This window comes from Bufo bufo, chromosome 7, assembly GCF_905171765.1.
Source record: "Bufo bufo chromosome 7, aBufBuf1.1, whole genome shotgun sequence".
Classification (NCBI taxonomy): domain Eukaryota; kingdom Metazoa; phylum Chordata; class Amphibia; order Anura; family Bufonidae; genus Bufo; species Bufo bufo.
The window spans coordinates 20,912,575-21,200,932 of record NC_053395.1 but is presented as its reverse complement, the minus strand read 5'-3'; the positions used below and the strand labels follow the sequence as shown (position 1 = coordinate 21,200,932).

The 288,358-nt window shown below is 45.3% G+C and overlaps 3 protein-coding genes and 1 long non-coding RNA gene across 11 annotated transcripts in view; 3 read left to right on the top strand and 1 right to left on the bottom strand.

Moving 5' to 3' along the window:
* TOM1L2 (target of myb1 like 2 membrane trafficking protein) overlaps positions 1-39,710 on the top strand; it is a 44,310-nt gene extending 4,600 nt beyond the window's left edge. The window contains exons 2-16 of one of the 3 annotated variants that reach the window (XM_040439234.1): positions 10,180-10,264; positions 11,098-11,176; positions 12,068-12,217; positions 14,010-14,144; positions 17,140-17,295; positions 17,385-17,501; positions 17,575-17,708; positions 17,783-17,828; positions 17,906-18,026; positions 19,717-19,834; positions 21,073-21,148; positions 23,229-23,294; positions 35,756-35,815; positions 36,554-36,590; positions 38,631-39,710. In XM_040439234.1, coding sequence (XP_040295168.1) covers positions 10,180-10,264; positions 11,098-11,176; positions 12,068-12,217; positions 14,010-14,144; positions 17,140-17,295; positions 17,385-17,501; positions 17,575-17,708; positions 17,783-17,828; positions 17,906-18,026; positions 19,717-19,834; positions 21,073-21,148; positions 23,229-23,294; positions 35,756-35,815; positions 36,554-36,590; positions 38,631-38,779 — 1,529 coding nt within the window. In that variant the 3' untranslated portion in view covers positions 38,780-39,710. The remainder of the gene's footprint in view (positions 1-10,179; positions 10,265-11,097; positions 11,177-12,067; positions 12,218-14,009; positions 14,145-17,139; positions 17,296-17,384; positions 17,502-17,574; positions 17,709-17,782; positions 17,829-17,905; positions 18,027-19,716; positions 19,835-21,072; positions 21,149-23,228; positions 23,295-35,755; positions 35,816-36,553; positions 36,591-38,630) is intronic. The other 2 variants (XM_040439235.1, XM_040439236.1) reach the window with 2 other exon arrangements.
* Positions 39,711-39,757: 47 nt separating this feature from the next.
* On the top strand, positions 39,758-41,794 carry LOC121007360. Its single transcript, XR_005780401.1, has 2 exons — positions 39,758-40,659; positions 40,990-41,794. It is a non-coding gene; the product is annotated as an uncharacterized LOC121007360 (long non-coding RNA).
* A 19,365-nt stretch (positions 41,795-61,159) lies between these two features.
* Positions 61,160-88,612, top strand: SREBF1 (sterol regulatory element binding transcription factor 1). 3 transcript variants are annotated; one of them, XM_040441002.1, is made up of 19 exons: positions 61,160-61,476; positions 68,581-69,027; positions 69,131-69,450; positions 69,528-69,656; positions 70,434-70,646; positions 70,844-70,958; positions 71,640-71,818; positions 71,978-72,176; positions 72,260-72,441; positions 75,238-75,499; positions 75,581-75,747; positions 75,850-76,018; positions 76,756-76,864; positions 77,996-78,105; positions 78,353-78,485; positions 79,276-79,438; positions 79,767-79,958; positions 81,802-81,913; positions 87,449-88,612. In XM_040441002.1, exons 1-19 carry the CDS (start codon positions 61,371-61,373, stop codon positions 87,667-87,669), a joined length of 3,528 nt encoding a protein of 1,175 aa, XP_040296936.1. In that variant the 5' UTR covers positions 61,160-61,370; the 3' UTR covers positions 87,670-88,612. The 3 variants fall into 3 exon arrangements, with proteins under 3 accessions (XP_040296936.1, XP_040296938.1, XP_040296937.1); XM_040441004.1 differs by lacking the exon at positions 87,449-88,612 and adding an exon at positions 84,948-85,544; XM_040441003.1 differs by lacking the exon at positions 61,160-61,476 and adding an exon at positions 64,475-64,578.
* A 2,013-nt stretch (positions 88,613-90,625) lies between these two features.
* On the bottom strand, positions 90,626-208,670 carry RAI1 (retinoic acid induced 1). 4 transcript variants are annotated; one of them, XM_040440998.1, is made up of 6 exons: positions 208,505-208,670; positions 159,403-159,586; positions 102,697-107,950; positions 97,834-97,927; positions 95,715-95,764; positions 90,626-91,854 (listed from the first exon to the last, which is right to left on the bottom strand). In XM_040440998.1, exons 3-6 carry the CDS (start codon positions 107,932-107,934, stop codon positions 91,840-91,842), a joined length of 5,397 nt encoding a protein of 1,798 aa, XP_040296932.1. In that variant the 5' UTR covers positions 107,935-107,950; positions 159,403-159,586; positions 208,505-208,670; the 3' UTR covers positions 90,626-91,839. The 4 variants fall into 4 exon arrangements, with proteins under 4 accessions (XP_040296932.1, XP_040296933.1, XP_040296935.1 ...); XM_040440999.1 differs by lacking the exon at positions 159,403-159,586; XM_040441001.1 differs by lacking the exons at positions 159,403-159,586; positions 208,505-208,670 and adding an exon at positions 168,202-168,247.
* Positions 208,671-288,358: the final 79,688 nt, after the last annotated feature.

The window sequence follows — 288,358 nt, the reverse complement described above, 5'->3', positions numbered from 1 at the left end:
ACCTCCCCAATATATTCCCTATATGTACCTCCCCTATATACTGTTGTATACATCCCATATATTCCCTATATGTACCTCCCCTGTATACTGCTGTATACACCCTGATATATTCCCTGTTTGTACCTCCCCTATATACTGCTGTATACACCCTATATATTCCCTATATATACCTCCCCTGTATACTGCTGTATACACCCCGATATATTCCCTATATGTACCTCCCCCATATACTGCTGTATACAACCCGATATATTCCCTATATATACCTCCCCTGTATACTGCTGTATACACCCTGATATATTCCCTATATGTACCTCCCTTATATACTGCTGTATACACTCCGATATATTCCCTATATGTACCTCCCCTGTATACACCCCGATATATTCCCTATATGTACCTCCTTTATCTACTGCTGTATACACCCTGATATATTCCCTATATATACCTCCCCTATATGCTGCTGTATACACCCTGATATATTCCCTATATATACCTCCCCTATATACTGCTGTATACACCCTGATATATTCCCTATATACTGCTGTATATAGCCTGATATATTCCCTATATGTACCTCCCCTATATACTGCTGTATACACCCCAATATATTCCCTATTTACTGCTGTATACACCCTGATATATTCCCTATATATACCTCCCCTATATGCTGCTGTATACACCCCAATATATTCCCTATATGTACCTCCCCTATATACTGCTGTATACACCCCAATATATTCCCTATTTACTGCTGTATACACCCTGATATATTCCCTATATATACCTCCTCTATATACTGCTGTATACACACCAATATATTCCCTATATACTGCTGTATACACCCTAATATATTCCCTATATGTACCTCCCCTATATACTGCTGTATACACCCCGATATATTCCCTATGTACTGCTGTATACACCCCATATATTCCCTATATATACCTCCCCTGTATACAGCCGTATAGACCCCGATATATTCCCTATATGTACCTCCCCTATATACTGCTTTATACACCCCATATATTCCCTATATATACCTCCCCTGTATACTGCTGTATACACCCCGATATATTCCCTATATGTACCTCCCCCCGTATACTGCTGTATACACCCCATATATTCCCTATATGTACCTCCCCTGTATACTGCTGTATACACCCCATATATTCCCTATATGTGCTTCCCCTGTATGCTGCTGTATACACCCTGATATATTCCCTGTATGTACCTCCCCTATATACTGCTGTATACACCCGATATATTCCCTATATGTACCTCCCCTGTATACCGCTGTATACACCCCATATATTTCCTATATGTACCTCCCCTGTATACTGCTGTATACACCCCATATATTCCCTATATGTACCTCCCCTGTATACTGCTGTATACACCCCATATATTCCCTATATGTACCTCCCCCTGTATACTGCTGTATACACCCTGATATATTCCCTGTATGTACCTCCCCTATATACTGCTGTATACACCCCATATATTCCCTATATATACCTCCCCTGTATACTGCTGTATACACCCCGATATATTCCCTATATGTACCTCTCCCATATACTGCTGTATACAACCCGATATATTCCCTATATATACCTCCCCTGTATACTGCTGTATACACCCCGATATATTCCCTATATGTACCTCCCTTATATACTGCTGTATACACTCCGATATATTCCCTATATGTACCTCCCCTGTATACACCCCGATATATTCCCTATATGTACCTCCTTTATATACTGCTGTATACACCCTGATATATTCCCTATATATACCTCCCCTATATGCTGCTGTATACACCCTGATATATTCCCTATATATACCTCCCCTATATGCTGCTGTATACACCCTGATATATTCCCTATATACTGCTGTATATAGCCTGATATATTCCCTATATGTACCTCCCCTATATACTGCTGTATACACCCCAATATATTCACTATATACTGCTGTATACACCCTGATATATTCCCTATATGTACCTCCCCTATATACTGCTGTATGCACCCCATATATTCCCTATATGTACCTCCCCTGTATACTGCTGTATACACCCTGATATATTCCCTGTATGTACCTCCCCTATATACTGCTGTATACACTCCGATATATTCCCTGTATGTACCTCCCCTATATACTGCTGTATACACCCGATATATTCCCTATATGTGCTTCCCCTGTATGCTGCTGTATACACCCTGATATATTCCCTGTATGTACCTCCCCTATATACTGCTGTATACACCCGATATATTCCCTATATGTACCTCCCCTGTATACCGCTGTATACACCCCATATATTCCCTATATGTACCTCCCCTGTATACTGCTGTATACACCCTGATATATTCCCTGTATGTACCTCCCCTATATACTGCTGTATACACCCCATATATTCCCTATATGTACCTCCCCTATATACTGCTGAATACACCCCATATATTCCCTATATGTACATCCCCCTGTATACTGCTGTATACACCCCGTATATTCCCTATATGTACCTCCCCCTGTATACTGCTGTATACACCCTGATATATTCCCTGTATGTACCTCCCCTATATACTGCTGTATACACCCCATATATTCCCTATATATACCTCCCCTGTATACTGCTGTATACACCCCGATATATTCCCTATATGTACCTCCCTTATATACTGCTGTATGCACTCCGATATATTCCCTATATGTACCTCCCCTGTATACACCCCGATATATTCCCTATATGTACCTCCTTTATATACTGCTGTATACACCCTGATATATTCCCTATATATACCTCCCCTATATGCTGCTGTATACACCCTGATATATTCCCTATATATACCTCCCCTATATACTGCTGTATACACCCTGATATATTCCCTATATACTGCTGTATATAGCCTGATATATTCCCTATATGTACCTCCCCTATATACTGCTGTATACACCCTGATATATTACCTATATGTACCTCCCCTATATACTGCTGCATATACACCCAAATGTATTCCCTATATACTGCTGTATATAGCCTGATATATTCCCTATATACTGCTGTATACACCCTGATATATTCCCTATATGTACCTCCCCTATATACTGCAGCATACAGTCCAATATATTCCATATATATACCTCCCCTATATACTGCTGTATACACCCCAATATATTCCCTATTTACTGCTGTATACACCCTGATATATTCCCTATATATACCTCCCCTATATGCTGCTGTATACACCCCAATATATTCCCTATATGTACCTCCCCTGTATACTGCTGTATACACCCTGATAAATTCCCTATATATATACCTCCTCTATATACTGCTGTATACACACCAATATATTCCCTATATACTGCTGTATACACCCTAATATATTCCCTATATGTACCTTTCCTATATACTGCTATATACATTCCGATATATTCCCTATATGTACCTCCCCTATATACTGCTGTATACACCCCGATATATTCCCTATGTACTGCTGTATACACCCCATATATTCCCTATATATACCTCCCCCTGTATACAGCCGTATAGACCCCGATATATTCCCTATATGTACCTCCCCTATATACTGCTTTATACACCCCATATATTCCCTATATGTACCTCCCCCGTATACTGCTGTATACACCCCAATATATTCCCTATATGTACCTCCCCTGTATACTGCTGTATACACTCCCGATATATTCCCTATATGTACTTCCCCTATATACTGGTGTATACACTCCGATATATTCCCTATATGTACCTCCCCTATATACTGCTGTATACACCCTGATATATTCCCTATATGTACCTCCCCTATATACTGATGTATACACCCTGATATATTTCCTATATGTACCTCCCTTATATACTGCTGTATACACCCCAATATATTCCCTATATACTGCTGTATACACCCTGATATATTCCCTATATGTACCTCCCCTATATACTGCTGTATACACCCCAATATATTCCCTATATTCCGCTGTATACACCCCAATATATTCCCTATATGTACCTCCCCTATATACTGCTGTATACACCTCAATATATTCCCTATATGTACTTCCCTTATATACTGCTGTATACACCCTGATATATTCCCTATATGTACCTCCCCTATATACTGCTGTATACACCCTGATATATTTCCTATATGTACCTCCCTTATATACTGCTGTATACACCCCAATATATTCCCTATATACTGCTGTATACACCCTGATATATTCCCTATATGTATCTCCCCTATATACTGCTGTATACACCCCAATATATTCCCTATATACCGCTGTATACACCCCAATATATTCCCTATATGTACCTCCCCTATATACTGCTGTATACACCTCAATATATTCCCTATATGTACTTCCCTTATATACTGCTGTATACACCCTGATATATTCCCTATATGTACCTCCCCTATATACTGCTGTATACACCTCAATATATTCCCTATATGTACTTCCCTTATATACTGCTTTATACACCCCGATATATTCCCTATATGTACCCCCCTATATACTGCTGTATACACCCCGATATATTCCCTATATGTACCTCCCCTATATACTGCTGTATACACCCCAATATATTCCCTATATACTGCTGTATACACCCTGATATATTCCCTATATGTACCTCCCATATATATACTGCTGTATACACTGTTATATTCCCTATATATACCTCCCCTATATACTGCTTTATACACCCCAATATATTCCCTATATACTGCTGTATACACCCTGATATATTCCCTATTTGTACCACCCTATATACTGCTGTATACACCCTGATATATTCCCTATATGTACCTCCCATATATATACTGCTGTATACACTTTTATATTCCCTATATATACCTCCCCTATATACTGCTTTATACACCCCAATATATTCCCTATATACCGCTGTATACACCCCAATATATTCCCTATATGTACCTCCCCTATATACTGCTGTATACACCTCAATATATTCCCTATATGTACCTCCCCTATATACTGCTGTATACACCTCAATATATTCCCTATATGTACTTCCCTTATATACTGCTGTATACACCCTGATATATTACCTATATGTACCTCCCCTATATACTGATGTATACCCCCCGATATATTCCCTATATGTACCTCCCCTATATACTGCTGTATACACCTCAATATATTCCCTATATGTACTTCCCTTATATACTGCTGTATACACCCCGATATATTCCCTATATGTACCTCCCCTATATACTGCTGTATACACCCCGATATATTCCCTATATGTACCTCCCCTATACTGCTGTATACACCCCATATATTCCCTATATGTACCTCCCCTATACTGCTGTACACCTGCTATATATATTTTATGAATAGATAGGTGGTGTATATACATAGAACTTGATATACCGTGTATGCACCAAGTACATTCTTTATTGGTTGCATAAAGCTTAATATACACCTAAAATATTGATAACACCCCTCCTATATACTGTGCTGCTGTATATACTTGCTAATATAATGAATGTACTTCACTACAGATATGTGTTCACTGCATCCTTGCACATCTCCTGTATCCATACAGCATATCCTCTGTATACTGCTCCCTCTGTATTTAGAGGAAATGTACCTATAGCATATATATATACAGTACAGACCAAAAGTTTGGACACACCTTCTCATTCAAAGAGTTTTCTTTATTTTCATGACTATGAAGGCATCAAAACTATGAATTAACACATGTGGAATTATATACATAACAAACAAGTGTGAAACAACTGAAAATATGTCATATTCTAGGTTCTTCAAAGTAGCCGCCTTTTGCTTTGATTACTGCTTTGCACACTCTTGGCATTCTCTTGATGAGCTTCAAGAGGTAGTCCCCTGAAATGGTCTTCCAACAGTCTTGAAGGAGTTCCCAGAGATGCTTAGCACTTGTTGGCCCTTTTGCCTTCACTCTGTGGTCCAGCTCACCCCAAACCATCTCGATTGGGTTCAGGTCCGGTGACTGTGGAGGCCAGGTCATCTGGCGCAGCACCCCATCACTCTCCTTCATGGTCAAATAGCCCAAGTTTTCCCAATTTTCCGGCTGACTTACTGACCTTCATTTCTTAAAGTAATGATGGCCACTCGTTTTTCTTTACTTAGCTGCTTTTTTCTTGCCATAATACAAATTCTAACAGTCTATTCAGTAGGACTATCAGCTGTGTATCCACCTGACTTCTCCTCAACGCCACTGATGGTCCCAACCCCATTTATAAGGCAAGAAATCCCACCTATTAAACCTGACAGGGCACACCTGTGAAGTGAAAACCATTTCAGGGGACTACCTCTTGAAGCTCATCAAGAGAATGCCAAGAGTGTGCAAAGCAGTAATCAAAGCAAAAGGTGGCTACTTTGAAGAACCTAGAATATGACATATTTTCAGTTGTTTCACACTTGTTTGTTATGTATAGAATTCCACATGTGTTAATTCATAGTTTTGATGCCTTCAGTGTGAATCTACAATCTTCATAGTCATGAAAATAAAGAAAACTCTTTGAATGAGAAGGTGTGTCCAAACTTTTGGTCTGTACTGTATGTAGTGCACCCCATGCTATATACATGTCCTGTAGACTGTGTGTAGATGCACCTGTGCACACCCTCTGGTGTCTGTATACTGTGCGCATCGCTCGCCCTGTTATATGTTGTAATCACAAGTGCCACCCTTATCGTCCTGCTGGGAGGAGGTTTGACCTATATGTATTCTGTAAGTTCTCTATGATTACTATGGTTGGTTTTATGTTGGCGCTGTATGGCTTCTCTGGTGTTATGTTAGTGCTTCATGAGTACTGTGTTGGTTTTATGTAGGCGCCGCATGATGAGTTTTATGTTGGCACTGTATGGGTACTGTGTTGGTTTTATGTTGGCGCTGTATGGCTTCTCTGGTTTTATGTCGGCGTTGTATGCGTTCTGTGTTTGTTCTATGTTGGCTCAGTGTGAGTACTGTGTTGGTGTAATGTTGGCGCTGTATGGGGTCTGTATTGGTATTATGTTGGCGCTGTATGATTACTATGGTTGGTTTTATGTTGGCTTTGTATTGGTACTGTGTTGGTTTTTTGTTGGCGCTGTATGGCTTCTGTGTTGGGTTTTATGTTGGCGTCGTATGGGTTCTGTGTTGGTTTTATGTTGGCACTGTATGGGTACTGTTTTATGTTGGCACTATATAGGTTCTGTGTTTGTTTTATGTTAACACTGTATGGGTACTGTTTGTTTAATGTTGGCGCTGTATGGCTTCTGTGTTGGTTTTATGTTGGCACTATATAGGTTCTGTGTTGGTTTTATGTTGGCACTGTATGGGTTCTGTGTTTGTTTTATGTTGGCACTGTATGGGTTCTGTGTTTGTTTTATGTTGGCGCTGTATGGCATCTCTGGTTTTATGTTGGCGCTGTATGGCATCTCTGGTTTTATGTTGGCGCTGTATGGCATCTCTGGTTTTATGTTGGCGCTGTATGGCTTCTGTGTTGGGTTTATGTTGGCACTGTATGGGTTCTGTGTTGGTTTTATGTTGGCGCTGTATGGCTTCTGTGTTTGTTTTATGTTGGCACTATATAGGTTCTGTGTTTGTTTTATGTTGGCACTGTATGGGTTCTGTGTTGGTTTTATGTTGGCGCTGTATGGGTACTGTGTTGGTTTTGTGTCTGTGGTATGCGGGTACTGCGTTGGCGCTGTGTTGGTACTGTGGACATCGTACCTCTTTTCTCCTCCCAGCACTACATGCATTCTACCTCCAGGGGTCTGCCCCTTTGTGGTCATGCACCTTTTGTGAACTACAACTCCCAGCATGTTTTGCCAACTGCCACTAGAACCCTTGAGGTTAAATGTGGTATTAGATAATGAGGTCAGTAGTTGACGGTGTGGAGACCCCCCTCTGGACAGTAGGACCCCAGTGTCTTCCATACAGTACCACAGTGCAGTTTTTAGTGTCGGGGCTCCTGTTGTGGGTTTAGTCGGAGTTACTTTGTAGGCAGTGATAATAATAATAATTACCAGGGCGTAATGTCAGGCAGGCGACGTATGCCAGTGCCACGTGCAGGTTTACAGGTGCGGCCTTACACCATAGCAGACTACTCCACCCAGCAGACACAACCGGACATTTTTCTCCATTAGTTCTTGCTTTGCCTGTGGCTGACAAATCATTATACTCCGAGGTGAGGGTGGAATTCCCCTTTAAATAGTCCACAGGCAGGTCACATGACCTGTCTGTGTCCCTGAACTCCAGTATTTACTTATTTAAAGGGGCCGTAACACATCACCCGACTTTCTAAGACTCCTGAAAGACAAATTTACCTAAGTACGTACCAATAAACCTTCAGGTTGCCATTCAGGAGCCTGGGAAAGCTGTACTGGTGCTGTATTATAAAAGTATGTGAACCCTGAGTGGTTACAGGAGAGGAGCCGTGCTCTGATGTGCAGGATGACGCTTCCGCACTGCATCGCTCTGCACCTCCACGTCCTCCAGCTCTGCAGTGTTCTGCTGGTGACCGATTCATGTGCTGCAATCACCTTAGCTCCACTGCCCTGACTATTTAAAGGGACAGTAACCTTAATAGTGCAGTAGTGTTACAAGAGCGTTCACTGTAAAAGAAATGGCTCTCAGCTTTCTTATGGTCCTGAACGACACGTATATGCTTGGCAGTAAAGCAGAACATCCAGCGCTTCCATACCGGGCGGATTTGTCATTGACAAATTGACCCTGACTATATTTAAAGAGGCAGTAACCCTAATTGGCTTATAGTAGTACAGCGGTGCACATGCCACCCATAGGACCTCGCTGTCACCCAGCTTTCTTATGGTCCTGAACGACGCGCCTGCCTGGCTGCAATGCAGGGGAATTAGATGGGTGACAATCTCAGTAGGAGCTGATCACCCAGCTTTCCCAGAAACAGATAACAATTTGTTATAGTTGCTCCTTGGAAAGCTGGGTGACCGTCCGTGCGGCTGCTTACATTACAGCTCTGACCTGCCCAAAACAACTGTGCACCCCCCCCCCCCCCTCCTCCATGTGACGAAGAGATGTCACCAATCTTTTCTAGAGTCCTGAGAGGCCAATCTGGTTAATGGTGTGTGAGCAGGGGATGACAACCCTTGACGGCGTCCGCCTTGGTTGTCACCTAACTTTCCCAGGAACGGGAGAGAACACCCTTGCAGGTGGTCACAGCTCCGCCCCCTGTGTGTATGTGGCGCTCAGGGTGGCTGTTATAGGGGTGCAGGGCAGGGACCCCCGTGATGCAGAAGCTCCTGCTGCTGCATCTGGGTGGAGCTGAGCTCTGCAGTCCCCCGTATCCTCCGGAGCTGCCCGTCTGTAGACGTGTGCTGCAGTGACAGGCTCGTCTCCTGCCTGTGCCAGCCTACAGCTCCTCTCGCCCCAGCACCGTCCAGGGGTGCCCGACAACCAGCGCATCGCTGACCGTATTATGCAAGTGACGTCCTGCGGGGGATGAAGAGCGGCGCGCCTCGGCCGCCCCGGGGCAGAGATGATCACTCTGTACTGGGTGCTCTCTACTCTACGTCTCGCCTGGAGATATATCATCACTGCGGAGCTGAGGGCGACGGAGTGGGGGCCGGAGTGGCAGCCACCGGCGCTGATGGGTGCGTTACGGGGGGGGGTCCAACAACAGATGGTAGTTTAGCGAGTTGCAATACATGCCATTCCCTAATGCACGTGTGTGTGTGACTTCATACTTGAAAGAGGTGCTGCAGCAGCTGGGATCTGATCATCTACTCATGTCTGGTAATGATTATCTTGTCACTCGGCTTTCCCAGAGTCCTGAACGGCCAATCCATCTACATATGCATCAGTATGTGAGTGTGGGACGCGTCCGTATACAGCAGCACATATGATGGTCAGGACTATAGGTGTGTTAGGTGACAGGAGCCATCACCCAGCTTTCCCAGAGTCCTGAGCGGCAAATCGTCAGCAATGTGATGGTCTGGAGTATATCAGCGTACAGCAAGGCAGATGCCATTCAGGACTATAGGTATCGAGGTGGTGGGGCTGTCACCCAGCTAATGACCACCATGTTGATGGTCACCACCCAGCTTTTCCAGAGAAGAAAAACCTGATAAAATTGAAAAAAATGCAAACCATTAACCCTTTTTTTTTTTTTTTCTGTTTCTTGACAGAAAAAGCTACAGATGGCTCCCTGCAGAGCGAGGACTGGACGCTGAACATGGAGATCTGTGACATCATCAACGAGACGGAAGAAGGGTGAGTGTACAGCAGAACGGGGGGCCGGGAAAAGCAGTTAGGGGATGCGGCAACACGCTGGCGGTGCGGCCCCTTCATTCTCAGGATCGGTGAAGTAATAGCATATCCTGGCAAATACCATCACTCTATAAGATGGGAGTACCTCTTTAATGACAAACTCAGCTCTGTTACACCAAAATTTCCATTAGTGGGAATCGGGCGTTTCAGGACACACTGAACAGTCACTGTCATTTTGTTAAAGGGGCTCGTATAACTGTCTGGTAGTTGGGGGTCCAACCACTGGGGTCCCTGCCAATCACCATAATGGAGGTCCCATGTTGTCCCGTTTGAATAGAGCGGTGGTCGCCCATGTGTGCAGCGCTCACCTCTATCGGTGACCATTACCCCATTCAAATAGGGGAACATAGGAACCTCATTTTTGTGGTCGGTGGGGGCCCTAGTGGTCAGACTCCCACCGATCAGACATTTATTGCCCTGATTTGGGTGGGGGGGTTGACCATGGAAAATTTGTTAGGAAAGCAAGAATTTAAAGGGGTTTTCCACAATTGATGCTTTTTTTTTTTTTAACACCCCCCACACACACAGTGGGACTTACATGCTCCGTGCCATTCTGTTCAGCTCTGTGGTTGGGTCACGTGCTGCTTGGGCACACGTCAGTGCTGAGGCCAGGGATTGGCTGCAGCGGCATACGTGACCCCGTTCATGCAGGGGCTGGCATGGAGCAGGTATTTATAGTTGAGGGTAGAATAAAAAAAATTAAGTAAATCATGGACAACCCCTTTAACTTGAACCCCATTTTTTTATATATTTTTTTTACATGTTTTCCCCTCTAGGCCAAAAGATGCGATCCGTGCCTTGAAGAAGAGGCTGAACGGTAACAAGAATTACCGGGAGGTGATGCTGGCGTTGACGGTACGGATTGTGGTCACCTGATCATTTTTTAATTAAAGGTTCCGCTACTTTCCGATAGACTTTGTGTTTCAGTTCTTCACCGTTTTCAAGAATTCTGCTTGCTGTCAGTGTATAGGAACATTCCTGTTTACATCCACAGGCTCAAAACCTGTCCGTACCTAATATTTCTCGCCACTGAGGGTTTGCAACAATTATACTCAGTCTACACAATTCTGGACCCCAGGCTGATACATTTCACCTGCACTGATAACATAGTAACATAGTACATAAGGCCGAAAAAAGCCCTCCGTCCATCCAGTTCGGCCTGTCATCCTGCAAGTTGATCCAGAGGAAGGCAAAAAAAAAACTGTGAGGTAGAAGCCAATTTTCCCCACTTTAGGGGAATAAAAAATTCCTTCCCGACTCCAATCAGGCATCAGAATAACTCCCTGGACCAACGACCCCTCTCTAGCAGCTATAGCCTGTAATATTATTACACTCCAGAAATACATCCAGGCCCCTCCTGAATTCCTTTATTGTACTCACCATCACCACCTCCTCAGGCAGAGAGCTCCATAGTCTCACTGCTCTTACCGTAAAGAATCCTCCTCTATGTTTGTGTACAAACCTTCTCTCCTCCAGACGCAGAGGATGTCCCCTCGTCACAGTCCTGGGGGGATAAATAGATGATGATACATTGTCACGACCTCCTGCCAGGACAGGAGGAGATTGGTGCTAGACAGGGTAGACATTGGAAAGCGCAATTGTGTCAGACACTCAGCTGTGAGAAGTATTTAAAGCTGTTGGATCAAAATGAGAATGATCCCATTCACTGACAGCAAGCAGAGATCTTAAAAATGGTCACAGGCAAGTAAAGATCTCTTCTCTTTAATGTTTTTGTGTTTTTGTCAGGTTTTAGAGACGTGCGTGAAGAATTGCGGCCACCGCTTCCATGTGCTTGTGACGCACCGCGACTTTATAGATGGGGTCCTGGTGAAAATCATCTCTCCTAAGAACAACCCCCCGACCATCGTGCAGGATAAAGTGCTGGCCCTGATACAGGTGAGCAGCGCGGCTCCTGCGTACCGCGGTGATCTCACTGTGCGGTCTGCCGCTCACTCCTCAGTCTCTGCACATGGGATGTTTGGCAGCTCTGTCCTCAACCTGTCTGGGCAAGAAAAACATGGGGCGACTCAATGTAGTGGGAACAGGAGACGCTTGTGATCAGTGTGAGAATGCAACTATAGAACATACAGAGCGCTACGCTGCGGGGGCCGGGATGCCCCCTTTCTCCCTGGTGCTCCTGAGCCCACTTTCTTCCTTGCGCCCTCCTTCTTCCTTGCCCTGTTGCACCCCCTTTCTTCCTCGCGCCCTTGCACCCCCTTTCTTCCTCGCGCCCTTGCACCCCCTTTCTTCCTCGCGCCCTTACACCCCCTTTCTTCCTCGCGCCCTTACACCCCCTTTCTTCTTTGCACTCTTGCACACCCTTTCTTCCTCGCGCCATTGCGCCCCCTTTCTTCCTTGTGCTCTTTTTCTCCCTCATTCTTGTTCTCTTCCCCAGTGCTCTCTATATCTCACCCCGTCTCTCTTGTGCTCGCTCTCTTCCCCGGTGCTCTCTATATCTCACCCCGTCACTCTTGTGCTCGCTCTCTTCCCCGGTGCACTCTATTTCTCACCCCGTCTGAATCCTGTTAACCAGAACTAGTTAGTTGGTGGCACTGGTGAGGGGCACTGGTGTGGTAGATATATTTACTGGCTTACACATTGTCCTTATGGGTTGGACAGTTGTTGGTACTTGGTCCTACCTCTGTGGTAGTAGGCAGATCCTATAAGTCTAGTTTGTGTAGGCCCTTTTCTTAGGCTACATGCACACGACCGTATGTGTTTTGCGGTCCACAGATTGCGGATCCGCAAAAAAAAGGATGCCGTCCATTGTAACAATGCTGAAAACGGACAAGAATAGGACATGTTTTACTTTTTTGCAGGGCTACGGAACGGACATAAGGATGCAGATAGCACACGGTGTGCTGTCTGCATTTTTTGCGGACTCATTGAAATGAATGGGTCTGCATCCTATCCGTAAAAAAAACGGAATGGACACGGAAACAAACAACGTTCATGTGCATGTAGCCTTATGTGGATATACCTGTTGCTAGCCTTCTTCCAGTGGCCCATAACTTTGTTTTACCAACGTTGTGTGGACTCTTTTTCCTGGTTTTAATATGATGATTAAATAAAGAACATATTGTTTTTGGATTATGAATGATTTTTGGGTATACACACTTTTGTTGTAGGCGATGTAGTTAGTTAATTAGCTGATAAATAAAACATGTTAGTGACCACTCCCTCCCCCGCTGTCCCGGCATTGTATAAGGTTTTATATCGTCCATGGGCAGATCACGGGTTACCGTGTCAGACCTCGCTGTGCCACGTTCCTAGCCAGCTCCTGTGCCCAGCAGGCTCCCCCCTACCCTCACATACATCTTGGTATCAAAGGCTTCACTGAGACAGTAAGGTGCATTGCCCCTTTAGGTACTTGCAGACCTTAAGATGATCCCACCCAGAAATGCACCTTCACCATTGACCGGACTCCCTCAAGTACTGGGCCTGGGGGCAACCAGTGCTAACCCCTGTGGTTAGAGCTCGGAGCCGGTCATCACATGACAGATTTAATCCATCCATGTTGCTGGTTAGACGGCAGAATCCCCAATGTTTTTGGATCACCCACTCTTAGGAGCCACGTTGCTCCTGGTGCATTAGGTGCTCTAATCACTCACCTGCCATTTGTATTTGTGGATGATGCTGCAGCTCCGCGATCCCTTGCATCTCATGACTCCTCGCTCTTGTCTTCCAGGCTTGGGCAGACGCGTTTCGGAGCAGCCCTGACCTCACCGGAGTTGTGCATATTTATGAAGAACTGAAGAGAAAAGGGATTGAGTTTCCTATGGCAGATCTGGATGCTCTGTCGCCAATACACACACCACAGAGGGTAAGATTGTGCTGGTGTCCGGTTTCTAGAAATCGTCACATAAACCACCTGCCCTATGATATCACCGTAGGACAGGTCTTAAAGGGGTGATCCAGGGTTATAAAAAACATGTCTACTTTCTTCCAAAAGCAGCACCAACCCCGTCTATGGCTTGTGTGTGGTATCAATAGGACAGAGCTGCACAGGGGTGGTGCTGTTTTTTGGAAGAAAGCAGCCATGTTTTTATAACCTCGGACAACCCCTTTTTAAAGGGACCAGGACAAATCCGTCTAAAAGGGAAATCGTACAGAGGGCTTAAAGTGTAACTAAACTTTTGATGTGTCAGAAGTTTTGATCAGTAGGGACCAGGTACTGAGACCCCTTTCCCCCCAGTCATTCAAACGAAGGGGCAGAAGCTGAGTGCGGTGCCCTTTTTCCTGTGATCGCCTCTCCTCGGATCAAACAGTCTATGACGCTTTAGGGAGAGCTGAAGGGGCCACTTCACTCAGCTTCTGCCCCTTCATTTAAATGATCAGTGGGGGGTCTCAGCACCATAACCCCACTGAACAAAACTTCTGACATATCACCATTTCTAAAAGTTTTCTGAAATAATCTACCACTATCCTTGATTGGCAGGGGAAATTTACTTAAAATAATTTGGATGCCTCATTGTAATGGGCTCCGCCACTCTCATCTTTTGTATTTGCTCCAAAACTCTCCTGTATGGATCCCTATGCAATTTTTCTATAAAATACAAAGTATGTTCCGCTCCTTTCTGTGGGAAAAATAAGAGCAGTCGTATTCGATATGAAACACTACAAAGGGCTAAGGATGCGGGGGGCCTGGCTCTACCTAATCCCTTTATGTATTTCCTCTCGGCGCAGTTGCAGCACTTCAAAGGATGGAGTAGGGGGCGGCGGAGGAGCAGCAGGGAGATTACTCACCTGGGTAGCAAACGGGTGGTGTCCTATGGAAGCTTTGGAGGGGGAGGTTCGTCCTGGGTTTAGAGGAGCCCCCATCATGGGTCTTATGAGAAAAGTGTGGTCTAAAGTCCAAGACATTCTGGGTGTCTCGGGGCTATTGGATATCTCTCTCGTCTGGAACAACCCTCAGCTGGGTGAATTATCTCGCCTGAGGGGCTTTGCCCAGTGGAGACGATGTGGGATTTGGAAAATTGGCCAACTATTAGATGGAGGGGTTCTGAAACAATTCCAGCAGTTGAGTGCTGAGTTTCGCCTGCCCTCAACGCATTTTTACAAATACTTACAACTGAGACATGCCATGGAGGCACAATCCAGGCTCTCCCCCATAAAGTCTGTGTCCAATCATATGTTAAATGATGTAGTAGCTTTTGGATCTGTCAGGGGAGCTATTTCTAGGTACTATAGTGTGCTGCATGGGGAATTCTTAAAAAAATATCCGTTGCAGGTTAAAACTAAATGGGAACGGGATGTGGGAGAGATCTCTGATGACCAGTTGCCCTTACACCAGTAATTGTCGCAGCTTTATATGCTGCACAGAGTCTATAAGACCCCGGTATGGGATATAGAGCTGACTCCTGTTGTCCGAAGTGTAGAGAGTCTGACGCAAACTTGTTTCATGTGCTATGGCAATGCTCCAGTGTGAAAACGTATTGGTGTAATATTATGCAACTGATTAACAAGGTATATAGCGCGTCTTTTTCCACAAGTCCTAGAATGTGTCTGCTGGGTGTGTTTGATGCAGATGGCTTGCAGCAGCCGATTGCCACTGGCATCCAAGTCCGTAAAACCCTAGCGGCAAAATGGATTCAACCAGTGCCTCCTGTACTCACAGAGTTTATAAATAGAATGAATGTCATGATTCGGCTGGAGAGGGGCATCTCTAAATTTGAAAGTATATGGGGCCTTTGGATTGACAGGTCTGGAGTATGTGGCCCTCCAGAGAAGTGGTCTGGTCACTGCGGGTTAGATGTGACATAACTGGATCTACATACGAATAAAGGAAGGAAAGAAAAAGAGGGTGCCCTATGGCCGGTGTGATTAGAACTTACTCTTACCTGACAATACTGGGTGTATGAGTGTTTTGGGTGTTTGTTGGGTGCCTGTAGCCGTACGCTTGTCTGTCCGTCTGTTTATTCGTATATCTGGATTTAGTTCTCCAGGCTATGTGGTGTTCGTTGCCGTCTATATCTAGCTATGGATACAGTTTCTTGGTTCTACATGTGGAATATGTCTCGGTTGGCTGTCCCGGGTGGGGGGGGGGGGAATTGGGTTGTAGAGTTGCTATTGAATTCATATTTCATTACATGTTCTGTAATGTATGTATCCCTCTCTGTTTATTGCGGTGGGGATTGCTTGATAAATCCACTACCTGTACTTAATGTCTTTAAAAGAAAATGTTTATTATTATTATTGTTTTTCAATAAATAAATAAAACATCTGACAAAAAAAAAAAAAGTTTTCTGAAAGTTTAGTTAGGCTTTCATTTTGCCCTCTGGTCTTCCTTCCCAAGTGCTGCTCCCCCTGGAAAAACGTTGTATTCCACAGGCCCTATGTGAAACGGGACCTGTCTTGCTTTGCTCCTATGGCACTTTAAAGGAACAGATCCTGTCATCTAGGAGTCTGTCCTGCTCACAGCGTCCCTTTAAGAGGGTGCCTGCGAGCCTGCAGCGTCCTGGTGGCTGCCTTGTCACGGGCTGATTTTCCTTGCAGGATGAATAATTCATAGCTGCAGTGTATCGGAGACAAGAACTCCTGCTCGTTCTCCGTCTTATTCTACATGATTAAGGGCAGCGAGCAGCTGGGACACAAGACTCAGGGGTTTCTAGATCACTAGCACAAGGAAAACGAAATATTTAGGACATTGTAAAATTCCGGTTGATCATCCAGAACCATTTGACTGGCAGGATTGGATCCTGGGGAGCACAGCCCTGGATTTTTAGTGCAGAATCCCTTTAGTCCAGGGTCCCTCTACTCACATGTCGGATTCTTGGAATGTATCCTCCAATATTTTCCATGTTATTAATATAATCCAGAGTGTCCCGGAGGTGGATCCTGCTATGACCATGAACACTCCCCAGTCCCACCAGCGGCCTAGCTCCGGCTCTTTCTCGTCTCCCCAGACACCGTACAACGCCCCAGCAGTACCTCCGCCAAGCGTGGGTGGTCCGATCACCGCCAACTCAGAACAGGTAAGCAGCAAGTGTTCATGGGTAATGGTGATTTTTGGGTGGGCTGCACCTGGGCGGTAGTCTGGTAATGTTTGACCCTTACTCTCCAGATTGGCCGCTTGAGGAGCGAGCTTGATATAGTCCGTGGCAACACTAAGGTCATGTCTGAGATGTTGACTGAGATGACTCCCGGACAGGAAGATGCTTCAGACCTTGAGCTACTGCAGGTAGGGGGCGCTCTGTAGCTGCAAAAAACACGACGGCCGCTCTAGTCTGACTGCTTTCGGTCTGTTTCTATAGGATCTGAATCGAACCTGCCGAGCGATGCAGCAAAGGATTGTGGAGCTCATCTCTCGCGTGTCCAATGAGGAGGTGACCGAGGAGCTGCTGCATGTCAATGACGACCTGAATAATGTCTTCCTCCGATATGAAAGGTGAGCGAGAAAAGATTGTATAGTCCGGGTACTGGTCTGACATGTTCTCCTGACTAATGGCTGATCTTCTTCAGGTTCGAGCGCTACAGGTCAGGCCGCACCGCACAGAACACCAATGGGGTAAGACTGCGCCGCGTTCACCAAGTAGCTCCCCCTAGTGAATAGCGACTGAGGGCATATTGTCTGTCATGCTGCAGGTGCTGAGTGAGGTCACGGAGGATAATCTAATAGATCTAGGACCCGGATCCCCTGCAGTCGTGAGTCCGATGGTTGGGAACACCGCCCCGGCGTCCCTTACAACCCAACTGGGTGGACTTGGTAATTAACGCTCTGTCTCCTTGAAAGTGAATACATTTACAATGAATGAATTTGCAAATTAAATTTAGTTAACCCCATAATGACCACTGATACACCTTTTTTTTATGGCAGTCATTAATTAAAGAGGTATTCCCATCTTGGACTTTGCATGCCCCAAATGTCCGATAGGTGCAGGTTGCGGACGCCCTCCATTCATTCCTATGGAATCGTTAAAAATAGCCAAGCTGGCTTGGCTACTTCCGTCAGCCCCACAGAAGTGAATGGAGCGGGGGCCGCACTTCTCATTCATTTTAAATGGGGCTTCTGAAAATAGGCAAGCGCTCCCGTAGAAATGAATGGAGGGCGGCCGCGCATGCGTGGTGCACCCTCCAGCACTTTGCAGGCTCTGTTCTAAGTATAGATGCGGGTCCCAAAGGTGGGACCCGCACCTATCAGACATTGAGGGCATATCCTAATGGTATGCTCCCCAATGTCCAAGATGGCTATAACCCTTTAACCCCCTCCCTAGCATCCGCCATACATGCACGGCAGAAGTCGGAATAAAATGTATGGGGTGGACTCAGCTCCTGAGGTGAGCCTGCGCCAGACACATCAGGTGCAAGCTGTGTTATGTGGCTGACAACCTCCTACACCAGGCATCCTCGAACTGCGGCCCTCCAGCTGTTGCAAAACTACAACTCCCAGCATTCCCGAACAGCCTACAGGTATCAGCCTACAGCAGGGCATTGTGGGAGTTGTAGTTTTACAACAGCTGGAGGGCCGCAGTTTGAGGATGCCTGGTCTACACTGACATGCTGTGGTCAATAGCAACATCTGAGCGATTGGAGGGGCCTCCCTTCATGTCCCTCGATCACCCTCCTCCTCCCGAATTCTGGTAAGCTGGAGTACAGCAGTGTATTATACAGTACAAGAGATCCAGTCCTGGTGACGCATTTGGATACTGGGGAGTAAGCCCTGGGGACTTGTAAAGGACCTGTCTGGAGAGCAGACCGCTTCTCTTTAAGGCCCAAACAAGCTTGTTTTTAAAAGCTTAGATTCTCTAGGGCTGAATGACAACCAATATGGCGGCAACAGCAGCGACTCCACCGCCCCAGGATGTCAAATCTGCCAGTTTGTGCTGTAGTACAGGAATTGAGCATATGTCAGTACATAATTAGGCAGATTTCCCCCTGAAGGATCTGTCACAGCACATGACAAACCCTGTAGGAGCTGTAATGGCGGAAAATCTAGTTAAAAAAAAAATTCATTTTAATGACAACTAACTTGGCCTCTGTTCCAGCGCCCGCAGTGTCAGCCACCCAACTTCCCTCCTGAACTCCAAATTGCTAGTTATATAGGGATGTGTTATACATTACGAAACAGGGGAGCTAACTAGGGAGATGGGGTGACGGCGGCCATATTGGTTGTCACGTATCTCTCTCAGAATACACTGATACGACATCTTGGCTTCTAATCGTCTTGTAGCTCCGACTGACCAGGAAAGTCGTTGGTTGTACAGTCGCAGCCAACCTGGTGACCTGACATCCATCTACACCAGAGATGCCCAACCTGCGGCCCTCCAGCTGTTGCAAAACTGCAACTCCCAGCATGCCTGGAGAATCTACAGCTATTAGGGCATGCTGGGAGTTGTAGTTTTGCAACAGCTGGAGGGCCTCCCTGATATACACTGATCCTATGCACTCTTTTTCAGATGTCGGTACAACTAGTGTGAGCGCCACGCTCAGTGCCCTCCCCGCCACCAACCCACGGGATGACTTTGATATGTTTGCACAGACGAGGGGCAGCTCCCTGGCTGAGCAGAGAAAGGAGTGAGTATGAGATCTGTCCGTTGTGATTTACTATCGACTACGCTGTTGTCAAAGGGAGTCCTAATAACCCAATATAGTGTGAAGCCTGCTGCATAGTGTTGAAATGCCTCTGTCAGCATGATCAACCCTATTAAACCAGGCATGCTGCCTGTTAGGGTTGACCATGCTGATTAAAATGATAAGGCTATAGAAGTCTCCACTGGTATTTGGACTTGGGACATTTACATGCAAGGCTGACCACTTACCTCCAGGCTATAGCCTTATCATATTAAGAAGAGTGGGTTTTTTACACTTAGAAAGCTAATACACATTACTGGTGCCTTTATAATCCTATATTGTGTCTGTGAATGAAGCAGTAATGTGTATATTAGCTTTCTAAATAAAGAAAACCTTTATTCTCAAGATGGTAAGGCTATATTAAGTAGTGTATAGGATATGTACATGCTGATGTCTACCGCTGTCCATCAAGGGGAGGGGGGAGTGTGCAGGGGGTATTACAAAAGCATATGAATAAAAACTATTATATCTCTGCAGCTGTTAAACATACAGAAAAAATTTAGCATTTATTTTAATCAGTATGATCACCCCCTACCAGGCAGTGTGCTTGGTTTAATAGGGTTGATCATGCTGCCAGAGAGTCTTTCATGTTCATCCCAAGTTCTGTGCTGATTCATTTAATTCTATATGTTGAGAGCAGTCATGGCTCCATTTTTATCCTAAAGATCTCCTGTATAGACAAAGCACTGAATGATAAAATCCTGGCTACCTACAGCCACCACTAGAGGGAGCTCACTGCAAACTGAATATACATTGAGCTCAATAATAAACCATAGCGTCTAAATCCCGTGCACCTTAATGTCACCTGACAACTAACCCTAATTGTGGTGTTTACGGTGAGTCACATGGTGAGTTTGGGATCAAGGCTTCCAATGTCATGTGACCCTCTGGTGTCACAAGGTCCTTTAGACGCTACCAATAAGAAACCCTAGACAGTAAGCTCCTGAGCTCCCCCTAGTGGTGGCTGCAGGTAACTAGACTTTTACTAACGATATGTAGACTATATTAGGAATCTCACTGAGACGGCTTATCTCTAGGGATGCTCTTGATCGATGGTCAGTGGGAAGTGTGTAGAGTTTCTCTGTGATCAGATCTTGAAGGCTATGAAACAAACAAAAGATAATAATTTGCATGGTTTGCTTGTGACTTCTACATGTGACTGACACGTCTCTGTCTGGCAGTGTGACTTACGAGGATCCCCAGGCTCTCGGCGGGCTGGCAACTGCTTTAGATGTCCGGCAGCAGAACACAGGAGGGGTACGTAGCTCCTTGCTAGATCCTTGATTATTCTATTGTTTAAAAGGTTTGTGCCAAGTTTTAGCAGGGTCTGATCAGTGGTGGTCTGACTGCTGGGACCCCCACCGATCTCAAGAGTGGGGTCTGTTGTCTCCCCATACGAATGGAGCAGCAGCCGAGCATGCGCACTTCCACACCATTAATTTCAACAGGACTGCTGGAGATAACCAAGTACAGTGCTCAGTAATCTCCCGCAGTCCTATAGAGATGAATGGAACAGCACCTGCATGCTCGACCACCACTCCAGCCGAGCTGTCGGACCCCCACTAGTCATACTTTTAGACAGGGAATATGTTTATACCTTGGCACTAACCTTCTAACGATAGCCAGTGTTCATGACATGACTTCTGCCACAATTGCAGATGGCTTGCAGTTCCACCTAGGAGCACTAGGGGGTGTGACCGCATTGATGTAATAGGATGTTTCATGTCATAGACTGTTCCTTACAGCGCTGATCCATCAGGCCAGACGGTGCAGTATTGATTAGTCCCTATAAGCTGCTGGTTGTGCTGACCTCAGCTATAGAGCAGCGCTCTCTAATAATCTCAAGGAATGATGGATCACGTGCACGGACTGCAGACGCTATATACTGGGGAATATAGGGGACTGGCTCTGTCTAAGGTATGATTCGAGGTGCTCCCGGCTGGGGGGCCAGTGAGACAGGTGCTGCTTGCAGAAGTCCTTTCCACACATTTTGCACCAAGCCTAAAGCCTCATTCACACGTCAGTGTTTGGTCAGTGATTGTAAGCCAAACCCAGGATTGGAGCCTTCACAGATGTAAGGTATAAGGGCTCATGCACACAACTGTCTGTATTTTGCTGTCTGCAAAAAATACGGAGGACGTCCGTGTGCATTCTGTATTTTGCGGAATGGAACAGCTGGCCCATAATAGAACAGTCCTATCCTTGTACGTAATGCAGACACTAATAGGACATGTTTTAATCCTTTGTGGAACGGACATACGGAAACTGAATGCACACGGAGTAACTTCCGTTTTGTTTTTTTCCGGACCCATTGAAATGAATGGTTCCGCAAACGGAACGGACACGGAAAGAAAATACATTCGTGTGCATGAGCCCTAAGGGAAAGATCTGCACCTGTTCTGTGTCTAGAGCCGCACCTGGTTTAGGCTCACAATCACTGATGGAAATCACTGACGTGTGAATGAGGCTTTAGAGCAGGCATGCTCAACCTGCGGCCCTCCAGCTGTTGCAAAACTACAACTCCCAGCATGCCCGAACAGCCTACAGCTATCAGCCTACAGCAGGGCATTGTGGGAGTTGTAGTTTTACAACAGCTGGAGGGCCACAGGTTGAGCATGCCTGCATTAGAGAGATACTTCCCCAGTACAAGACTGGATGGAGGACTGACCCAGGCCATGTCTAGACTGAGTACAGAATGGACCACAAAAGGGATATATTAGATCAGATAGATAGATATGAGATAGATAGATAGATAGATAGATAGATGATAGATAGATACATAATAGATGGATGGATGGATAGATATGAGATGGATGGATAGATAGATAGATAGATAGATAGATATGAGATAGATATGAGATAGATATGAGATAGATAGATAGATAGATAGATAGATAGATATGAGATAGATATGAGATAGATATGAGATAGATAGATAGATAGATAGATAGATATGAGATAGATATGAGAGAGATATGAGATAGATAGATATGTGATAGATAGATAGATAGATAGATAGATAGATGGATATGAGAGAGAGATATGAGATGGATAGATAGATAGATATGAGAGAGAGATATGAGATGGATAGATATGTGATAGATAGATAGATAGATAGATAGATATGAGATAGATAAATAGATAGATATGGATATGGGGATGGGGTATAGAGTAACAGAAATTGAGGTATTCCACCACCTCCCCGGCTGAGGCTTCTGTCCCCGTCATGGACTTTTCTTCAGGCCTCGTCACGCTGTTTCATGGTGTATAATCTCTTTCTGTTTTTCTGCCGCCATTTTCCTTCTCTGTGCTGTGAAATGTGTGGGTTTTGATCCAGAGGAGAGGTAGAGCCGGCGGCTCAGCCATGGAGCCCATAGACAAGTGGCTCATTACTCAAGGAATGGTGAGCAGTGCGCCAGCAGTTAGCCCCCCATCCCCCCCCATAACCACCTGACCCTCCACATTACCTCCAAGATCTTACCCACCTAACCGAGCAGAGACGTGAGCAGCCGAATATCTGCGGGCACCGCACGGACCAGCCCTATGTGTAGCTGTACGCCACTGGGCCCCTATAGGGTCACATTAAGGGATTTGGAAATTATATTAAAAGGGAATCTCCATAAAAAAAATATAATTTCCCAGGCAAGTGCTTCTGACCCATTAGCTCGGGCTGCAGGGGATGCAGGGAGACCCCCAGCCTCTGATGGCGGTCTACGTGTGACGGCTATATTGACGGTAAGTGCGGTCCATTACTCAGTGCATATGACAGCAGATATCCGGCTGTAACCCCATCCCTCTGCTGTGCTGATCCTCAACATGTCTATCTAAACTCCTGGAATAAACACAAGTTTTAATTAAAATTATATATATTTTATGATTAGGATTTTATGTTTTCGAATGCATGGAAAATGCAATTGTGTCTCCATGGTAACAGACTACAAGCAAACCCAGTGTAATCTGATCCTATGGTGCTGGGTACCATTTAGATTAGGGAATCTGAAGCTGAACTGGTGGACACAACTGCACCCACTAAATGCTTCCCCAAAATACCAGTGGCCTGAAATAGTCGGCCATGCCCTTGTGTCTTAAGGGGGTCATTAGATGAATGACGGTCAGACGATTTTGGTGGGACTGACCGACCATCCTGGGTCTGTGGGGGTTTTCTGGCTATCCTCAATGGGGGATGTCAGGGGAAAGAAGGGAATGGGCATGTTGGATTTCAGTATGCCCTGTCCTTTTGTTATCGGGGGAAATAAGCTGATGCCAGAGGTATGTGGCTTACTGCCCACTGAGGGCACATTTATGGCCAAGCATGTACGTGGGGGGGTCAATACCTGACGGACATGGAATGATACCAGCATTGTCCACCTTTAGGAATAAGTCCGCAAACGAGTGTGTCATATGTGTTCCTAGTGGGGAGGCAACTATGGGGAACTCAGAGGAAGGTCCATACGAGAGGATTCTAGAGGGAGGAGCCTGTTATAGGACCTCCCAGAAGGGAGGAGCCTAGAAGAACATGTGAGGGAGCATAACATAAGTGCACCCTGTAAAATAATGGGGGGTGACTGCGGTGCTCACCCCTCTCACCTGTACAGGATCTAACATAGAGGCGAGGGGTTAGGTTATTTACGCTCATCTTCTGGTGGCGCTGCTTATCACAGGACACAATGCCCAGCTGATTACAGCCAGGATGACAAGTCCAAATTCCCTTGTGACAGCACCTGTGTGTACACGGCTGATTCCAGTCTAAAGTCCCAGACATGTGTGAAGTCCTGGTTCTCATGCCACCCCCGCACACGCCACTGCTATGTAAACTGTGCTTTTCCCTTCCCCAGGACAGCACCATAGAGAGATGGATCCGCCTCCAAAAACTGGACAGGAAGCCCCAGATCAATCAAAAAGGGAACACCCAAGGGAGCATGCATTTGTGTTGTGTGGTTGGTATGAATCTGTTTGGTGCCTTTAGCATGATTGATAGGTTTGAATATTTGTCGGTCTTCAGAGCCTGGTTGTCCGCCTCTTGGCTTCAGGGCCTGGTTGACCGCCTCTTGGCTTCAGGGCCTGGTTGACCGCCTCTTGGCTTCAGGGCCTGGTTGACCGCCTCTTGGCTTCAGGGCCTGGTTGACCGCCTCTTGGTTGACCGCCTCTTGGCTTTTGGGGGAGGCCTGATAGCTTTGGGGCCTGGTTGGTTGCCTATTGGCTTCAGGCTGAATGCCTTTTGATCTTATGTTGGTTTCATTGAATTCCGATGCCCTGTGCATGCTTGGCTGTATCCCTGTATGGTGAACATTTTTGCATCTATGCCGGCTTTGTTGAACGCCTGGTTGGCGGTCCACCTGTGCATCTATGCTTGCTTAGCTGAATGTCTTGCATATATACCTGCTTCGTAGAAAGCCTGGTATGCTGAGCGCCTGTGCATCTATGCCTGGTTGGTTGAACACTTGTGTGTCCATGCCTTTGGGTCTATGCCCGTCTGGCTGGCTGCCTTTGAGTCTGCGCCTGGTCGGCTGCCTGCCTTTGAGTCTCTGCCTGCCTGGCTGGCCGGCTGCCTTTTGAGTCTCTGCCTGCCTGGCTGGCCGGCTGCCTTTTTTTTTTTGAATCAAATCGTTTTTATTAAACAATAAATACATATTATAACATAATACAATATGTTGACTTTTTCTTCTTTAAATTATCCACGATGCAGATTCAGTGAACAACAATACTCATAAGTATATCACCACTCAGTATTAACATGAATCCATACACTACATATACCTTTGCTAAAACATATTATGGGCAAAAAAAAAAAAAATTACCAGAAACTTGACCTTTCCAAACTCCCTCCCCCCCTTACCCTACCCTACCCCCCCAACCCTAACATTGGTCTTGACCATCACATGACTATATAACCACGTGGGTATGAGATAACCATTCAGTCCACATTTTTTCAAACTTCTGAGGGCACCCTCTCTTCACAAACACCCCTTTTTCGAGTACCAGCATGTCATGCACCTTCCGTTCAAACTCACTCAGTGTGGGCGGACTCCCCTGGATCCACCTCATAGCGATCAGTTTCCTGGCCACATATAGCAATCTCCCCGCAGCTACCCTAACCGGTTCGTTTCCTCCAATTTCAGACACATACCCCAGAATACACACCTTAGGATCTTTTTGAATTCTTAATGTCAATTTACTATTAATCATCTCTACAACTTCCTCCCAATAATTAGCAACTACTGGACAAGACCACAACATATGTAACAAGTCTGCACCATCTTCCATACACTTTGGGCACTTGTCATCACCTCTTACTCCTATCTTTTTCAGGAACACCGGTGTTTTGTACACTCTGTGTATAATAAATAGTTGGGACAGTTTGCCCTGTTCACTTAGAGACACCTTGGGGACTGCTTCTAAAATATCTTCCCACATATCCTTAGACATATCCCCCACGTCAGCCTCCCACTTTTTCATTCTTGAAAGCGGATATCCCTCTAAGAATTTTTCCATTAGAAGAGCGTACACCTGTGATATTAACCCTCTTTTTCCCCCTCCCGACGGAAGAACAAGCTTATGGACCACCTCCATTTGAGCTATCACACATCCCTTCCGCATCGTGACCCCAAGGGCATGTCTTATTTGAAGATATTTATAAAACCACTCCTTGGGGATATTAAATTCCTGCTGCAGGCTTTGAAATGACTTACATGTCTTGTCCTTAATTAATTGTCCAATTCTCGTCACTCCATAAGTTTCCCAGTTCCTAAGTCCTGGTATGGCCAATAGTTCTGGCAACAAGTGGTTCTTTCCAATAGGTGAAAGTTCACTAATACCTCCCACTCCTCTTAGCAGCTTCACTTTTGCCCAAACTTTTTTCATGAGTTCAATCAGAGGAAGTTTTTCCCTCCCTGCATGCATTCCTAAACCTTCCAGAATGCCCATGAGGTCACGACTGCCCAGCCAATGCTGCAATATCTGCCCAGTCATATCTGGTGCTTGTAGATCAATCCATCCCTTAAAATGCTGACATTGGGAAGCCAAAAAATAAATCCATGCGTTAGGGACAGCTAGGCCCCCTTCCGACTTAGAATACTGCAATGTCTCCAGTTTGATCCTAGCCTGTCCATACTTCCAAGTAAGATCTCTAAATATAGAGTGAATTTTCTTAAATCTATCCAGAGGGATCCAAACTGGAGCATTATTCAGTATATATATCAGTTGGGGCATCATAACCATTTTTAAAAGGTTAACTCTACCTACCACCGAAAGAAAGAGCCTACACCATGACCTCACTTTAAGCCTAAAAGTAGCTAGCAAAGGGGATAGATTTAGTTCTTCAAAATCCGCTAGTCTCGGTGTTATATGTAATCCCAGATATTTAAATTTATCCACCCAGGGCACCAAACTATCTACTTGTCTGCCTACCAGGGCCTGCCCGTCAATTGGCATCAAAGAGGATTTCTGCCAGTTTATCCGTAGTCCGGAAAAGCTACCAAATCTGTCAATCAATGCCATGGCCGCATCCAGGGACGCACCAGTATCGCCCAAGAAAAGTAGGGTATCATCAGCGTACATAGCCACTTTATTATGCAGTTCACCATATCTAAACCCCTCTATACTTGTAGATAAGCGAATATGCGCCGCCAACGGCTCTATTGCAAGAGCAAACAATAAGGGCGACAGTGGGCATCCCTGTCTGGAACCCCTGGCGAGGGGAAAACAGTCTGATAATCCTCCATTAGCTCTAATTCTCGCCTTAGGGCTAGAATACAGAACCTGTACCCACTGAATGAACCGTTCACCAAAGCCCATAATTCTCAGGACCCCCCACAAATACCTCCATTCCACACTATCAAACGCCTTAGCGGCGTCAAGCGCAAGCAAGGCCCTGTCACCACCATTATCCGCCGGAATATTTAAGCTAGTGTACAGCCTACGAAGGTTAATAGCCGTTGATTTTCCTGGCATAAATCCCGTCTGATCCGGATGTACTATGGTCAGAATTACCTTGGACAGCCTGTTCGCCAACACCTTCGCCAGTAGCTTAACATCAGCCGTGAGAAGTGAAATTGGCCTGTAGGAATCCGGTATTTTAGGATCCTTCCCAGGCTTAGGCAAAACCACAATTATAGCTTCCTGCATCGAATGTGGTAACGAACCTGCCTCCAATGAGTGCTCAAACACCTTAAGTAATTCAGGGAGTAATATCCCCTGTAGTTTTTTGTATATCTCTACTGGGAGACCATCAGCTCCAGGGGCCTTACCACTTGCCATGTCCCCAAGTGCAGCTTCCAGTTCCTCTAGTGTAATCGGCTCCTCTAGCCTCTCTCTATCTTCTTCTGACAGCACCGATAACTGCGCCTCCTCTAGGAAATCCTTCAGGGCCTCATCAGAACTAGATCCAGTGGAAGTATATAGAGATACATAGAAGCTTTTTAAAATTCCTAATATTCCTTTTGTGTCCTGACAACTGTTCCCCCTGTCATCTCTCAACTCCTGAATACAAGAGGAGCCTCTCTGAGCCTGCGAGACCACTGACAACAAATGACCCACCTTCTCTCCTTCCTCAAAAGATCTCTGACGGTAAAAGCTTCTCTTTCTATCTGCGGCCTGTACCAGATGACATCTCAGCTGCTCCTGAGCAACCTCCAGCGCCTCACTACTAACCATGGTGGGGGATCTACTAAACTCTCTCTCAGCCTCGGACACTAGTACATGCGCCTTGACATCCGCCTCTCTGGTCCTGGATTTATGTTTGTTGATTTCTTTCATCAGAACTCCCCTCAGAAATGCTTTCATGGCGTCCCATACACCTGGTATCGAAGCCGACCCTGTATTGATATCAAAAAATTCCTTAATTTCCATAGAAATCCCAGATAGGTCACCCAACACATTCAACCAATGAGGATTACACTTCCACAGCCTCGGTCCCTGTCTGAGCACCCCCAGGCACAAGTCAATCTGCACCAGAGAATGGTCAGACAACGACCGAGGATGATAAACAACATCCCTAACTAGTGGTAGCATTATGTCGTTAACAAGGGCCAGATCTATACGCGATAGTGAATGGTGCGTGGCGGATCTACATGAATATTCACGCTTATCCGGGTTACGCCGTCTCCATACATCTTGCACTCCTACCTCACCCAAAATATTCCTGAGAGCCGCACTCCCCGGTGAACCACCTGCTCCCTCCACCCGGCATCTATCTAGGGAGTCATTCATCGTGCAATTAAAGTCCCCAACCAACAGCCACGGCAGCCCAGGGAAGTCCGCCACAAAGCCCATGATCTCTCTTATTAATGGGGAAGCAAACGGTGGAGGCACATACACAGACACCAGCACCAGCTGTATTCCATCCACCTTACACACCACACACACATACCTGCCCTCAGCGTCCACACACTCCTGCATATGTTCATACCTGATACTCCTATGCACAATCATACTTACACCTCTAGAATGAGAGGAATGAGTTGAATGTGACGCATGGATCACCCAATTTTTATTCATCCAGTGTAAATTTTCTCCTGTCAAATGCGTTTCCTGAAGACAACATATAGCCGGCTGAAACCGCCCCAGATACTGAAAAATACACTGTCTTTTCCGTGCTTCAGCCATCCCTCTCACATTCCAGCTTAAGACTCTAATCGCCTGTGACATGGTAAAATTTTTGACCATATTTGAATCTCACACCCCATTCAGATAACACTCGCTCATAGTTCAAGACCCTAACCTTCCCCCCCAACCTTTTCCCTACCCCCCCACCCCCCTCCCTCCCTCTCATACTCAGGTTACTGTAGCTGGGGAAACCTTTCCCTTCCTTATCCACTTCCCACATTAAAACAAGGCAATCCGAGAGCAACATGCCCTTCAACCTACAATAAGCATAACAATTTATAACACTTTTCCTCAGGTAGAGAATCCTCCCCACACCTGAGAAATACATTTTACTATCATTACCGCCTGCTCCCTCCTCAGGAACTACCATTTGGTAGCATTACATAATACACTCCCTAACTGGTGCAACATTTAAAGCAATCCTAGAGTGTAAATGCATATATAACTTGAACATAAGAAACGTATATCTGCCTCCTTCAAGTGTCCAGGGCCCCACTTCTCAATTGTCGCTCGTGGACGTCCAGCCACTGCGTCGCCTCCTCCGGATCTTCAAAAAATCTGGTGGATCCCAATGCCACCACACGCAGTTTAGCAGGAAACAGCATAGCGTACTGGACTTGTAGAGCTCTCAGCCTTTTCTTTATATCCATAAATCTGCTTCTCCTCCGCTGCACTTCGTTGGAATAATCCGGAAATATGGATACTTTCACCCCATTCAGGACCATCTCCTCATTGTCCCTAGATTGTCGCAGGATAGTGTCCCGGTCTTTAAAATGGAGTATCTTCGCCAGTATGGGACGGGGAGGTCTGCCAGGCGGAAGCGGCCGCATGGGGACTCTGTGCGCCCGCTCCACCGCATATAATGAGGATAGACCTTTTTCATGAAATAATTGGTGCAGCCATTTTTCCACAAATTCTGTGGCATTATCCCCCTCCGTCTTCTCTGGCACACCCACAATCCGCAGGTTATTCCTTCTGGACCTGTTCTCCAGGTCATCTGTTTTGGCGTATAACGCCGCTATATCTTTAGCAGATGATTTTGCCGCCATTTGCATAGGCTGGATAACGTCCTCAATAGTGGACACCCTCTTCTCCAATTCAGAGGTGCGTTCTGTGATTTTATGTAAGTCATGCCTAATTAAAGACACGTCTGACCTCAGACTGCCAACCTGTACTGTAAGCACCTTCAGTGTGCTGTTACAACTGGCCACAGCGGCCATAATATCTTTTAGAGTAGGCTCTGCTCCATCCACAACTTTAGGGCCTACCGCGTCTTTTGCCGGCCGTGCAGGGGTTAATGGCGGCCAATTTACCGCGTCCAGGGTCTCCCCGTCGGTGGATTCATCCTCTTGTCCAGAGGAAACCTGAGCGTCCATCTCCTTCTCCTCAGCCCAGTCTCCCCCAGCACTCTCCGTGCGAGCAAACCTGCTCAGCTTTGCGGCAGCCGTCTGTCTCGTCTTGGGCTGTAAGGCCGGCCCCTCTTCTTCCTCGGCGCCATGCCGACTCTCCTCTGGCCTGTCACAGCGCGGCCCTTTACCGGACTTTCTAGGCATGTCGGGACTCAAAAGATCAGCACCACACTCTCCTGACTCCTCTCAACCACCAGGTAGGCAAGGATCTGCGAAATAGGGGGTTGCTACCACTCTAAAATCAGGATGTCTGCAGGAGCTCAGTGCGGTGCGACCTACTCCATGCGCTCTCAGGCCACGCCCCGGCCGGCTGCCTTTTGAGTCTCTGCCTGCCTGGCTGGCCGGATGCCTTTTGAGTCTCTGCCTGGCTGGCTGGTTACCCCTTTGGGTCCATGCCTAAAAAATGATGGCTGCCTGGTAGCCTGGACCTTTCTGGTTTACTGCCTTGAGCCTGTGGTAATATAAAAAATATAAAAAAAAGTCAGTCTTTGTGGGGTGACTATTTTCATTGCCTCATGTTCCTATGAAGCTGATTGCTTCTATGTTATGCTTGCCTGAGATGACTGCTCCTCCAGCTTTGCATTGTAGCTGGCTGCTTCTGCTGCTGGGCTTATCTGGTGCAGCTGTGTTTGTTCAGCTGCTTACTTGCATGGGCCATGTCTGCATGGTTGGCGGCTTTGGTCGCCATGTCTGTGTGGCTGGTGGCTTTGGCCACCGTGTCTTGATAACTGACGGTTCTTGCAACAGTATCTGGACCTGAGCTCTGAGCGGGTGTCTGTGACCAGCTGTGCCTGAGATGCAACCATGTCTTGGTGGCGGTCTACCTTGATGGCTATACCTTCATGGTGAACTGGTTCTGTGGCTATGCCTGATTGACAGTTTGTAGTTTAATGATCTACAATAAGCATAGGACACCAACGAAGCCCTATAATGTTCCTAGTTGAGAATGAGAAGATGGTCTGGATCAGTTGGTTTAGAGCCCTATAAGTCTCCTAGTTGGGAGTGAAGATATGGGCTGGACCTTGTTGTTTGGACTGCCTACAGGAAATATGGCGTACCAACAAAGCCCTATATGGGTCCAGGTCTTGAGTAAGAAGATAGGCTGGTCCATTTAGTCTGGATACCTAACAGGAGGTATGGCTCACCAGCAAAACCCTATAAATACTTGCCGCCAATCTAGAACTTCCCAGGGAGTCCCTGGAGGGTTGGCGGTTGTCTGCTGGGGTCCTTCGTGCGGTAGTTTCCGGCGGTGGGGACCCTAGGAGGTCTGAAGGGTCCGGGGGCTCTTTGGACCACTTGCAGCAGATCCGTGAGCTCCTCCAGATAAGGGATAGATGCCAGGGTAGGGTTCCATCATGGATGCCAGATTGCGAGAAAAGTTGGAGATTTTGGCATCTGAAATTCTTCTGGTCCTCCAGTGGATCTTGGATCACTGGGTGGGGAGCGTGCAGGGTGAGTTCCCCGCTACGCGCTCCCTGAAGATTCAACAGTGCAGGTGGCGTGCCTTGAATCGGTGTTCAGCAATCATCAGTTTGATCATTCTGCGTCAAGATAAGTACTTCTCGAAGATGTTCTGTTAAATCTGTTATGATTTATGTTAACACTTGATGAGAAACCCATAAGATTTATTTTATAAACTTATCCTGGGTTTAAGGTATAATGTTGAAATTCCAAGGTTAGGATGTTTATTGTTCCCACTTTTTTTAGTTTGGACCTCTCGTTAGCCTTTGGGGTCTTCATAGCTTAAGATTACCTTTCAAGCACATCCCTCCCGAGGGGTGTTTTTTATCTCTGGTATTCAATCTTTCTATGGTGCTGTCATGGGTGAAGGGAAAAATGATAATGACACTTACCGGTAATTGCATTTTCCAGAACCCATGACTGCACCCCTCTAATTCGCTCCCTGGTGCTTATGGTTGATGAAAATTGTTTCTGTCTTTCAAGTAAAATGAAAAAGGAAGAATGAGGTTATAGGAATTCTATTTTTTACGGCTCCTACTGATCTACCGTATTTTTCGCCCTATAAGACGCACCGGCCCATAAGACGGTTTTAGAGGAGGATAATAATAAAAAAAAAATTTCCATTACACCTCAGGTCAGACCAGCAATGTTAATCAGACCTCAGCTCACCGCTCCAATGCCTCAGATCAGCCCCCCACGTCAGCCATCATGCCCCCCCACGTCAGCCATCATGCCCCCCCACGTCAGCCATCATGCCCCCCCACGTCAGCCATCATGCCCCCCCCACGTCAGCCATCATGCCCCCCCCCCCCCCACGTCAGCCATCAACGCAAATAAAAAAAATAAAAATAACTTACCTCTCCTGGACGCCGCCTCTCCTCAGCACCACCGCTCTCTCTTTTCTTCCTGGTTCTCGGCTGTTAGCTGTGACGGCTGCGCACAGTGAGGTCACATGGTGCGCAGCCTTGCACAGCAGACAGCTGAGCGGAGGACCAGGAAGCGGTGATTACAGATTCTTCACCGCTTCCCGGTACTAGGCTCTATTCACACGTCCGCAATTTCGTTCCGCATTTTGCGGAACGAAATTGCGGACCCATTCATTTCTATGGGGGCAGCATTATCGTGCTGCCCGGACACGGAATTGCGAAACCCGCACTTCCAGGTCCGCACTTCTGTTCCGCCAAAAAATAGAACATGTCCTATTCTTGTCCGCAATTGCGGACAAGAACAGGCATATTCTATTAGTGCCGGCAATGTGCGGTCCGCAAAGTGCAGAACGCACATATCCGCTTTCCGTGTGTACGGACGTGTGAATGAAGCCTAATGAAGCGCTTCCAAAATGGAAGCGCTTCATTAGTATTCGCCCCATAAGACGCAGGGGCATTCTTCCCCCAATTTTGGGGGGGGGGGGGGGGGTACTGCGTCTTATGGGGCGAAAAATACGGTACTTTGAAAGCAACACTGAGGGAGGAAGTGGGTGTTCCCTTTTTGATTGCTCTGGGGCTTCCTGTCCAGTTGTGGGGGTGAATCCATCTCTCATGGGTTCTGGAAAATCCAGTTACCGGTAAGTGTAATTATCATTTTTCCAACCATAAAGAGATGCTGGGATTTATAGTTCTACACAGGAGATTGCCTAGATATCTTGCTTTCTGCTGCAGTAGCCTATGTGATATGGATCAGGACTTAAAGGGATTTTCGGTACTTAGATAGAGGCCATCAATATCAGATCTTTGGGGGTCCGATACCCTGCAGCTCCAGCTTTTTCTGGGTCGGCGCTAAAAGGCTCCAATTATTGTGTAGAGATTCCGGTGCTGGCGTACTGCAGCTCCGCTCCCGGTGGATGGACCCTGTGTCTAATGTATAAACGGCCGGGTGTCAGACTCCCACCGATCTGATCGCAAGGATACGCCATCAATATCCAGGAAACCCCCTTTAATAAATATGTTCAGCCTGTCACCTAGCAACCAATACTGCAGAAAGCAGGTGACAACTCTAGTGCTCTCTATTCCTGTCTGACCAGAGTTGTCAGTTGTTTGCAGAAACGTGAGTGTTGGGCTTTTTGCAGGCAAGATGGCCGCCAGTGCCCTATACTGTGAATGCAAAGCGAAGGTTTTCATTTGGTGAAGGGGTTAAATAATTGTCGTCATCCCGCCATCACACCGTAGCCACAAGAAAGCAAACTTGTGCTTATACGAGGAGAGGAGACGCTGCCCGCTAATCTCCGCTGACGCCTCTGCCGTTACAGTGTTTAACCCTTCGTTTGTCATGTCTGTGTTTTATCTAATGAACACACACATAAAGCTTTTAACTCCTGCATAAATAATAGCGTAAATAATGTTTCAGGGTCTTACTATTTTCACCGTCTCTGTTTGCTGTCGGTGAATAGAAACACTCTTCTAGATCCAGAGAAAACAATCATTTCCAAGAGAAGCGACTTAGTGAGTCGCACTAGGTTAGGACAGCTTGCCAGCCTTTGGATATGTCTGAGTGTTTAGGTTCACTGACAGCAAGTAGAGATCTTGAATATGGCGAGAAGATGAAACGCAAAGCATATTAAATAAAATAAAAAAGTTGGAGAGTTTTTCATGATAGCGATGGAACGGTTTGTCCCAAGATTAACTTATCACCTATCCACAGGACAGGCTGGGGGTCTCACCGTTCATGAGAATGGGGGCCCCGCAGGTGACTGCAGCGGTGGTCGAGCATGCACGCTGTGGGCCTGATGAAGGTAGGCGAGTGCTGTACTCTGCTACCTTCATCCGTCCCATAGACTTTAGGTAGAGGGCAGCCATTGCTCCATTCACATGGGGGGGAGGGGGGGACACGGGACCCCCTGCTCATTTTTGAAATCATGGGGGTCCCAGCAGAGGGACCACCTTCGATTAGGCTCTTGTCACCTGTCCTATATGGTGATAAACATACCTCTATGGACAAGCCCTTTTAATTATGATCTGGTATTGCAGCTCAGCCCCATTTCAGTGAATGAGCCCTTTAATATTTGGTTTACTGGGCTCCCGACAGCAGAAGCTTCTGGTCCATTCTGGACAGGTCCTGGTCAGAAGAACTTCTGCCGCTTGGTCAAAGGTGTCCATAAAGGTCCTTGTGATGGACAACTAAAGTGAGATCTGACCGGTCATCTATAACCATAGGTTCCTAACATGTCCATTATAACCTGGTCACGCGCTATGCCACCGCCCGGCTATGACGTTAACTCCATCCTCCATGTTATTTTCCCATCTACGGCACATTTTATGTTGTCACGTTTTTGCTTTTGTGTTTTTTTCTGCTTCTTTTATCCATTTTATTTATGTTACTTCATTTCCCCCCCGTTTTGCCATTCCACCTCGCCTCATGCTTCTGGATGTATTTTGGCTGCTCGTGCTTGCTGTAGATTCCCGTGCCGCCGGCCTCAGACATGGATGACCTCGAGGAGTGGCTCGAGACAGATGTGGTGAGATCCTCTTCTACTCTTCACTCAGTCAGAAGTTAGTATGGCCTCTGTTACAGGACCCAGAGAGGATCACGCCCAGAGAGGGCGACAACCCCTTTGTGAGCTGTAATGGGGGCATTACTGTTGTCACCCTGCTTTCCCAGAACAGGATGTAACTTATGTCAGAAGTATAAAATTGGACATTTTTTTTATGAGTCCGAAGGCTTGATATGATGTCACTGGTGGGAGGGGTTATCAGCTGTATGTATGATATGATGTCACTGGTGGGAGGGGTTATCGTATGTATAATGTGGTGTCACTGGCGTGAGGGATTATCAACTGTATGATATGATGTCATTGGTGGGAGGGATTATCAGCTGTATGATATGATTGGTGGGAGGGATTATAAAATGTTTGATATGATGTCACTGGTGGGAGGCATTATCAGATGTATGGATGTTGGTGGGAGAGATTATCAGAGCTGTATATATGATGTCATTGGTGGGAGGGGTTATCAGATGTATGTATGATATGATGTCATTGGTGGGAGGGATTATAAGATGTATGATATGATGTCATTGGTGGGAGGGGTTTTAAGATGAATGTATGATGTGATGTCATTGGTGGGAGGGGTTATCAGAGCTGTATTGGTCTGCCGGTCCAGACATATAGTGGTCACTCTGGCCCTCTCTGTACATCTGGGCCCATTCTTACAGTGGTCATCTTAATTATAGAATAATGTCCTCTTTCTTTTTACAGAAGGGGGATGAACTGGAGGAAGGAGTGACCAGTGAAGGTAAGTGTTCAGTGTGTCCTTTATGTGCATGATAGATATACTACATAGACATAATAGAATAAGGTAATATCTGTTTTGTTCCACACCTTGTGATTGGAAGACTAGGGAGGATGGTGCAGTGCAATGGGAGGCCAGGGGAGGACAGTGCACTGTAATGTAAGGACAGGGGAGTCTGGTACAGTGTAATGGTAGGACAGGGGAGGCCGTTGCAGTGTAATGGTAGGACGGGGGAGGCCGTTGCAGTGTAATGGTAGGACGGGGGAGGCCGGTGCAGTGTAATGGGAGGACTGGGGAGGATGGTGCAGTGTGTAATGGGAGGACAGTGCAGTGTAATGGGAGGACTGGGGATGCTGATGCAGTGTAATGGGAGGACGGGGGAGGCTGGTGCAGTGTAAAGGGAGGACAGGGAGACTGGTGCAGTGTAATAGGAGGGCAGGGGAGGCTGGTGCAGTGTAATGGGAGGACAGGGGAGGCTGGTGCAGTGTAATGGTAGGACAAGTGAGGCCGGTGCAGTGTGATGTAAGGACAGGTGAGGCCGGTGCAGTGTAATGGTAGGACAGGGGAGGTCGGTGCAGTGTAATGGTAGCACAGGGGAGGCCAGTGCAGTGTAATGGTAGGACAGGGGAGGCCAGTGCAGTGTGATGTAAGGACAGGGGAGGCCGGTGCAGTGTGATGTAAGGACAGGTGAGGCCGGTGCAGTGTAATGGTAGGACAGGTGAGGCCGGTGCAGTGTAATGGTAGGACAGGGGAGGCCGGTTCAGTGTAATGGTAGGACAGGGGAGGCCGGTGCAGTGTGATGTAAGGACAGATGAGGCTGGTGCAGTGTAATGGTAGGACAGGGGAGGCCGGTGCAGTGTGATGTAAGGACAGGGGAGGCCGGTGCAGTGTGATGTAAGGACAGGGGAGGCCGGTGCAGTGTAATGGTAGGACAGGTGAGGCCGGTGCAGTGTAATGGGAGGACAAGGGAGGCCGGTGTAGTGTAATGGTAGGGCAGGGGAGGCCGGTGCAGTGTAATGGTAGGACAGGTGAGGCCGGTGCAGTGTGATGTAAGGACAGGTGAGGCCGGTGCAGTGTAATGGTAGGACAGGTGAGGCCGGTGCAGTGTAATGGTAGGACAGGGGAGGCCGGTGCAGTGTAATGGTAGGACAGGGGAGGCTGGTGCAGTGTAATGGGAGGGCAGGGGAGGCTGGTGCAGTGTAATGGGAGGAGAGGGGAGGCTGGTGCAGTGTAATGGTAGGACAAGTGAGGCCGGTGCAGTGTGATGTAAGGACAGGGGAGGTCGGTGCAGTGTAATGGTAGGACAGGGGAGGCCGGTGCAGTGTAATGGTAGGACAGGGGAGGCCGGTGCAGTGTAATGTAAGGACAGGGGAGGCCGATGCAGTGTGATGTAAGGACAGGTGAGGCCGGTGCAGTGTAATGGTAGGACAGGGGAGGCCGGTTCAGTGTAATGGTAGGATAGGGGAGGCCGGTTCAGTGTAATGGTAGGACAGGGGAGGCCGGTGCAGTGTAATGGGAGGACAGGGGAGGCCGGTGCAGTGTAATGGTAGGACAGGGGAGGCCGGTGCAGTGTAATGGTAGGACAGGTGAGGCCGGTGCAGTGTGATGTAAGGACAGGTGAGGCCGGTGCAGTGTGATGTAAGGACAGGTGAGGCCGGTGCAGTGTGATGTAAGGACAGGTGAGGCCGGTGCAGTGTAATGGTAGGGCAGGGGAGGCCGGTGCAGTGTAATGGTAGGACAGGTGAGGCCGGTGCAGTGTGATGTAAGGACAGGTGAGGCCGGTGCAGTGTAATGGTAGGACAGGTGAGGCCGGTGCAGTGTAATGGTAGGACAGGTGAGGCCGGTGCAGTGTAATGGTAGGACAGGGGAGGCCGGTGCAGTGTAATGGTAGGATAGGGGAGGCCGGTGCAGTGTAATGGTAGGACAGGTGAGGCCGGTGCAGTGTGATGTAAGGACAGATGAGGCCGGTGCAGTGTAATGGAAGGACAGATGAGGCCGGTGCAGTGCAATAGGCTTTCATTGTTCCATCTTTCTATTTTGCAGAATTTGACAAGTTTCTTGAAGAACGAGCCAAAGCAGTAGAAAGGCTCCCGGACCTCCCTTCTCCCCCCTCCACAGAGCCCTCCCTGACAGTGAACCCTGCAAACCGGAAGAAGCAGGAGCGAGCGGACGACACCCTGTTTGCGTTGTAAATAATGGCCGCCTCGCTCCCGCCGCACTCCTGCTGCATAAAGCCCCTCATACCCCAACACTACATCTGTCGTTCATAGAAAGCAGATGAGGGCGGACATTTTGTGGACTGCAGCTATAAACCCGCAGATCAATTGAACGCGTTCATGCAGCTGGGACTAATGACATCACTGAGTGCACGCGGTTTACAAAATGGCTGCCTCACTGTGGTGAAGCTCACATAATTAACGATGAATTAATAACGTCCAGGACGTCCCATCTCACCTGTGGTCACAGATGTCCTCCCCCATTGACCTAGTGTCAGTAGCTAGAACCCAGGAGGGCATTCAGGCGCCTGCCCTGCCGCATAGTATTCCACGGTATTGTTACCCTAGGTGGCGCCATACGCATTCCTTCACTTCCTTGTATATGGTCCTTTCCCCGCTTCCCCTGGTAAAAGCACTGCATGTCTCATCTCTCGGGAAAACTCTTGTTTTCTTTTCTCATATATATATATATATAAAATTATATATAGCCGTGTATATAGAGAGAGGGGGCGAGAGTGAGAATATACTGTATACCTGAACTGCAATGTTTGCACAGCTTTCTTACCTCTTAGGCGAGCATCCGCCATTCCACAGCATTTAATTTCTGCATATTATTATCCGTCATGGCGGACGTCAGTACAGCATGCACATGCAAGCCTCGGCTCACCCGTCCGCTTAACCCCTTGTATGCCACGCAGCTTTATTTCTACCGGTTTAACACACGCAGGGGATGCTGTGCCTGTTCATGACTGCTGCCGATGGATCGCAGTCGCCGCCTGATCGTTTTCACTACACTGAATGTCAGCAGCCTGGTTTCCCCGCGTCCCATTGCCATAGGTGTCACTCTTGACGTCTGGGATGATGCTTAAAAAATAGAAATGGCCGCAACGTTAAGCTGAGCACAGGATGCACAGCATAGCGATTATTATTATTATTATTATTATTATTATTTTTTTTTATTTTTTTTTATATTTAAAGGGACGTTTCTGCTAGGGATTTATAAAGGGTAGCTCCAGTCTAATGGAGCAAGAAAAATTGCCTGTTACATAGTATTTGTATGTAGGCGCTTTTGCTATTTGGTTTCTACATTGTAGCAGTTTGCGGCCCCTGATTTTTGGCTCTTACCATATAATCTACCTATATGTTAGCCGCCCTGGCAAGAGTGAGCTCTACTATGACCACTGATTGCCCCCGCCACAATGAAACAGGTCTTCGCTGAGGCTAAAGGCAGTTCCCGTCAGGGGTCCCCCCCCCCCCAGCAATTTCGCACAGACTCCTCTGGTTTGTGATGGAGGGCGCTTTACTTTACGGCATCTTGATCACTACTACAAGAAAGGGGATGCAACCAGTTCTTGCAAAATCCCAACATTTTGGTGGCAGATCGCAACGTACAAGCAATTTTACCAGCATGTCGGCGATCCTAAATTGCACAGAACTTGCCCCCTGAGATGGTCGTGTAACCAGGGCAAAGGCAAGTCGCAGACCAATCACAGACTTGATCTTGCGTGTAAGTCCTACCCTCCCTTACGTGTATGGCTTTCAGAATATCTTTGGATAAAGGGATCCTGTCATGGAATAGAAGCTGACCTGACAACCAGTTGATCGCCATGAATCCCGCTTTGTTGAAGTCAGCTGTTGTCAGCAGAGAAATGGCGCCCGGTCATACATTTGGTATGTTTGTACACATACATTTGGCCAATCATGTCATTATATGGACCTGCCGTGTCCAGCAGGGTGGCAGCCCCCCATATCTGGAGGACCTGCCGTGTCCACCAGGGTGGCAGCCCCCCATATCTGGAGGACCTGCCGTGTCCACCAGGGTGGCAGCCCCCCATATCTGGAGGACCTGCTCTCTGGTTTATAGAGTCCTGATCGGGGGCACCCACTTTTTTTTACATGGAAAGAGGTTAGTAAAATTCCTTTAATCTGGCATTTTCTAGACCTAATCCGTGCCGGATTATCAAACCAGTCATAGACAAATCAGTTTCCATTTGCCACAGAGTTCTGTGCTGGACTAATGGATTTTCTGGATGATCAGATTAAGGCTACCATCACACGACCGTATGTATTTTGCAGTCCACAAAAAATACGGGTGACCTCCGTGTTGCATCCGTTTTTTTGGGCGGATCCATTGTAACAATGCCTCTCCAAGAATAGGACATTCTCTATATTATGGATGTGGACAGCACACGGTGTGCTGTCCGCATGAATGGGTCCTCATCCAATCCGCAAAACATAAAAACGGAACGGACGCAGAAACAAAATACGTTTGTGTGAATGTAGCCTGAAGGAATTAGCATTTTTAGCCTTTCCATGGTATAGGCCTCATACCCACGATCGTATTTTGCATCCATTTATTATTTTTTTGGACAGATTGCACATGGACCCATTCATTTCTATGGGGGAATAAAAAGTATGGCACACAAATGTGACCCATGTGGTGGCCGCATCCGTCTGTCTGCTCCACAAATCATGTCCATACTGTGGACAGGAATAGTCTTTTTTTTTTTTTGTGATGTGGGCGGAAAAATTGCGTTTTGCAGACGGAGGGTGTCTGTATTTTGTGGATCCGTGGTTTGCGGTCGTGTGCAGGAGGCTTATATTCAGACAGATCATAAGGAATCCTCCAGGATTAGAAGGAAAGGATGTTTGTAAATAACGGAATATTCTTCGAAAACCTCGCATCTCCCCCCCCCCCCCATCCATAGTGCCAGGCTGCTGTCCCCGTAACCTGTATATGAAATATCTTAAATTATTTTATATTTTATACATGCGAACACTAATTGTAGATTCTTAATGTTAAAGAGGTTATTTATTTGTCGCGTTCTCCCCGTGTCTGTGATTTTTAAGCTGTGGAAAATAATAAATATTTTACAGTCGATGACGTCGTGAAGTTATTAACCCCGTCCGCTAGTATAATGTCTGTCTGCCGGAAATGTCCTGCTGTAGAGATAATAAGTAAGACTATGTCTAATAAAACCGTAACAAGCAGCCGCTATCTCGTGTGATTCTTGGAACTGGTAATCAGAGGTGGAACTTGAAGCTCCAGGGCCCTAATGCACCAGGGACCCCATCTACCGTGTATCATTTATAATACTGGGGTCTTTCTGAGTGGCCCCCCTCAGAGCCCAAGTTTGCTGGCATGGCAAGTGGTTCCTTCCAACCTCCCGAAAAGTAAGAAGCAGAATTATAGCAGCCACCTAAGGAGCGATCGTTTAGTCACTGGGTCACTCCGACTCCTCATAGATGCATTGCCCCTGCTCTCTGTTTTATCAAGCTCCTCCTTTTAAAGGGCACTTGATCCTTTTAAAAGAGCTGCTCACTGGTTTATACTGCACCACGTGACTCCACAGAACCAGGAACCAGCAATTTTGGGGGCTCTTATGTGGTGTAATTGTACGCCTCATCAGTAAGATGGTTGTAAGCACTCATCACACTCCCAGTGTCAGAAGACAATCAGAAATACCACGAACTGGACTTCACATCAGATTATCTCAAGACTGTAACATGTAGATTCTTAGGCACCGGATAACACAAAGTCACTTCATGTTATTAGGAGCAGATCAGCATAACCCCTCGTGACTGGGACCAGATTATAAACGGCTCAGCCATTGGGTAGAGGTCGTCATACCAGTGTGCGTTATCCATATATTATTATTTGCATAATCTTAAAATTCCTTTGTGACAATGACACAAACATGTACAAGACTTTACCATATCCAGGCGTCAATCTCTGAGCCAATGTACTGAATCACTTCATGCGCAGGACGGAGGGACAGGCAAGTGAATGAGGAGCTCTACAACTATGTAATACAGAGAGGCTATCCGAGGAAATCCAACCATTAGTAATAATAGCATTGCAGGACTATAAAAAATAGTCATTACATGGTAAAGACATTCTATCATAGAGAATTGGTTAAATACTGCCCCCTATGTACAAGAATATAACTACTATAATACTGCCCCCTATGTACAAGAATATAACTACTATAATACTGCTACTATGTACAAGAATATAACTACTATAATACTGCTCCTATGTACAAGAATATAACTACTATAATACTGCTCCTATGTACAAGAATATAACTACTATAATACTGCTCCTATGTACAAGAATATAACTACTATAATACTGCTCCTATGTACAAGAATATAACTACTATAATACTGCCTTCTATGTACAGGAATATAACTACTATAATACTGCCTCCTATGTACAAGAATATAACTACTATAATACTGCCTCCTATGTACAAGAATATAACTACTATAATACTGCCTCCTATGTACAGGAATATAACTACTATAATACTGCTCCTATGTACAAGAATATAACTACTATAATACTACCTCCTATGTATAAGAATATAACTACTATAATACTACCTCCTATGTACAAGAATATAACTACTATAATACTGCCCCCTATGTACAAGAATATAACTACTATAACACTGCTCCTATGTACAAGAATATAACTACTATAATACTGCCCCCTATGTACAAGAATATAACTACTATAATACTGCTCCTATGTACAAGAATATAACTACTATAATACTGCTCCTATGTACAAGAATATAACTACTATAATACTGCTCCTATGTACAAGAATATAACTACTATAATACTGCTCCTATGTACAAGAATATAACTACTGGGGGCGGAGTCTGACTGCTGACCTGAGCAGACGCATGTAGGAGAAGCTCCTCTGCATGCATTCCAGCATCCTGGTTTATATTGCACCATAACTCATCAAAGTATGGGGAAAGTTGGCAGATACCTCCCTAAAGATAAGACCGACTCTCCGAAGCCGGACAGAGGTTCATCAGATATGGAGAAATACCTGCAAAAGAAGACCTCCGGTGCTGTGTGGGAGGCAGCTAAGATGGCGCCGCATGAACCAGACGACTGGTCACAAGAAGCTGAAAGTGCCACCAGAGATCTAGAGGAAGGGCTGCAACCGGCAGGCATAGCCCCTATATCACAGAAATTTCTCCAGCAGGCTCTCTCAGCAGCTATTGCCCCAGTACTAAATGAGCTCCAGGAGATAAAAGTAGATATTAAGCAAATAGGGCACCGAGTGGAGACGCTGGAGGGGAATCAAGCAGCCATAATTTCCTTTGCACGCACGCTAGGAGATAATACAGCAGCTTGCATGGATTCCCTGGATAATGCCTTCTCACTCATCGAGGACCAGGAGAACCGCAGCAGGCGGAAAAATATTCGGCTGCGCGGTCTCCCAGAGCAGTTCCAGCACGAGGATTTACCTGAAGCAGCGGCGGCCATCTTTGCCAGTCTCCTGGGAGCAGAGAGCACGGAAGGAATTGAAATAGAGCGCATCCATCGGTCACTCAGACCAAAGCCAAAAGAGGGTGAAAACCCTAGGGATGTCATCTGTGGCCTGCTGAAATACACAGATACAGCAGCCATACTGAGAGCGGCCAGAGAAAAGAAAAACCTCACTCATGAGGGCGCTACGATCCTGCTGTTTCAGGACTTGGCGCCAACGACGCTAAACAAAAGGAGAGCCCTCCGACCCCTGACGGACCATCTGAGGCACATCAAGATCCCATATAAATGGTTATTTCCTTTTGGTCTTACGTTTGCGGTCGGGGGCAGAAGATGCACCATCCGGGTTCCAGGAGACCTAGCAGCAGCTTGGGAGCTACTCCAGACCGATCCGTTAGACATTCCGTCCTGGCTGCCATCGTCTGAGGTCGGAGTCCCATTGCCGGACCTGCCAGGAGTACAGAGATGGTCCAAAGCAATGCCAAGAAGGAAGATTGGCCCTAGATCCAGGGACACATGAATATTGTGACTTAAGTGCTTGCCTTAAATTCACACTTGTTTATGCCGTGAGTAATATATTGAGCTGAGGCGAATATATATATCTGTTTTATCAGTCCTGCAAGTATTACTATGTTCTGTATATTTGCTGACAGGATGAGGTTGTGTGTGTTAACCTGATATATATGCTCCGGTCACGCTCCTGTCTCGCTCTGGTTATACATGTCCCCATATATGTGGTCAAAATGTATACAAGCTCGTATGATGAGTTATGTCATCCAGATTCTTAATTGTACTGCACCAGGTTAGCTGGATCTGCTGGTTACCTATGTTCTGTACAAGATCTGTAGGTCCCCCCCATATATCTTACATCAGGGGTAAACTAGCGCAGTCCTGGTGTCAGCGCATTAGCTGGGTGGACGGCATACTGACTGTATGCTCCTTGTTAGGAGTTGTCAGATGTACCCACTCCAAGTTCTGTTATGTGGCCATGTTCCTAAGTTCTGTAAGGAATAATGGCCGGGTTCAGTTATACTCAGTTATGTACAGTTTTCAATCTCTTGTGCACAATATATTGGGCTGCTGTAGGAGGGTTATGCACACATAAAAGATGTCGCTGATTAAATGTACATCCTTTAACGTAAGGGGGTTCAATACTCCGCAAAAAAGATCACAAGTCATTCGTTTGCTACGGAAGTACCGCACAGACATATGCTTTTTTCAAGAGCTGCACTTCAGAACCACGAATGTCCCCACGCTGCAGAAGGGATACTTTAATAATTGGTTCCTGAGCACTTTTGACAAAGCCAAAAGAGGGGTTGGTATTGCCATAGCAAAACGTATACCTTTTAAGATGACAGCCACCCAGACAGATGCTGAAGGTAGATTCATCTTGGTGAAAGGGCTAATAGGCACCCAACCTGTAACCTTAGCGAGTTTATATAGTCCCAACAGAGGTCAGAAAGAATGGATCTCTAAGACAATGCAGGTACTTAAGGCTTTTGCTGAGGGGATCTGTATTGTAGGCGGAGACCTTAATGTGGCTCTGAACCCCAGTATTGATACCTCGGACGGATCCACTCAGCAAACACAGAGGACCTTGGGCTGCATTAATGCTCACATTGCTGATGCTAACTTAACTGATGCCTGGCGTCTGACGCATCCCACAGACAGGGATTACACCTTTTACTCTGCTGCACATAATGTCTACAAAAGACTAGATTATCTTCTGATATCAAATTCCTGCATAGACATGGTGGAACAGACGGTGATCGACCCTATCACTATTTCTGATCATGCCCCTGTATCGATGGTTATACATATTGCCAGTCTACCCTCCCAGTGCAGGCAGTGGAGACTGAATGAAACCTTACTAGATAGAAGGGAGGCAGTAGAGGCCTTATCAAAGAAGCTGTCATGGTATTTTGCAGAAAACCTAACTCCAGAGGTTTCCCAGACTATAGTGTGGGAGGCGCATAAATCTGTCATGAGAGGAGAATTTATAGCCCTGGGGTGTAAAATTAAAAGGGAGAGACAGCAAACACTCCATTCCTTACTCAAGCAGATTTCAGATCTTGAAGCCACTCATAAGAGGTCTAAAGCTCTGAAAATACAGCAAGAACTCCTCCTCCTGAGAACGAAACTGAAGGACCATCTAAACATTTGCCACGCCAAAGCGTATCAATATGCGCAGTTTCGGTTTTTTTCTCATGGGGACAGAGGTTCGAAGCTGATGTCTTCGCTTATAAAACAACGGAAAGATTCTATGTTTATCCCCAGCATAAAAGCTTCGGATGGCAAATTACTACATAGAACTGTAGACATAGCAAAGGAATTTAAAAATTTCTATCAGGAGCTCTATGGGTTAGATAAAAGCTCTATTAGCCCAGACCCAATAGCAAATTCTATGATGGAGGATTTTCTGTCTAACTTAAATTTGCCTCAACTTAGTAGAGAAGAGGGGTCCTCACTGATTGCTCCGGTAACAGAGGAAGAGGTAGGGAAAGTGCTGAGGTCAATGCCCTTGGGAAAATGCCCAGGACCGGACGGAATTCCGGTAGGATATTACAAGAAATTTGCGGATATTTTATGTCCTCATCTCACGAATTGGTGCAACTCTCTCCTTACAGGTGGGCATCTTCCTGCTCAATCTTTAGAAGCTAATGTGACCATACTGCCTAAACCTGGGAAAGACCACACGCTCTGCGGGAGTTACAGGCCCATATCTCTTCTGAACGTCGACGTAAAGGTTTGGGCCAAAATCTTGGCTACCAGGCTTAGTTCCTTCCTTCCCAAACTGATCCACCCTGACCAAGCTGGTTTTGTACCAGGAAGGGAGGGGAACCATAACTCCTGCAGAGTCGTCACGGCAATCCAGTGGGCTAAGAAGCATAGTACTCCACTAATCCTTTTAAGTGTAGATGCGGAGAAGGCCTTCGACCGGGTTAAATGGAGCTTCATGGAGAGAACATTGCAGAGGTTTGGTATCCCTGATCAATTTCAGAAAGCCATTATGACTCTCTACACCAATCCGAGTGCTAAAATTAGAGTAAACGGCACCCTTTCACCTTCCTTTCCCATCTATAATGGCACCCGGCAAGGTTGTCCATTATCTCCTGCGCTATATATTTTAGTGATGGAGACCCTTCTCCAAGCCATTAGAGACCACCCTGGTATAAGAGGGGTTAGGGCCAAGAAAGACACAATTGAATATATTAACGTCGCCTATGCAGACGACCTCTTGGTGATGGTGTCCAACCCGGTCGAGGCCTTCCCGCATCTCCTCTCCTTATTTGAACTGTTCGGTGCGGTCTCTAATTACAAGGTAAATTACACTAAGTCGGAGGTTATGAATATTACAGCCCCATCAAAAAGTGTATCTTCCCTCAAAGCTACAACACCCTTTATTTGGCAGACTTCTCACATCACTTACCTGGGAATTAATATCCCGTCTAAACTGGAGAACATTTTCCAGCTGAATTATACCCCCCTTTTGTCCGATATACAAAGATTATTAGGATCTCTCCGCATCCCCTACACCTCCTGGATGGGGAGAAAGAATCTGCTGAAGGCCTTTGTGTTACCTAAGATATTATATGTCATGCAGATGCTGCCTGTCTTCCTTCCCTCCTCCTTTTTCACGCAGATCCGGAGATTATTTTCTACATATCTGTGGGGGGGGAGGGGAGCTAGGATAGCTTATAGTAGACTGATTCTGAGGAAGACTCAGGGTGGGTTTGCACTGCCGGATGTTCAGTTATACTATAGGGCAATCCACCTTAGACGCTGGATGCAATTACATGCTTCTAACTGCTCAACGTTGGGTGGTGCCTTGGAGTTACTCCAACTCTCTCAACCACAAAGAGCAGCATTGTGGGGTCTGACTACCACATCTCTGCATAACCATACACTACTTAAAGGCACAAGTATGGTGATTAAGCAACTTAACAAAGATCGCGGCTTGTTAGGCGCCCCCTCACTAGTTATGCCAGCAGACTTAGCCCCCTTTGCAGCAAGACCTACATTAGCAAGCACTTCCCCAGCGTGGAGTTCCCTGAGGGAGTTCACTATCAAAGAGTTTTTGGATGCTGCTCTAGGCAGTCTACCAGCTGACCATCCCTTTCACCTAGCCATGCAGTCCTCTAACTTTCTGAGCTTGGCTGACTTTAAGGCAGTTAGTAAGACTCTAATAGATAAACAGATCCATAAACAGGATCAAACATGGTTCGAGAAAATCCTGTCCTCCAGCTCGCCACACAGTAGATTGATCTCCCTATTCTATTTAGGCCTAAACGTACCCAGAGCTAATGACACTCCTCTGTTTCTGAAAACCTGGGAGTCAGAATTAAATAGGTCCTTCACTGAGACGGAGGTTCTTAGATTATATGCACACTCACACGGCTTCTCCAGGTGCGTCAAGGTACAAGAGCACTCTTTTAAAGTACTCACCCAATGGTATATGACACCGAAACAGTTGTTCCTCAGGGGTTTGAGCCCCAGTGATCAATGCTGGAGATGTAAAGATGGTGTGGGTACACTTTCACATATCTTTTGGTCCTGTCCGCTGATACAGCCGTTTTGGGCGACGGTATCTAAGGCCATTAACTCTATTACACACAAGAGGATAACTTTGTCTCCTGAGTTGGTCCTTCTATGGTTACCCACAGAAGATCTTTCCCCTTCTAAGAATAGCTTAGCCACTCAACTGATTCAAGCGGCAAGGTTGATCATTCCACAAAGGTGGCTGAGCGCAGACCCCCCCACTTTAACCCATTGGATGAATAAGGTAGATCATATACAGCGCCTGGAGGAACTAGCCAGCTGGGAGAATAGATCTCATGAGAAGCATGCTAAAATGTGGAACCCTTGGTTACGTTATCGCTTGTCACAAACATCAGTTACTCAATAAAGGTCATCTGACCCTTACGATCTGAACTACTTCACTTTACCTCCAACACCAGATTGCCTTATACTTCTACAAGATGTGCTTAGAGATTTACGTTACGGTTATGAATGTTTTTTGTGAGGCCGTTGCCTTGCTGTTCACCAATTAGATAAATCGTCCCTGTAAACCATGTGACCGACACAAGTACACACTAATGTATGTCCAAGGCGTGCCCCCACAAGGATCAACTAGGGCCTATCATATGGATGTTATGCTGTATTATCTTTGCCTCATGCTATATCTCTGGTCTGTTTAATTGCATTATTAATACTGCTTAAACCTGTTTGGGGGATGTGCCTATCCACCCTGGTTTAGCAAAGGTACATTCTTTTTGCCTTATTACTATGATGCAAGGTCACTGATGTAACAACTTTTTGCTACTTTTCAATAAAAAGAAAATTGTCAAGAATATAACTACTATAATACTGCTCCTATGTACAAGAATATAACTACTATGGGGGGCGGAGCCTGGCTGTGTAGCTTGATGGCTGCAGATTGCTGAGCTCCTCATCCATACCGGCGAATTAACCCCTATATTAAGCTAACAGCACAGCTCTGATGGGCAAAACGGGTAGGGATCGACCCAAGGATCAGGCTGATCCAGTCCATGTTAGATCCAGACAGCCTGACATGGATCAATTTGTTAATAAACAACCGAAGCTTCGGTCGGCTCAGACCCCCAAGATGGCGCCCGCTCCTGCCCAGGCATCCGACATGGAGGAAGACACAGATGGCGGGAGTGTCTCGGATGCCTCCACCTGCAAATCGAGGAGGCAGAGGGGCTCATTCACTAAAGCGGCACTCCTGGAGGTGCTAAATTCAGCGTTAGCACCGATTAAAAGAGACCTCTCGGAAATCAAAGAGGACCTCCGGAACATGGGTCACCGGGTGTCAGACCTGGAAGGCGCGCAAGAGGCGGCAATCCGGAGGGAAGAGAAGACGTACAAAGCGATCAGCTCCCACACTGACCTGCTTAATGAAGCGCTCCTGAGGGTCGAGGACCAGGAGAATCGGAGCCGCAGGAGGAATCTGAGGATCCGCGGGCTCCCTGAATCGTTCGCCAGTGAAGCGCTGGAAAAAGTGGCGCACGAGATATTCACTGACCTGCTGGGGCCTGAGAGAGCAGAGCGTATCGTGATTGAAAGAATTCACAGGGCGCTTAGGCCTAAGCCTAAGAATACCGATCCCCCACGCGATGTCATCTGCGGCCTCCTAAGTTTTGTGGATACAGCAGCAATCATGAGAGCCGGCAGAGAGAAGGAGCAGCTGCAGTATGGAGGTACGTCGCTCATGCTTTTCCAGGACCTGGCCCCGTCCACTTTAGCTAAAAGGCGCATCCTCAAGCCGCTCTTGGATGCCCTTAGAGCTGCAGCTACCCCGTTCCGGTGGCTTTACCCGTTCGGAATCGCAGTCCTCAAAAACGGACGCCAGATCACCATCCGCTCGCCGAGGGATCTGCATGCCAGCTGGGCCCAGTTGGGGTTACCCCCGATCGATATTCCCTCATGGATGCCGGCCGACATGGGGGATCCTCCCCTCCCGCCACCCCAAGCAGCTGAATGGCGCCCTGTTTACAACAAAAAGTCGCCCAAAGCTAGGGCTGAGAAGCCTGATTACCCTCCTACCTGAATATAAGAAGTTCTACAGAAGATTTCTGCATTGTTTCCAGCTCTGACCGAAATGACCGGGACTGAGCGCCTCCTGGAGAAGTTACCTGGTGCCTCACCGTTTTCTGAGGGCACAGGGCCCTATTCCAGGCCTGTCCTGTCCGCCTGTTGTGGATGAAGGCTGTTCCAGGGTTCTAATGAGGCTGATCCGTTTCCAGATGGTTTACTGGTTTGTTTAAAGTTCTGGACCTTGCCTGCTACTTGCTCATTTGATAATTGCAGGGGTTAACCCGGTTTCACCTTTGGGTCACCCCTTTTTCCTTGTGAGATGGCCAGTATTTGGCCCTCTATAGCTCTGCGGGACCCCCCACCTGACAGACCCCGGCTGGTTGCCGTGATGAGAAAGGGTCGTACTGTCAGGTGCTCAGTAGAGCTCCCTGCGCAAAATGTATTTGCACCATTGTTATGTGGCTTATTTGTTTGTCTCCCCTCCTTTCCTCGTGTGTTTCCCCCCCCCCTCCCCCTCCATCAGATGTCATATACTGCATTTTCAAATGCTGATTGTCTATTTTTTATTTCAGAATGTCGTCTATTGTGATTTCTTCATTTAACGCCCGGGGAATGAACGAGCCTTGCAAGCGGTCCCAAATCCTGGCCCTTTTACAGAGGGATAAAGTGTCTATAGCATTCTTCCAGGAAACCCACTTCCGAGAGGGTAAGATCCCCAAACTGCCCCCCAAAAGATTTTCCCAGTGGTTCCACAGCACGTATAGTTCGGCTAGCAGGGGTGTCAGCATAGCGATCCACAAGCAGCTCCCCTTTAAGCATTCTGCCGTATCTGCAGACCCTGAGGGTCGTTACCTGTTTGTTAAGGGCACTATCGCTGACACTCCTGTTACCCTGGCAACTGTATATGCTCCCAACAGAGGGCAGGTTGCTTGGCTCGTTCAGACCCTAGGCCTACTATCCTCCTTTAAGGAGGGAATGGTTATTCTAGGAGGTGATTTTAATGCTACCCTTGATCCTACATTAGATTCCTCAAATGGGAAGTCTGCCATTACACATGCCCGGTTGCGGCGCCTTAAATTGGCCCTACAGAGGTTAGGGGTTCTAGATATCTGGCGCACCACAAACCCTACTGGTAGGGATTTTTCCTTTTATTCAGCTGCTAAACTATCTTACCATAGATTAGATTATCTATTTTTATCCAAATCCTGTGCTAACAGAGTTATAAATTCTCACATAGGGAACATCACCCTGTCTGACCACGCTCCGGTATTTTTGAGTGTGTCCCTGCTGGACCTCCCAAAGAGGGAATGGAATTGGCGCATTAACGAGACCATTATCTCAGACCCCTCCCATGCTGCTAAATTATCTTCTATCATAACTGATTTCTTCACAACTAATACTTCAGGCCCTGACGCTCCCTCCCCTTCCATTATTTGGGAAACCCACAAAGCTGTCCTGAGGGGAGAACTAATAGCCTTGGGTGCACATATTAAAAAACAGCGGAATCAGGCTGTGGCGACACTTCTCTCCCAGATTCAGACTCTAGAGCTAACGCACAAAGCCTCCCAGGCCCTTAGCTGTGCCTTGGAGCTCTCAGAAGCCCGTACTAAGCTCAAGAACCTGTTAAATGTCACGTCAGCTAAGCTGTTACTTAGAGCCAAATTCCGCTCATATGCACACGGGGACAAAGGGAATAGGCTAATGTCCGCTTTAGTGAAGAAACAAAAAACTGACTCCTTTATTGCTGCAGTTAAAGATGACAGAGGAGTCCTTCATAAAGGTACCCCAGATATAGCAAAGACCTTTTGTGCCTTCTATAGGGACCTATACAACCTTAAAACACCAGATAATATGTCACCAGCTCAATTAGGTGAGGCAACTGAGAAGTTTCTCTCCTCCCTCCAGTTACCTAATATTACCCCCGCTCAGTCAGCTCAGCTCTTATCTCCTGTCACAGACGATGAAATTGGTAAGGTTCTCTCCTCCATACCTTCGGGCAAAAGTCCAGGCCCCGATGGTTTTACCATCTCTTACTACAAATCCTTTAAGCAGACCCTAATTCCCCATTTTAATACCTTATGTAACCACTTACTCCAAGGAGGTTCCCTTCCTCCCCAATCGCTTTCAGCCCATATCACGGTAATCCACAAGGAAAATAAGGACCCCCTAAAATGCGGGAGTTACCGTCCTATCTCGCTTCTAAATACTGATGTGAAGTGGTGGGCCAAAATTTTGGCTCAACGGATTCAGTCGGTTCTCCCTGGCATTATCAACGAGGAGCAGGTGGGGTTCGTCTCTGGCAGGCAGGGGAGTGAAAATACGGTCCGTGTCATACAATTGATCACGCATGCTCGTCAGCACTCAATACCTTTAGCTCTTCTCAGTACAGACGCAGAAAAGGCCTTTGACAGGATCAGCTGGCAATTCATGTCTCGGGCACTGTCGAAGTTTGGCCTTCCGGACCAGTTTATCCAATCCATTTTCTCACTTTATTCGCTCCCCTCTGCCAGAATACGGATTAATGGAACACTCTCTCCAGCTTTTCCCATTACTAATGGGACTAGGCAGGGGTGCCCACTCTCGCCTGCCCTCTTTGTTGTTGTCATGGAGACCCTGCTGGCCAGGATCAGGCAAGACCCAGATATTAAGGGGATCACCGTGGGGTCGCATACCCATCTAACGGCCGCTTTTGCAGACGACCTTTTGGTCATAACGTCCAACCCTCTAACCTCTTTCCCCAGACTTCAAGCCCTTTTTGAAGAATATGGAGCGGTCTCAAATTTTAAGATCAACTATACTAAGTCACAGGCCCTGAATATTTCTTGCCCACCTGCTACTGTAGACACGCTTAAAGGTTCCGCTGCTTTTTCGTGGGCCACTAAGTCAATCCCTTTTCTAGGTACCCATATCTCAGCAAAACCAGAAGATCTTTTCGAGTTAAATTATGTCCCTTTACTGAAATCTATTAGAACACACTTACACTCTCTAAAACTCCCGTTTATCTCTTGGATTGGGCGGAAAAACTTCATTAAAGCTTTTATTGTCCCCAGACTGCTCTATCTCATCCAAACACTTCCTATCTGGCTACCCCATTCCTTCTTTGTGGAGGTCCGCAGGGTCATCTCAACCTTTGTTTGGTCTGGCAAGTCCCCTAGGTTGGCTTATGCCACTCTCACTCGGGAGAGGAGGTTGGGAGGCTTCGGCCTACCCGACATATACCTTTATTACAAAGCATCAATGCTGAACAGAGCTCTGAGCCTCATCTCTTGGCGCCCTCTCGGCCTTGTCTCCCGACTGGAGTGTAATTTGCTTTCATATAGGGACAAGTTAGTTCTATGGGGCGTGCGCAAATGTACTGCTAATAATAAATTTACCTCGCCCTTATGGAAGGGTCTGTTACTGGAATGGACCAAATTATATGGGTCCTCGACCCTTGGGTTCCCAAGCTTGAGTCTCCCCTTAGAGCTGCTGCAGGCACATGTTCACCCTACCACCTCTGATGCAACAGGAATTTGGGCTTTACTATCTAACTTTAAACTGAAAGACATCATAACTGTATCAGGTGCCTTAAATTGGAGTAAAATATATGAAATCCCTAGGGTTCAGGAAGCCTCTTTCCTAGCGCTTATGGCTTTTAAGAAAGATCTGGCGCTTCTGAAATCTTTTCCCAGGCCTACGGGAGATCCCTCTTGGTTGGAGGGGAAAATCTCTAACGCCCTTCGCCCCAAGAAACCTCTCTCCACATTCTACAGGGAGCTACTCTCCTCCGCACCTCCAGATCTGTGGTTCCTTGCAGCCTGGGAGAAGGAGCTGTCCCTGTCCCTGTCAGAACCTGAAAAAGCGTTCATCCTCACACACTCACATGGTTTCAACCGTTGTATTAGAATACAGGCAAACTCTTATAAATTACTTACAAGATGGTATAAGACACCGGAGTTCCTTCACAAGCTCAATCCCGCTATCCCAAACGGTTGCTGGAGGTGTGGAGGAGATATCGGTTCTTTATCTCATATTTGGTGGAGCTGCGAGAAAATAAAACCGTTTTGGGTGGAAGTACAAACAACTATCAACAAGATATGTAATAGCCAGATTACCTTAGACGCAAAACTCCTGCTGCTCTGGTGTCCAAATGGCACGCTAACCCCCTCAAAGTACAATCTACAAACCATGCTTATTACAGCAGCTCGATTGCTGGTCCCTCTATTGTGGAAAAATGAATCAGCTCCCTCGTTCTTGATGTGGACCGAAAAAATTGACCAACTATATCGGTTTGAAGAATTAGCCCACTGGGAAAGTCACTCTAGAGCAGTTTTTGTAAAACTATGGTCTCCTTGGAAGCTATATCGCAAATTCTAGGCTTAGATATGTCTTGATTTAAGATTGTGATTGACATCCAACTCTCCCCCTCCCCTATCCCACCTTCCTTTGTCTTGTCATAGCCCCCCCCTCGTTAGATATTTGTTTACATTTGTCACTTTATTATTTGAAGTCGTGTATGCAACTATCTTGAATATATTGTGTTGGCTATCTATGCACTTGTCCAGCTGCGTCTGGACACATAATGTATGACTCTCTACATGACTGTATATTTTTCTCAAATAAAAAGAAATTTGATAAAGAATATAACTACTATAATACTGCCTTCTATGTACAGGAATATAACTACTATAATACTGCCTCCTATGTACAAGAATATAACTACTATAATACTGCCTCCTATGTACAAGAATATAACTACTATAATACTGCCTCCTATGTACAGGAATATAACTACTATAATACTGCTCCTATGTACAAGAATATAACTACTATAATACTACCTCCTATGTATAAGAATATAACTACTATAATACTGCCTCCTATTGTACAAGAATATAACTACTATAATACTGCCTCCTATGTACAAGAATATAACTACTATAATACTGCTCCTATGTACAAGAATATAACTACTATAATACTGCCTCCTATGTACAAGAATATAACTACTATAATACTGCTCCTATGTACAAGAATATAACTACTATAATACTGCCTCCTATGTACAAGAATATAACTACTATAATACTGCTCCTATGTACAAGAATATAACTACTATAATACTGCCCCTGTGTACAAGAATATAACTACTATCATACTGCCTCCTATGTACAAGAATATAACTACTATAATACTGCCTCCTATGTACAAGAATATAACTACTATAATACTGCCTCCTACGTACAAGAATATAACTACTATAATACTGCTCCTATGTACAAGAATATAACTACTATAATACTGCTCCTATGTACAAGGATATAACTACTATAATACTGCCTCCTATGTACAAGAATATAACTACTATAATACTGCCTCCTACGTACAAGAATATAACTACTATAATACTGCTCCTATGTACAAGAATATAACTACTATAATACTGCTCCTATGTACAAGGATATAACTACTATAATACTGCCTCCTATGTACAAGAATATAACTACTATAATACTGCTCCTATGTACAAGGATGTGACTTCAAATAAACTTTACTCTATGGATCTTTTCCATTAACATGTGACGTTCTGGTTATTACCGCGCTCAGGTGCACCCATATACTTCTATCTATACTCGCAGTTATACTATTACTTGAATGACTGAATAGATAGAGCTATTGTTAAAGGGGCAGTAACCCTAAAGCCCAGACCTTATTACAGTCCAGTGACGTCGGTCACACAGGTTCTCGGCACTGGAGATACGTGACTTCTGTCATTCTGTTAAGCATAGATCTGATGTGGCTCCATAGAAAATTGGGAGAGATTTATCAAAATTGGTGCAAAGGGAAACTGGCTTAGTTTAGTTCCCATAGCAACCACCCAGATTCCACCTTTCATTTTTCACAGAGCTGATTGGTTGCTGTGGGCAACTAAACTAAGCCATTTGTACCACATTTGATAAATCTCCCTCAGTTTGTTTACATAAAGGGTTAATTAAACCTCAGTAGAGAGTTCTGCACACTATTTGCTATTTGGGGCCCCCATCAATGTGCGGCTCTTCTCAAACTGGAGACTAGAAGTGGCTCCCCCAAAGCCTGGGCACCACCATGGGCGTCTTAAAGGTGACTTTACGCAAATTTTCTTAAAATTCATCCTTGAGGCCGTATATATAATAGTACCGTCTTTATGGCATTTTTTCCGTATACGTCTGGGACAGGGATCGACAACCTCCGGCACTCCAGCTGTTTTTGAAACTACAACTCCCGTAATCCTCTTGTATGGGATTTACAAGAACAAACGAGCGAGTGTGCATGCTGGGTATTGTAGTGTCACAGCAGCTGGCGCGCCAAAGGTTGCCGATCCCTGTACCAGACGTATACGGGAAAAAATGCCGTAATGACGGTACTTTTATATACAGGCTCAAGGCTGAATTTTAGGAAATTTGCATAAAGGTTGCCGATCCCTGGTCTGGGAGAAACCTGTGCTCATCATCTTACGGTATACATAGACTTCTATGGGCCAGCGAGAGGGCAGATAAAAGATAATGTGAATTTTGCCCTACACTAATATTTCTTAGGCTTTGTCAGACAGCGGCAAAGCATATCCAAGAATGACCCCCCCCCCGCATTCCAAATGGACTAATCTGGGATCACCATAGAATCCTAAGGCGATCTGGTACAGTTCACTAACTGAAGGGGGGGGGGGCTGGAAGCTGTTTAGAGGCGTATTCACATGTGCTGTGTTTGTGACGCAGTTTTCACCTCCATAGCTGAGATCCATGTAATAAAGGACACGCATAATTTTATTTTTCATCGTTAGCTGTAAAACGTTATAATTATAGCATTTGAGGTAAAAAATGCAATATTTCTCAACACACGGTATTATGGCAGCATACGATTATCGTAGATTCAACTTTTTCCACCAAAAAATTAGTAGCGCTTGTCAGGGAATATTTACGTCTATGGGTTATGGCAGAAAATAAGCGTCACGTGCGCTTTTTCTGACTGGAAGAATGTCTCAAAATATGTATTTCAATGGTTTCGCGACCATTTTGGGTCACCTCAATAATGTTTATAATTCTGGTTTATTACGATAATTTCATGTCCCACAATCCTGTGAGAATAATACTCCTCCATTATACAGGACGCTTGTGTAGGCTACGGTACACACAAAAAAAAATAAAAAATCGCCCTCCCGCGCGTCGGCGGTGGAATGCGAAGCAGGAGAACCATGTGACCAATCATTAACTCCTTGGAGGACCACATGATGTAATCAGAGCTCGGCGGATGACGCGGAGTCACCCCACTCGCCTCTCGCGCTCTGATTGGACGAATCGACTCGTTCTACAGGCAGGGGTTTTCCCTTTGCTGGCTCAACCAAGCCTGGAAAAGAAACCCCGCCCTGTGCTGTCGATTGGTGAAACATGTAAAATAGGACCTGATGAATATTCAGGAGGGAGTTTCATTTCCGTAGCGGCTGTGTGTGTGTACGTCGCGCGCCCGTGCTGCATGCAGTTCCTTATAAGGCGAAGAGGCGGGGCTAAGTAAAAAGCGTGTTGTGCATAAAAGTTAACCCATACGTTGCTGAGATGTCGTGTGATGCACACTGGTGACATCGAACAAGGTGTTTTTGTGGAAATTATTATTTTTTTCACATCTTTTGTTTTGTTTTGTTTTCATAATTGGAACAGCAGATTGCAAAGAATTTGGTCGCCATGAGCAGATTTGTGATGTCTGCCATGTCAGGTTTTCGCAGGTCTTAGGTCGGGGTGGCGACAAGTGGTCATGTGCGAAATGTGGACAAGCGTCCGATAAATGTTATCCTTTGTGGGACGAAAAGTCGCACCATTTTCCTGTAGAATTTCTGTATCAATTTTCAAGATCTCTGCTTGCTGTCGTTCATGAGGAACCTTTTGCTAGAGGACAGATCTCTGATGCCCAAGGTGAAAGGAGCCAAGGACCCCTGTGCCCGTCATATGACCAGGGCAGATCCGTATACCATGGGAGTCAATAGTGAATGACAGCAAGCAGAGATTTTGAAAATCATTGGGAATTGATACAGAAAGTGTATTGGGAAATTACGTAACTTCATTATACCTATAGTTGCATACATTTCTGAAAGTGGTATACCCCTTTAAATGTTACAGGAGATTTATTGTGTACCTTGAGTTCGCTGCAGAGGGTATGGCATGGAAACGTGGAGGCGACCGTAGTCCGGCCATTTTACAGTGACCTATATGAGAAATACGGATCAGGCAGTTAGATTTTAGCATGCCCAAACCAATTGTACTTGCAGGGGGTGTGACCGTGACCAGGTCGGGGGAATGGGGGCCTGCCTGAGTCCTCACAGCTGGGAGTATAGAAGCCTGCCTGAGTGATCACACCTGAGGGTATGGGGGCCTGCCTGAGTCCCCAGCACTGAGGATATGGGGGCCTGCCTGAGTCCTCACAGCTGAGGGTATAGGGGCCTGCCTGAGTCCCCACAGCTGAGGGTATACAGGCCTGCCTGAGTCCCCAGCACTGAGGATATGGGGGCCTGCCTGAGACCTCACAGGGAGTATAGAAGCCTGCCTGAGTGATCACACCTGAGGGTATACAGGCCTGCCTGAGTGATCACACCTGAGGGTATACAGGCCTGCCTGAGTCTCCAGCACTGAGGATATGGGGGCCTGCCTGAGTCCTCACAGCTGAGGGTATACAGGCCTGCCTGAGTCTCCAGCACTGAGGATATGGGGGCCTGCCTGAGTCCTCACAGCTGAGGGTATAGGGGCCTGCCCGAGTCCCCATTGCTGAATGTACGGAGGCCTGCCTGAGCCCTCACAGCTGAGGGTATGGGGGCCTGCCTGAGCCCTATTATTTACAGGTTTATTATCATATATATATATATATGTGTGTGTGTGTTTTTGTTTTTTTTTTGTTGTTTTTTTTGGGGGGGGTGCATATTTGGGTTGCTCGTACGACTGGTGTGAAGTAGACTTTATAACTGGCATTTTGATGGGCATTTTGATGGCGATGATGGTGCCAGATAGTGGAGCAAGTGGAAACCAAGCCTAGCAGGAGGTTCCCTTTGAAGGGACATAGTTTGCGGCAGATGTGAGTGTGTTGGATTCCTGGCATTCCTCAGAGAGTTGACCAGATGTCCGCTGATAACAGGAGATATACATGGAAGCATTACTCCTGTTTTGCTTCCAGATCGCTGTCTGGTTTTGGGGTTATGTAAAGAATCGTTAACCATTAACAGGAGGCGCTATATACCGGATGCACGGGTTCGTGCTCTAGTGGTGGATGCAGCGAGGCAGTAGTACCCCATGGGGGTCCCCTTACTTCTCCTTTAGATTTCATTTAGCATTTTTGGGGAAAACCTCCTGGACCCCCCTTTCAAAACACTCATTAAAAACGAATGGGCAGCTCCAGGTCTCCCACGGCAAGGGCCACCGCAGCACCACGGGCCTTTATTGATCAGCTGCTTCTCAGGGGCCCTCATAATTTTGTTTTTATAAATATTGTAGACTTTAATTGGTCGCAGGTGATCATGTACTACTTTTCCATCATGTGCAAGGAATGTCCATAAGGGCAGCAGGTGCTTTTTTTTTATTTATCGCGTCCTCCATTGTTTTCACGGTTTTGTAGTATTTGTGCTAAAAACCTGCATTAGAAAAAGAACTTGTGCCCACAGCCGTTGTTGGCCGGTGCCCGTATTGCGGCCTGCAAATCGGGCACCGCGGGTCCACAATCCAGAAGATACAATTTGCGGTCCCCAGTGCACGGAATGGGCGGCACACATTCGTGTGCATGAACGCTAAGGCCTTGTTCACACGTGATGATGACCTCTGTGACAAGATGGTCAATAGTTCATGTCTGTGTTTGGTCTGCGTCCGGTCTGTTTTTTGCCCTCCGCGCGTCATCCGTATTCCACGGACTCCGCTAGGCTGAAAAAGAATTTCCGCAGCATGTTCTACCAATGATCCGTGAAAACCACGGACTAAACACAAATAGTCCCCGTGTTGTGTCCATGGTTTTCACCTCGTGCGCCTCATCATAAATTACGCGCATCCTCCAGAGGTGCAGTGCATATCAAGACCGCCGTAGAAAGCGCCACCCTATATAAAGCAGCACCCTGAATATGGGTGTCAGTGAGACGGATCACTGACATTAAAGTGACATTACTTTAATCTGGCATTTGATAGTCCAGAAATCTCTAAATTTCTTGAAAAATCTTTCCCCTCGTGTAACAGTTTTATGATGTCGGATTAAAGGAATTTTACAGCGTGATGTCATAGGATCTGAACTGTTGTAATGTAATCTAATCTGACGTGTTACATGATATCATATGTTGCCTTTTGTTTCCTGCAGTGCGAGGGTTAAGGAGCCTCCTGAAGCTGCTGAAAAGGCTCTTCTTGCTGTGCAGAGAGGGGGGGTGAGGATATTATGGGAGGAAGGAGGCAGGCCCAGGGTATGGGGGGAGGGAGCTGGGCGCAGGGGGTGCACTGGGCAGAGCCCGAACATCTAGGCGCCTCCTACTGACCAGCTCCAAGCAGCAGCTACAGTTTGCCTGAAGTTCCTTGGTGCTTGTTGTACATATGGGGGGGCTTCAGCATTAGACACCCCTCCCCCCCCCACAACCTGTGACCTGTCAGTTCCATAGACTTCTATGGGAATAATGCACATGCCTGACACAGGGCTGAGATCCTGAGGACCCTTCCTAGAAGAAGAAGAAGAGGACTACAAAGTACCAAAAATGAACAGCATTGCCTTTGATGAGAGCTCCTTGGACCACCTGGACCCCTCTCTGTCTCTGCAGGAGAGCAGCGACATCGACACCGCCTTGCTGAGCGACATAGATGGTAGGTGACCCGTGCCACTCGATGGGTGCCGGGGCTGGTTTGATTGACCGGAGCGGGGCCAAAAAACCCCCAAAAAATCTTGAAAAATGGACATGGTGGTGTCCTCACTGTATTCTTGCAAAAACGTAACGCGTTTTGAGTCACATGGTGCGACTTTCCTGTACGATTTCAGCCATGTGATTATTATTTTTTTTTTTTAATTGCTGCGCATAGACCTTAAAGGAATTGTTGGGCATCCATCTAATTTGCTATAGACTACAGTGGAGCGCAATTGCGCCAAAGCTGCACGTTTCGTCGCGCATTGCACTCCAGTGCATGGTAAAAAGTGGTCGCATGGGTGTAACTGAATGCCACCCGGGCACCTATTAATAGTAGGACAGTACTGGGGCTTGTAGTCCTACAACCACTCTATGGTAATAGGTGTGTATTTGAGTGTCTTTTCTGGGACTTGTAGTTCCACAGATTGTTGGGGGTGGTAGGTGTATGGGTTAAAGGCTGTATTTCGGGTTCTCCATGTGCGTCTTGTCTATGTGGAATCCTAAAAGCTTCCCTAGGGCTGCTGGCTGAGACCCTGCCCCTCATGTGACGTCACGTTAGGGTTACTGCCGGTCAATGCTCCAGTGCTGGGCTGTTCGTCAGCAGCACCGTGCGCGCTGCCGCAGGGACTCCAACATGGTGGCAGCAGTAGTCATTCTTAGAAAATGATTTATTATTAAAATTTAAATCAGTTCTAATTTCTAACCTTGCGAGAAATTTTACTTTTTGTGCCCCTTTCCCCTACAACCTGTCGTAGGTCACCGTCCCTTTGTATAGATAGGAACCAAAATGTCGCTGAGGTGAAGGCTGTGGTTGGTGATATTGAGCCACATACTCGGGTTTCCTCATCTGTGGTCATTCAGTGCCGTGTACTACTTGTCAATCATTTCTTAAGTTATCTGCTTCTGGGAAAGCTGGGCTTCCAACAATATGGCCGCCATATCAGCTCCAACAGGTCGTTCGAGGTTCCAAGATCCTTGTGTCCTGCTGTGCTGTAATGTAACCCATATCGCTCCATAAGGAGGCACATTTGCCTCTCGGGGCTCTAGAAAAGCTGGGTGACAACTCTATGCCGTATCCATGGATCAGCGCCTTTCCATTCTGTGGGACACCGCCGCTGTGCTGATTCAGACGACGACGACGACACAAAGCCCCATGTTTATCTCAGGTGCCCGTCACAAAGGATTTTGCCGAGCCAGGTTTCCTGCCCCTGACTAGAACAGTCCAGAGGGGGCTTCTGGCAGCTGGTAAACATGGCTGATTATGTAGCTAGGCCCGGCCCTTCCTGAGCAGCAGGGTAACACAAACTGCTTCCAAACCAGTGCCATGTTTGTGCCAAGGTATAGTGAGTGGTACAGTAACCCCCTGCGCCTACCGGGGCCCAGCGCAAAAACTGCAACGGGGTCCCCCGACCATCAAATGATATGATTGTTGTTTTTATGTGGAAGGAAAGCCATTAGGCCGCCTTTACAATACAAATGGGTGTGAGGAAAAATGGTGGGAACTTGGTGTGTGACAATATGGCCACCATTACAGTACATATTGTTGTGAAGAAAAATGTTGGGAAGCTGGGTGTCTGATAACATGGCCGTAAAGAAAAATGGCGGGAAGCCTGCTGCCTGACAATATGGCCACCATTACAGTACATATCGGTGTAAAGAAAAATGTTAGGAAGCTGGGTGTCTGATGACATGGCCGCCATTACATTACAAATGGGTTTAAAGAAAAATGGTGGGAAGTTTGGTGTCTGACAATATGGCTGCCATTACAGTGCAAATGGCGGGAAGCCTGGTGCCTGACAATATGGCCACCATTACAGTACGTATTAGTGTGAAGAAAAATCGTGGAAAGCTAGGTGTCTCACAATATGGCCGCCATTTCAATACCAAGAGGTATGATAAAAAAAAAATTGGAGGCCAAGACAACCCATGACTGCCAAAAACAGAACCCGAACCTTCCCATTCCCATAAATCCAATTTTGGTGGGTGAAGCTCGACCACAGGTTATAGTTAAGATCAATATGGCTGTCCATGTTTCGCCTTGTGGCCCATTTTCATGAATTCTTTCAATATTCGCCGTCTTTATTCGCCTGTTAGTCTGTTCACCCGCATGATATGCTTAAGCTAAATATTTTTGCAGAAAACTTTGGAAAGCAAATATTAGGCCAGACGAGTAGAGTAATGGACACTGACCTCTGATCCTGTAAATATTGCGCGTTCTGTAGGCAGACGGTGCAGAGCTGAGTTTGTCGTTTAAAGGGAAATTTACAATTTAGATGGGAGTCGGCTGTATAGGCGTAGATGGCGGCGGCAGGCATCCTGCGAAGTGTTATTGTAAAAAAAGAGCTGGTAGAGCACAGTGATACCAAATATTTGCAATATAGGTTATATAAAGAAGGAGTGGTGCATGGCACAAATGGGCGCCAACAAGAGACACAAAACGATATATTTGCGCAACTCATTACACATCTTCCTATTATGACTGGTGCCAAATAACAAATTCGGCTTTGCTACATTTGTCGATATGTATGCAATTAATGGGAGTACTTCAGGAATATGGTATTGGTTGTTGTGAAGCGATAGATCCTGTCATGTCAATGACCTTGTAGCTTTCCCTTGCACAATGCTTGTATGTAGGTGACTTGTAGTAATGTAGTGACATGCCGCCTGTGAACGTCCTGTAATAACCCGCACCCTCACTGAACGCTAGTAACCTTGAGAGTGGAGGCTGGGTCCTCCTCAGTCTATGGCCAGGCTGGGCCGCTTCTTACATCTCGCCCTGATTGGCCCTCCACAGTCACCTCATCTTCACAGCCCTGATTCATTCTCCTGTCCCCATAACTCCATCCACAAGAGGTGGAGCTGCTCCACCTCAAGGAGGAGGAAGAGGAGGGTGTGAAAAAAAAAGGAAAGCAATAGATGCCCAGGAGAGGCAAAGAGTTGTCAGAACTGCAGCAGCAGCATTTAGTGAAGCATCTTAGGGGTCTGGGAAGGGGAGGCTTAGGGAATTCGGGAAGCCTGGCTCTTCCGCCCTCCTCCTGCGTGCCCATGGAGTGCACGTTTGAAGGTACAGAATCGTCTCCAAAATCTTTTGCAGCTTTTAGCACCCGTATTGTGGGTTACTGGTCGTTTTTAGAAAGATTTTGTGAAAAATACATGAAAATGGAAAAAGCATTAAAATTGACTGGAATTACATTTTTTTTAAATTCCCTTACAAATGTGGTACCCTGTGTGTGTAGATATATATGTACCCTGTCCCATGGTATTTAGACCGTCTGGATCCTCCACCTTTCTCCATGGAGTTCTCTTTTGGAGTTTGGAGTTTTTTTGTAACTTTTTTTTCACCCGTATCATGGTTTTAGAAAAATTTTGGGAAAACATGAAAGCAGAAAAAGCATAAAAAAAATTACTGGAAATACATTTTAGAAAATGCCCATATTATGACTTATACAAATGCAGTACCCTCTGTGTATATATATATATACAAGATCAAAGCAACCTGCCTCATCGTATTGTATTATTAGCTGCACAGGTCAGGGAGAGAGTTGTCAGAACTGCAGCAGCAGCATTTAGTAAAGCATCTCTTAGGGAAGGGGAGGTTTAGGGAATTCGGAGATCCTTGCTCTTCTGCCCTTCCTTCACTGTGCCTATGGACTGTACTTTTGAAGGTCTTTTGTAGCTTTTTGCACCTATATTGTGGTTTACGGGTCAGTTTTATAAATGTTTTGGGAAAAATACATGAAAATAGAAAAAATATATAAAAATTACTGCTAATTAATTAATAAATAAAAAAATCCCTGATGCCAAATTTGGTACCCTAGATATATATGTATATATACAGTTGCAAGAAAAAGTATGTGAACCCTTTGGAATGATATGGATTTCTGCACAAATTGGTCATAAAATGTGATCTGATCTTCATCTAAGTCACAACAATAGACAATCACAGTCTGCTTAAACTAATAACACACAAAGAATTAAATGTTACCATGTTTTTATTGAACACACCATGTAAACATTCACAGTGCAGGTGGAAAAAGTATGTGAACCCCTAGACTAATGACATCTCCAAGAGGTAATTGGAGTGAGGTGTCAGCCAACTGGAGTCCAATCAATGAGATGAGATTGGAGGTGTTGGTGACAGCTGCCCTGTCCTATAAAAAACACACACCAGTTCTGGGTTTGCTTTTCACAAGAAGCATTGCCTGATGTGAATGATGCCTCGCACAAAAGAGCTCTCAGAAGATCTACGATTAAGAATTGTTGACTTGCATAAAGCTGGAAAGGGTTATAAAAGTATCTCCAAAAGTCTTGATGTTCACCAGTCCACGGTAAGACAAATTGTCTATAAATGGAGAAAGTTCAGCACTGCTGCTACTCTCCCTAGGAGTGGCCGTCCTGTAAAGATGACTGCAAGAGCACAGCGCAGACTGCTCAATGAGGGGAAGAAGAATCCTAGAGTGTCAGCTAAAGACTTACAAAAGTCTCTGGCATATGCTAACATCCCTGTTAGCGAATCTACAATACGTATAAAACACTAAAGAAGAATGGATTTCATGGGAGGATACCACAGAGGAAGCCACTGCTGTCCAAAAAAAACATTGCTGCACGTTTACAGTTTGCACAAGAGCACCTGGATGTTCCACAGCAGTACTGGCAAAATACTCTGTGGACAGATGAAACCAAAGTTGAGTTTGGAAGAAACACACAGCACTATGTGTGGAGAAAAAGAGGCACAGCACACCAACCTCAAAACCTCATCCCAACTGTAAAGTATGGTGGTGGGGGCATCATGGTTTGGGGCTGCTTTGCTGCGTCAGGGCCTGGACGGATTGCTATCATCGAAGGAAAAATGAATTCCCAAGTTTATCAAGACATTTTACAGGAGAACGTAAGGCCATCTGTCCACCAGCTGAAGCTCAACAGAAGATGGATGTTGCAACAGGACAACGACCCAAATCAACAACAGAATGGCTTAAACAGAAGAAAATACGCCTTCTGGAGTGGCCCAGTCAGAGTCCTGACCTCCACCCGATTGAGATGCTGTGGCATGACCTCAAGAAAGCGATTCACACCAGACATCCCAAGAATATTGCTGAACTGAAACAGTTCTGTAAAGAGGAATGGTCAAGAATTACTCCTGACCGTTGTGCACGTCTGATCTGAAACTACAGGAAACGTTTGGTTGAAGTTATTGCTGCCAAAGGAGGTTCAACCAGTTATTAAATCCAAGGGTTCACATACTTTTTCCACCTGCACTGTGAACGTTTACATGGTGTGTTCAATAAAAACATGGTAACATTTAATTCTTTGTGTGTTATTAGTTTAAGCAGACTGTGAGTGTCTATTGTTGTGACTTAGATTAAGATCAGATCACATTTTATGACCAATTTGTGCAGAAATCCATATCATTCCAAAGGGTTCACATACTTTTTCTTGCAACTGTACATATATATATATAATCTTTATTATAGGGGATCATTTAAACTTCTTTTCAAAACCCAACAGATTTTTTTGTATACATTTGAGGTGCAAATATTGTATATGTAATTGTCATACATAGCTACAGGGGGTAAGGGCTCTTTCACACTTGCGTTGTCCGGATCTGTCGTGTACTCCATTTGCCGGAATTACACGCCGGATCCGGAAAAACGCGTAAGAACGCATAATTTTTTCTTTCCGGATGCGTCTTTCCGGCTTTTTTGGTAAGAGACTGATCCGGAAATCCTGAAGCCAGCAGCAAAGTCTTTTTTCCGGATCCGTCGTACGTATCCGGTATGGGACCGGATCCGTACGACGGATCTGGAAAAAAAACGTTGATGTTGGCTTCAGGATTTCCGGATCAGTCTCTTACCAAAAAAGCCGGAAAGACGCATCCGGAAAGAAAAAAATTCTCTTTTCGCGCCAGCCAAGTCCTTCCTACTTCCTGGCGCAGGCGCAGACGCAACTTCCGGATCCGTCGTTGCGTCGTAACAACTGAAGATGTTAAGACGGATCCGGAATAATACATTTCAATGGGCTATTATTCCGGATCTGTCGATGCGGCAAGTGTTCAGGATTTTTGACCGGACCAAAAAGCGCAGCATGCTGCGGTATTTTCTCCGGCCAAAAAACGTTCCGGTCCTGAACTGAAGACATCCTGATACATCCTGAACGGATTTCTCTCCATTCAGAATGCATGGGGATAATCCTGATCAGGATTTTTCCGGCATAGAGCCCCGATGACGGAACTCTATGCCGGAAAACAAAAGCGCAAGTGTGAAAGAGCCCTAAGAGGTAGCAGTCATTCCTGGTGCCTTAGACATCCCTCATGTTAGGTGAGGGGTCCCGTTACTAATAGTGCACTGGGGCCCCAGAGCTTTAAGTTACACTTCATACTAATCCTATTATACATGGATATAATAAGTAATGAGTGGACGTTTTATGTTCCCTGTGGTCCCCGGCCTGACAATAGTATTGCCATTAAACAGTATTATGAGGTGTTTCTCATAGCAATCAATCAGATTCCAGCTCTCATTTTAAAAGTGCTGGTTTGGAAATGAAAGCAGCGATCTGATTGGTTGCTATGGGAAACTGCAGTGGTTGTCTGGTCTAGGTTTGATACTAGGCCGCAATCTATTATTATGTGTATAGATGTCTTTTAGTCTGTACTCTGATAGTCCAAAATTCCTGATAAAGTCCCCAATGCTGACCCAATAGTCCAGTCCAGAGCTGCTCAGTGGCCAGCAGTGAGGTCAGTATAATGGTGGCAAGGTCAGTGTTGGCGGTGGTGAGCATCTGAAAATGATGGACACCCAGGCCATAGGTATCGACCAGTATTGTATCTACCATAGGTGTCTCTCGTCAGGGGAATCTAGGATCTGAAAGATTGAATCTCATGTGATCCTCATGTATTTTATGTGAAAAGCGGTGCCACAGGTGACAGCCAGCCAGTTCCATCTGTGCCATATGACTCCTGCCTCTAACCGGCCATAATCCACAAAATGGCCGCCCTCCGGCATTCAAAGCATGTGAAATCAGAATTCAGTGTAAAGATTTAACCCTTGCATGTCTTCATTCCCCTCTGCAGATATGCTTCAGCTCATCCACAATCAAGACCATGACTTTCCCGGCTTTTTCGATAGCCCCTTCGGACCGATCAGTACCCCCACCCAGGATGCTGCCCCTAATGTGGACCTTGCTGGAGGTGCAGCACTCAACTCCCTGGAGGGATTACTGGCGGCACCTACACATTCGACCCCCATGAAGATGTTACCGCTTTCCACCCCCGGTTTCCAAAGCCCACCTACTGTGTCCCAGCCACAGGAGAATCTGACACAGCAGCTGAAACCTAGGGTACAGAACTTGTTGAAGGATGAGCCCATGCAGATCAGCCCGTCTCCACAGCAGAGCAAACTCCAGCCGGTGCCGCAGCAGATGCAGAGCATGGCATTTGGGAAGAACATGGTGACACCTGTGCAACCTCTGTATAACAGCCAGCCTGTGACTGGATATGCAGAGCAGACTTCCTACACAGGTAATTATGAGGTGACTGATGCGGCTATAGGTGGCCGCGCTGCAGGAAGAGAATATCATCAATGCAGCATTCTCAATAATTTATAAAACATCTTATTTTGCAGTAGCGCAAAGTGTTCCGTCTCAGCAAAATACTACAAGCCAGCCTCTGCAGAACATCTCTGGTCAACCTCTGCTGAACATCCCAGGTCAGCCACTGCAGAGCATTGCCACGCAACCCTTGCAGAGCGTTGTAAGCCAGCCGATTCAGAATGTTGTGACCCAGGCCCCGACCCTGCAGACTATAGCTGCCCAACCTCTGCAGATGCACTCTTCACCCCAAATCCAGCATCCCTTGACCATCAACACCCAGAGCCTGTCTCCCCATTTCCTGACCACTGCCACCAGCACAGCTTCCATAACCTCACAAATCCAGCAGGTTCCGGTGAGTGAGCTGACACCCGTCTGCCATTTTCATTGACAGTCCATGGATATGATTACTGAGATGACCTCTCTTGACAGGTTCTGCTCCAGCCTCACTTTATCAAAGCGGAGTCTCTGCTGCTTACTGCTGTAAAGACTGACACAACGGGGATGACCGGAATGAAAACCACACCAACTAGCACCACCATACAGACCACTCCGCTGCAGGTAAGTAGCAAAAAGGTTCTACAAAGCTAAACGCTAAAACTTTGCAATATGGGGGGGAGCTCCTTTCGGCTCTGCCTGCAGCTTCTCTGTAAATATTCACAAACCTTCTCAGCCACTGAAAGTCCATCTAGAGTAAAACTGTAAACTAGACAGAGGAGGGGGATGTGGCTGCAGATACAGAAACCTTTATGGAGGAGCGGGAATACTCAAGTCAAAACTAGATTTTCAAGTAATAAGGTGGCCACCTCTAAAGTCTCTGAAGCTCAGCCTGCAATACTTGACATTCCTACTGCCATCTGTACACTCATGATGATGACGTCTCCCCACCATCTTGAGTCGTCAAGAAGGAAACACAGGGTGCACTTGAGACCTATACTTAAAATCTGCCATGGTAAATACTTCAAAGAACTTCTTCACCCAAAGTCTAAAAATTGAGGTTGAACTGGAGTTAAACTCAAATCCTATTCATAGGGGTGCAGGAAGCTTAGATTCGGGGTGCTGTATGCAGGGTCCTTGCAACAAAGAACACTTGTCCCTGTGCTTTTGCTGATGGTGCCTTCCATGTCAGTTCTGTAGGCACATCTTAACCTGTTCTCCATTGTGAGGAACATTCCTACAGCAGCCCAAATCTCTGCTCCTCAAAGCCACGTTAGAATCACTGGGGGACGGGCATATGGGTCACTCCATGAAAACGTGAATTCTCAGATCGGCCTGGACTATGCAGGACCTTCCTTACTACACTGCTGTTTTCTTGAACGGTTTTGCTCTTGATTTTAGACCCTGATGAGTGGTGGGACCTTTTTAACCACCGTGATGGTGGACACGGACAAGCTGCCAATTAACCGTCTAAATGTCAATGGCAAGATGGCCATGCTGAACAGTAAGGGGGAGAAACGAACTGCGCACAATGCCATAGAAAAGCGCTACAGGTCTTCTATCAATGACAAAATTATTGAACTGAAAGATCTTGTGATGGGAACGGAGCCCAAGGTACGTGACCGACCCAAAAATACAACACATGTTTGGGTAAATAAGTGGCGGTACTCCTGGCAACCAGATGTCTTCTTTTACTTTTTGAGATGACATCTGGAATTGGATTGGTTTTAATGGAGTTAGCGGTGGTAATGGGTGTTTTTTTTTTTTTTTTTTAAGAAGGTGTAGATAAAAATTCTTCTGCCTTTTAACAGTTGAACAAGTCGTCCATTTTGAAGAAGGCCATCGACTACATTCGCTATCTGCAGCAAAGCAATGTGAAACTAAAACAGGAGAACATGATGCTGAAAATGGCGGCTCAGAAAAACAGTAAGGAGGGCTTTCTGTCCAATACGGTTGGGAGGGGGTGTGCATTTTATATAAGTTAATGACAGTCGATGATGGGCTGATTCAGATTACACTAATCGCTCATACAGTGCTAAGCAGCCATTACATGACCTGATGTATTTCCCTGTAGTTTTCCATCCCTGTGTGTAGACAGTCTGTGTATATTTACAAAATTATCGGGGACGGGGAGGAGGGGATGCAGCTGCAGTTTACCCTGTGTCTCTGGGACTACATGCTGTGAGAGGGGAGGAGGGGATGCAGCTGCAGTTTACCCTGTGTCTCTGGGACTACATGCTGTGAGAGGGGAGGAGGGGATGCAGCTGCAGTTTACCCTGTGTCTCTGGGACTACATGCTGTGAGAGGGGAGGAGGGGATGCAGCTGCAGTTTACCCTGTGTCTCTGGGACTACATGCTGTGAGAGGGGAGGAGGGGATGCAGCTGCAGTTTACCCTGTGTCTCTGGGACTACATGCTGTGAGAGGGGAGGAGGGGATGCAGCTGCAGTTTACCCTGTGTCTCTGGGACTACATGCTGTGAGAGGGGAGGAGGAGAACAAGTAGAGAGGCATTTGATTGAGCAAAGCACTGGCATTTCATAAAGGAGTCCCCCCACTCAGTATATAAGTTCATTGTCTTTTCGTAATGCCTTCCTTGTTCCATTGCAGATACATTAAAAGATCTTGTTGCCGGTCCTGGGGTCAATATGGATGGAATGAAGGCAGAAATGATGGAGGTCCTAACTCCACCTCCATCGGACGTCGGGTCCCCATCTCACACTGGCAGTCCCCTATCTCAGTGTAGCAGTGACTCGGAGCCGGACAGTCCATTCAACGATGAAGCCAAGGTGACCTAAGTCCTCCCTTACAGTCGCTATCCACCTTAATGTACCCATAAATAATAACAGATGGGGGGAGGGAGGTGTTGAGTAGTATTATGAGAGCACATATAATAATTGGGTGTAATTTTATAGGGTATAACTAACATTCACTAGTCTATGTTTTAGGTGCAGGTCAAGCAAGAGATGCCTTCTTCTCCCAGTTCTGGCATGCTGGATCGATCCCGTATGGCGCTTTGTGTTTTCGTCTTCCTATGTCTCTCCTTCAATCCGTTATCCTTCTTGATGGGAGGATCCACAAGCCAAAAGGCCTCCGAAAGTTCCACTTTTCATGGTAATGGAAGGAGTATGCTGGAAGTAGGCTCAGGTAAATTCTTTATGGTCTGAAGGGTCTGGGGTTCTGTATGACGGTGGAATATTCTGTATGTGATTTATCTGGTTGACCCGCAGAGACGTCTTTTTGGTTAAGTTGGTTAAGCCCTTCTGCTCTTCTCTGGCCCATCAACCTCATCATCGTCCTGGCCGTGTTCATCCGGCTCTTCATCTATGGCGAGCCAGTCACCCGTCTGCACTCGGAATCATCTGTCAAGTTCTGGTGTCATCGGAAACAAGCTGACGTCGATCTGTCTCGGGTAAGACGAACCGGAAGTGGAATCTGATGTCGATTTGCAAGAAAGAGTTTCTGGCTTTATGTTAAAATTGTAGAAAAACCCCCACACCTCCATTCCATCCTTGCTTAAGGAGTTCGATAGATTTAGCCATCTTAGCAACTTTAAGATAAACATGGATAAGACTGAAATGTTAAATATTTCTCTCTGTCAAGAGATGATTGAATCTCTCAAACATAATTTCCCGGAAAGCTGATAGCTTATCATATCTAGGTATCCAGGTTCCAGCTCAGCTACACCAGTTATTCCCCTTAAACTACATACCTCTACAGAAAAGAACCCTTGAGGAACTTCAGACATACAAACTTAAACATCTCTCATGGTTCGGTCGTATGAATACAGTCAAAATGGACATCTTGCCGAGGTTTTTATACCTATTTCAAACTATACCTATTCATGTACCTAAAAAATACTTCCTAGAGATCCAAAAGGCCCTTAACAGGTTCATTTGGCACACCAGTAAACCTAGATTAAATAAAAAGGTCCTGATCAAACATAAATCCCTAGGGGGGTTTAGTTTACCAGATGTTCGCCTATATCATGAAGCGGCGGTACTTGCTAGACTTTTAGATTGGAGACATAAAGGCTTAAAGAAGCTTTGGGTCACTCTGGAACAATCTTTAATCTTCAAGCCATACCGTGGCTAAATATAAAGGATAGACCCTCTCAGGAAGAATGTCCATTTCGTGTGAGACATGTTCTAGCACTCTGGGAGGAATGGATCAATAAATCCCAAATTACCTTCAGACCAGGTCCCATGACTCCACGTCATGGGAATCCAGCGTTTATCCCGGGCATGACTCCGTCATCCTTTCTCATCAAAACCACACATAATGATCTAATGAGAATTAGAGATGTTCTGTCAGAGGGGACACTATCCTCTTTTGAGAATCTACGCCAGAGCGTATCCTGGCTGGTATACGCTCAATTAAGTTCCTTTTTTGGAACCACATTTTCCAGAGGAACAGTGAACCCAATGACAGGTTTTGATAGGTTATATCTGCAACAGGGCACAATTGAAGGTACTTTGTCCACACTTTACCGAGTGCTCTTTGATATACATAGTGGAGAAAGGGCACCATTTTTCGATAGATGGGAATCTGATTTGCAGACCCGGTTCACAGACGTAGAGGTAGAGAAGATGTGTACGTTCTCCCATGGAATCTCACTGGCGTCACAGATCAAAGAAAAGAATTACAAAATTCTCTCGAGATGCTACTGCTGTCCTACTAAATTACATCAGATGTTCCCTACGGTGTCAGAAAAGTGCTGGAGATGCGAGAATGATAGGGGTTCCTTGTTACATATTTGGTGGAGCTGTCCGAAAATCCACTCGTTCTGGGAGCGAATCTTGCAGATCTATGCCAAATACTCAAACAGGACGATCCATAACACTCCACAACTTACCCTACTATCCCTGAATCCTGTCTCTCTTGCTCAGGTCAAGAAAGGGGTTCTGGGACATTTCCTGTCCGCTGCGAGGATGGTTATCCCTAGACATTGGAAGTCCAGCTCTCTACCCACATTGCTTGAATGGTCAAGAGAGCTACGATTTGTATTACGTATGGAAGAGTTGATAGCAAACGAGCAAGAAAGAGCTGAATCTTTTGCACGTAGCTGTGACCCCTTACTCCTAACCCCTAACCCCTTACTTTCTGGACTCACCGGAATTTAATGACTTACTAGGAGCGTAATGAGTTTTAGAACTTATAAGATCTCTCACAGTATCTTTAGGTCAGGTCCATTTGTTTTAACATCTCTCAATGTTGTCTTCCCCTTCCATCCCCCCTCCTTCCTTATGTCTCCTTTGTTCCTCCCCATGTTATTGTCTTACTAAATGGTGATAATTTCCAGTGAGATAAACGTATAGCCACAAGGAATATACTGAGATTGACAATTGGCTACATAGGCCACAATGCTTCATGAGTAGTGTTTAACATGGATACAATGGTGCAAGAGAGTCTATATCTGTATTCACTTTTTGAAGATTGTATACACTCTTTATATTTGTTGTATTAATAACAACTTTCTCATTGTTACTTTATGCGCTGGACCCTAAATGGTTCCAATGTAATATTCTTGTACATCAACTCTCACTATTCATTTTAGAAATTGAGTAAACATAAAATTGTAGGAAAAAAAATCTGCAACTTTCTAATATCCTCACCATTTACCAGATATCTGCTTTCTGTCAGTGAATAGGAATAATCTTTAAAGGCTGAAAACCTATCCTGATCGTGTCCCACTAACAGAGCTGCATGGCTCGTTTACAGTGTATTGGAGCTCTCTGCTGTAATTGGTTGTGTGAGCAGGATAAGGACAGGACGGATGTTCCGGCTCCGGATGTAAACCAGAATATTGTTATTTACTGTTAGCAAGCAGAGATCTTGAAATGACGGAATTTCTCTATGGAAAAAAACTTGCAACCATTGCAAAAACAAAAAACAATGGATAAGGAATAAGATGTTCCGACTAATGGGACCCCCACCGATCACAGAAATGAGGGTGCTATCTCCACCCCATTTGAATGGAGCAATGGTTGAGCATGCTCACAACCACTCCATTCATAGTCTATGGGAATGCCGGGATATCCAGCGGATAGGGGATAATTTGTTCTTACCAGTATACCCTTCAAAGGAATAGTCCAGGAAAACCTTATACCTCCATTCTGCAGGTGCTGTCCGATAGAATGTAAATGATGTTGCTTTTAGCGTGATATCGGAGGAAGAAGAATAAAATGTTGGCCTTTCCTTTCTCTAGGGTGACTTTGCGCAAGCCTCACTTCATCTCTGGAAAGCTCTAAAAGCTCTTGGGAGACCCCTTCCCACCTCCAATTTCGATCTTTGCTGCAGCCTTACATGGAGCATCATCCGCTATGTATTACAGCGGCTGTGGGTGGGCCGCTGGCTGGCAGGACGGGCTGGAGGCTTCCGTAGAGACCACCAGCTGAAAGATGACGTGCGCAAGAGCTGCAGGGAGGCTGCCCTGGTTTACCATCGCTTACACCAGCTGCACATGACAGGTAGGTGGAGAGCACAGCTATAAATGAGGCTACCGCTCTACACGCGTGCACCGTGTTGATTCATCCCATGTTTTTCGTTAGGGAAGCATGCAGGAGGTCACCTCGCAGCCATCAATATGGCCCTCAGCGCAGTCAACCTAGCAGACTGCGCAGGGAACACCCTCTCGGTGGCCACGCTGGCAGAGATCTATGTGGGGGCCGCATTACGAGTTAAAGCAAGCCTGCACCGGCGCTTCCATTTCTTAGCGGTAAGCAAAGCAAAATTCCCTGCCATATGTGTGTCTATATATATCCTGTACATGGCTGTCACTGTTTTCCCACTTGGGTCTAAACTTCTCTCTTCTCCACAGCGCTTCTTTCTCTGCAGCGCACGCCAGGTGTGTCTGGCAGAGAGCGTGACCATCCCTCCTGCCATGCAGTGGCTTTGCCACCCTCTAGGACATCGCTTTTTTGTAGATGGTGACTGGAGTGTGAGGAGCTCTCCCCGAGACACGATATACAGTACAGCGGGCAGTGCAGGTACTTACATATAATATGCTACATACTTTGTGCCCTGCTTCAGTACATACATGCCTAGTTTTATGTGGGGTTTCCCTGGATCTTTTTTTTTACTGATGACCTATCCTCAGAATAGGGACACCCGGGACCCCCGCCGATCAGCTGTTCGAGAAGGCAGCGGCGCTCCTGTGAGTGCTGCAGCCTTGTCTCTGCTTTTCCTAGGCCAAGTGATGACGTTCATTGTTCATGTGGCCTAGGAGCAGCTCAACCCCATAGAAGTGAATGGGACTGAGCGCAATACCAAGCACAGCCTCCATACAATGTATAGCACAGTGAGAAGGCAGCGCCGCTGCCTTCTCAAAACAGTTGCTCTGTGGGGGTCCCAGGCGTTTGACCGGATCAGGTACTGATGATCTATTCAGAGAATAGGTCATCAGTAAAAAAAAAATCTCAGAAAACCCTTTTAAGCTAATTTATTGTACACTGTAACACCATTTTCAAGATCTCTGCTGGCTATCAGGGAATAGATCATGCTCAAGGGACATGGGTATAGGGTTCATTACGAGACATCAATGAGAGCTACTGTACAATGGTATGTATATTGAATGTTTTATTCGTTGACAGCAAGCAAAAGTCTGGTAACGAATTTATACCTTTAAGGATACAGGAATGCTTTTTGAAGCAAATAGTATATGGCAATTGCTGCATCTCCTTGTAGCATTGGATTAGTAATGAGTTGTATTTTTTGTTAGGCGCAGTGGACCCGCTCGCTCAGGTGACCCAGGCTTTCCGTGAACATCTCCTGGAGAAAGCGTTGTATTGTGTGGCCCAGCCAGAACAAAGCAAGCCGCTGACAGAAGGAGAGGGGTGAGTCCCACACTGAATGTGTATACATTGCTGTTTGGTATCCAGATGTCTAGGGGTGGGAAGGTGGCCTGAGAATCTTCAGTTCTTGAAGTTGATGTGTTGAAATCAGGAGAAATGAGCAAGCGTAAGGATCTGAATCACTGTGGGGTCAGATTGTGATGTCTAGAGCAGGGATGTCAAACTCGTGACCCTCCAGCTGTTGCAAAACTGCAACTCACAGCGTGCCCTGGTAGGTGAAGACTGTCTGGGCATAATGGAAGTTGTAGATTTAGAACAGCTGGAGGGCCACAAATTTGACATCCCTGGTCTAGACCGCAGGGTCGGGACATCTCCAAAATGGCCGGTCTTTTGGGGTGTTCCCGTTATGTAATGGTTAGAACTTACCAAAAGTGAAATCAGTCCAAGGAAGGACAACCGCTGACCTGTTGACTGGGTCATGAGCGACCAAGGCTCATTGATGCGTTTTGGGAGCGAAGGCTAGCCCGTCTGGTCCAGTCCCACAGAAGGGCTACTGTAGAGAAAACTGCTGAAAAAGTTAAAGGGGTATTCCTATCTGGAACATTGATGGCATATTGCTAGGATATTAATGTCAGGGACCTACTTCTTTTTCCATAACAGGACCCCCGAAGTGAACAGAGAACAGCCACGCATGCGCGGCCACCCACCGCTTTGGGAGTTCTGAAAATATCAGGCTGTTGGCTCAGCTATTTCCGTCAGTCTCTCAGAGGCAAAAGTAGAGGTGGCCACGCTTGTGCAAGGCGTTCTCCATTCACTGCTTGTCTATTTTCGGAAATTCCGTAGTGATGAATGGAGAGCCCGCCGTTCTCCATTCTCTAGATTCTCTAGATAGGAGCGGGTCCTAGAGGTGGAGCCTGCACCTAGCTGACATTGATGGCATAGCCTAGCGATATGTCATCAGTATATCCCAGTTGGGCCAGCCCCTTTAATGGTGGACACCTTCCAAAGAATTCTGGAATCCATGTCTTGATCTGTTTAGGGCAGCTTAAGCAGGACTACACAATGTTAGAAAAACAGTTTTAATGTTATGCCTGATCATGTACGTCCTCCATTGTGATTGCTATATACCCTGTATGTAGCTACTTACATCAGTTCTGTTTGCTCTCCCCGTAGTGAGTTCTCAGATGCCCTGGAATATCTGCAGCTTCTGAATGGTTGCTCAGATGCTGCAGCTGTCACAAATCACACCTTCTCCATCAGTTCCAGTATGGCCGCCGTCACAGGTAAGTTCAGTACACACACACCAATATATTGCACTTATCTTGCGGTTACCTGTCGCAATAAAATCTCATTACTACACTGCAATGTATGCAAAGTCACACATTGTCATGATTCAGAGAAAAAAAACGTGTTTGACAATGGCCTGGCAATGCAAAGATGCCACGTGCAGACATATATGGTCTGCAGTGTGGTTTGTGCCGCCATTGAAGAGCGTTTAAAATAAAAGTGCGCCATTATTTTCCTGTACAGGCACAGATCCAGTCGCCAAGTGGTGGGCGTCCATAATTATTGTGGCTATTAACTGGCTTCAAGGAGATGACGAGGCAGCACAGAGGTTATACCCAGTGGTGGAGTACATGCCGAAATCACTTCATGCTTCCGAGTGAGTGCAAGAAAAAATACTGTATATAGTAGTTCTCTTCCAAGGGACTGTAACCATGTCTGTGTTTTTTATATGATATAAGCATTTGTCTTAAAGGGGCTGTCCAAAAAAAGAATCCATACTCCTCCTCACTGATCCGTCGCCACATCCTAGGCCAGTGACTTAGTACATCGGTCGTGTGACCTATGTGCAGCTCAGTCCCATTCAAGTGAATGGGGCTGAGCTGCAATGCCAAGCACAACCACTATTCAATGTAAGGCGCTGTGCTTGGTAAGTTGTGAGATGGCCGCAGCAATGACCTGCAATGGGGGTCCCGGGACTTGGACCCCACTGATGTAATATTGATGACTTATCCTGAGGATAGGCCATCAATATCAAATTCTTGGATAACCTCTTTAATCTGCCCATACACGTAAGATAAAAATGTTGGCTGAAATGTCTGATTTTGGCTAACTATCGCCTAGAAATTATACGTGAACATTCGCAATGGCTGACAGTAGCTGGATCTGATTGGATATTGTCAGAAGCAATGACCAAATGCGGCTGGAAATATGCAACTTTGCCCCAGCCTACCGTGTTGTTTTATCTCCCTGATCTGGTAGTTTAATCTGACATGTGAACGATCAGATTGTTGGGCGACTGGTCGGACACATTCCACCCGCTGCTTATTTGTATGGCAGGTCTTCTGAGACACTTGAGCTTATTGACTGGATTCCTTGTCAGCCATTTTACCAGGTAAGACGACGGCCGCACACAGGTAATTGTACAGCTTCATCTCTTTCCTCTATAGAAACATGTTGCCAAAAGCTGCTCTGTACACCTTCAAAGCAGTGCGGACTCTATTTGGGAAGCAGGACAGCACGCAGGTCAGCCTGAGTCAGTGTGAGAAGGCCAGTGGGTACCTCAGAGACAGCCTGAACTCCAGTCCGTCCAGTAACGGCAGCGTGGATAAGGTGAGCAGGATGGGGGAAGGTTGGTGGCATAAACTTTCCTGAACGTCTTCAGTTCGCAGAGGCTGACGATCACTGTGGCTGTGGTGCATTGTAGTTGCATTGCATGTTCTATTCTCTGTGTGCAATGTATCTGCAGTGCAATACAGAGGCAGCGTCTGACCTACGACCTCTGAGACATGGCTGACTGCGTCGATGGTGTAAGTAATACCTACCAAACCTGTGCTAACATTACAAGGGCTTATGTGCGTGCCTGAAATGATGTCACATGGGTGATTGCTGGAGAGCACTTTCTGTCTTACAGATGTAATTTCCTCCTTTCTTGCCTCAGGCAGTGCAGTTCCTCATGTGCGACCTTCTATTGGTGACCAGGACTAACATCTGGCAGCAGCAGCAGCAGAACTCTACAGGACAGCATCCGAGTCACGTCCACCCTGCGTCTCCCCAGGAGCTCAGGGGGTTCCAGTTAGATCTGAGCAGTTTACGCAGATTAGCACAATCCTTCCGGCCCGCCATGCGCAGGGTGAGTGCCGTGTTGTAAGTCCTCCCCATGCTGGGGTGATCTGATGGGGATGTCGTCATTGTATGAAATGTATGGTAAATGTACAGTACAGACCAAAAGTTTGCACACACCTTCTAATTCAAAGAGTTTTCTTTATTTTCATGACTATGAAGGCATCAAAACTATGAATTAACACATGTGGAATTATATACATAACAAACAAGTGTGAAACAACTGAAAATATGTCATATTCTAGGTTCTTCAAAGTAGCCACCTTTTGCTTTGATTACTGCTTTGCACACTCTTGGCATTCTCTTGATGAGCTTCAAGAGGTAGTCCCCTGAAATGGTCTTCCAACAGTCTTGAAGGAGTTCCCAGAGATGCTTAGCACTTGTTGGCCCTTTTGCCTTCACTCTGCGGTCCAGCTCACCCCAAACCATCTCGATTGGGTTCAGGTCCGGTGACTGTGTAGGCCAGGTCATCTGGCGCAGCACCCCATCACTCTCCTTCATGGTCAAATAGCCCTTACTTTCAAAGTTTTCCCAATTTTTCAGCTGACTGACTGACCTTCATTTCTTAAAGTAATGATGGCCACTCGTTTTTCTTTACTTAGCTGCTTTTTTCTTGCCATAATACAAATTCTAACAGTCTATTCAGTAGGACTACTTCTCCTCAACGCAACTGATGGTCCCAACCCCATTTATAAGGCAAGAAATCCCACTTATTAAACCTGACAGGGCACACCTGTGAAGTGAAAACCATTTCAGGGGACTACCTCTTGAAGCTCATCAAGAGAATGCCAAGAGTGTGCAAAGCAGTAATAAAAGCAAAAGGGGGCTACTTTGAAGAACCTAGAATATGACATATTTTCAGTTGTTTCACACTTGTTTGTTATGTATATAATTCCACATGTGTTAATTCACAGTTTTGATGCCTCCAGTGTGAATCTACAATTTTCATAGTCATGAAAATAAAGAAAACTCTTTGAATGAGAAGGTGTGTCCAAACTTTTGGTCTGTACTGTACATAAAAGGGCCGGTCCACCTTAAAGGGGGTTTCTATAGTCAGGCAGACCCCTCACATGGCCAGATCTGTGGAGGGAAGCATGCTTACCTGCTGGGGTCCAGCTCCCTTGCAACTTCACTGTCACTGCAGCGCTCCATTGATATATTTCAACATCTGGTTTGACAGCCGCTGCTGCCATTTACTGCTGCAGCGGGGACAGGTCCTCTTTGCGTCCAGGGGCGTAGCTATAAGGGAAGCAGAGAAAGTGGCTGCTTTGTGGCCCGAAATCAGAAGGGGCCCACCCAGGAGGAGGGCTTAAAGATTTTATTGTCAGGTCCCCGTCAACAGTATTATACAATGACATTTAATCCGAAGACACTATATATAGTGACATGACATACAGTATATACATGTAGGAAACGGACGGAGCGGCTGCTGGGCCTCGTCTGAGAGAGCTGTCTTGACTAACCACAGGAGTTGGGGTTGCATGGGAGGAGGAGGTTGCAAAGAAGTTGCTGGGGGGGGGCCCATTCAAAAATTTGCGGTGGGGCCCACTCATTCCTATTTACACCACTGTTCAAGTCAATGGCACAAGTGATGTTAGGGGGACATGTCACCTCTAAGGCCCACGATTGGCTGCAGCAGCTATCAAACTGGATGTTAACATTTGGGGTCCAGAGAGCTGCAGCAGTGGCAGAGAGCAAAGAAGCTGGAACCCAGCAGCTGGGGGCCAGGTAAGTATGCCCAAAAGGCCCCTGAAGATGGAAAATCCCTATAAAAAAACAAAAATGCTCTTCACATGACCCCCGTTGGTGACCATAGCACAGCACTAAATCCGCTCTCTTTTGTGACTTTTTAGGTCTTCCTTCACGAAGCCACAGCTCGTCTCATGGCGGGTGCCAGCCCAACACGGACACATCAGTTGTTAGACCGGAGCCTTCGTAGGAGGGTGGCTCCATCAAGTACAGAAGGTAGGTTGTCTTCTTTATATAGACCCTAAGCTTGTATCATCACGGACTGGCATGGCAGTTGCTGGTTGTACTCCATGCTGTGATGATGTACACACAACCCTGGCCGGGGCCTGTATAAAAATTGGTGCAACCAATCAGATATTTGCTTGCATTTCCCATTCCACTTTTGCAAATGATACGTGGAAGCTGATTGGTCGGTGTGGGCAATGACGCCTTATGTTTGCACCGTTATTTTTATACTTCATCGTCCTGATTAACCCTTTAAAAAGCCACCCCTGTGTTGTGCAATGGACCCGCATGCTGAAAGGGTTAATGAGGAGGACTGTGAGGACGCATGCTAACAGAGAGGCAATGCAGATCAATTATCGCTTTGTAAATGGAAAAATTTGGGTTGTTTCGATCCTTAATGTTTCCTGTCAGAAGTGATGTAGAATGATCAAGGGATCGTCACCCAGCTCACTGACACGTAGTGCATGGTTATTAACGAGGAAAGCTAACGCCATCCACCCCATCGGTGGACTGCTGCTCATGGTGAGCATCTTTTATTAGCTGGATTGACCATGAGGTGGCAAACTTCTTTTTTTCGGGGGGGGGTTTGTCGGACCCCCAACCAATCACATACTGATAATCTGTCTTTAGGATAGGTCATCAGTATAAAACACTCAGAAAACCCCTGTCTTATTCCAGAAACAGTGCCACCCCTGTCCTTGGGGTACTGTCTGGTAGGGCTCCTCAGCTACCTATCATCTGATTGTGGGGGTCCGACACCCTGGACCCCGCTGAGAAGGCAGCGGCGCTTGCAGTAGCTCTACAGCAGCGGTGGGGAACCATTTTGCTGCCAAGGGCCATTTGGATATTTGTAACATCATTCGGGGGCCATACAAAATTCTCAATAAAAATTTTTTACTGCTGTATTTGGTCAAACATATAATTGACTTAGGGATAAGTTACAGAAATTGCACTTCAATTAAAATAATCTAGAGGGCTGTATTTTTGCAGCACAAAATAGCGCCTGCACTATATATATACAGTATATTACATACAATACAGGCGCCATATTGACCACACATAGCAGTCTAATTTTTAAGTTCAGAATGTTACTTATTTGACATTAATGGCAGGAAGCTAAACCCAGGGGGTCCAGAGAGGGGTTCACCCAGCTTTCACTCTCCCTGCCTCTTTCTTCGCAACTGTCCCTGCCTTTGTCCCTGCCTTTGTCCCTTTCTCAGCAAAATATCTGCCCCCACCTCCATCAGCCTGAAATCAGCCTCCTATCAGACCCCCCAGGCCTACATCAGCCTCAGATCAGACTCCCATCAGACCTCTAAGCCTCAGATTAGACCCCAATCAGACCCTTCCTAGCTTCAGATCAGACTCCCATCAGACCCCCAGCCTCAGACCAGACCCGGATCAGACGCCCAGCCTCAGATCAGCCCCCATCAGACCCCCCAGGGTCAGATCAGCCCCTATAAGACCCCCCAGCCTCAGATCAGACCTTCATAATACCCTCCCTAGCCTCAGATCAGCCCCCATCAGACCCTCCCCAGCCTCAGATCAGCCCCCATCAGCCCCCCTAGTCTCAGATCAGACCCCTATCAAACCCCAGCCTCAGATCAGACACCCCCAGCCTCAGATCAGACCCTCCCAAGCCTCAGATCAGACCCCCATCAGACCCTCCCCACCCTCCTTTAGCCTCAGATCAGCCCCAATCAGACATCAGATCAGATACTGTATTTAAGATAAACAAATAAACTTACCTCTCCAGCTCCGTACGGCGCTGCCTCTTGGCAGATTCACTTACCCTCTCTGTTCTTCTTCCTGCCGCACTATATTGTCACCTCACACCGCACAGCGTCAGGTCATAGTGCACGTCTACGTGCACTGCGTCCTGACGCTGGATGTGTCAGGACACAGTGTGGGGCTGAAAGAAGACCAGGGAAGGTGAGGACAGCCAGTGCAGTGCTGTTCTCACCTTCCTGTGCCTCCCGTATGCTAATGACCGCTTCCATAATGGAAGGGGTCATAAGCATTTTCACATTATGTTCTGGCAGGGGGCCGCATGAAATGATACCGTGGGCCGCATACGGCCCTTGGGCCGGAGGTTCCCCACCCCTGCTCTACAGCCTTCTGGCATCTTTCCTTAGTGATGACACGTTCATCAGACACGTGGCCTAGGAGCAGTTCAGCTCCATTGAAGCAAATGCATATACAATGTACGGTGCTGTGCTTGGCAAAAAATTTCTGCATCTGAATAGGTTTAGTTTGTTTCACCTAAATCTCAATTTAAAGGGATTTTCTGGGGAAGAAGAGAGTGCTGGGAGCACCTTCACTCTGCTGGTTTGTGGGGTACAAGAGGTCTGACCCACCAAAGATCACTCATTGATGGCCTATTCAGTAGCCATCTCATGGTCCTGCTTGGTGACTACGTAAGGGCATGGAGATCCCATGTGGTCACCTCTTCCTGTTGCTGGGCATCCATTCTAAATTCTTACCTCTGAGCTTGAAATGTAATTGGAATAATTACCTATACCATTAGAGTCTCCCCTACACAATGGGCGTGCCATGCTAGTAAATGTCCAAATCTGCGGCACCATGCTTTTGTGCTTTGAGACCATCAAAAAGTCAATGGGGGTAATTTACAAATATCAGCTTTTTACGCTGGTCTTTTTCCCCCTGCACTGCGGAGGATTTGCGCGCAACGCGTCATAAATGAGGTGCACCTCCGGCAGTCTGTGCGCTTGGAGTAAAAACTATTTCAGACATAACAGATAGTAAATTTACCAGAGCTGAAACCCCAGCCCGACTACCGCCATGGGCGTGTAAAAAGTCGCAAAAAGGGAACTGGCATAAAAATGTTCGGAAATGACTTCCAATGACTGCTGCATTTCTTCATGGATACTGATTGCATCTATTTATAATTGGCCAGTGGGTTGGATTTCCCCTTTAAATGGCCCGATGCATGTGCCTTGTAGGGGGGCAGATAAATAAAGTGTTAGAGCAGTTGATACTGAAGCTACTTCTCTTTCATTTACAGATATAGCGCGGCTTGTCAGCTGCAGCGTCACCCTCCCGACCCTGCCCTGTCAGTAATGTCCATCAGTGGCGCATACTTGTCGGGTTACGTTATTCTGCCCCTCACGGCATGGCGGACACACGGGAGCAGAGAGAGGAGTCTGTGCGGGAAGTCGGCATGGAAGGGACTCTATTTTCAATAGCAGAGAATATCATATCACAACACCTTTTGTTTCTTATTTTTATGTTTTTTATTTTTAATGTTTTTCGTGTACGGCTGCAATGCAGCCCCCGAAGCACAGGAGAGAAGGAGATTTAAAGATAATCGCCGCGTGGGACAATTGATCTTTTGTTTGGTCGCAACTTATGGATCGGGCCAACTTGTGTGTGTTGAGTGGCCACTTTCAAGTCTGAAGGTGAGGGGGGTGGAGCATGACACAGGGATTGAAAGAACAGCAAGCGGAGAATCCTGTGTCAGACCCCGCCCACTTAGACCCTGTGCTAGGCATAACACAGTGTTTCAGTTTAGTCTGGAGCAGACGTCATGTTTGAGTGCTTGTAAATATATATTATTATATATCTGGCGTTTGATCTTTCTATTAAATGGTTTTGAAATGAAGAATTGACTGCAGCTGCCTCTCTGTGTTCATGAGATCACTGTTCACATCTAGGGCGGTGATAGACAAACATGGCTGCACACAGGCCAGAAGAGGTTGAGGTTTTGCCCATAGCAACCAATCAGATCACTGCTTCTAAGCGACAGAAATGACAGCTGCTTTCTGATTGGCCCATTGTAATTAATCAGCTTTCTGTGGTGCAGACTGGAAACTGTAAGCTGAACTCTGATTGGTTGTTATGGGCAGCGAGGCCTAATGTGTGCAAGTGAAGCAGAAATGTCAGTTTTATCCAATAAACGTTATTCCTCCTGTAATAAGAAATGTCCCCATGTATGTAGAATGTCCTGTGTCAGCTCCTTGTACTGTCCAGGATCTCTGCTTGTGGTCATTCAACTGGAGCATTTATAGACTTCATCCTACGGCTCAGATGTGAGGTACAGGATAATGACACTGACACTTGGGGTACAGGATAATGACACTGACACTTGGGTACAGGATAATGACACTGACACTTGGGGTACAGGATAATGACACTGACACTTGGGGTACAGGATAATGACGCTGACACTCAGGGTACAGGATAATGACGCTGACACTCGGGGTACAGGATAATGACACACTGACACTTGGGGTGCAGGATAATGACACTGACACTTGGGGTACAGGATAATGACACTGACACTTGGGGTACAGGATAATTAGGGATGAGCGAATCGACTTCGGATGAAACAGGAGCTCCGTACAGTATTAGAATGTATTGACTCTGATGAGCCAAAGTTATTGCTTCGCGAAGTTTCGCGAGACTTTGTGCAATAACTTCATAAATTAATTTGTACTGTAAAAAAACATTTCCCGAACTCATGTTTGGTTCCAAGGTACCACTTGGAAACGAACCAGAGTTTGGGAAATGTTTTTTTACAGTATAAATCAATTTATGAAGTTATTGCACAGTCTCGCGAAACTTCGCGAAGCAATAACTTTGGCTCATCAGAGCCAATACATTCTAACACTGTACGGAGCTCCTGCTCCGTACAGTATTAGAACAAAGTTTTATGCGAATCGACTTTGGATGTTTTATCCGAAGTCGATTCGCTCATCCCTAAGGATAATAACATTGACACTTGGGGTACAGGACAATGACACTGACACTTGGGGTACAGGACAATGATGCTGAGACTTGGGGTACAGGATAATGACACTGACACTTGGGGTACAGGATAATGACACTGACACTTGGGGTACAGGATAATGACACTGACACTTGGGGTACAGGATAATGACACTGACACTTGGGGTACAGGATAATGACACTGACACTTGGGGTACAGGATAATGACACACTGACACTTGGGTACAGGATAATGACGCTGACACTCGGTGTGCAGGATAATGACACTGACACTTGGGGTACAGGATAATGACACTGACACTTGGGGTACAGGATGATGACGCTGACACTTGGGGTACAGGATAATGACGCTGACACTTGGGGTACAGGATAAGGACACTGACACTTGTTGTACAGGACAATGACGCTGACACTTGGGGTACAGGATAAGGACACTGACACTTGGGGTACAGGATAAGGACACTGACACTTTGGGTACAGGATAATGACACTGACACTTGGGGTACAGGATAAGGACACTGACACTTTGGGTACAGGATAATGACACTGACACTTGGGGTACAGGATAAGGACACTGACACTTTGGGTACAGGATAAGGACACTGACACTTTGGGTACAGGATAATGACACTGACACTTGGGGTACAGGATAAGGACACTGACACTTGGGGTACAGGATAATGACACTGACACTTTGGGTACAGGATAAGGACACTGACACTTGGGGTACAGGACAGGGACACTTGGTGATGCTCTTGTCATTTCTCTTTCCTCCAGGGATCTGTGAGGTGACTCCGCCGACCCGGGAACACGCTGAAGCTCTTCTCTTAGCTTGCCGCTATTTACCCCCCACATTCCTATCTGCCCCAGGGCAAAGAGTGGGCATGTTGGCAGAAGCTGCCCGCACCCTGGAGAAGCTCGGGGACAAACGTACGCTGCAGGACTGTCAGCAATTTATCCTGAGCTTAGGCAGCGGGACAGCTGTCACGTCCAGTTAGGGGGCTTCTCCTCATAGCCCTAACATCGCTGTGCGGACAAGAAAGAGACATGGCCGACGACCACAGCGCTCTCCAGTATTTGCTTGTCAAGCATTCACTAAGATTTAGTAAGTGGCGGCCATGTTTAAATGGTTGCCAAATATTTATGTATCTCCAGATGTGGGGCGCCATTTTACAGGCGGTTTACACACTCTTATCCCTGTCCTTAGGTGTCGGTCATATACTGAGCAAACAATATGGCTGCCTCTATGATGCGTAGAGGACACGACCCCCACAGAGACAGACACACAGCGCTAGAGCAGTTTCTATCTATTTCTGTTCGCACAATTTAAAGGGGCTCTCCATCTCATTTTCCTATTGCAGGTCCTCTTTCTACAAGTTGATTGCACGTGGTTCTCTGCTGGTTTCAGGGGTCTTTGTAATCAATTGACGTCCATTGCTTTCACAGGGACTAATAGATCTGGACAATAGATGGGGGTTTTGACACGCGGACGCCCTGCTACAACGTCAGCATAGCCTCATAAAGCAAGTAACTCCTTTAAGGCACAACTCCGCCTAAAAATGAGCTACACCGCAACATACTGAGAATATACAACAGGTCAGTACAATCATGGTCAGTGCAGTTGAGCTCCAACTAAGCTCCGCCTACAACGGCACTGATTGGAGAACAGGGGGGTGGAAATAATGCATCATGGGAGAATAACACTTATAAAAGTGGACCGATTGTACATTTTGAGTATAAGATTTTCCAGAGCTGTCGTCACCGGCACTTTAAATAGACTTCCTGAATGTGAAGCCATGTCGGGAGTCCAGCAGATGTGGCAGGGGCAGCCATTTTGTCTGATATTTATCTAAGCTTCATTAATATATACTGTGAGACAATGATTTTGAAACAAAATGGCTGCCTCTGGCCCGTCAGTCAGTGAATGACGATCACCATGCGGCTCAGTCTCCCTCCTAGTACCCCTAGTAGTTCTTTCATGCCTGATGTCCAGCTAGATTTCTGGAGTCCCTTACTGCTGGGATCTGTGGTCCATCCACCGATTTGCTGCATCTTTCTACTCCATACGTAACTGCACTATATAGTCTGGCCATCTCCATATTATAAAATCTCTGGTCATGGGGCAGGGTTGGCCCCCTCACTACTTCGGGGCCCTGTCATTGAGAACTGAACTCAACATTCTCGTTGGTAAATTTAATCCGGGGAACGCCCAATCCGTTGAGAACACCCAATATTGGGAGCAGTTTACACAAGCCCTGGGACAGCCTGAACTTGCTGGAGCTGTCTCGGAAAATTAGGAACAGTCCCTGCAAATTAAGGACTGTTTCCAACTGGCCGCCCCCCCCCTTCACCAAGTCCAGTTCTAAGCTGACACATGTCCGTTACTTCAGGCTGACCTCTCACCTTGTACATATCACACAAAGGCCCCCCCCCCCCCCCCCCGACCACTGGGACAATGGCCGATTATACGACTTCTTCTCAGATCTTATTTTCTTAGTGTTTTTTGTACAGAGGATTTTATTCTGAAATATTTATAATTTTCTTTTGTAAGAAAAAATAATAATAAAGTAGATTTTTTTTGCTTTGCCCTTCGGCTCCGGCTCTTCATTTATTCTTTGAAACTGGTGAGAAGCATCAATTTAAAAGGGGATGTCCATTTTGAACAAGCAGTGGGCGGGTCGCTTATCTGTCTGATCATGGATCGTCCTTCTGCTGGAATCTCCCACTGGTTTAACAAAGAGGGTCCCATGGTCTGTTACCTCCATAAACCCCTTTAAGGCACTTGGTAAGAAGTTTTCCAAAAAGGAAAATCCCCTTAAAGGGGATGTACGCGAGAAATACATGGCTGCTAATATATACAGCAACTACCACCTCCATTAACATTCAGCTTCGGCTTGACTTAGTCTTTTCTGCTGCCAAGGGCTTACAAGGCAGCTGCTATGGGACGAGGGCCCAGCCTAACTTGGCTGCTTCCCTTATTTTTAAGGGGTTATTCCATGAAAAATATCCTACAGATGCTGTCTGCAGTTCACACCCGTTTCGCAACATACAGCCGTCTGAATGAGCCCTTACAGGGAGAGAGCTGCAGCAGAAAGAACAGCCCCCCCCCCCTGAGAAAGGACACACCTCGCAGTTGTGATGGGCTGAGAGCTGCAGAAAGAACATGCCCCCTGAGCTGTGATAGGGAGACACGGCTGTTGCAAAATAAACACATCCCCTATGCTGTGGCAGGGAAAGAGCTGCAGCAGAAAGGACATGCTTCCCCGAGCTGCAGCAGAAAGGACATGCTTCCCCGAGCTGCAGTAGAATGGTCACTCGGATTGTGCTGCAACAGAGAATCTAGAGAAGCAATGAATGAGAAGATCTCTGGATCCATGTGAGGTACAGGGCTTGTCATGTACAATATGTTGTCCGATTAGCATTTTATACAATAGTCATGAAATAAGCCCTTAAAGGGTAGTCAGATCCAGGGCGAAAATAACCCAAACAAATAGGGGCAAGCCTATTGGGGGGCATCCAATCACAGTGCAGATTTTATTTTTCAAGAGCACAGTAAAAAGGGAAAGCTGCACTGTGATTGGTTGGGCAACAGAGACCCATCTTACTTTACTTTTACAGTTTCAAAAATCCTATTTTCCTCAGAGGATGGTCCCTAAGATCCCACTGAAATTGACAAGTCAGGTGAGAAGGAAGAGAAGGTCCTTGGAGGATGGCCGCCCTCACTGAATATATAATGTTTATCTGATGGCGGAAAAAAATGAACGCCACATAATGTTCCCTGTTATCAGCCATTTCATGCGGAGGCTAGGCCGAATGCTTATTGTCCACTGCCCCCTGCTGGCACTATGTAGAATCACACCTCAGCCAATCAAGGCGACATTTCCTGGAGACGCTCTGTGCCAACAACCATCAGGACCCCGACGCCCGTTTCAAAGATGGCCGACACAGACCGAGAACGGTTCATTGTAGATTTTATTGACATTCCCAATAGCCTCTTTTACTCTTAAAGAAAATAAACATCTTTTAGAAAGCTCGGTACACACAGTCTTCAGTGTGAAGCAAATTTACTAAAAAGAACACTAGCTTTAACCCCTAAGCTGCCGGCGGGGCCGGCCGAGGCGCAACGTTTGCAGGCCTTTCCGGCAGCTGCGGGGTTAAACATTTACAGTCTTCATATATTATATATATGCATATGTATACACATATATATATACACACACCATAAAATGAGGCATTGTCCGTACTCTGACAGTCAAACACTTTGTATTTACAGCGGGGGGAAGGATCGTGAGGGCAGCGAAATGTGGTGGTTTAGTGGTCAGCTGACTTCTTGGAATGTGGCCCCCGTGGCCCCGCAGTTTTTTTCTTTTGCAGCCGTGTGTCGCCAATAATGTGCTCCACTCCAGAATCTTTGACAGCAAGAAGTGATAGGATGATGAAGCGGGGAGGGGGAGGGGGTGGGGGGCAGTCAAAATGGCCGATGACAGCACAAAATAAGACACGAGGACAAGGACCATGGTGGGGAGGTTGTCAGATCAGATGAGTGATGTCGTCTTAATACACATAACATACAACAGCTGGGAACAAACATTCAAAAAAATCCCTTTTGGTTGGTGGTTATCGGTCTCTTTCTTGCAGGAACCTCCATAAAACGCACAGTTCGAGGCGCAGATGGCGGTCATCTTGTCAGCTTTCTTGACAAAAGCCGTGCCCTCCTCCAATGTCTGCGTCACACCTGGAGCCGGGTATTGGAACACTACAACTTCCGCTCTCTCCTTTGATATGTGTTAGGAGCACAGGTTTGACGTCGAATAAATTCTGGTTACTGGTTTGCCCGCGACGGGCACAACCTGGAAACCGCCGTCAGCCGTATCAGTGCAAATCCTGCTTCGGCTTTATTACACCATGACACAACCGCCATCCTGGTGTACGCCTGATGTCGCCGTAGTTTTCTTGCCTTTCTTAAGTCATCAGCTGCGTGACGAGACACCTCCTTTAAGACACCTCTTATTCCTGCACTGTCTACACGTGGACATGGTAGGGCCTGAACCGACTGTAGTTACAATGGAGGCTGGCAGATTATACTCCCCTGCTTGGCGGTGTGACAGTGCTGAGGAGCGAATGAAAGATCCCGGGTGTGATGATGGTAATGTTTATTTCAAAGACGATTACACCAGGTGCCTCTGGAAGACAGCAAAGGAAAGTTAAGAGAGAGCTAAGCCTTTCATGACAACGAAATAAGCCAAAAACAATGTGTTCTTCATTACGATGGGTGGTTGCCTAGCAACATGTCCTGAAACGCCAGGTGTGACTATGGTAGAACCCCACACGGCTGTGAACACCGTAGTAGTCACGGAGGTACAACTACGCTATTGTGTTCTCGGTTTTGTTGTATACCGACATATACTGGCCCAACAGGACTCTCTTCCGACCTTCATTGGAATTTAAGGACATGCTAACCATGTATGTTGGTAGCTTTGCACACTAACCAGAGGCCTGGTCTGAACAGGGCTTTATACAGGGTAAAAATGGAAGAGCGGAAGTGAAACTTCAATAGAATAGCTAATTCCCTCCCAAAGACTAGCGCAAAACTGCCACCTGCTGGTCATGACGGGTATTCATTTAGGAGGGGGTGTAGTCAAATATGGGACAGTACTTGAAAGCTAGAAAATAATATTAATTTCAATGTGCCCCTGGCGCTATTTGGTGGCCTATAACCTTTAATTAGTAATTTAACCTCCCGACTGTAAAGTGAAATTTTGGGATTTCGGCAAATGGAAAATCCCTGTCTTTTCATGATTCAGCCAACAAAATGGTAGCCTTCTAACAAAAATGTTATGACGTGGACCTCCCTCCCTTAAAGGAGTTCTGTAGTTTTTTTTAACTAATGATCTATCCTCTGGATAGATCATCAGCATCTGATCGGCGGGGGTCCGACACCCGGGACTCCTGCCGATCAGCTGTTTGAGAAGGCAGTAGCGCCGTGGCCTTTTCGCTGTTTACCGCAGGCCCTGTGACGTCACGACTAGTATCAATGGCCTGGGCGGGGCTAAGCTCTGTTCACATGAATGGAGCTTAGCCGCGCCCAGGCCAGAGATACTAGTCGTGACGTCACTGGTCCTGCGGTAAACGGCGAGAAGGCCGCGGCGCCGCTGCCTTCTCAAACAGCTGATCGGCACGGGTCCCGGGTGTAGGACTCCCACCGATTAGATGCTGATGATCTATCCAAAGGATCAGTTTAAAAAAACTGCAGAACCCCTTTGAGCATGCGATATAAAAAGACATGAGGTCGACTGGTGAGTTCACGGGCCACGCGGGATGGTCACAGCGTAGAGGATGCTTATGGGATGGGTCTGTAGGTAACCAATTCTTGAACAGATTCTGAAATAACCCTTGAGTGACTGGATCAATCCCATGGTACCAAAATGGTGATACAAAGATTTTTTATGGCAACAATGAAGTCTGCGCCCCTTTTTACATACAATGCTGAACAAGTTTCATCTACATTAAAGGGCATCTGTCAGCAGATTTGTACCTATGAAAATGGCTGACCTGTTACATGTGCCCTTGGCAGCTGGAGAAATCTGTGTTGGTCCCATGTTCATATGTGCCCGCATTGCTGAGAAAAATTATGTTTTATTATATGCAAATGAGCCTCTAGGAGCAACAGGGGCGTTACTGTTACACCTAGAGGCTCTGCTCTCTCAGTGTAAGGCCTCCTGCACACGACCGTTGTGTGCACCCGTGGCCGTTGTGCCGTTTTCCGTTTTTTTTTTCGCGGACCCATTGACTTTCAATGGGTCCGTGGAAAAAACGGGAAATGCACCGTTTTGCAGCCGCATCCGTGATCCGTGTTTCATGGCCGTGAAAAAAATATGACCTGTCCTATTTTTTTCACGGCCAACGGTTCACGGACCCATTCAAGTCAATGGGTCCGTGAAAGAACACGGATGCACACAAGATTGGCATCCGTGTCCGTGATCCGTGGCCGTAGGTTCAATTTTATACAGACGGATCCGAAGATTCGTGAAAACTCAGAACCGACAGTATATTCTAACACAGGAGCGTTCCCATGGTGATGGGGACGCTTCTAGTTAGAATACACTACAAACTGTGTACAAGACTGCCCCCTGCTGCCTGACAGCACCCGATCTCTTACAGGGGGCCGTGATCAGCACAATTAACACCTTCAGGTGCGGCACCTGAAAGGGTTAATTGTACTATCATATTCCCCCTGTAAGAGATCAGGGCTGCCAGGCAGCAGGGGGCAGACCCCCCCCCCCCCTCCCCAGTTTGAATATCATTGATGGCCAGTGCGGCCCCCCCCCCCCCCTCTATTGTAATTATTCGTTGGTGGCACAGTGTGCGCCCCCCCTCCCTCCCTCTATTGTAATAATTCGTTGGTGGCACAGTGTGCGCCCCCCATCGGCCCCCCCCCTCCCTCTATAGCATTAACAACATTGGTGGCCAGTGTGCGGCCTCCCATCTCCCCCCCCCCCCCCCCATCATCATTGGTGGCAGCGGAGTTCCGATCGGAGTCCCAGTTTAATCGCTTGGGCTCCGATCGGTAACCATGGCAACCAGGACGCTACTACAGTCCTGGTTGCCATGGTTACATAGCAATAGTACAATAGTAGAAGATTCATACTTACCGGCTGCTGCGATGTTCGTGTCCGGCCGGGAGCTCCACCTACTGGTAAGTGACAGCCTCAGGTCTGTGCGGCGCATTGCTAAATGAACTGTCACTTACCAGTAGGAGGAGCTCCCGGCCGGACACGAACATCGCAGCTCCCAGGTAAGTATGAATCTTTTACTATTGTACTATTGCTAGTAACCCGCTGCCACCAATGATCGGGGGGGAGATGGGAGGCCGCACACTGGCCACCAATGTTGTTAATGCTATAGAGGGAGGGGGGGGGCCGATGGGGGGCGCACACTGTGCCACCAACGATTTATTACAATAGAGGGAGGAAGGGGGGGGGGGGGGGGGGGGGGGTCACACTGTGCCACCAACGAATTATTACAATAGAGGGAGGAAGGGGGGGGGGGGGCGCACTGGCCACCAATGATATTCAAACTGGGGAGGGGGTCTGCCCCCTGCTGCCTGGCAGCCCTGATCTCTTACAGGGGGATATGATAGTACAATTAACCCCTTCAGGTGCGGCACTTGACGGGTTAATTGTGCTGATCACGGCCCCCTGTAAGAGATCGGATGCTGCTAGGCAGCAGGGGGCAATCATGTACACAGTTTGTAGTATATTCTAACTAGAAGCGTCCCCATCACCATGGGAACGCCTCTGTGTTAGAATATACTGTCGGAAATGAGGTTTCACGATCTAACTCATATCCGACAGTATATTCTAACATAGGGGCGTTCCCATGGTGATGGGGACGCTTCAAGTTAAAATATACCATCGGATTGGAAAAAACTCCGATCCGATGGTATAAAAGGGACTCCAGACTTTACATTGAAAGTCAATAGGGACGGATCCGTTTGAAATGGCACCATATTGTGTCAACGTCAAACGGATCCGTCCCCATTGACTTGCATTGTAATTCAGGACGGATCCGTTTGGCTCCGCACGGCCAGGCGGACACCAAAACGACTTTTTTTTTCATGTCCGTGGATCCTCCAAAAATCAAGGAAGACCCACGGACGAAAAAACGGTCACGGATCACGGAAAAACGGGACCCGTTTTTGCGGACCGCAAAAAAATACGTTCGTGTGCAGGAGGCCTAATGGTAACACCCCCGTTGCTCCTAGAGGCTCATTTGCATATATTGAAACTTCATTTTTCTCAGCAACGTGGGCACATATGAACATGGGACCAACACGGATGTCTTCAGATGCCAAGTGCACATGTAACAGGTCAGCCAGTTGCCCTTTAAGGAGATATTCCAGTTTCAGCAAATCAAGCTAATTCATTGTATGATGAAAAGTTATGTAACTTTCCAATATGCTTTCTATATCATTCCTCATGTTTTTTCCTGAAACTGGAGTTCCCCCCCCTTTAAGTGATGAAAAATATAGCTGGTACAATACCTTATGTTTAGGACATCTTAATGAGAAGTTCTCTTCATTTAACAAGCAACCTAGAACAGAAAGCAAACCAAATATTAGTCTGCAGATCGAAAATGGATCCAATCGGTACGTTTCCTCGTAATGACGGTGACACAATCTGCAAACGGTGATACGAAAATGGTTACAAAGATAAAACCAGAAATGATCCCCTATGAATGATGCTTTACACGGTGTGAATATTTATTATCCCGGCTGTCTGACAACCTCCAGATCTGCTTGCCGTGTGATAGAAGCAAGGTCTCCGACAATATGGCTGCCAAAATGTCTGTCAGGAAATAGCTAATAAACTGCAGGAAAGGCGTCTGCCCTGCCATCAAAGGTATACTTACCAAGCGCCCACCATTCATAAGTAGGGGGGTAGGTAGCAATTGCACCCAGGCCCTGGTGTCTAAGGGGGGCCCGAAGACACCTGTGAATATACAGCACATGGTAGGTAGTGGGAGCTGTTACTTCAGAAATCTGTACAGGAAATAACTCTCTGTGTATGGAGTCCCCATCGTGGAGCCGGGGGACTAGAGAGTGGACATTTTCACTTTAAGAGGCGACGACTTCCCATTGGTCGTGTGTTCATTTTAAATTCATTTTGAAGACACAAAAATTTGGTGTTTTTTGCACTTCCTCGTCCTTCCCACAGGAAAATCGTCCAATGTATTAGCGGGGGGGGGGGGGGAAGAAATGTAATTGGGGTTTGTCCAGGGGTGGTAGAGCCAGGGAGCGGAGCCACCGGGTATACAAGCTGTACAACGCTCGTCTAATTGATTTCCTTCTCTAGGAAATTTTCCTGTTGTTTCTGGACTTGGAGAAATGTCAATGTAAGCTCCGGGATGGGGGATGTAAAACACGAGAAGTACGACTGCAAAACAGACCGTGGAAAAATAAGGAGAGACAGCGCTGCTCCCCAAATCTCCTCTCTGGGGGGACAAAGCGAGCCGGGGAAATAAGATACTTGTCTTGTTCTACAAGCTGAGATTCAGCCAAGGAGTACGGAGCGTCTGGACCCTTCCAATAACTCACTCCATACGACTTGTGCTAGTGAGGGGGTAACCTTCTTAAAGAAGCACTCCCACAAAATTTTTTAATCTCTGACCTGTTAGAAAAGTACATGATGTAAATTGTAGTGAAGGTAATTTTTCTTTACTGGTGACTGTATTTGTGAGTTATAACCTCCCTTCTGATCCTCAGCTGTGCTATGCAACCAACACTCTGAGGGCTCATGCACACGAGTGTGTGTGCCCTGTGCCCGTGTTCGCCATCTTCTTACCAGTGACTGTATTTGTGAGTTACAACCTCCCTTCTGATCCTCAGCTGTGTCATGTGACAACACAGGACGGGAAGTCAGTTACTTCTCTATTCATTCCTATGAGACTGACATTGAGGCTCCCATAGGAATAAATAGAGACACTGGCTTCCTGTCCACACATAAGATGCTGTGTCAGTTGGAGAGTCAGGGCTCATGTACACGAGTGTGCGGACCCCGTGCCCATACTGCGGACCACAAACAGCAGGTCCTGCGATATAGGGGGCACCGGCCATGTGCACTGACCCATTGACCTGAATGGGTCAGCAATTCACAAGATATGGAGTGGAGGTACTGAACGGAAGCATTACGAAGCGATTCCATGAGATTTTGGTCCGTGCCCCTGCACCACCAAAAAATAGAACATGTTCTGGGTTTTTTTGCAACGCAAAACGTACTGTTTCTTCTGGATTGCGGACACCACGGTGCTTGATGGTTCAACCGCACTACGCTTCATGTCTCACTACCACACTGCAACCACTACATGGTGGGATCGCGGTCAACCCTTATATCCATTTCCTTTATGACACATTCACGGGAAGCTGTGATATGTGGAGCTGTTTAATGGCGACTTTCATTAAAGAACAGTAGAAAATGGCAGCACCGTGAAGAGCCCATAAAACTTCTCCATAGAGTTAAGCTTCCTGGACTCCCCTGGGTGCATCCTGTGGGCATTTTCAGGTTCTGCGTGGAGTTAGACTTTATTGACCTGACAGAAGAAGACGATTCAAGGCCATTAAACAAGTGAATACACGCTACCCAGAATGCAGTGCAGTGACTCACCTGCCTCCGTTGCGCACGTGTAGTGGTAGGTCTGTGTGCATCCCTTGTGACTGCAGCCCACAGTCGCTCCTGGCTTTTGACACCTGGGACAGAGCTGTAAGTTAAGGAGTCGTTTGTCAGACAAGGTCGTTCTAGGACAAGTTTATACAGGGTCAGCGCAAAAATATAATAAGCAGAAGGTGATTCATCGCGATTCTATGTCTCTACCCAGAAGGCTTAGCTGCAAATCATCCAAAGTTTTTTTCTGTGTGGACTTGTCTGAGAAAACCGTGGAATCCTTTATTCACAGTGAAAACTACAGATGATGTCGTGTCTGTAACATAAGGGTTTTATAAAGATTCACTGTCTACATACATCCTGTACTGACTCGATATCATACTCCAGAGCTGTACTCAGTATTCTGCTGGTGGTGGAGTCACTGTCTACAAACTTTACTTATCCTGTACTCATTCTGTATTAGATTCCAGAGCTGCACTCACTATTCTGCTGGTGCAGTCACTGTGTACATACATTACATTACTTATCCTGTACTGATCCTGAGTTACATCCTGTATTATACTCCAGAGCTGCACTCACTATTCTGCTGGTGGAGTCACTGTGTACATACATTACTTATCCTGTACTGATCCTGAGTTACATCCTGTGTTATACCCCAGAGCTGCACTCACTATTCTGCTAGTGCAGTCACTGTGTACATACATTACACATTACTTTTGCTGTACTGATCACGAGTTACATCCTGTATTATACTCCAGAGCTGCACTCACTATTCTGCTGGTGGAGTCACTGTGTACATACATTACATTACTTATCCTGTACTGATCCTGAGTTAAATCCTGTATTATACTCCAGAGCTGCACTCACTATTCTGCAGGCTTCAGAGACTTCCCTGCTTGTTCACAATTAGCCCTGGTGATTTGCATTCCAGGAAGTGTGGTCTTTGCAAGAGACACCCTACAGTCACATGATTTAAGGAAAAGTAACTGCTCTTCCTTGTATATAGCAACTCAGTAAAGCTGTTTGGCTACGTTTGACAACAGCCTTGCTGACTATGTACACACTGACTCCACCAGCAGAATAGTGAGTGCAGCTCTGGAGTGTAATACAGGATGTAACTCAGGATCAGTACAGGATAAGTAATGTGTGTACACAGTGACTGCACCAGCAGAACAGTGAGTGCAGCTCTGGAGTATAATACAGGATGTAACTCAGGATCAGTACAGGATAAGTAATGTGTGTACACAGTGACTGCACCAGCAGAATAGTGAGTGCAGCTCTGGAGTATAATACAGGATGTAACTCAGGATCAGTACTGGGTAAGTAATGTAATGTATGTACACAGTGATTGCACCAGCAGAATAGTGAGTGCAGCTCTGGAATATAATCCAACAAAATAGATATAATCCAAAACACTCACCCAGCTTGTATAAAGTCCACTTTATTGAACACAAGGCACAACGCAGGGAGTAATACTCAGCAGATGCAGCCAGGCATCAGTGACTGTACCAGCAGTATAGTGAGTGCAGCTCTGGAGTATAATACAGGATGTAACTCAGGATCAGTACAGGATATGTAATGTAATGTATGTACACAATGACTGCACCAGCAGAATAGTGAGTGCAGCTCTGAAGTATAATACAGGATGTAACTTAGGGGGCATTCACATGACCGTTTCAATTTTGCTAATCACGGATCTGCAATATATGGATGTGGTCCATGTGCATCCTGCAGTTATCATGGGCCCCATTGAAAAAATGCCTATTCTTGTCTGCAGAACGAACAAGAATAGGACATAGTCTATAATATGTGGCTCGGCTGCATGGATGACATCTGTGTGTGGTCTGCATTTTTTGCGGCCCCAAAGAAACAAATGGGTCCGCGTGCAATCTGCAAAAAATTTGGATAGGACAAGGACCGAAAATACAGTCGTGAAAATGCACCCTTAGGCCTCTTGCACACGACCATATGTATTTTGCGGTCCGCAAAAAACGGATCCGCAAAAAATACAGATGACGTCCATGTGCATTCCGTATTTTGCGGAACGGAACAGCTGGCCCCTAATAGAACAGAACTACCCTTGTCCATTATGCGGACAATAATAGGACAAGTTCTATCTTTTAGCGGAACGGATATACGGAAATACGTAAACGGAATGCACACAGAGTGCATTCAATTTTTTTGGGGCGGAACCATTAAAATGAATGGTTCTGCATACGGACCGCAAATGGAAACCGCAAAAACGGAACGGAAATAAAATACGTTTGTGTGCAAGAGGCCTTAGGATCAGTCGGCTTCTTTTGTTATTTGCTTCTTTGGTCTCTCACCGGCACTGACCACATACTGTCAGTAAATCTGAGACAATCAGCGTCAGTGTGACACTCAGCACTGCCGCTGGGGAGCCGCTCTACCAGACACATGTGACAGGACAGGATACTGACAGATTAAGTCTGCTGTGCAGCTAGTGGGAAAAACGGACTTACAGGCTCGCACTGAAGCAGATTGAGTCAGACTTGCTGACAGATAAGGGCTTGTTCACATCGGATGCTGACCTCTCCTTTTCATGTAATGGCTGCACTGGTAGCACTGGGAATAAACTATTTATTGGGATGGAGTTGCCCTTTAACTAAAGGCTGAGAATGAACCGCTCTGTATGATTTCGGTCTCATCTCTGCTCTACAGATGTAGCAGTGCCTTCCAACCTCATCAAGTATGATCACAGCGCAGCAAAAAATAAAAGCTCCCTGCGTGGGCGTCTTAACCCTGTGGATTGTAGCTTTGATGCAGACGGAAAAAAATCTGGGGCACAGAATACAGATGGAGGTACAGGAGCGGAACACGAGGAGGACTATCGTATGACAGCGGGTCTTCTGCCAGCACTTCCCAAAATGTCCACATTTCTGGTGCAGAGGGGTTGCTAGGGCAAAAAACAGTACCCAAAGGTGATGGAGATCCACCAACAAAACAGAGGGGTCACAGCACTTAGTGCATGGGATGGGGGGTGGACTGATGATTTACCGACTGCCATTGTCAGTAGATATGCTAATTGTGACTGCCCCCCTCCCCCCATACTATCCCTATACACTCACTGACCACATTGTAGCCATCGGCTGTCCCTCAATGATCACGCCTCGTGGTTCCCTTTTTAATCACTAAATCTAACAGAGTCCTGCCGTCTGGAGCTCATACAGAACATTATAGAAACCCTTTTATGCAATCATTATATAAGAATCTACAACAGCGCACAATGGCTGCAGACTGACGCAGTAACCCCTCTTGGCCACTAGGTGGCGGCATTGTGTTATGGTGCAGACCAGGCTGCGACGCCACAAAATTAAAGGGGAGATGATTCTATTTTGCTTCTGCAACCTAAGTCACATGCCAGGCAGAACAAGAATTAGGTTGGGTCGGATATATTTGGTCATTTTTGCTTGTTTATAGGCGTTACAACTTGAACCGGTTATAGTCGAATCAAGCTTTATCACTGTAAGGCCTAGTTCACACTTCAGTGATTGGGTCAGCGATTTCCATCAGTGAGGCCTCGTGCACACGTCCGTTCCGTGCCTTAGGGACCGCAATTTGCTATCCCTAATGCACGGGCAACATCCGTGCGGATTCTGCAGACAGATCCAGACCCATTTAACTTGAATGGGTCTATGATCTGTCCTCCAAAAAAAAATTGATGCAGAGGCACGGAGAGAAACCCGACGGAAGTGAGCACAGCAGTCTGTGCCGCTCCTGGCTGGAGTAGTGTTTTGCCAACATATCCACCTGGTAACTATGCCAAGGCTGGCACGGCCCCCGACATGACCCCACTCCGCCCAACTCCCGAACACGGCATAAAACCGGGCGTGTGACTAAATATTGTAGGGACTTGCGACCACGTTTACAACTAAAATAGTTGCAAGTCCCTTAATAAATGATCCCCAAGTGTCTAGACCGGCTATGACTGTAACAAACCTTCAGCTGTGAGGTGCATTCCATTTCTTTTGGGAGCAGGAATACTCCCGTTCATAAATAGCAAAGAGAGATTTTGAAAATGGCAGAGAAATTGAAACCTAAAATGTATTAGAAAGCTGCAGAGCCTTTCATTTAGAGCAGGGATGCCCAACCTGCGGCTCTCCAGCTGTTGCAAAACTACAATTCCCAGCATGCCTGAACAGCCTACAGCTATCAGCCCACAACAGGGCATGGTGGGAGTTGTAGTTTTACAACAGATGGAGGGCCGCAGGTAGAGCATCCCTGATTTAGAGGATATACGTAAAAGGATTGTCCCAAAGAACGTTTCACTCTAGGACCACCGCTAATAATGAGAAGGGGGTCTGGAGTCTCTGGACTGATGGTCGCAAATATGCGCAGCCGCTCCATTTATTTCTATGGGACTGCCGGAGATAGCTAAGAGCTATGATTCTCTTCAGCAGTCCAATAGAGATGAATAGATTTGTTGTAGTGACAACTCAAATTCAGTGCCAATGTAGAATATAAGGCCTCATGCACACGAACGTATTTTCTTTCTATGTCCGTTCCGTTTTTTTCCCGACCGTATGCGGAACCATTCATTTTAGTGGGTCCGCAAAAAAAAAATGGAAGGTACTCCGTGTGCATTCCGTTTCCGTACGTCCGTTCCGCAAAAAAAAGCATGTCCTATTATTGTCCGCATAACGGACAAGGATAGTACTGTTCTATTAGGGGCCAGGTGTTCCGTTCCGCAAAATACGGAATGCACACGGACGTCATCCGTATATATTGCGGATCCGTTTTTGCGGACCGCAAAATACATACGTTTGTGTGCATGAGGCCTTAAGCTGCAAAAGTTTCCAAAAATTTATTTTATAACTTTCATGCAAAACTGACAGTGCTACTCACTCCTGAAGCTGCCATCTGTATAGCTTCATGGACACCATAAAGTTTTCCAGCCACTAGGTAAACTCCGCTGGTCCACACCGCACAAGCTTCATGGACCCAGTGCTCCTTTGTCTCTACTTCCAGTGAATGAGACTCAGAGCTTTTGGTGCAATGGTGCCTCTTGGGCTTTTCAGCGTCTGTCCCCTCTGCCTTTTTATTACAGCAGTAACAGCTGGGCAGCTTCCTGAGCAATGCACGGGTGCTAGAACGGAGACTACTGTGTTTGACTGGCTCAGTGGCTCCACTGTCCGTGCAAGACGTCCTCCCGCTCACTGCTGTGCAAAGAGGTTCTACCGTCTTGGAGGGCTTCTCTGTCGACGTGTCCTCTGGTTTGACTTTATCTTTCGGCCGGGGTTTCTTGTTAGGTAAACAGTCCATGGGGTAATATGGGCCGCAAAGATCACCCAAGTCTTTATAGTTGGCAGGGCAACGGCACAGGCAACAGAGAAGACAACCGGAGCTCACCGACTTGCAGATGAGAGGTCCCAACTGCATCCTAGAAGAAAGAGGTATCGAACCTTGGCTAGAAAATGTGACCGGAGACGAAGAGTGGACTGTACTTCTCTCCTTCAATAATCTCATTTCGTCGCCAGCAGAATTGACGATGGTACAAGTAGTAGTGAAAGCATTTTTTTTCTCCACCTGAATATATGGGGAGAAGAGTTGGACTCTGCTTTCAGCCCGGGCCGGTTTAGAGGACACATACTTCAATTTAATTTCCGGCTCTTTGGGTGTAACAAGAGGAATGTTTTGCCTCTTTGACCTTCGCTTGGTTCCAGGAGCTTGGCTGGTGGACCTGCTTCGAGGAGAACACTTACGTTGCCTCTTGGTGTAGCCATTGAAGACTGGATTCTTAGATTTTTTCCTAGTTCTGGTTTGGGACAAGACGTCCCCAGATGTCTCAGGGAGAATGGAGATCTCTTTGGCCCTCACCTGTTTGCACTCACTTGAGCGAGACTTATTGGTCAAGAGAACATTGTCCGATAGAGCTTTATTTTTAGACGTAAGAGGCACAGATGGAGAGGAACCAAGCAACTTCTTTACTGTCACTTTAGAAGTGCTCGGAGAACTTTTGGATCTACCTCTTCTAAACTTCTTTTTGGGGATAGAACTAGGCTTTTTCGAACCTAGACAGTTGGCTTGTCTCTTGGCCCTATTCCGTAAGCCAGCCTCTCCATGTAGCTTTGGAGCTCCTTTCTTCTTGTAGAAGGGTTTTCCTTTGAGAGGAGTCTTGTTGCTTGACCCATGACAATTCCCATTATGTTGTTCATTCTTCAGCTTCGAAGATTCAGTACGGCTCAGATCATGAACCATTACCTTGGTGTTGGCATCTGCCCCTAGTAAGGTGCCATCTTTATTTTCCCTTCCTTGGGCAACACTACTGCTGTTAATAGCTAAAACATGTGTTGTTCCTGCCATGGCAGCACCTTGTTTCTTTTGGTTTGGCGATGTAATTTTTTGAACTATGGCTTCCATTTTCAAACCTCTGCCCTTTCTCGGAGGCAAGACCTTTGTCTTCATTGGCCCATGATATGATGCGCGTGAGGTCACCTTCAGGCAAACATCTTGGGTTATTCGGACAGAAGGGGGACTTAGGATAACCTTACAGTTCTTCTTCGAAGTTATTGCTAACTTGACCTTCTCTTTTTTGACTGGCTTCATTTTTTTGAATAATTTGGGAGGGGCCTCTGACTTTGGCTCTTTAGTCTTTTTGCCACGTATGATCAGGTTTCGCTTTTTGGCCGGAATCGGAGAAATTAAGCTTGACTTCCTCTTCAGAGAATGCAAAGGCCGTTCTGAATTTTTTACATTTATTCCCACTGCTGTGTCTGAGAGCTTCATCCTTTTCCTGATTTTTGGTATCATCTGAAATGTATCCCCAGCAGAGCAATTGTTGGCGATTATTTTCTTTAAGTATGAACGCTTCTTCAGGACAAAGTTCATTCCCTTCTTTCCTCTTCTTCTCTTTGCTGGGAAGAGCTCCTGCTTCTTGCTTCTTGACCTTAGAATCATAGATCGCTCATCCCTCAGAATACTGAAGCCATTTTTATTTGATTTCTGAGTGCTGTCAAGAACTGTTGGCGAGTTATTTTGCAGAAGGAACACATTTTCGTCATTAGGTGCTGGTGCTATTTTCAGGGCATTTTTCCCACCTCTCCTACCAGTTTTATATGGGGCCCTCTCCTTTTCACCAAATGCTCCTTTCTTAGTCATCTTCTCTTGAAGAGGTGTCTTTATACTAGTTCCACATCCTTGAGGTTCTACCTTGGCGGTAGTGGAACGGGTGCACATCCTTGCTGGAGTGATTTTGGTCACAGATTTACTATTTAGATCTGTCAGAGTCTGGACAGGAGCACTAGACAGGAGCACAGAACTTTCAGCAATTTTGCATTGACTCCTTCGACCTCTCAGAGATTTCTTTTCAGTGACTTCTTCAGTTTTTGGAGTTGGCTGATTATTTATTGTTTCAGGTTTTTTTTCTTCTGCTTCTTGAATGGCTCCTGATTCTAGCACACTGTCTTCGATGTCTTCTTCAACTTTTTCTTTTGTGTCGTCAATGTGCGGTATTGTGGATTCAAACCAGCTTTTCACTTTCGACTCTGTTTCAACGGCAGGACCGAGCAACATGATAGAATTACATGACAAATGTGATGATGCCACCAAATTCTCCTTTTCTTCGGTGCTTGGATTTTCTAAGGACTCTGGTGTATCAATGGAAGATAATGCTTCAGAACCTCTGGCCGGTTTTGTAATAGATTCATCATAAATGAAAGATTTTCTTTCAGAGAAGTCACAGAATGAGGAATAGTCTTCTGGTTCTAGATTTGATTCTTTCTGGGAGGGAAGATCGGGTATGTCTTGGAAATCCTCTTCAGTGTAGCAGTCCCTAGTGTCTTCCAACCACTTAACATTGTCTTCTTTGCTGTCTTCTTGGTACGCCATCTCTTCAGCCCCCTCTTTATTGAACTCCTCCCCAGAGTCGTTTTCCAGGGGTGTCTCCATATCAGGAACATCAGGCTGACTATCAACTTTACTTTCCTTGCTTTGAAACAAACCTTTTTGGAGATCAGTAGAATGAAGAGTTAGCTCAATTTCTTTCCACCGAAGGCAAGACTCGGTCATGTTTTTATCTGGCCAGTCAAAGGGATCAGAATTTCTTGCGCAATTTGCCAGTGTATTTGAGTAACTGGTATAGCTAGCGCTAGATGTCACTGGTTCCACATTCTTCTCTGTGCCCAAACCTTTAGAATTTTCTGTGTTTTCTTCGACAACCTTTTCAGTAGGTGATTGAAATTCTTTTTTTTCGTAATAGTCTTCATTAAAGTTATCATGAGTTTTTTCTGGTGCACCTTTCTTCAAAGCTTCTGAAAATATCTGTACATTCTCCTGATCTGACCACGTGTTTTTGACCACTGATTCCACGCAAGTATGATTTTCTAAGTTGAATGGGGATTTTGGTGAATTATTATCCAATTCCGGAGAATCGACCCAAGCTTTTTCTGCTTTCTCATTATCAATGGCATCTTGTAGAGCAATGATTTCTGTAGACAACTCCTCTTGGGACAAAGCATTAACCAGTAAGTGTGGACACTCTCTTTCGCTGCTCACCAGTTTTGCAAAAGTCTCCAATGGGAGATTGGCGTTGATGCTCTGAAATGAATCATCAGACTTTGTAGACATGTTGTCAGGCGATGTCACAGAACATGTGGAGATGGATTCTGGCTTCATTTTGGTACTGTTGGCCCTGGCTGTGCTTCGTCCTGGACCACAATACAAGTAATTCCTCTCTAGCTGGTCATCAGAACCGCTAAGGTAGTCTGTATCTTGGACCTCGGCATGGACAGATTGTGGAGTACCAAGGGTTTCTGAAAGAGGTGTCCCCATTGGTTCAGATGAGTAAGCACTACTCTCTGAACTGCAATGATGTCCTTTCATTTGCTCAGGGGTCCTTGGAGAAGTCTTAATCGCTTTCTTCTGTGGAATTCCAGACTTGGTCATAAGAAGTTGCTGAACAGTTGTTGAGATGTTCTCTACTTGTGAAGTGAGAGCTGTAAGGCTTTGCAAACTGAGGTCAGATAGCAAGGTCTCTGGAATTTTGTCATTCTGCAAACCTTTTGTTTGAGACTCTGGACTGGAGGTGCCCGTAGGTGAAGGATTGAGGAGAGGCATGTAGTGGCTGTGATCAGAAATACCCATAGGGAATGTATTAGCGTTATGTTGTTGCTGGTTGTATTGAAAGTTCTCAATGTTTGGCATTAGTGGAGAGGGAGTGGAACTATAAGATGGGGATCTGCCCACAGAGCGGGCTGGAGAATGGCTGGCACTTGGACTGAAGGTTTGATAATACTGCTCTGGAGTTCTACTGGGAGTCTCAGGTTGACAATATGCTTGGCCTTGTTGGCTGTAATGTTGCCCATGGTACTTAGTCATGTTCTGGTAGTGCAAAGTTTCCTGTGCATGTTGGCGCTGCGTTTGCTCAAAGGAAGCCATTCTTGATGACTGGTAGCCATGCAGGGATTGCACCCGTTGGCCGGCAGTAGCCATAGCATGTTCATGTGGAGGGTTGGAAGGGGATGTGCAACTTTTGAAGGAATGAGATACTGGGCTGTTCCCTGGCACGGAAGAGTATGTGGAAGTTGGAAAATTTTGGCTGAAGTGGGATGACTGGGAAAAAGGCAGCGGGGAAGATGGGACATCATTCTGGACCTTCTGCTGTGGAAGCTTAGTGTAAGGAAGGTTTGGTTGCTGGGGGAGGTGTAGAGAGTGGGAACGGAATTGTATTTGTCCAGTTGGATCTTGATACCCCCTGTTTTCTCCAGGGGTCTTCTTTATTACGTTTTCCTCATATTTTGCCCCACTCAAAGCCTGAGATTGCCCCCAATTTTGCATCCCATCTTCTCCAGAATACTGTCCAGGATACACATTGCCCTCAGGGAAAGTAGCAAAAGAGACCCTGCCTTGAAGCTGTTGGACATTCATGTGCTTGTCACCACGGGGGTATTTCTCCCCAGTATTGTTCTCGTAACCTTGATAGGACGTCTGGGCATAGTACCCTTTGGTCATCTGTCTCTGACGCACACAGTTGAGCCCCGGGTGACTTTGATGCCTATAATTCTCCAGGCGTGAGGAATCCTGTGAAGATGGTTGGTAGTTCTGCTGGTTGCCGTGGAAACCACACCTTTCCCGAAAAGACTGCATGACTTGCTCTTGTTATCTGTAGAAAAAAATAGAACAGGAGAGATTCAGATAGGAGGCTTTCACCTGCTAGCACGCTAATCCTGCTATACCCTGTCACTGCCGACTTACCGACTCCTACTGCTCTTCAAAACTATAGGAATTCCTAAAATTCAACCCAAAGCTGCAATTTCCAGTCAAAGAACCTGTATGTGCATGCATCCTGCCCTATCACAGAGAGATGAGGCACCTTCGACCTCACACCTCAGCTAGCTCCTGTGTATACACAGACTTACTACACATACCAGCTTGTTGTAGAGATCGACTGCTCTTTACACTAGGTCTCCAAAAAGTTTTGGGGGCAATACAGAAGCAAAGACATAGAGCAACGTCGTATCAATAAGGCCCCTTTCACACGTCAGTGAACCGCGTACATGTGCTGTCCGAGGTCTCCACGAACCGTGCACGTATCCATTGACTTTAATGTGTGTTTTCCATGGACAAAACCATCGGAGAATGCCCTACTTTTGTCTATGATGAGAGATCCCTCACGAACATTATAGTCTATGGGTCGAGTTGGTCCATGATTTTTAGCTTAGCGGCGTCCGCATCATACGGACCACACGTGAAAGGCGAAAGAACGGATTCTTCATGGATGAACCATTGACTATCTTGTAACGGAGGTTTTCATGGACGCGGCCTAACTGTATGAAGGTTGCGACATCTTAGAATGATCCTGTAAAGGGTCTGAAAAAATATCAGGGGCCGCCAAATCCATGTTGCTGTCGAGCACAGGGGTTGCGCTGGAACCACGCAACCTAAGTTCAGGGGTGCACCACCAATGAGGCCAGGTGAGGCGCTTGCCTCAGGCAACACCATGTAGGGGCAAGAGGGGGGGGAAGCCGAAGGGCCATAAGCTGAAGGGAAGGGGTTAGATTAATAAATTGGCATGGGGGCCAGTTTTCGCCCCCAGGCAGCAGAAAGGCTAGGTGCACCCCTGCCTCAGTTCTCCAGCTTGACAGATGGAGAGATAGTGGCTGCCCTCAGAGAGATCCCAATCGCGTAGCAGGCAGAAAAGTCTGCACATGTTCCCCAGTGCACACGTTCTGCGAATGTGCCCACCACGCCAGCACCTGTGCCCCTCATTAGCTAAGGTTACCCGGTACTTTCCTGTAGAGCCTGCGCCAGCAGGACAGGCCGTCTTCCCTCCCCCCATGCAGTCAGCTGGTTCCCTCCCAGTGATTAGTGCAGGGGAAGATCAGCAACATTTTACATGATCTATGTTTGAAGCTGCACAGAAGGTGCTTTGGTGGAGCCAGACGCTGCATACAAATGAAATGTAGAGGAGTGCGAGCCATTCGTGCTGCTGCAACGCTGCCAATATCGCAAGGTGCAGGATGAATTCCAGGCATCGGCTTATTAGCGCTTAACCCCTTTGCTGCTGCAGGGGGAACCTGCACGCTGGAAAATAAGGTTCCTCGACAGCTGTAAAAAAAAACAACTAAAAAATAAAAGAAAATAACAGGAAGAAAAATGTACTGCGCTCTATAGAGCGCCTTTTATACCCTCCCTCCCATGTATCTTCTGAGAATATTTTTTGTTCTGTGAGAGGGGGGAGGGAGGAGGAGACGCCAGAGTCAGCAGCGATCAATTAATATCCAGGCGCTATAAAAATCTATCTACGCCACAGAAAAAAATATAAAAAAAAATAAGAGGCACTCACAGTGAGGATCCATCGGCAATCCTTTCACAATCGCTGTGTGAGGTTTCAGCGGCGGAATGGAACTGGAAATTAGCTATTGTGCGATGCTGCGGGAGAAGAGGAAGGGGGGGACGGCGACCGCCACGCAGTGCAGGGTAGGGGTTAATACTATGCGGTGTGCCATGCGGAGGCAAAACATTCGGCATGGAAGAAGATGCCCTGTGAATTTCATTGGTTAACCTGTTAGTGCCTGGATAGGTAGAAAGAAAGGCTCATCGCACGGCATATAAAGGGGTTCTGCTGACAGGGTTAAAAGTCGTCCCCCGCACTCGGTGCCATTTGTTTACATGCGTCGTTTGTTTACACTCGTTCCCTGCAGGATTGATTGGTCATGTCTGCTCTGTATGGATGGGATACTTACGGGGAATGCACGTAAACAAACAATGCTCTCCCCCCCTCTGTTCAGTCACAAAGTGTTGTCTTAAAGGGATGACGAAGAAGCCTGTAGAGTCTTTTCTGTATGCTGCCATAGTGTGACAGCCCCTTTAAAGCATGCCTGGGCTGAGAATATGGCGCAGATGTTTCAGACTCCATATCCTCTGCCATATATGTTCTGTCAATGCTAACAAAATAGGAGAAAGGTCTTGGATGCTCAGAGCGACCAATCACAGTGCAGCCTTCGTTTTACCTCACCAGTTTGAGAAATGGAAGCTGAGCTCTGATTGGTTGATGATATCAAAACAGGAGAAATGTCTTGGATGTCCAGGGCGACCAATCACGGCACAGCTTTTGTTTTACCTCAGCAGTTAAAGAAATAGAAGCTGAGCTCTGATTCGTCAATGCTATCGAAACTGGAGAATGGTCTCCCTGGGCATCCAAAACCTTTCTCCAGTTTTGATAGCATTGACGAATCAGAGCTCAGCTTCTATTTCTTTAACTGCTGAGGTAAAACGAAAGCTGTGCCGTGATTGGTCTCCCTGGGCATCCAAAACCTATTACTGCACAGATTTCGTTTTACCTCAGCAGTTTAAGAAACGGAAACTAAGCTCTGATTGGTCGATGCCATCAACACGGGAGAAAGGTCTTAGTTGCCCAGGGCAACCAATCATGGCACAGATTTCATTTTACCTCAGCAGGTTAAGAAATGGAAGCTGAGCTCTGATTGGTCGATGCTATCAAAACAAAAGAAAGGCCTTAGATGCCCAGGGAGACCAATCACGGCACAGATTTCGTTTTTTACCTCAGTAGTTTAAGAAATCGAGACTCAGCTTTGATTGGTCGATGCTATTAAAACAGGAGAAAGGTTTTGGATGCCCAGGAGACCAATCACGGCACAGCTTTCATTTTACCTCAGCAGTTTAAGAAATGGAGACTGAACTCTGATTGAGGTGATCAGGACAGGTCTTATAAATGAGGCCCCGTCGTGTCATGCTCCACTGTATAGAAAGCTCGAGAATGGAAGGTTCCTCGCAATCAATGGGTCCTGATGAGAGTCTCTGGGAGGAAGGCACTGTGCGCCAGTAAACATCTGTGCATTTTGGGGGGAGGAGGGGGACGGAGGGAGCGCAGTCTGAGTCCCCGGTAATTGCCTTCTGCTGCAGGCTGATCTGGTGGTAAAATGGTGAACATGTCGGAGCAGACGAGCTCTGGCTGAGCGGAGCTGACACACTTTTACCTGTGTAGCGTCCTCTGCCCTAGGGTCTGTAACTCCCACACCTGCTGGCGGCAGAACAATCAGAGCGGAGCACGAGAGCGAGCAACTCCGCCTCAGGTCACCTGCTGATACAGGCAAAGGAGGTGAGGCGCAGAGAATTAGCGCTCCGTGCCTCCTACCAACCTCCGGGAGTGAAGGAGAAAATGGTCTGCAGAGGAAGATGAATAGAGGTGACCTAAAGGGAAATTCACCGATAAACCTTGTAGGGCGAGCTCAGTCGAACGTATCGATACCTTTCATGTAGCGATCCATTGTAATCCATATGCAAATGAGCATCGAAGTGCACCGAGGGCGGGTCCAAGCCACTCTTTGCACCTTTGCTCCTCCTGCTTCCTCTTCCAGCCCCTCCCTCTCTTTCTGGATTGACAGGTTCCTGTAAAGTCATTCATCGCGGGTTGGCAGAGGAAGCAGGAGGAGCAAAGGTGCACAGAGTTGCTTGGCCCCGCCCCTTAGTGCACTTAACTGCTCATTTGCATATGGATTAAAAGTACATTCGAGTCTACAGTGACATAGTAGGAGTGTTTTCGGGGTCAGTGGCGCTCTGCGTATGGCATTTGGAGGCAGCAGGAGGAGCTGAGCAGATAAATGTATAGGGGGAGATTTATCAAAACTGGTGTAAAGGAAAACTGGCTTAGTTGCCCGTAGCAACCAATCAGATTCCACCTTTCATTTTCAAAAGATGGTGTAAAAAATGAAAGGTGGAATGTGACTGGTTGCGATGGGCAACTAAGCCAGTTTTCCTTTACACCAGTTTTGATAAACCTCCCAACACAGTTTTGTGGAAAGGATTCAGTAAAACATAGATCATAATCATTAAAATCCTTGCTTTTCAGCTTTTTAAGGCCCCTTTCACACGGGCGAGTATTCCGCGCGGATGCGATGCGTGAGTTGAACGCATTGCACCCGCACTGAATACCGACCCATTCACTTCTATGGGGCTGTGCACGCGAGCGGTGATTTTCATGCATCACTTGTGCGTTGCGTGAAAATCGCAGCATGCTCTATATTCTGATTTTCACGCAACGCAGGCCCCCTAGAAGTGAATGGGGTTGCGTGTAAATCGTAAGCATCCGCAAGCAAGTGCGGATGCGGTGCGATTTTCACGCACGGTTGCTAGGAGACGATCGGGATGGAGACCCGATCATTATTATTTTCCCTTATAACATGGTTATATGGGAAAATAATAGCATTCTGAATAAAGAATGCATAGTAAAATGGCGCTGGAGGGGTTAAAAAAATAAAATAAAATAAATTATTTAACGCACCTTAGTCCACTTGATCGCGCAGCCGGCATCTCCTTGTCTCCTTTGCTGAACAGGACCTGTGGTGACGTCACTCCGGTCATCACATGATCCATAACATGATCTTTTACCATGGTGATGGATCATGTGATGACCGGAGTGACGTCACCACAGGTCCTGTTCAGCAAAGAAGACAGAAGGAGATGCCGGCTGCGCGATCAAGTGGACTAAGGTGAGTTCAATTTTTTTTTATCCCCTCCAGCGCTATTGTACTATGCATTCTGTATTCAGAATGCTATTATTTTCCCTTATAACCATGTTATAAGGAAAAATAATACAATCTACACAACCCCGGTACCAAACATGCGCGATTTTTCTCACGCGAGTGCAAAACGCATTACAATGTTTTGCACTCGCGCGGAAAAATTGCGCGTGTTCCCGCAAAGCACCCGCACATTTTCCCGCAACGCCTGTGTGAACTCAGCCTAAGGGGTTATGTCACTAAACATATTCTACAATTTTCAACGCAGCACCTGGATTTGAATACTTTTGTAATTGCATGTAATTAAAAATGTATTGTAGCCTCTGAGTTATTCAATAAAACGTATCTGTATAGCGCCACCTGCTGTTTGTTGTTTTCCTTGTTTTTTTTGTCAATCTCAATGAGCTGGTCGAGCATGCTCAGTTTAAATCTTCAATTGCCGCCAGCCATATGTGGCAGACTGGCAGTTAGAGGGAGAGAGCTGCAGCTGAAAGGACACAACCCCTGAGCTGCCAGGCTGAAGATAATCCAGCGGAATGATTGCAGCAATGAATGGGGAGATCTCTGGATCCATGGGAGGGACAGGGCTGGTTCTAGCTTTTTTATTTTTTAGAAAGATTATCATGTACTATATGCAGAGGTGCACCTAGCCTTTCTGCTGTCTGAGGCAAAAACTGAAACAGCCCCCCCCCCCAATGCCAATTTCTTAACCTAACGCCTTTGCCACAATGAAAGCGCTCATTGCCCATGGCCCTTCCGCTGCCCCCCTCTGGCGCTGCCTGAGGCGATCGCTTCACCTGGCCTCATTGGTGGTGTACCCCTGACTATATGATGTAACTGATATAACCCCTTTAAGAGTCATGTGGGCGGACCTATTTAGTGAGTGACAGCTACCAGTCATTGAGAAGGACCGCCCACATGACTCCTAAGCATAGAAAGAGCGCTGTAGATTTTAATTCTGCGTCACGGGGGGGAAAAAAGCAGTACAACGGTCAGGAATCCCGTCCACCTCTTGCGGAGCGGATTTTAAACCCCCAGCATGTCAGATTTCTGCCACTGATTTTACCCTTTGACAAATCTGAGCCAATACCACCACAAAATCCGCATGGAGCTAATGCAGGTCGGGCCACCGTTTCCCAGCACAGGCGCATGCGGCAGGGTGTAGTGGAGCAGCAGATTACCAGCGCAGCTCTGCAATCTGGATCTGTCAGCCCACTCTTCTATGTAAAGGTGGCAGGGAACGCCAGGCACAGGGCATCATGAGTTTGGGCTCCCGGCCATGCTTATTTCGTTACCAGTCTCCTGTCAGGAGGACTGTCTCACAATTGCCTTTCCCCAAGGTCTTTTTTTTTTTTTTTTTAACATCCTTTGGAAACAGATGGTCCCTTTAAGATTCAGATAAAAGGAACATAATCTTAAACTGCAGAGGATTGCGGGAGAGGCCTGCAGGATACAGAAGATCTCTTATACTTCTCCAGAAATCCAGAAGCTCCAAGTCAGCCTGGAGGTAGGCTGGGAGTTTGGCCGAAGTCCATGTATGAGATCAGATAGGTGCAACATCACGCACCCGCCCATTAATCCGACGAACTGCTTAGGTGCACCCCCTCCGTTTCCTGCACATCTTCTGCCATTGAATCCTTTCTCTGCGCTGATAACTTTCAAAGATATCCGCAGGTTCCTTGGAAAGTTTCCCACCCCATGCGGCTAGATGCCATGACCCCGCACATACAGGCCTGTCCTCACCCACGTCATCACGAGTCAACTTCTTCCTACAAGTTCAGCCAGCACATCTCCTGAAATCCTCTGTACTGCTGGGACACCCCACTCCTTCCACTACGTAACTTTCAGGCAGTAGCCTCCTCTCCTGTAATACTCTGTGCTGTTGTGGACCTTCATTCCTTCCACTATGTAACGCTCAGCCTGTAGCCTCCTATAGGATCAGCAAACTCCTCTCCTGAAATACTCTGTGCTGCTGGGGACTGCCTCCTTCCATCATGTAACTCTCCATCTACAGCCTCCCTTAATATCAGCACACTTCTCTGCTGAAATACTTTGTGCTGCTCAGGACCTAACGCCTTCCACGATGTAACCATCAGTCTATAGCCCCCCTTCAATATCAGCTTCTCTGCTTAAATACTCTGTGCTGCTGAGGACCTCCCTCTTCTCCATGTCCCTCCTCCCGCTCGTGTCGGATGCAGCCCTGTCCTCACTAACACCATCACATAAGTGGACTGGTCACTGTCTCCTACAAGGCTAACACACACCTCTCCTGAAATACTCTGTGCTGCTGGGTTCCCTGCTGCTTCCACTCCTGTCAGTCTGTGATCTCCCATTTGTCTGATCATGACAGAGCCCATGTTACCTGCAGCCCTGTCCTCAATAACGCCACCCCATGAGAGGACAGGTCACTGCCTCCTACAAGAGCAGCACACTCTCCTCCTGCTGCTGTCATCCTTTCCATGATCTGACTGGTTACAGAGAGCTCTCTTCCTGCCCACTTCACAATATCCCTATGATATGATTGGCTACAGCATGTTTCCAGGTCCAATCCCATTGGGGGTATTCCGACACAGGTTATAGGGGTCTACTTCTACCCAACGCACTGGTTGATGATGCCTTTAAGCAAACCCTTTCATCCAATCATCAGTGCCTCAGTGATCACGTGACACCCTTAGACTCGTTGAGGCACTTCTAGGGTGGCAAAGAACCCATGACTGCCCCCCATGCTGCTGGCGGGGTGCACTTAGCTTGGCTCACCATCTTTCTCCTCATCAGTACCTTACCTCCCCCTCCTGGCACTGTGCAGACTCGGCACGAGGGGTTATCCAGTCTCTGTACAGTGTTTTATTAATAATTCCATTATGTTGTCATATTCCTCACAGCTTGCTGTGCGCATTATACACTTAGCATGGAGCGGGCATCACGGGGGGCACGGGGAGATCAGAGCGAGGAGCAGCCTGGCAGTGAGGATGTGGACATGCTTTGTGGCGTGTGGATTTTATGGTCAGGATCCACCCCATGAGACAGAGCAGGGCCGCTCGGCTGGCACTAAGGAGCTGCTTACTGATGAAGAATGAATTGCTGTAATTATCTGTAACTTAATGGCGTATCAGAAGATGTAGAGGCCAGGCTGACTCGAGCGAGAGACGAGGCGTACAGGACCCGGGCTGGCAGCCCTGGTGGTCTACGGTAATATCTACAAAGCTTGGCATCTATACCCCCCGATATACAGTTTTGTTCAAAATAATAGCAGTGTGTGTTTAGAAAAGTCAATAAAGCTCAAAATCCTTCTAATAGCTTCTATTTCCGTCCACACAAACGCATTGGGAACACTACACGTTCTATTCCAAATCAAAACATGAAGAACAATATATCAAATTTGTGCTGTTCCTCTAAAAAAAAGAAAAGTGAATATTAGACTGTTCAAATAAATAGCAGTGTTTGTATTCTTCTTTACAAACTCAAACATTCACTATATAAACTGAGAAATGTTTGAGGATTCTGCTTTCCTCTGAATCCCGTCACTAATACTTAGTTGTATGACCGCTGTCTCCGAGAACTGCTGGACGTCTGTGCTGCTCGGAGTCACCACCTTCGGGCCCCTGTGGACAGGTATTCCGGCCCAGGAGGATCGGGCGACATCCCACAGTTCTTCTCTATTTCTGAGGTTTCTACCTCAGAAACGGCATTTTTGATGTCGCCCCACAGGTTTTCTATTGGATTTAGATCCGGGGATTGGGCCGGCCGCTCCATGACGTCAGTCTTGTTGGTCTGGAACCGAGATGTTGCCCGTTTACTGCTGTGTTTGGGGTCGTTGTCTTGTTGGAACAGCCATTTCAGGGGCATCTCCTCTTCAGCATAAGGCAGCATGACCTCTTCATGTCTTCTGATGTGTTCACACTGATCCATGATCCCTGGTCTGCGATAAATAGGCCCAACACCGTAGTATGAGACACATCCCCATATCATGATGCTTGTCCACCATGCTTTACTGTCTTCACAGTGCACTGTGGCTGAATTCAGTGTTTGGGGGTCGTCTGACAAACTGTCTCCGGCCACTAGACCCAGAAAGAACCATCTTACTTCATCAGTCCACAAGATGTCTCTTTAGACCGGTCAATGTGCTCTTCGGCACATGTCTCTTCCCACAGGGGGACTTTGCGGGGGCTTCTTGCAGATCGCTCGGCTTCACAGAGGCGTCTTCTAATAGTAACAGGACTCACAGGGAACTTTACACCTTCTTTCATCTTCCTGGAGCTGATGTTGGCCGAGTCCTCACCATTTTGGCTTTTCTTCTATCCATTTGAATAGTAGTTTTTCGCTTTCTTCCACGTCTTTCAGGTTTTAGTTGCCATTTTAAAGCATTTGCAATCATTTTAGCTGAGCAGCCGATCATTGTCTGCACTTCTTTATATGTTTTCCCCTCTCCAATCAACTTTTTAATCAAGGCACGCTGTTCTTCTGAACAATGTCTGGAACGACCCATTTTCCTCAGAATTTCAGAGAGAAATGCACTGTAACCAGCATGTACAACATTTGCTGCCTTCCTTCCTTAAATAAGGGCAATAATTGCCACCTGTTTTTCAAAGAATGAATTACCTCACTAATTGAACTCCACACTGCTATTATTTTGAACATGCCCCTTTCAATAAGTGATTGCATTACAGAGAATCAGCAGCATGCACGTCATGACTGTTGGATTTCTATTACTCTACTATACCTGCTAGTAAATTATTTGCCATGTAGAAATATCATTTCTACCAAAAACAGTGATTGATCAGGTTAGTGATGTCTGACTGCTATTATTTTGAACACAACTGTATAACACCAGGACAGCATCCTACTTTGTATGTGGTCACCAAGGCTCGATATCGAGCTCTGCACACATCGGCATACATGATATTGGCAGAAAAGAATGGCATCATGCAGAATTAATGGGTCACGTAATCAGTTCCCAGGACTGGTGGGCATCTGTCCTCTTGAGGCCATCTATGGAGGATTACAGCACTCATCGTAAGATTTGACCTCCAGAAAGGACCATGTATCATGTAAGGATCCATTGCATCTTACACAGTATAGGACCCTTGTATCTTATACTGTATGGAGCCCTTTTATATTATACTGCATGGGGCCCTTGTATCTTATACTGTTCTGTGGGGATTAGAGCTCTCCTTGGAAGGTTTGACCTGTAGAAAGGACCATTTACCACAGAAGGAGCTCTTGTATTTTATATGTGGCCTATAGAAAGAGAAGGCCCAAGTTCAAGTACTGGTACTTATGGTCATTTGTACCTTTAGGGCTGTTCTATGGAGAATTCAGAGCACCTATCATAAGGTTTGACTTGTAGAAGGACCTTGCATCATAGAAGAAGACCTTGTATCTTATATAGAGCAATGGAGAGGAGGGCATAAGCTCAGGTCCTGAGACTGAAGGGCATTTGTCCCCTTCAGGCTGTTCTTTGGTAATTAGAGCACTAATCAGAAGGTTTGACCTGTAGAAAGGACCATGATTCATAGGAGAACCCCCTGTATCTTAAATGGGGCTCATGGAGAGAGACGGCCCAAGTTTAGGTTCTGGTCCTTCTGGGCACTTGTCTCCTCGAGGCCTATGGTAGATTAGAGCACTTATCATAAGGTTTGACTTGTAGTAGGACTATGTATTACAGAAGGAGCCCTTGTATCTCATATGTAGACCATGGAGAGAGAGGGTCTAAGCTCAGGTCCTGGGACGCATGGGCATTTGTCCCCTTCAGTAGGACTATGAGGATTACAGCACTCATCAGAAGGTTTGGCCAATAAAAAGGTCAATGTATCATAAAAGGAGCCCTTGGTATCTTTTATATGACCCATGAAGAGAGAGGGCCCAAGTTCAGGTACTGATACTTATAAGCATATGTCCCCTTGAGGCAGTTCTATGGGGGATTAGAGCACTTATCATAAGGTTTGACGCGTAGAAAGGACCGAGTATCATATTAGGAGCTCTTGTATCTTAATATGGGGCCCGTGGAAAAGGAAGACCCAAGCACCGGTCCTGGGACTAATGGGCATTTGTACCCTTCAGGTTGTTCCATGGGGGATTACAGCACTCATCATTAGGTTTGCCATGTAGAAAGGAGCATGTATCCCAGAAGGAGCCCCTGGTATCTTATATGGGGCCCATGGAGAGGGCCCAAGCTCAGGTTCAGGAACTCATGGGCATTTGTCCCCTTCAGGCTGTTCTATGGGGGAATAGAGCACTTAACATTGAGTTTGAGGTATAAACAGGGTGTATGTACCGTAAAGGGGGCCTTTTGTGGCGGCTGATGAAGGATCCTTGGAGGGGCCCAGCATGATTATAGCATATGATGTTACCATGGTAGCCGGGATGCGGACCCATCCCTCCTGAGACAGCAGAATATATTCCGAAATTATCTGTAAACGATCCACACAAGCTTCTTCCGTGTTCCAGGTCACAGGACGGTTATAAATAGTGCAGGTCGCCCAGCGCCCGTACAAAATAAATTATTCATGCGCTGCCTCCCGGCTGGATCCTGAGCAGAAAGGGAGCCGATCCCTACAAGTCATGTGACCGTGCAGGGTATCCAGATGGTGGCACCATCCGGAGTGTCATGTGACTAATACTGTATCCTCCAACAGTCCCCTGATTACTGCCCAAGACACATCACCAGCAGCAGAACCTTTCACAAGATCTCTGCTTACTGTCAGGGAATGTCAACATTCTTGTTCACGCACACACAGCATTTGCCACGATGTATCCAGTCCAGACAATCTTCTGTGCTCTAAACAGATCTTTCTCCTGCCCTGATCGTAACAATGTATCAGTGCGGGCAAAATGTATCAACCTGCAGTTCAGCCTGTATAATGCAAAACCTCATCTGAAAGAAAAGTTAGATTGCTCCAGATTTTAAAGGGCATCTGTCAGCAGTTTTATATGACTCTGGCTGACCTGTTACATGTGCGTTTGGCAGCTGAAGGCATCCGTGTTGGTCCCATGTTCATATGTGCCTGCATTGCTGAGAAATATGAAGTTTTAATATATGCAAATGAGCCTCTAGGAGCAACGGGGGCGTTGCTGTTACACCTAGAGGCTCTGCTCTCTCTGCAACCGCCACAACCTCAGCATAGGTATAAAGCCTCTTGCACACAAAGGTTTTTTTTTCCGTTTCCATTCCGTTTTTTGTGTTCCGTATGCGGAACCATTCAATTCCGCAAAACAACGGAAGGTACTCCATTGCATTTCCGTATTTCCATTCCGTTCAAAGATAGAACATGTCCTATTATTGCCCGCAAATCACGTTCCGTGGCTCCATTCAAGTCAATGGTTCCACAAAAAAACAAAACGAATGCATATGGAATGCATCCGTATGTCTTCCGTTCTGTTTTTGCAGAACCATCTATTAAAAATTTTATGCCCAGCCCAATTTTTTAATGTACTTACTGTTTACACATTATTGTATGCTTCCATTGACGATCCGCAAAAAATGGATCGCAAACGGAAACCAAATGTAAAAACGGAACGGCAGCGGAAACACTACTGAAACAAAAAAAATAAAAAATGAAAAATGGATTCGTTTAAAACGGACCGCAAAATACAGAACAAGCCATACGGTCGTGTGCAAGAGCCCTTAGGGTCCATTCACACGTCCATGGTGTATTGCGGATCCGCAAATTTCGGATCTGCAATACACCCGTCCGGCACCCCCCATAAAACTGCCTATTCTTGTCAATTGTGGACAAGAATAGGACATGTTCTATTTTTTCGCAGAGCCGCGGCCCAGAAGTTCGGGGCCGCGCTCCGGAAATACGGATGCGGAGAGCACATAGTGTGCTCTCTGCATCGATTCCTGCCCCATTGAGAATGAATGGGTCCGCACCCGTTCCCGATATTGCGGAACGGATGCGGACCCATTTGCGGACGTGTGAATGGACCCTTATCTGCTGACAAATACCCATTTAGCTTTTGTGTGTAAACAAGCACGTTCCCATTCACTGACAGCAAGCAGACGTCTGATCACATGGCATCCTGATTTCTGTTTATAACAGGTATTGTCAAATCCCGATGAACCTTCTTGACTTTAATGGGACTCGTCAAGAGGTTCCAGTATTTTTGACGTGATGTGAACGGAGGCTTTTTTTTTTTTTTTTTTAGATTTCAAGAATATTGTTATTCACTGACTGCAAGCAGAAAGCTTGAAAAAGGTGCGAAACGGAAACGCAAAGTGCATGGCGATTTGTGAGGGGATACGGAGACGCGCTTTCTGCTGTAGCGGCCCTGAACGTGATCTATTGTTTACTGTTATCAGCCACTCGGGAGGCGACGGACGGGAAGCAGAACAATCCTGCCCCTTCAATGGAGGACACTGGGACTGGTTTTCATGATTGTGACCGTAAATCTAGATCTGTACGCCTAGATACCTTTTTTTTTTTTTTTTGGCGCAGGAAACCCACAGGCCTTTGTGCGCGGTTGACGGCCACATGACAGGAAAACGACGCCTATCTCATTCACCTCGCAGCGAGGAACGGTGGCCCCGGAACACAAGGAAACGAGCTGCCGTTGTGCGAAATGTTCTCCTTCTGTGACAAGCGGAGGCAGCGGAACACAATGGAACCCCCCAAATCCACCGAAGGCGGGGGGGGGGGGGGGGGGGGGGTACATAGTGACACAGCCTGAAGAAACGCGACCTCCATTTTGATCCCGCCACACAGCGGCACGCAGATGAATATCTTAGTGACAAAGGAGGGATGTGTGCCCCCTCGGAGATCCCGCAGAGGCTACGGCCTCCTCGCTGCCTGCGTGCTGCTCGCTCTGTAGTCTTCAGCCTAATCCACAGACGTCGTATTGTACAAATTCCCTGGCCAGATTTCCATTATCTGAATACAGACCCATCCTCCTCCCGTCTGGATGTTCATTCCCACCGCATGGCTGAGTAATTCTGCCGCTGATCGTTGCAGCCAATGAAACTGAGAATTAGAGATATTTTTCACCCCGGCCAAGCTTTAAAAATAAATCTGAGCAGAAATCCCCCCCCGTGCCAGGAATACGCAATTCACCAGTTTTACTGCAACAGCTAAAATATTATGTTTTGCAACCTTCGTGCAGCGGCAGAAATATGCAGCAAGGCGACAGCCCCCCCAACCGCTCCCCCCGTCACGCAGACACAAAGCGGGGCGGTCAGATTATATATGATTTTACAGAAGCAGTAAATTATATGAAGATGGACGGCCGACTTATCAGCTCGATATCCTGTTTAAAGGCACAGTCCACCAGAAAGATTGAAATTGACCCTGCGCGATGTTGGTCCTTAAGGGATATGTTCAGCTTGGCTAACGTAGCTTTTATTGGTCCGGGGCGTCTAAAGGGAAGCAAAAACTATCTTAACCGTTTCAGCAGAAGTAGGTGTCTCCATGGTAACAGACAACAAACAACCCCTGTGTAGTCTGAACCTGCAGAGATACGCATTCTTGGTAGATTAGCAGGGAGTAGATGAAAGACAGAAGGTGATGCCAGGTTCAGGCTAGATAGGGTGCATTTGTCCTCTGTGACCCACACAGGTTTGCCTGGTATCTGTACATACAAAATGGTAAAAAGTTGCCTGTTTTTTTTTTTTTTCATTTAATGCTACAAAAAATTGCCTGAGAAGCTAGAAACAGCTTTAAAGGGAACCTGTCACCAGTCTTATGGTGTCCTAACTAAGGGCAACATAAATAAGTGACTGATTCTCTTAGCAAAATGCTGGGTCACTTTCTTTAATTGACCCGGTCAATCTGCCAACATCTTGTATTGAAAAGCTCCAGCTGATAATGAGGAGTCCTGAATATTCATGAGCTCCTGACTCTCCCCGCTCACCTGCTGCTGAATGACAGTTATTTTCCATATGAATCAGCAGCAGGTGGGCAGGGGAGTGGCTATAGCTCTGAATTAAATAAACGCTGGACTCACTGACATCACGCTAGACTCAAATCAGCTCATTAGCATGCGGCATGTGGCATCTTTGTGTGTATATTATGAGGTAACCATCTGTCACACCAGTAAGTGAATACATCTAAGGCACTTTTTAGTAGTTAATGATTGTATATAATTAGTTAGATTATAATCAAATATCCACATGACAGGTTCCCTTTAAAGATTATTAAGGATCCTTGTCAATTCCCACCTCCCACACACAGAGGTAAAGGTGAACTAGTAAGGCCTATTGCACACGGACGTTTTTTTTTCCCGTTTACTGGCCGTTTTTTGCGTTCCGTATACGGTCCGTATACGGAACCATTCATTTCAATGGTTCCGCAAAAAAAACGGAATGTACTCCGTATGCATTCCGTTTCCGTATTTCCGTTCCGTTTTAACATAGAACATGTCCTATTATTGCCCGCAAATCACAGTCCGTGGCTCCATTCAAGTCAATGGGTCCGCAAAAAAAACGGAACACATACGGAAATGCATCCGTATGTCTTCCGTTTCCGTTCCGTTTTTTGCTGAACCATCTATTGAAAATGTTATGCCCAGCCCAATTTTATCTATGTAATTACTGTATACTGTATATGCCATACGGAAAAACGGAACGGAAAAACGGAACGGAAAAACGGAACAGAAACGGAAACAAAAAACGGAACAACGGATCCGTGAAAAACAGATCGCAAAACACTGAAAAAGCCGTACGGTCGTGTGCAATAGGCATAAGGCTGTAGAGACAGGTTTAAGCATCATTTTATAGGTTAGGCTACTTTCACATTAGCGTTTACAATTACGCTATTGAGATCCGTCATAGGATCTTAATATCGAAAGAAAACGCTTTAGTTTGACAATGAATGGGGACAAAACCGAACTGAACGAAACCGAATGCGCCAAAATGCATCCTGTTCCGTTTGGTTGCGCTCCCATCGCGGGCAGAATAACGCTGCAAGCAGCGTTTTTTTCTGTCCGCGATGTGGTGCGGAGCAAGACGGATCCGTCCTGACACACAATGTAAGTCAATAAGGACGGATCCGTTTTCTCTGACACAATAGAAAACGGATCAGTCCCCCATTGACTTTCAATGGTGTTCATGTCGGATCCGTCATGGCTATAGAAGAAATAATGCAACCGGATCCGTTCATGACGGATGCATGCGGTTTTATTATTGTAAAGGAAGCGCTTTTGCAGATCCATGACGGATCCGCAAAAAACCACTAATGTGAAAGTAGCCTTACATATTCAGGTGAAACTCGAAAAATTTGAATATCGTGCAAAGTTCATTTATTTCAGTAATGCAACGTAAAAGGTGAAACTAACATATGAGACTCATTACAGGCAAAGCGAGATATTTCAAGCCTTTATTTCTTATAATTTGGATGATTATGGCTTACAGCTTATGAAACCCCAAAGTCACAATCTCAGGTTCCTTTGCTCAGGGGGTATGGATTAATTAGCTGACTAGAGGGTGACACTTTGAGCCTCGAATATTGAACCTTTTCACAAAATTCAAATTTTAAGCTGCATTACTGAAATAAATTGACTTTTGCACGATATTCTAATTTTTTGAGTTTCACCTGTAATCTACATAAAAAGCTCAGCAACCGGATATACATTATCCTGTACTGATCCTGAGTTACATCCTGTATTATACCCCAGAGCTGCACTCACTATTCTGCTGGTGCAGTCACTGTGTACATACATTACTTATCCTGTACTGATCCTGAGTTACATCCTGTATTATACCCCAGAGCTGCACTCACTATTCTGCTGGTGCAGTCACTGTGTACATACATTACTTATCCTGTACTGATCCTGAGTTACATCCTGTATTATACTCCAGAGCTGCACTCACTATTCTGCTGGTGCAGTCACTGTGTACATACATTACATTACTTATCCTGTACTGATCCTGAGTTACATCCTGTATTATACTCCAGAGCTGCACTCACTATTCTGCTGGTGCAGTCACTGTGTACATACATTACATTGCTTATCCTGTACTGATCCTGAGTTACATCCTGTATTATACTCCAGAGCTGCACTCACTATTCTGCTGGTGCAGTCACTGTGTACATACATTACATTACTTATCCTGTACTGATCCTGAGTTACATCTTGTATTATACTCCAGAGCTGCACTCACTATTCTGCTGGTGGAGTCACTGTGTACATACATTACATTACGTATCCTGTACTGATCCTGAGTTACATCCTGTGTTATACTCCAGAGCTGCACTCACTATTCTGCTGGTGCAGTCACTGTGTACATACATTACTTATCCTGTACTGATCCTGAGTTACATCCTGTATTATACTCCAGAGCTGCACTCACTATTCTGCTGGTGCAGTCACTGTGTACATACATTACATTGCTTATCCTGTACTGATCCTGAGTTAAATCCTGTATTATACTCCAGAGCTGCACTCACTATTCTGCTGGTGCAGTCACTGTGTACATACATTACATTACTTATCCTGTACTGATCCTGAGTTACATCTTGTATTATACTCCAGAGCTGCACTCACTATTCTGCTGGTGGAGTCACTGTGTACATACATTACATTACGTATCCTGTACTGATCCTGAGTTACATCCTGTATTATACTCCAGAGCTTCACTCACTATTCTGCTGGTGCAGTCACTGTGTACATACATTACTTATCCTGTACTGACCCTGAGTTACATCCTGTATTATACTCCAGAGCTGCACTCACTATTCTGCTGGTGCAGTCACTGTGTACATACATTACATTACTTATCCTGTACTGATCCTGAGTTACATCCTGTGTTATACTCCAGAGCTGCACTCACTATTCTGCTGGTGCAGTCACTGTGTACATACATTACTTATCCTGTACTGATCCTGAGTTACATCCTGTATTATACTCCAGAGCTGCACTCACTATTCTGCTGGTGGAGTCACTGTGTACATACATTACATTACTTATCCTGTACTGATCCTGAGTTACATCCTGTATTATACTCCAGAGCTGCACTCACTATTCTGCTGGTGGGGTCACTGTGTACATACATTATAATACTTATCCTGTACTGATCCTGAGTTACATCTTGTATTATACTCCAGAGCTGCACTCACTATTCTGCTGGTGGAGTCACTGTGTACATACATTACATTACGTATCCTGTACTGATCCTGAGTTACATCCTGTGTTATACTCCAGAGCTGCACTCACTATTCTGCTGGTGCAGTCACTGTGTACATACATTACTTATCCTGTACTGATCCTGAGTTACATCCTGTATTATACTCCAGAGCTGCACTCACTATTCTGCTGGTGGAGTCACTGTGTACATACATTACATTACTTATCCTGTACTGATCCTGAGTTACATCCTGTATTATACTCCAGAGCTGCACTCACTATTCTGCTGGTGGGGTCACTGTGTACATACATTATAATACTTATCCTGTACTGATCCTGAGTTACATCCTGTATTATACTCCAGAGCTGCACTCACTATTCTGCTGTTGTCACTGTGGGATGCCCTGTTCTAACAATGGGAGACTGCAGTCAGAAATGTATACTTTATGAGGGTTGTATAACATTAGAAGACATGGGCTGTGTCTGGTATTACAGCTCAGCTTCATTGAAGTGAATGTGGCTAAGCTGCAATCACACACACAACCTGTGGACATGTGTGGCACTGTTTTAGGATGAAAGCAGCTATGTTTGTTTTTTTATTCCAAACAACAACAACTTTAACTCTGTGTCTATATAATATATACTAAGATATTAATCAGCCAACAATTCTGCATCTATTTGGATTCACGAAAACAAAATTGATCATGGGGGTGGACCTTGTTCGTCTAATGCAGGGATGGCCAACCTGAGCAGAGGCGGCTCTTCCATTAGGCCACCGCCTAAGGCCTTGTGCGGGTGGGGGCCTCGCCAGTGGCGTTGCGAGGGGGGTGCGGCAGGCAGCAGTGGCGTCGGTGGCAGGGCACAGGGAGATGAGAGCTTCCATTGTGGAAGCCATTGTCACCTGTATCGCCGTCCCTGTTCCTCTGATAGGCTGTCCGCACAAGGCCCGCAGCCTATTAGAGGCCGGTTCAGGCGACGCGATGACGTCATCGCGCTGCCTGAGCCGTACAGCGCGGGACACAGGCCGGAAGAGGCCTGCATCGCATCGCTGCCATAAGGAGGTAAGTATAGAGAGAGGGGGGGGGGGGGGGTGGTGAGGCACTTGTTACTGGCACATGAATTGGGGGGGAGAGGCACTTGTTACTGGCACATGATTTCGGGGGGAGAGGCACTTGTTACTGGCACATGATTTGGGGGGGGGGGGAGAGGCACTTGTTACTGGCACATGATTTGGGGGGGGGGGGGAGGCACTTGTTACTGGCACATGATTTGGGGGGGGGGGAGAGGCACTTGTTACTGGCACATGATTTGGGGGGGCATCTATAGGGGCCCTTATTACTGGCACATTATTGGGGGCACTATGGGGACACTTACTGGCACATTATATGGGGGTGCTTCTTACTGGCACATTATTGGGGGGCACTATGGGGGCACCCATTTTGCCACTATGGAGAAGGGGGTGAGAAGCATTATGGGGGCATCTTTGTGGGTCAGTCTATAGGGGCATTTTATACTGGCACATTATGAAGGGCACTATGGGGACGGGGGAGGAGCACTTGGGGGGGCATCTTCTGGGGCCACTATATAGGATGGGGAGGAGCACTATGGGGGTCTCTTCTGGGGGCACTATATAGGAGTATTTTATACTGGAACAAATTACAGGGGCACTATCGGCACCTTAGCTCAACTGGCGGCACTAAGTGTTTTTTGTAGTGGCACACAGTACGGGTTATTTGATCACATGAGGGCACTCTGGGGACATTGGCTCTACTGGGGGCACTAAGAGGAAGTTTTTTTTTACTGCCACACAACAGGGCATTTTATTTTTTATACTGGCGCACATTATAAGGGGGCTTTATTACAACTGGGGGACTATAGGAGCATTATTACTTCTGGGACACAATTACTGTTGGGGGCACTGTAGGAGCACTATTACTACTAAGTGCACTCTGGCACAGAATTATTACTATTGGTGGGATTTTGGGGAGCACTATTACTGTGGGGGTGCCCTGGCACAGTATCAGATTAGCACAGTTATTTTTGGGGGACATTACGGTTACACTATTAGTGTCAGGGGCATTATTTGCTGGGTGCAGTTATTTTTTAGGGCATTGTGTTCCAATAATTATTGAAGGGGGTGCTATCTGTGTGTAACTAGTATTTTCAGGGGGTTTATCTGTTTCTATAGTATAGTTTTGGGGGGCACTGCGTCTCAGTATTGGGGGTGCATGATGGGATGTTGAGAAGGTTTGAGGAAAAGTAGGAAACTAAGACGTCTGTCAGAGATGAGAGATGGCTGAAAGAAATCATCATGGCGGTCTGGTCTGAATGGAGAAGATGAAGAAAGAGAACGTCTACATCAGAGGAGACGTCCCTGGATGTAAGAGGTATGTGGCGCTGTATTAGGCTGCCTTCACAACTGCGTTAGTGATCCTGGCGGCTGTTCCAGCTGAGAATTTACTGCATCCGGCACTGCTTTAACTTTGATTTCTTTCAACATATTTTTTGTTATATGGCATGGGGGGGGGGGGGGGGGGGGGAAACTGAGGATACTACACCAAGTGTTTTTGTTTGTAGTCGATCTTTATTATCGCTGGCATATCTTGTGTTCGTGGGGGCCTCATGTTCGAGTTTCGCCTAAGGCCTCACAAAGTCTAGAGCCGCCTCTGAACCTAAGGCTCTCCAGCTGTTGCAAAACTACAACTCCCAGCATGCCCACACAGCCTACAGCTATCAGCCTACAGCAGGTCATGGTGGGAGTTGTAGTTTTGCGACAGCTGGAGAGCCGCAGGTTGGCCATCCCTAGTCTAATGTTTCTACTGGTGGATTAAAGGGGTTGTGCCATGATTAATGTGAAACACGAGAACATCATACAGTACATGACAGCCTCCTAACAGAGCTAGAACCGGCCCTGTGCCTCACATGGACCCAGAAATCTCCTCATTCATTGCTCCAATTGCTCTGCCAGATTTATGCCAAGCTCAGGCGGCGTGTCCTTCTCTCCTTGTAACCGTCACAGCTTCTAACAGACTGAGCATGTGCGACCACCTCAGCGAGGTGGACAGAGAAGTAAGGAAAAGTGCAATCGGCAGGTGGCGCTATACAGGTACATTTTATTGAATTCAGTGCAATTACAGAAGTATTCGGATCCGGGTGCTGGTTTGAAAAAATTTCGAATATTTTCCATGGGGCAACCCCTTTAAGGTACCGGCCCCTTTAATAAGAATTAACCCTCTATAGTATAAGCCAACATCCTGCCTAAGCTGCTTTCAAGGCATTACACTCCATACTCCATACTGATGAGGGGCAAACACCCCGAATTAGCAGTTTACAGATGGATATCTGACTTGGCTATTCTCCCTTGTCATGTCCCAAGGCTTGTTAGAAAGTCGGACTCTGACTCACAGGGAGTCAGTTCCACAAGGTGGCGCTGGCGAGATGGCTCACTTTCCCTGGAAGATACCTCTTTGCACTATATGTATTATAGCACAGATTCCAGATGTACCCCCCCTCCCTCCCTCCCACCATGTTTGTTAAAATGAAATGCCGAAAGCCACAACGTGGCAGCATCGGAATGAGTTTGGCAGCAGCAGCGGCGGCGATGATGGCCCCCGCTCCCTTTAGACGGAGGGACAGGCAGGATTGGTGTTGTTGCTATGGAATTAGATTAGAATCCATCATAAAAGGATGAATAGACACATCATAGCGTCTCCGCCGCAGCTGCTGATTGTATTACTGGGGAGGATCGGCGCTCATCCTGAGCTACGCAATCAGGGAGCAATATGAAGAGACGGGCACCTGGGAATGGAGGAGGGGGGGGGGTACGTGAACACGGGCATGGCATAATCTGCGGGACGTCGCCAGGAACGCGCAGAACAGCTTGTCGTGCCTACCAGCCCACACCAATTACATGGGCACTGTTGCATAACCACTCTGTCCTGGATCCAAATCTCGCTACCCTTTACAAAGAGTATTTCCACCCCCAGAATATTCGGGATCAAGAATGAGGCTTTGCTGCATCTCAGACTACTTCAAGCCTGACAACCGTTCTATGTGAGGGTTGTCACTTTTTTAACACTCCCATGCAGAAGTGCCATGACTATGATATCATGTCCCTAATGTGACACTTATACGTGAAAAATGCGGTGGCCGCCCTATTCAGGCTTTCTGTTGTGTAGGGCAAGGGTGGACTGGCCATAGACCCTACAGTGAAATTTCCCTGTGGGCTTATGCTGGGGGGGCGGGGGGCGAGCCCTCCTCACGGCTATCAGCCAGCTACATAACGATCTGGTGCACTCAGTATTAATTAATATAGGAGCAGCAGGTACTTATGCACCGGGACCGTGGCTGCAGGTGCCCCCCTGAATTCAACTGCATTGCTGTCTGGAAAATTTGGTTCTGCTGGGCTGGTATTTTGTACTGAAATGTGGTTTTTGGTTCTGCTGGGGTGGTATTTTGTGCTGCACTGTGGTATTTGGTTCTGCTAGGGCGGTATTTTGTGCTACACTGTGGTATTTGGTTCTGCTGGGGCGGTATTTTGTGCTGCACTGTGGTATTTGGTTCTGCTGGAGTGGTATTTTGTGCTGCACTGTGGTATTTGGTTCTGCTGGGGTGAAATTTTGTGCTGCACTGTGGTAGCTGGTTCTGCTGGGGCGGTATTTTGTGCTACACTGTGGTATCTGGTTCTGCTGGGGCGGTATTTTGTGCTGCACTGTGTTATTTGGTTCTGCTGGGGTGGTATTTTGTGCTGCACTGTGGTATTTGGTTCTGCTAGGGCGGTATTTTGTGCTGCACTGTGTTATTTGGTTCTGTTGGGGCGGTATTTTGTGCTGCATTGTGTTTTTTGGTACTGCTAGCGTGGTATTTTGTGCTACACTGTGGTATTTGGTTCTGCTGGGGCGGTATTTTGTGCTGCACTCTGTTATTTGGTTCTGCTGGGGCGGTATTTTGTGCTGTACTGTGTTTTTTGGTTCTGCTGGGGCGGTATTTTGTGCTGCCCTCTGTTATTTGGTTCTGCTGGGGCGGTATTTTGTGCTGCACTGTGGTATTTGGTTCTGCTAGGGCGGTATTTTGTGCTGCCCTGTGGTATCTGGTTCTGTTGGGGCGGTATTTTGTGCTGCATTGTGTTTTTTGGTTCGGCTGGGGCGGTATTTTGTGCTGCCCTCTGTTATTTGGTTCTGCTGGGGCGGTATTTTGTGCTGCCCTCTGTTATTTGGTTCTGCTGGGGCGGTATTTTGTGCTGCCCTATGGTATTGCTATCCCTGCTTACTCATGTTGTACCGCCTTCTGTCCTGTTGGACCTGTCAACAACATGGGGCCCCTTTTAGTTTTTTTCCAGGGCTACTTTAAGTTCCCGGTCCGCCCCTGGTGTGCGGGAAGGGAACTGACAACCAATACAAGCTGTGGCTGTCCCCTCAGCCGTTAGAGGTTTTTGAAATTGAAGAGCAGGTGTCATTCATAATAAATGACTGTTTTATTAAAATGCGTGCCTTAAAGGACAACTCCACCCGAAGCTGAAAATTCCGTAATCTTCACATCGAACCTCTCTGAAATGATAATTCCTTGTGGGGTTGCCTTGTTTTTGTCTCAAATTTAGCAAGAGTTTATAATATGACCTCAACATTACTGAAATTACAGCCAGCAGGGAGGAAATCACAGGAGATTCCACATACGGCATTTGGGTGGAGTTCCCCTTTAAAACTTTTTTTTTCGTAATTATTTTGTATTTCTATAGAAATCGGGCTTAGAGCTTACAGATAAAATAAGATGTATATGGCACGTACAGTATAGAGGTCCCATAGAGAAGACTGACCCCGTCCCAGAGTGTAGTAGACATCTAGAGGGCTTCCTGCCACACTGTAACATTAGCAAATAATGGCAGGGTTAAGTCCTATAAGACATAAGGGGACCAAATGCGTTAGTCCCTCCATTGCCAGGATTGAGGGTGGGGCTTATGTCATGGAAGGGGAAGGAGGGGTAGTCTTTAATTTTGCTATAGGCCTTGTCTTGTGGTCCCGATGGGACCCCCCCAATGTTGTAAGATACTGACCATGAGCCACCCATAAAAAAAAAAAAAAAAAACAGCAGGGTAATAAATAAAAAATCTGCACCTTGTAAAAATCTTTAACCGCAAACCCCGACATCATCATCTTCTACCTGCGGACAACATGGCCGCCCCATTAATCCAGCTCTCAGAGGACACGGGACAACCCGGCAGCTGTGTTTGGGCGGAGGCCACCGCAAAAAGTGCTTGCTCCAACAACTTCTCCCGTGCCATGAAAACACAGCAAATTCTTTCCTGTGACTTTTAGACCAGATCGGGGTTTATATTTTCATCAGAATACACAGCAAAGCCCGACAGTTCAAGTACTACAACCCCCAGCAAGTATGAAGCCTCTGCCGCCACTTCCACCCAGGTGGTTGTCACCCTACACCGCCATACCTCGAAATGGCAAATGGGTCTAATTATGTAACTAGGCAGATATCCATTCAGTAATCCAGAAAAGCTGGACTTGCCGCCCCTGCGGGATCTGTGATGGCGGCCATATTGGATGTATAATTCACAAGCCTTCAGTTTTGTTTAGCACCCCCGGGAGGGCAGTGGTCAGTCAGTAGATGACACTCTACTCCCTGGATCAGGCATTGTCAGGAACGCAACAGTCCCAGCGGGAAGGTTGATTTCAATCCCCATTTGCAGGACATTTTAAGCGAGAAAGTGCAGGGTGCACGCAGCTCATATCTGAGTTTTGCGGATTCGCGGTTTGCCATGTCGTGTGTATAGGGCCTAATAGAGGTCAACTTCACGGGACAATACCACGAGGGTGGCTGGGCGGTATGGAAAGTTCTAACACTTGCTGACAGATTCCACTTGGATTTCGTGATTTATATTTTTTTTCATATTTTTCCGTCAGGAAAGGCTTCACCTTTTTAGATAATATATATATTAACAAACACAAAAATCATGAAAATAGAAAAAAAAAATGTAAAAACTTACAAAAATGAATAAACAATAAAAACATTTGTTAATTTGTTGCACTTAATTTTTAGACAGATTTTTGTAGAGACTAGGGGAGATTGATCAAAACTGGCGTAAAGGAAAACTGGCCTTGTTTACCCGTTGCAACCAGATTGGACCTTTCTATTTTCAGATTAAAGGATCAATTAGATTGGTTGTGTGACACAGTGAGAGGTTTGTTCTGGGAAAACAAGTATTTTCCTCCCAGCATGTGCTGCTGGGCTGATTTACAACCAGGCGAGGTCAAATACTGGATCGGATTTTAAATGCTGGTCTGGGTTTTGGCAGCACCTGGCTGTCCTTAAATAGGCAGCTGGGATCTGGGAGCCTTGTGTCTGGATGAAGGTTTGCTACCTGTTTGGCGTAAAAACAGGTTGGTGCTGCTATGAGCAAGGACTCTTCGAGGCAGTGTTGGTGCATGGTGTGAATTAGCACCAACACCACAAGGTAACTTTTTGTTTGAATATGACTGTTTGTTTTGTCACTTGCTTAAAGTGTGAATAAAACACTGAACTGTTTGATCCAAAGAACTTGTTGTTGCCTCTATACTGCGTCCGCTAATCCTGTCTACCAGAGCGAGCCCCCACAATTGGTGGAGGATGCGGGCAAGCGCAGTGAGGCTGGCATGAAGGTCGAAATATTTTTGTTTTTCCGGGCACGGTTGTATGTCTTACATCAAACCAGTGAGATTACAACCCGTGTCTCTCGACAAAATGGAAGCTATCGTGAAAGCCCTCGTGGAGGCTAACTTGCAACAGCGGGAGGCTAATAAGCAGCAGCAGGAAACCAACCAGCTGCTATTGCAACATGTGATGGCTTTACAAGCGGCAGGAGCGTCCCAGAACGTCCACGATGCCTGAAAAGCGGTAGGTGCAGCGATCCCTAAGATGACCCCCCTCAGACGACGTCGAGACCTATCCGGCGGTGTTCAAAAAGGTGGCCGTGAGGGAGAGACTACCCCGAGATCAGTGGGAGGAGGTTGTCGCTCCATTTCTGGCATCCGGACCCCAGCAGGTGCTTTTCGACTTACCAGATGATCAAGCGGCCGATTACACAACAGAAAAGGGTGATATTCTGGCAAGACTGGGGGTGAATGTCTTGGTCCGGGCCCAGCAGGTGCATTAATGCGAGTTTAACCCAGCTGAACCCGTGAGACCTCAGTAGTATGATCTGTTACACCGGTTGCAAAAATGGCTGCAGCCTGACGTGCTGAGTTCCACTGCTATTCTGGACCATCTGTTGGCTGATGTATTCTGGAGGGCCTTGCCGTACCCTCTCCAGCACTGGATCGGCCAGGTGTCTCCTGGTAATGCCCTTGAGATGGTCGACCTGGTGGAGTGCTGTGAGGCTACCACGACTCTACAGGGGGGTTCTTTTGGGAGGGGGGCAGCAAAACCCTGGAAATCTCTACCCCAGACCCGGCGACTTGTGCCAGCAAAACCCGCCGGGGATATACTCCCTACAGACCTACAGGCCACATAAGGGCCGACTGTCCCCATCGGGGCGAACCCATGGATACTAACTATGGTTACCGCCAGTCCTTGTATGCCAGGAAGCTATGTGCAACAGGTACCCCAGAGACTATAGACAATAGTCACCTGTGCCAGATGGAAGTGGGAGACACTCTGGCGGTAGCTCTGCTGGACTCAGGGAATCTGGTGTCCCTGGTAAGAGCTTCCCTGGTGCAGCCCGACGAGTATACTGGCTGGAAAGTCGGGGTCATATGCATCCATGGAGACTTAAAAGACTCTCTCGCCGCCCTGGTGTCTCTAACCACAGGGGCTGGCAGATGGACTCATGAAATGGCCGTTCCCACCAATTTACATTATGAACTCATAATAGGGAGAGACTATCTGGCACTTTGGCCTGCTATGAGAGTAACTGATACCCATGAGACAGGGGCAACCCTAGCAGAGTTGCCCGGTTCAGGGGGGAGACCAGAACCCTGGGAACCTGAGATCGAAGGGCCAGCAGTAGGGGTGACCGCCACTTCAGTGGAAAAGGGGGAGACAACCCCACTAAGTGTGATGGTGGGAGACGTGGAGGACTTGCCATCGGGTCTTGAATTGGCAGACCTCAATGTCTCCGGGGATAATTGGGACCCAACCCTATCCTGCACCTGGGAAAATGTGTTAATAGTAGATGCTGAACCACAACAACCTGGGGCAGAGTCAGTGTTTCTCTGTTTTGTGGTTCATCAAGCTTGTGTTAGATCTAGTCTACCAACATGTTCTTGGGGGTCACCTGGGGCTGCAGAAAACTCAGGATCGTATTCTACAGCGGTTTTACTGGCCCAGCATATTCAAAGAAGTGGAAGAGTTTTGTAAGTCTTGCCCAACCTGCCAGACAACTAGCCTCCAGCCACATTTCCGTAGTCCCCTAGTACTTCTCCCGATTATCGAAGTACCGTTTGACCAAATAGCTATGGACCTCATAGGCCCAATACCGAAGTCCGCCAGAGGGCATCAACACATCTTAGTCAATCTAGACTCTGCCACTCGGTACCCGGAGGCGGTGCCACTGCGACATACCTCGGCCAAACTCATAGCTAAGGAATTAATGGAGATATTTTCCCGAGTAGGACTACCGAAAGAGGTTCTGACCAACCAAGGGACCCCTTTTATGTCCAAGGTGATGAGGGAACTCTGTAAGTTTCTGCACATAAAACAACTACAGACGTCCGTTTACCATCCGCAAACGGACGGTCTGGTAGAACGGTTTAACCAAACATTACAAAATATGTTGAAAAAGGTAGTGTCTAAAGATGGGAAGGACAGGGACCTCCTTCTGCCCTATCTCATGTTCGCAGTGCGAGAGGTACCCCAGGCCTCTACTGGGTTCTCGCCCTTCGAACTGCTATATGGCAGACACCCTCGCAGTCTCTTGGATGTGGCCAAAGAGGCGTTGAAACAACAACCCACCTCACATAAGTGTCATTTAGTACGTTACCCAGATGCAAGATGGGATAGAGACAGTGTTGCCTCTTGTTAGGGAGCATATGGAGGCAGCTCAGCGAGCCCAGAGTCGGGTCTATAATCGGCAGGCTCGGGTCCGAATCTTTAACCCGGGTGATCGGGTTTTGGCTCTGGTGCCGACCGTGGACAGTAAGTTCCTGGCTAGGTGGCAGGGGCCCTACGAGGTATTCAAGAAAATTGGAGATGTAAACTACAAGGTACACCAGCCAGGGCGGCGAAAGCCGGAGCAGGTTTACCATGTGAATTTACTCAAACCGTGGAAAGATAGGGAAACCTGTACAGAAGGCAGCTCGCGGCCGGGTTTTCTAGGAGAAGAGGTACCGGCCCCTCGGTCTGATGCAAGAGAGGCGGCTGCCACAGTAAAAATTGCTGACAGCCTCTCCTCTAAACAGACTCAGGAGGCCAGGGAGTTCGTTAGTCGGAACACGGATGTGTTCTCGGACCTCCCTGGACGCACTTCCATAATCCAGCATGACATTGTCACTGAGCTAAAACCATACCGGGTGCCCGAGGCTCGGCGACAAGCCATATCGAGGAGGTGCAGCTAATGCTGCAGCTAGATGTCATTGAGTCGTCAAAAAGTGAGTGGGCCAGTATTATAGTATTGATACCCAGGCTGGATGGGACGTTGCGGTTTTGTAACGACTTTCGAAAACTTAACGAGGTTTCCAAATTCGATGCGTATCCCATGCCCGGGTGGATGAGCTAATCGAGAGGTTAGGACAAGCCCGGTATTTTTCTGTTTTGGACCTCACGAAAGGGAGAGGCTGCCAAAGAGAAAACTGCCTTCATCACGCCTGAGGGGCTGTGTCAATATAAGGTCTTACCCTTTGGTCTGCATGGCGCCCGTCACCATTCAATGGCTCATGGACATCGTGCTTCGTCTACATCATCGGTACGCTTCTGCTTACCTGGACGATATTGTCATCCACAGTACCGACTGGGAAAGTCACCTACCCAAAGTGCAGGCTGTAGTGGACTCCCTTTGGAGGTATTTTCCTCCCAGCATGTGCTGCTGGGCTGATTTACAGCCAGGTGAGGTTAAATACCAGACCGGATTTTAAATGCCGGTCCGGGTTTTGGCAGCACCTGGTTGTCCTTAAATAGGCAGCTGGGCTCAGAAGCCAGGTCTCTGTGTTGGGATCTGGGAGCCTTGTGTCTGGATAAAGGCTTGCTACCTGTTTGGCGTAAAAACAGGTTGGTGCTGCTATCAGCAAGGACTCTTTGAGGCAGAATTGCCGCATGGTGTGAATTACCACCAACACCGCAAGGTGACTTTTTGTTTAAATATGACTATTTGTTGTGTCACTTGTCTAAAGTGTGAATAAAACACTGAACTGTTTGATCCAAAGAACTTGTTGTTGCCTCTGTACTGTGTCCGCTAATCCTCTCTACCAGAGCGAGTCCCCACAGTTGCTATGGGCAACTGAGCTAGTTTTCCTTTACGCTAGTAATGATAAATCCCCCCCATTCTCTAACAGAAATCTGTCAAAAATGTTTTGAATGCCCTTTAAATCTGTCTTGGTAATGGATCCTGTCCAATATGGTGGATCCTGGACGTATAGTATACCCTCATACGTAAAAAAAAAACACAAAAAAAAACCAGCCTCCTTCAGGTTACGTCTTCCTACCTAGCTGATCAATATCCACGTTGTCTCTGTTTTACCTGCAGGGACTAAGGGCAGCCTGAGCTGTAAACAGGTTGTCGGGGGCGAGCTGGGAACGCGTATCTGTGCAGAGCGTTTCCTATCAGGCGTGCAGAACATCGCGCCTGTAACTTTATCGCCTTGCATCTGTGCAGCGAATCAGCGCGCTCTTGTTCCCTTCCAGTAAACACGCTCTAATCCATCTTACAGGAGGTGTGCAAACACCAGCCAGGAAGTAAAGATCACTACGTGTTAAGGACATGAGGTAACCACGGCAACGTCACCTCAGGAAAATTGTGACCGCCACGCGAGCTGTTGGCCGGCTGGGGACAGGGTAAAAATATGGACATATTTAAAAATAGTCACGTATACCCCTGTATATACCAGATAGACGCTCCTACTGTAGCTAGCACTGGTCTTCAAGGACTAGAGCCATATTCGTTTTTCTTGAAATTTTTAATTTTTCCTTCACTTCCAGTGACAAAAATTGCAAAAAATTAAAAATACCGCCATGCTTATATGAATTGCCTACATTCATATAAGCATGGCGGTATTTTTAATTTGCCTACATATGCCTTACGCCTACATATCATGGCCTTATGTTTACTCCCAAAAACTTTTCCTAAATTTTCAAATTTTATTTTTTTACTTATTCTACGGGGAAGGCTGCTGTAATAAAGCCTTCGAAACATAATAAGTGTTGCTGTCCCTTTAAGGGTGCACGCCACCGACCTTGCGATTGATTTCGCGTGACCTCCAGACGGATTTTTTAAACCCATGTCACACACCGCCTAATGACGTTAAGGGGATGCACTGGCCGCCTGCCAAAAAGTAACAGACCCTGTCACCTCTAAAGAAAGGGACAGCTGGGGACCCCCTCCCCTCCCCATTCAAGTACCGTTCCGCACAACGAATAGGTGATTAACCCGGGACGTGACCAGAATGCGAACTGGCACTCGCTTTGGACAATTTAACCCCTGACCCCATTCACCCTCTCATATACAGTGGTGGCCCATAGGTAGGTTCTGTAGGTTGTCTTTGCCTTATTCCTTCATGATCTTAGATTTTTCACAAATTTGTATGGCAAAAAAACTATATTTTACTGTATAGTTAAAAAATATATTACTTTTTTTTTATTAAAAAACCTGAATTGATTTCCGTTGTTCTGTTCTGTCATGCTGCACAGTCCAATAAAAGAAAAAAAGTAAATTTTTTTTGCTTTTTGCCCTACAGTCAGTTTTTTTATTACATTCTTTAAAGGGATTCTGTCACCTCCTTCCACTGTATTTAACCAATGCTGATGCAATACCATCATTAAAATTACACCTTTGTCATGGTTATCCATCTTCCCGGATGTGTTCAGTATGCTAATGAGCCTCAAAGTGCCCAGCGGGGCATCAACAACAGTTCAAGTAGCCCAAACCGCCTCCTCCAAGAGCCCAAGCCTTCTTCCTCCAAGAGCCTAAGCTCACCTCCTCCAAGAACCTGAGCCCACTTCCTTCAAGAGCCCAAGCCACCTCCTCCAAGAGCCCAAGCCTGCTTCCTCCAAGAGCCTAAGCTCACCTCCTTCAAGAACCCAAGCCCGCTTCCTTCAAGAGCCCAATTCTGCCTCCTCCAAAAGCCCAAACCCGTCTCCTCCAAGAGCCCAAACCCGTCTCCTCCAAGAGCCCAAACCCGTCTCCTCCAAGAGCCCAAACCCGTCTCCTCCAAGAGCCCAAACCCGTCTCCTCCAAGAGCCCAAACCCGTCTCCTCCAAGAGCCCAAACCCGTCTCCTCCAAGAGCTCAAACCCGTCTCCTCCAAGAGCCCAAACCCGTCTCCTCCAAGAGCCCAAACCAGTCTCCTCCAAGAGCCCAAACCAGTCTCCTCCAAGAGCCCAAACCAGTCTCCTCCAAGAGCCCAAACCCGTCTCCTCCAAGAGCCCAAACCCGTCTCCTCCAAGAGCCCAAACCAGTCTCCTCCAAGAGCCCAAACCAGTCTCCTCCAAGAGCCCAAACCCGTCTCCTCCAAGAGCCCAAACCCGTCTCCTCCAAGAGCCCAAACCCGTCTCCTCCAAGAGCCCAAACCCGTCTCCTCCAAGAGCCCAAACCCGTCTCCTCCAAGAGCCCAAACCCATCTCCTCCAAGAGCCCAAACCCATCTCCTCCAAGAGCCCAAACCCATCTCCTCCAAGAGCCCACACCCATCTCCCCCATGAGCCCAAGTCCGCCTCCTCCTAAGAGCCAAAGCCTACCTACTCCAAGAGTCCAAGGCTGCCTCCTCCAAGAGTCCAAGTCTGCCTTCCTCCAGAGCCCAAGCCCGCCTCCTGCAAGAACCCAAGGCGCCTCCTTCAAGAGCCCAAACCCGTCTCCTCCAAGAGCCCAAGTCCGCCTTCCCAAAGAGTCCAAACCTGCCAAATCCAAGAGCCAAAGACTGCCTCCTCCTAAGAGCCGAAGACTGCCTCCTCCAAGAGCTCAAACCCACCAACAACAAGAGCCCAAGCCTGTCTCCTCCAAGAGCCCAAGCCTGCGTTCTCCAAGAACACAAGCCTGCCTCCTCCAAGAGCCTAAGCCCGCCTCCTCCAAGAGTCCAAGTCCACCTCTCTCAAGTGCCCAAGTCCGCCTCTTCACTTGTTCCTAGTATCTCCCCTCTCCCCGAATTCCAGTCCACTCCCTCCTCTGCAACATCACTATTTTCTTTAAACTCCATCTCAGGCTGCCTCAGTGAAATCTTGCGTTGTCAACGGCTCGGTGCATGCGCTGTACCTACAGCCAGATGCCCAATGCAGGGAAGTCACTGTGCAAACACAGGAATTTTCTTGTTCTGCACTTGCATGAGATTTCGTTGAGGAAGATGCTGACCTGGGGGCGGAGTTAAATGAAAATGGTGATGTCGCAGAGGAGGGGGTCGACTGAAAGGTGCAAGGGAAAGGTATTGGGAACAAGTGAAGAGGAGGGCTTAGGCTCTTGGAGAAGGAGGGCTTGGCATTGGCTAAATATAATAAAAGTAGATCACAGATTCCCTTTAAAGGGGTTTTCCGACATTTTTTAACCAATGACTCAGCATAGGTCATCAGTATATGATCGTGTGGGTCCGACACCCGAGACCCCCGCCGATCAGCTGTTTGAGATGGCAGTAGTACAGCGGCCTTCCCTCTGCTCACCAAGCACAGCGCCGTACATTGTATAGTGGCTGTACTTGGTATTGCGCTCAGCCCATTGACTTCTATGGGGCTGTGCTGCGCCTAGGCCCTGCGACCCATGAACTTGGCCTAGGAAAAGCTGTGAGAAGGCCGTGCCTTCTCAAACAGCTGATCAGTGGGGGTTTCAGGTGTCGAACCCCCACTGATCAGATACTGATGAACTGGAAGGGTCATCATCAGTTAAAAAATCTTGGAAAGCCCCTTAAAATGATGTCGTTCTCATTAGTAGAGATGGCAATTTTTTGTGTGGGGAGTCGATGCAGCCAGAAGCCCCATGTCAGCTGCAAACCTTCCACACAACCCATGTCATACATAGAACAGGGGGGCTCATAGCAAAGATCCAAATTGGCCCCCATTATACTGCTGGGTTTGGCCTCTCAGGACAGGATGGCTTTATGGTTTCTTCTAGAGATAAGCGAATTTCATATTTTGAAATTTGTTCACGCTTCCTTTCCTGGTATAAGCTGAACTGCGTTATGGATTCTGCTACCACGGACCATAACGCAGTTCTATGACGGAATGCATAACGGAATGCCTTCAGAGGCATTCCGTCATAATAGAAGTCTATGGGCTGCAAAACGGATCCGTCCCGTTTCCGTTATGCAGGAGAGGACACCCCTGCATAATGAAAACGGGCAGATGCGTTTTGCAGCCCATAGACTTCTATTATGACAGAATGAATAACGAAATGCTTCTAAAGGGGTTCCGTTATGCACTCCATCTTAGAATTGCCTTATGGTCCGTGGTAAGAGTCCATAACGCAATTCACCTTTTACCAGAAAACTAAGCGTGAATAAATTTCATAAGTGGAAATTCGCTCATCTCTAGTTGCTTCCCCCCCCCCCTTCTCACCCCCTTGCTTTCTCACAGAACTGGAGCAGTTGCCCACAGCAACCAATCAGATGGATCCTTTCATCTGCTAAAGGAGCTCTGGAAGATAAAAGGTGGAATCGGATTGGTTGCTATGGCTAACTACGTTTCCTTAGCACCAGCCTTGATAAATGGCCCCCGTTAGGTATAGGACTCTGGCCTGTGAATTCACAGAGAACGTCCGATATCACGGGAGGTGCGCAGCTCTGTCTGTGATTCGGATTTCCGGAGAATTTACTAGCTGCCTGCGTGCAGGTGATGGGTTCGCAAAGCTCCCACAATTATTAGGCAATTTTTAGATTTGGCGTCTGTCGCGTCTCCTGAAATATTAATGCAGATGGCGGTGCTAGAAATAATGCGTATTCTGCGTATTTTTGTACAAAACCCCCCCCCACAAAAATGTATTATGTAGAAAATGGCGTCGGGGGTGGGTGTCAATCATGCCGCTGTGTCGCATGCCTGCTTAATTTTTAATGACTGTGAAGACCATGGAGGGAGGGGGCACGTTGCTCTGTAAAGCCGGCAGCCCCTTCAGGACCTCTTCTTCTGAGGCGTCCTGTCTAATGGAGGGTTATTGAGAGGAATTCAGAACGACCCAAGGGGCTCCACGGCTTGTTGTGGCGTACGGCCTCATCTCTCTGGCTACACAGGGAGTAACCCGGAAGGGATAGCTGTAGAACTACAACTCCCAGCGTGCTCAGCTGGACATGGACAATTCAGAGAGGCCTAATTTCACTTGGGGGAGGGGAATGGCTACACGTAAAGTCTAGTTTTCCGCCATTCGGCACTCAGGTGAATACAATCTATTGCTCTCTGTTATCAGTCATTTCTGATCCTCTTCGGAGGTGCCAAGCCTCGGTGTTGTTCCACTTTAAGGCGGGAAAACTGAGGACAACGGAAATCTAGAAAATCTATCATTTCCTGACATGTCAACAGCCTGGCAACAGTAACTGGGTTGTCAGCGTAAATCATGGGTTAATAAAATTAGGGGGAAAAAAACTGTTGCATTTTCAAGATGGCGGATGGGCAGCTGGCCTAATGCCATGACATCACCTTTGTGTATATTTTTCATTCTTTTATTATATTTTAGGAAAAAAATTGAAAAAAATTAAATTTTAGTCAGGAGAAAGTCTAATGACTCCAATTACGCAGCCCCTCGTCGCACCTGATCTGCATATTTACTCTGCCCCCATTACAAGTCGCCTGCCAGTTACATGGGGAACATCTGGAGAAAGGGAGCGACAGTGCCGTGGGGAAGGTGGGACGCGCTTTTTGTCAGAGGGGGCAGCGGCGGCCCACGAGATTGACAGGTGGTGATTACCTCATTGAAGACATCGCTAGATGAGATGTCAGGAGCGGCCGCGTCCAAACAGAGAAGCAATTAGATCCCGGCTCTCCCGAACGCCGCTGCGTGATTTATTTATTTATCACTTCCCATCCCTCATCCTGGTCGCACACCGCAGTGTCACATTATCCACCACTTTACTCTTGTAAGGGGGGGGGGGGGATATTTTTTTTCATAAAGGCGTTAAGCCTTAGAAAACAAACAACCATGGTCAAATCGTAATAGAACTGGACACTACTGACCCATGAGTAGTCACAGACTGACTACGGGAATGGCGGCTATAAACGACGAAACATGGCCACAGAGGTGAATATATGCTGCTACTGACGCGGCTGGCATTCGCCACGAGGTCGCACCTTGGTAAAACAAGCTCACAGGGAAACCGATGGAACAGGTTTCGATTAGTTAGGACTGATCCTTTTAGCGGCCTAGATATAACAGAAATCAGCCTTGTTGCCCATAGCAACTGGAGTCCAAGTTTCCGAGATAGGCTAGGAAATAAAAGCTAAACTCTGATTGGTTGCCAGGGAGAACCACTTTTTCACAGTTCAGCAGGAGAAACACAAAAACGGGGCACTCCGTCAAATGTTCCAATATATATTAATTATTACAATGTTCCTTCTTAAAGGGGTTGTGTAGAATAAAAAAAAAATGGCTGCTTTCTTTCAAAAAGCAGCACCAGGCCTGTCTACCGCTTGTATGTAGTACTGCAGTTCAGCCCCTTTCCATCCAGTGCTGCATACTAGCCACCACCTGGCAGCACGAAGGTCTAGTGTTGTCACCCACACAGCGAGGTCACTGGTGCTAAGCAACACCTGTCAAATATTCTGCAGTATGGCTGAAAGACTATTCATCAGGGCAGGTGCCACTCACCCGTAGATCTCCAGCTTTTGCAAAACTACAACTCTCAGTATGTTGAGAGCTGCAGAGCATGCTGGAAGTGGCAGTCTCACAAAAGGCACTCTCTATAATAAATGAGAGGAGCGCTACAAGAAGCTAGTCCGCTAAATTTAGCACCTTCTGGTGAATTCTGATTGGAGGAATGAACTCAGTATGGCTGCCCAGCCGGGCACACCCGTGGACAGCGAGATGCCCGTGATTAGGGCAATGTAACATTTCTAGGCGAATGGGGGTTAATTTGCAGACACCTGTTCATCGTAGACTCCTCTCCTGCACAATTTGGAGGCGAGATTTTTAACATTTTGGCTTGGCGTAACAAGACGCCGTAGCTTAGCAGATATCCATTACCTGAAATAATCTACTGATATCAATTTTAAGAGATCAAAGCAAAATGCTCCATTTTGGAGGCCAAAAACAGAACGTCACTTGGACCCATATCAAGCGGCCATTTTGTGTGCTATTCCACTGTGTGTCATATAGCAACCAATCAGATGCTAGCTTTCAGTTTTCTAACCTGCACTGGCAAGGCGAAAGCTGCGATCTGATTGGTCTCTGATGCCATTTATCAAATCTGTTGCTAAGGAAAAGCTGGCTTACTTGGCCCTAAAAACCAATCAGATTCCATGTTTCATTTTTCAAAGCTCCTTTGGAATATGAAAGAATCAATATGATTGGTTGCTATGGGCAACTAAGCCAGTTTTCCCTAGCACAAATTTTTCATAAATACCCCCTATTGAATTTTATAAATGAGGCTTGAAACACGCGCTCCACCGATTTTGTATCTGAGAGAGCTGAGTGACAACGATATTTGCACAACTGGTTGGAGACGCCATCCAGGACTATATTGGTGATACACTTAAATCCTTTGGGCAACATGGACATTGTCCGTCACCTTGTCCAAGAGGTTGGAAACTACCCCAAGAGAGCCAAAATCAGCATGGCAAAAGGACGGACACAAATGCCAGTAAGCATCCCAAAGCCAATAGTCACCAAATGAATCGTCATATTTATCAATGAATTGCGTCCTCCGTTCTAACAACATGCAGATTTAGGGAAACTGTCTAAAAGAAAAACTGTCTTTGTTGCCCACAGCAACCAATCAGAGATCAGCTTTCATTTTCCAAGAGCGGAATAGGAAATGAAAGCAGCGCTGTGATTGGTTGCTATGGGCAGCAAAGAGTTTTTCTTTTAGATCCCCAAGGAGGGCTTCACCTATCAAACCTAGCTGCCCTTAGCAACCAATCAGAGCTCAGCTTTCATTTCTAAAACTGCTCTGGTAAAATAAAAGCTGCGCTGTGATTGGTTGCTATGGGTATTTTGATGCTGCACCCATACCTTGTGCCAGGAAAGGCCCCGATGCATTAAATGAACCCATAGGCACTTGATAGAGCAACGGAGGCCAAAAGAGTGTTTTTCAGCCTCCGTTTGGCAGCATCTGCTGAAGTTTCTATTTTTAATGCATGGAATAGCGCAAGCGGTGTGAAAAGAGCCTTAGGGGCCATTCACATCTCCTTTTTGCTGTACGTCAAACGGATACGATTGTAAACAAAAAAAAAAGAAAAAACGTATAGAAATGTATGTCTTGATGTACCCATAGACTATAATTGCAAAGAATGGGAAACAGATGGCAATACACTTCCATCCATCCATTAAACATATCCGTTTTTTTCAGATATTGACTTCAAATCTTTAAATCTTTATTTTAAAAAAGGATTCACAAAACGTAGGTTTTTTGTTAAAAAAACCAGACACAAAGGTATTGAAACATATGCACATCCGTCAAACACGGATCCGTTAAAAAAAAAAAGGATAGATAACGACAAAATTTCATATGTTTCTGTACAGATTTTTTTTTTACTGTAGGTCTAAATGTATTCGCCTGACGTACAGCAACCACGAGATGTGAACAGGCCCTTAGTAGTTTGGTCGTTGGGATTTGTGACTAAAACAATAGAAAATTTGATTTCTGAAGTGAATTTTTTTTTCAACTGAAACTAAACCATTAAGGAAATTGCAATCTATGGTAGAGCTATACAACGCATGTTAGAAAAAGAAAAAAAAAACATATATTTTTTTAATTTTGTTGTTTTATGTAATTGACGCCATTGTTTCCGTGGTCCGTGATAGGTTGTGAGAAAAGAATCATGATTTAACCCCTTAATCCGTTTCCTTCCACATCTCCGTCTCTCCTATGAATTCCTCTCCCCCGCTCGCCAACTTCAGATCCCCTGATGCACGTTCAGAGACATATGGTGACAGGACGCAGATCCGTTTTTGATGAGGATGGATGGGGATGGGGCGGTTTTTGGCAGCTCGCGGTGTTGCCGCTTGTCACCTTGTCACCTTCAGGGCTGTGCATGTCCCACACATAAAACACAAAGGCGTGATGGCGGCATGTTTTACACGATTAATCCCCCCCCCCTCGTAATGACCTTGTACACAAAAACCTCATCGCCTTTACCCGTCCTCACCATAGAAACTGAAAGATAAGAGCCTTTATGGGCTCATGTGTGCGAGCAGCCAAGGGGGCGTTCTTGGGCCCTAGTCGTGGGCCCCAAAGAGCGATGACTTTGTATTCGTCATGTAGATGAGGCAGAGCTGAGTTTGTCATGTAGCCCAGCTCTATGTGGGTTTGCAGAAAACAGCAAACTCAGCTTTGCTACATCTGTGTGATGCCTGATGAAGTGACATCATCACGCATGCGGCTTGGGGTTATGTAATTCGGTGCCATGATGACCTGTGCGCCCCCACTAATTGTCCAGCTTCACAAATGCATTTGCCTAATAAAGGGGCCACTCTCGGGGGCGGCCCGAAATGCGTTGTATCTTATTTGTTTATGCTGATTTTCTGTGTGCATTCTTTGTGCCTATTTTGCTGCTTTTACGCCCCGAATCCACACGTTTTACATGCAGATTTGCACTGAAATTCTTCAGAAAAATGTCAGTTTTGAAAATCTCACCCACTTAGCTGGTACGGTATTGTGCAATGTATTTTCTGCATGAAAATCTGTGCGCAATATGCCCTGTGAGCATGTGACGCAAAAAAATCAGCTCTGAGACAGATGGGTGATCTATGCCTCTATTGTCCCCGGTCCATAAACCGTACATCGGCCATCAGACCCCCCCCAATGGACCGGTCTGACTACAAGCAGGAGATACCTTGGTATAGGCCCCGTGTGCCCAAGAAGGGGGCTCAGCGTGACTCTGCTGCCCTAGGGGCACACATACTCCTGGAGCCGGCCAGAGATAAGACGCCTACCATCGAGTGCTCCCCCGAGTCTCTCCTCTGCGTTTTAACAAGCTCCTGCTTCCTTTCCACCACCACCACCCTCCATTCATCATGACCTTCCCCTGGTGGTGACCCCATCTTTTATTCTAGCACACCTCCGAGATCTGAAGGCTGCTCCTCCGCCGGCGCAGTACCGCCGCTCCTAACATCACCTTTCTACCTCGGAATCATTGTTCTCTTTGTGCCCCGGGTGTCAATCACGTCTCGCTCTCCCGTCTCAGCTGCGCTGCTGTCAAGGCCCTGATATATTTCATCCAACATGCGGCGTTGCTAATATTCCTCAGCCCCAACACCTCGTGTGCTGCTCCTCTTTCGGGTGCTAGGCGAAGAGAGATGCGCTCCGCCGCCACCGCCGTCATCGCTCACAATCTCCTAATTCATCTTATCCCAGTGCCAGAGGTGATGTTAGCTAATTAAGGGCTGTAAACTGGAATATTTTACAGCATTACACCTCTTAACCCATTCACAGGCGGACAACTGAATACCTCTCCTTCTACTGCGCCGCCGCCGCCGCACACAAAGGCCCGCTGCCTATGGAACCTGGCGCTACAGGTCTATTCAGCACATAGACAAAGAATAAGATGTAAAACGTTGCCCACTTGAAGTAAATGGAACCTGAAGTTACAATTTTTCTTAACGAACTGCCCCCCCCCACCTTGTTACAATGCATCATCTATATGGACTAATACAGACACTTGAGAATCCAATTGTTACATTGTCTGCCCGTCATTCATTATATGGCCACCCTCTGGCTCCACTACTCCTCATTATACCCTCTGTAATCAACAGTGCCATTGTCTCCCTCATTAGACAGCCGCCTCGTTAATGGGTGGACTACCTTGGCCCCTGATCATGTAGCCAGCTGCCATAAGCAAGTATTCCGTTTTCTCCCCAGTCCTCCCTGTTACGCCCCCACATAATAGACTGCCTACAGAACGGCCGCCATGACTAACCTCTGACAACTCGCTGTATAATCCGCTGACAGGTTCCACGGTAACGTTGTCAGCTGTTCTCTCAACCGTTACATTGTTTACTGCTCCCAAATTATTCAACCGTTCTGTGGCAATGCACTCCATCATTAAAAGCTACACCGACAACGCCTACTACGGTCTACCTGTAGGATCAACCTCCATAGTGAACACTGTCAGACGGTCCCTCATTGTACAATCATCCCCCGCACCCATCTGCTCCACAATTGTACAACCAACCTCACGCCAACCCTTGTCACATGCTCCCTAACCAAGAGCCATAGTCTGCTTGTATCAACGCCCCTTGGGCTAGGTTCACACATGCTGTCATAATTATGCTGCGCAACTGTCCTAAACATCTGGGCAAAAATGCGTAGTGAAATTTCATGGTTGATTTTCGGGCTGCAAAAATCAGAGGCTGACCTAATCCTTGCATTTTCTGTCCAAAGCATGTAAAATGCTACTTATGTCTATGGCAAAAAAAAAATCTGGGAATTCTGCACAGCATGCAGATTGCACGTGGGACATGAGACAAAATCTGCGTGAAAATTCTGTAGTGTAAACATAGCCTAACAGTAGCATTCTCTGCTGCTCTCTTACTGTACAACCATCCTCGATTACCACCCGTCACACTGTGTACTACAACATCTATCTATATCACTTGTATTGTCTTCAATGCCACCATCATACAACCACCTGCCATATCAGTTACATTGTCTCCTGTGCCTCTCACTGTACAAACGCTTCTGACCAATGGTTAGATTGTCTATGGGGTCTTCATTTTACTCCCAACCTCCATAAATTGTCAAAAGCTCCCAAAAACAAGAGGGCAGCATAAAATAGGTGCCAGATTCTCTTTAAAGTGCACCTGTCAGCAGGAGAAACCCTATCAAACCAGGCATATTGCCCGATAGGGGTGATCCTCCTGATTAAAATGATACCCGTCTTGTGAAAATTGGTTGCAGCGTTCCCAAGAAAAATGACTTTTATTCTATTTGCAAGTTAGAGCTTCAGTAACCTGAAGGGGCGTGGCCAGAGCTGGAAACCCGAGGCGCATGGAGTGTCTAGGCCACGCCCCTTCACACACTGCATTCCTCATTGCATAAGGAATAAACGTCTTTTCTTCTCAGGAACGCCAGAACCGATTTTCACAAGACAGGTATCATTTTAATCAGCAGGAAGAACCCTTACAGGTGGAATGCCTGGCTTAATTGGCTAGAACCTGCTGACAAGTGATCTTTGGACATCAGTCAGTGGGGGATGGGAAATATTTTCACTGCTCTCCACCGGGCCCAAAAATTGCAGCCTCGTCCAAGGCATTTACTGGCAACATGACCAAAATGCTGCATATACATAGGGATGGCGATCTCACTTGAACATATATATCCGTGTTATTCACTGCTACACTTCACATAATTAAAGGACTGCTGCAGTTCTGCGCTCTAATGACACAGCGCCATGAAAATGAAGTTTGCTCGAGCACCTTCCCAGCGAGATATTCATCAGAGACGTGACAGTGCAGCTAAGCAAGGCGATGCTTTGAACTTGTTTCTCTGTCCTCTGGGTGGAATAATGAGTCCTGACCCAGGCGTCCTCCGCTTCCCTCCCCCGTCCACCTGCCCTCATCAGCCTGATCAATAGAGGATTCAGACACAATCCTTTTAAGAACCCGGTACCCGCCTAATCCGTCATCTAATGGTTTCTAGATTCTCCCCCTCCCCGTTCTTGGCCAGTTATCCAGGGATCATAATGCAGAAAATGAAAGTCTACGGCTTCCTGTGGAACTACACATCCCAGCAGAACCAGTGGACCTGGGGGCCCAGAGCTGTCTTTACCAATGGTCAGAAGGGCCTTGGTAAAAAAACAAAAAAAAACACTCAGGCTGAGGTGTCACTCAGGTCACATGGCCTTAAAGGGGTTGTTTGGGATTTTACAAGTGATAGCCTACCCTGAGGACAGGTCATCGCTATCTGATCTGGTGGGGTCTGACACCCCGCACCCTCACGATCAGCTGATCAGATAATGATGGCCTATCCTGAGGATATCCAACGTCATCACGTGTAAAATCCTGGAAAACGCCTTTAAGTGAAGAGTGGTGTAGACATCAGTCATTGGTGGAACTACAAGTCTCAGCAGATCATGAGGCTTCCTGGTGCTGCAGAAGTAGACCAGTTCCAGAAGAAGCTGAGGATGGTCCACCACTGACCTAAATCTGGCCAAACGCATTGAGGACACATGCACGCTCGGCCGAGCTGAGCATGCATGTGTATGAGTGGGGGGGGGGGGTGTCAGGACAAATAGCTGTCAGCCATGCACGAATGTATGTCAGGCAAACATAAAACCCCGCACCTTCTTTAATCCGCCCCATTATGTAACGTTACATTCCTCTGTGGTGACAGCAGCTCCATGAATAATACATTTCTCCAGGCTCGTTGTCAGGGCCGGGACGCCATTTGGGTCGTTTTAACCTTGAGAACGGGACATAAATGGAAGAAACCTTGAACTCAGAGACGCTGCGGCCTCACAGCAGGACTGAGTCACTACAGCAACTGTAAAATCCCAGAAAGTTGTCAAAAATGTATATCTGTGTCTGGCAAAGCTGGATGACAACTAATATGGCTGCCATTACTGCATTCCTAGAGCCCTGAGTGACAACCAATATGGTCACCATTATAACTTACATACAGTCCTGACTGACAACCAACATGGCCGCCATTACAGCTCTCCTAGACTCCTGAGTGACAACTTATATGGCCACTACTACTTTCCTAGACACCTGACAACCAATATGGCCGCCATTACAACTCTCCTAGATTTTTGAGTGACAACCAATGTGGCCCCCATTACAGCTTTCTTAGAGTCCTGAGTGACATCCAATATGGCCGCTATTACAGCTCTCCTAGATTTTTGAGTGATAACCAATGTGGCCGCCATTACAGCTTTCTTAGAGTCCTGAGTGACAACCAATATGGCCGCCATTACAGCTCTCCTAGATTTCTGAGTGACAAACAATGTGGCCCCCATTACAGCTTTCTTAGAGTCCTGACAACCAATATGGCCGCCCATTACAGCTCTCCTAGATTTCTGAGTGACAACCAATGTGGCCGCCATTACAGCTTTCTTAGAGTCCTGAGTGACATCCAATATGGCCGCTATTACAGCTCTCCTAGATTTTTGAGTGACAACCAATGTGGCCGCCATTACAGCTTTCTTAGAGTCCTGAGCGACAACCAATATGGCCGCCATTACAGCTCTCCTAGATTTTTGAGTGACAACCAATATGGCCGCCAATACAGCTTTCTTAGAGTCCTGACAACCAATATGGCCGCCATTACAGCACTAATAGAGTTCACCCAGCCTTCCCAGAGTACTGGCCTCCATTATAGATTTTGGGGTCCTGAATGGCCAATTTGAGATATATTGCCACCTAACTAGGCAGATTTGTCAGTGGGTTCGAGTTACATCTTTTCCTGGGAAAGCTGGGTGCCACACTATATAGCCAAAATGTATTAAGGGCAGCACTGGCAGGTATTTCGGCAGTCACCCAGCTTTCCCAGGCTCCTGAATGGGAGAATGAGTTCCTTATGCAGTGATGCACCACCAGGCGGTACCATTAGAACCTCATCAGTGGGCCGGTCAGTATAATGGTCAGTGGCACATGTGCCCGCCCCGGGACCCCCTGAGTGAGGTGAACGCCCCCATACAGGGGTGCAAGTTGTGGAGTCCGTGACATTATGGAGCGCACTCCTGACAGATCACGTATGAGGTACGGATAAAATATGACGCTCGCATGAGCCGCACCATTATACAAATGCCAGAGAAGAAAGGTCACCGGTGTATAATCGCCTGATTTATTACCGGATCATCCATTATTGACGTAATCTCCGCATTTCCTCCGAAAATCAAACAAATGACCCAGAAATATCAGCCCCCGACTTATGTGGCTCTACAGCATGGGTGACTGACACTGGGCGACCACTACTAATGGCAGCAATCACAGCGCCACCTTTCATCCACTGCAAAGTCTCTGCGGGTGTCAGTCTTTACTGTAGTTCTGGAATTCTATTGATACACCTTGAAGAGCGCTATAGTCTTCTCCCAAAGGATTCATAAAGCTAGTGACACTTGCAGAGCCAGGAGGAGATAAAAACCATGTGAACCCTGGGCCTCCCGGCGACACAAAGGTAGAGCAGATCAATAGCACTGTTCATCCTGAGCCTCCTAATTCACAAATAAGCTGTCAGTGACATTTAAACAGGTAGTGATTAAAGCCATGTTCATCCTGGGCTTCCTGATTCTTGAACAGACTGTCGGTGACACACAGGTAGAACAGAGAAATAGAACTTTAATACTGGGCCTCTTGATTCATGAATAGCCTGCCAGTGGCATTTACACAGGCGGGGGAGATAAACACTGCGTTCATCCTGCGCTGCCTAGTTCACAGATAGACTGTCAGTAACACACAGGTAGAGCAGAGCAACAGAACTTTCACCCAGAGCCTCCTGATTCATGAACAGCTTTTCAGTTACATTTGCACAGGAAGTGGTCAATTAAACACCATGCTCATCCTGAGCACCCTGATTCATGCATACTCTGTCAGTGACACACACAGGTTAAAGAAGATCTAAAACCACATTCATCCTGAGCAACCTGGTTCATAAATAAGCTAAGAGTGACACACAGGCAGAGGGAACTGACAGCACTGTTCATCCTGAGCACCCCCCACGTTCAGAAACCTTTGGACCCTGTAATGAATGATATCCTCTCAGTACCCCCAAACCCACGGCCTGGAGCCAATCAACGGAACCTATCGCCCGTTTTCGAAGTCGGGCACAATCCAGAAAAAAGACAACTCCTTTTAGCAGGTCGTGCCACCATGCCTATGTTCTTGGTAGATTGAGGCCTTGGGTGCCAATGCTATGCCTGGCTCTGCCACCCCACCAGCCAACATGACCCATCCAGGCTGATGCCATTCATTCGCCGTCTCCCCCGATGCCCGCTCTGGGCACTGGTCCTGATGTCCCTGCACTATTCATTACATGCCAGTCCCCAATCTGCCCCCCCCCCCCCATGTGGGTATGACCGTATCCTATTGCCGCTGCTCTCCTGCCTACTGTAATTCTCCGTCGGCAGCAGCGCGGGCAGTGCTTTCATCCAAAGCAAGGACACCACTGAAGACCCCCCCACTGCCCGCTCCTCCTGCCCCTCTAAACTTGCAGGATTGACCTTCTCCTCACAACAAGGCCTTTTTTTTTTTATTTGCTGCAGATCTGCGGCTCTGTGCAGGGTTGGGGATTAATGGAGGTGCGTTCTGCAGAGCTGAATATTCTGCCTTTATGACCGGAACAGCAGTAAGAAGCATCCGCTGGTGTTATAATGTCAGGGCACGCAGCCAGGAGGGCTGGAGGATCCACCAGACGCCTCCTAATGTGTCGCCCTAGGACTTATAGTCCAAGAGAAGATAACTTGGCATCTTTTAGTCCTCGCCAGGCCATAAAAAAGGCAAAAATGGGGGGAAAAAATTATATAATTATTTTTATTTCAGGATTTTGTTTTTCAAATTTTTTGGGGTTTTTGAAATCTTTTCATTTTTTATTTTATTAGGGTACTTTCACACTAGCGTTATTCTTTTCCGGTATTGAAATCCGGTAAAGGGACTCAATACCGGAAAAAACGCATCCGTTTTGTCCTAATGCATTCTGAATGGAGAGCATTCCGTTCAGGACGTCTTCCGTTCCGTCCCTTGTACGGTATTTGACACTACTGCACGGCATTAATCTCCATAGAGATATATTAATGCCGGATCTGGTTTTCTGGTCTGCGCCTGCGCTGGGATATAGGAGGAGCTAGTTTTGCTTTTGATCTTTAAAAAAAATTAAATACTGTATCCGTTATTCCGGATGAGATGGATCCGGAAAAAAACGATATTCGTTTACATAAGTTTTGCCGTATCCGGCAGTCAGTTCCATTAGGCCTCCTGCACACGAACGTGTGAGCCCCGTGGTCATGCGGGCCGCAATGCACGAACGCCGTCCGTCGGGCAGCCGCAGCGGATCGCGGACCGGTTCACTTTAATGGGTCTGCGATCTGTCCGTTCCGCAAAAAGATACAACATGTCCTATCTTTTTGCTGAACAGAAGTACGGGACGAAACCCTCACGGAAGCACTCCGTAGTGCTCCTGTAGGGTTCTGTTCTGTGCGGCACCATTCCGCATCTGCGGATTTGCGGACCCATTGAAGTGAATGGGTCCGCATCCGTGATGCGGAATGCACACAGAACGGTGCCCGTGTATTGAGGATCCGCAAATGCGGTCCGCAATAGGGCCACGGAGCGCACACGTTCGTGTGCAGGAGGCCTTACCAGGACTGCTTGCCGGATCCTCACAACGCTAGTGTGAAAGTACCCGGATTTTGTTTTTGAAAAAAAAAAAATGTTTGTTTTTTATTTTTTTATTTTGTCTAGATCTTTTTTTTTTGTGTTAATATACCAAGATGTTGTCGGCCGTTTTCAGGTACTTTCGGCCCCTCGCCCGCTCGGATGGAGCCTTCCTTCCCGCAGCCTGGCAGGAAGAAGTCTCCTTCCTTCTTGCAGAGGTGATGCAGGAGCCGCTCAATCAGGATCTAATAATTTTTAATTAATGTGTGGATCATTTCGCTGATGTCCTTGGCCACCAGAGATAATCACAGTCAGGAAGAGGATTCTGCTCGTCTGAACACTTACGTGCTGGCAGAATCCTGCACAGTGTCTTCCCGTCCGCCTGGCATGATACAGTATTCAGGTCTTGCCCTTAAAGAGATTTTCACATCTCACATTTTTTTATTAATAAAATCAATCCTTTGAGTCTTCCTCTCCCATCAAAACCTCTAGTCAGATGTTCCTTTAAGTGACAACCAATATGGCGACCATGACAGCTTCCACAGGGGGTAGTCACGCTGTATTTCTGAGGTCCAAAATGTCACATCTGTTTAGCAATGCCATGATATATCTTCAGTTGCCACTAAGGCTTCTAATAGAAACTTAAAGGGTTTGTCCAGAATTAGAAAAACATGGCTGCTTTCTCTCAAAAACAGCACCACCCATGTCCACAGGTTGTATGCAGTACTGCAGCTCTGCCTCACTGGGGATGAGCTGCAATACCAGACACTATCCATGCTGTTTTTGGAAGAAAGCAGCCATGTTTTTCTAATCCTGGACAACCCTTTAAGTGACCATCCATCCATTTGAAACTGTAACGGTGGCCACATTGGCTGTCACCCAGCTTTCTTCAAAGCAGATCTGACGTCTATTTCAGGGTGGCTGATCCTTGAGTCTTCTCATCTCCCTTTTTTCTCCATAATAATGAGGGGCGCTGGGAGATTGGGAGTAACCATACTCAAATATTACTTTTCAGACTAAGTTGGAGTTACCCTTTAAAGGGGTTCTCCGCTTTGGACAATCCCTACTTTTTATTAGAAGGTTCCCTAGACAATAATCAGATCACAAAGTGTTCTTCTGCTGGGACTCCCTCAGCGATCAGCTGTGATCTGTGAAGAAACCTGGCAGTAAGTGTTCTCTTTCCCTGCAGCGCCACCACAGGGGAAATAAAGCATTACACGGTGTCCATTCACGTTGTCTGTGTAATACAGGACAGGACGGGTCCTCCAGAGCGAGAGACACTCTTTGTAACTGCTCTTCACAGAGGATTCCCCTCTATTAACCCAGAATTCCCTAATAGGTAAATGGGTTTCCTAAACTGGATGACCCCTTTCAGGTAACAGCTTGTATTCCGCTCTATTAACCCAGAATTCCCTAATAGGGTGTATGAAAATGGGTTTCCTAAACTGGACGACCCCTTTCAGGTAACAGCTTGTATGAATCTTCATGTGATTGTGAAGCCACACATGAGGAAGAGGAATCAGTCAACTGGGATCTAACCCGGTGACCGGTGGGAAGTCCGGACCTCTATGGGGCTCACTACGCACAGCTGTACCCGCTGCGCTTTACCCCGGGCAGCCTAAAGGGCAAATCCATTAACCCCCTGATGCAAAAGTGTCAGCGATTGACAGGGATTTCGATTTTTCTAGATACAGATATATTGCTACTAACTGAAATCAGACGGCTCTGCTGTACTAGGGGGCACCAATACTTTGCACACAGACTTGGTCCAAGCAATAGGCTTATGAGCCAATGCTAAGTTGGCCCTCTCTTTCTTATGGTGTCCTCTATGAAGAATGAATGAGGGAAATGCTAAAATAGCAATCCCTTAAACTCCAAACCCCTTGAATAGACATAGAAATAAATGATATATTCTGTCTACCTGTAGTCACCACTAGAGGGAGCTTAGGAGCTGTCTGCAGTAAGACCCTGAGCTCCCTCTAGTGGTGGCTGCAGGCAGACAGAATTTATCATTTCTCTCTGTGTCTATGCAGAGGGTTTGGATCTGCGTATCAGAAAGCACAATAAAGATATATTATGAAATGAATGTAGAACTAGACCAGTCTGCAATCTGCTAACCATCAAGTAAAGGTAGTTCAGGGAACATTAATGCACAGTCCTAACTGTTTTTTATATGTTTTTTAATAGTTCTGAGCCATTGTCATGCAGAGTTAAACCCCCTTCCTCCTCACTGCTTTCTGTAGTTATACATCTCGATCGTTACATTCATGAAACAGGAAGATCAGGATGAACACATACGCAAATTGTAAGAGGATAGAAAGAAAAATGAATGTCACCATGCCGTATCAGTAACTGCAAGTTATCAGGGTTCCAGGACCATCCCTTTAAGTGGGGTAGTAATGGGATCCCACCATGGGCATCTATAAAAAGAATGTATCTAGCATGTACACCCCAAAGGACAGAATGTCAGTGTCTATGATGGCAAGCTTGGTGCCAAGCAGGGATGAGAAGGGAGCATGCAATATTAAGTGAGCCATAAAAACGCCCCCGGCGCTCCCATACGGCCCATGTGCCATCATCTGGACAGCCCGGCGTCGGTCCATTCTGAATGAAACACTCGTTGGCACCGCGATCAGTTGCTAGGAAACAAGACTTTGAAGAGGAATGCTGATATTGGACAATCTACAGAAACTTTCGAGCCCTTCATGTGTCAGCAGCGGGAAGATGAGAGGCAAATCTCCCCGGGATCAAGGGCTGTGTACGACTACGGATGTCTGCTCTATCACTACCGGGGGGATACCACGGCTTTAACCCCTGCTGGACTGCAGCCTAAGCAACCCAGAGAGAAATATTGCACAGGAGGGGGAGGGGGAATATGAAGCTTCAAGTGAATTTGAAGATATCAGATGTAAAGTAAAAAAAAAAACAGATACGAACGCAGGTCAACAACAAAGACACAACGCTTTAGAGGCATGATGACCCATCAAAATGAGTTATTTAGCCCTTGGATGCTCATACTATGTCCTACCCAGTGAGGCAATACATTAAGGGTCCAGGCTGAACTGGAGGTGACGCATTTCGAGGGCACAGTGACCCATCAAAACCCTGATACTGTCCTACTCGGTGAGACAATACATTAAGGGTCCAGACTCCAAACTGAACAGGAGGTGACGCTTTTCGGGGGCATGATGACCCATCGAAACGCATTAGATATAGCAAAAAAAATAAAAACTAGGATCCTGATGCTATGCTTCATCCGGCGAGGCAATACATTAAGAGTCCATTAAGGAGGACTGCAAAAAGTTCTATATGCTACGGCCAAAAATGAAGGTCATGTGACGGCGCTGGAGAGCCCAGAATGATGTCATGTCCCTGTGACACGTTAAGTGGCTCCTATATCATCACCCTGGGAGGACTGTCTATGAGGGGAGATTTAGGCAGGTGCAATTTATTGTAGTGTTGTCACTCAAGTCATAAAAGCGGCAGAGCAGCCCTGTCCATTCCTCATCATCTCCCCCCTCTCCGACGCCTATCATTGGCCACGTAAGAGTTAATGGAAGAGCGCCGATGATGGATGCCATCAGCTAATGGCTTGCAAAAATCTTAACTCCTTCCTTTCCCAGGCCACTTCATCCCTCAAGTAAGGGACCACTGCAGTGAATCTAACACCTTGGTTCTTATACCAATGGGTGCCCCCTCTCTCAAGGCACATGTGTATGTCAAGGTAGACTCATGAACAACACAGAAATGGAGACTGATTCAGCACTGACTCTCATACATAGATGACCCTGAAGGGATCAGCATAGATGGGGTTATTGGCCAAGCAACTGTCCTTGTTGATAAGGACCCTTGACCTAAGGTGAGCCAAAAGGTTTACAATACAACGCATATGAAAACCCACGTAGGATGAAGAACGTGCACTCTATTCCAACCACTAATGGATCATAGGATGAAGAATGTGCACTGCACTTTAACCGCTGATGGACAATAGGATGAAAAACATGCACTCTACTACAATCATTGATGGACCATAGGGTGAAAATGTTCACTATACGCCAACCATTGATGGACTGTATGATAAAGAACATGCACTCTACTCCAGCCATCGATGGACTGTAGGATGATGAACATGCACTCTACTGCAACCATCGATGGACTGTAGGATGAAGAACATGCACTCTACACCAACCACCGATTGACTGTAAGAGGAAGAACATGCACTCTACACCAACCACCGATGGACTGTAGGATGAAGAACGTGCACTGTGTTTGAACCATCAATAGACTGTAGGATGAACAACGTGCACTCTACTTCAACCATCGATGGACTGTAGGATGACGAACACGCACTCTAAACCAACCATCGATGGACTGTAGGATGAAGAACATGCAGTCTACACCAACCATCGATGGACTGTAGGATGAAGAACATGCACTCTACACCAACCACTGATAGACTGTAGGATGAAGAACGTGCACTGTATTTGAACCATCAATAGACTGTAGGATGAAGAACATGCACTCTACTTCAACCATCAATGGACTGTAGGATGAACAACACGCACTCTAAACCAACCATCGATAGACTGTGGGATGAAGAACATGCACTCTACACCAACCACAGATGGACTCTGGTGCAAGCGAATGGCTCATAAAAAAGGGCATCTAGTGCGGGAACTTCCAGATGTCACCTACCGGACCAGTTCACAACCACACGAGCACCACAGAAGGACCTCCACATTCCATAGTCATCCTCTGTATCACCCTATACCTTTGTGTCATAAGGTCTGTTTCATGACAATCCCAACCACTGACCGCAAAGCCTACCTCTGCATTGTTGAGAAAGTCAACTAGGAAGAACGCTGACCCCTCCATACCCCCCTCCCCCTTTCATAACGTGAAAATAAGCCCAAAACACATAGAAATACACAGCAGAGAAGATAAGGGAAAGGTACCTGAGATGTCTCCTCGCCGTCCAACACAGCACAGTGACCAGGTTATGTCCTTAGACGTGAAAAATGGCGCAAATCATATTTTTCATCCTCCTCGGCGACGACCCCTTCAATGCTTCTCAGCGGTGATTATTCACAAACCACTGGGGATAGGAGATAATTAGGAACGGCCGCTGTAGCATCCAGCCTGAAAATGTAGAGGCAGAAGTAGGAGGGGTGTGAGAGTAGACAGCATAGTGGGGAGGAGAGTGCGAGGTTGGGGCGAGGAGTGGGGGGGGGGGTCATTGACAGTGTCTATTGAGACATCAGGTCGGGGGCTTGGATATGTGGAGATGCTGCTGGCACGGCAGCCTTTGTTTGGGGAGTAGGTGGCGTGCCCCCCTCCCTCTTCCCCTCTCGTGTGCCGTGTTTGTGTGGATGAGTGTGTGGCTGCCTGTTTGTGCCAGGAATAGAAAGCAAGGAAGTGAAATGCCAACGAGAAGGGTCAGGGAGAGACGGAGAGCTCTGCTCTTTGCTTGCTATCCTCAGGAGGGAGAAGGAGATTGGGGGGGGGGGAGCGACTTCTCCTGCTCTCATCCAGATTCTATTCCCTGGCTCCATCAATAAAACATCCGAAATTCTATCAGTCATTAACTCTTCCAAGGTCACCTATAGCAAGGTGCGGAGATGACCACGGGCAGGGATAGACAATACCCAAGGAGCACTAAAGCGTTGACCAAAAACCCAACGATTTGCCCCTTGCTTAGAATTTTTTTTTCTCCAAAAAATTGCATTGGCGCAAAAAAAAAAAAATCTTTACAGGAGTAGGGGATGTAATGCTGCATAACCAGGAAGATTGAAAGTGACAACCTCTAATAGAGGCCATGTTGGTTGGGTGGTTGAGCCTTAACCCCTTTTACAATATGTCAGAGGCAGATATGATAGATTAAAAAATAATAATACGTTTTTCACTTTAAGAAAGGGGCGGGGCTCACAGTGACAGCTCCGCTTTGTCTCCACCCAGATGTTGGTGGTCACTCTGCTTTCCCAGGAACTCTTTTAACAAAGGGGACAGTTGGGTAAAGTTGTTGACGGGTTTTGGGGAAGTGCTCTGGGCATGCCCTATTTTTCATGCCATGTGCCACGCTGGGTCTCTGGTTTGGCTGATATGAGCTAATTTGCATATATATTTTTTTCCCATGAAGCAGTGCCTGGAAAAAAAAAAGTCTCTTCAATGAGAGCCAGAAGAAAGAAAGTGCGCAATGTGGTTCTCCGTAGAGGAGTCCTATCCTAGAATGCAGGGACCTACATATCTGACAGATCCCGAAGACGGGGGAACCTGCCCCCTATTCCATTCAATGGAGCGAATTTCCATGTATATATATCACAGTGTGGTCCCTTTAAGAAATGCCCCTCGAAGGGAGCCCCCTTTAAAGGGGGGGGGGGCGGCTGAATTCCCAGATGCACTGACTGATTAAAATGATGGCGCCTTTGCTCTGTCACCAGGTGCGACTTTCTCTGATTAGAGGAGACACCAAAGCGACTCCAGATCAGAGGGTCCTTTGTGAAGGCCCCGAGCACTTTCCCATTACAGATATTCACTGAACGCTGTGATTAAAAATGAATTCCACAGAATCCGAGAATTACCGCAATTCCGTGCCCCTCTCCTAACCCGCTACCATATCATACAGTATACGGATCTATATAGTATATAATACGGTATAAAGAGGCCAGCGGAGTCACCTTCTGACAACTTTGCCCGTGTCCTACTCCAACTTTCAGTTGACAATTTTTCTCTTTCAATCCTTAGAAGGTGTCAGTTCCCTTTGATATGGCAAATATCTGCTGTGCCTATAGCAGTTCTGGTTGGTTGACTAGTCTGGAGTCCTTTATGGACAGTACCCTTGTACATGGCGAATATGCTCCGGGCATAGAGTAATATAAAGCACAAGCAGAGGTTCTGCGTCTGGTGTGGAGGTGTTTATGGCGAGAGCCGTACGGTATGTGAAGTAGGGCTGTGCCACGTCCGAGACGTGCGGTGCTTTATTCTCTGGGCCCTTGGACATGACATATAATATGAGGAGTGCAGAATCAGATGAGTTCATAGAGTGGTCCTGTGTCATATCCAATGTGTCCAGCTTGGAATCTTGTAGAATCATCTCCCTTGGATCTCGCAACAATGCTTTATGTATAGGTCAGGGGTCAGAGCAACCTGTGAAACTACAACTCCCAGCAGGCGTTGTACTTTCAGAACGGCTGGAGTGCTCATCCCCGCTATAGGGATGTATGCAGTTTATAGAGTGGCGTCGTGTCATGTGCAAGGCTGTCTTATTGTCGGTGCCCTTGGACCTGGCAGCCATGCTTTATACATGTATACACTGTAATCTCGTGTCATATCCAAGGTTCTCAGTGTAAACCGTATAGACCGCTAACCGTGTACTGTAGTCCCTTATGGCCAATGCCCTTGGATGCACAGAACTGCTCTGTGCACCAGTGTCTCTGCATAGCATCAATGTGATTGCACTTCCATTTTCTCAGTCTTAACCCTTTAAGTGTTTGCGTTTCATTTTCGGCTCCCTTGGAGATGACATTTTGCTCTGTACCCATATATGTATTCAACATGCAGAGCCGTTCTGTGTCGTATCCAAGATCTTCTTACATGATCTCTAGACCAGGCATCCTCAAACTGCGGCCTTCCAGCTGTTGCAACACTACAACTCCCAGCATGCCCGAACAACCTACAGGTATCAGCCTACAGCAGGGCACTGTGGGAGTTGTAGTTTTACAACAGCTGGAGGGCCGCCGTTTGAGGATGCCTGATCTAGACCCATGAAAGTGGACGGATCAGTGGGTAAGTTCTCTTCTTAGGTGATACAACCGATCAGGGGTGCACCACCAATGAGGCGAGGTGAGGCGATCACCTCAGGCAGCACCAGGTAGGGGCAAGAGCAGGGCAGCCAAAGGTCCATGGGCAGAAGGGAAGTGGTCAGGTTAAGAAATTGGCATTGGGGAGGGAGGGGCGCCGTTTCAGTTTTCGCCTCAGGCAGCAGAAAGTCTAGGTGCACCCCTGGGGCATGTCACCCAACCTTCCACGGAACCTAAAGGGGCTAGAAATATGTACTGCCAGGTGGAGTTATTCCATGTAAGTGTCAGTCTTCACTGAAGCTTTGGCATTCTATATCTACACTGAGCAAAAATATAAACACAACACTTTCGGTTTTGCTCCCATTTTGCATGAGCTGAACTCAAAGATCTGAAACATTTTCTACATACGCAAAAGACCCATTACTCTCAAATATTGCTCACAAATCTGTCTAAATCTGTGTTCGGGTCCATTCACACATCCGTAATTTGGGTCCGCATTCGTTCCGCAATTTGCGGACCCATTCACTTTCAATGGGGCGGGAACGGATGCGAATCCGCATTTCCAGGATCCGCATCTATTTTTTCAGGGTCAGTTTTTTCGGGATCCACAATTCTGTTCCTGAAAAAAATAGAACATGTCCTATTCTTGTCCGCAATTGCGGTCCAGAAAAGGCATTTTCTATTATAGTGTCTGTGATGTGCGGTCCGCAAATTGCGGATCGCACATTGCAGGTGTCCGTGTTTTGCGGATCCGAAAAACATTTACGGACGTGTGAATGGACCCTTAGTGAGCACTTCTCCTTTGCCGAGATAATCCATCCCACCTCACCGGTGTGGCATATCAAGGTGCTGATTAGACAGCATGAATATTGCACAGGTGTGCCTTAGACTGCCCACAATAAAAGACCACTCTGAAATGTGCAGTTTGATCACACAGCACAATGCCACAGATGTCGCAACGTTTGGGGGAGCGTGCAATTGGCATGCTGACTGCAGGAATGTCTACCAGAGCTGTTGCCCGTGCAATGAATGTTCATTTCTCTACCATAAGCCGTCTCCAAAGACGTTTCAGAGAATTTGGCAGTACATCCAACCGGCCTCACAACCGCAGACCACGTGTAACGACACCAGCCCAGGACCTCCACATCCAGCATGTCCACCTCCATGATCGTCTGAGACCAGCCCCCCGGACAGCTGCAGCAACAATCGGTTTGCATAACCAAAGAATTTCTGCACAAACTGTCAGAAACCGTCTCAGGGAAGCTCGTCTGCTCGTCGTCCTCATCGGGGTCTGGACCTGACTGCAGTTCATCGTCGTAACCGACTTGAGTGGGAAATGCTCACATTCGATGGCGTCTGGCACGTTGGCGAGGCGTTCTGTTCACGGATGAGTCCCAGTTTTCACTGTTCAGGGCAGATGGCAGACAGCGTGTGTGGCGTCGTGTGGGTGAGCGGTTTGCTGACGTCAACGTTGTGGATCGAGTGGCCCATGGTGGCGGTGGGGTTACGGTATGGGCAGGCGTATGTTATAGACCATGAACACAGGTGCATTTTATTGATGGCATTGTGAATGCACAGAGATCCCGTGATGAGATCCTGGGGCCCATTGTTGTGCCGTTCATCCACGACCATCACCTCATGTTGCAGCATGATAATGCACGGCCCCATATTGCAGGGATCTGTACACAATTCCTAGAAGCTGAAAACATCCCAGTTCTGGCATGGCCAGCATACTCACCGGACATGGCACCCATTGAGCATGTCTGGGATGCTCTGGATCGGCGTATACGACAGCGTGTTCCAGTTCCTGCCCATATTCTGCAACTTCGCAGCTATTGAAGAGGAGTGGACCAACAATCCACAGGCCACAATCATCAACCTGATCAACTCTATGCCACGGAGATGTGAGGCAAACGGTGGCCACACCAGATACTGACTGGTTTTCTGACACCCCCCCCCCCCCCCAGTAAGACAAAACTGTGCACATTTCAGAGTGGCCTTTTATTGTGGGCAGTCTAAGGCACACCTGTGCAATACTCATGCTGTCTAATCAGCACCTTGATATGCCACACCTGTGAGGTGGGATGGATTATCTTGGCAAAGGAGAAGTGCTGACTAACACAGATTTAGGGCTCGTTCACACGATGGTATAGCTTTTTCAGTGTTTTGCGGGCCATTTTTCCCGGATCCGTTTTTCCAAGGTTTTTTTCAGTAGTGTTTCCGGTTCTGTTCTGTTTTTCCGTATGGCATATATAGTATATAGTAATTACAAAATTGGGCTGGGCATAACATTTTCAATAGATGGTTCCGCAAAAACAGAATGGATACGGAAGACCTACGGAGTACATTCCGTATGTGTTCTGTTTTTTTTGCGGACCCATTGACTTGAATGGAGCCGCAGAACATGATTTGCGGGCAATAATAGGACATGTTCTATCTTTGAACGGAACAGAAAAACGGAAATACAGAAACGCAATGCATACGGAGTACATTCAGGTTTTTTTGCGGAACCACTAAAATGAATGGTTCCGTATACGGACCGCAAAAAACGGACCGAATACGCAACGCAAAAAACTTTCGTGTGAAAGAGCCCAGACAGATTTGTGAACAATATTTGAGAGTAAGGCTACATGCACACGACCGCAAAAAAAAAAAAGGATGACATACAGATGTCCGTGTGCTGTCCGCATCCGTTGCTCCTTTCCGTGGTCCGCAAAAAAAATATAACCTGTCCTATTCTTGTCCGCGCTTTGCGGACAAGAATAGGTAGTTATATTAAAGGCTGTCCGTTCCGCAAACTGCAGAACGCACACGGACGCCATCAGTGTTTTGCGGAGCTGCGATTTGCAGACCGCAAAACACACAACGGTCGTGTGCATGTAGCCTTAAGGGTCTTTTGTGTATGTAGAAAATGTTTCAGATCTTTGAGTTCAGCTCATGCAAAATGGGAGTAAAAACAAAAGTGTTGTCTTTATATTTTTGCTGAGTGTATGAACCAGAAAGCTCAGGATGAGCAGCAGGTCTGGGTTTTTACCTATCTAGGCAGCCTGCTGCACAGGATACAGTATACAGCACTGTCTATGATGACGCTGGCGGTATACGGCTCGCCCGCTCCCTCCCACCCCATACATATATTCAGTTTTAATGAAACCTCTTATTATCAGTGCGTTCTATAGCCAACTGCTCGACTTCAATGGCTCAGTGTGAGCGTGGATTCAAGGACAGTTAGAAACGACACATCATTAGACAGCCGAGATCAGGTCCCCAAATGTGGCAGCTATTCTCAGCAGCGAATTAAAGTGGCGACGCGGACGATGGCTACATGGCGGAAATACACGGACATTTCAGGAAAAATTCACAGGTTTCTAAGTCAGAATTTCTGCTGTCACAAACTAAAAGTCTCAGTTAGTACACAACTGGTTTTATCGAAGGGTTAAAATGGATTATTATAATAAAGGACATTTTTTTAAATCCTCATACCGGGGAGGGGCTGTGACAACTATTGGGTAGGGTGGCGACTATTATTCCAGAAAAGCAATGTGATCAATATGGCTGTACCATTACAGATCCCACAGGGGTTGTAGGAGTCCTGTATGGCAAAACGGCCTAGCTATGGAGTGAGACTGGAAACAGTCAACAAGCTTGTTATCAGATATACTTCTAAGAGCTCAGCTCCAATAATGTTCTGTAATTCAGGAGGCAGTTTATATAGTATATAGGTAAAAGTAATAATCAAAAGACGCAGAATCACTGTACTGATCCTGAGTTACATCCTGTATTATACTCCAGAGCTGCACTCACTATTCTGCTGGTGCAGTCACTGTGTACATACATTACTTATCCTGTACTGATCCTGAGTTACATCCTGTATTATACTCCAGAGCTGCGCTCACTATTCTGCTGGTGCAGTCACTGTGTACATACATTACATTACTTATCCTGTACTGATCCTGAGTCATATCCTGTATTATACTCCAGAGCTGCACTCCCTATTCTGCTGGTGCAGTCACTGTGTACATACATTACTTATCCTGTACTGATCCTGAGTTACATCCTGTATTATACTCCAGAGCTGCACTCACTATTCTGCTGGTGGAGTAATTGTGTACATACATTACATTACTTATCCTGTACTGATCCTGAGTTACATCCTGTATTATACTCCAGAGCTGCACTTACTATTCTGCTGGTGGAGTCACTGTGTACATACATTACTTATCCTGTACTGATCCTGAGTTACATCCTGTATTATACTCCAGAGCTGCACTCACTATTCTGCTGGTGCAGTCACTGTGTACATACATTACATTACTGATCCTGTACTGATCCTGAGTTACATCCTGTATTATACTCCAGAGCTGCACTCACTATTCTGCTGGTGCAGTCACTGTGTACATACATTACATTACTTATCCTGTACTGATCCTGAGTTATATCTTGTATTATACTCCAGAGCTGCACTCACTATTCTGCTGGTGGAGTCACTGTGTACATACATTACATTACTTATCCTATGTAACAATACAATAAAGGAATTCAAGAGGGGCCTGGATGTATTTCTGGAGTGTAATAATATTACAGGCTATAGCTACTAGAGAGGGGTCGTTGATCCAGGGAGTTATTCTGATTGCCTGATTGGAGTCGGGAAGGAATTTTTTATTCCCCTAAAGTGAGGAAAATTGGCTTCTACCTCACAGGTTTTTTTTGCCTTCCTCTGGATCAACTTGTAGGATGACAGGCCGAACTGGATGGACAAATGTCTTTTTTCGGCCTTATGTACTATGTTACTATGTTACTATGTTATCCTGTACTGATCCTGAGTTACATCCTGTATTATACTCCAGAGCTGTACTCACTGTTCTGCTGGTGCAGTCACTGTGTACATACATTACATTACATATCCTGTACTGATCCTGAGTTATATCTTGTATTCTACTCCAGAGCTGCACTCACTGTTCTGCTGGTCCAGTCACTGTGTACATACATTACATTACTTATCCTGTACTGATCCTGAGTTATAGCTTGTATTGAACTCCAGAGCTGCACTCACTATTCTGCTGGTGGAGTCACTGTGTACATACATTACATTACTTATCCTGTACTGATCCTGAGTTACATCCTGTATTATACTCCAGAGCTGTACTCACTATTCTGCTGGTGCAGTCACTGTGTACATACATTACATTACTTATCCTGTACTGATCCTGAGTTACATCCTGTATTATACTCCAGAGCTGCACTCACTATTCTGCTGGTGCAGTCACTGTGTACATACATTACATTACTTATCCTGTACTGATCCTGAGTTATATATTGTATTATACTCCAGAGCTGCACTCACTATTCTGCTGGTGGAGTCACTGTGTACATACATTACATTACTTATCCTGTACTGATCCTGAGTTATATCCTGTGTACTCTAGAGCTGCGGAATAGTGAGTGCAGCTCTGGAGTATAATACAGGATGTAACTCAGGATCAGCACAGGATAAGTAATGTATGTACACAGTGACTCCACCAGCAGAATAGTGAGTGCAGCTCTGGAGTATAATACAGGATGTAACTCAGGATCAGTACAGGATAAGTAATGTAATGTATGTACACAGTAACTCCACCAGCAGAATAGTGAGTTCAGCTCTGGAGTATAATACAGGATGTAAGTTAGATGCACAGTGACCCCATGTTTTATAGTAATTATATCCATATATAATCTTTAAAAAGGTTTGAAAAGTGGAAATTTCTTGTAAAATATCTTTAAAGGGCAAAATCACTTAGCAGTAAAACCTTGTAACGGATAACTTTTGGCATGAGGAAGAAGGATCTACTCGTGAACCTTGTGATGTGACACGACGTGCGCCCGGTAAGTGCCTTATTACCGCGCGGTACCGCTCTGTCTGCTGTCCCTATTACATTCCAGCTTCACGAGTCTCAGGGGAAATTGGTGGAGTGTCTCACTTACTGAGCAGGAAGATTCTGCAGAGTGATGTACACTATAAGTGCATCCAGTGCCAGGCGACTAATGGCGGAATAATGGGCAAGCGGTGTACACTGTGGTCCGGGGGCCCCCTCCACACTGCCAGGACTGACATGCGGGCTCAGGCCACACGACTGATTTCCATTCGCTGGGCGGTAGAGGGGGGGGGGGAGCTTTGTGTGCCAGATCTGTCTGCACAACAGATGTAGCCTTGTCCCTTCTTGCACATGACTCACGATGACAGAGCCGGCCTTCTCCAGAAGGCCACCAGAGACGCGGCGGAGGCAGCAGCCGGGCCCCTGCACGGAGGACTCCTTTACAATGAGCGCCCAGCGCGGGGATAATTGCGCTGATGCAAATAAAAAAACTCAAGGTTATTACACAAACCGGCTATAGATAAAACCTAGCTGCAGAAGCGTAACTATCAAACATAGGGGCCCCACAGCAAAATAAGAAGGGGCCCCACCACCTAGTGTAAGAAAATTCAAACAGCAATAATTACTGGTATGTATAATAGCGCCATATATCAGAAAACCACATACAGGGAGAAAAAAAAAAAAAAAGCCGCCATATTGTTCTGGGCCCCTCAACCTCTAGGCCCTATAGCAAATGCTATGGCTGCTATGGCTATAGTTAGGCACCCGCAGAGGGGCTGAAAAACCTGAGGCTTTGCTACAATGTATCCAGTCTATACAAACATATCTCCTACCTGCACTGATACGTTGTAACCAGCTATCAGGACAATGGGTGCTTCGCTCACAGAGGATTGCCTAGACTGGATACAATTGTAACAAACCCTCAGCTGTGAGACCTATTAGGTCTGTCCATTCACTGACAGCAAGCAGAGATCTTGGTGCGAAAGATGGCTCCCGGAATACCTAGGGAGGGAGTCTGGATTTAGTCACAGAGTCACCCAGGCTTCATAGAAATGCACAGCCCCTGCTGTCTCCGCCCACCTTCTCTCCTTCTCTTTCTGTAGCTCCGCCTCCTCCAGCATGGAGAAGAACCATTGCATTTCTATACTGCTTCCTGATGGAAGTTTACAGCACACATAGGAAAGCTTTTCCATACAGTACAAACAGCAGCTACAAGAGCATCTCCTGCTCTGGAGGACCGCGCACGTCCATGCAGAGAGCCCATTGATTTCAATGAAAACAGTGTAATGCTTAATTTCGCCTGCGGAGGAGCTGTAGGGAAACTGAACACTTACTGACTGCTGAAGGTCCCAGTGATCAGCTTATCTTCAGATTGAAAAATGGACAACCCCTTTAAACAAGTATTTGCATCTTATATCACTCTGGCATCACTTTATGATCGTGGGGTTATCCCACTGGGTCCCCCTTCGCCAGAATCCAGAGAATGTTGTAGAACTGCAGGGAAAACATAGACGGGGATTCAGCGCTAGACCAGCGCCGTTAACCCTTCATTTTCTGAATAGGTGGGGGTCACAGAAGTTAGAAATTGGAATACCCCTTTAAAAAGATTGTCCATTTTTTTTTTAAACTATAAGTGGGAATGCCCCTTCAAGGACTGAGTGACAACCCCGAAGTAAGAAGTAGCAGCGGCGGTATCAGTTGTTACCCAACTTTTCCAGACACAGAAATTGTGAAACTGAACGGAAGAATATAAGGAATTGTTATTTCAGCGATTGTCCCCCCCCCCCCCCCCAAAAAAAAATATCTATTAACATCAAAATATTAATATTCAATGCAGTAAATTATAATTCAAATGAAAAAAATCTGCTCTGCCAATTACTGTGGCCTTTGCTGAGCCTGCGGGATTCTGTGAAAGCGTGACGATTTCAGATTATTTTTTTTTAGAGGTAAGGAATCATCCCACACGTCTAATGCCATTTCCTTTCACACCGGCCATACCCCACACGGCCCCCCTCTCACGCCTGGACCCCCTCTTTATAACCAGCAGACCTCATTTTCGGCCTCAATTTGACCAGCTTGGCGGCCGTGGGGAGCTTTCTGAGACGCTGGATTCGCCCACCCACAGAGAATTCGCTTCGGAGGGGCCCTCGCTGATCTCCTCCTCAAACAGGCCTCTGTGTTACATAAAAAATCCCCCATCAGAGGATTTAACCTTCATAGCAGAGCCCCGGCCCCCCAACTGATGCCAGGGGTTGTAAGATTTCACTGTATGTATGTAGCAGAGCTGAACATGTCGTTTGGCATAATATGTTCTGTGTGGTTTTACATAGGACTGCAGGAATATTATATTATTTTACCATGTGTTTTACATAGGACTGCAGTTTATGTAGGACTGCACGGTAAGCCTCGTTCGCACACCAGTGTTTTAGCGCGGTCCGTGGGTCCGTGTTTTTAGCATGGATGCATGCCCGATTTTGGCCGTGTTCACGGATCCATCACGTCCATTAGGCTACATGCACACGAACGTTGTTTGTTTCCGTGTCAGTTCCGTTTTTTTTTGCGGATAGGATGCGGACCTATTCATTTCAATGGGTCCGCAAAAAGCGCGGACAGCACACCGTGTGCTGTCCGCATCAGTATGTCCGTTCCGTTGCCCCGCCAAAAAAAATAGTGCATGTCCTATTTTTTTCTAGTTTGTGGACAAGGATAGGCATTATTACAATGGATCCGCAAAAAAAACGGATCCGCAAAAAAAACGGATGCCATACAGACCGCAAAACACATACGGTCGTGTGCATGTAGCCTTACAGTTTATGGCATCCGTGTTGCATCCGTGTTTCACGGATCATTAAGAAGAGATGCTTTGAGAATTATTTTTCAGCTGTTCAGTGTCAATGAAAGGCCTCATGCACACGACCGTTCCGTTTTTTGCGGTCCGCAAACCGCGGATCTGCAAAAAACGGAAGCCGCCCGTGTGCCTTCCGCAATTTGCGGAACAGAACGGGCGGCCCATTGTAGAAATGCCTATTCTTGTCCGCAAAACGGACAAGAATAGGACATGTTCTAATTTTTTTGCGGGGCCACGGAACGGAACAACGGCCATGTGCATGAGGCCAAACACGGATGCAACACGGACAGCAAAAAAACGGACACACGGATTTGACACTGACCAGCTGCTCACGGATTTGAGACGGACGTGTGAATGATGCTTTATTTGTGGTCTTACATAGGACTACAAGCATACTTATTATTCATCACGAGAGCATAGTGTGCCATTTCTTTTACATAGGACTGCAGGTAAACCTAATATAAGGTATTACTATATTACACAAAACTGCAGTTTACACAGGACTGCACTTTTAGTTATATTATAATGATTTATTTGTGTTTTTACATAGGACTGCAAGCATACTTATTATTCATCACAAGAGCATAGTGTCCATTTATTTTACATAGGACTGCAGGTTAACTACTATAATAACTAAGAGAGCATAAGGTATTACTATATTACATAGAACTGCAGTTGACACAGGACTGCACTCTTAGTTATATTATAATGAATAATTTGTGTTTTTACATAGGACTGCAGGCATACTTATTATTCAACATGAGACCATAGTGTGCCATTTATTTTACATAGGACTGCAGGTAAACCTATTATCGAAGTTAAGCGAGAAAGCATAATCCATTACTATTTTACATAGGACTGTGTGTGTATATGTGTTACCTGTTAATATGCCATCATTTTCAGTTTTGCATAGGACTGCAGGAAAATCTACCATATAATTCTAATATAACATTCATTGTGGATTTACATGACATCTTACTATTAATGAAATTCACCAGTTTTGGTTTTACATAGGACTGCAGGGAAGCCGGTTATTTTTAGGACTTCTTGTTAACCCTATCATATATTTTACACAGGACTGCAGGTACATTTGCTACCTTATTTTAGTGATGATATTATAAGCGATTATATGTGGTTTTACATAGGACTGCAGGAAAGCGGCAAACAACACGGCCCGAAAGTCAAACCCAGCTCTGCTATATCTTTGCTAGATGATTATAGAGCATCAGTTCACCTGGGATGGTAAGAAATGATAAAGGGATGGGGGAGGGGAATGCGTCGTCCCCTAGGGACCAACATCCTGCGCTGAATGCGAGAAGCCCTATTCCGGGAGAATCTGTGTGTGACGGCTCCTGACTCCAAAAATGTCACACGGCTTATAAGTCATTAGTCCATGAGAGACAGAGATGGAGTCGGAGCGGCTTCTAACGCCACCTCCTCCGATAGAGCGAGCCGACTGCGGCGGAGGTCACAGAGCATCAGTGCAGTCAGGGGGCGACAGAGCGAGCAAAATACGGATCCTACTCCATATCTGACAGAGACCGGAGCACAGGGCCTCACCGGAACGCCCGACGTCTATCCTGGTATAATAGTAATCATGAAATAAAAATCCGTAAAAGAGGAACCGCAACAACATCACAGGGTAACAGCAGCCAGGCATTAACTCTTCCCAGACTGGAAGATGGAGCAAGCCTTCAACAATTTACACAAGTTTCCTAACACTGGACGGAGAGAGTTGCACATTATAGTAGATAGGAGGCAGTATTATAGTAGTTATATTCTTGTACATAGGAGGCAGTATTATAGTAGTTATATTCTTGTACATAGGAGGCAGTATTATAGTAGTTATATTCTTGTACATAGGAGCAGTATTATAGTAGTTATATTCTTGTACATAGGAGGCAGTATTATAGTAGTTATATTCTTGTACATAGGAGCAGTATTATAGTAGTTATATTCTTGTACATAGGAGGCAGTATTATAGTAGTTATATTCTTGTACATAGGAGGCAGTATTATAGTAGTTATATTCTTGTACATAGGAGGCAGTATTATAGTAGTTATATTCTTGTACATAGGAGCAGTATTATAGTAGTTATATTCTTGTACATAGGAGGCAGTATTATAGTAGTTATATTCTTGTACATAGGAGCAGTATTATAGTAGTTATATTCTTGTACATAGGAGGCAGTATTATAGTAGTTATATTCTTGTACATAGGAGCAGTATTATAGTAGTTATATTCTTGTACATAGGAGCAGTATTATATTAGTTATATTCTTGTACATAGGAGGCAGTATTATAGTAGTTATATTCTTGTACATAGGAGGCAGTATTATAGTAGTTATATTCTTGTACATAGGAGCAGTATTATAGTAGTTATATTCTTGTACATAGGAGCAGTATTATAGTAGTTATATTCTTGTACATAGGAGGCAGTATTATAGTAGTTATATTTTTGTACATAGGAGGCAGTATTATAGTAGTTATATTCTTGTACATAGGAGCAGTATTATAGTAGTTATATTCCTGTACATGGGAGGCAGTATTATATTAGTTATATTCTTGTACATAGGAGGCAGTATTATAGTAGTTATATTCTTGTACATAGGAGGCAGTATTATAGTAGTTATATTCTTGTACATAGGAGCAGTATTATAGTAGTTATATTCTTGTACATAGGAGCAGTATTATAGTAGTTATATTCTTGCACATAGGGGGCAGCATTATAGTAGTTATATTCTTGTACATAGGAGGCAGCATTATAGTAGTTATATTCTTGTACATAGGAGCAGTATTATAGTAGTTATATTCTTGTACATAGGAGCAGTATTATAGTAGTTATATTCTTGTACATAGGAGCAGTATTATAGTAGTTATATTCTTGTACATAGGAGCAGTATTATAGTAGTTATATTCTTGTACATAGGAGCAGTATTATAGTAGTTATATTCTTGTACATAGGAGGCAGTATTATAGTAGTTATATTCTTGTACATAGGAGCAGTATTATAGTAGTTATATTCCTGTACATGGGAGGCAGTATTATAGTAGTTATATTCTTGTACATAGGAGCAGTATTATAGTAGTTATGTTCATGTACATAGGAGGCAGTATTATAGTAGTTATATTCTTGTACATAGGAGGCAGTATTATAGTAGTTATATTCTTGTACATAGGAGGCAGTATTATAGTAGTTATATTCTTGTACATAGGAGCAGTATTATAGTAGTTATATTCTTGTACATAGGAGGCAGTATTATAGTAGTTATATTCTTGTACATAGGAGCAGTATTATAGTAGTTATATTCTTGTACATAGGAGGCAGTATTATAGTAGTTATATTCTTGTACATAGGAGCAGTATTATAGTAGTTATATTCTTGTACATAGGAGCAGTATTATAGTAGTTATATTCTTGTACATAGGAGGCAGTATTATAGTAGTTATATTTTTGTACATAGGAGGCAGTATTATAGTAGTTATATTCTTGTACATAGGAGCAGTATTATAGTAGTTATATTCCTGTACATGGGAGGCAGTATTATATTAGTTATATTCTTGTACATAGGAGGCAGTATTATAGTAGTTATATTCTTGTACATAGGAGGCAGTATTATAGTAGTTATATTCTTGTACATAGGAGCAGTATTATAGTAGTTATATTCTTGTACATAGGAGCAGTATTATAGTAGTTATATTCTTGCACATAGGGGGCAGCATTATAGTAGTTATATTCTTGTACATAGGAGGCAGCATTATAGTAGTTATATTCTTGTACATAGGAGCAGTATTATAGTAGTTATATTCTTGTACATAGGAGCAGTATTATAGTAGTTATATTCTTGTACATAGGAGCAGTATTATAGTAGTTATATTCTTGTACATAGGAGCAGTATTATAGTAGTTATATTCTTGTACATAGGAGCAGTATTATAGTAGTTATATTCTTGTACATAGGAGGCAGTATTATAGTAGTTATATTCTTGTACATAGGAGCAGTATTATAGTAGTTATATTCCTGTACATGGGAGGCAGTATTATAGTAGTTATATTCTTGTACATAGGAGCAGTATTATAGTAGTTATGTTCATGTACATAGGAGGCAGTATTATAGTAGTTATATTCTTGTACATAGGAGGCAGTATTATAGTAGTTATATTCTTGTACATAGGAGGCAGTATTATAGTAGTTATATTCTTGTACATAGGAGCAGTATTATAGTAGTTATATTCTTGTACATAGGAGGCAGTATTATAGTAGTTATATTCTTGTACATAGGAGCAGTATTATAGTAGTTATATTCTTGTACATAGGAGGCAGTATTATAGTAGTTATATTCTTGTACATAGGAGCAGTATTATAGTAGTTATATTCTTGTACATAGGAGCAGTATTATATTAGTTATATTCTTGTACATAGGAGGCAGTATTATAGTAGTTATATTCTTGTACATAGGAGGCAGTATTATAGTAGTTATATTCTTGTACATAGGAGCAGTATTATAGTAGTTATATTCTTGTACATAGGAGCAGTATTATAGTAGTTATATTCTTGTACATAGGAGGCAGTATTATAGTAGTTATATTTTTGTACATAGGAGGCAGTATTATAGTAGTTATATTCTTGTACATAGGAGCAGTATTATAGTAGTTATATTCCTGTACATGGGAGGCAGTATTATATTAGTTATATTCTTGTACATAGGAGGCAGTATTATAGTAGTTATATTCTTGTACATAGGAGGCAGTATTATAGTAGTTATATTCTTGTACATAGGAGCAGTATTATAGTAGTTATATTCTTGTACATAGGAGCAGTATTATAGTAGTTATATTCTTGCACATAGGGGGCAGCATTATAGTAGTTATATTCTTGTACATAGGAGGCAGCATTATAGTAGTTATATTCTTGTACATAGGAGCAGTATTATAGTAGTTATATTCTTGTACATAGGAGCAGTATTATAGTAGTTATATTCTTGTACATAGGAGCAGTATTATAGTAGTTATATTCTTGTACATAGGAGCAGTATTATAGTAGTTATATTCTTGTACATAGGAGCAGTATTATAGTAGTTATATTCTTGTACATAGGAGGCAGTATTATAGTAGTTATATTCTTGTACATAGGAGCAGTATTATAGTAGTTATATTCCTGTACATGGGAGGCAGTATTATAGTAGTTATATTCTTGTACATAGGAGCAGTATTATAGTAGTTATGTTCATGTACATAGGAGGCAGTATTATAGTAGTTATATTCTTGTACATAGGAGCAGTATTATAGTAGTTATATTCTTGTACGTAGGAGGCAGTATTATAGTAGTTATATTCTTGTACATAGGAGGCAGTATTATAGTAGTTAATTTCTTGTTAATAGGAGCAGTATTATAGTAGTTATACTCTTGTACATAGGAGGTAGTATTATAGTAGTTATATTTTTGTACATAAGAGCAGTATTATAGTAGTTATATTCTGGTACATATGAGGCGGTATTATAGTGTTATATATAGAATTTGCATGTTGTTTGTATCTTCTCCACCTATTCTATCTAAACATGTATAGAACTTGTAATACGGGAAAACCACCAGTGTGCATCACTAGCTGGAGTTTGTACCTTCTGCCCCTATTTTCTGAGTGCTAACTATTCTTGTACATAGGAGGCAGTATTATAGTAGTTATATTCCTATACATATGAGCAGTATTATAGTAGTTACAGTATATTCTTATACATAGAAGCAGTATTATAGTAGTTATATTTTTGTACATAGGAGCAGTATTATAGTAGTTACAGTATATTCTTGTACATAGAAGCAGTATTATAGTAGTTATATTCTTGTACATAAAGGGACAGTGTTGTAGTAGTTATATTCCTGTACATAGGGGCAGTATTATAGTGTTATATATAGAATTTGCATGTTGTTTGTATCTTCTCCACCTATTCTATCTAAACATGTATAGAACTTGTAATACGGGAAAACCATCAGTGTGCATCACTAGCTGGAGTTTGTACCTTCTGCCCCTATTTTCTGAGTGCCCTAGCTATGGTAAGCTGTATTGGGATGGGCACACTGAAGCACACACACATGAGGCACCGTTTAGGCTATTGCCTCCCATGTGGTTACCATGCATATATCACTTTTCTCTTCTCATGGGCACACACCCTGCCACTCTTGCCTGCGCTCTGCCCCCATGAACAGCCTGGCATCTCAGAGTCACTGCTGTAGGGTCGTTCTTTCTAATTTTGGTCGGTATGACGCAGGTTTCGCCAGCAGACAAGGTTACTTCCTGATCACACCTCGAGGATTAAACAAGGCATTAGGAAACCCCCGGAGACATATCAATCTCACTAAAAGCTGGAATGCTGTGAGGATGATGTTGCAGCCGGTGTACTTATAGCAGATAAGTGCTACCTGGATATTTTAACACTGCAAGCGCATGGGAATATGATGCCCGCTCCATCACAGTCAGGAGACGATTCCAAGAATTCTTACCCCTGCGCCATGGAAGGTATCACTCACTGTCTAGATCAGCCAATCACAGTTCAGCTTTTATTTTCCAAATGGGACTGGGAATATAGAAGGTGGTCACCGAATGGTTGCTAAGGGCAACAAGACATCGACTACATACTCCCTGTGTCACCAGCAATAAGGAAAACAAAAACCGATGAGGCTGGTAATCCAGCATAGCCCGGAATTATTACAGATTATCAGAAAGTGACAGAAAATTGTTTAAAGGGTACATTCTTGCGGCGGTAATTTTCCGTGGATTTCGGCGAGCGTTCCCTGTTGAGCCCTTGTCTCAGTGTGTGCGGTGGGAATCGTACGCAGATTTAAAATGTGACCCTTCGATGGGGTTTCCCCTCACAAACCATGGCGGACTATCAGATGCCAGATTAAAAGCCATTTTCTGCATCTAATTTTTGTTAACGGTTCTCCGTTCGTTTTGCCTCGTCCTCAATGTCCCTTTTTCCGTCTCTCATCCTCCCGCCCTCTCCTTCTTCCTTACTTCCGTCCTCTGTGTCTCCTCTTCCTCGCCGTCACGCCGTATGCCCGTCTATCTCTCCTTCCATCTCTGCGTCAAATTGCTAATTCTCCCCAGGACGAAATCAGAGTCATCCCTGATAAGACTGTCACCTCCCTGCCCGCGACAGGGGCATCCGCAATGTCGCCACCCTCTCCAACGCCTGTGACCGGATAACCGCCATCTTGTCTGTAATTAAATTTTTCCACAAATTTATCCAAATAATAAAAAATAAAAATAATAAATCTATGTATTCATACAGCAGGCAGCGCACAGAGAAATCAGAGGTAATTTGCCGCGCAGGGAACGGCGGCCGCTACAGGCTTTTATGTAATCTTTTTTTTTCATGTCCTCCATTTTCGACATCTGAACATAATCCAGTTATTTACTTATAGTTTTGCTATGAAATCAAAGGGCTTAAGCCGTTTTCTAACCGAAGTCTCACGCGCGATATCTGCTGATTTCAATCCCTAACTAAACCCCTCGTTCACGAAAACCGCCACTCCACCCCCAACCTGCCGCATTCCCCCCCAAAAAAAAAACAATACACAAACTGTATTCTCTGTATAGCTCATGGGGTCTGCTGGCAAAACAATGAAAGGGTTAATTCTCTTATCCCAAATTAGACGTTAGATCCTTAGATTGCCATAATGCTGCGGCGCAGAAAACGTCCGCATGTTTGGCGACATTTAATAGCTGTGTTAGTACAGGAGACCCCTGGAGAAAAATGGCGTAACACTGACTTTTTAACGCTGTATTTAATGATGTTATTTTTGACTGCCGCACATATCTGGGGACAGTCTTATAGGTAAACGTAAATACTTTCCTGCGCCATTTTTTGTGTTTATGCCATCAATATTATTGGGATTTATAGGGAAAAAAAATAACATCTTTGTGGCGTGCGTGACCGTCCGAACTAATGAAAAATATCGCAACGAAATCTGTAAATCCGGGGTGGATTCACGGTCTTTGTGCCCGGCCGCCATTTGCTTTCCACAGGGGACGCTCAAGTATTTAGATATGGCAGGTGCGTGTCCAGCCGAGAAATAAAGTGTTAATTAGACGGTTGTAAATATTTCAGCCATTGTGGGGTCTGTGTGGCTTATCGCAACCAATCAGATTCCAGCTGTGAGAGTTACCATGGCAACAGAGTAGATTCCATCTGTCACTGTTGCTCATAGCAACCAGATTCCAGCTGTCAGTTTTTCTCATAGCATCCAATTACATTCTAGCTGTCAGCGTTGCTCATAGCACCCAATCAGATTCCAGCTCTATGTTCCTCATGGCAACTAGATTCCAGCTGTCAGTGTTTCCCATAGCAACCAATCCCATTCTAGCTGTTGGTGTTGCTCATAGCAACCAATCAGATCTCCAGCTGGAAGTGTTGTCACAGCAACCAATTCGATTCCAGCTGTCAGTGTTCCTTTAGCAACCAAATTCCAGGTGTCAGTGTTTCTCATAGCAACAAATCACATTCTAGCTGTTGGTGTTGCGCTTATCAACCAATCATATTCCAGCTCTGTGTTGCTCATAGCAACAAGATTCCTATTCTCAGTGTTGCTCAAAACAACCAGATTTTCGCTTAGAGCAACCAATCAGATTGCAGCCGTTGCTCATAGTAACCTGAAACAAGTTGTCATTGTTGCTCATGGCAACCAATCAGATTCCAGCTTTCATCTTTCCAGAACAGGTTTTGAAAACCTAAGCAGTGATCTGATTGGTTGCTACCGGGATTTTTGCTGGAACAGTTTCTATTCCTGGCGGCGGGCAATGCCCGACACTGATTTAACAAAATTCTTTGGTACTACAACTCCCATCAGGACATGCCTGCCTCTTTAGTATAATAAAAAAAAAAACACTCCTGCACAGCACCAATCAGACATTCCTATGGCGGAGGGAGGCAGAGGCTGTCACAGAACCGCGCCGGCGTCTGCATCACAGTCCTTGGCGTAACGCGCCCGTCAATCATCGTCCCGTTCAGCATCGAAAACCTTTAACGGTAACAGACCGCCGCGATGTTCTGCAGGCTCTGAGCAACAGAGAGCAGCCGCAGAGCATCTCCATTTATCTCTCACCAAAAAATCCCAAACATTGATCAAATGCATGTTTTCGCGACACCGCAACAAAAAACGGAATCTCCCCAGTTATAATTCATACCCTACGTGGATGCTGACGAGGCCCGTTTTGGTGAATTTTTTTTTTTTTTACAACATTTTTCATACATTTTCCACTTAGCCGTTCGGTTACCACATGGCGGTCGATGCAGACGGTCGTCAGTCAGGGACTGAGGGACGGTAGTAAGAACGCGGGCGAGCTCAAGCACGGGTGTAAGAGCCCAAAAAAATAAAAATATAACAAAAACACGTGTCTTCTGGGAAATGGTTTCATCAATAGGAGCAAGAAGAGCTGCGATGGAGTCGAGCGACCACACATAAAGTCTCACAGCGACTGCCGCCGCGCATCCTATTACCATCATTACTGCCTATGGTTCATTGAAGTCCCAGCGTCCCCCAACCCCCCCCCACCCGCCTGAGACCCCAAACGTGAGCAGAAATAGCCCACCTCATCTAGCGCTGGAGTTGGCTTGACAACCCCATCTTTATTCCCATTGTCGTTTCCCTTCAAGCTGCGCTTATAAAGGAGCTCCTAACGAGCGACGACTCGTGTTCTCCGGCTAATTACCAGCAGCCAGAGGATGACAAGCTCAACTACCTGCAGCGCAGACCCTGCGTGCTGTGGACTGAGCAGTGGGGCGGTCTTCTCCCCCCCCCCTCCCGGTGAGTGACAGGACGCAGAGGGCAGGAGAGGGAGGGCGGCTCAACCTGCTCCTCGACGCGAATTTCACAGACCACTGAACCGCCATCCGCTCGTTCACTACCAGGAGAGGCCACGCTCGCACTCCACCAGAGCGTCAGCACCTTCTTGAGTCCTCCATTTCAGTCTCTTCAGGTCGGACACTGATGGCAGTCATAGGCTCTCCCTACAGCCATCCGGCTGTGTGTCAGCCACTTGCATTCTATTCATGAATCAGGAATCTCAGGTTGAAGTGGGTGGAAATTGAAAAAAATAAAAATGATAGAATCGGCTTCGAGGAATAGCCCTTTAATAGGCACGCTGCGGCAAAATCTCGAAAATACTTTGCGATATGGGAACAGATCCTAACGGTTGACAGCATTCTGACTGAAATGTCTTAGCATCCACCATTTTTTGCTTTTTAATAGGCAGCTTATAGAGTAGCTTTCTTATCGACACCTGTCATAAGACCTCCTAAACTCTGGAGGTGCTATAGCAAGAATTTGTTGTAAAATGGCGGCGGGCGCTGTATTGGGTGACTGGTGTGATCACGAAAATGGCAAATCGGGCAAGTCATGGAGGAGGAAGAGTATGTACTGGTGGTGGGATTACTTTTTTTTGCGGTGAAATCGCTGCAAAACCAGCACAGTTTTGCTGCAGTTGTGAAAATTGAGCCAAAATAGGCAACAAAAAATATAAGGTTTTAGGCACTGGTTAGGGTTCAATTTGAGGGGCTGCTCCACACACACAAAGAGAATATACAGACAACATGGAGGTGGAGGCGGGGCTAGACGAAAACAATGGGGGAGATTTATCAAAACTGGTGCAAAAGGAAGCTGGCTTAGTTGCCCATAGCAACCAATCATATTCCTCCTTTAATTTTCTAAAGAAGCGTTGAAATATGAAAGGTGGAATGTGATTGGTTGGTATGGACAACTATGCTAAGCCAGTTTTCCTTTTTGTACCAGCTTAGATAAATCTCCGCCATATTGCCACCTTGTCAGGATCACAGGTTACATTGAGCGCTTTCCTGCACTGCTGCGAAGTGTGAACATTAAGCTTATACCCAGCAATTTGCTATAAGGTTGTGCCATCGCAGCACCTGGCACGCCCCGTTCTGGGAACTGTAATCACGCACACTGCCCTGCCCCCACAACACACAGGTGCAATTAACGCCACCCGCTCGCACTCATTAAGCTGTGATGTACCTCATTATGAGACGAAGATGTAGAGGAGACGGGCGGCTGATAATGGCCTCGTCCATCAGCAGCTCTGTGCACATAAATATACCAGGTAAACTAACTAGCCACCAGACTGGTCCAGTATAAACTAACCACGAGACTGGTCCAGTATAACGTAACCACCAGACTGGTCCAGTATAAAGAAACCACCAGACCGGTCCAGTATAAAGAAACCACCAGACTGGTCCAGTATAAAGAAACCACCAGACTGGTTCAGTATAAAGAAACCACCAGACTGGTCCAGTATAAAGAAACCACCAGACTGGTCCAGTATAAAGAAACCACCAGACTGGTCCAGTATAAAGAAACCACCAGACTGGTCCAGTATAAAGAAACCACCAGACTGGTTCAGTATAAAGAAACCACCAGACTGGTCCAGTATAAAAGAAACCACCAGACTGGTCCAGTATAAAGAAACCACCAGACTGGTCCAGTATAAAGAAACCACCAGACTGGTCCAGTATAAAGAAACCACCAGACTGGTTCAGTATAAAGAAACCACCAGACTGGTCCAGTATAAAGAAACCACCAGACTGGTTCAGTATAAAGTAACTAGTCACCAGACTGGTCCAGTATAAAGTAACTAGTCACCAGACATCCATTATAAACTGACTACTCCCCAGGCTGGCATAATATATACTAACTAGTCATTAGACTAAAATAAACTAATTTGCAACCAGACTGGTCAAGTATAAACTAACTAGTTACCAGACTGGCCCAATATGTACCAACTACCGCTTACTAGTCACCATTTTGGCCTATTTATTTTGGGCTATGTATCTCTCTAGTCTCTACCTTTTATCTATCTCCTATAATCTATCTATCTATCTTCTATCTATCTCATATCTATCTATCTATCTATCTATCTATTATCTATCTATCTATCTCATATCTATCTCCTATCTATATATCTCCTATCATCTATCTATCTATCTATCTATCTATCTTATATCTATCTATTTATCTATCTCTCATATCTATCTATCTATAGGATACATTTGCAGCAGACGATATCTGAATACAGTATATGGAGAGCAGTCAGATGTGTGAATGTCTCACATTATTTGGAAAACATCCGTCTCTCCTGGAATTACTGTACTGTAAGGACCATCTCAGAGAGTCCACGGCTGTCTCTTTCTCTCTCTCTTCTACGTCCTCCAGTAACATTGATGAAACCAGAATATTACCTGGCTGGTTCCTCTGCACTCGGATGTATTGCGCATTCTATGTAAACCACACATCCCCGGCTGCACGCCGTGTTATGAGACCTCCCTAACTGGAGAAAGAAGGAGGGGGGACCCAGTCTACAGAAAGGTACATTTCCCATAGGGCCACTTGCAAGCTCATTAGGAAGGAAGTGAGGCTGATGCATTTGCTACTGAGAGAGGAAAAAAATCAGCATGGTGAATGGATGAGAGGGAAGACAGAGACGGCGCTCAGCCTCCAACACCTCGTCAATTATTCCTTATTTTTCATCCGTTTCCAAAGCTTTTTTTAAAGAATTCTACAAAAAGAGAGGATGCAACAGCAAAATTATGGTGGACACATAAAAAACACTTGTGCCAGAAATATTCACTACACAAGCAGAAAAATATAATTCAATTCACTTACTGTTCAGGGTTACTACAGTTAGGATGTGTTTAGTTACAGGCTATGGTAATTTAAAGGGTGTGTTTAGTTATTGACTGTGGTCACATACAGACTGCATTAATTTATAGGCCATGATCACTAATAGTCAGTGTTTAATTATAGGATGTCATCATTTGTAGGCTATATTGAGTCATAGGCTGTGCTTAGTTATAAGTTATATTCACTTATAGGCTGTGGTCATTTATAGACTGTGTTTCGTTATAAGCCATATTCATTTACAGACTGTATTTAGGTATATAGAACATAGAACATAGAACATAGAATGTGTCGGCAGATAAGAACCATTTGGCCCATCTAGTCTGCCCAATATACTGAATACTATGGATAGCCCCCGGCCCTATCTTATATGAAGGATGGCCTTATGCCTATCCCATGCATGCTTAAACCCCTTCACTGTATTTGCAGCTACCACTTCTGCAGGAAGGCTGTATTCATTTACAGTCTGTATTTAGTTATAGGCTGTAGTCATTTACAAGGTATGTTTAGTTACAGGCTGTGATCATTAATGGGCTGTGCTTAGCTATAAGTTATATTCACTTATAGGCTGTGGTCATTTATAGACTGTTTCGTTATAAGCCATATTCATTTACAGACTGTATTTAGGTATATGCTGTATTCATTTACAGTCTGTATTTAGTTATAGGCTGTAGTCATTTACAAGGTATGTTTAGTTACAGGCTGTGATCATTAATGGGCTGTGCTTAGCTATAAGTTATATTGACTTCTAGGCTGTGGTCATTTATAGACTGTGTTTGGTTATAAGCCATATTCATTTACAGTCTGTATTTAGTTATAGGCTGTAGTCATTTACAAGTTATGTTTAGTTACAGGCTGTGATCATTAATAGGCTGTGTATAGTTATAGACTGTGTTGGATTATAAGCTGTATACATTTATAGCCTGTATTTAGGTATATGCTGTATTCATTTACAGTCTGTATTTAGTTATAGGCTGTAGTCATTTACAAATTATGTTTAGTTACAGGCTGTGATCATTAATAGACTGCTTATAGTTATAGACTGTATTTGATTATAAGCTGTATACATTTACAGCCTGCATTTCGTTATATACTGTATTCATTTACAGTCTGTATTTAGTTATAGGCTGTAGTCATTTATAAGCTATAGCCATTGATAGGTTATGTTTAGTTATAGCCTATATTAATATAATTTATGAGCTGTATTCGATTGGTCTGCAGATTTTCTGACATTTTACCTGAGTGGTCAAATGTACATTATTATCAGAACTCGACTGATAAATTCTCATCAAACATTATGTTATAAGAGAAATGTTCAAGCGTGTTTCACCAGTGACCTCATTCCAGAAGAAATACAATAGAGTTTCTGAGCATAACTTTTATGCACTGCAGTTTTCCCTAAGTGTGTGAGGCCTATATTCCTTGCCCATCCTGAGTTTTATTGTTCATAAATATAACACTAGAACTACAGTAAAGACTGTCATATATAATAACGAAGCCACAGGATGGAGTAATGCAGAATATAATGATGCTTGGCACACAGGGTCTACAGAAAGTTGTGTGACAACCCCTTATTGGCATGGTAACATCAGCCACTCACTGGGGGCAAGGACAACCCCCATAACAACTACAAGGCTGTGGGGGCTGTTGTCTGACTTCTTCCCGCCAAATGGCCTTAGCCCCCAGAGTGTCTGCCATACAACTCATTCCCTCAAAGGGTTAATACAAGCCTTTCTCTCATCTTTTCCCTAAAGGGACCAGAGGGATGTATGAAAGGGCCTGTAACAAAGACGTGTTACTCCTTCAAGAAATATTTAGGGCATTTTTGTTTTCTGTTCCTGCTCTGGGCTGAAGAAGGCTCAATTAATGTGATATATTAGCGATATATTTATGGGATTTACTGAAAGATGACGCATAAGCGGCTCCCCAGCGGTCTCTGGGAGATGATCTGGCGAGTGGCAGCGCTTCACTGTCTGCTGCAGTTTGCTGCGCACGCTTCCTGTCCCAGCGGGAATATGTCAGAAATGGGGGCGAAAATGAGCATTTGTGCTAAATATAAAACATGCTTTATTTTACATGGAGCTATATACAGCATCCAGCACTGTGAAGATATATCCATACATACAAGAGCAACGGGTGCAGAAAAGATCTCTCTAACTATCTATCTATCTATCTCATATCTATCTACCTAATATCTATTATCTATCTATCTAATATCTATCTCTCATATCTATCTATCTATCACTGCTTAAAAAAGTTCCATGGAGTGAACCGAAACGTCGCGCCTTATTGGTGAATAAAGCACATGTCACTTTATGGAAGTGCCGCGATACTCGTATCACAGGTGTGCCTTAGACTGCCCACAATAAAAGACCACTCTGAAATGTGCAGTTTGATCACACAGCACAATGCCACAGATGTCGCAACGTTTGGGGGAGCGTGCAATTGGCATGCTGACTGCAGAAATGTCTACCAGAGCTGTTGCCCGTGCAATGAATGTTCATTTCTCTACCATAAGTCGTCTCCAAAGACGTTTCAGAGAATTTGGCAGTACATCCAACCGGCCTCACAACCGCAGACCACGTGTAACCACACCAGCCCAGGACCTCCACATCCAGCATGTTCACCTCCATGATCGTCTGAGACCAGCCACCCGGACAGCTGCAGCAACAATCGGTTTGCATAACCAAAGAATTTCTGCACAAACTGTCAGACACCGTCTCAGGGAAGCTCATCTGCTCTTCGTCCTCATCGGGGTCTAGACCTGACTGCAGTTCATCGTCGTAACCGACTTGAGTGGGAAATGCTCACATTTGATGGCGTCTGGCACGTTGGAGAGGTGTTCTGCTCACGGATGAGTCACGGTTTTCACTGTTCAGGGCAGATGGCAGACAGCGTGTGTGGCGTCGTGTGGGTGAGCGGTTTGCTGACGTCAACGTTGTGGATCGAGTGGCCCATGGTGGCGGTGGGGTTATGGTATGGGCAGGCGTATGTTATAGACAATGAACACAGGTGCATTTTATTGATGGCATTGTGAATGCACAGAGACACCGTGAGGAGATCCTGGGGCCCATTGTTGTGCCGTTCATCCACATCCATCACCTCATGTTGCAGCATGATAATGCACGGCCCCATATTGCAGGGATCTGTACACAATTCCTGGAAGCTGAAAACATCCCAGTTCTGGCATGGCCAGCATACTCACCGGACATGTCACCCATTGAGCACGTTTGGGACGCTCTGGATCGGCATACACGACAGCGTGTTCCAGTTCCTGTCAATATTCTGCAACTTCGCAGCTATTGAAGAGGAGTGGACCAACAATCCACAGGCCACAATCATCAACCTGATCAACTCTATGCCACGGAGATGTGAGGCAAATGGTGGCCACACCAGATACTGACTGGTTTTCTGACCCCCCCAGTAAGGCAAAATTGTGCACATTTCAGAGTGGCCTTTTATTGTGGGCAGTCTAAGGCACACCTGTGCAATATTCATGCTGTCTACTCAGCACCTTGATAGGCCACACCTGTGAGGTGGGATGGATTATCTCGGCAAAGGAGAAGTGCTCACTAACACGGATTTAGACAGATTTGTGAACAATAATTGAGAGTAATGGGTCTTTTGTGTCTGTAGAAAATGTTTCAGATCTTTGAGTTCAGTTCATGCAAAATGGGAGCAAAACCGAAAGTGTTGCGTTTATATTTTTGTTCAGTGTAGATATTGGATAGATAGATAATGATAGATAGATAATAATAATGATATATAGATAGATAGATAGATAGATAGATAGATAGATAGATAGATAGATAGATAGATAATAATGATGGATAGATAGAGCTCATTTATTTCTAGAACAATAGGTCAGCGTTGCTCAGTAATGCCTGCCGGGAATCTCGCTCCTTCAGAAGTGTCAGTGGTTTCGGTTGTGCCTGTGACGGCTCCATTATAATCAATGATGCTTCCAAATGGAAACCCCCTCATAATAAAAAGCCTTTTTTTTTTTTCCTTTTCCTGTTGACAAAGAAGGAGAAACCAAAAGAAAATGTCTGCAGGTTCTCTCAGCAGAGGAGACAGGAATCAATGCCGCAACGCGTTTCGCCGGACCTCTAAGGACCTGAAAATAAATATCAGAACTTCCTCCTGATTCCGCCTCACACGCGGTGCGCCCTGCGAGCGCTGAGCTGGGGATTAGCTGTTCCTTTGCAGAAGGTGCCTGTTCCCCGTGCGCTACAGAACAGAAGATGAATGTGTTGCAGAGGCATGAGCCTTCTTGTCGAAGGGTTTTGTCATTTCTCTACCCAGCCGTTCCGAGCACACCAATTAAAAAGAGATTAGAGGGCTCCGTGCCCCACACACATCCTCAGAAACACACAGGCGGCAGACCGAGCATGCACAGAGAGGCTGCTGCCGGGCAGGACAGAAGTGGGCGCATACTGTAGCCTTATTAACGCTATGTGTGTCATGACCGTGCCGCGAAACACAAATGCAGATGTATGGATGGGGAGGTGAGAATCCCCTTCTAGGTTATTCTATTGCTGCCCTTGGCATGTGGCACCAAAGCTGATTCCTCTTAAAGGGACAGAAAAGTTTTCCCGATGCCCCCTTTATTTAACATGGACCCCACCATGCACTCAATGCAGGGGGCTAACTTGGGATCTGGGACTCCCATGCAAAATCTGTTTGAGGCTCGGGGTAATCGGTGGTTTGTCTATTTAAAAGGATTCCATACTAATGGTGACTGATGATGTATCACTAGGTTGTGGCGATAAAGGGGTCCTCCGACGACCTAATCTGATCTCTAATCCCCTTATCCATGTTCAGTGGGGTGACAACATCCGGACCCCCAATGATCACTACAACAGAGGGTCTGTACCTGGTAACGCAGTTAATCCGTGACTGAATGGGACAAGCCGTTGTGTCATTGTAAACAATGAAGGGGGCACAGCGCCCCTTAAAGGGGTTTTTCCATCTGGACACAAGTTACATATTGATAGGATATGTCATAAATGTCCCATAGGTGCGGGTACCGTCTCTGGCACCCGCTCCTATATCAAGAAAGAGGTCCCAACACAGACGATGAGCGCACCGCACAAGCGCGGCTTTCACCATTCACCGCCAAAAATATTCGGGTCGGTGATCCGCTATGTTCAGAGGTCCCAAAATGGAGAAGGCGGAGTCCTGTTCTTGATGGGACCCAGTCCTATCGGACATTTATCGCCTATCCTATCGATGTCCAAATGGGACCACCCCTTTAATTACGGTGATCGCCAGGAGTCCTGGAGGTCTGACCCCCACCCCAATGACCAAACATTGGTGACCTGTCATAGGCCAAACTGATTTCAGAAGATTGCAACAATCAGAAACATGCCCCCTTCGCAGGCCACACCCACTTTGTAAGCCACGCCCCACAACACATGGCGACTCCCTGAATGTGCGGCTGATGATGCGGCATCCTGGCGCCAGGCACAGAAAACGCTCATAAAGTGCTGTTTTCAGGGAGGATTCTGCTTTTTGAAGTAACCCCAAAAGTCAGACCCTCCCCAATCATATATTGATATCAAATCGTAGCAGAGGAGCTAAAATACTGATGACTACCTCGTTCTCCCCATGTCACAGCACAGGGACCACTAGAACAGTGTGAGGACCCCACCAGACAGCCCCTCATATCTCAGCTTCCTGCATCCCTGTGACTACCTTGCACAGGGACCACCAGAACAGTGTGAGGATCACACCAGATAGACCCTCATATCTCAGCTTCCTGTCCCCCTGTGACTACCTTGCAAAGAGAACCCCAGAACAGTGTGAGGACCCCACCAGACAGCCCCTCATACCTCAGCTTCCTGCATCCCTGTGACTACCTTGCACAGTTACCCCCAGAACAGTGTGAGGACCCCACCAGACAGCCCCTCATACCTCAGCTTCCTGTCCCCCTGTGACTACCTTGCAAAGAGAACCCCAGAACAGTGTGAGGACCCCACCAGACAGCCCCTCATACCTCAGCTTCCTGCATCCCTGTGACTACCTTGCACAGTTACCCCCAGAACAGTGTGAGGACCACACCAGACAGCCCCTCATACCTCAGCTTCCTGTGACTAACTTGCACAGGGACCACCAGAACAGTGTGAGGACCCTACCAGACAGCCCCTCATACCTCAGCTTCCTGCATCCCTGTGACTACCTTGCACAGTTACCCCCAAAACAGTGTGAGGACCCCACCAGACAGCCCCTCATACCTCAGCTTCCTGTCCCCCTGTGACTACCTTGCACAGGGACCACCAGAACAGTGTGAGGACCCCACCAGGCAGACCCTCATATCTCAGCTTCCTGTTCCCCTGTGACTACCTTGCACAGGGACCACCAGAACAGCGTGAGGACCCCACCAGACAGCCCCTCATATCTCAGCTTCCTGCACCCCTGTGACTACCTTGCAAAGAGACCCCCAGAACAGTGTGAGAACCCCACCAGACAGCCCCTCATATCTCAGCTTCATGCACCCCTGTGACTACCTTGCAAAGAGACCCCCAGAACAGTGTGAGAACCCCACCAGACAGCCCCTCATACCTCAGCTTCCTGCATCCCTGTAACTACCTTGCACAGTTACCACCAGAACAGTGTGAGAACCCCACCAGACAGCCCCTCATATCTCAGCTTCCTGCATTCCTGTGATTACCTTGCACAGGGACCCCCAGAACAGCATGAGGACCCCACCAGACAGCCCCTCATATCTCAGCTTCCTGCACCCCTGTGACTACCTTGCACAGTTACCCCCAGAAGTGTTAAGACCCCACCAGACAGCCCCTCATACCTCAGCTTCCTGCATCCCTGTGACTACCTTGCACAGTTACCCCCAGAACAGTGAGGACCCCACCAGACAGCCCCTCATACCTCAGCTTCCTGCATCCCTGTGACTACCTTGCAAAGAGACCCCCAGAACAGTGTGAGAACCCCACCAGATAGCCCCTCATACCTCAGCTTCCTGCATCCCTGTGACTACCTTGCACAGTTATCCCCAGAACAGTGTGAGGACCCCACCAGACAGCCCCTCATACCTCAGCTTCCTGCCCCCTGTGACTACCTTGCACAGTTACCCTCAGAACAGTGTGAGGACCCCACCAGACAGCCCCTCATACCTCAGCTTCCTGCATCCCTGTGACTACCTTGCACAGTTACCCCCAGGACAGTGTGAGGACCCCACCAGACAGCCCCTCATACCTCAGCTTCCTGCCCCCTGTGACTACCTTGCACAGTTACCCCCAGGACAGTGTGAGGACCCCACCAGACAGCCCCTCATACCTCAGCTTCCTGCATCCCTGTGACTACCTTGCACAGTTATCCCCAGAACAGTGTGAGGACCCCACCAGACAGCCCCTCATACCTCAGCTTCCTGCCCCCCTGTGACTACCTTGCACAGTTACCCTCAGAACAGTGTGAGGACCCCACCAGACAGCCCCTCATACCTCAGCTTCCTGCCCCCTGTGACTACCTTGCACAGTTACCCTCAGAACAGTGTGAGGACCCCACCAGACAGCCCCTCATACCTCAGCTTCCTGCATCCCTGTGACATGAGGGGAGAGGGATATTGGGGTGAGCTCCAGCCATAGACTTTAAGCTAAATAAAATCCAGGGACAGAGCGGAGCCGTAATATACGGAAAAGCGGATAAAATGAATCCAGATGTCTGGCCGACGGGGCTTCCTTTGATCTCGTTATTTCACTTCACCTCACGTTTTATTTTTCCCGCAATCTATAAGCGCCATTTATTTCAGGCTCCTCTCCGTCTAATAAATCTCTGGCTTTATATAATAGAGACTTAAACGATTCCAGGTTTTGTATAAAAGGAGTAGAAATCGGAGGTAGAAATCGCGCGGTAACCCATAGCAACCCGATGGCTTCTTTTGTTCTCAGGGAATGCTGCAATTTCAGGCACTTTCTGAGCTCGTAAGATGAAAATCTCAGAGAAAATGGATGTATATACAGCTCTGATCGACAAGGAGGGGTTAACCCTTCATGTGCTGGCAGAGGGCGTATAACATACGTGGAAACTGGGGGGATCACGGGGTAAAAAGAATTCATTGAAGCAAATCTCCACCTCTTAACCTCGTCCGCCATTCTACATGATTTATTTTATATGTTGGCCTGAATCCCCTGCATAGACATAGCGCTAAATGCTAAAAGTTGTAATATCTACAGCCACCACTAGAGGGAGCTCAGGAGCTCACTGCAAACAGTTTATACAGTGAACTCAACAAAAAAACTATGCTCCTGAGCTGCCCCTAACGGAAGCTGTATATATTGGTATGCAGTATATAGCTGGATGCATTAAGATTCTGAGCTCCCTTGAGTGGAGGCTGTATATATTGGTATGCAGTTATCTCCTGAGCTCCCTCTAGTGGTGGCTGTATATATATGTATGCAGTAATCTCCTGAGCTCCCTCTAGTGGTGGCTGTATATATCTGTATGCAGTAATCTCCTGAGCTCCCCCTAGTGGATGATGTATTTATGTATACAGTAATCTCCTGAGCTCCCCCTAGTGGATGATGTATTTATGTATACAGTAAGCTCCTGAGCTCCCCCTAGTGGATGTTGCATTTATGTATACAGTAAACTCCTGAGATCCCACTAGTGGTGGCTGTATATATCTGCATGCAGTAATTTCCTGAGCTCCCCCTAGTGGATGTTGTATTTATGTATGCAGTAGGCTCCTGAGATCCCCTAGTAGTGGATGTATATATCTGTATACAGTAAGCTCCTGAGCTCCCCCTAGTGAATGTTGTATTAATCTGTATACAGTAAGCTCCTGAGCTCCCCCTAGTGAATGTTGTATTAATCTGTATACAGTAAGCTCCTGAGCTCCCCCTAGTGAATGTTGTATTAATCTGTATACAGTAAGCTCCTGAGCTCCACCTAGTGAATGTTGTATATATCTGTATACAGTAAGCTCCTGAGCTCCACCTAGTGGACGATGTATTTATCTGTATGCAGTAAGTTCCTGAGCTCCTCCTAGTGGAGGCTGTATATATCTGTATGCAGTAATCTCATGAGCTCCTCCTAGTGGTGGTTGCATATATCTTTTTACAGTAATCTCCTGAGTTCCTCCTAGTGGAAGCTGTATATATCTACAGTGGGGGAAATAATTATTTGACCCCTCACTGATTTTGTAAGTTTGTCCAATGACAAAGAAATGAAAAGTCTCAGAACAGTATCATTTCAATGGTAGGTTTATTGTAACAGTGGCAGATAGCACATCAAAAGGAAAATCGAAAAAATAACTTTAAATAAAAGATAGCAACTGATTTGCATTTCATTGAGTGAAATAAGTATTTGAACCCTCTAACAAAAAAAGACTTAATACTTGGTGGAAAAACCCTTGTTTGCAAGCACAGAGGTCAAACGTTTCTTGTAATTGATGACCAAGTTTGCGCACATTTTAGGAGGAATGTTGGTCCACTCCTCTTTGCAGATCATCTCTAAATCCCTAAGGTTTCGAGGCTGTCTCTGTGCAACTCTGAGCTTGTGCTCCCTCCATAGGTTTTCGATTGGATTAAGGTCCGGAGACTGACTAGGCCACTCCATGACCTTAATGTGCTTCTTCTTGAGCCACTCCTTTGTTGCCTTTGCTGTATGTTTTGGGTCATTGTCGTGCTGGAACACCCATCCACGACCCATTTTCAGTTTCCTGGCAGAGGGAAGGAGGTTGTCGCTCAGGATTTCACGATACATGGCTCCGTCCATTTTCCCGTTTATGCGAATAAGTTGTCCTGTGCCCTTAGCAGAAAAACACCCCCAAAGCAAAATGTTTCCACCCCCATGCTTGACGGTGGGGACGGTGTTTTGGGGGTCATAGGCAGCATTTTTCTTCCTCCAAACACAGCGAGTTGAGTTAATGCCAAAGAGCTCTATTTTGGTCTCATCAGACCACAGCACCTTCTCCCAGTCACTCTCTGAATCATTCAGGTGTTCATTGGCAAACTTCAGACGGGCCTGCACATGTGCCTTCCTGAGCAGGGGGACCTTGCGAGCCCTGCAGGATTTTAATCCATTGCGGTGTAATGTGTTTCCAATGGTTTTCTTGGTGACTGTGGTCCCTGCTAATTTGAGGTCATTAACTAACTCCTCCCGTGTAGTTCTAGGATGCTTTTTCACCTTTCTCAGAACCATTGACACCCCACGAGGTGAGATCTTGCGTGGAGCCCCAGAGCGAGGTCGATTGATGGTCATTTTGTGCTCCCTCCATTTTCGAACAATCGCACCAACAGTTGTCACCTTCTCTCCCAGCTTCTTGCTAATGGTTTTGTAGCCCATTCCAGCCTTGTGCAGGTCTACAATTTTGTCTCTGACATCCTTGGACAGCTCTTTGGTCTTTCCCATGTTGGAGAGTTTGGAGTCTGCTTGATTGATTGATTCTGTGGACAGGTGTCTTTTATACAGGTGACTAGTTAAGACAGGTGTCCTTAATGAGGGTGACTAATTGAGTAGAAGTGTCTAACCACTCTGTGGGAGCCAGAACTCTTAATGGTTGGTAGGGGTTCAAATACTTATTTCACTCAATGAAATGCAAATCAGTTGCTATCTTTTATTTAAAGTTATTTTTTCGATTTTCCTTTTGATGTGCTATCTGCCACTGTTACAATAAACCTACCATTGAAATGATACTGTTCTGAGACTTTTCATTTCTTTGTCATTGGACAAACTTACAAAATCAGTGAGGGGTCAAATAATTATTTCCCCCACTGTATATGCAGTAAGATCCTGCGCTCCCTAGCTCTTCCTAGTGGTGGCTGTATATATCTACATGCAGTAAGATCCTGCGCCCCCTAGCTCTCCCTAGTAGTGGCTGTATATAACTTTTTACAGTAATCTCCTGAGCTCCCCCTAGTGGAGGCTGTATATATCTACATGCATTAAGATCCTGCGCTCCCTAGTTGTGGCTGCATATATCTACATGCAGTAATTTCCTGTGCGCTCTAGCTCTCCCTAGTGGTGGCTGTATTTATCTACATGCAATAAGATCCTGCGCTCCCTAGCTCTCCCTACTGGTGGCTTTATAAATCTGCATGCAGTAAGATTGTGAGCTCCCTCTAGTGGTGGCTGTATATATCTGTATGCAGTAAAGTCCTGAACTTCCCCTAGTGGTGGCAGTATATATTTGTATGCAGTAATCTTCTGAGCTCCCTCTAGTGGGGGCTGTATATATCTATATGCAATAAGCTCCTGAGCTCCCTCTAGTGGTGGCTGTATATATCTATATGCAGTAAGCTCCTGAACTTCCCCTAGTGGTGGCAGTATATATTTGTATGCAGTAATCTCCTGAGCTCCCTCTAGTGGTGGCTGTATATATCTATATGCAGTAAGCTCCTGAACTTCCCCTAGTGGTGGCTGTATATATTTGTATGCAGTAATCTCCTGAGCTCCCTCTAGTGGTGGCTGGATATATTTGCATTCAGTAATCTCCTGAGCTCCCCCTAGTGGATGTTGTATTTATGTATACAGTAAGCTCCTGAGCTCCCACTAGTGGTGGCTGTATATATCTGCATGCAGTAATCTCCTGAGCTCCCCCTAGTGGATGTTGTATTTATGTATGCAGTAGGCTCCTGAGATCCCCTAGTAGTAGATGTATATATCTGTATACAGTAAGCTCCTGAGCCCCCCCTAGTAAATGTTGTATTTATCTGTATACAGTAGGCTCCTGAGATCCCCCTAGTGAATGTTGTATATATCTGTATGCAGTAAGCTCCTGAGCTCCCTCAGTGGGGGCTGTATATATCTGTATACAGTAATCTTCTGAGGTCCCCCTAGTGGATGATGTATATATCTGTATTCAGTAATCTCATGAGTTCCCCCTAGTAAAGGCTGTGTATATCTGCATGCAGTAATCTCATGAGCTCCTCCTAGTGGTGGCTGCATATATCTTTTTACAGTAATCTCCTGAGCTCCCCCTAGTGGAAGCTGTATATATCTACATGCAGTAGGATCCTGCGCTCCCTAGCACTTCCTAGTGGTGGCTGTATATATCTACATGCAGTAAGATCCTGCGCTCCCTAGCTCTCCCTAGTAGTGGCTGTATATAACTTTTTTAAGTAATCTCCTGAGCTCCCCCTAGTGGAGGCTGTATATATCTACATGCAGTAATTTCCGGTGCGCTCTAGCTCTCCTTAGTGGTGGCTGTATATATCTAAATGCAATAAGATCCTGAGCTCTCCCTACTGGTGGCTTTATAAATCTGCATGCAGTAAGATTGTGAGCTCCCTCTAGTGGTAGCTGTATATATCTATATGCAGTAAGCTCCTGAGCTCCCCCTAGTGGTGGCTGTATATATCTGTATGCAGTAAGATCCTGAGTTCCTCCTTGTGGTGGCTCTATATATCTATATGCAGTAATCTCCTGAGCTCCCCCCTAGTGGTGGCTGTATATATCTGTATGCAGTCAGTTCCTGAGCTCCCCCCTAGTGGTGGCTGTATATATCTGTATGCAGTAAGATCCTGAGTTCCTCCTTGTGGTGGCTCTATATATCTATATGCAGTAAGCTCCTGAGCTCCCCCCTAGTGGTGGCTGTATATATCTGTATGCAGTCAGCTCCTGAGCTCCCCCCTGTTGGTAGCTGTATATATCTATATGCAGTAAGCTCCTGAGCTCCCCCTAGTGGTGGCTCTATATATCTATATGCAGTAAGCTCCTGAGCTCCCCCTAGTGGTGGCTGTATATATCTGTATGCAGTAAGATCCTGAGCTCCCCCTAGTGGTGGCTGTAATATTCTGCATGCAGTAAGTTCCTGAGCTCCCTCTAGTGGTAGCTGTATATATCTGTATGCAGTAAGCTCCTGAGCTCCTCCTTGTGGTGGCTCTATATATCTATATGCAGTAAGCTCCTGAGCTCCCCCTAGTGGTGGCTGTATATATCTGCATGCAGTAAGTTCCTGAGCTCCCCTAGTGGTGGCTGTATATATCTGTATGCAGTCAGCTCCTGAGCTCCCCCCTAGTGGTGGCTGTATATATCTGCATGCAGTAAGTTCCTGAGCTCCCCTTAGTGGTGGCTGTATATATCTGTATGCAGTAAGCTCCTGAGCTCCCCCTAGTGGTGGCTGTATATATCTGTATGCAGTAAGATCCTGAGTTCCTCCTTGTGGTGGCTGTATATATCTGTATGCAGTAAGTTCCTGAGCTCCCCTTAGTGGTGGCTCTATATATCTATATGCAGTAAGATCCTGAGCTCCTTCCTAGTGGTGGCTGTATATATCTGCATGCAGTAAGTTCCTGAGCTCCCCCCTAGTGGTGGCTGTATATATCTGTATGCAGTAAGATCCTGAGCTCCTCCTAGTAGTGGCTGTATATATCTGTGTGCAGTAATCTCCTAAACTCACCCCTAGTGGTGGCTGTAATATTCTGCATGCAGTAAGTTCCTGAGCTCCCCTTAGCGAGGGCTGTATATACCTACTAGGTTTTCTGGGCTGGTTTTCTAGCCTCCATATGAAATCTGCAATTTGATTAGTCGCAATGGGTAACATCAATATGTTGCAGGTTCTCCAGGGCCTAATTACATGGAGTCCTGACAGTTGAAACCTGTGTCCCGCAGCTTTTAGAGAAACATTCCAATAATCCGGCATGATCATGACAAATGATTTAAAATTTCAAGCACGGCCTAACAATTACTCCCTGGATACTTGCCAAAACTCCTGAACTTTCTTGGACTGTCACTCATTTTTTAGAGACAATCTTGGCAAATTCAAGCAGTCCTGGGCTAAAAATGGGTGTGGGTTAGGGAAGCTACACCCAGAAGTGGGTGCTCCCAGGTGGGTTTGTGTCCCCGAATTTACCAACGTCGGTGAGTATGGACCGTGTCATCTCAGTTACGAGGTTGATGTTCCCATCCTTTCCTGCAGGTTCTGATCCAATCTACATGAGACTAGGCCTGGATTAGCAGAATTTCTGGATCAGGCGCCGGATTATAGGAATGAAGCCAGAAATACAGTTTTATATGGCGTCGGAATATTGCTGATAATTTCTGTCTTTTGTTTTATATATAGGCAGCTGGAGATACGACGGCGACGTGGCGGTGACACCATGTACTGCGCGCTACAAGCGATAGAGTTGGCAGGCTTTGGTGTACTCTGTTAGCTGGCAGCGCACGGTGACACCGCCGCGCCTGCATCCTACTCACAAAAGGGAAAGAGACTTAAGGCAGCAGCTGCAGACGCCGCTCTGAGACCTCCACATGGACGCCGGGCTGCGGGTACCAGCCCCAAGGACGGTGACGGCACATCTGCCTGGCAACGGAAAAATCTGTCGGCGGCGCAGCGTTATCAGCCCTGGATCACAGATGAGAAGGCGGCGAGCGAGACAAAGCTGCTTTGTAGGAGGCGAGCGTTTAGCTCTGCAGCAGAATGTCCTGCTCATACCATCATCTCCCCGCTGAGATGCGCTGAACTCTGTCAAATGATTCAGAAGCTCCTCCGCGTCCTCTGCAGTCTGGCGACATAATGGAACGCGGCCTGGTGCCCGCGACTAGGCTTCAAAATAACCTTAAAGGGCATGAACCCTATTATAACAAAAAACTCGGTCAATTACAGAGACGTCAATCTGGGGAAGCCGGGCAGAATGGGAATGGCCTTCTGTGGGAGTGGCATGGCTATTCAGACCCCTATATTAATATCAAACCCCTGACCTCTATATTAATATCAGACCTCTATATTAATATGACACCCCAGACCAGACCACTAAATATATTCAGCCCCCAGACCAGACCCCTAAATATATTCAGCCCCCAGACCAGACCCCTAAATATATTCAGACCCCAGACCAGACCCCTAAATGTATTCAGACCCCAGACCAGACCCCTAAATGTATTCAGACCCCAGACCAGACCCCTAAATATATTCAGCCCCCAGACCACTAAATATATTCAGACCCCAGACCACTAAATATATTCAGACCCCAGACCAGACGCCTACAATTTCCTAGTGGGCCGATGCCCAGGGGGCCGCTCAAGTGTTCCTCTCTGTGAAAATCAAGTACTCATATACTTGTCCAGCGACCACAAATATCCTTCTGAATTCAACTGCTGTGGCCCTCATCTCACCTCTTAAGCCCCCTGCTCCATACCTTAGTTAGAGAGGAGGAGGCCAGCAAATGGCATCTATTGATGGCCACCACAGAGGGACGGCTTTTGGGGCAATATATTGTGCTTCAATGTGGATAAGGTTCTGATGGGATGGGATTTTGCACTATGGTATTGCTGACCCCACCTACTTGTTGCCCTACCTTCTGTCATTTGGATCCACCTACAACATGGGACCACTTTTAGGTTTTTTCCAGGACCACTTTAAGTTCCCAGTCCGCCTTTGGACCCTCTAAATATATTCAGACTCCCTATATTAATTTCAGACCCAAGACCAGACCTTGGTATTAATATCAGACCGCAGACCAGACCTCAGTATTAATATCAAATCCCAGACCAGACATCAATATTAATATCAGACTCCAGACCAGACCTCAATATTAATATCAGACTCCAGACCAGACCTCAATATTAATATCAGACTCCAGACCAGACCTCAATATTAATATCAGACTCCAGACCAGACCTCAGTATTAATATCAGATCCCAGACCTCTATATTAATATTAGACCTCAGACCAGACATTTATTTTAATATTACACCCCAGCCAGACCTCAATATTAATATCAGACTCCAGACCAGATCTCAGTATTAATATCAGACTCCAGACCAGATCTCAGTATTAATATCAGACTCCAGACCAGACCTCAGCATTAATATCAGACTCCAGACCAGACCTCAGTATTAATATCAGACTCTATGCCAGACCTCAGTATTAATATCAGACTACAGACCAGACCTCAGTATTAATATCAGATCCCAGACCTCTATATTAATATTAGACCTCAGACCAGACATTTATTTTAATATAACACCCCAGCCAGACCTCAATATTAATATCAGACTCCAGACCAGATCTCAGTATTAATATCAGACTCCAGACCAGATCTCAGTATTAATATCAGACTCCAGACCAGACCTCAGCATTAATATCAGACTCCAGACCAGACCTCAGTATTAATATCAGACTCTATGCCAGACCTCAGTATTAATATCAGACTACAGACCAGACCTCAGTATTAATATCAGATCCCAGACCTCTATATTAATATTAGACCTCAGACCAGACATTTATTTTAATATAACACCCCAACCAAACCTCAATATTAATATCAGACTCCAGACCAGATCTCAGTATTAATATCAGACTCCAGACCAGATCTCAGTATTAATATCAGACTCCAGACCAGACCTCAGCATTAATATCATACTCCAGGCCAGACCTCAGTATTAATATCAGACTACAGACCAGACCTCAGTATTAATATCATACTCCAGACCAGACCTCAGTATTAATATCAGACCTCAGACCAGACCTCTATATTAATATTAGACCCCAGACCAGACCTCAGTATTAATATCAGACTCAAGACTAGACCTTAGTATTAACATCAGAACCCAGAATATACCTTAGTATTAATATCAGACCCCAGACCAGACCCCATAAATGTATTCACATCCACTAGATCAGCGATTGCTAACCTTTTACAGGCCGAGTGCCCAAACTGCAACCCAAAACCCACTTATTTATCACAAAGTTCCAATATAGCAATTTAACCTGAATACTACAGTCTAATCTAGTATATCCTCTAGCGCTGCCTGCGCCGTCCATAGTGCGCCCTGCGCTGATGAAGGGCAGGAAAAGGCATATTGGTACACCATAGACTTTTTCCAGGGCGAGGGTGCCCACAGAGAGGGCTCTGAGTGCCGCCTCTAGCACCCGTGCCATAGGTTCGCCACCATTGCACTAGATTAATATCAGGGGTAAGTGGCCATGATACAGGAGGCGATATCTCGGCCTCACATAACGCCCGATGATGTGACGATTATTGCCCTCGGCAGTTTCTCCTGGCGTTCCGGATCACCAGGTTCCAGATGACAGGAATCGCACAGTCTATAATATCTCCTGTAAGCGTCGCCCTGATGCAGCAGAGTGTGAACTATTGCTTTCTGTTATCAATCATTCCAGCAAATGTCATCTAAAAGTGACTGACGGCAACGCGCTTCAGCGGTCCTACAGACAGGCGGGACGTGCGCAGGAGAACATTTATCCGCCTCTTGTAGATTTATGTGCATTCTGGCCCCTGTGGTGTTTTACTAAGGGCCCTCACGTTGTGGAACCTTTAATTGTCCATTCAGTCCCAAGAGTAAAGAGCAAATTCACCTACAAGGAGCGGTCACCCATGCAGCCGGTGCCCATGACAAGAGGGGTGCCCCCCCTGAGACTGGTGCCATCCCCCCTTTCCTATGGGTCATTTGAACCTGCATAGGGCTCCACCTCTACAGTAATACTTCCGAACAAGTGAGGGGGGGATCCAGAGGGTAATACCGCCCCATATCTGCTTTAGGAGGTGAGAAGGGAATGCTCGGGCAATAAGCCATGGGCCTGGGATGTTGACGTGAAAGCGTGAGGCAGACCAGCAGGGGGCCACATTTTGGGTTTGCTATGAAGCCCCCTCTGTACTCCACTGCCGCAATAACAAGTCTGCACTGCTGTATCATAAAAATCCCGCTATCAGAGCCACGGCAAGACTTTATGGAGCGGGCAGAGCTAACAGGAGACCCCCTGCTTTATCCAGAACCCCCCCCAATCAGACACGGGTTAATCCAGGTGAATCTCTCGGTGTGCGGTTACATCCGCCTGAGAGATGGGTTTTGTGGTGAGATCCATGGATTTCTCTGCCCAGGAACTCCCGAGGACATGATTTTAAGCCGCAGCCCTACTGTGCCTGCCTCTGATTACCGCGAGCATGCTAGAAATTTAACCCCTCCAGATCCACTTCCATCCCGAGCCAATGTGAAAAAGCTAAATTGCACTGCTGATTCTATTCTCAAACAACAGGACTCGTAAAAGACAAAGCGCCATATACTATATCATATCTTACTGCTATGTGCACGGCAATGTGGGCAAGTGCAACCAACTAGCACCTTACAGGGTCAATGAGAGACGCCAATCATTTACATTGTGGTACATAGGAGGCAGTATTATAGTAGTTATATTCTTGTACATAGAAGGCAGTATTATAGTAGTTATATTCTTGTACATAGGAGGCAGTATTATAGTAGTTATATTCTTATACATAGGAGGCAGTATTATAGTAGTTATATTCTTGTACATAGGAGCAGTATTATAGTAGTTATATTCTTGTACATAGGAGGCAGTATTATAGTAGTTATATTATTGTACATAGGAGGCAGTATTATAGTAGTTATATTCTTGTACATAGGATGCAGTATTATAGTAGTTATATTCTTGTACATAGGAGGAGTATTATAGTAGTTATATTCTTGTACATAGGGAGCAGTATTATAGTAGTTATATTCTTGTACATAGGAGCAGTATTATAGTACTTATATTCTTGTACATAGGGGGCAGTATTATAGTAGTTATATTCTTGTACATAGGAGCAGTATTATAGTAGTTATATTCTTGTACATAGGAGGCAGTATTATAGTAGTTATATTCTTGTACATAGGAGGCAGTATTATAGTAGTTATATTCTTGTACATAGGATGCAGTATTATAGTAGTTATATTCTTGTACATAGGAGCAGTATTATAGTACTTATATTCTTGTACATAGGGGGCAGTATTATAGTAGTTATATTCTTGTACATAGGAGCAGTATTATAGTAGTTATATTCTTGTACATAGGTGCAGTATTATAGTAGTTATATTCTTGTACATAGGAGCAGTATTATAGTAGTTATATTCTTGTACATAGGAGGCAGTATTATAGTAGTTATATTCTTGTACATAGGAGCAGTATTATAGTAGTTATATTCTTGTACATAGGAGCAGTATTATAGTAGTTATATTCTTGTACATAGGAGCAGTATTATAGTAGTTATAATCTTGTACATAGGAGGCAGTATTATAGTAGTTATATTCTTGTACATAGGAGGCAGTATTATAGTAGTTATATTCTTGTACATAGGAGCAGTATTATAGTAGTTATATTCTTGTACATAGGAGCAGTATTATAGTAGTTATATTCTTGTACATAGGATGCAGTATTATAGTAGTTATATTCTTGTACATAGGATGCAGTATTATAGTAGTTATATTCTTGTACATAGGAGCAGTATTATAGTACTTATATTCTTGTACATAGGGGGCAGTATTATAGTAGTTATATTCTTGTACATAGGAGCAGTATTATAGTAGTTATATTCTTGTACATAGGATGCAGTATTATAGTAGTTATATTCTTGTACATAGGATGCAGTATTATAGTAGTTATATTCTTGTACATAGGAGCAGTATTATAGTACTTATATTCTTGTACATAGGGGGCAGTATTATAGTAGTTATATTCTTGTACATAGGAGGCAGTATTATAGTAGTTATATTCTTGTACATAGGAGGCAGTATTATAGTAGTTATATTCTTGTACATAGGAGCAGTATTATAGTAGTTATATTCTTGTACATAGGAGGCAGTATTATAGTAGTTACATTCTTGTACATAGGAGCAGTATTATAGTACTGTAGTTATATTCTTGTACATAAGAGGCAGTATTATAGTAGTTATATTCTTGTTCATAGGAGCAGTATTATAGTAGTTATATTCTTGTTCATAGGAGGCAGTATTATAGTAGTTATATTCTTGTACTTAGAAGCAGTATTATAGTAGTTATATTCTTGTACATAGGAGGCGGTATTATAGTAGTTATATTCTTGTACATAGGAGCAGTATTATAGTAGTTATATTCTTGTACATAGGAGGCGGTATTATAGTAGTTATATTCTTGTACATAGGAGCAGTATTATAGTAGTTATATCCTTGTACATAGGAGCAGTATTATAGTAGTTATGTTCTTGTATAAAGGAGCAGTATTATAGTAGTTATATTCTTGTACATAGGAGCAGTATTATAGCAGTTATATTCTTGTACATAGGAGGCAGTATTATAGTAGTTATATTCTTGTACATAGGAGGCAGTATTATAGTAGTTATGTTCTTGTATATAGGAGCAGTATTATAGTAGTTATATTCTTGTACATAGGAGCAGTATTATAGTAGTTATATTCTTGTACATAGGAGCAGTATTATAGTAGTTATATTCTTGTACATAGGAGGCAGTATTATAGTAGTTATATTCCTGTACATAGGAGCAGTATTATAGTAGTTATATTCTTGTACATAGGAGGCAGTATTATAGTAGTTATGTTCTTGTATATAGGAGCAGTATTATAGTAGTTATGTTCTTGTATATAGGAGCAGTATTATAGCAGTTATATTCTTGTACATAGGGGCAGTACAATAGTAGTTTAATAATGTCCATACCATGTATCTCATGAATAATTTATGCTCCACATCAATATCAATAATGACTGTAATTGCCTTTTAAGAAGAAATTGGACACTATAGTACACCCCCCTCCACAGAAGAACATGCAATCCCAAAAATATTTTTCAGACGCTACTCGGAGCTGTTTCTAATATTATACCTCCTTCCAGTTCCCTCTGTACAGACTTATGTCATTTTTTTTTTTACTGCAATGTGCAAAGCTCCAGACTGCAAACCGCAAAACAACTGTGCGCTGCTGACCGAGCCGTCCCCTCTCAGGAGGTTACAGACCAGGCCATTTGGCCTCCCCAGACTGCTGCCTGCTAATGCCTCATGTTCCACTGATCTAATCCCCAAACAATTAGGCTGTCTGAGAATTTGACGGATTCTGGAGTGATTGCAAATTGTGGGGCGCCAGCCAAGTAGGGGTTAAGAATATATATATATGTTTTTCATTCCAGATATTTCCATCCGCGCTGAGGCACTCAGCCCTCTCAATTAAAACCGCCAAGGATAAAAAAGTCCGCTTAGTGTTACTGAGAGATTCCAGTATAGATTTCCTTTGCTCGCCTCAAGGGAATAATAAAAGCCGTCTAGTTCTTTTATCAAAGCCTCCTCACTCCTCTCTCTCTGGGGGGAGAAGGAGGCTAAGAGCGAGGCGCACAACCGACAGCTGCTCACATGAAACAGCTGAGAGCGACTGGACGGTAACCCGCTGACCATACAACACCCGCCCGGGGAGTAACTGGTTAAAAAATAAATCCATGCTTCACACGCATCTATCCTTTGTCCTGCCTTATTTTTCAGGATGGAGATAAGCGGCTGCCAGACACACCTCGCTTATCTCAGTGTAAGGAGTGCAGGGGTAACAGATGCATCCTGCCCCTGAGGGATAGGCCGCAAACGCCTGATAGGTGCGGGCCTCATCCCTTGGACCCTCACCTCGGAAGAGAAGGGGGTCCATGACCCCTTATTTGAAGTGGCCAACAGGAGGTAAATAATATTCCTCCCCAGGACCTTGACTGATCTGGAGAGAGACGCCAGGTATACCACCCAGATACTGTCCATAGCAACCAAGACTGGAGATACAGTCCATAGCAACCAAGAATGGAGATACTGTCCACCATAGCAACCAAGACTGGAGATACCGTCCATAGCAACCAAGAATGGAGATACCGTCCATAACAAGCAACACTGGCAATACTGTCCAACATAGCAATCAAGACTACAGACACTGTCCATAGCAACCACAACTGGAGATACCGTCCATAGCAACCAAAACTGGAGATAAACCATAGCAACTAAAACTGGAGATACCGTCCATAACAACCAACACTGGCAATACTGTACATGAAAGCAACCAAGACTACAGGCACTGTCCATAGCAACCAAGACTGGAGATACTATCCATAACAACCAACACTGGCAATACTGTCCACCATAGCAACCAAGACTACAGACACTGTCCATAGCAACCAAGACTGGAGATACTGTCCATAACAACCAACACTGGCAATACTGTCCACCATAGCAACCAAGACTGGAGATACTGTCCATAACAACCAACACTGGCAATACTGGCCACCATAGCAACCAAGACTACAGACACTGTCCATAGCAACCAAGACTGGAGATACTGTAAATAACAACCAACACTGGCAATACTGTCCACCATAGCAAACAAGACTACAGACACTGTCCATAGCAACCGCAACTGGAGATACCATCCATAGCAACCAAGACTGGAGATAAACCATAGGAAACAAGACTGGAGATACCGTTCATAACAACCAACACTGGCAATACTGTCCACGATAGCAACCAAGACTACAGACACTGTCCGTAGCAACCGCGACTGGAGATAAACCATAGCAACCAAGACTACAGACACTGTTCATAGCAAGTAGCAACCATGGCTAGAGATGCCATCCATAGCAACCAAGACTGGAGATACTGCCCACCATAGCAACCAAGGCTGGCAATATTGTTCATAGTAACTAAACAACCAAGACTAGAGACACTGCCCATAGCAACCTAGAATGTCAATAGTATCTATAGCAACCAAGGCAGGCTATACTCTCCATAGCAACCAAGACTAAAAATTCAGTCCATAGAAATGAAGACTAGAGACACTGTCCGCGCCAACCAAGACTAGATTGCAGCACTCATTTTCCGGGTCAAAAGAGTATGAGGGAAAGCATCTGATTGGTTGTCAAGTGGCCCTCCACTGGTATGTACCCATGATCCATTAGTTTTCCTCTAAGATCAGAAATCCCATCCACTGATTGTTTATCGCGTCGGCCTCTGTTAGTCTTAGGCAAACTAAAATCAACGTCCTGACATATCAGAGGCTCAGGCTACTGCTCTGCTTCTCCCCATGCTTTATACCGCAACTGTGCTTTCTCAGATAGGCTCCCGCATATAAGCACAAGCTCTGCACGATGTTAGTTTATGAAGAGATGAAGAAACCGCCAGAATAGCACATAGACTGAGGGGAGGGGCTTCAGTAAGGGGAGCGGCCTAGACCAGGAGGAGGGGCCTATAGACCAGTCATAAGATGGGCAATTTTTAACCTGATTATCCCCCATTCTTCCTCGGGTAAACCGTTGATATAGCGAAAAATATCAAGTATAGGGTTCACCGCGAAGAGCTCGAAAAATATGAAAGCAATCATTTACATTGGTCAGAAACCATGATTTGATTTATCGATCGGCTCTGGTTTTAGGAAGTGAGCATGACTCCAACTGGGCGACCAGCCCCCCCCCCCTTTATAACAGCGCCATTATAATATACATATGTAAATACCAAGCCGCCATATACTTCCCCTTGGCGGAAGCGCCACCATACATCAGGATTGCCCTAAACGACTCCAAGACTTTTAACATTGGGAATTTTTATTTATTTACGGGAGTCCCCTTTAAACTTTATATATATATATGTGAGTTTTTAGCGGTGAGAGCTTCCCGCCGCCGTGAATACTTCCATCCCACACATCTTCCTGTAATTCCATATAGAGCAGCCGGATGGAATGGCAGCCACAAATATACACACCGTAGGCAACGCTCCCAAAGGTAAAAGCCGTCCCTGGCGGGCGCAGCAAATTAGGTCATTAGCTGCGCTCCCCCGACACCTCTGCACCGCGCAGTAATATATATCCGTATACCAGTCACAGGTATAGTCCCCTCCCCCTGCTCCGCTCACACCTGCCACCACCGGCGTTTTGTTCCCAGGGGTCGCCCTAAATTCAGGTCACAAATCTGTTAACGTCACCGAATTTCCTGCCGGTCCCTTATCCCAATATATGCGACCTTTGCCCTTTATATGTAGGACGCTTCTATAAAATATATAACATGTATAAAATTTTTAGTCCTAACTACTAAATTTGGGCAAAACTGACATTAACCCTCATATCTGGATACGTCACACTGATGGAAGATGAGATACGGGGAGCTGTTTGTAAGGCAACTCCCGTATGTATACATTATATTAGGGTCACAGGGTGAGGGCAGGTTGATATTTGGGGTCTAAGCAAAAAAAAAAATAATCAGGTAGTGAACCTCGCATTCTCTTCTCTGTCCCAGGAAGCTGAGATATGGGATGCTGTTTGTCACATATATACCCTAGGGGGCCACCAGTATATTTTCTTCCCCTCCTTTTTTTTTGGGGGGGGGGGGGGGGGGGGGGGGGGGCTTCTTCACATTGGAAAAAATAAAACTCCTGGTGACGTCCTCGTCTCTGGTACATGGTCCTTACAAACAGCTCCCCGTATCTCAGCTTCAGTCAGTGTGACGTGCCTGGATATGAGGGTTTATGTCAGTTTTGCCCAAATTTTGTGGTGAGAGCTAAAAAAAAAAAAAAAAAAAATAAATATCCAGACACGTCACACCGACGGAAGCTGAGATACGGGGAGCTGTTTGTAAGGACCATGTACCAGAGACGAGGACGTCACCAGTTTTTTTTTCTTGCAGTGTGAAGAAGCCAAAAAAAAACTAAAAAGGGGGGGAAGAAAATATACTGGTGGCCCCCTAGGGTATAAACATGACAAACAGCATCGCATATCTCAGCTTCCATGGAGGCAGAATACTGTAACAACCTGATTTTTTTCGTTCTTTAAGGTGTTTGGACCCCAACTATCTGCCTGCCCTTACCCTGTGACCCCAATATTATGAATCAACAGGGACTAAAGGGGGACCCCAAATTAGGAGGCACAGCGGGGCAACATCAAACAGCAACAGGGGCGATGGAGACTCAGCCCCGGTAACTTCTGGCTGTTTTGGGACTACAATGCCCATCATCCCTGGCTGTGACTCTGTCACTCTGCGCCGGCGTATATCTGGGCACCCAGCATGACATCACTGACCAGACACGGATAATCTGAGCTGGGGGTGCAGCCTGCCCCCGGGGATAGGCAGCAGGGCTGGAGAATGGTGCACACAGAGCAGGACTAGAACCCAGCCCTCCCCAAAATCAGCACTCACCTCCCAGCCCCCCGGAGAGCCTCTCTTCTAGGTGTCTCGGGCTGCAGACAACCCCAGGCCATGTAGGGTCCACCAGGCACTGGTTGCAGAGGAGTGGAGGCAGCTGGCAGTGCCAGGCTCACAGGTGAGGGGTAGTGCCAGGCTGCAGTCTGGAAAGCCCTGCTCCTTCTAGCTCCTGTACAAAAGGCTTCCGGAGGAGGCTGCAAGGAATGGAAGGGGGAGCCAGGCGCCCTGTCCAGGCCAGCAGCGCCCCCTGGTGGCAGAACCTTGTACTGCAGCCAGCTTACTGCAAGCATGGGCACAGTGGTCTGTAAGAGAACTGCAAGTGCCAGCAGGAAAGCCACAATGATGGGGAATGTAGTGTTTGATCAGACTGTACAACATAGGATAGGCTTAGATACACAATATAACACTGTACACATGCTAGACCTGGACAGACTGAAACAGCAGCACACACAATAGGTTTAGGTACAGTGCAGCAGTATCACACATGATAAGTTTAGATACAATGAACAGTATCACACATGATAAGTTTAGATACAATGAAGCAGTATCACACATGATACGTTTAGATACAATGAAGCAGTATCACATACGTTTAGATACAATAACGCAGTATCACACGCGGTGGATACGCTGCGGAGTGTCCGTACAGATTTGGGGTGGAGTATATGTAGTCCATTACATTCCCGGATAGTGGAGGGGATTTTTACGTTTTCTCATCCAGGTGCGGCGTAAAAAAAAAAATCTGCAGCGGAAATCGACCTCCAATCCGGACATGAAACGCACAACAGATGGATTTACGCTCCAGATTTTGCAGCTCGGATATAATTCTTTGTAGCTCATGGGGTGAAATCTGGAGCAAAGTCCCTGGAAATCTAATATAACACATGCAGATTCTGCGGCGGATACACTGCAGCAAAATCTGCCCTGTGTGTCCTGCCTGCCGCCTAAGCTTTGGTCATTGATACCGAGATGTAGGTCACTTGTTTTCAGAGTGCTGTGCATGGCACAATTTGGGGCACTGGAGCTGTCACTTTTTCAGGTGCTCTGGCTGTCTCCTTTTAGGGTGTTGCGGGCTAGTGTTTTCTTTGACTGTGCTGTGGCTGTCTCTTTCTTAGGGTATGGTAGTAAGTTAGGGTGCCAGAATTGTAATTTTTTTAGGATGCTATGGCTGTCACTTTTTAGAATGCTGTGGCTATCTCGTTTTAGGATACTATGGCTGTCACTTTTAGGGATACTGTGGCTGTCACTTTTAGGGATACTGTGGCTGTCACTTTTTAGGATGCTATGGCTGTCACTTTTTAGGATGCTATGGCTGTCACTTTTTAGGATGCTATGGCTGTCACTTTTTAGGATGCTATGGCTGTCACTTTTTAGGATGCTATGGCTGTCACTTTTTAGGATGCTATGGCTGTCACTTTTTAGGATGCTATGGCTGTCACTTTTTAGGATGCTATGGCTGTCACTTTTTAGAATGCTGTGGCTATCTCGTTTTAGAATACTATGGCTGTCACTTTTAGGGATACTGTGGCTGGCTATTTTTTTTTTAGGATACTGTGGCTGTCTCGTTTTAGGATACTATGGCTGTCACCTTTTTAGGATGCTGTGGCTGTCACTTTTTAGGATGCTATGGCTGTCACTTTTTAGGATACTATGGCTGTCACTTTTTAGAATGCTGTGGCTGTCTCGTTTTAGGATACTATGGCTGTCACCTTTTTAGGATGCTGTGGCTGTCACTTTTTAGGATGCTATGGCTGTCACTTTTTAGAATGCTGTGGCTGTCTCGTTTTAGGATGCTATGGCTGTCACCTTTTTAGGATACTGTGGCTGTCACTTTTTAGGATACTATGGCTGTCACTTTTTAGAATGCTGTGGCTGTCTCGTTTTAGGATGCTATGGCTGTCACCTTTTTAGGATACTGTGGCTGTCACTTTTTAGGATACTGTGGCTGTCACTTTTTAGGATACTATGGCTGTCACTTTTTAGGATGCTATGGCTGTCACTTTTGCGCTACGGCTTACTCATGAGGATGGTCAAAAAAGGAGCACGTATGAAATGTGCCGCAGCCGTCATTTCTGCTTTTTTTTATTTTTTATTATTATTATTTTTTTTTTTGGTTGGGGGGGGGGGTCATCAGATTAACACGGTCTGAAAGGTCTGATCCCTGCAGTGACATCATTTAATAAAGTGCAGATTGTGTGCGCCACACCTGGTAGATGTAGTGACAGGTGGGATGGGGGTGTCGCTCTCACTTCAGCCTGCAGGGGGCACCAGACGAGGAGGGGGGGGGGCACTGTGATCCCATAACAGATCTGTTCCAAACATTATGTAACTCCAGCCAAAAATGGAGGCTGGATGCGTAGCCTGTACCAGGAGAACACGGCCTGCCATAATAGGTAGAGCACATTACATAATGTAAGGAGACCCCGTTAAATAATGCATTGAAGTTCCCGAATCAAGAACTAGGGCCTGCAAACCCACCCACCCCACCCCCGGTTTGGAGGATTAGAAGGGACCCCAGCTTTTGCCCACCACACATTAAGGGTTCGGCTACAAGGCGATCTTGGTGGCGCGACAAAGATCGTAGTGTAGGGGTGCTACCATACAAAGGGGTTGCAGCACAACCTGCACGCTTACCACGACCCCAGAATGGCAAAAAAACAGCAGTGTTGAATTTTTTGTGATTCTGGAGTTGCAGTCGTGGCACACGGGCGAGTCTTGTTGCGACCCCATTTTATGCTAGCGATTAGGGATGAGCCAACTTGTGTAGTCAAATTCTGGGTACAAGGTTCGGGTTATCTAAGGATTCCATTATGGATTCAGCTACCACCGACCATAACTTATGGTCCATGGAAGCGGAATCCATAACGGAATTCTTAGATAACTCGAACCTTGTATGCCGAACTTGACTCTCTACTAGCGATCCTTGGGCGTGACAGCTGAGATAAGACCAAGACGCGGTGTAGCTGAACCCTTATAGGTATATTACATTGATGCGTCATGATTGTGGGATCGGAGAACCCTTTTAGTAAAGGAAATGGCTCATCCTGCTTCTGTAATCTGCTGCCATCTAGTGGACACATGTAGACATTACACTGCTGTGCAAATACTAGTCTATAATTAAATGAATGCACTTCTATAGCGCTGACATATTCCGCAGCGCTTTACAGACATTAGCATCACACTGTCCCCAGTGGGGCTCACTGTCGAAGGTCCCTATCAGTATGTCTTTGGAGTGTGGGAGCAAACTAGAGAAAACCCACACAAACACTGGGAGAACATACAAACTCCATGCAGATGTTGTTCTTGGTCGGATTTGAACCTAGGATCAGTGATGGTCAGTTTGCAGTGTTCGCCAGCGAACACATGCGGGCTGCCATCTTTAGTACGGTAGACTCACCCGCCTGGCGATGCACAGGTAAGCCCTTACCTGTGCCGGGAGCCGGTCTGAAATCAAATGCAGTCACCGGGAGCAGGCAGTTCCGAGAACAGCCCGATGAAGGCCCCCGGCGGCTGTTCTCGAAACTGCCTGCTCGCGGTGACTGCATTTGATTTCAGACCGGCGCAGGCACAGGTAAGGGCTTACCTGTGCATCGCCAGGCGGGTAAGTCTACCTTACTAAAGATGGCAGCCCGCATGTGTTCGCTGGCGAACACTGCGAACTGACCATCACTGCCTAGGACCCCAGCACTGCAATGCACCAGTGCTAACCACTGAGCCACCATGCTTCCCATGCCAACACATGCAGTGTACAGCAGTGTTACAGGAAAATATGGCCACAACCTCAGCCTGATGACCACACAAATATGCCTAATGATTGGATATAGTGTATATTGATATCCAGTGGTATTCACCCATTCAGTGATATCAGTATGGCCAGTAGCCATTTGGTCACTGTGTCCCTTGTTAGCATATCAAAGGCAGGAAGGGCACATTGTAAAAAAAGTTGAACAACATTCTCTTGACCAAGAGATGGAGGAAGATAGGGAGGGCGGGAACGGAGGCGGCGGTGTGTGGCAGTGCCAGGGAGGGCGGGAACGGAGGTGGCGGTGTGTGGCAGTGCCAGGGAGGGCGGGAACGGAGGCGGCGGTGTGTGGCGGTGCCAGGGAGGGTGGGAACGGAGGCGGCGGTGTGTGGCAGTGCCAGGGAGGGCGGGAACGGAGGTGGCGGTGTGTGGCAGTGCCAGGGAGGGCGGGAACGGAGGCGGCGGTTTGTGGCGGTGCCAGGGAGGGTGGGAACGGAGGCGGCGGTGTGTGGCAGTGCCAGGGAGGGCGGGAACGGAGGCGGCGGTGTGTGGCGGTGCCAGGGAGGGTGGGAACGGAGGCGGCGGTGTGTGGCAGTGCCAGGGAGGGCGGGAACGGAGGTGGCGGTGTGTGGCAGTGCCAGGGAGGGTGGGAACGGAGGTGGCGGTGTGTGGCAGTGCCAGGGAGGGCGGGAACAGAGGCGGCGGTGTGTGGCAGTGCCAGGGAGGGCGGGACGGAGACGGCGGTGTGTGGCAGTGCCAGGGAGGGCAGGAACGGAGGCGGCTGTCCTCTATGTATTGTGTTATCTGTATCTTTATGTATAATGTCCATTGCTTTGTCATCTCTATGTTATCAGTAAACTATTTTTATACACCTACCCAGGGGTCGAGTCGAGGGGGAACACGTGGGAACGGCGTTCCTGCACTTTTTTCATGGCAGGAACGCCGTTCCCTTTCAGGGCAAAAGGACCAGGAGGAAGCGGTGAAGGCTTTGTACTCACCGCCGCCTTCCTGGTCCTCGGCTGTCGGCTGTGAGGGCTGCGCACAGGAGCCGAGTGAGTCGCTCTGTGACGTCACTCCGTGCGCAGCCTACAGCAGTAGAAGAAGAGCGTCTGCGTCCAGGAGCAGGAGAGGTAAGTGTAAGTGTTTTTTTTTTCTTTCATATTTTATACTATAGGCTGAATGGAGAGGCACTGACTGGAGGCACGTGGAGGGGGCACTCGGGGCTGGTGAATGGGGCCCTGGGGGCTGGTAAGAGGCACTGGGCGGATAATGGATATAGACTGGGGGCTCATTAGAGGCACTAGGGGCAGATTAAAAGCACTGGGGGCTGATTAGAGACACTAGGGGCAGACTAGAGGCAATGGGGGCTGATTAGAGGCACTGGGGGCTGATTAGAGGCACTGGGGGCTGATTAGAGGCACTGGGGGCTGATTAGAGGCACTAGGGGCAGATTAGAGGCACTGGGGCTGATGAGATCTGCTGGGGACTGATATAGAGGCACTGGGGGCTGATGAGATCTGCTGGGGGGCTGATATAGAGGCACTGGGGGCTGATGAGAGGTACTGGGGACTGATGAGAGGCACTGGGGGCTAATATAGAGGCACTGGGGGCTGATGAGATCTGCTGGGGGCTGATATAGAGGCACTGGGGGGCTGATGAGAGGTATTGGGGACTGATGAGAGGCACTGGGGGCTAATATAGAGGCACTGGGGGCAGATGAGATCTGCTGGGGGCTGATATAGAGGCACTGGGGTGCTGATGAGAGGTACTGGGGGGCTGATGAGAGGTACTGGGGGGCTGATGAGAGGTACTGGGGGATGATGAGAGGTACTGGGGGATGATGAGAGGTACTGGGGGGCTGATGAGAGGCACTGGGGGGCTGATATGAGGCACTGGGGGCTAATGTAGAGGCACTAGGGGCTAATGTAGAGGCACTGGGGGGCTGATGGAGAGGCACTGGGGGGCTGATGGAGAGGCACTGGGGGCTGCTATGAGGCATGGGGCTCTTATCTGAAGTCTGATTGGGGGTCATTCATATTGGCTTCTGATCTGAGGTCTTATTGGGGTCTTATTAACATTGGGGGTCTGATTGGTGGTCTGACCTGAGGTGTAATGAAAAAAAAAAATTTCTTATTTTGCGGTGCCCACTTCCAGCCCTGAGCCCAGCTGCCCAGAGCACTGATCCGGAGCAGCTTGGAGAAAAAAGGCCTCACAGTCCCACACTCCTTCTGCTCGGCCAAGCCTGCCAGCACCCCTGAGGCCAAGCCTGTCAGCACCCCTGAGGCCAAGCCTGTCAGCACCCCTGAGGCCAAGCCAGCACCCCTGAGTCTTCAGAACTGTAAGAAAATTATATATAAGAGGAGTTTTTGTTTTGTTTTGATCACAATGTGTACATTAGGCTCAGTCCGCAGCGACACAAATTACAGCATGCTAGATTTTCTGTGCTTTTTTTTTTCCCCCGCTACACGTAGCTTTCAAAAGCCCATTCACATGTATTGTATTTTAAAGGGGTTTTCCCATCTAAGACAATGGGGGCATATCGCTAGGATATGCCCCCATTGTCAGATAGGTGCGGGTCCCTATATATATTTGTTTATTTCATGTTAATTTTGCAGTTGTTTGTGTAAACTGGCACTTTACAATAAATGTTGCACTGAATTTTCAGCGAAATATATATTATTATTTTTTTTTGGGGGGGGGGGGGGGTTTGCAGTGGATCTTGGGTGAGTTCCCACACTTTTTTTCCCAGGACTTGACCCCTGCACCTACTGTGTCCTTCTCCCTTACTATGTAGATTGTAAGCCCTCGCGGGCCGGGCCCTCTCTCCTTCTGTACCAGTCTGTAACTTGTCTTGTTCATGCTTAGTGCAATTGTCTGTATTATGTATGTGCACCGCTCATCATATGTACAGCGCTATGGAATGAATGGCACTTTAATAATAAATAATAAGAATAATTAATAATAATAATATAAGTATCTGCGAGGGTTGTATGTTACTCCTGGGGTATATAGGAAACAAGGGCAACAGTCTAGGAATAGAATAGAAGGGACGGAATACGGAGATAGACATAAATCACGCCCTAGACAGAACAAAGCCTCATGCAAGCAAAAGTGCTCCAAGGTAGTGTCAATCCTGTAGAGAAAGGAAATAGTGAAACCGTCAAGAACTGTGCCTTAAAAAGTGCAACTGTCAAGCTTGAACCTCTTCGTGCACAGTTCCTGTGGGCCATATGTGTTGCTGCTCCATTCCTCTGCTGGGTTCTTACCAACACACCACACTGCCTTACTTTACAGCATTCTTCAGCCAATTGAAATAGATTAAAATTGCAGGACGGCGCACTGTAAAAGTTCCCACATCATGGGTAGTGCGAGAGACAACCAGCATCACAAAACCTCCTGCTCCTTCAGCAATGACCCCAGGTTTTGGTGTTACCGGGGCAAAAAGTGAGAACATAATGGAAACATGATATTCCGTGGAAAGCGGTGATGATAAAACGCAGCGGTGTTGCCCCTTTTTTCCCCATTGCTTTGTTACAAATGGCATTGTTTATGCCGCCATGCTCCCTCATTAGTTGCCTGTGTGTTATGGACAATAAAGGGGGTGTTCAGTACGGACATTCTTTGGACAAGCTGATTTCGGAGAGGGGGTTCTGCTTGTAGGACCCCCCCTACTCCAATATAAAGTAATGAGGGTGATACCCCCTTTAATTGTCAGAACAGTAATAGTCATACTTGCCAACATTTCAGATTAGCGATCCGGGAGGATAGATGTCGTGCACCCCCAGAATTTGTTTCAGGAGGTAGCCCTGCCCCCTTTCACATACCACGCCTCTTTTACAATAAACCCCACCCCTTCACAGGTCATGACCCCTTTTGCTGTAGGCCCCACCCCTTAACTGCTGCTGCCCTGTCCCGTCAGTGCGTGTCTAGGACTAAATCCCAGCGACACACACAATTAGGTGCTGGAAGACTTACCCGGAAGAGGAGGTCTCCCCTTTTTTCCTGGAGATCTGGCGAGTATGATAATAGTATGTCTTGTGACTCCCACCACTGGGACCCAAGCGATACCTAGAATGGGTACATCCAAGCGCCCTCCTACGACTTTATTTCAAAACAGGAAAAAAGCTACTGAACGCTCACACTGGACACTGGTCGTAACCCCACGTTGAGGTCATATCCTGTCAATAGGTTGTCAATGTGATGGTCAGAAAAGCCCCTTTAATTCAGATGGTAACCCCCTTCCCCACTTCCAGGCATTGGGAGGCAAACCCGTTATATTTTTTAACGTTGCGGTACCTGAGCTGAGGTCATTTTTGTTTTTGATGTCAATCAGGAATGAGGATCGGCCATATTTAGCGAGTGCTTTGTGACCTTTCCATAGCGGCAATGTTAAGAGCCTGTATGAGCCGCAGACAGCGGAGCGATGATGTCATCCGACTATAGATAGCAGGTACCAGGCCGTGCTTAATGGCCTCACATGAGCCGGCGGGAGGGGGGTTGCGGACACGCTCTCAGCTGGGAAGGAACATTACAAGCTGGAAATGTGAAGTAATTGGTTCCCAGCAGACCGGATGATGAATTATTGAAAGTGGCTGGGTGTGAATAATGCGGCCATTTGTCAGCCCTGTGATGTCAGACCGCTGACCTCATGCATGACTCGCGCATTTCATAACCCGGGATGAGGACTAAATCTGTGCCTCGGATGGAAAGGATCCGTTGGATATCTGGATTTTTATAATGCTTTTTATGTCGTTCTTTAGGACCTTTATGCAAAAAAATTTTAACATTTTTTATTTTTAATTTTTTTTATTTACTCTGATGTCTAAGGCTAGATTAGAGTCTATAAAATGAGGCATGGACCCTTACAGGGGGCATAGGTCATGTGTGATTGTGTAGTACCCCCTACGGCACGCCCAAAATGGAGAAATTTGGGCAACAGCAGGGTGTGGTTTTTGGCCCATATTTTTGCAGATCCTTACATGCGGTCGTCTATGGCCCTCTACAGTATATATGGCTCCCTCCTTTAGTTGGGTGAAATAGACAACTTCTTTAAAAACATGAGTATCCCTTTAAGAGATTTAAAGGGGTCTTTAAAGATGGTTGTTTTACTCATGATCTCCGATTTGATCCTATATTAGAGGAACCATCTGACAGGCCGATGTATCTTAATTACATAGCACTCTTGCCCCCTAAAAGTGGCCATCATGGGGCTTTAAAATACCTAGATCCCTCCCCAGCCCTTCTCCACTGCTCGGACTCCTAAGAAATGAGAAGAGTCCAGTGGGCGGGGCCTATTTTTCCTTGCTCTGTTACTAGCACTTGGTTGAGGTCATTTACTGGATACATATTGTACCCATAGGTCAGTGGGAGCTTGCTGGGGTGACCGGTTAACCTTGACCCCATCCTGGTAGGAGCTGATTTGCTGTAACCATAGCAACCACTGAGAACATTATTTGAAAGAAGGTTGTGCAACGCAGACGATTGCGGGATGAGATTCTGGATATAGAACATGTCATCCTGTACCCTTTGTTAAGTTTTGGCCCCGTGGTCCTCATGCAGGAGCCGTCCTGGAGAGGAGGACAATTAACGGTATTAGGTCTCATTAGCGGTAATAGCCAAGTGCTCAGCGCTCTGAATGATGAGCTGATTATAATTCTCTTACATCACGTTAATAAAATGAGTCTTTGAAGCACGGAAAATGCATTATCTCATTTTCCTATCTGCACGGCGAACGGCAGATCAATAGATATAAGGAGATCTATGACAGAAATGGAAAATGTAGAGGTACAATTAGTATAATGAGTTAAAGGGGAAGAAACACATTTTGATCACAGGCTTTGGTTAAAATCAGACGCCTGTGATCCCCCTGTGCTGATGTTTAAGCGTATGTCCACAAAAAGGGAAGTCACTGTGTACATTACATCACTTATCTTGTATTATACTCCAGAGCTGCACTCACTATTCTGCTGGTGCAGTCACTGTGTACATACATTACATATCCTGTACTGATCCTGAGTTACATCCTGTATTATACTCCAGAGCTGCACTCACTATTCTGCTGGTGGAGTCACTGTGTACATACATTACATTACTTATCCTGTACTGATCCTGAGTTACATCCTGTATTATACTCCAGAGCTGCACTCACTATTCTGCTGGTGCAGTCACTGTGTACATACATTACATTACTTATCCTGTACTGATCCTGAGTTACATCCTGTATTATACTCCAGAGCTGTACTCACTATTCTGCTGGTGCAGTCACTGTGTACATACATGACTTATCCTGTACTGTTCCTGAGTTACATCCTGTATTATACTCCAGAGCTGCACTCACTATTCTTCTGGTGCAGTCACTGTGTACATACATTACATTACTTATCCTGTACTGATCCTGAGTTACATCCTGTATTATACTCCAGAGCTGAACTCACTATTCTGCTGGTGCAGTCACTGTGTACATACATTACTTATCCTGTACTGATCCTGAGTTACATCCTGTATTATCCTCCAGAGCTGCACTCAATATTCTGCTGGTGGAGTCACTGTGTACATACATTACTTATCCTGTACTGATCCTGAGTTACATCCTGTATTATACTCCAGAGCTGCACTCACTATTCTGCTGGTGCAGTCACTGTGTACATTACATCACTTATCCTGTACTGATCCTGAGTTACATCCTGTATTATACTCCAGAGCTGCACTCACTATTCTGCTGGTGCAGTCACTGTGTACATACATTACATTACTTATCCTGTACTGATCCTCAGTTACATCCTGTATTATACCCCAGAGCTGCACTCACTATTCTGCTGGTGCAGTCACTGTGTACATACATTACTTATCCTGTACTGATCCTCAGTTACATCCTGTATTATACCCCAGAGCTGCACTCACTATTCTGCTGGTGCAGTCACTGTGTACATACATTACTTATCCTGTACTGATCATGAGTTACATCCTGTATTATACTCCAGTCACTGTGTACATACATTACATTAATTATCCTGTACTGTTCAGTGACTGCACCAGCAGAATAGTGAGTGCAGCTCTGGAGTATAATACAAGATATGCAGCGGGCCACAGGGGAGGCACAAGGCAGAGAGTATGAGAGTGGTAGTGGCACTCATGGTGGTGGTAGTACTCACAGTTCATGGTGGCAGTCTTATCTCTGTCGCTCCCTAGGAGAACCCTTTCTTCCCTACGGGCAAACGTTGGTATTGGGACTCCTGCCTGGTGGTAGTTGGGTTGCCCTTGATGGTGAACAGTCTGACAGGGTGTAAGGCAGGAGGGCAAAGGCAGACGGCTGGTGGATGAATGGTAGAATCAATAATCATATCCACAGATTGCGATAAAGTGTTTCTTTACTAAATCAAAAATGGGAGTAGTAGTACATATACAGTAAAAGGCACAGTGCCAAAGTATGTATCACAGTTCTCTCCAAACAGCATTGTATAGGCAGAAACAATGATGGTAGTTGTAGTCAGTGGCATACCTCCAATAGAGGCAGACCATGCAGCTGCTATGGGGCCCCTGGGGGAAGGGGGCCCACAGTGGAGGATAGGCCCCGCCCACTAATTACAGTTGTATAGCTACTAGGGATGGGGGCGAATCGACTTCGGATGAGACATCCGAAGTCGATTTGCATAAAACTTCGTTCTAATACTGTACAGAGCAGTACAGTATTAGAACAGGGTTCGGTTCCAAGTGGTACCTTGGAACCGAACCCGAGTTCGGGAAATGGGTTTTTACAGTACAAATTTATTTATGAAGTTATTGTGCGAAGCAATAACTTCGGCTCATTGGAGCCAATACATTGTAATACTGTACGGAGCTCTACTCCGTACAGTATTAGAACGAAGTTTTATGTGAATTGACTTCGTATGTTTCATCCAGTCGATTCGCTCATCCCTAATAGCTACCTGTGAAAAGAGAATGTACGAAATGGAGAAGGACCTTTGGTGATGTCATCAACCATGTGACCAGTGCAGGAAGCCAAGGAATAGCAGAAGTCTGAAGGACCTTTGATGATGTCATGATCATGTGACCAGTGCAGAGGACTGATGAAAGACCTGTGGGATATTGCTGTGAGGGGGAGGAGTTTTTGTGTGGTGTCTGCTGGAGGAGAGGTAAGTGGTGTCCTGGGATAACCTATATAACATCCTATAAAAGCTGGGAGTTGTAGTTCTGTCCTATTATATCCCTCTCCATGTAATTTCAACTTACACCTCAGTACAGTCTAGTAATGCTGGGAGTTGTAGTTCTCTCCTCTTATACCCCCTCTCTGTAATGTTTACTGATGCCCCATAATAAGTCTGGCCATACTGGGAATTATAGTTATTTCCTTTTAAATCTATCACCTAGTACAACTAAATGATGCCCTATAATAATCTGTACATGCTGGTTCAACGCAGACGGCAACGGCCAGGACCCCTTTCCCTTTTGTGATTGGTGGTGGTACCCAGGTGTAGGAATGGCCGAGTGGTATATGGCCGAGTGGTGTAATAGATACACCCACTTATCATATGTGAAGATCCATGCCAGTTTTCTAGTATATTTTGAAAATTTAATCCCACCCAGTTCTAAAGTATAAATTGCACTAAGTGACATAAGGCCAGTAGCCACTGAGGAAGGAGCCTGCTGCTCCGAAACACGTTTGATACTACTGGTTCAACAAATCCAAGAAAAGACCCCCGATACAATCATAGTCCATTTGTGGCATAAGAATACTGCAGCCCTGTAAAGACTTACTGCTCACAGCATCACGGAGCAGTAACTAACAGCGCGACCACATGAGACGCCGAACGGCAGTCTACAGCAGCCACGAGGAGGGATGCAAAACGGCAGTCTACAGCAGCTCCGAGGAGGGACGCCGAACGGCAGTCTACAGCAGCCGCGAGGAGGGACGCCGAACGGCAGTCTACAGCAGCCACGAGGAGGGACGCCGAACGGCAGTCTACAGCAGCCGCGAGGAGGGACGCCAAACGGCAGTCTACAGCAGCCACGAGGAGGGACGCCGAACGGCAGTCTACAGCAGCCACAAGGAGGGACGCCGAACGGCAGTCTACAGCAGCCGCGAGGAGGGACGCCAAACGGCAGTCTACAGCAGCCGCGAGGAGGGACGCCAAACGGTAGTCTACAGCAGCCGCGAGGAGGGACGCCAAACGGCACTCTACAGCAGCCGCGAGGAGGGACGCCAAACGGCAGTCTACAGCAGCCGCGAGGAGGGATGCCGAACGGCAGTCTACAGCAGCCGCGAGGAGGGACGCCAAACGGCAGTCTACAGCAGCCGCGAGGAGGGACGCCGAACGGCAGTCTACAGCACCCACGAGGAGGGACACCGAACGGCAGTCTACAGCACCCACGAGGAGGGACGCCGAACGGAAGTCTACAGCAGCCGCGAGGAGGGACGCCAAACGGCAGTCTACAGCAGCCGCGAGGAGGGATGCTAAACGGCAGTCTACAGCAGCCGCGAGGAGGGACGCCGAACGGCAGTCTACAGCAGCCGCGAGGAGGGACGCGTAACGGCAGTCTACAGCAGCTGCGAGGAGGGACGCCGAACGGTAGTCTACAGCAGCCGCGAGGAGGGACGCCGAACGGCAGTCTACAGCAGCCGCGAGGAGGGACGCCGAACGGCAGTCTACAGCAGCCGCGAGGAGGGACGTTGAAAAGCAGTCTACAGCAGCCGCGAGGAGGGGAGTGTCAGCGTTCTAAAGAGAGACGCACTAGAAGATACAATGTGGTAACATTTTACTTCTTGCCAGTATAAAGTGATATACTATGCATACAATGCAAAAAAGCAACAGATCTTAGTATTTCTCGTACAATAGGAAGGTAAAATATATACAGGGTGGGCCATTTATATGGATACACCTTAATAAAATGGGAATGGTTGGTGATATTAACTTCCTGTTTGTGGCACATAAGTATATGTGAGGGGGGAAACTTTTCAAGATGGGTGGTGACCATGGCGGCCATTTTGAAGTCGGCCATTTAGAATCCAACTTTTGTTTTTTCAATAGGAAGAGGGTCATGTGACACATCAAACTTATTGGGAATTTCACACGAAAAACAACGGTGTGCTTGGTTTTAACGTAACTTTATTCTTTCATGAGTTATTTACAAGTTTCTCTTTGTTTACAGCCATTGACATGTCACCGAGGTTAACACGTGAGGAGCGGATAGAAATTGTGTTGATGTCTGGTGAACGCAGTAACCGGGTCATTGCAGCAGATTTCAATGCAAGACACCCTACGAGACCACCCATCTCCCATGCTACAGTTAGCAAACTGCTTGCTAAGTTTCGTGAAACTGGCTCAGTGTTGGATTTGCCAAAATGTGGACGCATGAAATCTGTCTCTAAAGAAGAAACATCAGTGGCTGTCCTAGCTTCAGTCAGCAAGAGCCCACAGCGTAGCACTCGCCGCATGTCACTGGAGAGTGGCATTAGTCGAACATCCCTTCGGCGGATATTAGCTACTCACAAATGGCACCCTTACAAACTCCAGCTACTGCAGCATCTCAACGAGGATGACCCAGATCGGCGCACTGAATTTGCAGAATGGGCAAAACAAAAATTGGACAAGGACCCTCAGTTTACGCAGAAGATTTTGTTCAGGGATGAGGCAAACTTTTATGTGAATGGTGAAGTTAACAAACAAAACCACCGCTATTAATCTGTCGCTAACCCACATTGGATAGATCCCTCCAAGACTGTTTGATGATATGGTGTGGTATATGGGGTACAAAGATAGTGGGGCCATTCTTCATCAATGGAAACCTCAAGGACACTGGATATGCGAAATTGCTGATGTGTTTCCCTCTTTATGCACTAAAGCTGGCACGTTCCCTGAGTTTTTCCAGCAAGATGGTGCACCACCACATTATGGGTGTCAGGTCCGAGCATTCCTAGATGAACAGTTTCCTGGAAAGTGGATTGGTCGTCGTGGGCCAGCTGAATGGCCCCCAATGTCTCCCGATCTGACCCCCTTAGACTTTTATCTTTGGGGTCATCTGAAGGCAATTGTCTATGCTGTGAAGATACGAGATGTGCAGCACCTGAAACTACGGATACTGGAAGCCTGTGCTAGCATTTCTCCTGGGGTGTTGCTATCAGTGTGTGAAGAGTGGGAGAAGAGGGTTGCATTGACAATCCAACACAATGGGCAGCACATTGAACACATTTTATAAGTGGTCAGAAACTTGTAAATAACTCATGAAAGAATAAAGTTACGTTAAAACCAAGCACACCATTGTTTTTCTTGTGAAATTTCCAATAAGTTTGATGTGTCACATGACCCTCTTCCTATTGAAAAAACTAAAGTTGGATTCAAAATGGCCAACTTCAAAATGGCCGCCATGGTCACCACCCATCTTGAAAAGTTTCCCCCCTCACATATACTAATGTGCCACAAACAGGAAGTTAATATCACCAACCATTCCCATTTTATTAAGGTGTATCCATATAAATGGCCCACGCTGCAGATCCGATGCGATTGAACATCAATGAATTAGTATGGGATTAAATAATAAATGACATTATATCCGCTGAAGAATATATACAAATTACGGGCATCTTTGATTTTCATCTATATTTACTAATCATGGATATATTTTCAGAAGATAATGGACATTAATTTTCTCATCATATGTACATCTGAATATGAACTACTAGGACTTGATTAGGATCATGCATTAAGGGAAAAAGAAGGGGAAGGATTGTTTTTTATTTTTTTGGGAAAATTTTTATATTTATTTATTTGACATTTTAGATTTTTTGATGTATACCAACACATATGGATGGTTATTTTGATGTGGCGGACTCCAGTCTCCCCCAATCCATTTGAATAGCATCTAACATAGGTGTGTATTCACATTGGGGTGGAAGGGAAAACACCATCAAAACACATCCAAGTCGGTGAACCATATTCTACAGGTTAGCCGGTCAACAAGAGCTATATTGCCCTAACACTTATTTTAGAGAATAACAGAACTTTACTTTTTTTGGTTTATAATTCTACTTGTTTGTTCTAATAAATTATTTTTGATACATCTCCTGGTGATGGAGTGCCTGTTTAATACAAGACTTTGTAAAATGTCCCTGTCCTGTGACCTGACTGACCAGTCCAAACCTCACCTGATCCAGCAACGTCACCAGTCCAGACTCCAGTCCAGCTCCGTGAAGATCTGCCCCAGGCCCTGACCTTGCTCTGTCAGCACTGGGGAGGAGGTGAAGCAGGAGCAGGCACAGTCCATGGGGGAAGGCTAGGTAATTACTTGCGATCATATTTTTTATTCTGTTCCAGCAGAATACCAGAATCGCCAGATCCAGCATATGCCAAACACTGCTGGCACCTGCCGGATCCCATTCACAATCATGTGGTCCTTCGAGATCCCGCATGCAGCGATGTTTTGCCCTTTGTTTTTGCCAGAATCTGCAACGGAGGCTTCTGCTGGAAACTCTGCAGCAGATGTGCACGTAAGCCTAAGGGGTGCTATGGGTCACTCATAAGGGGGCACAATTTCAATTCTAGCCATGGGGCCTGGTGATTTCTATGTACGCCCCTGGTTGTAGTACTTCCTGGCTCTCTTTCTCTAGGGACACTTTCCAGTCTCTCAACAGAACCACAGTCATGCAGTGAGGTTCTAGTTAACTCCTTCAGCAATTCTCGGACTGAGGGGTGCAGATCTAAGACACGGATGGCCAGTCCATCTGAAAGCGTGGTAGGTGCCGGAGGCAATAATCCTTTCCATAGCAGTAAAGTCTCTTATGCTATAAACGAGCGAATACCTTACTAACTTGTCAGGATGGCCTGGATAAGGTTCTTTACCTTCCAAGTTGTCAGATCTCTTTCTCTCTGGGGTTGTTTCTTTGACAGATGAAGTCACAGAGACTAAGGTTCTCTGAACTTGGGCCTAGATAGCAAGACACATGTCTTCTTCCCTGCTCTGCTCAGACTAGCCTCGTCAACTAGCCAAGGGCTGGACCCAGCCCAGCACCTTGGTAACCTATACAGTCTGCCAATATTTTAACCAGTCTGCCTATACTTTGCTTTAACATATATAAAACACAATAAATCTCAAAATTTCACTCAATAACATTGCATTAACTCTTTTGGCATTAGTTAACCCTTTGCAGAAGTCCTTCTTGGGTACTGCAGATGTAACTCAGTGGAATCAGTGCAGAATAAGTAATTTTACTTACCTGGAGCTCCACACTGATCCTGACTTCCTCATCAAAAAGTGCCTGTGCCAAAACCTGTATTATAGAAATGTGATAACAGTGTAATATTTCTCTGGATGTTTTGACTTCTACCTGTACTATTCACATTCCCCACTAGATGGCGCTCCATCCATAGTGTACGATATTTCACTCATCCAGGCACAGAGTCTGGACGGGAATTACTTTGCTATAAGACCCACGTCTTCAGTAATGGACCTGTCTGCACAGTCTCCCATCATCTGTTTATTTCTCCATATTAAGAGTTTCCAGACACAAATCTATGATCGTTTCCAATCTCAAAGATGAACCTCACTATTCCCCATTGTTAAAGGTGACGCGGTGATCCCGATACATAAATGAGACGACTCTCTGAAACTGAAGTCATTCCCATTTATTATTCCTTTAAATGGGAAATTTAAAGGAGCGCTCTTGCCTAGAAGCAGGGGGCAGAACATAACACCATGATTCAAGTAGCAACCTGATGGGGGTGGAGCATGAAACAAGTGGATGTTTGTGGACATTTGCCTGCCATCAACTCACGGCTTTATTGCACTTTAAAGGGTTAACTTACACTGTGATTTATGCTGTTGTGTGCACCTATACTGTTTTATATTGTGGAACTGCATTTATATGTTTATTGTAATATATCCTGTTAATTCTCATTGTTATTACACTACATCTGCACTGCGCTGTGGAAAGGGTTAATGCACAGCCAGCTAATACTGAGAGAATTTGGGACTTTAGGACTATGCAACGTTTTGGAGGGGAGAAGACAGACACACATTGACCTTCTGACTGTCTGGTTTAGCTCTGTTGTTTATGTCTGCTTAGTCATTCCCATAGACATGCACTGAATATCTATACAAGTCTATGATCGACAGAAATTGTAACATTGTTTTCTGTTTAGGCTGTGCTTCTCCACTCCACCCCTTCCCACTAGAAGGTTCTAGTTCAGTTAGAAACTGCATATAAAGAGAGTAGTCAGAGGCCCTAGTTTTCTACAGATACGGACAAATGCTTAGTAGGAGAGACTCTGCCAGACTGCATGAATGACCAGAAGAAGGCGCTGAGATGAGGATGCTGAGCTGCAGACCCTGGGTCAGCAGCTTTGTAACCAGGAAGCCCATCAGACGACCGAGCCACAGACCCTGGGCTATCAGCCCTTTGGCCAGGGTACCAGCCTTCTGAGAGAGAGAAGGACAGCTAACTCAGGCCTTTCCTCAGCATGAAACCTTCTTCTGCCAGCTCAGTGCACTGTCTGTACTGTTTTGCACTTGAGTTACTCCAGTAAAGGAGCACACTGGTTTACTACACCATGTCTTACCATCCCTTCTAGAGAGCTACAATACCTGGTGACAGCTCCAGTGTCCAGGGGACCCAGCGTAGCGTTATGGTCACCTCAAATCCATCCACTGCACAAGGATTCTGTATTTGGTGCACTTGACATGCTAGAGAGTCTCAGCTTGCTCTGGAGTGTTGCTTTCAGATTCCCTTTAGCAATCAAATTGCCATTAAACAATTGAATATTAAAATCTGATTGGTTGCTAGGGGCAACACCAATTTGCAGCCCTTTTTTTTAAATCTTTACTCTCCATTGTATTAGGATGGGACGGATAACATACAAACCGGATTCCAAAAAAGTTGGGACACTAAACAAATTGTGAATAAAAACTGAATGCAATGATGTGGAGATGGCAAATGGCAATATTTTATTTGTAATAGAACGTAGATGACAGATCAAACGTTTAATCCGAGTAAATGTATCATTTTAAAGGAAAAATACGTTGATTCAAAATTTCACGGTGTCAACAAATACCAAAAAAGTTGGGACAAGTAGCAATAAGGAGTCAACAAACTGCAGAAAATGGTGGCTCACTTCAGGCAGAATAAGGGGGGGAACTAAAAGAAAGGTGCGCTATAACAGATTCAGAAACCAGAAAAAAACTGGTAATCCAAAAAATAATATACCGGAATGTACTCAGCCCCAAACAAGTGGAACACCTTCATTCTTGGGTGGCTTTGCCTTCTCCAATGTGGACAGGGAAGCTCAGACCAAAATAGATCAGGTGGCCTCAGTGAGGTCAAAAGTACCCTCCACCGTACTGACCCCCTCGAAAACAATGCCATCAATACCCACTTGTACAAGTATGAGTGGTACAAATGGGGCGATATTACAAAATCAAGGCCCAAATATATCAGGACAATCAAATTTATTTGGTATACCACCCATAGCCCCTCTTTTTTTAGGGCAGAGCAATGTCCAGTTGAGGGACAGGGACAAGTGGGGATACAGCACGAAATAATTCAGAATGAAAATGTTGAATCTACCCAAATTATAAACTTATCATCACTATCTCTCACAGAAGCACAAGTCACTTTATTAGAAAAAGGACTAACTTTCACACCAATACCGAATTTTGACAAATTCAATTGGATAAAAGATATCAATCTTTTCGCACGTAAATTAGCACTGCACAAGCAATTTTCCAGTACCAATACAGAAACTGGAAAACATATCCAGAAAGAGCAACAAGCGTTGGATGTATTGGAGAGCTTACATCTAGAAAGTGAGGGCTTCAGTGTAGAGATCACACCCCCATTAACGGACCTGAAACCTAGGTCCAAGTGGACCCCCCCCTTCTCACAGTGCACACCTGTTGAAGTAGCACCTCCGCACCTAATGCATGGCCATGCAAACTACATCTGAATAGATGAATTTGGATATTTAACACGCAGAGCATAGGAACTACAGAAATCTCCGCTCTCTGACGTCCGGATACAGATCACGCTCACAATACTGCGAGATCTTGGACCAACTTGCGACAGGAATCACAAGTGAGAGACTGGGAGCGTTCCATGCTGTTTGTCTATACGGCACGTCGATAGAGGCAATTGTTATACGAACCGAGGGGAAGGTAGGAAGACTTCGGTCGAAACCTTTATGTGACGAACTAACCATTTGCTAAGCGTGTATATCCACGATACAAAATTCCATTGAGGACATGGGTTGTTACGCAAGCAGGAATTTGTCTGCTAACTACTAGTACTAGTACGCAAGAACTTTCTACCTCATTGCTAGGCGCATTGGACTTGGAAGCACAACAGCAGTGCACAGGAACTAGCTACTGCTAGTAGCTTCTGTTTGCGCATTGGACCCCTGGTCTTTAATACAATTGATACATTTATGCGCATTGGATTTGACAATATAGTAACAGCATGCCAGGATTCGCTACTACCAGTTATTTCAGCGTGCGCACTGGAAATCAAGTGTAGCCATCTGCGGCTCTTATTGTCTATCAGTTACAATTGATACTAAGGGACTTCTACTACTATTTACCTTCATTTGTGTCATTTAGGATTTTATGTCTACAGATTTTATTTAGTTTTGTAGATTTTAGTTATTACATACGCGTTGTATTATTGTGATTTAATAAATTTTTAATCATATTATCGTGGTCCAACTGTTGAGTGCTCGCCCTTCACTTCTAAGTAGCAATAAGAGGCTGGAAAAAGTAAATTTGAGCATAACAAAGAGCTGGAAGACCAATTAACACTAATTAGGTCAATTGGCAACATGATTGGGTATAAAAAGAGCTTCTCAGAGTGGCAGTGTCTCTCAGAAGCCAAGATGGGTAGAGGATCACCAATTCCCACAATGTTGCGCAGAAAGATAGCGGAGCAATATCAGAAAGGTGTTACCCAGCGAAAGATTGCAAAGACTTTGCATCTATCATCATCAACTGTGCATAAAATCATGGTTTGTAGAGTGAAACTAAATCGCACCTCCTCATTCCTATACTATTGACTACTGTATGTAATAAGCAGCATTTCTTATGATAAAACATGGCTATACAGCGGTTATATCAATCATTTGCTGTGCACTATTAAGAGGCAATTAGTATACAGTTTGATCAAAGAGCATAGGCCCACTTACCGCGACAAGGTTTCCTCCTGTCAAGTGGGAACCTACTCTAACCATGGCGCAGAGCCGTGCGGCGACCACCGCGTCTCCACACTGCTCCAGCAGGCAATGGGATCCAGCAGCCAAACAGTTACCCCGCTGTACAGCAGAGCCACCTAGGCCTCGGATCCCACAGCTCCACCAGCACAGCACAGAAACAGCGACGGCCGCCATCCAGCGCCGCATGTGAACTGGTGCTAAAGGATCACCTGTTCACAGCTTCTCAGGAACTCCAACTGAGATGTGGTAGGAATTCCTGAGAAGCTGTGAACAGGTGATCCTTTAGCACCAGTTCACATGCGGCGCTGGATGGCGGCCGTCAGAGTGGAGCCTAGGTGGCTCCGCTGTACAGCGGGGTAACTGGTTGGCTGCTGGATCCCATTGCCTGCTGGAGCAGTGTGGAGACGCGGTGGTCGCCACACGGCACTGCGCTACGGTTAGAGTAGGTTCCCACTTAACAAGAGGCGACCTTGTCGCGGTAAGTGGGCCTATGCTCTTTGATCAAACTGTATACTAAATGCCTCTTAATAGTGCACAGCAAATGATTGATAGCATCGCTGTATAGCCATGTTTTATCATAAGAAATGCTGCTTATTACATACAGTAGTCAATAGTATAGGAATGAGGAGGTGCGATTTAGTTTCACTCTACATACCATTATCAACTGTGCATAACATCATCCGAAGATTCAGAGAATCTGGAACAATCTCTGTGCGTAAGGGTCAAGGCCGTAAAACCATACTGGATGCCCGTGATCTCCGGGCCCTTAAACGACACTGCACCACAAACAGGAATGCTACTGTAAAGGAGATCACAGAATGGGCTCAGGAATACTTCCAGAAACCATTGTCAGTGAACACAATCCACCGTGCCATCCGCCGTTGCCAGCTGAAACTCTACAGTGCAAAGAAGAAGCCATTTCTAAGCAAGATCCACAAGCTCAGGCGTTTTCACTGGGCCAGGGATCATTTAAAATGGAGTGTGGCAAAATGGAAGACTGTTCTGTGGTCAGACGAGTTCTTTTTGGAAATCTGGGACGCCATGTCATCCGGACCAAAGAGGACAAGGACAACCCAAGTTGTTATCAACGCTCAGTTCAGAAGCCTGCATCTCTGATGGTATGGGGTTGCATGAGTGTGTGTGGCATGGGCAGCTTGCATGTCTGGAAAGGCACCATCAATGCAGAAAAATAGATTCAGGTTCTAGAACAATATATGCTCCCATCCAGACGTCATCTCTTTCAGGGAAGACAATGCATTTTTCAACAAGATAATGCCAGACCACATTCTGCATCAATCACAACATCATGGCTGCGTAGGAGAAGGATCCGGGTACTGAAATGGCCAGTCTGCAGTCCAGATCTTTCACCGATAGAGAACATTTGGCGCATCATAAAGAGGAAGGTGCAAGAAAGAAGGCCCAATATGATTGAACAGTTAGAGGCCTGTATTAGACAAGAATGGGAGAGCATTCCTATTTCTAAACTTGGAAACTGGTCTCCTCGGTCCAAAGACGTCTGTTGAGTGTTGTAAGAAGAAGGGGAGATGCCACACAGTGGTGAAAATGGCCTTGTCCCAACTTTTTGGGGATTTGTTGACACCATGAAATTCTGATTCAACATATTTTTCCCTTAAAATTGTACATTTTCTCAGTTTAAACTTTTGTTCCGTGATTTATGTTCTATTCTGAATAAAATATTAGAAGTTGGCACCTCCACATCATTGCATTCAGTTTTTATTCACGATTTGTATAGTGTCCCAACTTTTTTGGAATCCGGTTTGTACTTTCTGCAGGGCTGGAGGTGGGTGGCTTCCTCCGCCTGTGTACAGATTCTCAGAATTCAGGGTCATTCACTGCCAGTAATACGGTTTTTATCTCCAGCTACAAGCAAATTATGGACGACTAGATGAAGGCAGTAGGGCAGGTCGCCCCGAAGATCATTCGACCATCAAAACACATTTCTTAGATATGTATTTAATCAGTCCGAACTTGGTGGCCAGGGCACAGTGACCTGTAGACTATTGTGTAGGCCTCAAAACCTGACCACCGAAGTTCCTGCCGTCCCCATTTCAAGAGCTGCTCTAACAATCTGTAGCAGGCAGAAATTCTCTTCCCCTTCCCCGGAGACCACTAGAATAATTCTCGAATTAGATTAGTTTGTGATTTTTCATTTTCATTTTTATTTTTGTTATGTCCAACCTCAAGGCAAAAATTGAATTATTTTTTAATCTATCTCCATGTTTTTCTCCTCGGAGATTCAAAAATTTTGTTCATATTCTTCATCCTGCTCAATTTAACCCTTTCTCTTTTTTGATGGTATGTGAAGGAAAATTGCAAAAAAAAAAAAAAGTATTAATAAAATACGTAGCGTAATCAGTAAAATACCAATATACAGAATTAATATGGAATGTTAAAAAAAATGGGGGAGGAAAGTGAAAAAATGTATTTTAGCTGAGATTATAGAAAAGGAGAAAAAGGTTAAAATCTCATAAAAAATTCATTATCAGAAAATCATTTTTGAAAAAAAAATTTATACAGGGAAAATGAAAATTGGCAATTTGTGAAAATTATAAGAAATGTGAGATATTTGAAAAACATATTCAATGTTCATATAAAAAATACTGGATAGGGTATAAGCTTGTGATTGACAGGGGTCTGACTGTTGGGGCTGACACCGCATAAGAACAGGGCTCAGCTACTGCTGACACTTAAAGGAGTTGTCCAAGTTTTTTTTATTGATGACCTACCCTCAGGATAGGTCATGAATATCAGATCGGCGGGGGTCCAATACGCGGCACCCCCGCTGTTCAGCTGTTTGAAGAGAAGGCCCGTGCCATCCCAGCGCAGCCTTCTCTTCATTGTTTACCTGCTCGCCGTATATGAACTTCGGAAAAGAAAATAATACGTCATAATTTGTGAAAATTATAGAAAAGGCATAAAAACAAAAATGTAATAATAATAATATAAAACAATAATGACAAAATAATACAGAATAATAATAATATAAAATAACTACATATTATTCTTAATTAAAATAATAGTAATAGTAATTAAGAATGTAGAAAAATTCTAATAATACAGAATTAATGTGATCAGAATATATACTATATATATATATATATTGTGGGGTTTTGCTCTGGTAGATAGGGTAAGCGGCGCAGTACAGAGGCAAAATACAAGTTCTTAACTCAAAACATCAGTGTTTATTCACACTTGAGGCAATTGCACAAAATAGCACGTAACTTTGCAGTCTTGGTGTTAATTCACACACAATGGAAAGTTCATATAACACAAGTCACCTTGCTGGCAGTTCTGACTCCAGTAGTCCACAGCAGGCTTTATGGGGCCTGTTTCCCCAGCGTGCGGCTCTCAGCCCTCCAACACGGCACAAAGACTCAGATTCCAAAAACAAAGACCTCTCTGCTGAGCCCAGCTGCCTATTTATGGACAGCCAGGTGCTGCCAAAACCCAGACTGGCACTTAAACTCTGGTCCGGTATTTGACCTCACCTGGCTGGAAACCAGCCCAGCCGCACTTGCTGGGAGGAAAATACCTGCGTGTGTCACAATATATATATATATATATATATATATATATAAAATAGAAAATACATAAAAATTAAAGAGAAAAAAATCATAAAAAAAAGATTTCTCGATGTAAAATTTGCAGAACTAATGATCGTAATTATACAATAAATGTAATAATAGAAAACAAAATAGGAATAAATTAAGATATAAAAGCACTACAACATGATGTAAACACATAGAGCAGCAGATGTGGCGGCAGCCTTGTGACACACACAGATGTTCAGCACGTCCCAGCCCTCGCTGTCGCTGATGTCACCAGTTGCAGCCAGATCAGATTTGGTGTCCTTGGGACGGGCTGACGTCTGTTCCTCGTGTCCTGCAGTCTGTCTCAGCTCCTGATTTCTACAATTCTTCCTCGATAACGTGGACATTTTACGTCTTACGGTACTATCCGTAGTAATAAGGCTCCATTTTGCAGACCTTTATTTACCTTATGGGCTCTTTACCCCACTTATTGCATAATGTTACAGGATAAGACGTTTTCTAACGACATATGTTCCTGCGAAAGCTGCGTGACCAATATTCCTAGTCTGAGTTATGCCGTAATACAGGAAAATAGGTCATATAAAGACATAACTGAGGCACAAGGTACATGAAACCTCCTAAAAAGGGGAAGTCTACCTAAATTTAACCCCTGTTTGTCCAGCTCTGGGGTTTTAGCACCTACTGTAGACAACCACTGAAAAAATTGTCCCATCCAGCATGGAGAAAGGGTAGCAAATCCCCTGCATAGACATAAATAATACATTTCTGTCTACCAGCAGCCACCACTAGAGGGAGCTCACTGCATATTATGTATACTGTTTATACAGGAAGCTCCTGCGCTCCCTCTAGTGGCGGCTGCAGGTAGTAAGAATAATTGGAGTTTTGATGATTGAATTATTAGTGTCCTTGGGACGGGCTGACGTCTGTTCCTCACTTATGTCCTGCAGTCTGTTAAGCTCCTAATTGTCCCATCCAGCATGGAGAAAGGGTAGCAAATCCCCTGCATAGACATAAATAATACATTTCTGTCTACCAGCAGCCACCACTAGAGGGAGCTCACTGCATACTATGTATACTGTTTATACAGGAAGCTCCTGCGCTCCCTCTAGTGGCGGCTGCAGGTAGTAAGAATAATTGGAGTTTTGATGATTGAATTATTAGTGTCCTTGGGACGGGCTGACGTCTGTTCCTCACTTATGTCCTGCAGTCTGTTAAGCTCCTAATTGTCCCATCCAGCATGGAGAAAGGGTAGCAAATCCCCTGCATAGACATAAATAATAGAATTCTGTCTACCAGAAGACACCACTAGAGGGAGCTCACTGCATACTGTGTATACTGTTTATACAGGAAGCTCCTGCGCTCCCTCTAGTGGTGACGGCAGGTACTGTATTAAGAATGTTACTATAGGTCTACACAGGTGATTTGAAGCTCTGTATCAGATAAATGGAGCTTTGACTACTGAGGAACCTAAAAATGACTTGGTGATGAAAAATGGACATCTCCTTTATGGATAGAATCCGGTTGCTTTAGTTACACACATCAAATTTTCACTTTGTCTCCTTGAATGGAGTAGAAATTTCCATGGCAGACAGTCTATTGTAAATGATGAAACCCCTGACCAGGACAAACGGGGATCAGACGCCCCGCACTAATAATATCTTCTCACACGATTTGAGAAAACAACATTTTGGTTGTCCTGTGCCTAGGTCACCTCCCCAACTTATAAAAAATTCAATGGCTTATGCAGTATAAAAGTACAGGCCGCATTTATCAGAATGGTAAATCTGTCTTGGTTGCCCATAGCAACCAATCAGAGCTCAGCTTTCATTTTTCCAGAGCAGTTTGAGAAATGAAAGATGAGCTCTGATTGGTTGCTTTGAGCAACAGGACAGTTTTGATCAGCGAGGAGGACCTGTGCACAAAATGGCTGCCCAGAAATACAGATGAACCAACGTGTTTGGTAGATCGATGCAGACCTTGCCACTCATGTTTCTCTCCAGGCTCCTCAGCACTGATCTAATCATTGTAATAAGGGGCCATTGTGAGAGTTGACGTTTTTTCCCCAGGGCCAGATCTAGAAGAATCTACATGTTGTTCTGGGATTTCGGGACACATCACGAAATGGAGCAAAGCATGCTGGGAAGGAAGCGGCCATCAATAGCTCTGTTGATTTGTCTTACTGCTCTTGTCTCAGATATGCCAAGACAAACACAATTAAAACTAAAAATTTCCCCACATGGAGGTCATCGCTGTTTTGTCAAAGGCTTGTGAGGAGTCAGATGATTTTTGGGCAAAAAACAAAAAAGGAAAATTGCAAACATTCCCTCTACGAAAGCATGGAACATGTCAACTAAAACGTGTATTATAACACAGCGCCCAATATTTGCATCTCCATGAATCCGCCCAGTAACCCCTATGAAACCCCACTTTGGGTATATTTGAACAAGTAGAGCTGCAGTGTAAAGCATGGCATGGTAGATAGAACAGGTGCAGGAACCCTTTAAGAGCAGGAGCATAATAAGCATAAAGGATGGCATACATGAATTTATCAGTGCTGGCCGGTGCGGGGATCTACCTTCTGGTGGCACATGACTGGTGTACTGTAAAAACCATGGCATAAAGTGCTCAGCTTATACATATGGTGCCATACACTAGCCAGATCCACTTGGCTAAATAACACTACTATACAATGGTGTCACTAGCATACCCTGCAAAAATAATATACTCTACAGTGCCTAAGTGGCAGTGCCCCAAAATGTCGGTCAATACCGCCATACGCTGCTCAAATTATACCGCCATACAGTGCTAAAATAATAACACCATACAGTGCGCAAACAATACCTTCAAAGCGTGCTCAGTTAAAACTACCTTGTATTGCTCAAATTAAACCACCATACAGTGCTCAAACAATACTTAACAAAGAGTGCTCAGATAAAACTACCACATGTTGCTCAAATAAAACCACCATACAGTGCTCAAACAGTACCTTCAAAGAGTGCTCAGATAAAACTACCACGTATTGCGCAAGTAAAACCACCATACAGTGTTCAAACAACACCTTCAAAGAGTTGCTCAGGTAATACCATAATACTGTGTACAAATAATAGCACCACACAGTGCTCAGAAAATACCACCGTACTGTGTGTAAATATTACCACGATAGAGTGCTCAAATATAGTAAATAAAAACACGCTCTGCTGAGATATGTCTAACATATGCACAAAAACAATTGTGTCGCTCACGGAGTCTGTGTTATCCAGCTGCTGCGGTGAAGCTCCATGGTGGAACAAAGTCCTAATAGTATATCCAGACAAAGCAAATAGTCATGGCACTCACCAGCATAAAATCTTCTTCCTTTATTTTTTTTCATACAAAAACGAACATAGAGTGCTCAAATATTACCATTATGCATTGCTCAAATAATACTGCCATACAGTTCCCAAATAGTACTATCAAAGAGTGCTCAGATAAAACCACCATACGTTGCTAAAATAAAACTACCGTGCAGTGCTCAAATAATACCACCATGCTGGGCATATGCAATAATTTCACCTACACATTATTTAAATAATACTTCCATACAGTGCTCAAGTAATACTGCCAAACAGTGCTCAAATACCACCATACAGTGCTCAAGTAATACTGCCATGCAGTGCTCAAATACCACCATACATTGCCCAAAAAAGAACACCACAGTGCATAATACATCATGCAGTGCTCGGACACCACCATACAGTGCTCAGTTAATACCGCTCAGATGCCACAATGCTGAGCTCAAATAATACCACCATGCAGTGCGCACTTAATACATCATAAAGTGCTCAAATACCACCATACATTGCCCAAAAAAGAACACCACAGTGCATAATACATCATGCAGTGCTCGGACACCACCATACAGTGCTCAGTTAATACCGCTCAGATGCCACAATGCTGAGCTCAAATAATACCACCATGCAGTGCGCACTTAATACATCATAAAGTGCTCAAATACCTCCATACAGTGCTGCACTAATACAATACACAGTACTCAAATAATATTTCCATACAGTGCTCAAATAGTTCCACCATATAGTGCTCAATTACCACCACCATAAAGTGTTCAAATAATATTACCATACAGTGCTCTAATAATACCACAATACAATGCTCATATTGATACCACAATACCACCATGCATAGCTCAGAATACCACAGTGTTGTTCCAAATAACACCGCCATGCAATGCTCAAATAAGAGCTCCATACATAAAATAAGCTAATAACACTGCTATACAATATATACAAATACCGTAATATAATTAACAGCAAAATTCATGGAGGTTGGAAGTGCCACGCCTCCTCTGGCGCCCTCTCTCGGTCGGTCTTGTTAGTGCCTCACTTGACACTTCTAGCAGACACAGTGCAGGCCATGGCCGGGCCGGGCCTGCAGCAGAGGATGTGATTAACCTGTTTTGTGCACAGAGATCACGGTGTGGCGGTGTTCGTTCCAGCTCCACATTCCTTCATTCTTAGGAGGATTTAGTTTTTTTTAAAGCTGAATTTTAATGATCCAAATGACTTGCGGATTTTTAATGAACATTTTTATCGCCCGGGGTGTACACGTCACAATATGGTCTTGGCCATGAATCTGTTTGGATTGTGGAGCCTCGTGCCTCGACCAATTTAATATTTGCCTCCGGTTGCTTGGTGACAACTGCCTATCCAGGTGAATGGGACTGAGCTGCAGTCCCAGGCACAGCCACACTTGTATGTAGGGCGCAGTGTTAAAGGGTCTCGCCCCGTGCTTCTCTCAAAAGCCTCTGCTGTGTTCGCTTTCCTTTTCACGTCCAAAATTTGGTTTCAAGCTGGAGTTTTTCGCAACGTAGGGGCCCAGAAGGCACAGGGGCCCACAGTTTGCATATAATTGACTGAAATACTGAATTTCATGGCTCCCAAATGCTGGAGGCTTCCTAGAGAGACATAAGGGGCAGCTCTAGGATGATCTATTGGTGAGCAAAGGGCGAAGGGTCTGGGCAGGTGGGCTTCATACGTATGCACTCCCGCCTTCTGGAGCAATTCTGTCCAATCCCCTGGAACAGTGCTGTCTTCTGCCCCCCCATCCTGGCAGGAAGATTTTTCCCGGGGAAGCACCAATTGTACAGCTGGCCATATATGGACAATAACCATAAATGGACTGTCCATATAAGGACATGGGCATCAAGCTCCAATTGTACAGCTGGCCATATATGGACAATAACCATAAATGGACTGTCCATATAAGGACATGGGCATCAAGCTCCAATTGTATAGCTGGCCATATATGGACGATAGCTTTATATAGACCATCCATATATGGACATGGACATCACTGGAGCTTCCTTGACTTCCATGAGCCAGTGGAGGGTCTGGATTATCTTAAACCCTGGTGCCCCTGAGTGGTTCATTGCCCAGGAAGACACTGGATATGTCTGCAGGTTTGGGACCCCTATGAGGTCTTGACATCCTGATCTTCAGTCCCCTATACAATGAGGCAACTTGCTGAAGAACCATCTGCTGTGGTGAGAGGGGGCTGCTGTAGGTCTACACAGTGGGACATGTTGCAGTCTTCAAAAAAAAATACAGAATTTGTTCTCAGGGTAAGAAAGGGGAATAAATGGAGAGAGAAAGAGAGAGAGAGAATGCTCTTATTATTCCACAGTCTATTGAGCGGCATCAGCAGTTCACATAAACACAGCTTTATGTCCTGGCGGTGGGTCCAACAGACCCCGTGCGACACTATAAACCCAGCCACAACCTCAGTGTGAGGAGCTCGTGGCTGACTGCACCAGTCACATCTAAACATCTGATGTCTCTTATACTAATAAACCAGCATCAAATACTGATCCAGACAATGACCCCATTTGCACAGAATCCCTGAGATGCCACGTGAGATCCGTTAGGGCTGTAATTTAACGTTATCCCCTATTTACAGGATAGGGGATAACTATTAGATCTTGTACATAGGAGTAGTATTATAGTAGTTATATTCTTGTACATAGGAGGCAGTATTATAGTAGTTATATTCCTGTACATAGGGGTCAGTATTATAGTAGTTATATTCTTGTACATAGGAGCAGTATTATAGTAGTTATATTCCTGTACATAAGAGCAGTATTATAGTAGTTATATTCTTGTACATAGAAGGCAGTATTATAGTAGTTATATTCTTGTACATAGGAGGCAGTATTATAGTAGTTATATTCTTGTACATAGAAGGCAGTATTATAGTAGTTATATTCTTGTACATAGCAGCAGTATTATAGTAGTTATATTCTTGTACATAGGAGGCAGTATTATAGTAGTTATATTCCTGTACATAGCAGCAGTATTATAGTAGTTATATTCTTGTACATAGGAGGCAGTATTATAGTAGTTATATTCTTGTACATAGGAGCAATATTATAGTAGTTATATTCCTGTACATAGGAGGCAGTATTATAGTAGTTATATTCTTGTACATAGGAGGCTGTATTATAGTAGTTATATTCTTGTACATAGGAGGCTGTATTATAGTAGTTATATTCTTGTACATAGGAGACAGTATTATAGTAGTTATATTCCTGTACATAGCAGCAGTATTATAGTAGTTATATTCTTGTACATAGGAGGCAGTATTATAGTAGTTATATTCTTGTACATAGGAGCAGTATTATAGTAGTTATATTCCTATACATAGGAGGCAGTATTATAGTAGTTATATTCTTGTACATAGGAGGCTGTATTATAGTAGTTATATTCTTGTACATAGGAGGCAGTATTATAATAGTTATATTCTTGCACATAGGAGGCTGTATTATAGTAGTTATATCCTTGTACATAGGAGCAGTATTATAGTAGTTATATTCTTGTACATGGGAGGCTGTATTATAGTAGTTATATTCTTGTACATAGGAGGCAGTATTATAGTAGTTATATTCTTGTACATAGGAGGCTGTATTATAGTAGTTATATCCTTGTACATAGGAGCAGTATTATAGTAGTTATATTCTTGTACATAGGAGGCTGTATTATAGTAGTTATATCCTTGTACATAGGAGCAGTATTATAGTAGTTATATTCTTGCACATAGGAGGCAGTATTATAGTAGTTATATTCCTGTACATAGGAGGCAGTATTATAGTAGTTATATTCTTGTACATAGGAGCAGTATTATAGTAGCTATATTCTTGTACATAGGAACAGTATTATAGTAGCTATATGTGTTTGTATGTTATGTGTGTAAACTGTGGGCAATGGATTGTCAGGTTCCATGATACGTCAGTTTAAAAGCCAGTAATAATATTTAGCGAGGCTGGAAAGAAGAATGGTAGAAGTTTCCAACACTCTCCATACACAACACAGGAGAGCAATGATGAACTCTGTGAATTAATCCCTTCTGTTCCTGCCAGCGCCAGGAGACACAAATCCGCAGGCAGTTCTGTGTGAAATTAATCTCCATCATTAAACTGCATTACACAAAACAGAAAATCTCTGCAGAGATACGAGTCACCTAAATGCACTGCACCTTGTGATCTGATACCTGGCGTATTCTCATGCATCACGCTGTGGGGGAGACGAGTGTGATGCCCGTTCCACTCTGCATTATCCAAGAATATGACAGAGATTGTTGACTGTAAACTCTCAAAGAGCGAGTTATGTAACCTGAGGATTCTTTGCGCACATCAGGGTTATTATCACAACGCAGGTCGGCGACCTCTGCTAATTGCATGCTTGGGTTTAAACATTATGGGGCACATTTATTAAGAATGATCTTAATAAGCCCCTGCGGTGGTGGTGGTGTCACGGAACCATGAACCAGACGTACAACAAGAGATAAATGAAAATAAGAAGGCTTTATTGAAAATAAAGCTGTAAAGCAAAAAGTCCAAACGGATGGTGAAACCGAGCAGAGTCTTTGCGAAGCCAGAGGTCAGGAACCAGAAGGGTAGTCAGACGAAGCCAGGATCAGGAACCAGCAGGGTAGTCAGACGAAGCCAGGATCAGGAACCAGCAGGGTAGTCAGACGAAGCCAGGATCAGGAACCAGCAGGGTAGTCAGACGAAGCCAGGATCAGGAACCAGAAGCAGCAGCAGTCTTAGAAGCATGTGAACACAAGAGGACCAAGCAAGGAACTGAAGCCACAGACCTCCTATATATATGAGCTAGGCATCCAGCTCCTCCCAGGGGAAGGAGGAGCCGCAGGGTGGAAGGCTACAAGAAACCCAGGACCCAAGATGGCCGCCAGCACATGTCAAACGAAGGAGAGCAGCAAGCAGGTAAGACCATGACAGGTGGATAGCCGAAATTATGAAGAGGCTCCAGCCTCTACATAACTTCGGCGTATCCACCGCCGATTCTAAATGTAAGACAGCTTCCTTGCTGCCCTACATTTAGATCATTTTCTACACATAAACGTGCCAGGCCGTTCACTTCCCTGCCCATATCACGTCCAATTTCTTAGACCTGGCGTACTGCAGACTGCCAGACCTAGGATATCAGTGCTGCTGGTGTAACATCCCAGAGTTATGTTACGAAACTCTTTTACCCCGCTACAACCTGTTAAGTGCATCTGCATTGTCATCCTGTGTAATTTAACATCACATCCTCACTAATGTGCATTGAAACCTTTGTTAAATGTATTTGCTGTAATTTCCATGCTCACCAGCAGGTGGCAGCAATGTTTAGCAGAGACTTAGTTCAGTTTAGCATATCTAGACTGGAATAGTACATTCCAGTTTAGCTCCCCCCTCTTTGAGGAGGTTTGGAATATTCCCACATCCTGCCTCATGGGTGGGGAAGGAAGTTAGAGTTAGTGTGCCAGCCACCCCGGCTAGGGGAAGGCTGTGCTTTTAGGAGCTCCCAGTTATAGGGATCCAAGCCAGTCTCTTGTCTCGGCTGAGACGAAAGATCATCATTCCCAGTCTGAGCTCTTCAGCCTCAGCTGGTGGAAAGCAAGCAGACACCTCCAGAACTCCAGGAAGAACCATACCCTGTGAGCACAACTGTGAGTACCGTCCAGAGACCAGGAGAAGCCAAATTCCTCCTCAGCTAGTCAGCCCCATACACAGCAGAAGATAGAGCAGAAGATAGTAATTCCTGCCATATTCTCCAGGCATATGATAGAAGCAGAAGACAGATTCCTGCCATACATATTGCCAATACCTGCTGGGATCAAAGACTATTGCTGTATCTCATATGGATTACTGCTGCATCCAGTAAAGACCAGTTTGAATTATATTCCAAGTCTGGATCTCATTCATTGCTACCAAGTTCCTCAATTACTCCTACTAGCAACACACTCATTTATTGCAAGTGAGCCAGGATCTAGGAGTCCAGCCGTACCAAGGTAGGAGACACTGTTGACACTATACCCACTACTGAACAGAGACATTACACCACTCTGGCATTCCTAACCTGGTACGTGAGTTGCAACACCTTAAAGGGCCCTGTGATTGTACCCTGCGGACGCTGCAGTTGGCGTCACAAACAAAAACTATTAACTATCATTTACACCTGACCCAGTCATTGCATATTATAGCCTCAGTGTGCATAACCCTAATCCGGCTTACTTCACTGGTGGCCATAATGGAGGTCAGATATACACTGGTGGAGCCGAGAGGAGCCAATTTGTTTGGCTTCTGTAATTGAGCGTTGTGTTAAACCAAGGGGTTATTTAGAGCCCAAATAAAAACATGTCCTCTGATTATTACAGAACATGGGAATCAGTTCTCCATCGCACGCTCCACAGCACTTGACAGATGTCTCTGTTTGCCTGAATTTCCACTCCAAGCAATGTTCCTTGGTCCGCCGTTTCCATAATAATATTTGTGCAATCCATTAAAAATAATAAAGCTGCCGTGACTGTCGCGTTGCAATCCTAATGTCCGTGGCATGTTGGATTGTAGTCAATGAATTGACACGGGCAGGTGACGGGGGCTCACTGTGCACTCATATCAAAAAGCCGGAGTGTTTACTCGCCGTATTAACCTCGGGACCTGGATCCGCTCAATAGGAACATTCACTTATAACTTTCAGCAGCGGGGAGGGGAATCAGCGGTGAGGTGTGCACATTATCAGAAAGCTCCCATGATGGCATACGACTACTATTATCATTTGTGTTTACTGGTAGCCAGTCCATTGAGGAGGATGTGAACATAAAGCCTGACATAAAGATTCTTTCTGGGACTGGGTCTAATGCCCGGGGACTACAAATTTGAGAATATTTCAGCATGGATAATATCAGGGATGTAGACATATAGCTTTATGAGTGATTGCAAAAAGCCCAAGAAATCTAATTTGAAGGCTTTATGGGCTCGAGTCAGCACCCATTGCGGTACCCAATAAGTCTGCAGTGGGTCCTAATCTTGGATCCAAAATATCTGCAGTGGGTTTTATTTTAGGGACAAATATTTCAGCAATGGATCATAACCCTGGACTACAAATGCCTGCAATGGGTCTTCATCAAAAATGAATCCTAACTTGGAGCTAAATATGTTTGCATTGCATCCTAACCCGAGACCAATAATATTCTGTCAATGGTCCTAAACTGGAACTAAAAAGGATCCGCATTGAACCTTCATCTGGGACCATAAATGGATCCTTACCTGGGATGAAAAATGTTGCAATGAGTCACAACCTGAAACCAAAAAGGTCTTGAAAAGGGTCTTACCCTGGGACCTAAATAGTCCAGCAATGGATCCTAACCAGGGGCCAAAATTTTTGTAATAAAATCTAACTTGCAACTAAAAATGTTTGCAATGAGTTATAACTTGGGACCAATAAGGTCCTGCAATAGGTCTTAGTCTGGGACCAAAAAGGTTCTGCAATGGGTCCTAACCTGGAATGGCCTGATATGAGTCCTCCTCTAGGACGGAGAATGGGTCCTTATCTGCAATGGGTCATAATTTGAGACCAAACAGGCCATGCAAAAAGTCCTCACCTGGAACCAAACCAGTTCTGGAATGTATTTTGACATCCTACAATGAGTACCAACCAAGGATCATAAGGGCCTTGCACTTGGTACTAACCTGGGGTTATTTAGATCCCACAATGAGTCCTGACTAGGGATCATAAGCGCTCTGTCATGGGTCCTACCCTGTAGATGGAAGGATGACAACTGAAACTATATAATACCCTGAGTATAAGTGTACTGTTTTAAAGCACCTGCTCCTGCAGCCTTAGCCTTAACCTCCAGTTAGTGCTCCTCACTGCTTGCGTTCCTCCTTTGTATTGCATTGTATTTTCCTGATCCTGGCTAGAAATGTTGCTCCTTTGGATATAAGTTTAGCACCTTAACTGTTGAACTCCTTAATATCAACTTAGTCTACTACTTTTTGGATGCTACTTCTTACTAGGTTCTTCTAACTATCTCGGAATGCTTTCTTTATATTGACCCATGGCTATCCAGACCTAGGGATCTGCCCCATATCCTCAGTACCATACCCAAGGAACTGACCATAAAAGAACCCTAGGGTACCACGAACTACCACAGAAAGTGGGGGTCATTTGCATTGTGACTATGTGACCCTTCCTGCTCTAAGACGTTGTTGTTTTCTTCTTTTGGAAGGTAGGAAAAAAATCACTTGGCTGTATCCCTGATCAATAGTCCCAGTAAAGCAATCAGAAAATCTCCATGCTTAATTAAATCCTAATATTCTGCACAGCAAATTAGACAGAATTTTTCCAATACAGAATTAGAAGAAAAATCCAGAGAGAGTAAACACAAACAGCGGTCGGCTTACTGTTTCCACCTCGCATCTTGCCGCCTCTAGGATTAATCCGATTCCATAAACTCTGGGCCTTTGCAAAGCACAAATGAAACCATGGTTATATAAAGTAGCTGTGAGTCAGTGTGCGCATCGAGATAATGGCTCAGCCGCACCGCTCTGAATAGATGAATTTGCCTGTCGTTAGGCTAGTTATGAAGACGGCTCATGTAATCTGCAGCCTCTTGCCCTTGGTTCTTGTTTGTGGCTCTGTGACATCAGTGGCAGAATGGGCTATGTATCATATCTTACATCACTGCAGAACATCATTATAAAACATGAGAGTAGAAGAGTTATGTAACAGAAGAATCACTTGAGGTCATATACTTTCCCTAAGTGGTTGCTACTCAATGCCCATCCTGCGCCCAGACATGCCCAGGTGTCATTGGTAACCATTTTTGTATTTTCATCTGAGCATTCCTGGGTAGAGTTTGAATATTTCACCAAATGTTTTGGGTTCTGCTGTATCTACAGCTCATGCTCTTGTACTCTTTTCTGCTCTATTCACCACCCATGGCCTTCTACTCAGTCCTGGTCTACCTACCACCCATTCCCTTCTACTTACTTCTGCTCCATTCACCACCCATGCCCTTTGACTCTATTCTGCTCTGTCCACCACCCATGGTCTTCTACTCAGTCCTGGTCTACTAACCACCGATTCCCTTCTACTTACTTCTCCTCCATTCACCACCCATGCCCTTTGACTCTATTCTGCTCTGTCCACCACCCATGGCCTTCTACTCAGTCCTGGTCTACCTACCACCCATACCCTTCTACTTACTTCTGCTCCATTCACCACCCATGCCCTTTGACTCTATTCTGCTCTGTCCACCACCCATGGCCTTCTACTCAGTCCTGGTCTACCTACCACCCATTCCCTTCTACTTACTTCTGCTCCATTCACCACCCATGCCCTTTGACTCTGTTCTACTCTGTCCACCACCCATGGCCTTCTACTCAGTCCTGGTCTACTAACCACCCATTCCCTTCTACTTACTTCTACTCCATTCACCACCCATGCCCTTTGACTCTATTCTGCTCTGTCCACCACCCATGGCCTTCTACTCAGTCCTGGTCTACTAACCACCCATTCCCTTCTACTTACTTTTACTCCATTCACCACCCATGCCCTTTGACTCTATTCTGCTCTGTCCACCACCCATGGCCTTCTACTCAGTCCTGGTCTACCTACCACCCATTCCCTTCTACTTACTTCTGCTCCATTCACCACCCATGCCCTTTGACTCTATTCTGCTCTGTCCACCACCCATGGCCTTCTACTCAGTCCTGGTCTACCTACCACCCATTCCCTTCTACTTACTTCTGCTCCATTCACCACCCATGCCCTTTGACTCTATTCTGCTCTGTCCACCACCCATGGCCTTCTACTCAGTCCTGGTCTACCTACCACCCATTCCCTTCTACTTACTTCTGCTCCATTCACCACCCATGCCCTTTGACTCTGTTCTACTCTGTCCACCACCCATGGCCTTCTACTCAGTCCTGGTCTACTAACCACCCATTCCCTTCTACTTACTTCTACTCCATTCACCACCCATGCCCTTTGACTCTATTCTGCTCTGTCCACCACCCATGGCCTTCTACTCAGTCATGGTCTACTAACCACCCATTCCCTTCTACTTACTTTTACTCCATTCACCACCCATGCCCTTTGACTCTATTCTGCTCTGTCCACCACCCATGGCCTTCTACTCAGTCCTGGTCTACCTACCACCCATTCCCTTCTACTTACTTCTGCTCCATTCACCACCCATGCCCTTTGACTCTGTTCTGCTCTGTCCACCACCCATGGCCTTCTACTCATTCCCATTATAGCCTATGTGGTCCGGTGGTGAATGGTGGTATCTGGCAATGCCGGATCCAGTGAACTCCAGCAGGCTGTTCTCTGTGGGGAACAGCCTGCTGAATCAGCTTACCCGAGATGTGAACTTAGCCTAATATTGTCATATAGGCATCTGTGTGGAGACGTTATTAGGTGGTTTATGTACAGCACTGTTGTTTGGACGCCATACTGTATGTATAGTTAGACACATGGTGAATTGTACACTGTATCACAGTACACCATATTGTCCACCTTGGTTAAAAGGAGCTACAGAGCCTTGCTTGCAGGGACACTAGATACCATACTGTGTGATGTCTGCATACGCAGCAGTTAGCTGGTGGGACCAGGTATATAAAATTTTAAAATATGCCAAAAATATCTGATACAGCAATGTCTAGTTCCTGAGAACCGTGACAATAACTGAACCATAACATCATCACACCCGCCATAACATCCCCACCCCCACACTCTCCTCCTTTTCTTATGTCCCATCAGTGGTCAGGATAATCTTCTGGGCTTATAAACAACGGAACATCAAACATTTATTAAGTAAAACAAAAGCCAAAAAATAAATAAAAAAAGATTCTTGGAAGTGTGGGACAGTTTAGAACATCTACATCTACATGTCATTACTCCGAATCTCTCATGAAATGAATGCTGGTGCTTGCTCATCGGTTGCCAACCAACGAAAGTGCTAAACTTTGGACCCGGTCCAATGGCTAAAAGCTGAACTGAAAATCTAGCAAAGTCAATAAAAAAATGATCCCACAGGAAGGATGAGCTGACAGGAAAATGTTTGTGTCCTCTTGGTATGAAGAACCAAAGGGTGGTTGGGAAGGGGTCTTTCTTGTGGTGGACATTATGAGCCTTCGAAGTAAGCCCAGAGTGGCCAGGATCTCCAAAGAGAAGGATATTAGAGTTGGGATACTATGAGGGTGACATTCTACATTACCTACATATGGTCATCCAAGGCATAAAGAACGGTAATGTAACAGATAACATAGTCATATCACCGAAAAATTTAACCACAATCTTCACAAAGTGAAAATCGAAAAAACTTTATTGACAATGTATAATAGGTACATACATGATAATAGAAGGCAGCACAAAGGTGGAACACAAGGATGAGGAACAGGACCCAAGAGGGGGCCGAGAGGTCAGCACACCAAAAAAACAGGGAAAAGAATAATGAAAAATGAAAAGACACCAAGACGCCTGTAAACAGTAAGCCCTGGGCAGTGCTGCAGCAGAGGCAAATATGAGGGCGAAAAACTTGGTGATTGCAAAAGAATAATCATACCCTGGATGGTGTGTCGATCTCTCAGCCGCCTCCTTACCCTACGCCGTTTCGCCAGGAGCCTGGCTTCTTCCGGCAATGTAGAACATTAGGAAGGACTTCCCCTATTATAGTGCCCTCAGAGGTGTATAATAGGATGATTAAAAAACCTGGTGACGCCTACACCAATGAGTATGCAGCTTCGAGTGCTAAAAGCCAACCAGCGGGATCTCAAGGAGGTACCAGAGGCGGGGCAGATCTGACGTGGCGGTTACGTGACAGAGCACATGACCGCAACGTCAGAAGCGCGTCATAGCTACCGCCTCTACCAGGAACTAATAGCCAATCTACAGCATGTAGGGGAAATACCGGGGGCGGGACGGGTATGACGCGGCAGTCACGCGACCAAGCACATGACCGCAGCGTCAAAAGCATATCGTGGCCCCACAGGACATATGAAGGTGGTATACATAAAAAAGACCAGTCAATAAGTCAAAGACCACACAGGTATGGGTCCAAATCGGAATTTCCCACAGGTTGGAGTTATAAGCAAAAAGCAACAGGATAACAATTCAGTCATGTGACATAACACATGACTGCAGTTAAAGTGCCACGGTTGTTCCCCATGTGGGAAGTGTGTTGCATGCTCCAACATTGATAGGGCCTCCACCTTTGATAACCCATTTATACCATCACACATACCATAACGTGTAATACACCTGGTGTGATATATCTGGGGATGTGCCCATGTCAACGTATCTATGTTGGGTTGACCTCCAGAGAATTAAGGAGGAGGACACGCGAACACATTCTGGGTATTGAAGCGGCCAAAGGATGAAAAAGATATCACCTTGCTAAAAACTATTCCCAAACATTTTAAACTTTTCCACGACTGTGACAGTACCCAATTCAGAATTCGTGGCATTGATAGAGTGTACATCACATTACGTGGCGGTAACTGGAAAAAGATCTTGGCACAAAAAGAAGTGCGCTGGATCCATGAGTTAGATTGTATGACACCCAAGGGACTGAACGAGGATATGTTCTTTGCCCCTTTGCTCTAGTAGATATCAGGTATCTATACCGATCAATTTGAGTTCTCTTGGGGTGCCCCTGCACATCCCAGGCCCTTTTGTTTTTAATCTTTTTTTTTTCTATATCCCCTTGTTTTTAACTTGTCGTGTCCCTTCTATTTGCATTTTAGTATTACCTGTGGCGCCTTTGGAGCGGTGGACTATATCAGTGGAGGGGTTGCTGTATACTTTTCTTTCGACATCTCTATGCTTGATCTTTGAAGTTGCCTCTGGATTTAACAACATTTTGACCTTTCTCTCCCCTCTTGTTTGTTGCAATTTTAACCCTATTTGGCTGTGTGATCATAAATTGCCATCGCTCTTATTCACTTTTATATAATTGATTGCACAACTGCACTTTATCTAATAGGGTTTCGATCATGTGACGTGGCACTTTAACTGCAGTCATGTGTTATGTCACATGACTGAATTGTTATCCTGTTGGTTTTTGCTCATAACTCCAACCTGTGGGAAATTCCGATTTAGACCCATACCTGTGTGGTCTTTGACTGGTCTGGTTTATGTATACCACCTTCATATGTCCTGTGGGAGGCGCGGCCACGATATGCTTTTGACGCTGCGGTCATGTGCTTGGTCGCGGGACTGCCGCGTCATACCCGTCCCGCCCCCGGTATTTCCCCTCCATGCTGTAGATTGGCTATTAGTTCCTGGTGGAGGCGGTGGCTATGACGCGCTTCTGACGTTGCGGTCATGTGCTCTGTCACGTGACCGCCACGTCAGATCTGCCCCGCCTCTGGTACCTCCTTGCGATCCCGCTGATTGGCTTTTAGAATTCAAAGCTCCATAATAGGGCACTATAATAGGGGAAGTCCTTCCTAATGTTCTGCAGGCTACTGGCGAAACGGCGTTGGGTAAGGAGGTGGCTGAGAGATCGACACACCATCCAGGGTATGATTATTCTTTTGCAATCACCAAGTTTTTCGCCCTCATATTTGCCTCTGCTGCAGCACTGCCCGGGGCTTACTGTTTACAGGCGTCTTGGTGTCTTTTCATTTTTCATTATTCTTTTCCCTGTTTTTTGGTGTGCTGACCTCTCGGCCCCCTCTTGGGTCCTGTTCCTCATCCTTGTGTTCCACCTTTGTGCTGCCTTCTATTATCATGTATGTACCTATTATACATTGTCAATAAAGTTTTTTCGATTTTCACTTTGGTTAAATTTTTGGGTGATGCTGGTGGCTCTACGGTTTGTGAGTCAATATTTTCGTTATTTATTCCTGTCCGGTAATAATTGGGTGGTAGATAACATAGACAACCCATTGAAAGGTTACCTAATCCATCTCTTGACTACAGTGCAGCCATTTTTCTATGTTCATCAAGAAGCATTTGGAACATTAAAGAATGTTTTCAACTCACAACTTGGTCCCAGACACGTCTCCTACAAGGTGTCGCATCTCTTAGGCCTGATAACCTTATATATATTGTTTTACATGCCATCAGACCTTGAGTTGGGACTTCCAGGCGCCATAGGAATCTCTTTTGAGATTGAAATGGATTGAAATGACATAAAGACTGTTCAGGTTAAAATGTTGATCTTCCCCTTTCCCTCTACCTTCCTTGCCTTCTCCCCCCCACACACACACTTTTGCCCTCTGGATGTTATCTTGGTCCAACTAGTGCATCTCTACCTTGAATCCACAATTACCCCTCCTAACTAGATCAAACTGTTGGTTGAAGTCCCCTATATGGCAGGTCATTATTTCTGGGGTAATAAGAATGGACTATTATGTCAAGAACAACCAAGCCCTAGGACTTAATAACGTTATATACAGATCTTGTAATATGGACATGTGGGTTCTAGAACTGTTTTACCACCATTGTTTTTGTTATCATGCAAAATTTCAACAAAAACATTAAACAACCGGAAGCATTTGGGGTACTTTTTGGTTACAATGGCCAGTGATTTGTGGAGTCTAATAATTTTTGACAAGGACCTTATAACGTTAAGCTAGGACATGCAACATACTGAACATGCAACATACTGAACATGTAACATACTGAACATGTAACATACTGAACATGTAACATACTCCTCACTACCAGTCAGGAGCCCCCACAATACACTGCTCAAAAAATGAAGGTAACAAAAGGGTACTTTGGACTATGGACATCTGTGAACATTTTTGTGACCTATGCAAAGCCATCAACTCACTATTTTATTGCACTTTGAAGGGTTACCTTGCACCAGTGGCGTGCCTAGGTTGTTTGGCACCCAGGGCGGGTCCTTTTTCTGCCCCCCCCCCCCAAATACTTTAAGAAAATCGTACCCCCTCACAGTAGTATTGCCCTCATTGCATAACCATCACAGTAGTTTTGTACAGATGTGTGCCCCCTAACCGTAGTTATGCCCACATTGTGCCCCCTTAAAGAATTTTTCCCTTTATTGTGCCCCCTTCACAGTAGTTATGCCCTCATTGTGCCCCCCCTCACAGTAATTATGCCCTATCTCTGCCCCTTCACAGTTGTAATACCTTCTTTGTGCCCCCTTCACAGTAATAATCCCCATTGTGCCCCCTTCATAGTAATAATTCCCATTGTACCTCCTTCACAGCAATAATGCCCCTTAATAGTAGTAATGCCCATTGTGCCCCCTTTACAGTAATAATGCCCATTGTGCCCCCTTCACAATAATATTGCCCTCTGTTCCCCCTCCATAGTAGATATCCCCATTGTGCCTCCTTAATAGTAATGCCCATTGTGCCCCCTTCACAGTAATAATGCCCATTGTGCCCCCTTCACAGTAAGAATGTCCTCTGTGCGCCCTCCATAGTAGAAATCCCCATTGTGCCCCATTAATAGTAGTAATACCCTCTGTGCTAGTAATGCCCATTGTGCCCCCTTCACAGTAATAATGCCCTCTGTGCCCCTTCATAGTAGTAATACCCTCTGTGCCCCCTTCATAGTAGTAATGCCCTCTGTGCATTGTGCCCCCTTTAGAGTAGAAATGCCCATTGTGCCCCCTACATAGTAGAAATGCCCATCGTGCCCCCTTCACATAAGCAATGCCCATTATGCCCCTTCCAGAGTAGAAATTCCCATAGTACCTCCTCCAGAGGAGAAATGCCCATTGTGCCCCCTCCATAGTAGAAATGCCCATTGTGCCCCCTTCACATTAGCAATGCACATTGGCGAGATAATTCCTCTGTAAAGGGGACCGATCACCGGGGCAGGCTATCCCTAGATAAAGAAACAGTACTGCATGCAACTGATGCTAAGCTAAACGGTGATGTGAAGAAGATGCTGGAGATGGGGATACTGAGCCAAAGACCCTGGGACACCAGTTCTTTGACCAGAGGGCCAACCAGAAGACTGGGCTACGGACCCTGAGCAACCAACCCTTTGGTCAAGGCAGGTTGGGTAATGTGAGGGCCAGTCAATGGCATTAATGTGTAGTGTCCCACTTATGTGTGTATGGGCCACTCCAAAATGCTATATGCCCTTTCATGTCATCTTGCACTAATCACTGTATTTTCCTTGGTCAATGCTGCTAAATTCCTATTACAGGCTGTTAAAATGCATTACACACAACCAACACTAGAGGTCACTATAACATCATTTATATAGGTCAACCACAGGAAGTTAGATAGGAGAGGAGTTGAGAGAGGAGAGGAGAGGAGTGAGGAGTCTAGGAGACAGACTCTGTCTTTGTTCTCATGGGCCTTGCCCCAGGAGTTAAGCTACTTGAACTTGTGAAGATAGCAGCAGTCCTAGCTTATGGACTACACAGCACCAAGTGACTGTGAGAAGCTCCCAGCACCTGGACATAGCCTAACAACTAAGTGCAAAAGTTGTGTGTTGCCATATTCCTATATGGACAGTGTGGATCTATTTATGAAGACAATCTTTTCAAAGAATGGAGCAGAGAGTTTGCCTGCCATGAGAGAGACCGCCCTTGGGTTGTATAGAGGATCCATATTATTGCAAGACTAAAAAGCCTGAGCAAGACCAGGAACCAAGTAGAGTATCATTACCACTCCTGCATAAGTTGAGCTGGAACCTACATACTACACCTCACAGAGCCTGCTAATTGGGATTTGCAGCTTCATCATCTTTACCAACTTCATGTAAGACTACAACTGACAAGTAAAGTTCCTGTTTGGTTCAGCTACTGCCTCTCTCATCATTCAATTTCATCTCCTCATTGCACCTCATGGTGCTGGCGTCACGAACATAGGGGCCCAGCCACCAAAGCACCCTAAGCGTTACCCAATTACGATCAAGGGCATCTCAACCAACATCTGGCTGGTGTTCCCTGCAATAGGGAGTGCCCCAGAGGATTAAGCTCTGTCTTCCTATCCACTGCACATGGGCCCAGAAAAGTGAGTACAAATACTACACCCACTCGGCCCATCATCAACAGTACACTCTCACACTAATGCCCCTGCGGTCCGGTCCGCTGCAAATGCCTTCATCATCCAGGAGCTACAGTCCTGATCAAAAGTTTAAGACCACTTGAAAAATGGCAAAAATTCCTATTTAGCATGGCTGGATCTTAACAAGGTTCCAAGTAGAGCTTCAACATGCAACAAGAAGAAATGAGAGTGAGACAAAACATTTTTTGAGCATTCAATTTAATGAAAACAACGAATAAACTGAAACTGGCTGTTTTTCAGCTGATCAAAAGTTTAGGACCACACCTCCAAAAAAAAACAAAAAAAAAACTCAAAACAGAAATCCAAATTACAAACATGAACTCAGTAATGAGTAGCTCCGCCGTTATTGTTTATCACTTCCATAATTCGTTTCGCCATGCTTGATGCAAGCGTTTCCATGAGGTGAGTGGGAACATTTCTCCAAGTGGTGAAGACGGCCGCACGAAGGCCATCTACTGTCTGGAACTGTTGTCCATTTTTGTAAACTTCCCTTGCCATCCATCCCCAAAGGTTCTCAATTGGATTTAGATCAGGGGAACACGCAGGATGGGCCAAAAGAGTGATGTTATTCTCCTGGAAGAAGTCCCTTGTCCTGCGGGCATTGTGTACTGTAGCATTGTCCTGTTGAAAAACCCAGTCGTTACCACACAGACGAGGGCCCTCAGTCATGGGGAATGCTCTCTGCAACATCTGGACATAGCCAGCGGCCGTTTGACGCCCCTGCACTTCCTGAAGCTCCATTGTTCCACTGAAGGAAAAAGCATCCAGACCATTATGGCGCCCCCTCCACTGTGGCGCGTAGAAAACATCTCAGGTGGGATCTGCTTGTCATGCCAGTAACGTTGGAAACCATCAGGACCATCAAGGTTACATTTTTTCTCATCAGAGAATAGAACTTTCTTCCACCTTTGAATGTCCCATGTTTGGTGCTCTCTTGCAAAGTCCAAAAGAGCAGTTCTGTGGAGTTCAAGGAGACGAGGTCTTTGGAGACGTTTTTTGTTTTTGAAGCCCTTCAGTCTCAGATGCCCTCTGATGGTTATGGGGCTGCCGTCAGCACCAGTAAGGGCCTTAATTTGGGTCGAGGATTGTCCAGTGTCTTGACGGACAGCCAATTGGATCCTCCGGCTCAGTGCTGATGAAATTTTTTTGGGTCTTCCACTTGACTTTTTTGTTCCATAACCCTCAGGATCATTTAAGAAATTCCAAATGACTGTCTTACTGCGTCCCACCGCAGCAGCGACCACGTTCAAAAAGGGAGAGTTTTTTTGCCTTTGCCATCACAACGTGTGACTACCTGACAGAAAATGACAATGAATCCACATCTTTGCACAGATTTGGCCTTTTAAAGGCAGGTGGTCCTAAACTTTTGATCAGCTGAAAAACAGCCTGTTTCAGTTTATTCGTTGTTTTCATTAAATTGAATGCTCAAAAAATGTTTTGTCTCCCTCCCATTTCTTCTTGTTGCATGTTGAAGCTCTACTTGGAACCTTGTTAAGATCCAGCCATGCTAAATATGATTTTTTGCCATTTTTCAAGTGGTCTTAAATTTTCGATCAGGACTGTATCTACACACTCTGACCACATGAGGATGGCATTGTCCTTCACCAGGAGGAACCTAGGGCCCACTGCACCAGCGTAAAGTCTGATGACTGTGGCTCTGAGGATTTTATCCCCCCCCCCACTCTAAGTCAATGAGGTTCATTGGGCACCATGAATAACCATTGTATATTGGATCTGTAGTGAACAGAGCCAAAAGGGGTCTCCTACAGAGAATGTGCAGGGCTCTTCTTCAGATGATCAGGATGATCTGATGTATGGTACTCGTACAAGATCTTTCCATGACTGCTGGAGATTAGGTCAATGTGACATTTCACCGGCCGTCGGTAAGTACCACACGTGCCGCCTGCGCTTTTTAAAAAAAAAAAAAATTTCCATTCAGTATTTTAATATCTGAAGTAAGCGAACTGTCAAGAACAGGAAGACGCTGCTGGACGGGTCAGCTAGCCGGGCATCGTACAGGTGACTACCCCCTGATAAAGTCCTGCTTGTGCAGAATGTAAGACGGATGGGGTCGGCTGCACGTTCAGGAATTCAGATGAGAGGTGCACCAATCCGACCAACATATTTTAAGTCTGATTCCACTTTCCAACTTGTATTTTGTAGATTAACCTCCTTTCTTTTAGCGATCCCCTCCTTATATGCTAAATATTTACAGTGCCATACAGTATGTGCGCAAATACCAACATGTAGTGATGGGATCAAGCAAACAGCAAGAAACCAGTGCTAAACAGGAAGGCTTCCTTCCCCTGTGGATTGCAAAAGTGACAAATTATGTGCCAGTCCTTGAGGGTAAGAGACGCTGGATCTTACCGAAGTATAGCGGCCACAAAGACGGCTTGCAGAACATATGTTAATGCACCTACATTGAGGCTACAGACTTCTTTGCATGTGGTGGGAGCAAGTAAGCTTCCGGCTACCCATGATGTCAAAAAGGACAGAAAGGCCCCTGTGAGAATGTACAGCCTGATTGAAAAGAGAGAGAGATCGACCTGCCATTCACAGCCTTGGGAATTGCACATGGCAGCTGTAAAGACTGTATTTGATATATATTGTGCTTGTGAGAACCATCTGCAAAATAGCCTCAGTAAAGTAGAGTGGACTTGTTGCATTGAACCCGGTCTCCTGATTGCACCCACTAACACCTGCATAGCTGTTGCAACACTTCAGGGAGCCCTGCCTTGCACCTCAAAAGCCACCACCACCATGGTCACCCTGCCTAATATCAGGCAGGAGCCCCAAGATCAGGGTGTGCCCTGAGGGGAAGAAAGGCTGCACCCTTTCTATCACTAGATTGCCCTGAGAGTGTGCAAATTTTAAGGACAACTGCTCCCATCCTCCAGACCGCTTCTCCGGGCATGCTGCATCAGGGCTTCACAGAGCAGCCTGCTGCTTCAGGGATCCACCCCACTTCCACACCAGGACGATAGGGCCCAGCAGCTGAAAGCGTCCAGTATTAGGTATTACTTGAGGTCCAGATGGCAACTGACATTGACAAAAATGGCTATTTGGCCAACGTACTGCACTGTTGTTTACACCGTGTATGGTAGAATTATTTAGACTTCTTTGGTGGTATCATAGAAGCACTTTAGAGTACTTTTATTTGTGTGCTGTTTGGTGACAAATTTAGCCATTTTATAGTATTGTCGGTTGTGCACGATGTGGTGCTATTATTTGGGCTCTGTATAGCACTATCTCATGTGTGCTGCATGGTGGTGTTATATTAGTTCTGCATAGCACTGTTACTTGTGCACTGCACATCATTATATTAGTTTTGTACAGTACTGTTACTTGTGCACAGCATGGTGGTATAACAATAGCACTGTATGGCACTGTCACTTGTGCACTGCATGGTTGTATCATATTCGTTTCGTACAATACTGTTACTTGTGCACAAAATGGTGGTATTATATTAGTTTTGTACAATACTGTTACTTGTGCACAGCATGGGGGTATAACAATAGCACTGTATGGCACCGGCACTTGTGCACTGCATGGTTGTATCATATTAATTTCGTACAATACTGTTACTTGTGCACTGCATGGTGGTATTATATTAGTTTTGTACAGTGCAGTTACTTGTGCATTGCATGGTGGTATTCTATTAGCTCTGTATAGTACTGTTATGTTGCACTGAATGTCGGTATTATATTAGCACTGTGTGATACGGTCACTTGTGCACAACATGGTGGTATTAGTTTCATACAGTACTGTTACTTGGGCACAGCATGTTGGCATTCTGTTAGCTCTGTATAGTACTGTTATGTTGCATTGCATGCCGGTATTATATTAGCACTGTATAGTACTGTTACTTGTGCACTGCATCATGGTATTATATTAGTTTTGTACAATACTGTTACTTCTGCACTGTATGTATTAGAACTGTATGGTACTGTCACTTGTGCACTGCATAGTGGTATTATATTAGCACCGTATAGCACTGTCACTTGTGCACCCAATGGAGGTATTTGTTTTGTACAGTACTGTTACTGGTGCACAGCACGGTATTATGTTAGCTCTGTACAGTAGTATTGTTTGTGCATTATATGGTGCTTGAACACTTGGACCATTGAGCAGCACCTGCGCAGTATTTTGTAGGTGGTATGGCAATTGTAGAAAAAACATGGCGGTGATTGTATTCACGATATCGTATCTGTACAATATTCACTTTGCGGCCTGGTTTACTTAAGACGTTCTGCCTTGCTTCATTCCAAGAACAATCGCTCAGCCCACGACCATCCCGAGACTTTAATCTGCAACCCCCCAGAGACCCCTTCAGCCTCATCAATACCCGGCTTCTACTATTTCCTTGTCTCAGAAAACTTCATGGACGTTCCATAGAGATTCATGAATCATCATGTAAGTTCTATGAAAACTTTGCAGATGGGACCCGATCAACGACGTCAAGAACGTTCTGACTTTCAGTCGTGATTCCAGTTTCAGAAGGGGATTTTTAAAAAAAGCAGATCTTTCCGGGAGACTCTGAATGGACAGAAACCATCTATTAGAGGAACATCAGACGGCAAACAAAATCAAATAATGATTCCCCAGCCACCGGGCTTTAACCGAGCAGATCAGAAACATGTGACAGATCCTTCAATGAACTCCAGAAGGACGAATGTGAGGCCCCTCCCCGGGACATGGCTGTCACGACGCGTCCTGAGGATACATTTTCCGTTTCCAAGCATGAATCTCCGGAGAGTTGAACGATCATTAACGTTACATTCTGATCATTATAATGAGGGTGTAAAAATACATTTACGATCGGCATTCAGCTGAATCACAGCGCCGGAACTTTTCCATCTTGATAAAGAAAACCTCCGTCAGGGGAGACAATGTCTTTCCTGCCTCTCCCATCCTGCGCTAGGATAGAATTAAACATGTAGGGGATGGAGGCCGCAGCATCCTAGGACACCATCATAAGGCCTCATGCACACGACCGTATGTATTTTGCGGTTTGCAAAAAAACGGATCTGCAAAAAATACGGATGATGTCCGTGTGCAAAGTATTTTGCGGAACGGAACAGCCGGGCCCCTAATAGAACAGTCCTATCCTTGTCTGTAATGCGGACAATAATAGGACATGTTTTATTTTTTTGCGGAACAGAAACACGGACATACGGAAACGGAATGCGCTCGGAGTAATTTTCCATTTTTTTTTTTTGCGGACCCATTGAAATGAATGGTCCCGCATACGGTCCGCAAAAAATACGAAACAGACACGGAAAGAAACTACGTTCGTATGGCCCCTTTCACACGGGGCGAGTATTCGGCGCGGATGCGATGCGTGAGTTGAACGCATTGCACCCGCACTGAATCCCGACCCATTCATTTCTATGGGGCTGTGCACACGAGCGGGGATTTTCACGCATCACTTGTGCGTTGCGTGAAAATCGCAGCATGCTCCTCTTGGTGAGTTTTTCACGTAACGCAGGCCCCATAGAAATGAATGGGGTTGCGTGAAAATCGCAAGCATCCGCAAGCAAGTGCACGGTTGCTAGCAGACGATCGGGATGGAGACCCGATCATTATTATTGCCCCTTATAACGTGGTTATAAGGGAAATAATAGCATTCTGAATACAGAATGCATAGTACAATAGGGCTGGAGGGGTTAAAAAAAATCATCACACGGTCCGTCACATGATCTTTTACCATGGTGATGAATCATGTGATGGACCATGTGATGAGCGGAGTGACGTCACCACAGGTCCTTTTCCTGCACACAGCAAAAAAGAAGACAGAAGAGATGCCGGCTGCGCGAGCAAGTGGACTAAGGTGAGTTTAATTATTTATTTATTTTTTTAACCCCTCCAGCGCTATTGTACTATGCATGAATATTGTACTATACTATGAATACAGAATGCTATTATTTTCCCTTATAACCATGTTATAAGGGAAAATAATACAATCTACAGAACACCGATCCCAAGCCCGAACTTCTGAGAAGAAGTTCGGGTTTGGGAACCAAACATGCACGATTTTTCTCACGCGAGTGCAAAACGCATTACAATGTTTTGCACTCATGCGGAAAAATCGTGCATGTTCCCGCAACGCACCCGCACCTTTTCCCGCAACGCCCGTGTGAAAGAGGCCTAAGGCCCCTTTTACACGAGCGTGACGGATTAGGTTCAGTGAAACTCGCACTAATTTGCAAGCAAGTTCAGTCAGTTTTGTCTGCAATTGCGTTCAGTTGTTCAGTTTTTTTTGATGCGTTTTTCACGCGCGTGATAGAAAACTGAAGGTTTACAAACAACATCTCTTAGCAACCATCAGTGAAAAACGCATCTCACCCGCATTTGCTTGCGGATGCAATGCGTTTTTCACGCAACCCCATTTACTTCTATGGAGCCAGGGCTGCGTGAAAAACGCAGAATATAGAACATGCTGCGATTTTCACGCAACGCAGAACTGATGCGTGAAAATCACCGCTCATGTACACAGTCCCATTGAAATGAATGGGTCAGGATTCAGTGCGGGTGCTATGCGTTCACGTCACGCATTGCACCCGCGCGGAAAACTCGCCCGTGTGAAAGGGGCCTAAGGGTGTATTCACACATGTGTCTATGGCCTCTTTCACATGGGCGTTGCGGGAAAATGTGCGGGTGCGTTACGGGAACACCCGCGATTTTTCAGCGCCAGTGCAAAACATTATAATGCGTTTTGCACGCGCGTGAGAAAAATCGTGCATGTTTGGTACCCAAACCCGAACTTCTTCACAGAAGTTCGGGCTTGGGATCGGTGTTCTGTAGATTGTATTATTTCCCCTTATAACATGGTTATAAGGGAAAATAATAGCATTCTAAATACAGAATGCATAGTAAACTAGCGCTGGAGGGGTTAAAATAAATAAATAATTTAACTCACCTTAGTCCACTTGATCGCGTAGGCCGGCATCTCCTTCTGTCTCCTTTGTTGAACAGGACCTGTGGTGAGCATTTTTTACAGGTCAAGGACCTCTGATGACGTCACTCCGGTCATCACATGATCCATCACCATGGTAAAAGATCATGTGATGACCGGAGTGACGTCACCACAGGTCCTTGACCTGTAAAGAATGCTTACCACAGGTCCTGTTCAACAAAGGAGACAGAAGGAGATGCCGGCTGCACGATCAAGTGGACTAAGGTGAGTTAAATTATTTTAAATTTTTTTTTAACCCCTCCAGCCCTATTGTACTATATATTCTGTATTCAGAATGCTATTATTTTCCCTTATAACCATGTTATAAGGGGAAATAATAATGATCGGGTCTCCATCCCGATCGTCTCCTAGCAACCGTGCGTGAAAATCGCACCGCATCCGCACTTGCTTGCGGATGCTTGCGATTTTCACGCAACCCCATTCACTTCTATGGGGCCTGCGTTGCGTGAAAAACGCAAAATGTAGAGCATGCTGCGATTTTCACGCAACGCACAAGTGATGCGTGAAAATCACCGCTCATGTGAACGGCCCCATAGAAATGAATGGGTCGGTATTCAGTGCGGGTGCAATGCGTTCACCTCACGCATTGCATCTGCACGGAATACTCGCCCGTGTGAAAGGGGCCTATGTTTGCCATTGCCTTGTGCATCGGGAAAGCTCCAAGCATATATATCCATAGGTATAATGTCTATGCTCTTTGCCATAGACAGCAGCGGCTGACAGGAGGAGAGAAGGGAGACACACGCGCCGTCTCCCCATACAGCTGATCGGCGGGGGTGCGGGGCGTCGGGCCCCTATTGATCTGATATTGGATAGGTCATCAATAATAAAAGCCTGGAAAACCCCTTTAAAAGCACTGAAGACCTCCGTAAATGATCCCAAATTTAATTATGGTGGGATCTTTCTATTTTCAAGCCACTGGGAAAATTTATTGAAAGCTGCCTGTGGGAAAAAAAAAAAATCTGTGTCCACATGTGAAGATCATAAAGCGGCTTCCCATCCGTCCAACAATCAAGACTTGCCGTCACAATGGTCATTTCTCATAGAATGATATATGCCTGTGGGTAAATATGTCACTGTGTGCCTACTGTATACAATGCCAGGAAATACTCTGCACCTCCTCCCGTGGAAGATTCAAATGCAATCTGAACAGAACCCAAGGGAAGTGGGTTTATTCCAAACAACTAACTGATTTGGATGATGAAACCATTTTTTTGGGTGGAGATATCCTCTAAGGCCCCTTTCACACGGGCGAGTATTCCACGCGGATGCGATGCGTGAGGTGAACGCATTGCACCCGCACTGAATCCGGACCCATTCATTTCTATGGGGCTGTGCACACGAGCGGTGATTTTCACGCATCACTTGTGCGTTGTGTGAAAATCGCAGCATGCTCCTCTTTGTGCGTTTTTCACGTAACGCAGGCCCCATAAAAATGAATGGGGTTGCGTGAAAATCGCAAGCATCCGCAAGCAAGTGCGGATGCGGTGCGATTTTCACGCACGGTTGCTAGGTGACGATCGGGATGGAGACCCGATCATTATTATTTCCCCTTATAACATGGTTATAAGGGAAAATAATAGCATTCTGAATACAGAATGCTTAGTACAATGGGGCTGGAGGGGTTAAAAAATTTTTTAAAAATAATTTAACTCACCTTAATCCACTTGTTCGCACAGCCGGCATCTCTTCTGTCTTCATCTGTGAGCAATAGGACCTTTGATGACGTCACTGCGCTCATCACATGATCCATCACATGATCTTTTACCATGGTGATGAATCATTTGATGGACCATGTGATGAACGCAGTGACGTCATCAAAGGTCCTATTGCTCACAGATGAAGACAGAAGAGATGCCGGCTGCGCAAACAAGTGGATTAAGGTGAGTTAAATATTTTTAAAAAAAATTTTAACCCCTCCAGCCCTATTTTACTATGCATTCTGTTTTCAGAATGCTATTATTTTCCCTTATAACCATGTTATAAGGGGAAATAATAATGATCGGGTCCCCATCCCGATCGTCACCTAGCAACCGTGCGTGAAAATCGCACCGCACTTGCATCCGCATTTTAACGCAACCCCATTCATTTCTATGGGGCCTGCATTACATGAAAAACGCACAAAGAGGAGCATGCTGCGATTTTCACGCAACGCACAAGTGACGCGTGAAAATCACCGCTCGTGTGCACAGCCCCATAGAAATGAATAGGTCAGGATTCAGTGCGGGTGCAATGCGTTCAACTCACGCATCGCATCCGCGCGGAATACTCGCCCGTGTGAAAGGGGCCTAAACTGCTCCCGCGCCTTATTACATGAATTCACTCCCTTGCCTTGTACTCCCCGGATTCCTGCGCAGTACGGCAATGAAATTGTGCACAGTTCAGCGCGCGGCACTGTGCATATTCGGGGAGTTAAAGGAAACGATGCATGCGCAGTACAGCAATGAGTTTGTGCACAGTTCAGCGCGCGGTACATGAATCTAACAGAGGGGCTGCCTGTTCCTCTGGTGATGGGACGCGGACCTTGCTGGGCGTGCAGGCCTCTGACTGTTTGGTGTCCATCCTATGAGATGAGGACAGGCAGTACCACTTCTGAGAAATGCTAACTTCAGAACTGTTTGTTGTTGCTCCTTCGGGGAAGGGGACGACGACTTGGTTTCTGGTCTGACACAGCGCACATAAGTATTTACCCCCCTCCCGAGACTCGTACTGTTTATACAACATTTCATCTGAACCATAGACACCATTACATCATTGCATTCCAGCTGAACAAAAATATAAAAATTATAAAATAAAAATCTAGAAAAAAAAAAAATGTATAAAAAAAGAATAAAACAAATACAGTTAAAAGCCCAAGGCTGACAAGTGGTGCGTAAAATAGTCCGACCTAGTGCATAACGAGTTTTCACTTATATTAGAATCACATCTGTACCCAGCTTTCCCGCAGTCCTGTAAAGCGTATTCAGCATTCCAGGTGACGGGTGATCATCAGCACCATTCAGGGGTGTGGGAAAGCTGAGTGTTCACCTCGGATGAGCAAAAATGGCTGCCACGAAAGGATATAACTTAGGTATAGATATTCCATTACTGTTCCTAAAAAGAGGCATATATTTATTTGGTGGTCCTAGACTGGACTCACTTCACATAAATGGGAGGAGTTATGACACTTAAAGGGTTACTCTGTTAGGGTTGTCCCCATTCAGGACCCTCGGCCTCGTCTGTTAGCAAAGGCGGTTGCATAAGGGACCCGGCCGACCCAGCACATCTTGTATATTGCACCTGATTGAATTTAATGAGCACATTGTAATGCTTTGTTTCCCCTGCGGGGGCGCTGCAGGGAAACCGAACACTTGGTGCAAGGATCCCTTGAAGATTCCAGCAGGCCATGATCTGCTTATTTGTGAGCAACCATTGTAACCAAAGGGGTTTTTCCAAAAATATAGTGTTTCATACTATAACTTACCCCCACAATTATACATTTTGGATAATACACTGCTCAAAAAAATAAAGGGAACACTTAAACAACACACTGTAACTCCAAGTCAATCACACTTCTGTGAAATCAAACTGTCCACTTAGGAAGCGACACTGAGTGACAATCTGTTTCACATGCTGTTGTGCAAATGGGATAGACAACAGGTGGAAATTATAGGCAATTAGCAAGACACCCCCAATAAAGGAGTGGTTCTGCAGGTGGTGACCACAGACCACTTCTCAGTTCCTATGCTTCCTGGCTGATGTTTTGGTCACTTTTGAATGCTGGCGGTGCTTTCACTCTAGTGGTAGCATGAGACGGAGTCTACAACCCACACAAGTGGCTCAGGTAGTGCAGCTTATCCAGGATGGCACATCAATGTGAGCTGTGGCAAGAAGGTTTGCTGTGTCTGTCAGCGTAGTGTCCAGAGCATGGAGGCGCTACCAGGAGACAGGCCAGTACATCAGGAGACGTGGAGGAGGCCGTAGGAGGGCAACAACCCAGCAGCAGGACCGCTACCTCCGCCTTTGTGCAAGGAGGAACAGGAGGAGCACTGCCAATGCCCTGCAAAATGACCTCCAGCAGGCCACAAATGTGCATGTGTCTGCTCAAACGGTCAGAAACAGACTCCATGAGGGTGATATGAGGGCCCGACGTCCACAGGTGGGGGTTGTGCTTACAGCCCAACACCGTGCAGGACGTTTGGCATTTGCCAGAGAACACCAAGATTGGCAAATTCGCCACTGGCGCCCTGTGCTCTTCACAGATGTGACAGACGTGACAGAGAACGTTCTGCTGCCTGCAACATCCTCCAGCATGACCGGTTTGGCATTGGGTCAGTAATGGTGTGGGGTGGCATTTCTTTGGAGGGCCACACAGGCCTCCATGTGCTCGCCAGAGGTAGCCTAACTGCCATTAGGTACCGAGATGAGATCCTCAGACCCCTTGTGAGACCATATGCTGGTGCGGTTGGCCCTGGGTTCCTCCTAATGCAAGACAATGCTAGACCTCATGTGGCTGGAGTGTGTCAGCAGTTCCTGCAAGACGAAGGCATTGATGCTATGGACTGGCCCGCCCGTTCCCCAGACCTGAATCCAATTGAGCACATCTGGGACATCATGTCTCGCTCTATCCACCAACGTCACGTTGCACCACAGACTGTCCAGGAGTTGGCAGATGCTTTAGTCCAGGTCTGGGAGGAGATCCCTCAGGAGACCGTCCGCCACCTCATCAGGAGCATGCACAGGCGTTGTAGGGAGGTCATACAGGCACGTGGAGGCCACACACACTACTGAGCCTCATTTTGACTTTTTTAAGGACATTACATCAAAGTTGGATCAGCCTGTAGTGGGTTTTTCCACTTTAATTTTGAGTGTGACTCCAAATCCAGACCTCCATGGGTTGAAAAATTTGATTTCCATTTTTGAATTTTTGTGTGATTTTGTTGTCAGCCCATTCAACTATGTAAAGAACAAAGTATTTCAGAAGAATATCTAATTAACTCAGATCTAGGATGTGTTATTTTTGTGTTCCCTTTATTTTTTTGAGCATTGTATAATGGCTATCCATGTGTCTTAACCCACATTTTACATAATTTTGCGTGTGATTTAACCTCTACTCTTAGGGCACAGCTATTATCTGTAACTTCAGCTTAGCTGCATTGTCTATTGGAGTGTAGGGTGGGCTTAAATCCACTTCCTGTTGATCCGTCTCTGCTGTGCTTTACACTGCAGCTCTTCTTTGATTGGGTTATATGTATAAACGAAACACAGCTGCACAACTATTACAGGCCATATTTCAGTAGAAGTGGGAGACAGATGGACGGATGATAGGAGGATACGACTACACAGAGTTTGTTTGTAGTCTGTAACCATGGAAACGCACAGGATCTGCGTAGGAACTCTACATAAAATGATAGGAGATATTTAAAGGGTTTTTAGACGCACTATAGCCAGTGATTGGCTACAGCGGTCATATGTCCATGTCCAGCGGGCCCAGGAAGTACAAAGACGAGTGGAGGATCTAGGAAGGGCCGGAACGGGAAACGTGGCGCCATTCACAGCAGTTTCAGTGAATTTTCTGTTTACTTCACTTTCCATGTAAAGACGTCTCTGTTTTCCCCATACCCTCGGCAGCTCCGGTTCTGTGAGACGTGGGGCAGAACATCACACACAGTTCCCAGGCCTGTTCTGTCTGGATGGCAGAACTATACAGTGAGTGCGCAGAGCGGCAGAGCACCACACAGCGCAATGTTCTGCACAACCTACTAGCGCCATGTTCCAGGTATTGGCCACAGCACCGGGGTGTGCAAGGATTAGCATGAACTGGGATGATCATTCTTTGTAAGACATGTAAGAACAGATGCTCGTCTTGGACGGCAACCAGTAAGTGGGCGACCAGGGAATTGCTTCCGTCAGAGTCTCCAAGTCCTGATGTCACCAAATGTCTGTAGAAATGTCCCCATGACTGCCAGGGCTTCTGCAGGACGTCACTTTCCCTGTGCTTATTGCTGTGGCATTATTATAGCTTCTTTTGAACTATTATTTGTTTGTACCATCAGAGTGACCCCATATATCAGTGCCATCAGAGTGACCCCATATCAGTGCCATCAGAGTGACCCCATATATCAGTGCCATCAGAGTGACCCCATATCAGTGCCATCAGAGTGACCTCATATATCAGTGCCATCAGAGTGACCCCATATATCAGTGCCATCAGAGTGACCCCATATCAGTGCCATCAGAGTGACCTCATATATCAGTGCCATCAGAGTGACCCCATATATCAGTGCCATCACAGTGACCCCATATATCAGTGCCATCAGAGTGACCCCATATATCAGTGCCATCAGAGTGACCCCATATCAGTGCCATCAGAGTGACCCCATATATCAGTGCCATCAGAGTGACCGCATATATCAGTGCCATCAGAGTGACCCCATATCAGTGCCATCAGAGTGACCCCATATATCAGTGCCATCAGAGTGACCGCATATATCAGTGCCATCAGAGTGACCTCATATCAGTGCCATCAGAGTGACCCCATATCAGTGCCATCAGAGTGACCCCATGTATCAGTGCCATCAGAGTGACCTCATATCAGTGGCATCAGAGTGACCCCATATCAGTGGCATCAGAGTGACCCCCCATATCAGTGGCATCAGAGTGACCCCATATCAGTGGCATCAGAGTGACCCCATATCAGTGCCATCAGAGTGACCGCATATATCAGTGCCATCAGAGTGACCTCATATCAGTGCCATCAGAGTGACCCCATATCAGTGCCATCAGAGTGACCCCATGTATCAGTGCCATCAGAGTGACCTCATATCAGTGGCATCAGAGTGACCCCATATCAGTGGCATCAGAGTGACCCCCCATATCAGTGGCATCAGAGTGACCCCATATCAGTGGCATCAGAGTGACCCCATATCAGTGGCATCAGAGTGACCCCATATATCAGTGGCATCAGAGTGACCCCATATCAGTGGCATCAGAGTGACCCCATATCAGTGGCATCAGAGTAACCCCATATATCAGTGGCATCAGAGTGACCCCATATCAGTGGCATCAGAGTGACCCCATGTATCAGTGCCATCAGAGTGACCCCATATATCAGTGCCATCAGAGTGACCTCATATATCAGTGCCAGAGTGACCTCATATATCAGTGCCATCAGAGTGACCCCATATATCAGTGCCATCAGAGTGACCTCATATATCAGTGCCATCAGAGTGACCTCATATATCAGTGCCATATATGGGGTCACTCTGATGGCACTGATATGTGGGGTCACTCTGATGGCACTGATATGGGGTCACTCTGATGGCACTGATATAGGGTCACTCTGATGGCACTGATACATGGGGTCACTCTGATGGCACTGATATATGGGGTCACTCTGATGGCACTGATATGGGGTCAATCTGATGGCACTGATATATGGGGTCACTCTGATGGCACTGATATGGGGTCAATCTGATGGCACTGATACATGGGGTCACTCTGATGGCACTGGTACATGGGGTCACTCTGATGGCACTGATATATAGGATCACTCTGATGGCACTGATATGGGGTCATTCTGATGGCACTGATATGGGGTCACTCTGATGGCACTGATATGTGGGGTCACTCTGATGGCACTGATATATGGGGTCACTCTGATGGCACTGATATATGGGGTCACTCTGATGACACTGATATATGGGGTCACTCTGATGACACTGATATATGGGGTCACTCTGATGGCACTGATATGTGGGGTCACTCTGATGCCACTGATATATGGGGTCACTCTGATGGCACTGATACATGGGGTCATTCTGATGGCACTGATATATGGGGTCACTCTGATGGCACTGATATGTGGGGTCACTCTGATGCCACTGATATATGGGGTCACTCTGATGGCACTGATATGGGGTCACTCTGATGGCACTGATATATGAGGTCACTCTGATGGCACTGATATGGGGTCACTCTGATGGCACTGATATATGGGGTCACTCTGATGGCACTGATATGTGGGGTCACTCTGATGCCACTGATATATGGGGTCACTCTGATGGCACTGATATGGGGTCACTCTGATGGCACTGATATATGAGGTCACTCTGATGGCACTGATATGGGGTCACTCTGATGGCACTGATATGGGGTCACTCTGATGGCACTGATATATGGGGTCACTCTGATGGCACTGATATGGGGTCACTCTGATGGCACTGATACATGGGGTCATTCTGATGGCACTGATATATGGGGTCACTCTGATGGCACTGATATATGGGGTCACTCTGATGACACTGATATATGGGGTCACTCTGATGGCACTGATATGGGGTCAATCTGATGGCACTGATATATGGGGTCACTCTGATGGCACTGATATATAGGATCACTCTGATGGCACTGATATGGGGTCACTCTGATGGCACTGATATGGGGTCACTCTGATGGCACTGATATATGGGGTCACTCTGATGGCACTGATATGGGGTCACTCTGATGGCACTGATACATGGGGTCATTCTGATGGCACTGATATATGGGGTCACTCTGATGGCACTGATATATGGGGTCACTCTGATGACACTGATATATGGGGTCACTCTGATGGCACTGATATGGGGTCAATCTGATGGCACTGATATATGGGGTCACTCTGATGACACTGATATATGGGGTCACTCTGATGGCACTGATATGGGGTCAATCTGATGACACTGATATATGGGGTCACTCTGATGGCACTGATATGGGGTCAATCTGATGGCACTGATATATGGGGTCACTCTGATGGCACTGATATGGGGTCATTCTGATGACACTGATATATGGGGTCACTCTGATGGCACTGATATATGGGGTCACTCTGATGGCACTGATATATGAGGTCACTCTGATGGCACTGATATGGGGTCACTCTGATGGCACTGATATATGAGGTCACTCTGATGGCACTGATATATGAGGTCACTCTGATGGCACTGACCCCATGTATCAGCACCATCAGAGCAACACCAGCTATCAGTGCCATCTGAATTCTCCAATTAACAGGAGCATCATATTGCCCCCATTAACTGTACTATCATGGCCCCCTTTACAGTACCTTTCTTCCCTTACCACTGTCATGATGGCCCACAAAACATTGCAATCATGGCCCCCATTAACAGTGCCATCAGAGTGCCCCTTATTAACAGTGCCTCAGTGACCACCTAGCAGATTCCAGCACCATCTTGCCTGTGGGCAGTGTTGGTTGCAGACCCCACTTAAGGGTGCATGGCAAGGGTGGTGCGGGCGGAGAATATGCCTAGGGCACTGGGTGCCAAGAGGGTACGAACTAGCCGCTCTGTCTTGGCAAGGGTATTAGCATTTATTAAGAGGGCTAGGACTTTCAACTGGCCCCTATACAGGAAAATCTATTGAAAGAACACTGTGATATACTCACCAACATGTACAAAATATGGGGTAAAAAGGGGCACATGCAGGGCGCAGCAGATATTCAGGGTATAGCCCCAGGATATAGGCAACGGGTGCAATAATGGCTCCCAAAAATGCTACAAAAGTCTCCATTACCCCTATGAGTCCCATTAGAATCATATCCTAAGCTCCCCCCTACCTCAGAGGACACCTGAGGCCTCTTCTTTCTCCGTTGCAATGATTATTTCCATATTTCCATAAAACTGCTCTCTATACTTAGTATTGTTTACTGGCCCGGATGCACTGAGATTTCTAAGAATGATAAAACACAGCGAGGAGGCATGACCTGTCTACCTGTGCCTAGGTGAGCTTGGAAGAACACGTAGTACTGAGAGCTGCCAGCAGGTGGCAGTGTGTGCACATAGGGAAAGCTCTACTGTAGGTGCAGCTTATAAATGGTTCTTTTTAGGACACGAAGCCTGAAATCGCTGCCAGTTATGGGGGCTACAAGGTCCCAAGTGAAAAATCTAACAATATACGTTCACTCGTCATAGCGGCTTTATTAAATATCGCTATTAGACAGTCATCTCAGGCGAAAATGTAAAGTAGGGATTTTCCTAATGGGGAATTACATCATGAGGGGACTCAGTTTTCCCAATTTGACATCGTTCGGGATTACCCAGCAATCAAATTAAACTTATTTCTCCAGGAACACGACTCAAAAACACATAGGGGGAGATTCATCAAAACTGGTGTAAAGGAAAACCGGCTTAGTGACAAATGGACTACGTCCCCGATCTTACCATTAGGGGCCACACGTTCCAGTTTGCTATGGGGTAATTAAAGCTCTTGATCGCTCACAGAGCAGCACCCTCCTCAGTTTTTGGAAACCAAATCCCACAGAAACAGTGTTTTAAAGACGTCGGCTTGCTGTCAGTGAATGGAAACGGTTTCGTTTACATCCAGGCGGAGGCGTAATTTGAAGTTCCTGGGCCCCTGGTGCAAAAATATGGAGCAGGATCACCACCTATGATGTGCCATTTGTATTACTGGTGTTGTGCAATTACTACCCCCATGCCCCCTATGGATATAACCTATACTTCTCACAGCTGAGTGTTTGTTACAATTGAATCATGTATAGTTTCTCAAAGGGAGGAGGAAAACGTGGTGAAGCGGAGAACTTAAAATTTAGTGCTACACTGGTTTATAACAATCCTGACAAAACCATTGAAGGGTTATTTTGATTTCTGTGACTTTACTACCATATTTCTTGATTGATGTGCCGGTAATGCACAGAATGGTGGATAGGGGGAGCTAGAGATCCAGTGTAAAGCCCATTTAATAAACTGTCAGTTCTCTGCAATGTCATTGCTGCAGTCGTGCTCCTACTAAAGCCAGACTGAGATATTTGCAATTTTGGCGCTTTTTAATGTCCGTGTTATGGCGGTGCAATTCGGACCCTGCTGTTCTTAAAGGGGAACGTCACAATTAGAGGGAATGCAAAATTGTTTTAATGGGCAACACATGACAAAAAACATACATTTCCTAAATTCTGGCCTTCAAAGATGCACTGACCCAGATGTATGCGATTTACATTTTATGATTGGGCAGATGCCCTATTGAAGCTGAGGACATAGGTGCAATCATTGCTAGTGCACGGTCCACAAATGGCAACCAGCTGCTCTGCTCAGAGGGCCCATCCTTCTGCGCGAATCTGAGAGGGGTACTATTGGAAATAACGGACACCAAACTAGGTGTACATAAAGAAGACTATTGCCACCCCAGATATCATACATCTTGAAAATTTCCAGCTCTGGTGGCAATTGTGTAGGACACCATCAAAGGGAGTATCACTGGGTAGGACACCATTAAAGGGAGTATCACTGGGTAGGACACCATCAAAGGGAGTATCGCTAGGTAGGACACCATTAAAGGGAGTATCACTGGGTAGGACACCATTAAAGGGAGTATCGCTAGGTAGGACACCATTAAAGAGAGTATCGCTAGGTAGGACACCATTAAAGGGAGTATCACTGGGTAGGACACCATTAAAGGGAGTATCACTGGGTAGGACACCATCAAAGGGAGTATCACTGGGTAGGACAGCATCAAAGGGAGTATCACTGGGTAGGACACCATCAAAGGGAGTATCACTGGGTAGGACAGCATCAAAGGGAGTATCACTGGGTAGGACACCATCAAAGGGGCAACACTGTGTAGGACACAATTAAAGGGAGTATCACTGGGTAGGACACCATCAAAGGGAGTATCACTGGGTGGGACACCATCAAAGGGAGTATCACTGGGTAGGACACCGTCAAAGGGAGTATCACTGGGTAGGACACCATCAAAGGGAGTATCACTGGGTAGGACACCATCAAAGGGAGTATCATTGGGTAGGACAGCATCAAAGGGAGTATCACTGGGTAGGACACCATTAAAGGGAGTATCACTGGGTAGGACACTATTAAAGGGAGTATCACTGGGTAGGACACTATTAAAGGGAGTATCACTGGGTAGGACACCATCATAGGGGGTAATACTGTGTAGGACACCATCATAGGGGGTAATACTGTGTAGGACACCATCAAAGAGGATAAGGGTACTTTCACACTTGCGGCAGAGGATTCCGGCAGGCAGTTCCGTCGCCGGAACTGCCTGCCAGATCCAGCAATACGGACGCAAACTGATGGCTTTTGTCAGACGGATCCGGATGCGGATCCGTCTGACAAATGCATTTAAATACTGGATCCGTCTCTCCGGTGTCATCCGAAAAAACTGATCCAGTATTAATTTATTTTTTTGCATTTTTAAAGGTCTGCGCATGCGCAGACGGGAAAGCCGGATCCATTATTCCGGAACACTTAATGCTGGATCCTGCACTAATACACTTCAATGTAAATTAATGCCGGATCCAGCATTCCGGCAAGTGTTCAGGATTTTTGGCCGGAGATAAAACCATAGCATGCTGCGGTATTTTCTCCGTCCAAAAAACGTAAGAGGGACTGAACTGATGCATCCTGAACGTATTGCTCTCCATTCAGAATGCATTAGAATAAAACTGATCAATTTTCTTCCGGTATTGAGCCCCTAGGACGGAACTCAATGCCGGAAAAGAAAAACGCTAGTGTGAAAGTACCCTAACACTGTGTAGGACACCATCAAAGGGAGTAACTCTGTGTAGGACACCATCAAAGTGGAGAATTGTGTAGGACACCATCATAGGGGGTAATACTGTGTAGGACACCATCATAAGGAGTAATACTGTGTAGGACACCATCAAAGTGGAGAACTGTGTAAGACACCATCAAAGCGAGTATCACTGGGTAGGACACCATCAAAGTTGTAGGACACCATCAAAGAAGGATAACACTGTGTAGGACACCATCAAAGGCGGGAACAACATATAGGGCACTAACAAAGGGGGTAATTGTGTAGGACACCATCAAAGAGGCTTACCGTTTTGTTGACTAACATCAGGTGGTAATGTTGTTTAGGACACCATCAAATAGGGTAACATTGCCTAGGACACTATCAAAGGGGGTAAGTCTGTATAGGACATTACCAATGGGGTAACACTAGTTTTAACACCATAAAACTCTATGTAGGCAACTCCAAGGCGGGTAACACAGTATAGGACACCATAAAAGAGGTAACACTTTGTAGGACTCAAAAATGATGCTCGGTTCTATTGAACTTAGTGGATACTGTACAAGATCTCATCAACTGAGATCTCCCCCATTAAGGGGATTCCATCCAATGGGATACCATGTGTCCTGTGCACAGGGTCCATCATGGGGGATAAAATAGTGCAAGACTCCAAAACAGAAGATGACACCGTGCAAGACTCCATTAAAGACAGGGGATGACTCTGCACAGGATCATGGCATACCCATTGTACAGTAGAATATCATTGTGTGAAAGGTCCCGGGGGAACTGTAAAGAAGCTTCTTCTAGTACGCCACCTGCAGAACTTCATTTCCTAGCAGTCCTCTAAAATCTTATAATTGATATCCTCGTTATTGGCAGTGCTGCTGTTACTATTTCTCGGACTGATACATCTTTATTACTACTTAACGCTGCCCGGGGCTGTGAATCCTTCTCCGTCGACCGTCCGCCAACATAAACACTACCGGCTGAGACCTGTGGAGGCGATGTAGGAGAGATCACTATGATTTATACACCCCCTCCTCATGTTACTAAGCACCGGCAATTAAACGATGGTAAAAAATTAAGCTGGAAATCCCATTGTCATTGACCCGTCTATAATTATCATTGCCATTAATAACTATTGAATGAGGACAATCATCATTTAATAATAATTTGCTTCCATAACAGGAAATTACCCAAGTTTAATTTGTCATTTATCTGTTTCAAGACATGGAACAACCCTGTATGTCTCTGCAGCAATAATATTTGATGTATTCTGATTATAGAGACGTAACGAATGAACAGCATGATGCCTGCAAGTGAAAGTGAGGAAATCTCTAAAGGCTTGGTCACCCACACATGCGGAGGTACTTTATTACTGATCTAATTTTTCTTTTAAGGTTTAAATATGTTTTAATGCTAATAAAAATTGATCTGAGCTGCAGTGTAAAGAAGCACACTGCCAGAGGAGGATTGGCCATAGACCCTGCAGGGGAAATTTCCCGTGTGGGCCGCTGCCCGGAGGCCACCTGAGCCGCCCTCACAGCCGCAGGCCAGGCAATAACTACCTGATGCTCTCAGCACGAATTAATGCTAGGAACATCAGGTAGTCATACACCTGGCCAGCAGCCGCAGGGGCCCTCCTGAATTCAGCTGCATCACAGTCCTCATTAGAGTGATAGGGCAGTATTTTGTGCTGCACTGTGGTTTTTGGCTCTGCTGGGGTGTTTTTTTGTGTTAAACTACTGAATTGCTTACCCCACCTACTTGTGTTGCCCTGCATACCCGCATACACCCCTAGGGCCACTTTTAGTTTTTTTTTTCAAAGACACTTTAAAGAGGCTCTGTCACTTCCAGGAGCAGTGACGTGACGGTGTGTGCGCACTAGAAGATAAGGACTTGCCCAGAAGAACGGGAACAGTTAAGTGCGCATGCGCCGTCATACATGCGAGCACGTGCGTGATCTCAGCGCTAGACCAGTGAGTCTATCGCTGCCAGTCAAATGCATTGGGAGCGTTATTAGAACATTCAGTGCTGCAGTATCATTCCTGGGGGCGTGGCAATAGTCACGCAGGCGGCCCGACGTGCGCAGCATCATTGTAATCTATGATGCTACGTGCTCCCATGCGCACGATCAATGCCGCTTTGGGACATGTGGCCCGCTCACGGACCGTATATATCGTAGGGCATACGGTCGTGTGCAAGAGGCCTAATACTGCTCTTATGTACAAGAATATAACTACTATTATACTGCTCCTATGTACAATAATATAACTACTATAATACTGCTCCTATGTACAAGAATATAACTACTATAATACTGCCCCTATGTACAAGAATATAACTACTATAATACTGCTCCTATGTACAAGAATATAACTACTATAATACTGCTCCTATGTACAGGAATATAACTACTATAATACTGCTCCTATGTACAAGAATATAACTACTATAATACTGCTCCTATATATAAGAATATAACTACTATAATACTGCTCCTATGTACAGGAATATAACTACTATAATACTGCCTCCTATGTACAGGTATATAACTACTATAATACTGCTCCTATATATAAGAATATAACTACTATAATACTGCTCCTATGTACAAAAATATAACTACTATAATACTGCTCCTATGTACAAGAATATAACTACTATAATACTGCCTCCTATGTACAATAATATAACTACTATAATACTGCCTCCTATGTACAAGAATATAACTACTATAATACTGCCTTCTATGTACAATAATATAACTACTATAATACTGCCTCCTATGTACAAGAATATAACTACTATAATACTGCTCCTATGTACAAGACTATAACTACTATAATACTGCTCCTGTGTACAAGAATATAACTACTATAATACTGCTCCTATGTACAAGAATATAACTACTATAATACTGCTCCTATGTACAAGAATATAACTACTATAATACTGCTCCTATGTACAAGACTATAACTACTATAATACTGCTCCTGTGTACAAGAATATAACTACTATAATACTGCCTCCTATGTACAATAATATAACTACTATAATACTGCCTCCTATGTACAAGAATATAACTACTATAATACTGGCTTCTATGTACAATAATATAACTGCTATAATACTGCCTCCTATGTACAAGAATATAACTACTATAATACTGCTCCTATGTACAAGAATATAACTACTATAATACTGCCTCCTATGTACAATAATATAACTACTATAATACTGCCTCCTATGTACAAGAATATAACTACTATAATACTGCCTTCTATGTACAATAATATAACTACTATAATACTGCCTCCTATGTACAAGAATATAACTACTATAATACTGCTCCTATGTACAAGACTATAACTACTATAATACTGCTCCTGTGTACAAGAATATAACTACTATAATACTGCTCCTGTGTACAAGAATATAACTACTATAATACTGCTCCTATGTACAAGAATATGACTACTATAATACTGCTCCTATGTACAAGACTATAACTACTATAATACTGCTCCTGTGTACAAGAATATAACTACTATAATACTGCTCCTATGTACAAGAATATAACTACTATAATACTGCTCCTATGTACAAGACTATAACTACTATAATACTGCTCCTGTGTACAAGAATATAACTACTATAATACTGCTCCTATGTACAAGAATATAACTACTATAATACTGCTCCTATGTACAAGAATATAACTACTATAATACTGCTCCTATGTACAAGAATATAACTACTATAATACTGCTCCTATGTACAAGAATATAACTACTATAATACTGCTCCTATGTAAAAGTGTATAACTACTATAATACTGCTCCTATATACAAGAATATAACTACTATAATACTGCTCCTATGTACAAGATTATAATTACTATTATACTGCTCCTATGTACAAAAAAATAACTACTATAATACTGTCTCCTATGTACAAGAATATAACTACTATAATACTGCTCCTATGTACAGGAATATAACTACTATAATACTGCTCATATGTACAAGAATATAACTACTATAATACTGCCTCCTGTGTACAAGAATATAACTACTATAATACTGCCTCCTATGTACAAGAATATAACTACTATAATACTGCCTCCTATGTACAAGAATATAACTACTATAATACTGCTCCTATGTACAAGAATATAACTACTATAATACTGCTCCTATGTGCAAGAATATAACTACTATAATACTGCTCTTATGTACAAGAATATAACTACTATAATACTGCTCCTATGTACAAGAATATAACTACTATAATACTGCTCCTATGTACAAGAATATAACTACTATAATACTGCTCCTATGTACAAGAATATAACTACTATAATACTGCTCTTATGTACAAGAATATAACTACTATAATACTGCTCCTATGTACAAGAATATAACTACTATAATACTGCCTCCTATGTACAAGAATATAACTACTATAATACTGCCTCCTATGTACAAGAATATAACTACTATAATACTGCCCCCTATGTATAAGAATATAACTACTATAATACTGCTCCTATGTACAAGAATATAACTACTATAATACTGCCTCCTATGTACAAGAATATAACTACTATAATACTGCTCCTATGTACAAGAATATAACTACTATAATACTGCCTCCTATGTACAAGAATATAACTACTATAATACTGCTCCTATGTACAAGAATATAACTACTATAATACTGCTCCTATGTACAAGAACATAACTACTATAATACTGCCTCCTATGTACAAGAATATAACTACTATAATACTGCTCCTATGTACAAGACTATAACTACTATAATACTGCCTCCTATGTACAAGAATATAACTACTATAATACTGCTCCCTATGTACAAGAATATAACTACTATAATACTGCTCCTATGTACAAGAATATAACTACTATAATACTGCTCCTATGTACAAGAATATAACTACTATAATACGGCTCTTATGTACAAGAATATAACTACTATAATACTGCTCCTATGTACAAGAATATAACTACTATAATACTGCTCCTATGTACAAGAATATAACTACTATAATACTGCTCCTATGTACAAGAATATAACTACTATAATACTGCTCCTATGTACAAGAATATAACTACTATAATACTGCTCTTATGTACAAGAATATAACTACTATAATACTGCTCCTATGTACAAGAATATAACTACTATAATACTGCCTACTATGTACAAGAATATAACTACTATAATACTGCCTCCTATGTACAAGAATATAACTACTATAATACTGCTCTTATGTACAAGAATATAACTACTATAATACTGCTCCTATGTACAAGAATATAACTACTATAATACTGCCTCCTATGTACAAGAATATAACTACTATAATACTGCCTCCTATGTACAAGAATATAACTACTATAATACTGCTCCTATGTACAATAATATAACTACTATAATACTGCTCCTATGTACAAGAATATAACTACTATAATACTGCCCCTATGTACAAGAATATAACTACTATAATACTGCTCCTATGTACAAGAATATAACTACTATAATACTGCTCCTATGTACAGGAATATAACTACTATAATACTGCTCCTATGTACAAGAATATAACTACTATAATACTGCTCCTATATATAAGAATATAACTACTATAATACTGCTCCTATGTACAGGAATATAACTACTATAATACTGCCTCCTATGTACAGGTATATAACTACTATAATACTGCTCCTATATATAAGAATATAACTACTATAATACTGCTCCTATGTACAAAAATATAACTACTATAATACTGCTCCTATGTACAAGAATATAACTACTATAATACTGCCTCCTATGTACAAGAATATAACTACTATAATACTGCCTTCTATGTACAATAATATAACTACTATAATACTGCCTCCTATGTACAAGAATATAACTACTATAATACTGCTCCTATGTACAAGACTATAACTACTATAATACTGCTCCTGTGTACAAGAATATAACTACTATAATACTGCTCCTATGTACAAGAATATAACTACTATAATACTGCCCCTATGTACAAGAATTTAACTACTATAATACTGCTCCTATGTACAAGACTATAACTACTATAATACTGCTCCTATGTACAAGACTATAACTACTATAATACTGCTCCTGTGTACAAGAATATAACTACTATAATACTGCCTCCTATGTACAATAATATAACTACTATAATACTGCCTCCTATGTACAAGAATATAACTACTATAATACTGGCTTCTATGTACAATAATATAACTACTATAATACTGCCTCCTATGTACAAGAATATAACTACTATAATACTGCTCCTATGTACAAGAATATAACTACTATAATACTGCCTCCTATGTACAATAATATAACTACTATAATACTGCCTCCTATGTACAAGAATATAACTACTATAATACTGCCTTCTATGTACAATAATATAACTACTATAATACTGCCTCCTATGTACAAGAATATAACTACTATAATACTGCTCCTATGTACAAGACTATAACTACTATAATACTGCTCCTGTGTACAAGAATATAACTACTATAATACTGCTCCTGTGTACAAGAATATAACTACTATAATACTGCTCCTATGTACAAGAATATAACTACTATAATACTGCTCCTATGTACAAGACTATAACTACTATAATACTGCTCCTGTGTACAAGAATATAACTACTATAATACTGCTCCTATGTACAAGAATATAACTACTATAATACTGCTCCTATGTACAAGACTATAACTACTATAATACTGCTCCTGTGTACAAGAATATAACTACTATAATACTGCTCCTATGTACAAGAATATAACTACTATAATACTGCTCCTATGTACAAGAATATAACTACTATAATACTGCTCCTATGTACAAGAATATAACTACTATAATACTGCTCCTATGTACAAGAATATAACTACTATAATACTGCTCCTATGTAAAAGTGTATAACTACTATAATACTGCTCCTATATACAAGAATATAACTACTATAATACTGCTCCTATGTACAAGATTATAATTACTATTATACTGCTCCTATGTACAAAAAAATAACTACTATAATACTGTCTCCTATGTACAAGAATATAACTACTATAATACTGCTCCTATGTACAGGAATATAACTACTATAATACTGCTCATATGTACAAGAATATAACTACTATAATACTGCCTCCTGTGTACAAGAATATAACTACTATAATACTGCCTCCTATGTACAAGAATATAACTACTATAATACTGCCTCCTATGTACAAGAATATAACTACTATAATACTGCTCCTATGTACAAGAATATAACTACTATAATACTGCTCCTATGTACAAGAATATAACTACTATAATACTGCTCCTATGTACAAGAATATAACTACTATAATACTGCTCTTATGTACAAGAATATAACTACTATAATACTGCTCCTATGTACAAGAATATAACTACTATAATACTGCTCCTATGTACAAGAATATAACTACTATAATACTGCTCCTATGTACAAGAATATAACTACTATTATACTGCTCTTATGTACAAGAATATAACTACTATAATACTGCTCCTATGTACAAGAATATAACTACTATAATACTGCCTCCTATGTACAAGAATATAACTACTATAATACTGCCTCCTATGTACAAGAATATAACTACTATAATACTGCCCCCTATGTATAAGAATATAACTACTATAATACTGCTCCTATGTACAAGAATATAACTACTATAATACTGCCTCCTATGTACAATAATATAACTACTATAATACTGCCTCCTATGTACAAGAATATAACTACTATAATACTGCTCCTATGTACAAGAATATAACTACTATAATACTGCTCCTATGTACAAGAATATAACTACTATAATACTGCTCCTATGTACAAGAATATAACTACTATAATACTGCTCCTATGTACAAGAATATAACTACTATAATACTGCTCCTATGTACAAGAATATAACTACTATAATACTGCTCCTATGTACAAGAATATAACTACTATAATACTGCTCCTATGTAAAAGTGTATAACTACTATAATACTGCTCCTATATACAAGAATATAACTACTATAATACTGCTCCTATGTACAAGATTATAACTACTATAATACTGCCTCCTATGTACAAGAATATAACTACTATAATACTGCCTCCTATGTACAAGAATATAACTACTATAATACTGCCTCCTATGTACAAGAATATAACTACTATAATACTGCTCTTATGTACAAGAATATAACTACTATAATACTGCTCCTATGTACAAGAATATAACTACTATAATACTGCCTCCTATGTACAAGAATATAACTACTATAATACTGCTCCTATGTACAAGAATATAACTACTATAATACTGCTCCTATGTACAAGAATATAACTACTATAATACTGCTCTTATGTACAAGAATATAACTACTATAATACTGCTCCTATGTACAAGAATATAACTACTATAACACTGCCTCCTATGTACAAGAATATAACTACTATAATACTGCTCCTATGTACAAGAATATAACTACTATAATACTGCTCTTATGTACAAGAATATAACTACTATAATACTGCTCCTATGTACAAGAATATAACTACTATAATACTGCCTCCTATGTACAAGAATATAACTACTATAATACTGCTCCTATGTACAAGAATATACAGTGGGGGAAATAATTATTTGACCCCTCACTGATTTTGTAAGTTTGTCCAATGACAAAGAAATGAAAAGTCTCAGAACAGTATCATTTCAATGGTAGGTTTATTGTAACAGTGGCAGATAGCACATCAAAAGGAAAATCGAAAAAATAACTTTAAATAAAAGATAGCAACTGATTTGCATTTCATTGAGTGAAATAAGTATTTGAATCCTCTAACAAAAAAAGACTTAATACTTGGTGGAAAAACCCTTGTTTGCAAGCACAGAGGTCAAACGTTTCTTGTAATTGATGACCAAGTTTGCGCACATTTTAGGAGGAATGTTGGTCCACTCCTCTTTGCAGATCATCTCTAAATCCCTAAGGTTTCGAGGCTGTCTCTGTGCAACTCTGAGCTTGAGCTCCCTCCATAGGTTTTCGATTGGATTAAGGTCCGGAGACTGACTAGGCCACTCCATGACCTTAATGTGCTTCTTCTTGAGCCACTCCTTTGTTGCCTTTGCTGTATGTTTTGGGTCATTGTCGTGCTGGAACACCCATCCACGACCCATTTTCAGTTTCCTGGCAGAGGGAAGGAGGTTGTCGCTCAGGATTTCACGATACATGGCTCCGTCCATTTTCCCGTTTATGCAAATAAGTTGTCCTGTGCCCTTAGCAGAAAAACACCCCCAAAGCAAAATGTTTCCACCCCCATGCTTGACGGTGGGGACGGTGTTTTGGGGGTCATAGGCAGCATTTTTCTTCCTCCAAACACAGCGAGTTGAGTTAATGCCAAAGAGCTCGATTTTGGTCTCATCAGACCACAGCACCTTCTCCCAGTCACTCTCTGAATCATTCAGGTGTTCATTGGCAAACTTCAGACGGGCCTGCACATGTGCCTTCCTGAGCAGGGGGACCTTGCGAGCCCTGCAGGATTTTAATCCATTGCGGTGTAATGTGTTTCCAATGGTTTTCTTGGTGACTGTGGTCCCTGCTAATTTGAGGTCATTAACTAACTCCTCCCGTGTAGTTCTAGGATGCTTTTTCACCTTTCTCAGAACCATTGACACCCCACGAGGTGAGATCTTGCGTGGAGCCCCAGAGCGAGGTCGATTGATGGTCATTTTGTGCTCCTTCCATTTTCGAACAATCGCACCAACAGTTGTCACCTTCTCTCCCAGCTTCTTGCTAATGGTTTTGTAGCCCATTCCAGCCTTGTGCAGGTCTACAATTTTGTCTCTGACATCCTTGGACAGCTCTTTGGTCTTTCCCATGTTGGAGAGTTTGGAGTCTGCTTGATTGATTGATTCTGTGGACAGGTGTCTTTTATACAGGTGACTAGTTAAGACAGGTGTCCTTAATGAGGGTGACTAATTGAGTAGAAGTGTCTAACCACTCTGTGGGAGCCAGAACTCTTAATGGTTGGTAGGGGTTCAAATACTTATTTCACTCAATGAAATGCAAATCAGTTGCTATCTTTTATTTAAAGTTATTTTTTCGATTTTCCTTTTGATGTGCTATCTGCCACTGTTACAATAAACCTACCATTGAAATGATACTGTTCTGAGACTTTTCATTTCTTTGTCATTGGACAAACTTACAAAATCAGTGAGGGGTCAAATAATTATTTCCCCCACTGTAACTACTATAATACTGCCTCCTATGTACAAGAATATAACTACTATAATACTGCTCCTATGTACAAGAATATAACTACTATAATACTGCTCCTATGTACAAGAACATAACTACTATAATACTGCCTCCTATGTACAAGAATATAACTACTATAATACTGCTCCTATGTACAAGACTATAACTACTATAATACTGCCTCCTATGTACAAGAATATAACTACTATAATACTGCTCCCTATGTACAAGAATATAACTACTATAATACTGCTCCTATGTACAAGAATATAACTACTATAATACTGCTCCTATGTACAAGAATATAACTACTATAATACGGCTCTTATGTACAAGAATATAACTACTATAATACTGCTCCTATGTACAAGAATATAACTACTATAATACTGCTCCTATGTACAAGAATATAACTACTATAATACTGCTCCTATGTACAAGAATATAACTACTATAATACTGCTCCTATGTACAAGAATATAACTACTATAATACTGCTCTTATGTACAAGAATATAACTACTATAATACTGCTCCTATGTACAAGAATATAACTACTATAATACTGCCTCCTATGTACAAGAATATAACTACTATAATACTGCCTCCTATGTACAAGAATATAACTACTATAATACTGCTCTTATGTACAAGAATATAACTACTATAATACTGCTCCTATGTACAAGAATATAACTACTATAATACTGCCTCCTATGTACAAGAATATAACTACTATAATACTGCCTCCTATGTACAAGAATATAACTACTATAATACTGCTCCTATGTACAAGAATATAACTACTATAATACTGCCTCCTATGTACAAGAATATAACTACTATAATACTGCTCTTATGTACAAGAATATAACTACTATAATACTGCTCCTATGTACAAGAATATAACTACTATAATACTGCTCCTATGTACAAGAATATAACTACTATAATACTGCTCCTATGTACAAGAATATAACTACTATAATACTGCTCTTATGTACAAGAATATAACTACTATAATACTGCTCCTATGTACAAGAATATAACTACTATAATACTGCCTCCTATGTACAAGAATATAACTACTATAATACTGCTCCTATGTACAAGAATATAACTACTATAATACTGCTCCTATGTACAAGAATATAACTACTATAATACTGCTCTTATGTACAAGAATATAACTACTATAATACTGCTCCTATGTACAAGAATATAACTACTATAACACTGCCTCCTATGTACAAGAATATAACTACTATAATACTGCTCCTATGTACAAGAATATAACTACTATAATACTGCTCTTATGTACAAGAATATAACTACTATAATACTGCTCCTATGTACAAGAATATAACTACTATAATACTGCCTCCTATGTACAAGAATATAACTACTATAATACTGCTCCTATGTACAAGAATATAACTACTATAATACTGCTCCTATGTACAAGAATATAACTACTATAATACTGCTCCTATGTACAATAATATAACTACTATAATACTGCTCCTATGTACAAGAATATAACTACTATAATACTGTCTTCTATGTACAAGAATATAACTACTATAATACTGCTCTTATGTACAAGAATATAACTACTATAATACTGCTCTTATGTACAAGAATATAACTACTATAATACTGCCTCCTATGTACAAGAATATAACTACTATAATACTGCTCCTATGTACAAGAATATAACTACTATAATACTGCTCCTATGTACAAGAATATAACTACTATAATACTGCTCTTATGTACAAGAATATAACTACTATAATACTGCTCCTATGTACAAGAATATAACTACTATAATACTGCCTCCTATGTACAAGAATATAACTACTATAATACTGCTCCTATGTACAAGAATATAACTACTATAATACTGCTCCTATGTACAAGAATATAACTACTATAATACTGCTCCTATGTACAAGAATATAACTACTATAATACTGCTCCTATGTACAAGAATATAACTACTATAATACTGCTCCTATGTACAAGAATATAACTACTATAATACTGCTCTTATGTACAAGAATATAACTACTATAATACTGCTCCTATGTACAAGAATATAACTACTATAATACTGCCTCCTATGTACAAGAATATAACTACTATAATACTGCCTCCTATGTACAAGAATATAACTACTATAATACTGCTCTTATGTACAAGAATATAACTACTATAATACTGCTCCTATGTACAAGAATATAACTACTATAATACTGCCTCCTATGTACAAGAATATAACTACTATAATACTGCCTCCTATGTACAAGAATATAACTACTATAATACTGCTCCTATGTACAAGAATATAACTACTATAATACTGCCTCCTATGTACAAGAATATAACTACTATAATACTGCTCTTATGTACAAGAATATAACTACTATAATACTGCTCCTATGTACAAGAATATAACTACTATAATACTGCTCCTATGTACAAGAATATAACTACTATAATACTGCTCCTATGTACAAGAATATAACTACTATAATACTGCTCTTATGTACAAGAATATAACTACTATAATACTGCTCCTATGTACAAGAATATAACTACTATAATACTGCCTCCTATGTACAAGAATATAACTACTATAATACTGCTCCTATGTACAAGAATATAACTACTATAATACTGCTCCTATGTACAAGAATATAACTACTATAATACTGCTCTTATGTACAAGAATATAACTACTATAATACTGCTCCTATGTACAAGAATATAACTACTATAACACTGCCTCCTATGTACAAGAATATAACTACTATAATACTGCTCCTATGTACAAGAATATAACTACTATAATACTGCTCTTATGTACAAGAATATAACTACTATAATACTGCTCCTATGTACAAGAATATAACTACTATAATACTGCCTCCTATGTACAAGAATATAACTACTATAATACTGCTCCTATGTACAAGAATATAACTACTATAATACTGCTCCTATGTACAAGAATATAACTACTATAATACTGCTCCTATGTACAATAATATAACTACTATAATACTGCTCCTATGTACAAGAATATAACTACTATAATACTGTCTTCTATGTACAAGAATATAACTACTATAATACTGCTCTTATGTACAAGAATATAACTACTATAATACTGCTCTTATGTACAAGAATATAACTACTATAATACTGCCTCCTATGTACAAGAATATAACTACTATAATACTGCTCCTATGTACAAGAATATAACTACTATAATACTGCTCCTATGTACAAGAATATAACTACTATAATACTGCTCTTATGTACAAGAATATAACTACTATAATACTGCTCCTATGTACAAGAATATAACTACTATAATACTGCCTCCTATGTACAAGAATATAACTACTATAATACTGCTCCTATGTACAAGAATATAACTACTATAATACTGCTCCTATGTACAAGAATATAACTACTATAGGGGGCGGAGCCTAGCCACGCTGCTGAATGGCCGCACGAGCTTGAGCTCCTCCAGCATTCCGGCTCATTTGCCCTATAAAAGCTCATAACTTGCCTGATTATGGGGAAACCTGGCAGAGAAAAGAACAGAGGAAGCTCAGAGTCCACCCCACTGCGCTCCAAACAGCCAGAGATGGAGAAGTTTCTCCGGAAAACGTCGAGGTTCACGGCGCAGAAAGGCCCCAATATGGCGACGTCTGCTGCACAGGACTCTGACGCCGGGGAATTATCAGACGCAGGCAGCGGCTCCGATGTCTCGGACAAGAGACCCAGAGACCCACCTCTCTCAGAGCGAACCCTGCGCCGGGTCCTTGAATCTGCCCTCTCGCCCCTGAAACAAGACCTGTCTGATATCAAGGACGACATGAAGCATCTGGGGCAGAGAGTGGTGGCGTTAGAAGCCACTCAGGAGGCCATCTTGACATATGAAAGTAAAGCGTCGGAGGTGCTGGCGTCTCACAAGGCCTTGCTAAATGATGCCTTCCTAAAATTGGAAGACCAAGAAAATCGTAGCCGCCGGCGCAATATCCGCATCCGCGGCCTACCTGAGTCGTTTGCAGCGGAGGCCTTACCGACAGTGGCACGTGAATTGTTCTCTAAGCTGCTGGACCCTGACAGAGCGGCGGGAATCGTGGTGGAGCGCATACACAGGGCGCTGCGCCCTAGGCCTAAACCGCAAGAACCGCCACGTGATGTAATCTGTGGCTTGTTAAGTTACGTTGATACCGCAGCCATCCTGAAAAGCCAAAGAGAAATGGAGGTACTGGAGTACGAAAATACCCCGATTCAGATGTTCCAGGACATCGCGCCATCCACCCTGGCCAAGCGGCGCCTTCTCAGGCCTCTCCTGGATATCCTGAGAAAAACCTCGACCCCATTCCGCTGGTTATACCCCTTTGGGTTGGCGATTTCCAGGAATGGTAAGCTACTGACCGTGCGTTCACCTGCTGACCTGGAATCTGTCTGGCGGTCCCTGGACGTTCCTCCGATGGAAATCCCCTCATGGTTACCGGCTGACCAAGATGGCGCCCTCCCCATACCACCTCGTGTCAACGCTTGGCAAACAGCGTCTGCGGGCAAGTCGGACCGTTCGGGACGCAGCAGGATGGAAAGGGATCCCACCTGATTAGAGGTGTTTGTAAGCATACCTTGCTGATATTTCTACCTCCACAGAATAGGAGATGACTGATGCTCACCTATGTGTTATACAGGTTATTGAAGGCGGACATGATCTTCCTACATTTTCAATGTTTTCTACATTTTTAGTGTTTTATTTTTTGTGGCCTACTGGGCTCAATGTTATGTTTAAAGGGCCTTGTGCCGTGTCATGGCTGATACAGGACGCTACCTCTAGGACATTGCATTCTGTTCCTCACTGCAGGGCGATGTCCGGATAGATTAAGATGCTGGACACATCTTTCGTTTTTGGTCTCTTTTGTTCAGACCACAGGTGCTTTACTTGCCCCCTCGCCAGCCCAATCCTGTCTTGGCTGGTGATAGGTAGAGTGCCTAACCCTCCTCGGACGGGTATCTTGTCTGAGTCACTCATTTGTCAACTTGACATGTTTAATGTTCTCTTACTCA

Bases quoted from the DNA above. Each gene is read 5' to 3' on its own strand.
- SREBF1 (XM_040441002.1), top strand. From the start codon at position 61,371: ATGAACAGCATTGCCTTTGATGAGAGCTCCTTGGACCACCTGGACCCC. The intron at 69,451-69,527 runs GTGAGTGAGCTG...CTCTCTTGACAG, and splicing joins CACAAATCCAGCAGGTTCCG to GTTCTGCTCCAGCCTCACTT. The intron at 72,442-75,237 runs GTAAGACGAACC...TCCTTTCTCTAG, and splicing joins CTGACGTCGATCTGTCTCGG to GGTGACTTTGCGCAAGCCTC.
- RAI1 (XM_040440998.1), bottom strand. From the start codon at position 107,934: ATGCAGTCTTTTCGGGAAAGGTGTGGTTTCCACGGCAACCAGCAGAAC. The intron at 97,928-102,696 runs GTGAGTAGCACT...CTTAACTTACAG, and splicing joins TACAGATGGCAGCTTCAGGA to CTCTGTCCCAGGTGTCAAAA. The intron at 95,765-97,833 runs GTGAGTCACTGC...TTTCTGTTCTAG, and splicing joins CACGTGCGCAACGGAGGCAG to GTTGCTTGTTAAATGAAGAG.